The sequence below is a fragment of the Passer montanus genome, unplaced genomic scaffold (genome assembly GCF_014805655.1).
Source record: "Passer montanus isolate IOZ18808 unplaced genomic scaffold, ASM1480565v1 scaffold53, whole genome shotgun sequence".
In the NCBI taxonomy this organism is placed as follows: domain Eukaryota; kingdom Metazoa; phylum Chordata; class Aves; order Passeriformes; family Passeridae; genus Passer; species Passer montanus.
This window is the reverse complement of record NW_024370263.1, coordinates 3,158,091-3,440,801: the sequence shown is the minus strand read 5'-3', so window position 1 is coordinate 3,440,801 and position 282,711 is coordinate 3,158,091. Positions and strand designations below refer to the sequence as shown.

The 282,711-nt window shown below is 43.3% G+C and overlaps 7 protein-coding genes, 1 long non-coding RNA gene and 1 other non-coding gene across 35 annotated transcripts in view; 7 read left to right on the top strand and 2 right to left on the bottom strand.

Annotated features, from left to right (window-relative positions):
• Nucleotides 1-55,772, top strand: part of ZNRF3 (zinc and ring finger 3) — a 66,935-nt gene extending 11,163 nt beyond the window's left edge. Inside the window, exons 1-9 of one of the 4 annotated variants that reach the window (XM_039724401.1) lie at nt 15,247-15,315; nt 24,643-24,768; nt 41,960-42,034; nt 45,294-45,425; nt 46,330-46,440; nt 47,269-47,436; nt 49,325-49,427; nt 50,138-51,883; nt 52,920-55,772. In XM_039724401.1, coding sequence (XP_039580335.1) covers nt 15,304-15,315; nt 24,643-24,768; nt 41,960-42,034; nt 45,294-45,425; nt 46,330-46,440; nt 47,269-47,436; nt 49,325-49,427; nt 50,138-51,883; nt 52,920-52,963 — 2,517 coding nt within the window. In that variant the 5' untranslated portion in view covers nt 15,247-15,303 and the 3' untranslated portion in view covers nt 52,964-55,772. Of the gene's footprint in view, nt 1-15,246; nt 15,316-16,072; nt 16,393-24,642; nt 24,769-41,959; nt 42,035-45,293; nt 45,426-46,329; nt 46,441-47,268; nt 47,437-49,324; nt 49,428-50,137; nt 51,884-52,919 lie in introns of those variants that run through there. The other 3 variants (XM_039724402.1, XM_039724399.1, XM_039724400.1) reach the window with 3 other exon arrangements.
• On the bottom strand, nt 47,460-86,087 carry KREMEN1 (kringle containing transmembrane protein 1). Its single transcript, XM_039724403.1, has 10 exons — nt 85,704-86,087; nt 76,069-76,231; nt 73,159-73,250; nt 68,479-68,603; nt 67,892-68,045; nt 66,748-67,080; nt 65,970-66,128; nt 64,673-64,757; nt 63,737-63,937; nt 47,460-47,991 (listed from the first exon to the last, which is right to left on the bottom strand). The coding sequence occupies exons 1-9, from the start codon at nt 85,780-85,782 to the stop codon at nt 63,775-63,777; spliced, it is 1,353 nt and encodes a 450-aa protein (XP_039580337.1). The 5' UTR covers nt 85,783-86,087; the 3' UTR covers nt 47,460-47,991; nt 63,737-63,774.
• Nucleotides 86,088-87,466: 1,379 nt separating this feature from the next.
• Nucleotides 87,467-104,783, bottom strand: SUSD2 (sushi domain containing 2). The gene is made up of 15 exons (XM_039724851.1): nt 103,874-104,783; nt 102,362-102,566; nt 100,885-101,036; nt 100,220-100,387; nt 99,820-99,994; nt 98,220-98,421; nt 97,089-97,174; nt 96,602-96,870; nt 95,485-95,625; nt 94,930-95,085; nt 93,631-93,879; nt 93,051-93,323; nt 92,357-92,542; nt 88,060-88,150; nt 87,467-87,752 (listed from the first exon to the last, which is right to left on the bottom strand). The coding sequence occupies exons 1-15, from the start codon at nt 103,938-103,940 to the stop codon at nt 87,740-87,742; spliced, it is 2,433 nt and encodes an 810-aa protein (XP_039580785.1). The 5' UTR covers nt 103,941-104,783; the 3' UTR covers nt 87,467-87,739.
• Nucleotides 104,784-107,510: 2,727 nt separating this feature from the next.
• LOC120509761 lies at nt 107,511-117,646 on the top strand. Its single transcript, XR_005629331.1, has 3 exons — nt 107,511-107,893; nt 116,769-116,879; nt 117,515-117,646. It is a non-coding gene; the product is annotated as an uncharacterized LOC120509761 (long non-coding RNA).
• Nucleotides 117,647-120,318: 2,672 nt separating this feature from the next.
• On the top strand, nt 120,319-197,123 carry ULK1 (unc-51 like autophagy activating kinase 1). Of its 5 annotated transcripts, none has more exons than XM_039724686.1 (29): nt 120,319-120,475; nt 121,707-121,857; nt 122,660-122,752; nt 122,845-122,886; nt 136,672-136,704; nt 137,469-137,505; nt 144,065-144,238; nt 146,070-146,143; nt 148,308-148,409; nt 155,691-155,749; nt 159,463-159,545; nt 162,410-162,460; nt 168,770-168,858; nt 170,901-171,063; nt 172,286-172,346; nt 172,638-172,727; nt 176,605-176,730; nt 180,140-180,291; nt 181,116-181,199; nt 181,781-182,043; nt 182,617-182,801; nt 183,595-183,710; nt 184,240-184,383; nt 186,891-187,078; nt 189,661-189,839; nt 189,970-190,088; nt 191,667-191,824; nt 192,034-192,169; nt 194,002-197,123. In XM_039724686.1, the coding sequence occupies exons 1-29, from the start codon at nt 120,366-120,368 to the stop codon at nt 194,055-194,057; spliced, it is 3,318 nt and encodes a 1,105-aa protein (XP_039580620.1). In that variant the 5' UTR covers nt 120,319-120,365; the 3' UTR covers nt 194,058-197,123. The 5 variants fall into 5 exon arrangements, with proteins under 5 accessions (XP_039580620.1, XP_039580619.1, XP_039580621.1 ...); XM_039724685.1 differs by having other exon boundaries at nt 120,320-120,475; nt 170,898-171,063; XM_039724687.1 differs by lacking the exon at nt 120,319-120,475 and adding an exon at nt 121,121-121,519 and having other exon boundaries at nt 121,660-121,857; nt 170,898-171,063.
• A 3,995-nt stretch (nt 197,124-201,118) lies between these two features.
• Nucleotides 201,119-208,519, top strand: PUS1 (pseudouridine synthase 1). 4 transcript variants are annotated; one of them, XM_039724792.1, is made up of 6 exons: nt 201,119-201,180; nt 202,162-202,386; nt 203,175-203,312; nt 203,554-203,656; nt 203,904-204,601; nt 206,677-208,519. In XM_039724792.1, exons 2-6 carry the CDS (start codon nt 202,171-202,173, stop codon nt 206,725-206,727), a joined length of 1,206 nt encoding a protein of 401 aa, XP_039580726.1. In that variant the 5' UTR covers nt 201,119-201,180; nt 202,162-202,170; the 3' UTR covers nt 206,728-208,519. The 4 variants fall into 4 exon arrangements, with proteins under 4 accessions (XP_039580726.1, XP_039580725.1, XP_039580723.1 ...); XM_039724791.1 differs by lacking the exon at nt 201,119-201,180 and adding an exon at nt 201,695-201,764; XM_039724789.1 differs by lacking the exon at nt 201,119-201,180 and adding an exon at nt 201,771-201,926.
• Nucleotides 208,520-209,204: 685 nt separating this feature from the next.
• On the top strand, nt 209,205-265,013 carry EP400 (E1A binding protein p400). 17 transcript variants are annotated; one of them, XM_039724358.1, is made up of 59 exons: nt 209,205-209,343; nt 210,179-210,380; nt 212,043-212,206; nt 213,593-213,880; nt 214,419-215,995; nt 216,448-216,557; nt 220,077-221,429; nt 227,223-227,313; nt 227,723-227,830; nt 228,543-228,922; nt 229,444-229,749; nt 229,894-230,079; nt 231,428-231,568; nt 231,676-231,754; nt 232,034-232,080; nt 233,054-233,111; nt 233,768-233,857; nt 235,045-235,152; nt 235,656-235,849; nt 236,040-236,217; nt 236,646-236,782; nt 236,938-237,107; nt 237,538-237,712; nt 238,104-238,240; nt 238,869-239,055; nt 239,984-240,150; nt 240,977-241,131; nt 241,635-241,883; nt 242,935-243,099; nt 243,896-244,063; nt 245,259-245,350; nt 246,028-246,326; nt 246,813-247,015; nt 247,114-247,283; nt 247,502-247,698; nt 248,187-248,298; nt 248,794-248,937; nt 249,234-249,392; nt 249,623-249,706; nt 250,270-250,401; nt 250,523-250,567; nt 250,675-250,828; nt 251,304-251,545; nt 252,061-252,234; nt 252,479-252,526; nt 253,528-253,664; nt 254,161-254,217; nt 254,345-254,423; nt 255,042-255,242; nt 256,243-256,288; nt 256,379-256,488; nt 257,046-257,250; nt 257,743-257,906; nt 258,270-258,476; nt 258,769-258,964; nt 259,276-259,406; nt 259,837-260,004; nt 260,707-260,784; nt 262,527-262,799. In XM_039724358.1, exons 7-59 carry the CDS (start codon nt 220,107-220,109, stop codon nt 262,797-262,799), a joined length of 9,306 nt encoding a protein of 3,101 aa, XP_039580292.1. In that variant the 5' UTR covers nt 209,205-209,343; nt 210,179-210,380; nt 212,043-212,206; nt 213,593-213,880; nt 214,419-215,995; nt 216,448-216,557; nt 220,077-220,106. The 17 variants fall into 17 exon arrangements, with proteins under 17 accessions (XP_039580292.1, XP_039580298.1, XP_039580297.1 ...); XM_039724364.1 differs by lacking the exons at nt 209,205-209,343; nt 210,179-210,380; nt 212,043-212,206; ... (1 more) ...; nt 214,419-215,995; nt 216,448-216,557 and having other exon boundaries at nt 245,271-245,350; nt 246,031-246,326; nt 262,527-265,013; XM_039724363.1 differs by lacking the exons at nt 209,205-209,343; nt 210,179-210,380; nt 212,043-212,206; ... (1 more) ...; nt 214,419-215,995; nt 216,448-216,557 and having other exon boundaries at nt 245,271-245,350; nt 262,527-265,013.
• Nucleotides 215,206-215,344, top strand: LOC120509801. The gene has a single exon (XR_005629347.1). It is a non-coding gene; the product is annotated as a small nucleolar RNA SNORA49 (small nucleolar RNA).
• A 138-nt stretch (nt 265,014-265,151) lies between the features above and the next one.
• On the top strand, nt 265,152-273,012 carry NOC4L (nucleolar complex associated 4 homolog). The gene is made up of 15 exons (XM_039724863.1): nt 265,152-265,284; nt 265,384-265,507; nt 265,606-265,712; nt 265,995-266,102; nt 266,240-266,389; nt 266,942-267,041; nt 267,342-267,376; nt 267,471-267,521; nt 268,059-268,170; nt 268,786-268,846; nt 269,377-269,487; nt 270,695-270,858; nt 271,241-271,323; nt 272,055-272,168; nt 272,461-273,012. Exons 1-15 carry the CDS (start codon nt 265,189-265,191, stop codon nt 272,575-272,577), a joined length of 1,533 nt encoding a protein of 510 aa, XP_039580797.1. The 5' UTR covers nt 265,152-265,188; the 3' UTR covers nt 272,578-273,012.
• The last annotated feature ends 9,699 nt before the right edge of the window (nt 273,013-282,711 follow it).

The window sequence follows — 282,711 nt, the reverse complement described above, 5'->3', positions numbered from 1 at the left end:
CAGAATTTTGATCTAGGTTAGGACTAGTCCAGGTAGGAATGACTGAGAAAAGTTATAGGAATCCTGAGTATCTGTCAATGGAAAGTTGTGGGGCAGGGAACTTGACTTTTTTATAGCATTCTTGCTAGGAAAAAAAAAACCCAAAAAACAAACAAACAAAAAAGCTTGGAGCAGCAAACAAGAGATGCTCAGAAGGACAAGAGAGAAGTTGAAGAAGCCTTAGAAGAAAGCCATCCTAAGCAGTTGCTGGGTGTAGCACACTGCAAACACTGCCCAGCTGGAGAATGTCCTCTAGCACTCCTCTGCCTCTAGAGGCGTGGTGGTTGTGGCTGCTCTGCTTTAAGGAATGGTTCATGAACTGTATGATGGAGGAATTTAGTCTTTGTATCAGTATGATAATGTGGCATATCCATGCCCAACTGCAGGGCTCCGTTTCTCAGCAGAGAATAGCATTTCTTAGTCTGGAAGAGAATCTCTACGTGAATTCACAGACTTTTGCTGTTTGTGTTATATGGAATTAACATTACAGACTGTGCCTCTGGAAGGAGGAGTTGGGTTTATTTACCTTTTCAAGCAGAGACAGCTGCTAGAAGAATATAATTTAAAAAAACCCAAAAACAATATATATTTAGAGATAAGGCAATTTACATTAAAAATAATTTTTTAAGAGTAATTTCAGGCATTTTCAGTGCTCCTTCAGCTTAATTCTTAAGGATACAGAGTACATTTATAATTGTGTAGTAATCTTTAAAGCAATTAAGAATGTGCTGTCTGACTGGGACTTTGTGGGTACCTGTGTTTTTTGGTTTGGTTTTTTTACTGTCCATTTAGAAACCTGTCAGTGAAATGTCCTTGCAGATGCTGAGGGATGACTGCTAAAAGTGAATGAAGCAAATTATTGGAAGCATGAACAAAATGGGTTAGAACAAAACATATGCTCTGCTTTGCAACAGGTGAGCAAGCATATGCTGCCTAACTGAAATGCTAGAAAAGATGACTTTAAAATCATACATGTTTTAGGAAAGTACAATTCTGATATTGGCCTGTTCGTGTCCCTCATTACCTGGTGGAGAATTGATCTCTGATGTTAAGACTCCAGGATCGGATTTCTAGTACTGGGACAGGTCCTGGATTATTCAGTGGGTGAATAAACTGCATTCAGGGTGTTTAAAATTTGGCAGCTAATCCTGGCAGAGCAGCAGCTCTCCCCTGCTGTCCTGCAGGTTGCTTTTCCAAGCCCACATTGTTGCTGTCTGGGGTGGATGGAGAGGAGCTGGGGAGCAGCTTCTGGAAGGGCTCAGGTGCTGTTTACAGCCTGAGATTGTTTCTGAGTCACAGAAACCCTGATGGACAACAGTGACTGATGTTAAATCTGAGTGCAAAAAAATAGGAAAAAAATGAGGTTTGCCCTCTGATTTCTTTCCTGATGCCTTTTTCATGCCTTTGAATTCTCACTTTCTGATTGCTTTTAGTTCCTGTGTGAATTCTCAGGGCACTACCAGGGAAACACAGAAATGTTTCTGAACTTCAAGGTGAAAGTGATTTGCAAGAGAATGAATACAAGTTCATGATCCTAATGTTTCAACCCCACTCTTCTATAATAATTAAGACAGGAAAAAAATGATAACCTCTAACTAATGCAGAATTAGTCTTTGTGTAGCTGAATTTCTCATCTGTCTTTGAGGGTAGAGAAGGAAGTGTTGGTTTGTTTTGAAATGTGATTGGTTTAGTCCTGCAGTTGGAGGTATTTGTTAAAAGCTCTTTATCTTTGTTATATCTAGCCACAAAAGTGCAGTAAAAGAGAATTAAATTAGGAAAAGAGAGAATTTCTTACATGTGATGCTCCTTAAGTGTTATTTTTAATATGTCTTATCTCTGGTCCCTTGACATGGACCAGGTCTCAGAGACACTGAAGGGAAATGCCAAGGTAATGTAGAATCTTGGAATTCCCAACCCAGCCCTTCAGGGTCTGTTAAAATAATCACTGGTGCTGAGTCATGGTTATCCTTCAGGACAATTTTATAGGTGGCACTATTTCTGTCATGTTCTGATATTTCATGATGAAATTACTTACAGATGGGTCACAGGCAGAGAAACTAGGGTTGGTATTTTTTATCTCAAGAGACCTTCCCTTTCTTGAAGAAAGCTAATTTGTAATGCTCTGGAAATCACTTCAGTGTCCTCCTTAGGGTCAAAATTAGGCATCTGACAGAGAGAATTAAAGTGCAAATAAACAGATCCAAAAGAAAGTTGGCTATTCAGAAACATCTTGAAGTTCCAGCAGGATTTACTGGTTTTTTTTTTTTCCTCTAATATTGCCCAAAAGATGGGTCATGAATGAATAGTTGCATCAGTGTGCTAGTCTGGTAGTTAATATACTGCTTTTGTAGTCCATATAGCAGAATCCTGAAAATTTGTCATCAACTTCATTTTCTAGTACATTTCTGATAAGAAGTGTTTGCCAGCCACCTTTCCCCAGCCTCCCTGCCCAAAGCCAAATCAAGTTTCTGAAATTGCTCTGTGAGATTTTAAGTTGCTGCATTGATTGAAGATGTCTCTGGACTGAAAGTGAGGAAGGCAGAGAATTGTTTTCCCCTCAAATAAATATTAGAACATTCATTTAACTTTTAGATGATTTAATGGCTCTTGCAGGCCTGGCACATCTCCTTGCATCAATCACTTGTGCAAAAATATTAAGTTAATACTTCTTCGAGATAATAGTGATCTGTTATCAAATATCTTGGATTCTGTTCAGTCTTCCAGTTCAGCACTGGGAAGGACTGGGCATGACAACTGACCTTGAGCACTGTGTTGGGCATTCAGGCCAGGCACTGCTGCATGGCATCGCAATTCCCTGTGACACACTTTCCCTGGGAGCTGTCAACTGCAGCACCAAAGTTTTGCAAACAGCCACAGCTGTGTTTTCACGGTACAGCTCAACTGAGTTCACTCTGCTTTCTCTGTCTGGGAAGGCTGCTGTTGTGATTTGCCCAAGCTGTTTCCACAGTCTTTGGAGAAAAAGAATTGAAATTTTGAGTCTCCTCTATATGTAGAGTTTGTGTTGACTCTTCAGGCTCTGCTCCTGAGTGAGTGATGCAGCTGTTGCAAATATTAGCCTGTAGTAGTGAAGTGATGCAGCACCTAGAACATTGAATATTTTGAGTGGGAATTCAGAAACCTGAATAATGTAGAACTGGCTGTTGTTTCTGTATATTCTGGTGAGAGTTTCTTACCCATGTTTTGTGGAGATGTTCAATGAAGGAGCTGTTCAGGCAGCCATCTGAATCATATATATTGGGGATGCTTTGTAGCCAGTTTCAGGTTTGCACAGAATCATTTGACAGGTAACTTTTCAACTTGCATTCAAATAAGTTTTTATAAGTTGTAACCTCTCTCATTTTTTAACCCTTGCTCTGGTTTTCCAGCTTGTGTACTGAGACAGGTCTTGTAGAAAACTGTGATCATGAAATTAAAACTTTATCACATTAAATGCTCACAGTAAGTCATAATTTTGCAGCTTCTCTTCAGTTCTGACTGTTCTTAACTTTGAAACCATAGTTTTGAAACCACAGAGAGGTTGGAAGAGGTAGCTCATCGGCTGGGTGTTATAGATTCCTAAAAGTTTTAGGAGAAGAACTCAAGACACTTCCTCCATTCAGCAAAATCAGGTCTGAGGCAAAAGCTCTTGGCTGTATCTCATTGCCTTGCACACCCAAAGTATGTGTATTTAACACACACACCAGTTTTTATTGCTTGTGTTTTCCACACGTGCACCCCTGACTTTCCTCATGGCAATCCTGTCCTGCTCTCAGAGCTTTGGGACTACCTCGAAATAACTGCTGAAAAGAAGGGAGAAGAGAAACTTCAATGGCAGCAGACAGAAGGCAATGTGGGAACACAGTTATTTACTGTGGCAAATCCCAAATCCTTATTGCCAAAACTGTCATAATGGGGGTGCTGCTGCTGTGGCAGTGCTGCAGCAAACACTGTTTGTTTTATCCTTCAGAGGAAGGGACTTACCTTTATATACCTGCAGCACTCTCCAAAGGAAGCCCTTCTCCACTCTGCAGATACAGGATAACATTTGACAAAGCAGTGAGGAGTTGAATCTATCCGAGGTTTCGTTCTCTGTATTGGTAACTGAGGTGCAGTTATTTGAAATATCAGCTAGGTGTGTGTGAGGAAAAAAAAAATATTTTGGAACAAAAATGTCCAAACTAAAAATGCAGCAATATCTTACCCTGTGTTGTAATCTTGATTAAGGTTTTGGCAGTATATCTACCATGTTTTGAGTGTTTTAAATACAGGTGTACTTTAGTAAAGAAGATGCAGCTGAAGTTTGAGTGTAGCCTTGTACAAATGTATGTCAGACAAGCTGCAATATAAAAAATAAAGTATAGAATAAAAACATTAGAAAAATGGCATGGACAGCCTCACTGTAAGCAAGACTCTTGTTTTTAATTAGTAGTTAATCTCTGTTTTTTAATAACCAAGCAAAAAGAATCTTTGATACAGTAAATCCCAATGTTTTTTGCAGATTCTGTAATTTAAATATATGAGTACATATGCTTGAGTGTATATGCTGATGTCAGACAAAATGAAGTGGCTTGTTTGAGATCAAAGTTCACCCATCTTCTGTTAATGTAAAGATGAGTGCCTTTCCCTGGATCTCTTTGTTGGTGGAAGGTGGGTTATAAGTGTTTGTATACAATTGTGAGCCATCTGGGCCTGAAACAAAATTGGGACTCTGGGGAACAGCGGGGAGAGGTGGGCAGTGGCACACTCATTGTGTGCTCCGAGTGGTAGGGAAATAACTGCAGAGTGTGGAAACTCAGACTTCATGAGGAACTTTGGAACCAAAGTAATTAAATTGGTCCCATTTTTATTTTAATAACAGAACGTTGAGTGTCTACCTTTGCAGTTGTCTCTCAGCATAAAGCCAGCCAGGCTATTTTCATATTTTCTGCAAAGACTTATTTGAGGTTTCATTTGTTAGGAAGCCTGTGCTCCAGCTTGTCACTACTGTGAGAATGGGTGGGAGGCCAAGGGAAGCATTTAGTTTACTGGAGTTTGCTGGATTTGTGGGATCCTTTGGCCTGACTTCAGAAGGTATTTAGATAGTTATAGCTGACTTGACATTACTGAAGAGAAATGATGTCTTCTGGCTGTTTAAACAAATTCATAATGTGTTATGGAAAGTATCTTGGTGATATTAGGAAAAAATTCTGTACTTTGAGGATGGTGAGGCACTGGCACAGGTTGCCCAGAGAAGCTGTGGATTCCCCATCCAGGCTGGATGGGGCTTGGAACAACTTGGTCTGGTGGAAAGTGTCCCAACCATGGCAGGGGATTGGAATCAGATGAGCTTTAAATTCCCTTCCAAGCCAAACCATTCTGTGATTCTATGGCACTCACAAATTGATTTTATGAGTCCTAATTTTTCTGACCTCTTTCTCGCCTCCAAAACAAGAGGAAGGGGAATGGGAAGGTGACCATTGACATGTCACTTGTTAGTTAAGTCATGAACACATCAGACTTAACGTTTAGGCTTCTGGTAAATTTTTTATTTTCTTTATGCAGAAAACCCTTGCTGAGGGCAGGGATATTGGGTACTTAAGAGTTAAATAATCTTGCTTTGGAAGCAGCTGAACAGTTTACACTCCTTGCTGGGCTGTACAAAAATACTTTTCCTTTGAAGTGCTAGGAGGAGCGGCTGAGGGTAAAACCTGGAATGGGGTTGTAGCTGGCAGTTTGCAGTGGGCTCAGCTTGGAGCAGGCAGCTGCCTGCAACTGCACTGTGAGATGGCAGAGAAGGTCAGCCTTTCTTTCAGTCTTGCCATCACTGTCTCATTGCAAGAAATACAGATTATTGTATTTCTTGCAGATTATTTCACATCACATTGCAAGAAATACAGATTAAAAAATATCCTTTCCTATAAAGGCATAAGAAATACAGGGGTCCTGTTGGAAGTTCCTTGACTGCTTCTGACATGATCTGGTAGTGAGTGCACCCTGCTGCTGTCTGGGATGGGAAGGATTCACTTTTGCTGAGTGGTGTAAAACAGGTCAAACTCTTGTCTGAAAGAGCTTTCCAAAGTTCACCAGAACCTGTGAAATCTCAGGCCTGATGTTCCACTCAGCCAAGCTGAGCTCTCAGTGTAGCAAGAGCTGGCAGGAGAATGACAGTAGTGGCACTTGCCCCAGATGGAGGAAACTAAGCCATGATGTTTGCAAGAAAAGCCATGGGTTAATGGCACTGTACAGTGGGAAGCTGTGTATCCTGTGCTGTCAGAAGTGTGCATGGCACCGCTGGGTGCTCTTCTGGAGAGCAAACCTTGCCATGGGCAAAACCTGATGCTCACTGGGTCTGATGCATGTGGTGTCTCCTGCCAGGATCAGCAGTGGAACTAGACAGACTGAAGTTGCTCCTTGGTTTTCTAGGGCAACACTCTGTCTCTTGGATTAATAATCTCTTGTCACACATTTTTTTGGGAGATGCCATTACATAAAACTGAAGAAAACAAATTTCCTTCCAGCAATGCCATTAAAGAGACAATCAAAAGCAATTTCCCCAACAGCTAATGAGGGGTAACATTAAGATACCTGGCTACATCTGTTGAAGAGACTATGATGGTAGTGCTGCAGGTCAGATATCCAAATTTCCAGTTAGAGTTATTTATAATAATAATAATGGTAGTGTCCTTTCATCTTTACTCATTTCAGAATCAGACACTTGGCTGTTGGTAGGATCTCTGTGTTTCTTTCCCCGCTGCTTTGCCACTCAGTCTTTAGCTTTCTACCTCTGCTTTTTTTTTTTTTTTTCTTTTTGAACAAAACAGTGTCAAGAATTCAGTTGCTAAAACAGGCAGCATTTTCCTCTAGGGTTTCTGCAGTTGCTTTGCCTGCCTGAAAGACTAACCATAAGCTGTCAGGGTCATGTATTCTTTAAGAGGAGCGAGCTGCAGGCGCTGGCAGGAGGGCACAGGCAGGCTGCCCACATGTTGCTGCAGTGGCTGTGTGTGCTGTGTGTCTGCTGCTCCGGGATCACAGGGCACACATGCCTGCTCAGTGTGTTCACAAAGCTGCTCTTGGACAGGAATGGGTGCTGCTGCCTTTTCCAAAACTGTGCAGGCAAAGCAGATATTATCAGGGCTGGCCCTGGGGCATAAAATAGAAAGATCAAAGGAAGTGGCAGCAGCACACAGAGGCTCTTCAAAGCCTGAGTAAGGGAGGATTGATAGAGAAAAGGAGAATGCTCTTGCTGATGTAATCACAGCCTGTGAGACAGGTTGGTTTTTTGTTTTTTTTTTCTTAATTTAAACAAAGGCACAAAGACAGTCCTTGTTTGTTTAGAGAGGTGAAGCATGTGCCACAGAGATAGAGCAGGGATACCTCAGTATATAGAAGGTTTTCATGAATACTGTGCAGCTCAAACATTTTGAAGGGTCTGCAAAGTTGCAGTTTTTCTTATTTTACTTTGCACAACTTCTGCATGTGGTATTCTCTCACTTGTGGTGTCCATGTGGAATGAAGTAGGAAAATGGCAAAGAAAGGAATGCTTTTTTTCAGGCTGGCGTCCTTATTAAAATGGAAGCTTATTTTTTTTTCTCTTGAGAATGCCAGTTAAAATTTTCTGGGATTTGTATAAAAAGAAGTTAAGCACAGGCAAGGTGGAGTTGGAGGGGAAGTGATAAACCAGATCCATTGTCAAGAAGCACAGGCTTGTTCAGGCACAAGCTGTGAAATGGAAAGAAACAGTTGTTTTCCCCCTTTATCTGTGGAAAGGGGGAAGAAGAGGTGGGACTCTCCTGGAACAGATGTGCAGGGAGAGGGAGTTTTCAACCTTCTCTGTTACAGACCTCACTTTATATGCTACAGCTGCAGAAGTGTTTCTGGACCCTCATTTTGCTCATAAAGGTCCCACCTTCATAATTCAAAGGAAACCTTGTGAAATTGTGACCTAGAGCATGGTAGTCCAGCTTTTCCACCCAAAGCTGTGCCTGTGTGGTGTGTGGCAAATGACCTGAGCTAGCACAGTCTGATACCCAAAAGTTACATGAAAGCATGACTCAAAGCCTGAGTAACTACACCAGAAAGGAAATGCATATCAATTAACACAGTTGCATTGATTTTACATGTTTGGAGCAAGACCAAGCTCTTCTGCTTAGATGGTGAGCAAAGCCTGCATGCATCTCTTGGTATAGACTGGAGGTCCATGGGTGGCAGAGCCTGTCCCTCTGTAAGTCTTTGGGAAGCTGTTAACTCCAAAACTTAAAATCAGCTTCACCATTTTGCATTGTTTCACTTATTGATTGTTTTAGAAGAAAGACTTAATAGGATTAACTCAGTCCCAAAATGTTTTCCAGGATGCCAGAGATCAAAGTGGTTGTTTCTGCTGGCAAAATCTGCAGCTTTCCTTCCCCTGTAGGTCTGAGACCATTTGCAGTGCAGTTCAGATTAGTACACAACATTGTGGTTCTCTGAAGTCGAAAATCTATCATGAAGGAAAAGTGGCTGCCTATATTGTTAACTTTAAAGCTTTCTTCTTGGGTCAAAGCTGCATTTATAGTCTGCTGAATCAGTTTATTACCTTAACAAGGCAAGCAGTAAGGTCCCTGCTGAAAAAGGGATTCATCCTCTTTGTTGTGGAGTATGTGGGATGATGCTGGCATTCTTGTGTTGCCTCATGTGGAAATTTCTAAAATTTGCTGGTCAGCATCAAAACTTTTTCTCTTCACCCTCTTGCAGTCTCTTCTGCAATGCTGCTTCTACAGATGTGTGTGATTTGATACTTGACACTAATAGAAAGCGCTTCAATACACTTAAAATACTCTGATTTTGGTTTCTACTTAGCAAACCTTCAGGCACCAGGAAATTTGCACATCTTACAGAGCTTTGAGATGGGCTCTGACATGTACTTGTGTTAGTGCTGCAGGCACTTTCCCCTCACCATACACAGAGGCTAGAGAAAAATTCTGGGATGGGAATCCTAGCAGTTACCATGGCTTTCTGCTTTAAAATACATTCTTTTTGGAAATCCCACCCAGATATGTGAAGGACAGATTGTTCCAGTCTGTTGTAGAGAACAGTTAATAAAGCAGAGGTTTCTCTGCCCATAGAATAGGGTAAATTGATGGGTTCTGCCGTAGTATGGCATCCCCATTCTTTGCTTCTAGTGAGCAACAGAATGAAAAAAAGAGGTTTTAGCTGATTTCCTGTATGCTCTGCTGAGTTTGTGCAGCCACTTCTGCCAGTGGTTATCTGTGGCCTTTCGATTCATGCAGCCAAGTGAATTAACACAACTGCCATGCTGAGTTAACCAAAAAAGTTCCTCTGCTCCAGCGACTCTGGCAGAAACCAGTAGCAGCTATTTGTGAAGGAATGTCAGATTAGAGCAAGCATATGGTGAGAATTCTGCAGGACATGCTTCCAGGCTCTGCTAGCTTGTGGCTTAGGTCTTCCCATAAGGATCGAGTTCTACAGGAGAGCCCTTGATGGGTTTTTCTTTCATATTTTTTTTCCAGTCCGTTACTTCATGTGTTGTCTAAATTTGAGATCATGCAGGGAAGATCTGTTTTGGTTTTGGGGTTCATGCACACTGTGACACTCTGTTTTTGAAGAGCAGTGGGGTCCATGTTGCAGGAGGTGTAGAACAGCAGTTTTACTGGCGTGTCTGACAGGTACCAACTTAAATTGCCCACTAACAGGATTGGAGGGAACACAACTAAATCTCCAGAATTTTTCTCATTTTCTTACTGTTCAGTGTGAATTTCTTTTTGAGCTGCAGGGGAAAAAAAACGTTGCCAGGAAGTAATTGTTCTTTCTGTCTCTTCCTAATTCTGTGCAGCAGCTGCCTTGTCTTTAGCTGCTATTAATGGTCAGAGCTTTGTGAACAAAGGAGCGTCAGGCTGATGTAACTTCTTCCTCTGTTAGACATTCCCTCTGAAGCCATCTTTTGTCTTGATGGCCCTATTGTAACCATTCATATACTGATGAATGAACAGGAAGCTGATGATGATAGTGAGCAGATGAGTTTGATCATGAACAGGTTTTACTCAGACTCCAGCCTGAGGGAGTATATATAGGAACAGGGCTGTAGCACTGTCAGCTACAATGTCTGATTTGTTCATTCAGATTTTCTTTTGTGTAAGAAACTAGAAAAGGTTGTTAATCTAAGAGGAAATGTGCTAACTTTTTATAGAGAACAGCAGTATTACAGGTAAAAATACAGTAATTCTGTCTGTGGCCTCGTCATACAAAGAGAAGTTTACTTGAATGGCTGTATTTTTGGGGGGATTGTGATTTTTTGAGCTAGAATGACTGTTTCAAGACTGATGGTAGATACTTTGCTGTACTGTTAGCTACTTGAAAGGGGCTGCATGTTGTGTGACAGTCAGTGAAGCATCCTAACCATGGCTTTTCAAGCACAGATGTTCTTCTCACGTGGCCTTTGGTGATTGTGATATATATTAACTTTCTATAGATAGATAAACTATTCTCAAAATGCCTGATGGAATGGACTCTTACATTTATTTTTAAAAATGAACACCAATTCAGTGTTCTTTAAATACTACAGACAAAATTAGAGGCTCCCCAGCAGTGGAGGGCAAAGATGTGCCTGTGAGTGTGCTTGTCCTTTCCTGTTTGTTTTCGTGATTCAGCAGAGATTCCATTGACTTTGTTTTTATTTTTGTGTCTGTCACATTTTCTGCGTTCCCATTGTTTGTATCTGGTTGAATGTGCCTTTTATGGACCTTGGTTACAGGGATTCTCCCAAGTCACAGCTGTATGTACAGCAGGTTATCAGTGCTGATCTTGGTTAATTGTAATAGGAGCTGGAGGCATGCACCGGGAAGAACAAAGAAGCATCATAAAAATCTTCTCAAAATTGTGGCTAAGATATCTTTTCCTTCTTAAGAATGAAGTGTATTCTCAAAACCTTATCCTTGCACTAAAAAATTCATGGGATGTTGCAATTAGTAGGAAAGGCAAGAGAGCAGATTATGAGAGAGCAAAGCAGAAGACTTGGTGAGCACCACTGGGCTCCAAGAGCTTGAATGCTGCATATAAAAGTGCAGTGCATCATAAAAGTGGAAGGAGAGAGTAGATAATGGAGCAGATAGATCACAAGCTATGGATCATCTGAGTCCTGTAACAGTGTGACATTCATCGAAAAAGACCTGAATTTTACATTTGGAAAGGAGGCTGTTGACAAGAGACTTTGAGTAGAGTCTGATGCCAAGACAATGATTAAGGAACAGTTATTGGTTGTTCCTTGCAATACGATTATCAGAGCATTCTCGGTGAAATTCACAAAACAGCTTTACACTAAAGCAAAAGAAAGTACACTTTAAAAACAGTAGGTTGTGTTTCTTGCTGGAGGATGGTGTAAAAGCCATAAGTATGTGTGTCATTCCAAAGGAATTAGGTAAAAACATGGAACATAGATGCATTGCTTACTTAAACACAGTATTCTGGGTGAAATCTCAGCTCTGGAGGTCTTAATCACCCATAACCATAATGAAGAGGCTGTATCTAAAGCATAATCATTCCTTATTTTTTCTGCTTTTCATATTCTCTGAATTTCTGCAGTTAGCAGCTGTTGGGGATAGGTTACTGTGCTGGTTGGATTTTTGGTCACACCCTGCATGGCTGCTTTTGACTTGCCCAACACTGCATAGGAATCCTGTGGCAGAGGAAGCAATCCCGTCTGTTGGGAAGCATTCAGCTGCTTTAACCACAACACTGTATTTTCTTTTCTCATAGTGTCTTACCTCATTCCCTGCACTGTCCAAACTTCCTGACATGTGAGGGGAATGTCCTGCAGACAGCACTCATCCACCCCTCACTGCTGTGTTTTTGGAGGGCAGTTTGCAGCATTAATTTCCCAATCAGTGAGGCACAGCTCGGTGTTGAGGTGTGCCAGCAGGAGACACACAGCACTACACCAAATAGGCTTGACTGGATTTATTAGCATGGCTTGTGTGCCAGGGCTGGAGGAGCTGGATGAGGAAAAAGGGGGCTAGCATGGGCTGGGAGTGAATTAGTGAAGGGCTGGTCAGGAAGAGAGGAGAATTGAGGCAATAGATTAGTGACTATATGAAGGAGGAATCATCTGGAAAGAGATGGGAAAAGGGGGAACAACTTCTGATGTATCCTGAAATACAGCACAAGCATCTGAAATTTAAGGCTGAATTGGGGTAATGATTTTAATTATTTTAATTATGGTAAAAATCTAATTTTAAAAACTCCTGGTACCTGGTTTTTCCACCCATACATAGGGTACTATAATATGATAAGTATGTAGATTAATATTTCTCAGTATGTAGATTAATTTCTCAGTATGTAGATTAATATTTCTCCTCAAAACAGGAAACCTGTTTTGGTTTCCTGTTCTGTAAACCAGTTCACTTTCTGTAGTTTTTTATCCGAAGTGTAATTTTGCTCTTAGGTCAGTAATAAACCCCTTGTAATGAAAAGGGAGTCCATCGGGTCTCCAGAATTCCAGAAACTTCCATTATTGTTCATTTGACTTTAAATAATATTAATTGAATCCTCCAGGCACCAAGTGCTAAGTTCCTGCAAGTGCCTTTGATAAATGAAAAAGAGCAAAAAAATGATAATTAGTTGAGTGCAGAATAGTTTCGATTCTAGTTCAAGATGTCAAAGCATGGGCTGTTAGCAGGGAGTGAAACTGGCCATCAAGTCAGCTTTTGATCTGACCAAGTGCTATGAATTGTGCACTGGGCTCAGTTGTGGAGCCTGTGTTACATTTAGGTTGGTTATTTCCTGTGCAGAATAAACCAAATTAGGCCTGAAAGAGGGAGGATGAATTTCACAGTGTGTGTGAAATGTTTGCAGAGACTAGTCCAGCAATGTGCTACGTTAGAATTAAGCATAGCTTTTTATTTTCAAGTCATTCTCTCTAGTTCAGAGCATTCTTCAGTGGTGACTCAGGGTAGAGCTAATCTCACTCAAAATGGTTGCCAGTTGCCACTTGGAACAATAGGAGCGAAGCCACAGGCTGCCATCAGGTGGTAGTTTTTAAGAAAGGCGATTTTTCCCCAGTGGATTTGAGTGCTTTCTGTCTGGTAACATCAAAGATTGCAATTTCACTGAATTCTTGCAATGGAAAGTGTTGAAGCATTGCATTACTCATTGCTTTGCCTGAAATAGAAAACCCAGTGCAGCAGGTATTTTTCTTTTACGGAAAAACCCAAATATTTTCTGGTAACATCAAAGATTGCAATTTCACTGAATTCTTGCAATGGAAAGTGTTGAAGCATTGCATTACTCATTGCTTTGCCTGAAATAGAAAACCCAGTTTCTATTCTAGCAGGTATTTTTCTTTTATGGAAAAACCCAAATATTCTGTTTTCAGGAACAACTCTTGGCACCTGATTTACACACTGGGCTGTACTTCTTTTAAAGTGCTCAGTTCCTCTCTGGGCAGGGGCATCTCACCTTCCAGGAAAGGAGATTGTGTTCTGTTGTTACATCCTGTTCTTGAGCCTCGTCTTGTGTAGCCACAGAAGAGACTTTGGCTTCACCTTATTTCCACAGGATATCGGTCAGAGAGATTGTGCTGACTGGAGCTGACAAAGAAGTGCACATAAAACTAGGTGGGATGTTTGGATTTTGCCCGAAAATGTGCAGAGCACGAAGGATGCTGTGGAAGTAATTTCTTGAGAACTTGATGCTGGAGAAAGGAGAGGCAGTTTGGAAGCAAACAGTCCCTGTTTGGAGACCTCTGCTTTTCCCTTTTGGGTCCTTTCCCTCTAAAAGTTACCTAGCACCTTAAAATGTTTTCACATGGGCAGAAGCCATAAATTGATACAATCCATTGAAGTAATCTAGGTTATCAGATGAAAGGAAGGTCAAATTATGACTTTTGGAGGGGAAAGCTTGGAGCTTTCCAAATTGGGGAAACAGGGATATGAGAATGCATGTGACAGCTGGAGTTGGAAACAGAAGTTCTGTAAAGTTTACTGGTTTGTGTATTGGTCCAGAATGGCTTATAAAAGGTAAAGAATCTGACCGAAAGGAAAACTTTGAGGAACAATTTAAGATGAACACTGGCTTCAGATCGTAAACTGTCACAAAGATTTTCTTGGAACATTTTTTGGTTGTTGCAGTGTAAGCTAAAGTTAAATGTAGAGACCAGGAGAGTGCTTTGTAATTTATGACAGAATTCAACACAAGAATATGATAGCTATCCTCAAATTTAGATATCTTAAAGGTTAAGCTTCACAGAAATATGTTCAAAGGTAAGAAGTAAGGGGAGGTGTCCAAAATAGTCTAACTAATAGCAGCACAACAAAGAAGTAAAGAAGACCCATAATAGCATAGGTGATTCCAATATTTTTCTTCCTCTAATGTCTTGAGAGAGATTTATGAAGGGATTTGTAGTGGACTGGGTGAGAACTGGGTGATTTATGGCAGAGGAATGAGGAAAGACTAAACAGAGCATGCAGCACAGGTACTTCCATATCAAGACAGAGGAATAAATACAATTCCTTAGAAATAATGCAGTGTGGGAGGGAGAGTGTGGAGAAGAGTGGGTGCTGGAAAGTCTGGTCTGGGCAGTGGGAGCAGGCACTGCTGGAATCCCACCTCTGCTGGGCCTGTGCCCCGGGGCGTGCTGGAGCTCTGGGAACTGGGAGATCCTTATTCCACCACTGGGAGATCCTTATTCCACCATCTCTGAGATTGTGGTTTGTGTGTCTCCATCACATCGCTTTGAAAGACAGAAAATCAGTGTTCTGTTTTAGGCTGTTCCATTTTCATCAGATTAAAAATCTTTAAATAGCATCTTGTGCAGCCCAGGCTGAAGGGACTTTCCTATTGGCCAGGGATTGTATGGTTCATAGAATCTTGAAAGAGTGTGTATGTAAATATTCAAAAATCAGTTCCCATACTAAACTGAGGAACAGTTGATCTTTAGGCTGTGAACCATTACATTTCAGCCTTGAGAAAACTTCTTTTTCATGCTGACTAAAGCTGACTGTATCTGTTTTTTCCTTCCCTAATGGCACTTCCAGACTGACTTGCAGTCAAGGGTAGCGATCAAGAATTTTCTAAATATTAAAACCTTTTTTCCTGACAGCTTTTTTGTATTGCAACCAAGGGGATTTGTTCAAACCATGTAGCTTTGGTGCCATTTGAATTAGCACTCAGGCTCCACTGTGCTGACAGCAACTGAAACTTCATGCTCCAAAACACACGCTCAAGAAGTGTGTCTGTTCATCCTTAGCAGATGCCAGCTGCTTCCCTCCTTTGTTTGTTTTGGGGAAGATACTGGCCATGACGTGGGAGGTAAATATAATGAAATTATTTCTATCCTACCATTACTTGATAATTCAACAACTGTATTTTTAAGCTCTGTCAGCTAATTAAGAGAAAATTACAACAAAGTACCGGTTCTATCAGGGAAAAATGAGTTTTATAAAATAGAGTAGTTCTTAGCTTTTGAGAACTACAATGTTAAAATTTTAACTATTTCTTGGATTTTTAATTTTTTTGTTTATAATGGAGCAATTTTGATACTTCTCTGTGTTCAGATTTTAATTCATCTGTTAGATTTCACTGCTTGCATTTGCAGCTGTTTTTCCTGTATTTGAGGGCTAGGGGCTTAATTTTTACACTTGGTCATCATGTGTGTATTTAATAAAAATGCCTCAAAAAGTTATGAGGATTCTGAAAAGTGGAGTCTGGGATTGCTCTTATGTTGCCTTCTAATTTTTATGCAAATATTGCAGGTAGCTAGGAGTCTGTTATTTGTTATTCCACAGTTTCTCCTAGAAAAATAACACATATTTTGTTGAGTAGTGTTTGCAGGCAGTGTTTATTGTGTGACTGCCTCCCAGGCTCCTGCCGTGAAGATGTATTTATGTTTTCTGTGAGCAGTAATGAAACTACAGCTGGCTGTGCATTACCTGCTGTACCTTTTCCATCCCTTTCTAAGCATAGTCACTGAGACAAAATTTTAATTTTGAACTGAGTAGAAAGCTGATCCTTGCTGCTGCCTTCTGCCTACTGCAGCACATTTTACACCATGTATCTCGATGAGTTTAAACAGCAGTTCAAGTATCTCGAGTGCAAAAATGGGTGGAGAGAAGGATTAAAATATCCCAACCCTTCCCTTTTGTGCTTCCCCTGAAGCAAAGTGCAAAGCTGCCCACTTTATATTGCCAGCTCCAGCTTTATCCTCCATCTCTGAATTTCGCTGCAGCCCCGGGGGAAGCTGCACCTCTGTGGCTCTCCCACAGCTGCTGGACTTTGATGAGGACATGCCTTCGCTCTTTCCACTGGCCTCCCTTGGCAACCAGCCCTTTGAAGATGACCTCTTGCTGTTTGCCTGTTGTCTCTCTTGTGTTGGATTATAGATGAGAGGTTGGCGTGAGGGGAAGGGGGATGGAATGGAGTGTTGTGCATTTTAAGCCTCATTTCTTTCTGCATTCTCACCTTTTTTTTTTTTTTTTTTTTCCCTCTGTGGCTTTTACCTCTCTATATAGATAAAATGTTGTCATGCATATGGAAAATGGTTTCTGGCACAAATAGAGAGTTCCTGCTTGGCATGTGTATATAGGACAAAGGAAGTTTGATTGGTATTGTGGTAAGGACTCTGCGTTCTTCTGTAACAATCTGCTCACATTAGTTCCCTTCCCCCACCCCTCTTTTTAAGTACAATATTGCTCTTAGTTATAGCGCAGCCTTTCTCTGTGTGCATGTTCTCTGTTCCTCTTCCCTCCCTCTTGCCCCAGTGGATGCTTCCTCTTGGAGGCAGGACAGTATAATCACCTTGTTAATGAAGGCTCTGGTGGGAGATGGAAAGGGATGCACTAGAGCTCTGGGTCACATTTTGCATGGACACTGACTACTTTTGGAAATCCAAACAGTGAGACTTTGCTAAAAACTGAGAATATCCTTCATGAGAGTCTTATAGGGACAGTAGCTGTAGAGTAAGAGGTATGGTGTTGTAGGGGATCAAACACATCCAATTTTCACTATGGTGAAAGGTGAACAGGTGAGGTTATTTAGGACAGAGCATTGTAAGTAACAGTGTTTACACACTTTTACAAATTTCACCATCTTCTTTTTCAAATTTTATCAGTGGTGAAATTATATTCATCAAAGTGTGGCAAGGAGAGCAGAATGGTAGTTGACACTGATGTGGAATATAGATGAATAAAGGCAGGAGTAATATATGTTTGAGGGTATTTTACAGCAAACATGAAGAAAATAATCTGGATGTACCTGTGTATGCAGCTGGAATGCCTCAGTGCAGCATTCCACCCAAAATTAGAAGAATAGGGTGTGGGGGGTATCTGTGATCTCCACATGTAATTAGTATATCCTTATACTGCTGTTTAATTGGATCTTCACTTTCTAACCCAAATGCCACAGAAATAATTTGTGTTATTTTTAACTCCTCTTTCTCTCCTTCCCTACCCTTCTGTCTAGCAAAGTTCCCCACAAACCTGAATGCAAGAAAACCAGCTCTGCTTGTTAGTAGCTTATTGCAAAATACACAAAATAATATCTTCTCTTGCCACAGGTCACCTCTTACTACATCAAGGACTGCCTGGAAAGCCAGGATCTAGACCAGTTCAGGTGTCAGAAAAATGAACTGTAGTGAGTTTGGACATCTCAAATCCGTGTGCACATACAAAGAGCAGTCACTGCTGGTCTGGAGTCTCACAGTACTGTGAATTTTGGGGTTAGCATCAGATCTGTCAATCTGTTAAACTTCCTTGCTAGAATTCAATTGGCAAATAAATAGTTCTGAGACTTTTCAGAGCTGTGTGCGTGTTGTCTTCTGATTCCCTCCTAAAAGTTTTGGAATTTTCATCACAGCCAAATTTTCTAAATGTGCAGCTTGTGTGCTTTTGGTGAGAGAATTCAAAGGGAAAATTTCTTTTAGAGTTCCTCATATGAACAGCTTCCGTCAGCTGGGGTAGCTTGTTTGTTTGGGGCTTAATGTTTTGTTTGGTTTGTTGTTGTTTGGGTTTTGTTGTTGAATAGTTGTGTTCATTCTCTCTGGACCCCAAACACCCCCTAAGGTTGAACAAATCCCATTATGTTGTACAGTCTTTGTCAGGGTGTCTTCATACTTCCTACTCCATTTTCTGCTAGAAAACTTAGTTACAAAGTATTGATAACTCCATATCAAGCCTTCAGCTTAAGCCAAGGAGATTATATAGCAGTGGCCTAATATTTTCAGTTATACGTCCCTGCTTGAGTGCTATGGGACAAATGCAGTTTTTCATGAGATGTAACATAATCCTGCTTTTCCCAGCCAGTTATAATTATGTTTAAAGTTTTGGTAATTAGTGTGTTTTGGGGGTCTGGCTTGTTTGTTATAGAGCCAGAAATTCTTTTGATTTATCATGTAGCTACTGGCCTTCTTCTGCTGGAAATAATTTATGAAGGTATCATTGTATTCCAGATTTTCTCTCTAGTTTCTACTGTGCTTAGTGACATTATGCCTTCACTTTCCACCAGTTTAAAGAGGAGGGGGAAAAGCACAATTGTAAACATGACTTTGTTCTCCTTTGGAGTCTGTCAGTACTGTGGTAGGTAGAAGAACTCGGTGTAATCAAAGCACTTAAATTCCTGAGAGAAGAAATCTTCCTTCAAATTGTCTACAGTATGTACATCTTTTCATCGGAGTTTTGCTCTTTGAGATGCTTTAAGGAAGGAGACACCAGTTTTCTGTTTGAATGGACCAGGAGCTTTCTTTGCAAAGTGTTTGGAATAATTATTAGTGTCCAGCTGCCTTGTTGCAATAGATTGCTCAGCTGCATGGCTTGCACAGTACAATCCCTGCTTGTGCAGCAAATCTGGTACAAATGTGCTGAGTTTAGGTTTGTAAACATGTTACTGTGCACATGCTGTGGTAACTGTAGTGTCTCTGAGCTGGGACAATCCCAGCAGGAGGATGCCTGGGAATGTCTTTCAGGCAGTTCTCCTCTCCTGAGGGATTTGAAGCTGGACCATTGCACAGGTGAATTGAGTTTGCTGATGAACTAGATCAGTGCTAAGATCTGGTTCCCTAGTTAACAAAACCTCCTTTGGCTGCTCTTCAAAACTTACTGCTCCTTTTCACAGGATCTGGTGGACTTTGTGTAGCACTGGCCAGTCTGCATTGTAGAATTTGCCTGGCCTCTCCTGCATGGTGGATGTGTTCAACTGAGTGTCTCTGGTTTTACATTCAATTACAGCATAGGCTGGATTTCTCATCATCCCTTTTGGCACACTTCCTGGAGTAAGTGGACTGTGAGAGGATTTCAGGAATGCCTGATGCTCTTGCTGTAGAGAAAGTTGAGTGGAAGCCACTTGTGGGTTCAGTGCTGACCACTGGGTTGGACAGCATGGTCACAACTGATAGCCAAGAAAAGCGCCCTGCTGAAATGCTCAGGTCCTATCATGTTACATTTTGTGGCAGTTTGGTTTTTTGCAGGATGTTCTTCTTTAAAACACAAAAAAATATGCCTGAAAGGGAAAAGAAACCTATTCTAATGGAGTTTTCTACTTATGCTGGGGAATAAACATTCTCTCTGCATGGCAAAGCTGCAGAGTGATGGGGAAATGCTTCTGGCTTTCACCTTTTGTAAATAGGCTGCTGTGTTCCAGCTGCAGCCAGCATAAAAAACCTCATGTTTTATCATGAGGCTGCAGAAACAACAGCAATGCCTAACTTTCCTTAAAAAAACCCTACTCTTTAGTTCTTAAAAAATTCCTCCCCCTGTTTGTACAGTTTTGGATTGCTTATGTGTAATGGCACATTCTACTGAAGCCTTTTTCAAACAGCATGACACAGTGGAGTTAAGGCCTGAGCCTTTTCTTTCTGGTGAAGTCTTAGTAATGCTGGGTTGGAATGTTGCAGTCAAGAACCTTTAATCAGCTTTTGGTAACAGCTTGCTGTGCCAGTACAGAAGAGTAAGTGGAGATAGGTTTCCCAGATCTGTCTTCTTGGATTTTGCAGAGGAGTGTGGCATTCTTCTCCTGGCATCAGTGGTCATCCCCCAATCTCTAGGACCCGTGAAAAATAATAGAAATTGATGTTGCAATTACAGCAGCCAGCTCTAATTAGATATCTGGAGACATCCTCTGATTCCTTGGACACCTTATGCCAGGTTTGCATTGATGGTTCCTAGCTCCATCCTCCTCACAGCTGTTGGTTGCTTGCTTTGTTACTGCTTTGTGCCAACCCCATTCAACAGCAGGCATTTCTTGTTTGCAATTCTTCTTGTTGTTAATATACATGTCAGTCTTGACGTCTCTTCCCAGTTTGAGCTCCTAATGGTTTCCTAATTCTCTGCATCTCCAAGGAACATTTCTGTATTTGTGAGTGTGCCTCTTTCCCCCTATGTCTATTCCATCCAACTTCTAGCACCAAAATACTGGATTGTCTCTGAATCAGACACTGCATCCTTAAGTACTTTATGGTGAATGAAGTTATTTGTTCAAAATCTGTTTGGTGACTTGCTGTATTTTGGATAAAGCATGTACACTATTAAACTCCATCCTCCTCACAGCTGTTGGTTGCTTGCTTTGTTACTGCTTTGTGCCAACCCCATTCAACAGCAGGCATTTCTTGTTTGCAATTCTTCTTGTTGTTAATATACATGTCAGTCTTGACGTCTCTTCCCAGTTTGAGCTCCTAATGGTTTCCTAATTCTCTGCATCTCCAAGGAACATTTCTGTATTTGTGAGTGTGCCTCTTTCCCCCTATGTCTATTACATCCAACTTATAGCACAAACATACTGGATTGTCTCTGAATCAGACACTGCATCCTTAAGTACTTTATGGTGAATGAAGTTATTTGTTCAAAATCTGTTTGGTGACTTGCTGCATTTTGGATAAAGCATGTACACTCAGTTCACTTTTTGTGTTTAATTAGGCTGGTTTGACAAGGGAGATGCTTACTACAGAACTCCCAGCAGAGGTGTACTAATGGTTTTTCTGCTCCCTGTAAAACACGTTGTTTGGTTGGTTTATTTCACTTGAGCCTTGATACACTTCAGACTTTGGATCCTTCCTTTAGAAGGAGCTTCCCTGGGAAAAGGGATTGGAGGAAGGAAACAAGACCTGGAGCTTGGAAGTGGTGTCAGGACACTGAGGGGCTGGGTAACCAAAGTGTCTGAAGTCTGAACTGAGTTCTCAGGATATGCTTCCATGCACCTGGGGTAAGCCAGGAAAGGAACTCTTCCTTTCACTTACCAGAGGCTACACCTGGTTTGGGAGAAAGCTTTCCCTGATGATAGAGTTCCTATTCAGGTTGACTCGTTTTTTATGTTTTCTTTTGAGCACTGCAAAACCTCATAAATTTTATTTCAAAAGCCTGTCTAGTGAAGGAATGTGAATTCATGTGGACAGAGATGAATCCATGCCAAGTGCATTCCAGGTGGGAAAGCTATATGGAGTGTCTGTTGTTTCAGGCTGTACAGCAATAGAGTTCCAGTCTTCACAAAAAGAATAAATAGTTCTTCTACTTTTTAGAGGCTTGTGCACTGTAGTGGTTTGAATTTCCTTTTTACTGTGACAGTTTGAAACTACTGATAATTTTCCACCTCACAGCAAATAATTAGTTTTATTGTTGCCATTGTAGGTTGTCCATCATCTCTTTTGTTTAGTGTGTTTAAAGTAAAATATGTCTGGTGTTGAGAAACACCCTGGATCCTCCCTGGGCCTGATTAATATTTTCATTTAGGCTTACTTTATTGTGTTCTGTGATTCAGTGATTAATTCACTTGCGTTGTGACGGGAAACCATGAGAACATGGCATACACTTGCACTGGATGAGTCGTGTCATAAGCACCATCAGCCCCAGTGAATGGTGTTTCATTCCATGCGGGCACCTAATCAGAAGTAACACCAGTGTTTCAGGCTTGAATTCTTAAATTCACATGGTCTTGTTGCACTTTTAGTTGATATCTCTGGTTTGGAAAATTACAGTATATTTTATCTGTCATGATCTACAGAGATCACTACAATGTAAGCTTGTGGTATCCAAGCAGAATCTACCAACTGCTTGTGGCTTGGAGTGGTGGAGTGCTTTTCTGGACAGAAAGGTTTCTGTCATTGAAGCCCATGTCTTATTGGCCTTGGTGCTGATTCTGGGCTTTTTCTGTGTCTTTAATACGTGTTTGTAAAAGGAAGAGAAGAAGCTCTTTCAGCTTCAGGGTTATACTGATTTCCAGGGACAGAACTGCAGGGTGTGCTTGGTGAGTCTGATCCGGAGGGTCATTCACACTTGGAAGCTGGTACAGAATAACAGGAATCCTGAGGAAAGTGGCAGTGGAAAGAATTTTCTGTTCTTTTGGCCTTCTACCTTCTTTAGTCCTTTTTCCCTGGACTAAAGTGGGTAGAGCTGTTATTTACTCTGTGGTTGGGAAAAAAAGAGCAAAGCTTTTCTATACACGGGCAGTGTGTAGAAAGATCCTGAACTGTTCATACAGCATTTTGTAATACTATAATGCCTTATCCTGGCAGACATAAAAAAAGGGCAAAAGGGTGAAAGTTCTCTTTTAATCATCAGGACTTTTTAGGTGATAGAGTTACAGAGCAAAGTATTCTTCATCTCTTGGTTTAATGTTTGTCTGCCCTGTAACACTAACCCACATAAAATTGCTGCGGCTCTTTATAAAAAGTTATTTTAGACCCTCAGCAATGTATACAGATTTTGTAACCTTGGATAAAAGCACCTGAGTCGTGGTTTCAGTTTTACCCTTTCAGGCATGTGCAGAGTGCCCCAGCATATTTCAAGGATTTTGAACTAGAAACTTCTTAGATATGGGTTATGGTTTCAAAGCTCGATTGATACACCCTATGTCAAGGGAATTACATCAAGGAAATGGTTCTCTGTTTCTTTAGATGCTTAATATTGATTAAAGCTTTGTGTTTGTTTAAAGGATCCCATGGACTATTTGTGGGGTTGATTATGTTGGTATATCTGCCCTGGCAGTTTAGGAGAGAGCACTCTGCCTGACTCCATCCTTGTTTTTATGTCTGTGCTGAAGAGTTTATCCATCAGATACTGAGATTATGGAGTGGTTCATCTTCCAGTGATAGTACTTCCCCCAAGCTTTTAGTACTAAGTTAAATTGCTCATCCATGTGAGATGGTAGACAGCTCAGCAGTGTGTGATAGTAACTCATTTAGGGGGAAAAAATAAAGGAGAAAGGCTAAATTAAGAGCCTACCTAGTACAGTGTGGTTTGTTTTTTTTCTTGGAGTGGATTGGTGATGAATCTTGAAAAATAACAAGTGGTCGGAAAATCCCTGTATTGTGTCAGTTCACTGTCATGTTTCCCATATTTTACAGTAATCAGCCAAGTTACTCAGAAAGTTAGGGCCCCACAAGATAATATAAATAGCACTCCATGTATTGTATCACATGCAAAATGGAAGTCAGGGTACAAGACATGGGAGAAAAGGAGAAAAGGACAAAACGACAAGCTGGTGATGCAGAAGTGATGGTAGGATTAGGGGCCATTACATGGTGCTACTTTGCATGGATTAGTGAGGGGTATATATATGTAAATTATTGAGCAGTATAATCTCCTCCTATTATAATCAGCTACCAGAAAGCAGAGTTGTCACAGTGTTGGTATCAGTTTGTGGATTTCTTCAGGTAGTTTTGATAAAGTTAAGATTTAAGGAAAGACACAAAACTGGATGAAGTACAGACTTCTTTTGCAAAGACCTCTGAATATATGTTAAAGTCTGGGAAACAGGCAGGGGTCTGTGAAAAATCCAAGGAAAAAGAGAATAAGGAGAAGATAGTATACAGTACAAGAAGTGAGATGTATGACACTCCAGTTTATACACAAAGATATTATCCTAAGGACAGCAGATTTGGGAAAGACAAATGATGTGTAGGAAGCTCCTTGCCATAATAAAATAAGAGTAACTGCTCTAATTTGAGTAACTACATGAAGTGTTGGAAGGAGGAGGAACAGATTAAATATTTGAAATTAAAACAAAGACATATTGTTGCCTAGAGTAAGAAACATGAATGTCTGAAACGAGACTGAAGTTTCTCACTTCATGATAGCCTTACCCCCCACATCATTTGGGTTCAGAAAACAATAGAGAGTGCTTCACAATGGTTAGGAAGTTTCTTGTATCTTACTTTGGCTTACATGACAGGCTTGTCTCAAATGATGACAGCATGTTAATACTGTGCAATTATTTAAAAAAAAGGTGATAATGGCTCTGAAACATGGGGTCTGGATCTTAATGATGTGTAAAGCTTTTATAAGGGACTCTGCCAAACAGTTTGTGTTATTTCTGTCAGTTTGCAAGGAAGGGTGGTTTGCAATACCAAGGGGGCCTTTGTAGTTAAGAATTTTGTAGCTGAGCAAAGGACATAAAATCACATTTAATTGTTAGCCTTAAATAATTTCTCATAAGCAAGACGACAGCTTACATAAAATTGCAAAGATTTTGTACTCATGGTATGCTTCAGAAACATACTGACTTCTTCATATATACAGCCTTACATTTCAGGTTTTTTTGGTGTATGTTAACTTAAAACTAACTTTAATATATTATTTATTATTCTATTTACTTTTATGTCTGTATGGTTTTCAATTCTAATGATTGGCTAAAAGTTTCTTTCTGATTCTGTTTCAGATGCATCCACTTGGACTGTGTAATAGCAATGATGAGGAAGACCTGTATGAATATGGCTGGGTAGGAGTGGTGAAATTGGAACAGCCAGAGCTGGAGCCTAAGCCATGCCTCACTGTCTTAGGAAAGGTAAGGGGATAGTTTGGGGCTGCATGTGAATGTTTCTTGGAAGGATTAGTTCCTTTCAAAGAAAAATCAGCGAGAAATAAACCCAGGGAAAATTCCCCTTACTCCACAAAATATTCCTATTTTGCCTATTTTCACTCTGGGTACTTCAGGGAAAGATGCTGTCCTAACTCAGTTGAAAGAGATGGTGATGGGGAGCTGAGCATTCCCTCTTTGAGCTCTGTAGGAACCTAACAAAGATGAAAGCAAAAATGGCTTTTTAGCAGAAGCAGTACTGGAGTAGAAAGGGTGACCTGCAACTGGGATTCTTACTTGGTCAAAGCAGTCAAAATGAAAGCATCTTCCTGGTTTACCTTAGGCACATTTTTCTGACAATACATACAATAATTTCCTCTTTTTGGGGAGAGAGAAGCTTTCTAACCTAGAAAGATTTATTAGTTTTAATATCAGGATAGATACCTCTAATAACAAGTGAATTTTATTGTACTGGTCAAAAAATAAAAATTTTCATCATCCTGGAATCTCACCATGGAATGGGGCCTTTGGAACCTTAAATTAAGTGCAAAACTTTTCTCTTTGTTTTACGGGGTGAAGTAATTTATATGCCATTACTGCTCCCAGATATGTTAAAAAAAAAAGAAAGCAGAAAGGTGACCTTCTTTTGTTTATGCCTTAGAATTTTTGAGTGTTGAGGTTATTATATGTTGGCATTTGAAGTCTAGAGGGTTTGAAAGTGTGTGAAAGAGCACGGGCCACAAGTTCTACCAGTAACTGAGTAGTTGAAAACCACTTTGTAACAGGGATTCATCCTAAAATCCAGCTGCCTGAATTTGGTAGGATTGTGTTGGTGACTTCAGGTTAGCAGTGTATCAGGCAGAAAATAAAATTGCAGGTTGACATTTTTTAATGTAAAACTTGGCTCTGTAAATTTATAAACAAAACTTCTAAAAATTTCACTTTTCCAAGGAAATGGGAAGCCATCTGCTTGTCTAGAAGTTGCTGCAGGTTTAACTTGTGCATGGTGAAAAACATCTCTTTATGAAGTGGCTTCTCTTTCTATTGAATTTCAGCATAATGCAGCTTTTTTTTTTCTAACTTGGAAAACTGTTTTTGTTTCACAGAAATTCTAGGTGTTGCTTCTTTGTTCTTAGAAAGATAAAATCTGAGGATGAGGTCTTGTAAGGATGGGAATTAGAGAAGATTCTGTACTGAGAGATGCATGCTGATCCATAAGCAAACCTCGGGAGTGAGTTTAATCTTGAGACAAGCCATTTCAGGGAGTCTGGTCAGTCCCATCTGTCAGGCACTTGAAAATTATGTGAGGAAATAGATGGGCAAAATGGATTAAGGAAGTTGAATCATAGGAACCCTGCACCAAAAAAAAAAAAAAAGTTAAAATTCTATACCTGGCCCACTGCTGTGTGCCCATATCCCACCATGTCCTCTACACTCCCCATGTCCCCACAGCCACACCCATCTCCAGAATCAGTTCAGCTCAGCATTTGCTGATGTTAGCTTCCTAAAGCTTGGCCTGCTGAGCAGCAGACTCTGCCTTTGCTTCAGGAGCTCTGTAGCATCTGCTTTGATGCATAATGATGGTGATGTGGCTTAGGGTGTGTCCAGAGAATTAGGGCATAGAGTTCCAAGTGTGTCAGTTTATATGTAGCAATTGCAGCAGGTGAAAGAAGTCTGGCCAAGGTTCTAGTCAATACTGCACTGCATTTCATTGTTCTGTGTTTTCTCTACTTTTTCTTCTCTTCCTGAAATAGTTCTTCCCTATTTCATGCTCTCTGCTGTAGTTTCTCCTCTCCCATCTTTTGCTGGCAACCCTTCTGCTCAGTTCTCACTCTGCTCAAGTTATGTCCTGATTTAGGAGGACAATCTTAGAATTCTTGGATTATTGTGGAGTGCAGATAGCAGCAGGAGCATCAGCCCTGAGCTTCTTTCAGGTTTATCAGTTCAGTCAGCCTGGTTATCACATCAGTGAGAATAAGTTGTGTTGTGATTGTCTGGGTCTCTGAAAAGTTCAGTTTGTGCAGTTTGGTACATAAATTGCTATGTGAGGATTCAGTGTGGACTGTAAACTATTTTGCCTGGGTGAATATCAAACCTGCTGCATGTGTATATGTGTCTTCCTCTGGTTATTTTTAGGATTTGGCAGCTGACTTAAAAGAAAATGCAAAAGGGAAAGGAATGGGAGAGGGAGAGGAGATGAAAGGAGGGAGGGAGAGAGAGGAAGAAAAATAGAAGCAAAAGGAAAAAGGAAAGGAGTAGGGGAAAGAAAAGAAAGGAAAATGGGGGAGGGCTGGTCTTGAACAGGAAAAGGAATTGGAATTTTTTCCATATAGAAAAGAAGGAAGAAATCAAGGAGTGCAAACCTACAGTTTGTTCCTCATTAAGTTTGATTTAACCTGCCCCCAAGGTGGGGCATCATAGATATTGTTGAAAGTTTGGAATATGATGAAGCAGAATGCAGGTTAGTTAAAAGCTGTAGAGGTAAATTGCATGGCACATGAATCTGGTAAAAAGTTTTGTATGGCTTTATTCCTATTGTTGCTTTTGGTTGTCAAGATATTTTTTGATTTAGGGGTGGTGGTTTTGTATGTTTGGATTGTTTTTAAAGTAAAACTTTGGCCCATGTTTTTAGAAGTTCTGCTCTAGTTGTTCATCCACAGGTAGCTATACAGAATTTAATGTGTCCATTTTCATATTGATTTTGTAATTTTCATAGTGATTTGTAATTCGTATTGATTTTGATATTGCTCATCCTTCTTAGTCATTGCTTGTCCTTCTTTATATGAGGTAATGGATATGAAAGTGTTTAAAAAAGGTCTCTGCTGTTAGGAGTGCCTGTGGAAACTGGGCCTTGGTTGAGGCAAGGAGTGTGTGTGGCAGCTGTGTTTTACCATTACCTTTGATCACAGTGCAGTCCTGTTTGAGGCCATGCTGCATGCAGGCAAAGCAAAGGCCTGGGTTTTACTGATCTTATGAGCTCCTGAATAGGGCTAGGAGGGGAATGACAGAGGAAGAAGAAAGCTTTTGGAAATGAAAAGGAAACCCCGTGAACCCGAGCAGCATTATTGGCTGGATTTGCCTACCAGGGAGCCGCTCAGTTTCTGCCAGGCTAATTTTGCTTCAGCTTCTCTCCCCCACACCCCCAACCCCACCTCCCCCTCTCTCCTTCTTTCAGACTTTTTTTGTTTTTGAGGCATGGCTGTAGTAACTTGGTTCTCAGGCTGGGAACCCACTGAGCTGTTGCCATGGTCACTGGGAAGCTCTCCGTGCCATGTGCTTCAAAGGGAACCTTTCCCCTCCTGGAATTCCTGCCTTCCCTCTGCAGGCAGCACAATGAGGCTCCTTCACTGCTCCAGCAGTGGCACTGTGCTGGAGGAAGGGACAAGCAGGGTTGCCTGCAATACTGATTGCCTGCCTGCACCCTGGCAGGGCTGGGGATTGAAACTGGCTGTTCTTTAGGGTCCCTTCCAGCCCAGACCACTCTGGGGTTCTGTGATCCACTGCACCTGCACGTTCCAATCCTGTACATTCCAATGTGCAGACTCCTGTTCTTCCCCCACTCCAGTAATTTTCAAAGCAAATTACATCTGTTGAGACTGTGAAATACAATTCAGCAATATCGTTGTTTTTTACTTCAGTACAGGACAGTGAGAAAATGCTGAAGATTTGTTTAAAAGTAGCACTTCTTCCCTTTCTGCAGGATTGAAAGTCCACAAGAAAGGATTTAGTTCTTCTTTCTCTTCCAGGGACTGTTCTTCTTCTGTATTAATAGGATATATGTATTTGAGGATGTGCATCTGAGTATAACCTAACAAAGACAGGATGTCCCTGCTACTACAGCTTCCTGTTTTCTTCAGATGAAAGAAATCTGTAATATGAGGAAATTCCTAGCAGTGCTTCCAATATCCATTCATTTCTTTTCTAAGAGCTTATTTACAAAAACTTACACAAGTACTAACTAGAAGAATCTCTTGTTTTGCCGTGTCATCATTATTATTATACTGGTTAGTCTGGGGCAAAAATCATCATAACTTGAAAATGCACTTAACAGTTGAACTGTGATTCCTAACCTTTTGTCTAACAATTTAGTTTAAGTATAAAAATTCCTATAAGGTAATCAAATGAGTATTTATGGGGCTGTGTTGGTAGTTTAGTTCCTGAATAAAGAGAGATTTGTTCTAAGACTCGAGAAACAAGAAGGCCAGTGAGGAGTCCATTTCAATCTTTTTGTTTCAGAGTTACTAAAACTAATAAAAAAGGCAAATTAAACAAAAGCAACTTACACCTTTATATTAATAGCCTAAATTAAACAAACAGTTATATGTTGAAATTGGTTGCTGACAATATACTTTTTGTTTCTTTGTAATTAATAGTTTTATATACAGTTTAGATAATTTCCTGTAGAAATGGATTCAGTTCAGTTGTAGAAAGGCATACTGAATTTAGGCAAACACTTCCATGCTAAACTTGTTCAGAAATTAGGACTGAACTATGCCATAGATTAAGATCTAAAATTAATGAGAGACATGCCTAAAACCATTGGTCAGTGTTTCCAAAACTTTGCTTGTTCAGAGACTTTCAGCTGGTAGTGACAGCTGCAGTAAGGCAGGCACCCTGTGCCGAGTCCTGTGCTGTATGCAGTGGGAAATATTGTCACTTCAAGAAAACTTCTTCTATGCATTGAAGTAGTTGACATCTTTTTTATGGTATCTATTCCACAATTTGGAGACCTTTTCTACCTTCTGTTAGCCTGTGTTTCTTCTTTGCAAACAGCATCGAAAAAGCATTTGTAATTCTTTTTGAGGCAGTGGTCTCAAAACTTAATGGCAAAATCTCATTGATCTGGATGAAAAGTAATAGTATTAGTGATTTTTTAGCTGCTTGGTTTGTTTGTTTCACCTGGAGGTTTGTGCTGACAGTGTAGAGTCCAGTGAGGTAGGAACAAGTAAGAGGAGGTAGGGTCTACTTTTTGTGATGGCAGTGTGGGCATAAATGTATGGCAGACTACAAACTGAGAAAGGTTTTTTGGCAGTATAAACTTAATATTGGTTGTTTTGAACTCCCAGACATTCTGTGTTAAGAAGGAAGTTGTTATGAAGGAGAAGAAAGCTTTTTGAATGAGACTAGACTCCTTTGGCTGTGGACCAGCTGTCAGATCTATATTGCAATGTCAAGCATGCCAGAACCCTGATCAAACAAAAACTATTGTTTTTATCAACCCCATTGTCCTGTAATGAAAAATGAATATGAGTTTTAATGGGGAAAAATAGCATCCTGGCTAGTGTTAAGGATTCAGACCTTCTGAATCAATCATGTTCTTTAAGAGTCTTCATTAACTTTGCATTAAAATTTTTTATTTCCAAGGTTTGTTGTCTTAGCACCACCTAAAATTAGGGTTTACTGTGAAAAAAAATGTAGTATATATAATTGTAATCCCTGCCATGTTTGTGTTTGTCTTTACTGTGTTTGTTCTAAAGAATATATAGAGAAAATCATAATTTTCCCAAAGCACCAAAGAACTTCATAAGTACTGTAATATAATGATTGTTTCTTGTTATTCCCCACTTCAGCACCATTTATAATGTCCGAGACACCTGAAATGTTTACATCCATTTTAAACAACCATAATGCATCTTTTAAAATGATATCTGAAGTGATACTGTTATTTGTGCAAGTACTTTTGATGACATTTATGTTTTGACATTAATTTTTCCTACTTCCGCATTGTTAGCAGTGTGATCAGACCTCTGCACCATATAGACACAATGTTTTCTAGAGTTCTAACAAAACTCCAGCATAAATGAGATCAGAAGAGGGGATAATACATTTTTTTTCAGAAAGAAGATGGCTTTTCTTAATGGCCCACAGAAAAAGACAAGAAGAAGAAAAAAATCATATAGAATGAAATGCTTTTGCCAAAAGCTCAGTGCATTTCTGATTCCCATCTCCTTGCCTCTTCACCCCCCACAGACCATACTCCAGCACCAAGGCTATTTTAACAGATGAAGAAGGGGGTTTGAATGGGAAGCACAAAAGTAAGAAAAGGCTGCAGTCTAAGAGTGTTAGAGCATGTGGCCACTGCATGAAACAGCAGTGTCATCATTATAACTGAATTCTTGAGTTTATAAGTACCTCTCTCACGTATTCCCTCTTTAAATCCTCTCATTCCATCTCCACTTTCCACTGTAATTTCTGGAGTCCCTTTGAGGAGAGAAGGGAGAGGTTGAGCACAGGAGAGAGAATTGACAGGCAAGCCAGTTGAAATGTGGAGAGAGGAAAGGTTTGTGTATGGATTGTACAGTGAAAGATGCAGAAGGAAAGAAAAGAACTGGATCAAAGCCAAAGAGGAGAGAGCTCAAAGGAAGGGCCAAACAAGGACTGAATCAGGTCGTGCAGCTCTGCAGAAGTAGCTCTGTCAGGTTTTCATTCATGGGTGGTGGTGAGCTCTTTCCATTGGTAACTAGTGCCAGCAATCTGCTACTGTATTATTTTACTAACTTTCTTTCCATGTTGCCTGCACAGTTAGGAAAAGCAGCAGCTATTCATGAACAAAGCCCTCTCTCGTGTTTCTCCCTCTGGGCACTCCTTAGATTTGCCATTGTTGGATTGATTACTTTAAATAAAAGTCCACTTTTAGAGTTGAGTCCTTAGCAGTCCGCAGCACCATCTTCACTCCTTTGAAACCAACTGTGGAACACAGCTGCTTCTCCCTTAAGCTAAAGAAGCAGCTGTTGTTGCACTCCATGTGTTACTGGAGTTCAGCTCAGTCAGATCCCCCAGTGAAATTAATGTAAGGGCTGATTAAAGACTGAGGAATGATTATTTAAAGTATGCTGCACTTACAAATAATAATAATATGGAAATGCTTCATGTTTCTTAAGTTTCTGGACCCTCATTATTCTATGTGCCTTGTAAGCCTTTCAAACATTGAGAGTTGTTTTTGTTTTATATGGACACTCTACCTATTTCTCTAACAGGAGAAATGCATAGTGGCAAGAGTTTGAAACAGAGAAGTGAGAGAGCAAGTAAGTGCTGCTGTGTTGGAGGATAGAAATGAGCACAAAAGAAGCCTGGCAAGCAAAATCAGATAAATGGACCAGAAAGTGAAGAAAATAAGGAGCAGATATGGAGGCAGGGAATGGAATTATTTAGGACTTCACAGATGAGTGACATGCCTAATTTTGGTGCACTAGGAGACAGAAGGCTTTGAAAGAAATTGGAGAACTTCGGAATGTAACCAGAGCTGCATCAGAGGGACTCCAATATTCAGAATAAAAATTGGGCAGATACAATTGACAGTGGTAAAAAGCTGGATCCTGAAAAATTGCAGACATAAAGTGGAAATGTTTTGCAATGATTTTCACAAGACTGAAAGGAAGGAAAGAGAAAAAAATTACACAAATTGTGCTTCATATCCTACTGCTTTGAGATAATTTGCCAGAACATGTTTTTCTGCTCTAAACATTTTATCTTTTTGATGACCAGGTGATATCTAGAGGTGTGGTTTTGGATAACATGATGATTTAACATTTGTACTGAGTTCAAGGAAATGAGTCCAAATGAAACAAGTGATCATACTGTGAACTCCAAATGAGTAGGAAGTGCTTTTTAGTCAGTGTAGGGAGTCCTGACTGAGCTACTTACAATTCTAGCAGGTTAGTTGTTGAACATTTGAGTTGGACATATTTGTGACATGAATTAGGTTATACATATTAATTATACATTAGTAGTATTTGCATTTCTTTGGCCTTAGAACTGTTCAGTAGGGATATGAAACTCTCACAGAGACTATTAAAATATCACAAGAATGTATGTATTCTAGTGCATTAATGTCTCAGTTCTTGGCCCATTGGTGGTTTGTTCAGTTGGTAAGCCAAGAGAGCACATCACAGACATGTCATTTTTCAAATTGCTCAAATATCCTTTGGGATAGGAAGAAAGATGGGCCTTAGCCTTGAGGATCCAAATATTGAGCTTTGAAATGGGTGTGGGGGGGAAGGAGGCATTTGCAAAGAGCACAGAATCCATAGACTTCAGGTCCATGGATGGTGTTGAAACTCCCAGAGGGTCGCTTCAGCTGAGTGTAAGGGTCTAATGAGCCAGTCTGACTGTTTATGGGCTGTGGTTAACCTCTTGCAAGTTAGGATTTCCTGTCGCCAGCAATGAGCTGTGACCGCCAGCACCACAGTGTTAATGATGAGGTAGGGGCTGATGAATGGCTGGACTTCAGACAGCAGCCTTCACTGGCAAGGAATCAAGTGGCTAGAGGGAGAAAAACATTGAAGTCTACAAGGGAAATAATGCAATCTCCAGAACCTATAATTCCCATGTTTAAAAAAAGAAAGGGATAAAGAAACTGGCGACAAATTCAAAACAAGTGAAGCTTTTATCTCTGCATTCTGAATAGAAGATTGTTCTTCAGCAAAACTGGCTGTAAAAGCCAGGCCAGTTAAAACAATATGCAGGCTGCTTGCCTCCAAGTAACCAGAAACTGTTGGCTCAGAGTAGCCTGTTCTGAGGAGCCAACCTGCTGGGAGACGTTATCCAAGCAACAGCTTGAATGTAATTCCTCCCGCTGTGGAATGGCTCTTTGGCAAATGAAGACCCTAATTAGAGATGGAAGGGTTTCTATTTTGTTTTTCTTTAATCCTTGCCCCGAGGCCTCTGCAATACAGCCATGTCTCTGCTTGCGTGGAGAGAAGTTTCCAGTTTCCCTTTGTAACAAAAATCCTCCACCTTTTTCATTTTTGTTTTCCCCTTCTTTTTATCTTTTTTTTTTCATTTTTAAATTTTTTTTTTTTTTACAGAGTCAACAAACTTAACAACAAGGGCCCACCACCGTCTGGGACCTTGAAGCTATACTAATTCAAAACCAAGGATAACTGTTTGGAAGAAGGGCCATATCATCCTGTATTAGCCAGCCATGAACATGAAAAGCTGCTAGCTAAACTGGAATACTGGCCCACCCTGCAGATTTTACCTATGCAGCTTATTACCCAAGCTGATTCTAGTAGTAGAGAGGGAGGATCTCACAGAATCAGCAGTGTCCTACTGGATTCCAAGGGCATCCCACATGATTTTTTGTTCATTCAGAAAGACTGGAGTCCCTCACTAGGGCTTACATGCCTTTCTGTACTCTTGGATGCAGATGCTCATCCCTGCCAATGAGGGCAGAACCTCCAGGGCGATGGACTGCAGCACTCTGATATGTGTAGAAGTGAAAATACCTTTGCTTCTTCTCTGCTCACCTTGGTGTATATCATGTCCATCTGAATATACTGTTAGGCACTGCATGCAGGCACTTAATCCTGCAAAGAGCACTGCATTTTCTGTCACTATTGAGATATGGATTTATTGTTTCATCATCTCAGATAATTGTGTTATCTCTAAAATGTCCTTGTTCACAGTAGATACCAACCTATTGATGAAGGTCAGCTTCCTGAGGGTGAGGCTGAGCAAGGCAGCTGATACAAAGCATTCCCCATTAATCAGACTGAGGTTAGGTGGAATTCTTATTAACAATTTTTCAAAGTTTTGCCTCTTCTCATTCTAAATACAAGACAATTCTTATAATTCCTTGTTTTCCCTTTTGATGTACATAAATAGCAGTTTATAATTCTAAAGTTAGAGCACATGCCTATAGGAGGAGCTTCAGTACATTCTTTTTAAACAGCTTGGGTACTTTAGGGATGCCTTTTTATAGTGGTCTGCATTAATAGTTTCTATAATTTACAACTCCTCCAGTGCTTTGTTATAGCTCTGGTTTTTATTCTCTCAGCACCACAACATGCTTGCATGTATGTTTACACAATTATCTTAGGTCTAGTTTGTTGTTTCTATCCATCTGCTTTCAGTAAAAAGGTTAGAATTATCTGGATTGGCTGTAGTGGTGCTTTATAGCATATGATATAGTACATAATACCTAAACTATTCTCATCCTGTGACCATTATATTTCAAAGGTAACTGTATATAGAAGCTCTGGGAAAAGCTTGAAGGGTTAACCATCAATTGTGAATGCAGCCACTCAGTTCTTGCTGAGTGTGCTAGGTTCTCTGTGAATATGTAATCTAGTTCAAGACCCCAGTCCCCTCCTTTGATCTCTTCCAGTGCTCGCCCTTCTCTCTGTGACTGTGCCTTGTCATAGCAACAAGGCTGCTGGCCTGCAGAGTGGTGATAGCAGAGGTCAGCCTTGGGGAGTGCAGTCCCATGACTCTGAAATGGATCTTAAGAGATGCGCAGCCAGCAGGCTTTGCTGTGTTCAGGATTAAAGAAATGTCCTTTTCTTACTGTTTTTACTCAGTCTAGACTCAGAACTGGTAACAGTTTCTCCCTAACCCCAGAAAAGAGAGACACTTTGGTTTTCTTGTTTTTTATTTTAACCATCTGAGAGCCTCTCAGTACTGAGTGGTGTGAATCACACTGGTGTGTATATATAGTGTTGATGTGATTATGTATTGCATGAGGTGATAGTTTTTTTAAAACTGCAAGGACATAGCTTTTTAAGGTTCTTTTTTAAAATTTACTGAAATATACATTGGTTTTGTGATTATACTTTTAAATTTTAAAATGCTGCTTCACACTTCCTATACTTCTTAATTTGGTAAGCAGCTGTTGTAATGCTGTGTAATATAGGGCATGTGTATAAAACATATCTCAAGGTGCCAGAGAATTTGAGTACTCCAGTCAGGAAGGGGTTTTATGCTGGTGTGATATATGGGGATTTGACTGTCTTGTTTTAAGACAGAAATATTCAGACAGAAGAAAGTTCCTTTTTCATTATCTCAGAAAAGGTTTGAAATGGCATCCTGTTTATGCTTGGCTTAACTGAGTTTCTGGAATTACCAGGGAATTGTACATTAACAGGTCTGAAGCATCAGTTGGTTAATTTGTAACTTCTGCTGTTTGCAAAGTAGATGGCTGTCCTTTTCTCCTTCCTCCTCTGCCCTGCAGAATTGGCCTGTGGCCTGGCTTGCTAGCTCCAGTGTTGGTTCAAGGGACAAGGTATTTTTTTGTGATTGATTGAGCCTGATAGTAGCCGGGGGGGGGAGAAAAGAGAGAGGCCTGGATTGTTCAGATGTTGTTGTCTGTATTCTGTGTAGCTCTGAGAGAAATAGGTTTTTGCATTTTCACAGTTGCAAAGAAAATGCTGTGGGTTTTGTGTAGGGTACTTAATGATGAGGTTTGGATGTTACTGCCTAGCTTCATGTGATGCCATTTCTGCCATACTGAAAATCTAATGCTGCCATCCATAGAATGGGGGTGCAGTTCATACCCACTGCTTGTTTTAACAGGGTTGTTTAAGGTATTCCTCTCCCCTGAAGAAGTTTAGGGCTTCGAGAGCATCAGGGTCAGAGTACCATTCAGCTGACTGGAGTGGCAGACTGGCAGTGGCAACATCTCCTTGTCACAACCTGCAGATTCATCATGTATTTATGTAAGAACCAGTGGTCTCCTCATCAACACAACTTCCTGGGTTTGTCCAGACTTAACAGAGGTTTTCTCAAAACTGCAGAAAGTTAAACCCTGATAAAGCAGGCTCCTAATGCTCATTTCAGCACCAAAGGTGTCCTCTGCTAATATTAAAAAAAAAAAAATAAATCAAATGAAGACAAGTCTGCAGAAGTGTCATAGTTTAACCACATAACTGCAGCAAACCTCTACTAGAAAAGCCAATATTATAGAACCTAGTACTGCATATTCTGCATCACATCTCAGTAATATGGTCTATATCTTTGTGTTCTCACTTGACCTTGATATGGAGAAAACAGGTACAAATCAATTGATATTGGAACAGACTTTGTTACTTTTGAGTCTGCTCAAGAGAAGACCAAGACCACTGAGTTGCTATATCCATCATTTATTTTGCTGAAATATTGCAGATGGAAACCTCATTCCTTCAGCTGTATTCCCTAGCAGTCAAGGTCGGTGAAATCCTTGAACTGCTTTTCCAGAGCAGTAAAACAAGACACTGCAGCTTTTCATTGAAAATCTTGTTCCTTGGAGTCACAGAGTTTGCAAGTTGCATGTCACAGAGTGTTGCTCGTGTGTTACCAGTACACTGTGTGAGAGGCTGACTTCTCTTATTTCAAAGCACCAGAAGACAGCTGATGATAGAATCAGCTATGAAAAATGTTCCACTTAACACTGCTTGCATAATCCCACTCTTTTGTCAGATTAATGACCACTGACTCCACCATGTAGAGACATCTGACATAGACTTTTGATTTGATGGGCTAGGAATATCCAGAAAATATGATTCAAGTTCAATAATTATTAGTTCATAGAGAAACTGAGGGGGAAAAAACCCTCAAAAACTGACAGAGAAAATTCAGGCTGGGTCAGTTGTCAGTTAAATGAGGACATACAAATCAATTTTATTAAGGGCATACAAATCAATTTTATTGACTACTCTGTTCAACAGTCTCTACACTGATTTAGAGTAATACCGTATTATCTGCCCCAAAAAACAAGATGTACTGAAAAAAGGAATGGCAGTAGGAAAAAGCCATTGTTATACGTGTTGGAGCTGTGCTGTTACCCTTAGTTCTATCAGCATTTTGCTTTTGGGATCCATAGGACTGTTTCCTATGTACTGTGCCCTCATTTTGGAGGACCAGCTAATAATGCTGACACCCCATGGAATAGTTTGCTAAGAGGAGTTTACTGGCATTTGTACTGGTTATTCCTTAAACCGTTGCCCAACCTCCTCTTCCCCAGCTTCATTATTTTCTTAACCCAGGGAATAAATCAACCTCCTCATGTAGCACATGCCATAATTGTAATAAATATTTGTTAACTAGAGCATACTAGGTTCCAAGAAGATAATACCTAGAGTTGGGTGAACAATTGTACAAATCCAGGAAGAGAGATAGGTAGTTTTTAATGTAAAAACATTTGTGAGAGCATAAGTTTATATCACCAGGATATATCTGTGGTTTATACAGGCAGCCAATACTTTTGAAGCATCCTTTTCTCCCTTCAGTCCATCAGTATTATCCAGGATGTTAACTTAAAATAGTTTATAAGTAGTAATCTGGCTCTGCCAATAGCCATTTTCAACAAAAGGTACTCTCTTAATGCAAGATGTGTAATGCATTACAATGTTGATGTAAATGGCAGAGCTTGCAGTGCTTGATGAACTTTGATCTCCCCACCTATAGTTTAAGCCTTGGTCTTTCTCTCCTCTGTAATTTATTCACTCTCTGAAATCCATTAGATTAAGGTGCCATGTCCTCTGGTGCAAATACTGCTGGATATTCTCAGGGAATTCTAACTCTGGCAAAGAAGTAAATGTAATGAATAGAGGCTGATGTTGTTGGTATGATTTTTCTCTTAAAGGGGAACCTTGTTACGCAGCTTTTCTTATGATGGTTTCTCCACTGTTGTGTTCTGACTGAAACAATAATTGGAATGAAACCGTACTGGAAAGCAGAGGGGAGGAGATGCTTGCCATGCATATGTGCAAGCCTGCACAGTCCTTCAGGAAGGAGCTGAACTTTGTTTTGGTTGTTGCTGTCCTACCTGACTTGAATGAACAAGAGGAACATGCACCTGTTTAATAATTATTTGGTCCCTTGGGATGAAAGTTTGCCTCATCAAGGAAGTTGTTACTTCCTTATTGTATTTGCCTGGCCCACAGGGAGGTAGTGCAGAGCTCTTAAAATCTCTCTGGTGTTCTTTGAGGTAATAACTTAAAATTCCTCAGGCCTGGGGATGTGGAGAGGTATTTTTCTTGTGCTTCTGTCACGTGCATTTCCTCTTATCTTACTTAGATTACAGGGTCTAGTAAATTCTGCCAGATTTTAATCTGAGGCAGTATTTAATGTGCTTTTTATTGGTAACGTCCATTGTTCTGTAGTAGCATAAACTCTAGACTCTGAGCACAGAGATGGAATGGGAGGTTGTTGTCGCTGTGAACAAAGTGATCACTTGAATTATGAGAAGTGCAATTACCTTTTTTTTTGTTTTCTATTACTCTTTACAAAAGGGGAAGAATACTGATACATAGTGGTAGTCATTTGTTTTAAGCCATAGAAGACAATCACAGAAAGAAATAGGCCTGGCAAATGAATGGGAATGGAATTGTGGAAATCTCTGATTGTTTGCCACAGGTACTGTAAATGTAAAAGTAAAGCATGTACTGTATTAGCTTATTTTTCCCCCCTCATCGACCTTGTGTTTATTTTTGATGCAGGTTTGGTCACTTTACTTAGAAAAATTATTTCAGGGAGTCTAAGTGCTGGCTAGCCCAAAAAAAAATAAAATCACGTGCCTATTACAAACTGGCATTATTTTAAGTGGGACTCAGCATTGCTGTGTTATTTTGAGCTGCCCTGATTACTGACGAGTGGACAGGCTATTTTCAAAGACGTTCTGACTTGAGCTGTCCCGCGGGTATTTTCGGGGATGCAGCAGGGCCGGCAGGTGTTGGAGGCTGCCCCGGCCACAGGTGCGCTCCTGCGGGGAGCGGGAGGGCAATGCCCGGGAGCAGCGGCGCTCCCGCTGCCCTCAGCGCCGCCCGGCTTCACGGCCGAGCTGCAGGCGGGGCAGGCAGCCGCTCTCTGATCTCCGGCCAGCGGAACCTGGCCCGTCGGGCGGCCCCCGAGCCGCGGAGCCGGAGCCTCGAGCCCGCCGGAGAGAGCTGGCTCCCGGCGCCCGGTGCGGGCCGTGCCCCGGGGCGGCGGGAGCGCTTCTTTAGCACCTTGTGCACCAGTGGTCAGCGCCTCCGGCGGGGGAAGTTTGGCTGGAGCGAACTTCCAGGCGGGAGCGCCTTTCCCTGGGTGTCAGGATTTAAACCGCAGCAAGGAATAAATCCCCGAAATCCCCGCGTTTCCCCGCGGCCCCGGCCCTTCCTCTCCCCTCCATGGCCGGGGACCGGCGGCGCTTCCGGCGCGGGGGCGCCGCGGCCGCAGGGCGGCGCTGTGCGCGGCCGCGGCTCCCTCAGGGCCGGCGGGGGAAGGCGGCCGGAGCCTCGCAGGGCGCGGGGAAACCAGCCCCGCCGGGCTCGGGCTGCCAGCCTCGCTGGGCTCCAGTGAAACGAGCCTCGCTTGGTCCCAGTGAAGCGAGCTTCCCAGGGCACAGTGAAGGGAGCCTCGCGTGGCCCCCGTGAAACGAACCTTGCATTGCCCCAGTGAAACGAGCCTCGCTTGGCCCCAGTGAAACGAGCTTCCCAGGGCACAGTGAAGGGAGCCTCGCGTGGCCCCCGTGAAACGAACCTTGCATTGCCCCAGTGAAACGAGCCTCACTTGGCCCCAGTGAAACGATCCTCACAGAGCACAGTGAAGGGAGCCTCGCTTGGCCCCAGTGAAACGAGCTTCCCAGGGCACAGTGAAGGGAGCCTCGCTTGGCCCCAGTGAAGCGAGCCTCACAGAGCACAGTGAAGGGAGCCTCGTCTGGCCCCCTTGAAACAAACCTTGCATGGCCCCAGTGAAACGAGCCTCACTTGGCCACAGTGAAATGAGCCTCACAGGGGAGTTTCTACCTCCGGGTGTTAGGAGAGGAAAAGCACCGAGTAAAAACATCGTGGTGTGGAGGTTAATGGCAAATGGGGGTGACTCGTGTGGCCACGAGTGAAATGGGCCTCACTTGGCCCCAGTGAAGTGAGCCTCACAGGGCACAGTGAAACGAACCTCGCTAGGCCACAGTTAAATGAGCCTCACTTGGCCACAGTGAAACGAACGCCACACTTGGCAGGATGGCCACACGAGTCTCCCCCATTTGCCATTAACCTCCGCACTATGATGTTTTTACTCGGTGCTTTTCCTCTCCTAACACCCGGTGGTGGAAACTTGCTGCTCGTTCAGTGTGTTCGCGCAATTAAGGAGTTTTTGTCAGCGCTGATCTGCGAAATCTCTTTAAAAATCTCTTCAGAGATCAAGGGGCCTTGCTTGTTGACTGATCATCCCGAAAAAACAATCGGAATAGCCTGAACAGTTCTATGAGCAGTGCGTGTCTGTAAGGGGTGCCTTCTAGGGAAACCTGGATGAGCCCTCACCTCAGGGCTGCTGCAAGGGAGAATGGGTGGTGGATTCCTTTTAACTCTTCCTCCCAACAGTTCTTAGTCATTAACCAGGTGTGCCGACTTCAAAGGGGACAAATACCTGGTGGGCTGAGAAAAAGCTATAATTTGGGAGTTGGTTTCCCTCATGTGCTGTCTGATGGGCCTTTTTGATTTAGAATAAAATAGGAGAATAGAGCAAAGCAAGTGAACTTTATGTATTCAGACTAACTTCTCTGTATTGGCCAACATTTTTCCAGGAAACTGCTGAGTAATGTTTCATAATTTATTACTTTTATTGGTTTCTCTTATATCTCAATATAAGTTCAAGTTCTGGTAGTCTGTGTGGAGGGCCAGTGCCTTCCTGTTTAGTACTGTGGTGGTGATAGCTGTCATTGCTTGGAGAAATAATTTCTTATATTCTGTGTCCATAAAGTTAATAGGATTTTGAAAACTTACTGGGAATGTCTGCTTTGTGGAGCCATTGAGCAACATTTGAACAGTGCATGTAGAGACACAGTGGCAGAAGCAGGATAAAACCCCTGTGTTAGCCTTGTTTTCTCTACCCCAGAGGATTTTAATATCTTCTAATGTGCAATTGGTAACTCCAGGTTTGGACTGTATTTGATGAAAAGCTGTGCACTTATAGCTGTGATCAGCATGAGAAACGTATGCAACAGTTCTGACCTCTGATGGTCAGAAAAAGCAGTATCCTCTGAGGCACATTTTGAGATTGTGATATCCTAGTTTGTGAGAATGACACTGAAAAAGTGTAAAGAACCCAGTCCACTGCAATTTGCTACACTAGGGACCTTATCTCCACTCCAAGTCATAGGGAAGATGGTTTCTAATGGCACTTCCAGGAAAAATAATATAATTTTTAAAAATTCTTCTACTTAAAGTCTTAAGAGGGTCTAAATCTCATTTGAATTCCTTTAAAAGGTTGTTGAAAGAGGAGTTTCAGAAGAAAGGAGCAGACACACTTTAGAAGCTGTAGTGAAGTTTAACTACATTCCATGCTGGTTCAGGAACTCCTGTTTGTAATTGTCCTGTCATTTGTTTTAACTACAGAGAAACACAAAATGTTACGTTTTCTATCTGGAGATGAGGAGAGGGAGTAATTTTTGAGTTAAGAAGTTATTTTTGGGGTGGGACTGAGGATGCTGTCTTTCTTATTGCAGGCCAAACGAGCAGTGCAGCGAGGAGCCACAGCGGTCATCTTTGATGTTTCTGAAAACCCAGATGCCATTGATCAGGTATGCAGCAATGTCAGGCAGGCAGCAGTGTAGGTGTTGGGAGCCTGGTATAAAGGGAAAACTTGGGGGAGTTAGATTTTTTTCTTCTAGCTTTTGCTAGAATCTAGGTCTGGGATTATGATTTTGAAAGAGGATGGAGGCAAATTTTTTGTGGCCCATTATCTAATCAAGGAGGTTTTCTTTGCACAGCTCTGTGTACAAAACACAGGATGTTTGGCCTAACCAGCCTGTGATCAATAGTGTTGTTGAACAGCTGCTATTTTTGAGATTGTGAAACAACTTTCAAACCTGATCCTAAACGAGTTTATTTTTAAAACTTATAACCATTTCTTTCTCATTTACAGCTGATGATTTCTGCCTATGTATTTTGTGGACAAGCAGGGTTTTTCTTCTTTTTCCAAGTCTTGTTATAACTTTCGTCTTTTTATTTGAAGTGGGTGAGGTAATAGCCCTATGAAAGGCTTTAGCATACTTCAGCTAATTTTAGGTTATTTCAGTGAAGAAACATAAGCACAAAAATAGTTCTGCATTTTGTTTAATTCTGTTTAGTCTTGAAACAAAACTGCTGTTTCTGTTACAGCAGAAACAAGTGGAGCTGAAGGTTTTTAAGTGCAGCCTGTGTTTCTTGGGGGGAAAAGGGAGATCATCAATGTTTACATGAAAGAAGCTGGCTTTAATTCTGAAATGAGCATCTGTTGGACAAAGGAATGCAGAAGATCCTGTGCAATGGGTGCTTTGAGTTCTGTGGTCTGCATGTGCATCAAAGTTGCATCAAGCTCTGATCTTGAAAACATTCACAGGGATATTTTTTCCCCTTTTCTACACAGGAAAAATCTCTTTACAAAGATGTGATCTGTCATTTTCTATTTTTTAACTCTGTGTTGCAGCTTCTGGTTACTTTCAGCCACCCTGCTCTGAACTTGGGAAAGCTGAGTTACTGTCTCTTGCTCTTTTCCCTCTAACAACAGCTTTCTTTGCTTGATTATAAATAATAGACTGGGTGCATCTGTCCCCAGGAGCTGGGAAATTAGTCTAGTGGATGTTTGAATATTTTGGGTGTACCAATAAAAAGGAAGAAGGTTAGTGGCTTAGAGCAGTAGCTGACACAGTGAGTAGGCTCTGCTAGATGAAAGAGCCTGTGGAAACACTGGCAAACAGGAGAGGAATGACTGGATGCAGCTTTCATACTCTAAAAGTTACAGTTACTGGATTGGCTCTGTTCTCATGCTGCTCTGGATGCTTGTTTTTAATGGATTTTGATTCTCATCTAAAGTCTTCAGAACCTTTGACATTGGGGTGCTGAGTAATTTGTCTTTAAAATAAATACCATTTTGGCACTCATAATGGAATTGTGAAAAACAATGACAGACAGTGGAGGGAAAACTGACATGAGGTAATCTGGAGTATCTTTGGTTCAAATGGAAATATCCTAAGACACTTGAGGGGAGCTGTTTAGGAAATTTTCTCATGTGTGCTTGTTACCAAGCATTAGAACAAATAAGGGAGATTCCTTTGAAAAGGAGGAGTGGGGTATTATGAAAGGCAGTCCCTCTGCCAGTCCATGAACAGAAATTGGAAGCAGGCCTGACCAGAAGAATTGTCCTCAGATAATTTGGTAGATGCCAAATAAAAGGACTTTGCCTAAATGGGTTTTACTCCTATTGATCTGAGTATCTTTTGCTGTAAATTAAGAATGAAACTTTTATTTTTAGAAATGCTCTCTGGAGTCTGACTTGTTTCTTAGTTTTAATTTGCATATTTGAAGAGGAGTAACAGCACCCAGAGCATCATGATTAGCAAGAGTCTGACAATGTGCAAAAATGACTGAGGAACTGGGAGAATTCTCTCTTGAACAAGAAATCATGAGAGAGAGTATGTGTCTGGGAATGGAAGGACAGTGATTGGATTTGGCCCTAGGCCAGCAAGGCTTGTAGACATGTAGGGTCCCTGGATGCTGCAGCTATTTTTCAGCTCATCACAAGACACCTGACTTAAAAGAAGTTTGATCAGTGTTCTCAGAAAATCCTCCAAATACTAGGAAGAATCACTTTTAAAAAGTGTCAATGAAATCTGTTATCATCATCTGGTCAGTTTAAGTAGAGTCTTTTAATCAGGAAATTACCAGTCAGCTGGTAATTTCTACATGGTTTGGCCAGAACTAACAGGTAGCTGTCAACAATGCAGATATGTTAATCTCAGCCATAAGATGCTCCTGTTCACTCACATTCCTGACCTGTCATCTCATTCCTTTCCCCTGTACCATTTCCATCTGCTTGTCAGTGCATTGCTTGTTTTCTATCAACCAGCCTCTGCACTCTTATTTTGGTCATCAGTCAGAATAAGCTGTATGAATTTATCATGTTGGTGCTGTTTTTTAACAGAACAATTCTCTTGTGTAGTTATAACTCTCTCTGGTATATAATTTAGCAGATTGTTGTTCTGCAATTATTGGCCAGAGAAGTTGCACATTCTCCACACTTGAAGGTTTTCAGATTACACTGGATAAAGCTGTGAGCAGCCTGATTTTATGTCACAGTTGACCCTGCCTTGACCATGAGGTTGGGCTCATGACATGCCTTCCCACACACATTATTTTCTGATTCTATGATTTGACCTTTTGGACAAAACATAGCTGGACCTGGAAGGAAGTTTCAGGGTGAATTATGTGGTCTATTCAAATACTTTAGTCTTTGAGGCCCCCCATCCTGCAATCAGGTCTCATAGTTGCTAGAACTCAAGTAATTTTGAATGAGTTGGTAGAGTTAAACATCAGAAATTACTAACTTAACTTGGCTAGGTACAAAGAGCCTGAAAGACAGGTTTCTGATATGAGATTGTTCAGAGAGCTGAAGAAATTTCTGTGTGAAAAAGTTGAAGTTGAAAGATTGATAAAATGTAGCAGGGACAATTTTGTTTTAATGTGCAGATTTTTATTCTTCTTCATTGTGAGTTTTAACATTACAGTATTAATATCTGCACTGACCCATGATGCAGCTAAGTTCAAGTGGCTGTTCAGAAGTAGCATTTGCTTATGCTTAATCTTATTTTTGGTCCATAAAAAAAAAGGCAGCATAAGTAAAAAGTTTAATTCAGATTTAATTCTGTGGAATACTTAACTAAAAGTCTGTGCTAGAAGAGAACAATGGGTGCTTGAAATCAATTCCATGTTCATACTCCTTAACCATTCTCTGCATTGTTCAGAAGGAAGGTGGTTTTCCTGAAACGTGCCTTCTGAGCAGACTCCTTTTTTTTGTTCTAGCTGAACCAGGGCTCAGAGGACCCTCTGAAGAGACCAGTGGTGTATGTGAAAGGTGCTGATGCTGTCAAGCTCATGAACATAGTTAACAAGCAGAAAGTGGCACGGGCCAGGATTCAGCATCGCCCCCCACGGGTGAGACTCTCAGATCCTTTCTCTGGGTATCTCAGTGCTGTTACTGCAGGCAGGGCTTGCTCACTGCACTGGGGGTGAAGATGTTCTGGTGCTCCTTGTGTGCATTAATACATGTGAAATTCTGTTGACCTAAATAAACTGAGAACTGTGGACAAGCAGCTGGACCTGGTGTAAGTATGAAATCCACAATGTGGCATCTGCTGTCTTTCAGAAGGATACTTTTGAGTATAGAAATTCACACAGAAGTTTTCCTTTTTCTTAGTTATTGCACACTCCTGATCATTCAGTTTTGTAAGGCAGTTTGCCCTGTGTCAACTAATAATTCTGTGTAATATTTTAAACGTAGATTAATTATGAGATTATCTGATATTTGTAATTGTAATATAAAATAGATTTTTTAGACCTTTTTTCCCCCTAACACTCTACATATAGTTTACAGAAGAACAAAACTAGAGGTCATCCATGTCCTTACCACTTTAGTTTTTTGGTTTTCGTTTTAATGGAATCCTTCTGTTAAGAAATGTATTTGAGAAGTGGGCCATTTTTTGAAATTTCAAATGTTGATTTTTCAGTCAGTTACATGCATAAGCAACCCAATAAGCTATAAAATTTGTTTTGGTGCGATTCACTCAGTTAAAAACCTGGATTTTGCAGTTCAGAGACTGTAAACCTGGTATCCCATGCTTGGCATTCTGTGTATTCCTTTCACTTGCAGTGGCGCACAAAACACAGGTTTTGTCTCTTAGAATCCCAGGTAATGAACAGAACAATGTGTACCCTGACTTCTGCCATTCTGACTGTGTACACTCAGCAATGACCCCTGAGAAATTAAAAGAGAAAGAAACAACAGCTTTGAGTATGATCTAAAGGAAGGAATAATAATACCTTTGTTTTATTTTTTAAGCAACCCACCGAGTACTTTGATATGGGAATTTTCCTGGCCTTCTTTGTGGTTGTGTCTCTTGTTTGCCTCATTCTTCTTGTCAAGATCAAACTGAAACAGCGACGCAGTCAGGTAAGAGCAGTAGTGGGAATTCACTGAATGCTGAAGGTTAGCTTCTCTTACTTTGTCCTAAAATGTGCTTGCAGCTTTGGGAAATGCAGGCCACTGACTTACAGTAGCCATCTTGGTGGCTGTGTGGTTTTGTCCATGCGGGTAGGCCTTTAGCAGAACTTGGAAATATCTTTAAAGGAGATTTACATCGACCCATGATGTTCGTTCAGTTAAATCCTGGAATGAAAACAGTGCAGAAGCAGTCCACTTAGGCACTGGGAAGAAAGAACATTGCTGGTTGCTCACAGGTTATCAGTAGCACTGGTATACTTCTATAAATTCCAGGTGACATACTTAGAGTTTGTCCTGGAGGAAATAATACAGCTAATTTATAACATTTCATTTTAATCCCTTTCTCAAGTATTGCTCCAGGCAATAGGGTGATAACAGCATATTGGGACATTACAATCAATATTGACATATTGACATAGAAAAAAAATTCCTGGCCAAGTTTTATATGTTGGTTTGAATAGTTGCAGCCCATCAGTTGAGAAGTTGCAGTGTATCCCATTTGTCAGCACCTTCATCCAGTTCTAGTTCAGAGTAGTTTATCATTCTCACTTCTGCATGTGGCATACATTCTTTTCCATGAGGCTTCTGATCTGAATTCTAATTAGCCTTCTCTCTGTTTAATTTAAGAAATTATACATCACTTGGGGCTGACATGATCTGTAAGATATGTTATGGTGGTGTTTCTCTGCTATTACACTCTAGTCCCTTACACAGCAGCATTGGCTTTTTTTTTTCTTTTTTTCTTTTCTTTTTTTTCTTTTGTTTCTTCTCATGTAGAATTCCATGAACAGGCTTGCAGTGCAAGCACTGGAGAAAATGGAGACCAGGAAGTTTAAGTCCAAAAGTAAGGGACACCGAGAAAGTAACTGTGGAGCACTGGATACACTCAGTAGCAGCTCCACCTCTGACTGTGCCATCTGCTTGGAGAAGTACATTGATGGGGAGGTAAAGGATGAAAGGTTTCTTCACCACGGGCTGGGAATGTAGGTGGTTTTAGCACTGTGGTACGTGGCTGGCTGTTGGGGACATTCTGTGCTGAGGTGGTGCCGCTTCTCAGTTTGATCACACTGAGCAGCCAACTTGGCCTCAGCTGCATCCTGCAGCTCTGAATTACCCATGCTGCAGAGTGAGAGGTGAAGGATCCCATTTGCAAGTTGCTGCCTTCACTGTTCTTGCATTTCTGAAGAACAAAGATGGCAGGGTTGCCTCAGCAGTTGGTTCTCTGGGTATTTTTGACAAGTCATGCACGAAGGTGATGATGTGTGCAAGCTCCCTTGGAGGTAAGGGATATCCTTAGGGTTTTGCTTTTCAAGATTTGATGGAACCCTGTCTTAAAAATGTCAATTTTCACAGCACTGCTGGGAAACCAGAGGAGGAGAAGGAAGAGAGGTCAAAATGTTCAGGAACAGTTTTCTGACTCCTCAGTTACAATCACTGTATTGATGTCAGGGCTTGGTGTCCATGACAGTTCAACCCAGAGGTGAAATAGAAAATGGGCTCCTTAAAATAAATAAAATAGAGGCAGTCAGTATTCACAGCTATCAACTTCCATTAGAAAGATTATGTGAGGACATTTTATTTTGAAATGATTCATAAAAGAGTCATTTTTAATGCAATAGAAAATGCCAGCTGCATATTTGAGTGCTGCAAGGTGCAAATAGAAAGTTTAATGAAATTAGTTGATGGGAAATTATTCAGAGTAGCAAGGATGAAGGTAGACAAGGACTTCAGAAGGGCTGTACAAACTGACTGCAGAGGAAATTCAGGCATGAACTTCAGCTTGAAGTGATAGACATGGGGAAGAGCTTCACATGCATCAGGGATGGGTTGGGAGCTGAGCATTGCTCTTCGGGAACAAGATCTTGATGCTTTAGATAGCTTTGTGAGAGCAAATTGGTGGCAATTTAACTGCTTTGTGGCAGTTAGGAAGGCAAATCAGATTCTAGGAATGAGATGGGAAAGTCTAGAGAGCTGAACTGAAAACTTAATTACACCACAGTGTAAGTTTAGTCATGTTCTCACTTTGAGTACTGTGTACTTCTGACCTCACCTCACAAAAGCTACAGAACGGAAAGGAAGGTGCTTCAGGAAAGAGTAGTCACAAAATGATCAAATATTTTGAATGGTTTCTGTAAAAAACTCTGAAGGATTGAGTGGGCAAGGACTTTTTAGACCTAGATTACTTGGGGACAGGGGAATACAAAGTTTCTCCACCAGGAGGTAGCAACCCTATGGAACTCCTTGCCAAAGCATGTTACAAATTGAAAATCTAAGCTCATGGGGAGACGTGAGCACTTAGAGGAAAGATTTGTTGAAAGAGATATGCATCAGGCTCAGGAAATCCTGTAAACAGATCATAGCTGAAGGATAAGAGTCCTGGGCAAGGGAAAAGTATCACATACACTGTGTTGGTTTTGCTTTTACCCGAGTGTTTTCCATTGCAAATAATTGTAGGAAGGGTACATCATTACTCTTGATTTCTGTTTTTTAAGTTCATTGAGTATATTAAGGAAAATTTTTATGGTGTCCTTCTTAAAGGTGTTGGGTCATAGAGACATACTACAAAAAATGTCCTAAAGAAATGCATGGAGTTCTAAGGTCCCTGCAGACTATTCTTTCAGAGACAGCTGAGCACTACCTCTTGTGCTCTTGACTGTCTTGATGCCATTTTTTTCCTTCTTAGCACTTCAAGACTAGGAATTGCTCCATTTAATAGCCAGGTTGAAAAAAAATCAGGAGCAAGCTGTGAAAAATTCACTTGTTAGGAAGAAGTACATTTTCATGCACATGAATTTTCATTCATATTTTCATGGTGCTTCATCTGCTCCTGTAGGAACTGCGTGTCATTCCTTGCACTCACCGCTTCCACAAGAAATGTGTGGATCCTTGGCTGCTGCAGCATCACACCTGCCCTCACTGCCGCCATAACATCATCGGTAAGTGCTGCAGTGTCTTGTTTATTTCAGACAGCTCAAAAGATGAAATAAAAAGTGTGCCTGTGTGTGAATCTCCGTGGAGCTCTCAGTCCTTATTGTAACATAGCCCTGGAAATAGAGTGAGCCCCAAACTCTCAGAGAGCAGCTGAGTGCCCCTGGCATAGCCTTGGGGTGGGGATGATGCCCAGCTGAGGGCAGTGTTGTGCAGCCCTGAGTGCAAGGATACATGGAGAAAAGGGATATGTTTTCCCTTGGGAATTATAAAGAAAACAATGTATGTTCTTTTATTTTTCCATGGTGTTGTAACTTGGAACGTGGTTTCCCTTGCTTGCCCTCTTCCTGCTTTCATTTCCTCTGTCTTAAGAAAGTTTTCTGGCGCTGCACATTTATGTAAAAATGCATAAAGTGAAAATTTGAGCAATGACTTCCAGCCTTTCTCAGCCTCTGCAAGATGTAAGCAAAATGTTTTGTGCATATGAGAACAGTATCTGAAATAAATTCACTTCTTTTGCTTTTTAAGCAAATACATTTGGGTGTTTCAAAGTTTTCCAGACGTGCTTTTGACTTTTGTTTTGCTTTTATTTTCTTCCGTGTAAAAAATTGGTGCATAATGTAATGACATGGAAAACAAAATAGCCTTTCCCGTATAAAGTACATTCCCTTTTATTCCCTGCTAGTTCTACTTCTCCATTGTTATTTCTCTCATTCAGAGCAGAAGAAGGGGAATGCAGCTCCAATCTGTCTGGAATCCATCAACCCGGCCCGCAGCCGGCAGCAGAGGGTGATCCTGCCTGTCCATTACCCGGGCCGGGTGCACAGAGCAAGCCAGATCACAGCGTATCCCACGCGGACCAGCATGGACCCCCACGGGAACCCCATCACCTTACTGACCGTGGAGCGGCACGGTGAACAGAGCCTCTACCCAGCCCCTTCCCCCGCCTACATTCGCAGTTATCAGCCCATTCATTTGGACCATGCTTTAAACACACATCACTGCAGCCTGGAGCACAGGGCTTACTCTCCAGCTCACAACTTCCGAAGACCCAAGTTTGGTGGACGCAACTTTTCCAAAGCAGCGTGCTTCTCCCGATACGAGACCATGTATCAGCACTACTACTTCCAAGGCCTTAGTTACCCTGAGCAAGATGGACAGCTTCCAGCTGGCATTTCCTCAAAGGGTCCTTCCCGTGCCTTTCAGCCTGGTAGCAGCATGCTTTTCCCTCCTGTGGTACACGTAATGCCCTCGTCCCGCTTGGAGAGCGGCAGTACCTCCAGCTTTAGCTGCTACCACGGTCATCGCTCGGTGTGCAGTGGGTATTTGGCTGACTGCCCTGGGAGCGACAGCAGCAGCAGCAGTTCTGGTCAGTGCCACTGCTCCTCCAGTGATTCCATGGTTGACTGCACTGAGGTCAGTAACCAGGGGGTTTACGGGAGCTGCTCCACCTTCCGCAGCTCTCTGAGCAGTGACTATGACCCCTACGTTTACCGCAGCAGGAGCCCTTGCCGAGCGGGCGAGGTCGGTGGTGCAAACAGGGGTGCAATTGTGCTCTTGGAGGGCCCCCACCAGGACGAGCTTCCAGCTCACAGTCATGCCGTGGTGGGTGCTGACTGCCGGCCCGTGCCTGCTTCTTCCTCAGGGGACCAACTGTCTAACTGCAGCATGGATATGAACTATAGCAGTAATTCCTCACTAGAGCACAGGGATCCAAATGGCACTACCTCAGAGGGAGGACCTGAGGCCACTCCTGGTGCTGCCTTGGATGTTAAAAGGAACTGGAAGAATCCAGAGATAGCAGGGTCGATTTCGGAGCAGGCATGCGCGTGCTGCTTTGAATTCCAGCACTCTGCCCTGGAGCCCAGCAGTGGCACAGCTGACTGTAGTGCACTCTTCCTTAGCTCTCCACTGTGGGGGACATGTGGCCAAGGAATTGAACCACAGTCAGGGAACACCCCAGGCTTGTACAGTATTAACTCAGACCACTTACATAGGACAGATGGGGTAAAATATGAGGGGTTGCCCTGCTGCTTCTATGAAGAGAAGCAGGTAGCCTGTAGTAGCAACAGTGGCAGTGGAGGTGGTGGCTGCTATACAGAAGACTATGCAGTGAATGTGCAGTACACACTTCCTGATGACACCTTGCCAAACTGCTGTAAGGGTGTATGTGATCTGGGTCAACGCATTCCCATCATTCCTGAGGACAGAGACTGTGAGCTGATTCTACCACCAGAGCACCAAGGGACCCACATAGGAGGCTGTAGCTCCTGGGATGGAACACCTGAGCTAGACACTTACCTGCACTGTCAAGGTATTGGAGAGGTACAGGTCGAGAGGGAGATGTGCTATGAGGCAACATCATTCCTGCGGCAGAACTACTCTCAGGAGGAGGAAACTGGAATGCCCTTTCCCAGTCCCACTCTGAACTCCCAGAAGCTTATGATGACCACAAAGGCCACAGGTAACATATGTGCTTTTTTTGATTACTTGCTACCTTTCTGTGTTAGTGTATGAAATGCTGCCAGCTACCTAGGTACCTGCAGCCATAAAGGTCACTCCATCCTTCACATAACAGCAGGTTATTGACTAACCATTTGCCCCAAAGTATTGTTCCCTGGTTACCTGTGCTCATTTGGTCATAGCCAGAGGAGAAGATGATAACTTGCTAATTAACCCTATAAAAGCTTTCATGCTCATCCTTTGTGGGAAGGGGCCACCATTAGAGTTCCCACAGCAAGGGACACTGTGCTAGTCATGGCAGCTGTGGTGAGTTGCCTAAGCAGGCAGTGCCACTGTGAGAGACGACAGACAAGCTGAAGGTTTTTTTTAAAAAAGGTAAAAATCTTGGAATTGCTGTAGAAGAATATGTGAGAAAGTCTCTGCTGTGGACATAGACAAGGGGGAAAAAATAGCCACTCACAGAAAGAGGGGGATATTTCTTACCTGCCTTGCCAGGGTTATTTTAAAGGGTGTTCATAGTATCACAAGGTACCCTAGTTTGGAAGGGACCTCAGGCCATAATCTAGTCCAACCCCCTGCTCAAAGCAGAGCCTGCTCTGAGTCCAGACCAAGTTTGTCAAACCAAGTGTATCCAGTCAGGCTGGCTAAACCTTCAGGGATACAGAGTGCAGTCCCTTTCTGGACTGCTGTGGCTGTGCTTGACTGCCTTATGGTCAAAAGACTTTCCTTATGTCCAGTCTGAACATCTCACAGTTCAACTTAACTTCCTCACCTCAGAATTGTTCAGAATGCATGTCTGTGAAGCCTGTGGTTTCATCACTGGGGCAGCCTCCATGCAGGCATTGCAGAGCTGCTGGGGATGCCTTTACTGCAGGCTGAACAGCCCAGGTCCCTCAGCCTCTCCACACCAAGTGCTCCAGCCCTCTGAGCATCTTGGCTCTCTGTGGAACTCCAGTCAGTGAGTGTCTTGTTGTGGGGGCCCAAAACTGTATGCAATATTCTACATGCAATGTTCCTTAGTTTTCTTTATCCTTCAGGTGCTGGATCTCATCCCTTGGAGAGAAGCCAAATCAGTGACTAGACCTGTCCAGATGATCCCAGATGGAGAAGCGGAGCTTATCGGAGACTCCAAATTCTCATGGACTTAATTTTTTTTAAGCTTTGACAAACACACAAAAGTGGTAATGTGGAGAAGTCCCTCCCCTACTTCCTCTGTGTTCACATCAGTTTGATTGTCTCCTTTGTCCCTCCTGCCTGAAGCCTTCAGGCCTTGATTTGTGTGCAAAGCCCATGTGGGACATGGTGTGGAGCATTTCTGAGCTCTAGTGCCATTTCTATATTAATGACAAAGTGTTATTTATATTTTCTTTTTAGAAGTGACCTCTTGCTGAGAGGTAACACAGTGTGTTAAATAAGCCAGGCTATGTGTAGATGCTGTTATCTCCTACTTGAAGGAGTCCAGCCTTTGATAAGCTCAGGGCTACACCTGCCTTAGAAACCAGATAGCACCTTGAAATGTAGTAATGCAGAGGGATACAGCTGCTGAATGGATGCTCAGATACTGACTAATCCCAGTAGCAAATCCTAGCAGCCAGCAAGTTATGTGAGTGATTTTGAGGGAGGTGAAGCATTGGACTGTCTCCTTTCTCCTCTTCCCTTCTCCCCCCTTTCATGCTGCTCTGATGGTTTGGCTAGGAAGGTGTCCTGCCATTAGGATTAGTTTCAACAGAGTGGGGGTAAGGAAACTGATAGCTCAGAATGTTCTCATCCTCACTTCCTGTATTTAAACCGTGGACCTCATTGTATCTTCTGACCAGTGAAGAGTGCTGGGGACCTCTCCCTCAAGCAGATGCTCGAACAAAGTGCTTAGAAAGGGTATTATTACCTTTGTAGGTAATGAGCTTTTCCTTCCATAGGAAGTTTTTCAGGCACCTGTAGCCCCTGCTACGGCTGTGAGGAATGCTGGCATGTGCAGGAAGGCAGAGCTTGCAGTGTGCTCACAGCTTTGCTGGCTCATTTTGGAAACAGGGTTTCTTGTTTCCTTACAGGCTGCAAGCATGCCTAAGGGAAGCAGTGCTTGTCACCTTTTGTGTGTGTGGGAAAGTGAGGGACTTGGTTTGGTCATTGTTTTCTTCTTTGCTGTGGTTGATGTAGCTTCCATAGATTGATCTGTTTTAAAGGTTTCTTGGGCCCAGCCAGTTGTGCTTCATTTTTGTCTTGTGTACAGAGTGCTCTCTGTACCCCATCAGCCTGGGCACATACTTTTGTTCTTGTTCTTGTCCTAGTGGGGATGTTTGTTATCATGAGATAATTTATGTCGTCACTTCTGATAGCAATTGTTTCCTGTGGAAACAGCAGCTTCTGAGTAAGAGGCTACCATAGCATGGGTTAAATTGCCTGTCATGCTGCATGTGCCTGAGGACACAGTGTCATCCTGTGGTGTATTCACAGCAGGAATTCTTCTAAAGGGAAACTAAGTATTTAATGCCCACAGTGCCAGTCTTCTGAAAAGATTCGTCCTAAGTTCACTTTGGAGATACTTCAAAGACAAAAAAATAGAGATGTACACTTCATATTCTGCCAAAGCAATGTCCTTGACAGCACTGGGCTGGTTGTAAGACCCAGCAAAACTTGTATTCTCTGTAGTCCCAAATGAACTATTTTAAAAGAAGGAAACAGATATCTAAGAAATAACAAATACATTTGTCTATTTTCTTTTGCTTGCATACCCAGTAAGTTAGGAAAAAAGTTCCACCTAAAGGAATTCACATTACATCTTTTCAATCAACAAGCACCAAAATTCAGCTGTTCAGAGAATTAATACAAGGCAATATCTGGGTATAAGATTAAAAGAAAAATGTCAGTGAACACATTTTCTGTGTATAAAGCTTATTAAAAACTTATTCATTCTCTGAATGACTGAAGTAAGTGGTATGTATTGGGAGAACAAACTCTAAAGGTTTGTGATTTTTGAATTTTTTTTTTTTTTTTAATTTTTAAGTCTTACCCTTTCCTTCCTCCACTAAAAAAGAAATGCATTGTAGAAGCTATGGCAAACTAGCTTGGTTATTCTGCTTGGTGTTTTGTGAGGCACTGTAAAGGCCACCTAAGATACATTGTACTCTGTAACTAAAACAGCATATGCTGGTAAAAGTGGTTCTTAAAAAGATTTGAATATTCTGGCTCCTGGTGATCCCAGATGTACTGGTCCCACACATTGTGGAAATCTCTGCTGGTGCAAGTCTCTGCAGGCCACACCACAGACACCCTACACCTGCCTTCTGTGCTGGCTCTGACATTTAACACAAAACTCTCTCCAGTGCAGACTTACAGGCTAGCTGGCCATGATAGATGGTTTTTATAACAAAATGCCTTTCTACTACTTACATGAACAGTTGTCGTTGTGTTTGGCTCATGAGGCACTATTTAAAATGTTTTTAATTAAAATTGTCTTATAGCACTTAAAATTGTTTTGTATAAAATTTGCTGTAAAGATTTGTAATATGGTCAAAGGGCTCTTTCTCCTTCATTACCATTTTTAAAAATGTTTTAAAAGCTAGAAAGCATCTTGTATATATTCTGTATATGTATAGCAGCACATTTCATGTATGGAAATATGTTCTCAGAATATTTATTTACTAATATATTTATCTTAAGCCATGTCTTATGTTGAGAGTGTGTGACATTATTGTAATAATCACTGAAAATCACTAACACGAGGCCCTGTAAATACATGATAATTGCACACAAAGATTTTACAGTACTTGCCGACCAAAAATGATTTAAGAGAAGTGTAGTTACTTGCAGTTTTGTAAGAAAGTGTACAAATGTCTGTATTAAAAGAAAAAAAAAGGCAAAACCACACAAAAAATACAGTTTTATTGCATATACATGTGGGAGTTGTCCTTCTTGTTTTGGGGGAAAGGACATAGATAATTGTTCTCCTCAAAATATAGTCCTAGATATACTGAGATGAACTCTAATAAACAACATTTTTTTCTTTCTTTTTTTTTTAACAACAGATAGGTGGATATGGATATGCCTTTACACAGCACTGCAGTTCCTGGGGGGCAGTGAGGGGTAGGTGTCACACAAGCCCCTGAGCCCCCCAGGCACATGGAAGTACCACATCTGCTAAAAGAAATCCTCATTTATGTTTGGAACCTGCCTGTTCCTCATGGCAGGGGAGCTGAACTCGGTTGTAATTTCAGGTAAAAGTAATTTATTGCCCTGAAATAAAATTGTTTTGAGAGAGCATGATACAGGTGGACACAGCTGGGTAAATCATAGTCAAGATCCAGGTCCTTGCCCTGGATCATGGAATCACTGGTCCTGCCCAGGTGAAAATCAATACTGTGGTGCTCCTTTGGTCAGCAGAGAGCACAATTTCATCAGAGGTGTTTATGCAGACTGCAGAAAAGGGGAGCCTGGGGCTGTGTGGCTCTGTGTGTGTATGTACATGTGTATTATGTATGTTACTGAGTAAACAGTTCACCTTCATGTGTTATTCATTTCCCATCCAGTGATACACTCACAGAGCCTGTTCCAGGATTCTCCAGCTTCCTCCTGTTCACAAAGATTTTCACCTAGTAATCCCCTGGGCTTTCCCCATTTCTCATCCATGTTCAAGTGCTCTGTAATTCAATCACCTCAGGATTCAGCAAGAAATGAGCCTTACTTCTCTCCAGCCCTCCGTGTTTCATGTGTGATAACTCCATTTGGGATGCCAGACTGCTCAGGAGTATTATTTTGTAGGGCATGAGGACAGTTCCCATCCTGATCTCAGGTGAGATGGAACAGCCTGGTCTGTGTGGCAGAGAGGCACAACCATGGAGGAGCCACAGGAGCAGGTGCTTCCCAATTAAAGTATGTGCCCCTTTTTTTACTCAGTGAGCAATTGCCAGTGATTTCAAATATGCCTTTTATATACAAATTAGTTCTCAAAACACTTGTTTTTACAAATAGCATAAAACCCTGTGTGTGGGTGGCTGGTAACTCAAATGTGGACAGGTCACATCTGAATCTCCCTTCTCCTCCTTCCCTCCACTCCCCCGATTGCTGCTGCTGCTGGTGTTGTTTTCTTGTTCCCTGTTCTGAAGAAAACTGCCAGGTGATTGTGCTTTTAAGAACAGGACATGCCACCACCCTCAGTGTCCTGTAGCACACAGTTTGTGGTGGTTGGGAGTGGGGATGTGTCCCAGCCCCATCCCCAGTGGCACAGCTGTGAGCAGCACTGACAGCAACGAGCCAGGGAGTGCCCAGGGGCACTGAGCAACCACCAAAGGGAGCAGAGGGCACACAGGGCAAAGCATGAATGTGAGGGGTATAAAAGGTTGGGCTAAAGAACAAGAAGGGCAGAAATTTGCAGCCTTCTGAAGTGACCTGGTGTTACTGTATATGGGCAGGTGCCTGAAGCATTCTGATCAGGTATGGTGTTTCTCTGTATGGGCAAATGCTTAAAGCCTTCTGAAGTTGTATGGTGGCACTCTGCCTTGTGGCTGTCCCAGCTGTGACAAGTGCTGTGACAGTGTCCCACTGAATAATCTGTGAGCCTGTGTTCTGTCTGCATGAGACACAGCACTGGGCTGCTGGCTGAGCTTGTGTGTGCTGCTTGGCTCTGTGTGATATTCTGTCTAGTCTTTGTTGTGGCTTTTTAAAAATAACTAAATGTAAATATTTTCTGTGCAAAATGAACATTTGGATACTTGGCAAGGCGGGGAGGTTCTTTTTGCTTTTCAGGTTTGATACTTAAGGAACAAATTTGTGATAAAATGAGAGTCCTGTGGGGCACCACAAACCCTCACAGAACTTTGATACAGTAGAAAAAGACAAGCAGGAGCAGATTATTCATAGTGGATTGTACATTATTGGAACACTTGGTGTTTCTGTAACACTATCTGCAATATCGTGTGCATCTGTCAAATCCTATGACAGCTGTTAGGTGACGTTTGTAGTTACTTGGGTAGTGTGAAGAGAAAAATGCCCTTAAAAGGATGGCCATGTTCATACCCTGTGGAGCCAGCCTGGCCTAATTCTCTGGCCAGGGAGACAATGGCATACCTGAAACCAGATATTTGATCTTGCAGTGAAAGCACTGTGCTCCTGTGACTTAAATGCTTCATAGAAAAGTGTCTCTTTCAGAATAAAGAACACATTTCCCTTGTGGGGAATGAAACTGCTGCTTAGGAAACAAGCATGAAAAAAGAAGGGAACAGTTCCCAGAAAGAACCAAAGTGCCAGAGTCCCATAACCAGAATGGCAGGAAAGAAGAGCAGAGTAACCTTCCCTGCCACAACTGTGTTTCTAAAAGAAAAATGAGTCTTCGTGAAAAGCTGGAGACAGTTTTGGTATTTGTCATTGGTTTTCTGGTGTTTACATAAAAGGTTGCTGAAGGTTTCTTAAAATGTAGCATTATTTTTGCCAGGAGGAATTAATTAGAGAAAAGATGAATCTTGCAAGAAAGTGGAAACAGCATTACACAGTGCTGCAATTGCAAAGCAAACCCTGAACAAATTTATACAGTTTTTAGAAGTTTGAAAACACGTAAACTGAAAACTTCCAACTTGCTGTTACCTCAGAAGTTGTCTCAGAGCAGTATCATACTTTATATGTAAAGTAATCATTCTCAGCTCTAATTACTCTCTTCTAAAATGTACAGCAGGCCGTGCTCTTGTAATCTGCTGCTGAACTGCAGCAATTTCTGCCTCCTTTATTTCATGCTTATATACATTTTAGTCATCCTAACTGGACTCCTGCTGCACAAATACACTGTATTTATTTTTTCATAATTATTATTTACAACCATTTGCTGAATGCAGGGTGAACAGTTATAAACACAGTGCATACTTCAGCAGCGAGTCATCTCAAATTTGATTTATTCTGGTTTCTTGACAGCCTTATGTGCTTCCTGTGATAGCTTTTGGATTTGTAGCAAAACGTCTTTAGATTGAAGTTCACAATGCCAAATCTCATCCCAAAGCACAGGTGCTCAGTAAATCTGGGAAAGTCTGAGTGGTATGAAATTTGTGTCTGGTGGGGATGTGTTGTTAAAAAAAATTGATATGGTCTGAAGGCAATTGTATTTTTCGCTCTCAAGTTAGCAGAATTGTTCATAAATGTCCAGAACAATATTTAGGTGAAACTATCAGTGAACTGTATTTCATTGGAAGATTGTGAAATACTGCTGCAAGGCAGTAAGAACCAGTTGGACAAGTTTTAGTCAGGAGTTGTTTTTGTAGTTCACCCTTCCTTTAGGCAAAGTGGTGCACCAGAAAACTCTGTTCCTTCCCACTGCCTGAGAAGGGTTATTAAGCAGAAGATGAAAGTGGAATAGCTGCTTATGCTCATTCAGTGGCAGCCGTGTGTCTGCTGATGTGTTTGAGCTGTAGCCATCCAGGCTGCAGATTAGTGCAGCTTCCAGGACTGTCCATACAAATCTCATATTTATATTATTGCTGGGAGGGTTGGAATACACAGACTTTAATTCTGCAATCCCACTGGATTTGTCTGTGTGAGCAATGTGATAAACTTCCTCAGCATTGTCCCGGCTGTAGAAAATCTGGCAGAAACAAGTCCTGAAGAAGATTATGTTAATGCTTGATTGAAAAAGCAGATTACATGTTTGATGGCAAAAATCATCCAGAGAGTATATGCACATGAATTTGCAGAATCTTATGAACAGCCTAATACAATTGCAGGCTAGAAATGAGATTCAAAGGAGGAAAGTGTTTCTTACAGCAATTGTTTTATCAGCATCTATTCTGTCACAAAACTGAGGCTGAGTTCCCCTATTCTCAATGTCTTTCTATCATACATACCAAAGAAGTATCTTTGATTTTTTTTCCCTATGGTTACAGTGTATAGAAAATTTATTTTTCCCAGAGTGTAAACTAACATCTTCCTATAAAATGTTAGCAAGATAGAAGCATAATATGCTGTATTAAATAATGCATTTCCTATACATATACAAATATATATATTACTATGATAACACATCACACATTTTTACATAACAAAGTCTCTATTTTCCCACAACATAACAATATTAAGATAAAAATACATATAAAATCACGTAGTCAACAAACTAAACCAGTTTTAAATGTAGATTCTGAATGAGGGAAGGCACTTGTCCAGCTGGCCCCTTTCCACCTGAGGTGCACACACAGTGTGGGCTGCAGGAGCTGGGTGCAGAGTGAAGGCAGCAGGCTCACACATGGCTGTGGCAGCTCCAGCACAAGTGCTCATTGCCCAGCTCCTGGGGCAGACTTCTGGCCTTGTCCATGGCTTTTTGCCTGCTTAGTGTGCGCTCAGGGAGCTCTCAGCTCCTCTCCCTGTGCAGCCACCCAGAGAGCAAGGCCAGAGAGCTCAGCTCTGTAAAAAGTAACTTGGAAGAAAAAGCCATGGCAGTTTTTGACCTGATCAGTTTATTGCACCACTGCACGGCTGGTCACACCAACACAAGAGTGAGCAGCGGGCCAGGGCAGGAGCTGAAATCCACGTGAAGGAGGAGCAGCTCCTCATCAGGATTTGGTTGCCAAAAGAGTTGCTTTTGACATTGTAGCCAGTGTCACTTTTGCAGCCTGTCCAGCCTCTTGAGGGGACTGCTAGGCAGGAGCTCAGAAGGCTGTTCAGATACAATTCCAAACAAATTCTTCTTCTGCAGTTATTTTCAATTTGTTGGAGAAAATGGTGCAGACACCACCATCCTGAGGTGTCCCTGCTCTCCAGCTCTCAGCTGCCTGTGGAGTAGGGGCATTTCCTTTGTGGGATTACAACACTTGTGCATGGTCATGCTTTTGCTTCTTTCTCCCCCAAACCCTTACAGCAAAGATCAAAACATGCTCTGTTCATGGGTACCACATCTCTCGGCCATAAATCACCACACACTGAAGTGTCTGCACCAGCAGTGTGAGTGACCCTACCACATTCTGAAAAAATCCACACTGCAGATCTACCTCTCTTCATGGTCTCAGCCCTGCAAAGTAATAAGTGCTATTTAAGGGACCCTGTCCATGAATTTCCATCCATTGCTCTGTTTGCTAGCACTAACAGGATCTAGAATCAGCCGATATCAAAAATTCTGTGGGGGGGGAACATAATTTCTTCTATGCTTTTATCACTGAATTACCCATGCACTGTCTAATACTAGTACTGTTTATTGTTGCCATGACCAGTTAATCTGCTGTAAGTGCTGGTTTTATGGGACTTTTGTACATAAATTTGATTAATGCTTTCCATGAAAGTCCCATGAAATATAATTTTATTAAAAACATATTTGAGGAGCTAAGGGAGCAATGCAAAAATCTCACTTCTTGCATTCTCTAGATTTTGCATTAGTAGCATCAGTCTTTGTTGCTGTTTGTTATGATATTTTCTCTAATATTATAGTGAAATTAAATTCTTCACTAATGAAGTGTACTGTAACATTCTGTATTTTTCCTTTCTGTGGCAGATGTAAATTAGTCACCAGGTGTTCCTGATGTTTTTTCAGTTTATCACCATTAGGTAACTGCTTCATGAATGTCTCTCTGACAAAATGTTTAACTTGCATTTGATAAGGCAAGCAAAGCTTCATCACTTTGTGATAAGCACTGTGTGCTCGTAACAGCTCCTGAGGATGTGGCAGCACTCTGTGATTCTCTCTGCCTGGTGTCCTGTTAGTGCACCAAATTCAGGATTCTTAGGAACCACCTACCTTGTTTTGCTCTGAATCTCTGAGGTGAACTCTTTCTCCACACAGCACAATGCAAAACCTTACTTTTAAAAAAGGCAATTTCAGAGCTTGGGTCTGAAACAGACAATGGTTTTTGGTCCAACATGGTGACACATAAGAGAGAACCAGCATATTTTTTACAACTTCTCCTGTCTTCATTTTAGCTAATACTGTAATTATATTTTCCTGTATTCTTTCCAGCAGCTCATGCAAGAAAGTACTAGATGTTCCCATGCTATTCCATTTTTTATATAAACAATTCCATAATTGCTGGCTTAGTAAAGTCTGGTTTCTTTTAAGCATGCACTGTGATATTGTTCAGCTGTTTCTAGCACTCATCTGTGGTACATAAATCAAGCTGGATTGAATTCAGTTCAGGTAAAAGACCAGATCTACAGTAAGGCACAAGATTTCACTGCTTAATTCTTTGATACCCTGTTTTCTCAGTGAAATCTGTAATTCTCACAATAAGGAGGGAGTTATATGTTAAAAAATGTAAGGGCAGTTAGTAGAATGAATTTAAACTCAGTTTTCTTAATTACCTTTTGTAGATGCACTTAATAGATGTTCTCTGACTGCACATCTGGTATTTTTCTCAGTGAAATCTGTAATTCTCACAATAAGGAGGGAGTTATATGTGAAAAAACGTAAGGGCAGATACTAGAATGAATTTCAACTCGGTGACAATTTTCTTACTTTTCTTAATTACCTTTTGTAGTTCTCTGACTGCACATCTGGTACATGCAGACCACTGGTATATGTTCAAACTTAACCAGAATTATTGTAGTTTAATGGTTCTCAGTGAACCTTCTCTGAGTTTAAGGAGCTGCCCATTGTAAACCTTTCCTGTCAATTTAGCTGACATTTGCATTGACAAATTTAGTTTTTCCTAAATATCTTGCTGGTGTGAACTCGCAGAGGCTGAAAGACTCACTGCTGATCCCTTGGAATCACTTGTTTCCCACTTGTGGTGGTGGGATGAGAAATTTGGGTATTGTGCATGGACAGTCAGTCTACCAAAGAGGAGAAATAGTTAATGCTGTCTTAGTTCACAGATCAGAACCCCACTGATGTTTTAGTTCTTTGACAAGTAAGGCAATTGCCCTAAAAATTCAGTTCACTTTTAGTGCTGCAGGCAAGGAGACACATCTCACTGGTGAGTGTCAAGGCAGCTGTTTGTGCATGTTCAGCTGCACAGCCTGGCCCAGCTGAGCTGGTGATAGCAGCTTACAACTTTGTAAATAGTTTGGGCTGCTGAGATTGATACCTGTGACTTCAGAGCAAAAATTGGTTAGTCAGCCTCACTGATAAAAAATCAGTGGATTACAGTATCTTTGGACAAACCTTTAAGAAGCCCTAAGCTTATACCCAGGATGAGTGCTGGCTCTCAGACTGGAGTACAATAGTTTTTTAAAGGATCACTATGAATATGAACAAAATTATCATAAAGATCAGTGAATGATGGGTCAGACAGAGTCATTTAAAAGGCTTCAGTGCTCCTGCAGGCCTTGACCTGGTGAGCTCTAGTCAATCAAAATACATATTTGTAGTTGAATCTTGTTATAGAGGCATCCTGAATTTGATTTTTTGTTTGCATCTCTGCTTGTAGAAACAGAACATACAGAAAGAGCACAGCACTGAGCAACCAGGAATGATGATCAGTCATTTTCCAGTCTTTGATTCCCATTCTACTGTGTAGTACCAGTGAGATGTGTTTACATCAAGGCAAATAAACTCTGTGTGCTGAACAGGTTATCAGTACCCACCTCTGTCTTCAGCCTTGAGAATAAAAGGATTGAAGTATCCTGATCTAACACAGTGCTACAGGCAAGGGGGACACAAGAAATCCTCAACCTGTAGATACCCCTTCAGTTACCTTGGGCAGGGGTACAGGACGTTTTCAATTTTACAAGTTTTTACATCTATTTTAAGTGCAATGGTTTAAAGGCAGTAATCAACAGCACTACAGACTTGAGGAGCACCAGGTATTTCAAAATTATTGCTGCAATTAAATCCGTCGTCCCTGCTATATCCAAGAGAACAGCAGATAGGCAAAGTCACTCAAAGGCCTTTGGAAATGGACTTTTTGGAAAACAGGTATGAGATTGGGAGGAAAAAAAAGGAAGATTAATCTCAAGTCACCTGGATTTTAAGGAGATCAATCCTTGCAAAATAAAAGCTCAGTTTCCCACCAGTGGGTTGCAATCATCTTGTTGATTTCGAAGCTTTTTCTTGAAGATGGATATTGATGTGGATGGTTGGTAAAATATACTCCAGATCTCTCCAGCAGTAGTGACATCACTGCAATCCTCTGCTTCAGCTGCAGCTGGAATCTGGTGGGACCTAGGAAACAAGAGTGAATTCACTCTTGTGTTAATGTGCTTGGCTATTAATGTGTCTGCACTGGGAGTGCTCACAGCTTCCACTCCATCTGTGGCACTTCTTTCTGCCTGCTGTGCAAAATGCAGGTTTTTGGAGTGTTTCTTGGTTTGCTTGATCAAATGAAAGGTTAGGTACCCTTTTGCCACCCTAATGACAGCAGTGACATTAAGCTAAGAGGGCTCTACAGACTGTAGTTGTTATGATAGTTGCTATTAATACAAATTAATTTCCTTGTATATTTTTAAGCATATTTGTACTATGTAAGTACAATATTCAACACTTTGATTTGCTGATAACTCACCCATCATTTCACTCAGTGAGTGTCCATCTAGAGGACACAAAATTTACTTGATAGGAGTGTAGAGGTTTTAATTTTATCCCTGCAAAGAATTATCACAATTTGACCTCTTCTCACTAAACCTGGATGTCTGATTGATAACATTTTCCTCCTTCCCCCTAAAGTGCAAATCTTGTCAAATCAACAGCAGAAGAGATAGTCTATTGGCAAATGCTATCCTAACAGATTGGAAAGTTAAAAATGTGCTTATTTAGGGTCTTCTATGAAAATACAAATATGTAATAACTAACTTGGGTTGGAATATGGCCAGTCTGACAATAGGAAGGCAGAGAGGAGCCCCAGGTTTGGTTCAGAGTTGAGATCTTGGTTCTCTGTGCTTGGTTTTGCTCCACACTCACCTCATGGTAACATGCAGAAGTATCTTTGCTATTATGGCTGTAACACTTAGGATGAGCAGTGCTGTGAGGCTGTATATTGTCCATTCTGCAAAAGAGAAGAGGGGGAGCTCTCAGTACATTCATTTGTTTACAGTTTTTACAGTAAGAATATTGCATGAAAGGAACAAACAGCCTCGTGATCCTTTATTCAAATCTGGAATTTGACAATGCCTTAAACCTGCAAGTATTTTCTGCAGACTGGCACAAACCATACAACTTTCAGTCAGAACTGCTTTTTTCTCTTGCAAAACTCCTCCCAATAAAATTGAAAGCTGGCAAAATTCAAAGCATATGCTAGTAAAATTATCTAGGGAAGGAAGCAGGAGTTCCCTTCCACCCACTGCCCCTTCCTCAAAGCATTGCCTCTACATGATAATTTGAATAGTATTTTTGGAACTGCATGAAATCCAAGGGTGCAGTTTCTGTTGGTGTTCCTGGGCAGTTTAACACTAGGCAGCTTAGGTGTAACTGTGGTAAGCCAGCATTAGGCTGGGGCTAGTCCCAGACTGTTCCTGGGCATGTTCTGCACCTTGGCTGGTTTGGGTGTGCAGCTCATGTCTCAGGTTTGGGATGCAGACAGCATCCCAAACCAAATCCCAAATCCCAGCACTGCGGGAGTGTCCCCAGTGGGATTGAGGCCCAGCTCCAATAATGCAGAAAAGCAGATGCCCAGGGTGGTTTAACAACAGGAGAGAATAATGGTGATTTTCACCAAGAGTGCATTTCCAGCCTTCAATTATTTACAATTCAGTAATTTCTGAAATCATTGATGTCCTGAACTGAGTTCTAAACGCATGATAGTTCTCAGTGACACCTCCCCTACACCCATTACCTTGTCTAGTCCTCTTTGTGTTATTGATGAGGCTTTTGTTAATTGGGATAACAGGGATGCAACCAGCACTCAAGCTATTCTAGACTCTACAAGTAAAGTTTGCTCTTTTTTCAGCAACTTGTGCCCTTCTGTGGCATGCAGGTCACTCAAGCTGATTTCAGTAAGGAGGCTGCTCTGACTCACATACTTTGATATGCTCTCATTCTCAAGAACTCATCTTCACACTATTTCTGACAGGCTGAGAAGCGTTTTGAAATGTAATGAGAGAAGCCCAGTTAGTGCTAATTAGACTGAATGAAAATTCATCTCTCAGTAAGATGCACAGTGAATCTGCTAACTTTGAGGAGGCAGCAAAGGAAATAGTGACTCCAGGTTTTGCTTTGGCAAAATGTTTTTTCCCATTTCCACATTTTACTGTGTCATTACCAGGCATGGAGCTAGTTGGATGGCTTGGGCTGGTTGTGATGACATAGAGTATCTTTGACGACCGGGCTGCATTGATGCTGAGATTTGCTTGTTCATTTATCCTCTCTGGAAGGGTGTGATTCACTGGGATCTTGTTTTGGTGCACATTGTCCTTCACAGCTGAAAACACAGCAGTATGATTACAGTAACAATCTCTTAACAGGGGTAATTAGACTTTATTTTGTGCTTCTACACAGACATGCTGCTCTCTGGTTTACGTAGGAGAACTCAAATAATCAAATGATATCTGATTTGTTAAAAAGCCTGTACTTCACCACGTTGGGGTTCTCAGAGTTTTTCTGGAAGTTGATTGTTCATCATAACAGCAGGTACAACTCAAGGACCAGAACATTTTATCCTGATGACTTTCAGGAGGAGACTGTTGGGAGGAGCCAAGATGAACCAACATGCAGATGGATTATTGTTTGTTTTGTTTTCCTTTCTCATTTTCCAATCTGTTTTAACACAAAAGTATAGACTTGAATTTTGAAATGATGAAATAAATAGCAAAGTACAAGTTTTGAAAACCTGTGTTTTGCTATTTATGATGTAGCTGACTGGAATGTTCTAAACAGAGAAATTTTGGTGAAACTTTCTCCCAGTGAGTAGTGGCAACAAGAGAGATTAAACACCTGTTTGGTAAGAGCTGAAAATTTGTTCTTTAATTGCCAATTCAGAAGTCTCCTGTGTGAATTAAATGCTTCACTGAAAGGTAGAAACAGCAAAGGTAGCCTCTTACCTCTATACCTGATAGCAAATCCCTGGGCTTGATTGATGTCATCCGAGAAAAAGTACAAAATGACAAAATCCAAAGAGATGTTAAAGCTGTGGGGAGGCTTGTTCTTGCCATTAAAACGAGCCAGAACGTGGTAGGTGTAACCATCCAGCAATTCCACCATATCTGTAGCATCTTTGATTTCGAAAAGGACAAAGCTGAAGTGGATTTGAGATGCTCCTGGAACTTGTATGGTCCAATAGCAGACTTTGCCTGTGCCATATGTGTCAGGGAAATCTGGGGAATAGATCACAGCTGTAGCAGAGGTGTAATTCCCTCCACAGGCACCAATAAGGGCTGTGAAAACAAGAGGAAAGGGAGAAAAATGGGAAGAAAGAAAGAAAGAAGAGGTAATACATTAATTTTTGCAAAGTTTTAGCACCCTGTAGATTCTAATACTTAAATGTGACTTGAAGGAACAGGCTGGCTAGGCCAGCAGGATGCAGTCTCTGCGGCTGCTCCTTCCCTCCCTCAGCACTGGGAGCACAGCTTTTGCTGTCTTTTCTTGCCTCATTACTCTGGCCTACACATCAGTCTTGAACACTGCAACTTTCCTTTGTCCTGTGTGTAACCATTACCCTCTCCTGCACCCCTGCAGAAATGGGATGAGATAAATCACTGATTCAGGGGCTTCCACTCCATCCCCATCAGGCAGGGAGGAAAGTGGATTAGTGACTATTAGCTCTCACTGCTTAATGACTGATATTCCTTCACAGCTGTATGAAACTGAAAATTTAAACTCCAGTGAATCCAGAGAGAACTCAAATGCCACCAACTGACACTGCATATCCATACATGCACATACCATTTTTTACCCTCTAGTAAGATCAATTCTCAGGGAGTTTCTGACAGCTGACTTAGTACCACTTGTGAAGAAAGTGAGAGAACCTCTGGAGCATGAGCAAGCATCATTTCTTGGAAGAGCTAATTCACATTATTAATGGATAAGTATTTTAGGCGGAAATGGAAAGCAGCTTTAATTTATACCGAATTGAGGTGTTTTGCTGTTTGGTGTGCAACAGTTCTCTTTGTTTTGAGCCTTTTCCCTAATTTGCTGAACATGTGAGGCCTCCCCTTTGGGAAAAGCTGAGCCTGCTTCAATACTTACTGTCAAAAAGAATGACTCTGCCGTCCCCACCGCAGGGCTGAGTGTGGTCTCCAAAGCAAACACTGTTGCATTCCGTGCTGGCTGCCTCCCCATATCTCCAGTAGTCAGGATTATTTCCACAGAAGCAAGCATAACCTGATTCCATGCCTGCAAACTTTGACAACAAAGATGCATAAGGAAGGGAGGAATAGTATTTGAAGGAGTGACAGCGGGAGGCTGTTTGAGCAAGAAAGCTGGCAGCAGAAAATGTGTGTTTTGGAGAAGTATGATTAGTCAGAGGAACCACCACAGGCTATTTTTGTCTGGGCTGTCAGGATGCTAAAGATTAGGGGGAAAGATGGAAAGGAGGGCACCCTGACACTCACAATTGCAGTAAGCAACTATGTTTTCTCCTGGTGTTATTCATTAGTCATTTGTCCAGATTCCTCTGGATGCAGAGAGGGGGCTTGATCTCCATGGTGAAAGTGCAACTTTAGACCTCCCAAAGGTTAAAAATAATGGGGAAGAGGAGAAATAGACAAAGACCTCTAGGCATGTTGCCGTTTTGTCTTTGAAAACGTGTTGTAAATGGATGTCAAAGCAATCACCTTGAACTGCTGACTGCGGCAGGAGCTGATGCACGTTTGGATGGTGAGCTTGTTGGAGGTCTCGCTGGTGCCAGTCAGAGGTGGTGGCTCCCCATGGTCCTTGTAACAGCCCAGATTTCCTGGCACTGGCAAGAGTGACACACAGCAGTCATTCCAAAGTGCCTGTAAGCATCCCAGAGTGCTTCATGCACTACCTGGTCACTGAGCAGCTCTCGCTGTGCTCTGGGCTCTATGGGAACTCTTTGTTAATCTTTGTTACTCATGCTCTGTATGATTCTTGTCATATTTTCCAAACACGCCCAGGGATGAGTGATGGGACAAAAGAGTATCATATCATCTCAGCAATATACCTGTAAGACTGTCTAGCTGGTTTCAGTAAGCTGCAGCAAAATATAGAGAATAAATACCTTGTTCATTTCTCCTGAAAGAGGCAATTTAAAAAAACCCAAGGTATTAAGTGGGGGGTTCACAGGGGTTGTGTTTCTTGGGGTTTTTTTTACTACGGGCATGCATACTCTGAAAATAGAAATTAAACTGTTTGATTTCTGTCTGACCTCCAAACATGACATTCTGGAAGTTTTCAAAACAGGATATTTGAGGAAGGGAACCTAAACTGATTTAGAATGGAGTTTGGCAAGTTTTATGGGAGGGACTAATGTAGGGGAAATTCCTAATATTTAAAACTTGAATTCTGATATGAATCTGAAGCAGCATACAAGGAGATTAAAAATGAGCAATATTACTTTAAGGAAACAACCCATCTATTTACATTAATATGATGTTTCAAGGGTCCTTGGTCACTATGGGAGATCAGAATTTTCTCCCTTCAAAAAACCATTGCTCTGTTGTTTTTTTTTTTGGTTTTGCACTTTTCATCAAAGCACTGGAATTTAGCCATGACCACCCCTGGAGAGGATGTGGAGTACAATACAGTGCTGGGATAATGGCATAAAATTATCCCTTGCCCACTTGTCATATCTATTCACATGCTTGAAATTAAATCTGTTACTAGCTCCATGTTAAGTTTTATTCCTGTGCCAGATTGATACGGATTCTTTTTGTCCACCTAACTGCCACAGCTCTGACATGATGTGCTCAGAGACCTGTACGAGTGTTTTATTTATGTAGTCATTGGTTATTAGAGTACCCAGTAAACTTATTATAAATAATGACATAACGTTGCTTGAAATACTGTTCATAAATTAATTTTGTTCTCTAAGAATACAATTTCAATTATAAATACTTGCATGGAGTTATGGCTTTGATATGCCCTGCAGCAACATTCATATAAGTACTGAGACTTCAAGTTACAGCCTGATTTTACATACCTTTGGAAATCCCCACTTGCAGCCCCACCCCAGCTGAGTACAGCTGGGCAGATAACTCATGAGAGAGTTCATTCTTTTTTGTATTGTGCGTGATTTCACAGGCCTGAAAAAGCTTCCTAGTTATCCAACCTAGCTCATTTTCCTAAGAGACCTGGGATTTTAAATTTTTTTTCTTTTTTAAAGTAGCTTTATTAGTGAGACCTTTCAACCTTGGCTCCAGAGGATTAGTACTTTAGTATGCTAAGAAACCTGAGTAATTTGAAAACTTCTTAAATTTTTTAACTAAATCAAGCGTACATCCTAAGACTAATAAGTCTCTGGTGTCCCAGCAGTATTTTAACCTTCTTTCCTCTTAATATTTAGCCTACTAAAGAAACTTGGCAAAAAAATGAGGTAGTCAGTGTTCTGCAATTACTGTTCATGCTCACCAGTGATGTTTCACTATTACAGTCTTCAGCCATTTGTATCTATTTGTCCTCTTCTGCTTAAAAGCTCACCTCTTTTGCACAAGCATATTATTTTTCTTTTAAGCAGCATTTGACGTAATGAGGTCCTGGCAAACACCACAGCTTCTTCATTTTACATGTTGAGGCACATATTCAATGTATTAAAATATGGAATTAATCCTTTTGAGCTCAAAACCATGTTCCAGCTATGCTCATCTAGCTGTCTTTGAAGAGCCTCCCAGCTTTTTCCATTGGTAGCATGCACAAATGGTTTGAGCTGTCCTTGTTCCTGTGTTCCATACAGATCTGGATAATTTAGCTGGCCCTGCCATTTAACACCTCCTCCATATTTCAATCAAATTTATTATGTTACCTACATGCACACTGGAAATATGATTCCAGTAATGAAATCTGTTTATGGGGAGAGAGTCATGTGAGTCATAAACATGAAGCCTTTCTTTCTTTCTCTCACATTTTGGAAGTATAAGTTGTTATTTCCTTTCAACTTAACCTCATTAACAAGGAGACCAAAAAAGTCAGGAATAGCTGCAGCACTGCAAACAAACCATCTGAAGCATTCAGTTCTGAATCCTCCATGTGAGATGCACATGTTCTCTCAGCACTCAGAGCTGCAGCCTTGCCTTTTATTTTGTTTCTGTCCATTCCACTCTGCTTAGCAGACATGAAAGAGGAGAGAGGAAGAAAAGGGAAGACAAAGCTCCTCCTGGAGTAACTACACTGTCTTCTGTGATGGTGCTCATCCATCTTCATCTAACACTGCTGAATTCTGTATGTTACTATGCAGAATGTCAGAACATATTTCTGACTGAAGCATGCAGTGTTATGTGTAAATATTAGGGAATGAGACACATGAGATAATCATGTGAATTCATCACCATAATGAAAAACTCTTAACTGTAGATTCTTAATTATTGTTCAGATGAATCATTGCATGCAAATCTCTCTAGGCAATCAAGATGCTTCATGTTGCTGGCACTGCCATGGTATTATGTGGGCACAGTTAATAGGTAACTTATGTTCCAGATAATTTTCTAGTAGTAAATATCATTAAGGAAAAGAAGCTTATATAAGAAATTTTTCTCTAAAAATTTTCAAATAGGTTTTGTTTTAAACAGTTGCTTTCTTGCTCCATCACAAAAGTCAAGTTTTGCATTCAAAAACTGACTTTGCATTTCATTTGTACAGTTCACAAGATAGTTTTGATGGTCCTATGACTTAGCATCATGCTTACTGAAAACAGAAAGTCTGGTGAAGAATAAAAGATTTTTTTACACAGCTTCATAAACCATGAGGTTTGTATTAAGATTTGGATGGGCTTGCAATGTACAGTTTGCTCTAAATTGCTGCAATTCCTTTTTCTAGTATCGAGTTTCAGTGCAATGCTTGAAGCAGCTGCTACTGGTCAAAAGGACATTTTGTAAATGTAAGTCTGGATTATCTGTGCAAGTAAGTGTCCAAGTTTAAATCCTCTGCTCCCCACCACAGAGAAAATGAGCAAGGCTGGTTTTAAAAGGATCCTTTGTGTAGAACAAATGGAGTGGAGAGAATTTGTCTTTCAGCTTTTTTCCTGGTGCCATATCCAGATAATTTGTTAACATCTGTGGTCTTTAAAGAAAATGCAAATTCTTTCATTTTAGACCAAGTTAAATTTCTTAATTAGGAGGGTCAAGTTTCTCAAATCATATCTTGTATATTAGAAAAATAAGAGTATGATGTCCTCTGAACAATGAGTATCAGAGTGTTGAATGATTTTGTGTTATTTAAATTAGACTCCTTAATCTGTATTTAAGTCTAGGTAAAAGCCATCTGTCTTAAGGTCACACTTATGTATTTGTTTGCCTAGCATGAAGACGTGAGTCATTCACATTCATAAAAACCCCAAAACAACAAAGCTATGAACAAAGTAAAAAAAAAATCACTTTAGCTCCATTTTTCTTGTCTGGTTTTGTTTTCTTAACTTTCTTCCAATCAAATGTGTGTCTACATATGGACACCTGCTCTGGTGCTCAGCAGTGAAAACCTAAGTTATGCCTTAGAAACAGAAGATACTTGCACAAAAGAAGTTAGAAAAGCAAGTGAAGACATTAATGATTAGACCTACTAAAATGTATAGCTATGGTTGCTTGTTAACATGCAAGACTAGAATATCTTCTTAATATTTGGGCTTATTTTAAAGAATGTGATTTAGGAAAGAACTTTGGAAGATGCTGACACAAATCATGACACTGTGGACATGGTAAAAAATAGAATACATTAAAAATATTAAATTCTGGAAAGGAGCTTCATGTGAGTAGCTTGTAAATGATCTGATTTTAAAAAAATCAAAGTCCAAGTTGTGGTTTCACAGCAATGTTAAGTATCTGCACCTGCCAGAGACAGAATTCTACTCCAGAGTTCCCATATAGCACACAGACACCTTTTCACTGTGTCCTCTCATATTGTTTTTATGTTTCCTCCAAGCAATTCTGTGTATGATGCTCTATACACATTAAACTAATGTAATTAATTTTATGAGCAAATTGCAATGGATGGACACTTCTACACCTAGTAAAAACTTTCCTTTTTTTTGCCCTCTAGATTTTAATAAATTAATGATCTATGGATTCAAAGAACTAGCAGTACTTAACAAGTTTTGTGTGATTCCCTGTCATACAGTATTATTTGTAAATAATATAATCCAGTAATTCTGAGATGAAAAGGAGGAACAATTCAGTAATCTTATCATTAACTCTCAAGACACCTGTTTAAAATACAACTTATTCTGCAACTGAAAAAAGCTGTTTTGCCTTATCCTAGTTTGTGTTTGGAAATCACTGCCCACTGTTGTGGATCTGCCAGTCTGCTCAGCTGAGATGCAGGCCTAAAAAACTGCACAGTGCTCTTACTTCGGCAGGACGGAATCTCACAGTATTTCCAGTATATTCCATCTTCATGTTCTGCAATATAGCACCATGGGCTGACATCCCCATCAGGGTTTCTGAAAGAGAAAAACACTCAGTGAAATTCATCATTTTTTTTCAAAAAAGACACCAAAAAAATCAATCTTATTAAGCTTCAATGCCTTTACCATTTTTGCTCTAGTACCTACCAAAAAACTGCAAAGTTTTGCATTATCAGAAAGTTCAGATAGCTTTGGTTATTAGTATTCATCAAGCATAAGATGCTAGTAATGTCTAAAATATAGCTTTGTTTTACTCTAAGGTTAAAAGGTGCAGAGCTATTTCTGGTCAGTACTGACAGAGAGGAAGATTTTCTGTCCCACATCCTGTGTGCAGGTTCCATAGACTCATAAACTTGATTTTCTGCCTTGGTACAAAATAGTCCAGACTCCAACCTTCTGTGTGTATGGTGATAAAAAGACACAGCTGATAAAGTCTTCTGGGAAAGAATGAATTATTTTCCTCTCTTTCAATAAAACTGACTAATCCATTCCAGTGATCTCTTTATATTGATGGTAAATTCCTTATATGTCCATGATGATGATGATCACTATTTTTACAATTATTTGCTGTTGTGTAGCACCACTTACAAATGCATACCTAATTAGTCATTAGGTTATTTAAAGTTTTTTTCTATATACACTGTGAAAGACTATTCACATTGCAAAGATCTATTGAAGAGAATAAATTCTTATTTTGGACAGTCAGGTTTAACTATGACTTTTTCTTTTAACTAGGATCAGTTGCAATCTTTTTATCATGTGCTTTGGCATGAATTCTATAAATGACACAGCCCTACTGAAGTGTCAGTTCAGCTGCAAGTTGTCATTTACGCCTATTAACAACTCTTTTGTGGGAGATCCAATTTTAGAAATTCTGTGGATGTTTTTTTTGTCAAATAGCAGACTGCTGAAAACAACTGGTGGGCTCAGTGCAGTTTAGATGACTAAAATGTTGCTAGTTAGGCTTTCAAACAGATTAGTAGTGCACCAGGAAAGTCTAAGACTAGCTATGCTAGGAATTTAGGTGTAATGCAAGAGCCTCCAGTAGCTAAAAAAAGTAGAAGACTAAAACCAAGTGAAGCTTGTACTTGAACTAACCCATTTTCCCTTGTATCCAGAGTTACAGGAAAAATTACATCTTCATGACAGAAACCGTATGTCAGGAATTTAATAATGAGAATGGCATTCTACATAGAAATGCCTTAAAAATGCAAGGAAATTGGAGAGAAACATGATGAATGTCTTTAGAAATCTTTGTCTTCAACCTCAGAAGTGCATGGCAGTTAGAAAACAACTCTCTGTCTTTCAAAATCTCCAAAAATTTCAGTCCTCATAATTTTGTTATGGTTGAAGTGAGTGGAATGCTGAGGCATTTCCATCTGAACAGGGTGTCTTGCAGTAAACAAAGTATTCCAAGTAAGGACCACCCATGGAGAGGTAACATGCTTCTGATTAATACTTCAAGTGTAAAATTTGATTGTTCAAATGTTGTCCCCAAAATCAAATCTCAAGGCGATGTATTATGCCTTAAAGAAGCCTTGTGAGGTATGTGCTGCCTGAGAAAAGGGGAAAATCAACTTGTCCATTGTCATCAAGCAGATGAATGTCAGAGAAAGAACTAAACCAGCTGTATCACAGCCCTCAACAATATTTGCATGCTATAGATATACCCTGGCACTCTTAGTGACTTTCCAAGCTTTCTTTCAAGAGAATGTAAAGTAAAAAGCCATCCATTAGTTAGGACTGTCATTCCATACACCTGTGGCAAAGTGATGCAGTGTGAGGAAGAAAATGAGGATAATCTAATACCTAGCAGACTCAGGTAAAAAAGCTCTTTTTAGTAATTAAGTAATTTCTCAGGTTTGCATATCAGATTATAGGCTTCTTGCTTCTTGTAACATTTACCAAGTTCTCATTTGCTAGGTACAGCAAGTTTCAAGTGTTTTTTGACTATCTGGATAAACATTCAGTTTCTCATGCATGTTTTTGCACAGCTTGTACATGTTTTGCTTTGTACTAACCAAAATATTAGCCAGAGATGACTGCCAAAAGTAAGATCCTGTAGATACAGCCAGTCTAGAATATTGCCACACAGAAACAATCAAAATTGCATTCTTGATTCTGCTATTAATATCAAAGAATTCAGTGGCCACTGTGTTTTTCACAGCTCTGTATTAGTATGCCTACCGAGACACAGAGCTGAAAAAAAGCCTGCAGAGCCTAAACATCTCTGAACTTAAGTTCTGATTTGGCCCCTAAATTCTGAAGTTCTTATTTAAGTTTTGTTCTAAGTTCTATCCATAGTTATGGAGGACTTTGTCTAGAAGGCAAGGAAACAGAAGTGCATGTTTTAATGCACTTAATCCATGGTTTAATCTGGTATTGTAACCCCTGACAGATGAGCTTCTGAATTCAAACAACTCTATCACTGATGTTCAATTAGAATTTTTTGTCACTACAAAACTTTCATTAGCACAAAATTTGGGAAGTGTAACAGAACCAGGCTTGTGCGTGAAGATAAAGTCCATCCAGAGACTCTTCCAGACACTCACTGCACTGTGTCCCTCTAATTTTGATTTTTTTATCTCCACCTTTTCATTTAAGTAATTTGTAGTCTTTCTCTGTTATGCCACCTTATAAACTGGACACATGATAGAGACTGTGCTGAAAGTGTGGGAGCTGGGTTGGAAAAGTTATAGATTCAGGGTACTGATTACAGGGTAAACCAAAAACTGTTAGATACCCATGGTTTTGACATTCTTCACTGCCTGACAGGATGTTTCCCAATTTTCTGTCAACTGCTTAAAGTAACACTGGTATTCAGGCAATGCTAAAGCAATGGGATATTTCTTACCTGCAGTAGTTATGCTCCCCAAGGCCTCCCTCCCCATTGGGATATTTCACAGTGTTGTAAGGATGCTCAAAGGTCTCATTCCAAAAAAGACAAGGTTTCCCTGCATGTTGGGAGGTCTGGTTCTGAGTGCCACGATAGTCAGCGCCGTTTGCTGTATAGCACTCTGGGAAGAAAGAGAAATGGGAAAGAAAGAATGTATGTAGGTTTAGTGTTTGTTCCTCCCTCACCCTCCACCCCGTATCCAGCAGACCATGCTTCCTGCATTGTTTAGGCAGTTAAAGATGCTGGCTAGGATTTAAGCTTTCAGTCAAACCTCTATTCAAGAGATTATGATGTCATTACTTTAATAAACAATGTATAAGACAGGTCTGATGAGAGGTTTACACAATTAACATGCATCTTCTGAATAAGCATAATACTTTTTTACTTTTACTTTTCCTTGTGTTTTACTCATTAGGATGACTCTTGTTAATTTTCCAAAAATGAAATCATATGACATTATCAGTCTGCTACTTATCAGCATATTAACCAAAATCTCATGCCACTTCAGCTAAAATTGTGACTATCTGTACTTTACAAAGTGAAAGACTTGGATCTTACCAACATTTACATTCTGATTTAGAAAAATTCTTAGAGATTGAGTTGCCTTAGAAAGGGACCTCCTTCAACAGAGTATAATCACAATACTGTGATTTGCTATTAAAGCATTTATGCTTTCACATTAAAAAGTATGGGTCAGTATTCTTCTGCCCCACTCATATTTTCTCCCACTTAAGATTTGTTTTCCTGGCCTCCTAATACTCAGCACGTTAGAAACCGAAGTAGAGAATGATTTCATTAAACATTAGCCCCTTCTCAGCTGAACCATGAATTTCATGCTGCCTGGCTTTGCTGGGCCTTGTTAATCACAGAACTGTAGAATGGTTCAGGTTGAGAGGGATCTTAAAGATCATCCAGTTCCACCCCCCCTGCCATGGACATGTTCACTGGACATCTTCTGATGAATAAATATCCAAATGCATGAACAATTTTACTTTTGCTAAAATTGCCAAGCATTTTTGATTAAATTATGCAATGTGAGTGTGGCAGAGCATGGGAACAAGTTGCCCAGGGAGGCTGTAGAATCTGCATCCTTGGAGATATTCCAAAGGCACCGGGACATGGTCCTGGGCAACCTGCTTTAGGTGACTGTGCTTGAGCACAGCAGTTGGACAACATGACCTCCAGAGGTCACTTTCATCTCAACCATGCCGTGATTATCTCCCAGGAAGACTCATTATAATTAGTTTACTCATTATAAATAAGTCCATCCTGCTTATAATTAACAGTTGCTAACATTTATCATCCTTGCATTTATTTAACAGGATTAAAACATAACAGTCTGGGACAGAATTAAAACGGTTGTGTTACACTGCTGTAAACATTTCTTTGTACTGGACAGCATTACTGGGGAAATTCATTGAAAATTGGCTTTCTGCTAACTACAGGCTGTGAAAGCTCCTGTTTCATCTGATAGATGTTCTCTGTAGAAACCATACTGCAGCTGCAGAGATGTTCTACTGCCCTGAGGGAGTGGGAGAGTGCTCTGAAGTATGTGCTGATCTCAGGTGTCCCTCATGAAATCTAACTTACAAAACAAGTCTAGAAAGATCTGTGTAGCTGCAGTTGGAAGAGGGGAAAAAAAAAACCCACCTACATTTTAATCCTGATATTAACCGTACACTGTTTTTGTATTTAGAACTACTGTAGAAAAAGGAAAAATATATTATTAAAACCATGCCTCTGAAATTAGTTTAGTCTGGGCTCACAAATATCAGAATGGTACAATTATAATAATTATTTCAGAGTTCTATTACACAGCAGATGAAAGACAATGGTTTTGTGCTTTCACCGTGCATTTTCATGCCTAGGCAAGTTTGGATTTCTATTAAATGAAATTTTGTTGCTGAAGGCACTTAGAAGAGGTGTCTGCACAGCCATTAATATATTCTGTTATCATCTGTGGACAGAAAGGTGTATAATTTAACAAAAACAAGCTTCAGGTCAATACTCCTCCTTACTGTAATTTACCTGCCTTAGCAAAACAGGTGGGCTGCCGACATTTGCTTAAAAATGCAAATCTGAGTTTCCAGTATTGAGGCCACCACAGCTATTTGTGTAAACATTAAAAAAAAACCACTTTAAGGTCCTGACTGTGTAGCAACTTTCTTCAATACCTCTTTTACTTTGCAGTTAATATAAAAGTTTTTGTCATTTATAGCTGAAAAATATAAGCTGATGAATTTTAGCAGAAAAGAGAGAAAAATGTAATCAAAATAGATAAACAAAATAATAAGCAGCAAAAAGAATTTGTGAAAAGTGATAAGCACATCCAGAAAAGGTATCTACATTAGCTTTGTGCTTTTATTTTTTTTTTTTTGCCTCTCACTCCTAAATGAAAAGCAATATATACTTCTATCTACTCAGAAATTTAAGGAATGCTACAATATCTGAATTTAGTCTGGCAAACTAAACTGAAGTTAACTTAGTCCATTTTAGGATCTGCTAAGACTGGCCCGTGCTTTAACTTGCAGTAGTGACTGACTGACATTTTCGCGTCAGCATTTTTTTAACTGATTTTCTTCAAACTTCACTGCACTTTAAGATAAAAAAGGAAGAGTCAGAGCCTACCTATCTAGCCTACCTATCTCTCTTCATTCCTCTTAACTGCAGTTTTTGTTCCCCAGACAAAAGGTAGCTGTATCAGTGCCTCCTGTGTTCCTTTGTGCTATCAAGAGGTTTGGTGCAAATGTTTCAGCTGAGTTGAAACAAAGCTCCCCTGGCTTAGATGTGGATGTGGAAAGGGGAGGGGAGGCAGTGAGATACCACGGAAAATCATTGATTACCCCTGAAACTTAAAGTGAAAACTTTAAGTCATGGAATTTAGCAGCTGTTATGAAATGAAATACAAAACCTTCTGTGTTACAGGGAATTTGGACTTTCTTAAGGATTAATAACGACTTTGCCATAGTATGGGAGTTCAATATTTTCAAATAAATATTGGCATTTTAAAAAAATCAGGTCAGTTGTCCTTGCTATGCTCCCTCCTGGCTTCTTGTGCACCTGCTCACTGGCTAAGCATGGGAAACTGAGAAGTCCTTGATTTAGAGTAAGCACTACTTGGCAACAACAAAAAATTCTTCTGTTTATCACACGCAGTGATTTCATCATATTTTGCTGCATGACAGCCAAGACACTACTTAGTGATTTCACCATGAAATTAATACTCTCAATGTGCTGAAGGTGCATGTTTTGTCTGCAGAAAGACCATTGTCCTCTCTATTTCAAATCCAAGCCCTAAGAGATTCTGGAGAACAGGAGGTTAGAACCTCCACCCTACTTTTTGTCTTGTACCACTGATGCAATAATTCTGTAGAAAGATGAGCTTAAAAAAAGATGACCTAGATTTGTCTGCACAAAAACTAATTTAGATGAAGTCATCTAAATTAAACAGCCGGAAAAGACTGGACTGAACACTGTTGGTAAAACTCTTTGGCTTACTCACATCAGCTGATTTCTCTTTGGTAGATGATGCAAAAGGGAGGGGGAAAGGAGTAAATCAACCAGCAACAACCACCTCTCTTTGTTTGTGGCAGCCTTAGTTTAAGTGATACTTCCATGACACTTTAGGGTATGAAGCCCATCACTTGGAATGTAACATCAGAACTGTGACTCAAGAAAATTAATACTGGTTCTGTGAATTTCAGCAAGCCTTATTCCTTAAAGTTTTGTAAGATTATGGTAAACTGTGGCAGAACTTGCATTGTATCCAAGTCCTCTCCCAGTGGCAAGGACAGCAAGGGAAGAACAGAAACCTTGTGGACACTACAGCTGAGATCCCCCAAGAAGGCATCAGGTTGCCACTGTGCTTGATAGATTTGCCACATGGATTTTGTTCATGCACACAAGGCTCAGACTGTCCTGTCAGCTGTAAACCTCTACTAAAACACTAGGGTTTCAGACAGGACATGGAGAAAGCTGTGACCACTCAAATCTAGAAGTGTGTGATCTCATACTTCTAAGATCTTAGTCAGCTGGGTTTCAGACATAGTCTAAAGTAGAGGCTTATGTCAAATCTGTGATTAGAATCAGTGTCCACGATGATTTCACTCAATTAACTGCCTAATGACCCTGCTGCTTCTGCTGTGTCATGGGGATGTCTGTAAACAGAATTAATCAGAGATAATTAATCAGAGAACCTCTGCAGAGGTTCTAGTCACAAAAGGTTCCAACAGATGCTGTTCAGGCTCATGTTCATGAGCCTTGATGAGAAAACAGGGACAGCACTTTGTTGTCAGGGCTGTTTTGTTTTCAACACATCAGGTGCCATGGTTGACAGCAAGTAACTTTTAAAATGAATGCTGAGGCTAGGTAAGCATGTACTGAGTGACAACTGCTAGAACAAAAAAAGCAGAAAACAAGACCAGGGATGTTGTCCACTGTAAGTGAATACTCAGTGTGTGATACAGGTTCACAATTAGTTTTATTAGAGCCAGATCAACATTTGGAAGATCAAACAGCAGCTGTTGTAGAAATTCTTTCCATCTGTGTCGGTTTCTTCTTCAATGTAGGGACCTTACAATGATCATTTTCCTTTGTTACTTTGGGACTGCATGGCTGCCTGCACTCCACATGGACGCCACTTTAGGATCATTTGAAAAATTAAGGTAGTGCAGATATAACAGCCTGATGTTCTATTGATGATAAATCACTGACATTTCAGAGTCTGCATTGGCTTCCAATGATTTTCTCAAAGACATCTATCTAGAGACACTACAAATTGCAGACTGAAGGGATGGAGGTTTCAGGGTGGTTTAAATGACTTCTTAGAGTACTTTCCAAGTTTGAGGCCTGTACATAGCTTTTGAGACTGAAAATTCAGAATGACAAACTTCTTCCTATTCCACTGGAGAGAAGAAAAAAAAACAAACCAAACCACTTTGCTTCATGTTTTCGAAGCTACTTGGAGCACTGAGCAGTGTCCAGAGAGACTAACAACAATTATCAACCTGAAACTAGCCTACCCAAGCCAGAAATTATCTTACCACCTACTACCCAACAAAAGGCAAGGTTTTCTTTTAAGGATCTGCAGATTAATGAAAGATAAATGAAAGTGGCTACTATTTAAATCTTGGGTTTCATTACAGCAGTGTAATTAAATGTAAGGTTGGACCAAAAATTAAAGGTTCCTTGAATTTACGTGGTATAACTGCCTGCTCAGTTTTCACTTGTTTTTCCTAAAGCCTTTTAGAGAAGTCAGAAAAATGCTTAAGCAGAATTTAAGGGTATGAAACCAAGGGTGCCAGGTCCGATAATGACTCAGTGTGGGTTGCCTGATGCATGCGCTTGCAGAGTATTCCACGAATAATTTTAAGTCATTTCCATTCTATCTAAACTGTTCTAGCTCTTGCTGGAGATTGCAATTTGAGCACTCCTCCTTAAATGAAAGCACTGTATCTAGGTGCAGATGGCAACAGTTACAGGCACTAACCAGATGCTGCAGTCTCTAATTTGATTGAAAGGGTATAATTAGACAGCAGAAACACTTCAATGAGAAAGTAACGCACAGAGGAAAGGACAGAAACCACTTAACTGATGCCAAGATACCCCGGCAGTGACAGAGGCAGGGGCCCACGGGTGGAAGGGGCAGAACACCACATCACCTTCTTCAAATGAGAACATTTTTGTTTCCCCAGAGATGTGAATAGGGATTCTATTATCATAGGTTGCCACAGTTCTTCATGTGGGAACACTGATTAAAACCAGAAGAAGCTTCAGGAGATGAAAGACACAAATATGGCTTCTGTGGTCATTATTAAAAATATTTTTAGCATTGCAATGGTTTTCTTTGAAGATGCAGTTTTATCGACTGAACCAAAAGTTAATTTGCATACTATCATATGAGTGGTCAGGAAAAAAATCTCATTCCATATTATGATGCAAAGTAAATACTTTTGGGAAGTATAAGGCTGATTTAGATCTACCCGAGTGAAAAAATAATGCACTATTTTTGCATTTCAATACTTTTCTATTTCAATTCATACTAATATAATACAACCACTCATCAGAACTGTCAGGCTTCTGTGCCTGTGCTGTAACAGCAAGAACCCCCCACAATAGAACAGTTGATACAAGCTAAAGAAAAACCATCAAAAAAGAATTATCTTTGTTTAAAATAGCAATTATCAAAACTCCTGGAAAACAACTCCCCATTTCTTAAATCAGACAGTTCAATTTTGATGTGATGCTATGAGGGCACTTGATTAGCTGATCATTTTTTCCTTTACAATGTGGGGGCACTCGACATGTAATTTAAGAATTGTATCCTGCTCATTCTACATATCCATGCAAACACACACACAGACATACACATACAATTTTTGAAAGTCCTCAAATGCAATCATTTTTGCTAGTCAGAATTAGAGACCTAATTAGCATTGGTCCAAGCCAGAGAGTAGCCACAGTGAATATCTGATTATACTTGAATTATGCCACCTGAGATTTGATCAAGCCTTGACTGAAGCATCTGTCTTGTAAAAATGTACATTCCTGGAAATGTACAGACATGCAGAGTTGATACTTGTGCTCCCTGGCAGTGTGTGAGCTGTCATACACGTGAACTTGCTATCTTTGTGAAATTTTGACTTTAATCATCAAGCTAATCACTTTTCATCACTTTTTTTTGTTAAAAAATTCTGTCTGGCCAGACCTTTTCTGGACTATGTTGGAAGCAGACGAGTTAGGTTATGAGCACAAGAGACAGTTCCCATTATTTCTAAATGCATTCTGTCCCTTTTGTCTTTTTATTTGTACTACACAAACATGCTATATTAGCCAGAGCTTTGCAGCTGCTGGCTGGTCCTCAGCCACAAGATGCAAACACATTTGCTTGCCTTGTGATTCTTTATCTCTGGAAGTAAGAATGTGTGATGTGACCCCGTAAGAATTTCTGTTCCTTAATACACCCATTTGTTTTCTTACTTTGTGAAGTTTTAAAACTGTTGTTCCCTTGTCAAGTGTGGCAGGCTGAATCCCTTTGGCAATTTTATCAGGATGGGCCATAGCCACTGTGTGGATGAAGGGAGTGGTCAGCTGCACAACCATTATGGTGTGATATGACAAAAATGAAAATTTTGCAGCTGGCAGCATGTAATCCCTGCCTCCCTCCTACTTCTTTGGCTCCATCCTGCTTAAATCTATTCTCATAACTCTGGATTTTGAGTTATGCTCTATGCATGTACAAGCATGATATGCTGAAATGTCTGACTATTTCATCCCCTATCTGCCTAGTTAGAAAAAAAATTGCTTTTTTAAGTCTTTTCATGAGGTGAGGCTTGCTTATGGCATATCACGTAGAACTGCTTCTCTGAATCACCAAGGCACAGGCAGAATAAGATGACAAGAGATACCAGGTTTGTAAGAGAAGGCTGGAATAACAGCTCAAAGGAAAGGCTCAGCTGGGAAAAAAACCAAGGACATGGTGACTCAGTATTGCTAAATGGAAAGAAAACAGAGAAAGGAAAAAGAGATTGATAATCACATACATTTCTGATGGGGAAATTAAATGAATGGTATAAATGCAGAAACTACAAATTATAACTTATTGCACTGAGTATATAAAATAACATTTGTTCACCAAAACTAACATTTCCTGAAGGCATTTCCATTTCTTTGGCCTTGAAACACAAAACTCACCAAATTCAAACAGTCCTTTAATGGTAGGTAATCTATTCACACACTTCTTATTTCTGATCCACTTGAGAAATTATGTATGGCTGATGTTTGAATGCACAAATGCCAAGGTTTGAACGCAGAGATGTCAGTGTTTGAGTTAATAGAAACTGTTGAACATCGCATGGTGAAGCAGAAACATTAGGTGGAAAGTACCACAGTACTATGTGCAAAAACGGTTGTTAATTCACTTTCATTTCTGACAACTGCAGTAATTTTCCGTATAGTAATTCCAGAAGTTTTTCTCCTATCTTAGCAAATGATGGTGACACAGTCTTTATTTTGACTGCACTTACATTAAGCTTATAACAACATGCATTAAAAACCAAAACAAGGAGTAGGCATTAAAAACATACCATACAACAAACTGCCTTCCAAAAGCAACAGTAATGTTTGTCATTTCACAATTCTGCTAGTTTCAAGTGCAACCTGACACAGCTGATCCCATCCACTTCTGTGGGATTTGGGGTCAAGACGAGGACCCTGATGTGTACCTCGTGCAGATTAGGAACTCTGCAGATCCTGTACATGCCATATAAATTACAAGTTGCTGTACCTGCACTGTTTCCAGGTTCTTGAGCAGAAGACACATGGGTGGCAGTGCTTTCTAGATCCATTCTCCCTTGCTACACCTTCATTTGGAGGCATTATTAACGCTTCCCTCCTCCCCCTGTCCCAGCTGCTTGTGCTCAGGCATTTCTGTCCTCTTTAACAGCCAAACATTCACACTGGGCCATACCTTCCACTTGCTGTCACACTGCCCTCTGTGAGAGACATGGTTACACACGGAGTGTTCTGTTCAGAAACCTTGCAAGCAAACATTCTCCAACCTGAGCAAAGGAAGGAATATTCACTCTGTGCACTAAGCACGTCCTAATGGTACTGGGAAAAGACTCTTAGACATGGTCCCTGTCTAGGCAGCTCTCTAAATGCTTATCTAAAATACTCTCATGTTTTACTTCTGAGAAGAAATAAAATTTACCAGAATTTTTCTCGTAAAAGGTTTTTTATTCACTGAAAATGGCTAGGCAAGTATTTTCCGTTTCTAATTAGCTGCATCTACGAAAACTTGATGAGCAAGTATGTGTTCAAAAAGGAGAGCAAATTCTACTTTATAAGAAGAAACACCAATCAAGAATACACAAAATGTGTCCAGAAGGACCACACATCTGATGGCTGTGATGCTGCGACCATCTGGAACTGCCACTTCTGATCTTGCAAAGCATGGCCAATGTTTACCAGAGGAGAACCATAGCACTTGAAATCATTAGTAACAACTAAAACGAGAACAAAAGGGTGCCGAGAAATTTTAAGTGAAAAATCACCTTAGGAAGTGGAGCTTCAGGCTTCTAAACGGTGAGAGGAGCCCAGGCTCGGCCGGGAGCTGGGGCAGCACACCGCGGACAGGCGGGATGCTCACCCTTCAAGCTCTGGCTCTGCTGCCCCAAGTTCACATAACAATCGCACGCCCCTCTCCCTTTAAATGCCTCCATTCTGCAGACCTAGCTATCGACCCACTTTTATAGAGAAACGTGCTGCTCTTCTTTCCCTTACATCATGCTTTCACTGGAGATTCCGAGCTCCCAGCTCGGCAAGCGCGGGGAGAGCCTCAAGCACCCAGGGACTCCCGGCACAAACACCGCTGCTGCTCGCACGAGCAGCTTCGAGCCCGGCACGGCTCTGCCGAGCAGGAAGGGACGTCGTCGCGACCTCCAAGAGGCGCTGCCGGCCGGCAGAGCCCTTCCGCGGGGGGCTGCGGAGCTCGGGGAGAGGCTGCCCCGCTGCCTCGCCGCTCAGCCCGGCGAGGAGCTCGGGGAGCAGCCCCGATCGCGCCCCCCTCCCGGCTCCCCCGGAGCGGCACTCACCGGACAGAACGGGCTCGCGGCAGCAGCTCAGCGCCAGCCCGGAGAAGGCCAGGACGGCGGCGAGGGCGGGAGGCTCCATAGGCAGCGGCCGCCGGGCCGCGCCGCGCTCGCAGGCGGCAGCCCCGGCTCTCCGGGGGTGGCAGGCGGCCGGGAAGAGCGCAAAGTGCGGGAAGCGGAGGCCCTACAGCATGTGTCCTGTAAGTGCGCCCCGGCGAGGTGCCGAGTGGCAGATGAGGGATCCTATTACCAGCCATGTGACAGGAAAGGATAGAGACCGACATCCCAACCTGCTGCAGCGCGGGACCGCAGGGCTGCCGCTTCCACTTCTGACACCGACAGGTTCGGGCTGGTGGGTTCGCCCCGGGGCAGCGCTTTGGCCCCGCCGAGCCCTCCTCCTAGCCGGGACACCTCACTACAAACACACACACAAACACACAGACTCCTCCATCCCAGCAGCGACCCAAGCCCCGCTCTAGTCACTCCCCTCGTACCCAGTGTCCCGCGGAAGAGGTCGGGCAAGAGCCCGTCAGCCCCGTGGCCTGGCGCTGCCCTCCGCCCGCCGGGCCCCCGGGCGTGTCGGAGCCCATGGGCGAGCGCAGGTGCAGCCCGGCTCTCCTCTCCTGAAGCCGCGAAGGCACGGAAAGACACGGCACAGGGAGAGAGAGCTGCAAACTTTCTGAGGGACGCGGGCATGAGCGGCTCCGCGGGCGGCGAGGTGCCAGCGCCGCACGCTGCCTTTTGGGGCGTCGTTCTAAAAGTGAAAAGGCACCAGCCGCCCCACAGACGTGAGCGGGCTGCGGAGCCGTGCCGAGGGAGCGCTGGCAGAAAGCAGCGCGGCTGCTGAAGCCGCCGTGTCCCCCGTAGGCCGCGTCCCGGCGCGGGCGGAGCTGAGGCCGGGCGGGGGCCGCTGTCCCGGCCGCGGCTGGCAGGATGAGGCACAGGGACAGCCGCAGAGACAGGAACACAGACAGCCACACAAACAGGGACACAGCCGCACAGACAGGAACACACAGCCACACAGACAGCCACAGGAGCCCTCCAAGCCCAGGGACCTGGGACGCTGGCGGGAGGGCACGGACACGGGGACGTGAGGGGACACCCACGACTACAGCACAACACACACCCAGAGCGACAAACACAAACACAGCAGCTCCCCTGCCGAAAGGAGCATCGCTGCTTTCTGAAAATGCACGTGCAGAAAGATAGGGTTTGGGTTTGTGGTTTGTTTGGTTTGGGTTTTTTGTTTGTTTGTTTGTTCTCATCTACCTGAAGATACCAAAGGACAGAGTGTCGAGGTGGTAATGCCAAGCAGTCGTCTAACTTCTGCAAAGTCCTTACTTGGCCTGTGAGACATTTTAGTAATGATAGAACAGCTTTGCTAAGAATCAGCCAACATGAAAAAAAACCTCCCACACTAACAGTTAAAACAGCATGAAAAAAGTTGCTTTGTCAGGAACAGAAATAGGGCAAACATCCTTTGTACAAGGTACATCCTTGTACCCCCTTTACAACACTGCTGTGTAATCAAATAGCAACCCATACAGGCAGAGAACAATTTGCTATTCTGAAGAGGAACAATCAAAATACAGTTTGTAGGCCTTAACTATTGTATCAATACACAGTGTGGATGCATCTTACTTTTAGCACACAGAAATCTCCTTCCATATGAAGCTGTAAGGTTGATTTTGAGGAGGGAAATGTGCTTACATTTCTTTTGGCCTTTGTAACACATATAGAAAGCAAAAAATGGTCATATAGTAGCATGGCTTTACACATAAATTTTAATATCACAGCATAGTATGCCACATTCTTATTTCTTTGAGCTGAATTCGTAGTGAATGTAGCATTTTTAAGTGATGAAATACTGAAAAACAACAGCAGTGGTCTGTTAGCTTGGCAGTGGGTTGTTGTCTTTTTTTTGTGATAGGTTCAGAAGTATTTAGTTCTTCCTCACACATACAGTCTTCTTTCCAAGGGCCATAATCCCATTTTGTTTCCGTTCACTCAATTTCAATTCCATTTTATCTGGCATTCTATTACTTGTGGACACTGGAACAGAGAAGGCTTAAAAATTTGTAACAGTTGCTAACAAAGTTCAGAAAATCAACCATATCTCCATTTCAATCCACCAGTATTCCTAGGCAAAACCATTTTCATTCACTATGCTGCCCCCTTTCCCCACCAGTCAGTTTCACTTACAGTTGCTCAGTGTTTATACATCAGTTGTGCTTTTTTTACCTGTAGCACACTGGCAGCTTGTTGCCAGTGGTCATTAGTAAATTATTATTGTAAAAGTCATAACAGTTGCTATTTCTTTAGGAGGTTGATTTGTGTTTTCAGTTCAGTTAAGGCTTACCTCTCCTTTCTGCATAAATAACACAGACGTCCCAGGACTGCAAGGCCGACTATTCCAAATACACTGCCAATAACAATTACTTGTTTGATACCTGAAAAACAGAGACCAACCACAAAAAAACCCATGAAGACTTTGATATAGATTTCTTCATATCTGTTTGAATGCAGTCGCGTAACAATTTTTGAAATTGTACATATAATGTTAATTTTTCTGTTCTCTTTATTTGAGGAATTGCCTCCCTTGGCAGTAAATGATGTCCAGAGCCCCCTTCCAACCTTTCATCCTTTCAGATTCTCTGAAACTGGTAAAGATTAGGAGCTCACAGAATTCCTACATTTGAATGTTAGGACAGGTGGCTGCAAAAGCTTTCTAACACAAAGGGTGGCTAGTGGTTAATATGTAGTCAACATCCTGCATGTGCAATACTGACATGAAACTGTCAATCCCAACTGAAATGGTTTTCAATCCTTATTCCTTATAGTTTGATTACTTTAAATATTACCCCTATTTTGGCATTAAATTTTGAAACTACCTTTGCTGCTTAATAATCTACATAAAAGAGAATTGACTGCTCTGATGTGGGTACATTGAACTGCATCAGAGAGTTTGAACACACTAAAACACGAAAAGTGTCAACTTGATTCTGTGACTGCCTAACAAGGACACCTGAAAGAGAAAGAAACCGGATATGAAACAAATTTTGAATAAAAATTATCATTTTGTTTTCTTATTCTTCTAAGCAGTGGCAGATTACCATGACACATAAGAATATTTTTAAAAGTTAGGAGATGCAGCATGTGGAGTGAACTGTCTGGGAGAAACAAAAATTCCTGCATTTTGTATCTGAGCCTTAATACATCAGGGCTGTATTTTTGTCACCCCTTCCTTCCATCACTTTGTCACACCTGCCCAACCCACGGCCTAGCACACAGTGATGGCAGAGTGACAAAACACACACTTCTGTGATCCTAGAACAGATTATTCAGCTGGTAATTTAGTTCATAATGAAGTTTAAGGAATAAAATGGGATACATAATGTTTCACAAGCATTGATCCATCATCCAGGAACTTCTGAACAAGGCTTAATGTTTGTTTTACACATCCTTCACTGGGAGGCACCCAGTCTCTGCCAAGTGATGAGAACCCATCACTGGCTAAAATACTTAGTCCAGTAGTGATTTGACTCTGTTGTGAAATCTTTGTGTTATAAAAAAGCACAGAAGACTAATGAGATTTCTGACAGCTTTTCAAAATGAACAGCATTTACACAGAGCCTGAGACTGGAAAAGGAAATCTAAAAGTGAATAGAGGAGAGGGGGAGAAAGGAGAAAGTAGCCCAAAAGACAAACAAAACTAGATTGCCCTTAATATCACCATATTGTCTGTCTCAGAAAGACTGCATGTACTTATGTTGCCGCTATCTTATGATTTTTAGCTGGATATTACATCTCATTTTAGTAGAATCTCCTTTTTGCTTTTGGTGGATGGCTTCTTTGTTCTTCCTCTTTGTGATATTCTGTGAAGAGAGCTTGCAGTGGTACTGGCAAGACTTGCAGTGGGATTGTAATTAGAAGCATAGCAAAATAATTATTAGCAGAGGATTTCCATGGAAACTTTAGTCCAAGGAAGCAAAACTCAAAAACAACAATATGCAGGCCCAACAACATAATTTGTATTTGAAGTTTCGAAATACCGAAATGGATTTTGTAAAATAACTGGCATTTCATTTTCTTGCTTCCACCTCTTTCCCATCCAATTTTCCTGGATCCCATGCCTTTATTTTAAATATTCTCTTTTGAAAAGGCATATAGCAACTAAAAAACCCTTGATGATTTGCAAGACAGAGCTCGAATTTGATGTGCCACAAAACTGCAGCGTCATGAGCACAGCACTGTAAAGAAATACACCTGTAAGCTTGGAATAACAGAGGGCTGGGCCCTGTGTTCCTGACCAGCATGAAAGAAATAATTTGACAAGGTGTGTGTTTAATAGTTCACTTTCAAAGTAAAAAAGTGACTGCTGATAACAGTGGTTAGGTCAGTGGTCATCCATTCAGGCACCTAGAAATTGGGAAGGGCTGTCCATTAATTTTGTCAGCATTTTCCTGGTGTCAAGAAGGTCTTTGTCACGGGACTTGATAAAATGGATGTTGGTGAAACAGCAGCATGCTGCTGTGTAAAGAGAAAAACAATAAAGAAAACTGACCTCAGGAACAACAGATTTTGACAACACAAGGACCTCTTCTGTTCTGGAGAAGGCTTGGGGGATGGAGAATAGAGAAAATAGCCAAATAGAGAAGTATGACAAGGAAAACTGGCCCTGGATTTCAACTGTGTCTTGGACCAGAGGCAGAAATGTATTTAGTGGAAAGCAAGTACTAGCTGTCCATGATATAAAAATATGAGAAGTTTAGATATTAGTGAAAGAAACTTTGAACTGTATTGCCTCTCTTCTCTGTAGAGACCTGGGCCTGTCAATAAAATAGCATTCTCAGACAAACGCTGACATCTAGCAGAACACCTGATGGAAGAAGGAGAAGCAAGGCTGGCTGTACATGCCACTAGTAGGGCACAGCAGTAAGAAAAAAAGAATGGAGAAATTTGTGTTTTATATTGTGTTGCCCAGTTGTTGATGTTGCCAGTATCCTGCTGCTGTGGACAGCATTTCCATACTCCAACTTCCTGCAGCTAATAGAAACCATCAATTTTGGTTCACATTGCAAATGAACTAGAACACAAAATATCAAATAGTAAGGAAGATCTTTGTTGCAATCAGATCAATAAAATTCTTTCACACCTTGTTTTTCTTTGTCACCTTCCAGGAAAGCATTGGAAAACATTGTGGGTTTTGTTTGCTTATTCACAAAGCTGTGTCACGACTCCATCATTCTGAATTAAATCACTGCATATCTTCCAGCTCCTTTCCTCTGATCTCACAGGGCTGCCTTTCTGTCCCCCTTTTGCTAGTGTAAATGTCAGCATCTGTTTTGCTTATTGAGACTGACTGGCTCTTATCCAGTATGTATGTGGTTGATGGCAGCAGTGGAAAAATATTCTTAGCTTTCAGCCTGGCAGAAAGTTTTGCCATTGCCTTTTTAAGATCTGGCCTTTGTGAATTTTTCTGCTGCCCAAACTCACTGCAGTTCATCTTACAAATATTACTAAGTTCAAATATTACTAACTCACTGCATTGGAAATGTACAAGCAATTGGTACAGGCAGCAGAGGCTGATGAAATGTGCCAGCACGACAGGAATTCATTGCTGATGTGAAGTGCACTTTCCACATTTCTTTGGAAGGGTCTTAGAATGGAGAATCTGTTAGTGTGAATTATTTGATGAGTGCTTTTGGGAGCTATTAACTCAGCATTGAAAGTGCTTCAACATGCCATCTGGCCTTGCACCACCCTGGTGCTTTGAAATATTGCCATCTTGAGGACATTTGGAGTCTATGTGGTGAATGAATAAAAAGAAAATTTTGGGCCATTTTCTGTAAATCACAGAGACAGCCTATGCTACTAAAATGCTACTAAATCCAACAATCCCAGGCTAACTGGTAATCTATTAGTAGTAACACAAAAGGGGGAATAAATCTATGTTATTTATACTAAATACTATTGCATCATTCACAATACTTTAACTGCTATAGAATAATAGAATTATGTTTTGAGATAACATAATCTTTTAGGAAAAAAAAGAGTGGAAGGGTTCAACAAGTGTGGGCTGTGTCTGCTCTTGAATCACAGAATCACAGAAGAGTTGAGGTGGGATGGCACCTCTGGGGGTCATTTTGTCCAACTCCCCTGTTCAAGCAGGACCACCCAGAGTGAGTTGCCCAGGACCACGAAGTGACAACTTTTGAATATCTCCAGGGAGGGAGACTCTGAACTTCTCTGGGCAAGCTGTGCCAGTGCTCAATCATAATCACAGTAAAAAAGGGGTTTCTGTTGTTCAGAGGGAAGCTTCTGTGTTTCAGAGCATGCCTTGGCCTCTTGTCTTGTCCCTGAGCACCACTGAAAAAATCCTGGCTCCGTCCCCTTTTCACCCAGCCTTCAGGTACCTGTACCCATTGATAAAACAAAAACTTTAATACCTCCACCAGAATGCACAAACCCACCATAAGTCACCTGTTATTTGGATCTGAATAATAGTTTTTCTACAAATTCAGACATCTCATGTCCAATGTTTTACCAAGTAAGAGAAATTGCTTTTGTCAAGGGCCATCATGGTGTACTGAGATTGCCTTGTCCTTGATAATGATTTTTCAGTGACAACATGTGATATCTAAAAGGCAACAGACCTGTTACTGGGCTGCACTGGGGTGTGTCTCCTGACCAGGCTCCTGACTCTTGGCAAGTTCTTTCCTGTGACCCTCCTGTGAGTTCATAGCCCTCATTGCAGGTGAAATTGATGGTCGAGCCCAGCAGGTAGTTAGTATTATTCTTTCTTCCATTGGTTGGATGACCCAGCCAGCCACAAGAGATCACTAATAAAAGAGACATATTTGGTTAGAGTATTTAGGACTTAGACCAGCAAACCTCCATTACAATGATTCAAACAGCATTTTAGTGGCAACTCATAGAAAAACAAAGATTTTTAGGCTATCTGAAAGACAATACTTCCTGCTACTTTTAAAATTTATTTTGAAGTCCAAGGAAGACAGCTTAATGTATATAAAATGAAGAAAAATTTTCTATGCTGTGGTGTTACAGTGGAAGAAATGGAAAAAAAATTATTTTGAGTTTGCCTATCAGTACAGAGATTTCCTGGTACAAAGATGATTCCCCACAATCAGATTATTTATAGGTGCATGAACCTACAGTTAAGCAAAGCCTCCTCAAACTGTGTTAACTCTCTAGATGCGCTGTAGAAATATCTATAGTGATGCTCACTATAGGCTCTTCACTTAAGGTATGGACTTGATCCCAGTGGGTCCCTTCCCACTCAGAATATCCTGTTATTCTGTAATGATGTTTCGTGGAATGTTGTATCACCTGGCTCTAGATGTTCTACCAGCAGCTTGTGATTCTGATGGGAAAGTCTTGTGGAATTTCCCACTTGAAGGCTTCTTGTGGTCAGGACATCAAATCTGCAGAATGGGTCAGAGCCACAGTGTGAGACCATCTCTTCTAGCAGGGGATCAGCAGGGTCCTCATGAGGGGAGAACACGGGCAGAAAGGAGGCATTGTGCTTGTCCCCATAAAAGAAACTGTTCAGTAAGAACTCCGTGTCGTAAGTAAAGAGAGAAGTTCCATTTTCAATTGCCCCTTGGGAGACAGAGACAGAAAGATTAATATGTAACATTGCCAACACAGGCCACCTTCTGCTATTAATCCAGGTGTTTATCTACAGAAATGTGACTGGAGGTGGAAGAGATGTAGGAACAAAGTGCTGAACACTCCATCATGGTTCTGTTTTCACTCCCCACGTGGGTAGAGGAGGGCGTATTCCTCTTACTGCCTTCTCTTCCCCCAGTACTGCTTGCTTGGCACAGACTTCATTTCCTAGTCCTTAAACCATAAGCTGTCTTAAGTACATAAGAAAATGTAATAATGGACCATAGCAATTACTTACAGCTAGCTCCAAACTCAAACACCTGCTGGGGACTTGCATGAACTGACATGGTGGTTTTATTCCTGAAGGTGTAGTCATCCTCTGGATTGCCATTCATTACCCCAAAGAGACCCCATGTGTGATTCTTAAACTTCTCTGGGAGTAGAATTGTCAGAGTCAGAAATCCTCCACTTCCCCTTATTTCCACTCCAGACCCAGAAGAGAACATCACTGTGATGTTCTGATCAGGTGTAGAATAGAGAAACAGACCTATAACAATGAGAGGAAGAGGACAAAATAGCTAATTATCCATAGTGAAAAAATTGTTGTGTTTTAGCATCAGTTAAAATCATCAGTTTTAACCATTTTTCGTACAGCTTTCCCTCCCCTCCACGCTGAGCTGCACTCTGAGAAGCATTTAAAGGGAAGCCACAGCTTCACACTACAATTGTGATTAGATGGCTACTAGAGAGTGGCAGCAAAGAGAGGTCCACTGTTGATATAAGATGCCTCCTGCCACTGTCCCAGCCCAGAAGCTTAAAGATATAAGATGTCAACATCGGAGAGTGGTTGTGAGCTGCAAGCACCAGTCTCAGTGGTCACAGTTTTCCTCTCCTTCTCCCTTGTCTTGTCAACACCTCCCTAACATGGCTTCATCTCCAGGACCCCTCAATGTCCTTTCCATTTTTTTCCTCCCTGCATCTCTGCTTTCGCAGCTCCTTGGCAGTGTAGCCTTCCACTGCTCTTCAGCCATGTGAGGAATACTAATTTCTAGCCACAGAAATGCTCCTCTGCTGAATAGGGGGATTACTGTTAAAATTGAAGTGATGTATGATGAGTATTTGTCAAATTATCATTAAAAGCAATCAAATGATCACAGCCCTGTTGGACAAAAAGTCAACTTTTTTGTCTTTTTGTCTTTTCAGTCTTTTTGGCAGAAGAATAGAGGAATAATATCTGACCTATTGAGAGAGCTCCCAATAGGTAAATATTAAATTGAGTTATATTTTAGTATATATTTTAGTTATATTTCACTATATTTCATTTTATTTGGTAGGCTTTGTTGCATTAGATGCAGTAAGCTCAAAGCAGAATGTAGAGGACAGAGTTTTTAATTCCATTCGCTGTCCAATGGATGAGGAGGAAAACCATTGCTCTACAAACAAGTGAAAGAGGACATAGAAACCATGGACACTGGAGCCACCAGTTAGAACACTTGACAAAAGTATGCTGAAAAAAGAGTTGAAATGCATGCACCTAGAGACACTTCTAACTGTCCACAGGCTCCATCAGAGTGAGAGGCTGATATGTATAACTGACCTTTCAGGTCCATCCAAGTTTGTTCAGAGAAGCTGAGAACCCTCTGGTTCAGGAGGACCTCCAGGTGCAAATCCTCAGAGTAGCGCACTTCAATCACATCAGAGCTGTTCTCCTGCATGGCCACTGCAGACAAGCCTGTCCCCTGAGCCCCAGTTCCTTCCAAATGAAAAAAAACAAAACAGTGCTATCAAAATTCTGGCAGCTGTGCCTATTGACTGATTTCTAGAACTGGCCTTATGTTTCCTTATTGATGAGAATGGGCCTGGAGAGAAATAAGAATTTTTTTGGAGCTCTTAAACACAGTGGAAAGCTTTACACTGCCATTACTCACACGCAACAAAACTAGCAATTAAACTTTGACTGAGAAGTTTTTCCTGAAGATGTCTGCTTTCCGATTATCTTGAGAATGATTGTTCACAAATGGCCAAACAAGAAAACTAGAGATGACAGAGATGACAGGAGGATTGCTGCTAAGTGCAAATTGAGCAAATATCAAACCTCAGCTCTGCAAATCTCAGAAGTTCAGAAGCTCTGCTTCCTCTCTTACCAACTTACCATTGGAAAAAGCCTGCTGTGTCCTCCCTTGCACTCTCAGGGATGTGAGATCAGACTCTACCAATGTGTATTCTCCTAGGCCATTGAAGGTGAAGTTCAGACCATCAAATGTAAAGAAATGAGGATCCCCAAAAGCAGATGCTGTTTTTAAAAGCAAAAAGAGAATTAAGAAGCAAAAATCACAACCTGTTACTCCTCAAGTTCATGAGAAAGGAAAGAGGCTAGAAGTGTGTGCCACATGCAATATATGGGGAGATTTGGATATGAATACAGGCCTATTGCCTTATCTTTGCATCCATATCCTTTGCACCTTTATCCCCTTTTGCATTTCCAACTTCCATGTAAATTGCTCCATGTTGCTGCTAATTTATCTTCTTTTGTATGCTTTAATTTGTATAGTAACTAATACAATGCACCTTGCCATCAAGTTGTAAAGTTGTATTTTCTCAGATTCAAACTCTGCTTCTGCCAATAGTTTTGATGGGGTTTCTTTAAGCAGCCAGACCACCCATCATGACCCCTAACTACCTAATACAAGGCCCTCTACAGTTTTCTCCTTTTTCTCTGATGCAAACTGCTGCCTCTTTGCAATTGTTTATGGGAGGCCAAGTCCTGCTGGACACCTCAGCATCTCAGCAGCATAGAAGGCAAAATGTGGCAGCAACAGAGGTATGGCAAGACTTGAAGACTGAGTTGAAAGCAAGTGAGAGAAAACCAGACACATTGTAAGTTGTAAAACTTTCTTATTGGATATGAATATTTCTCATCATGATAGCTTTTCTAGCTACTTTCTACTTGTCATTAACCATTTCTAGCCACCTTTTTTTCTGAAGAAGTCCACACTGATGATGTAAAGCCGTGGACATTGACTACTATGCTTTGACTATTTAGGTTCCAGGGGTGAGTGAGATGCTCAACAGCAGAAAATTTTGCAGCACAATTAAAAAAACACATACAGATTTTCTAAATGATAGATCAATAGAAACCTTCAATAAAATTTTTCCACAGGACATTGTACCCTCACCATTGTCAACTCATATATGCACATATAGAAATATTCTAAAAGCCAACAGTGTATGAAAAATCTACACTCCACAAGGAAAGTCTGGAGCCTTACCAGCCTGGGGAGGGCGGTACGTCCTGCAGTCACTAGAGGGCCGCCTTTTCATATAGAAGTCACAATTCTCAGACCACAGGCAGCAGTAGTAGAAGCTGATAACATCATAGAGCCAATGGGAAAAGCCAGGTATGCGGGGAGGCTTCAGGAAAGGTGGTGAACCCCAATCATGTCCTCGATCAGGTGTGCTGCCTCCGGTGGAGTCGTACGTGAGGATTTGTGTTCCCGTGGAGTCATAGCAGCACTGCTGTCCAGCCCCATACTGGGGACTGGTTGAGAAAAGCAGCAAGAAAATCATCATTTAGCTCTGTGGGGTCCGTTTCTGTTTAGGGGTTGCTTACTGACATTTTATAGATACAGCTGAATATTTCGTTTGCCAAGCTTTATCTCATGTCCAGTTAGACTTCACCCCTGATTCTGTGATGCTGCTGTCTCTGAGGTAACAGGATTAATCAAAAAAAAATGCAGTTTAAAAAATGTTCTTTACCTGGCTTGAATGGCTCTTACACAATGCACAGCACCAGGATGATAAGTACACACACTCCCCTTTTCAATGTCGCAGCCATAATCTGTCTGAAAAAGATCAATGTTCACACTTAAGGAACACAATCTTTCCTCATTGTACTTTCTATTCTTACATTCTGTTCCCACTCTTTGTATCTGACATGTGTGTAAAGTTGACATGAACTGGTTAAGGTTGTGTTGAATAAGGTGGAATGATAGGAAAAATGGTGAATTTAATACTCAAGTGTCTGGAGCAACATGTCTGACCTGAACATTTTGCAGTCTGTTACAACAGACCTTGAAGAACAAATGCAGCCAGATGGGATTCAACTGCAAGTGTACAACAAACACAGACACAACAGAGTAAATGTTTATTCTGTGTTCTTAGATAGAGGCAGTAGATCTCTTCTTTATCTTCACAAGCTTTTACACATCATGTTTGGAGCTTCATAACCAGAATAGTAACAATGTTTACCTAAACTTTTTATTTTAATGCATAAACACATGCCACCATTTGGTATCATAAACAGAAGAGGAAGTCACTGTCATCTGGTCCTCAGATCATCAGTGTAAGTGAAAGTGTAGACTGAATGGCAATTGATGTCTTAGCTTTTGTCAGTTCCTTGATAACAGTGAAGCTGAGAAGGAGGAAGGAAGCAGGATAAAGGAAATAATGGATTACAGCTCTGGGCTTGAGCTCTGAAGTACAAGGCAGAAGGGTTTGCAGCAAAGAATGAAAAACTAGGCAGAAATAGTTTGTCACAGCATGGAATATCATCTTCAAACACAGACTGTGATCTTGTAGGATCTCAAAGAAGCCATCCCTGCTCCCAGCTCCACAGAGTGTTTTCAGTCTGCTATTGGAACTACTGTTTTAATTCCCTGTTTAAATGCAATTTCCATCCCCTATTCTATAGGCACTTTTATTCATACTACCTAGATAAGCTGTATTTACCTCTGCCATTTGATATGCTACTTAAAGGGCAAATTTAAATGTAACTTAGTTTCCTTGTAATGATGCTTAGAGAGGGAACAGGGGTGTGTGTGGAGTTTGGCACTCCTTAAACTTCCACCTGGAATTGTAATAAGCCAGAGGGATCAATTAGTAACTTACATGGAACCTGCCAGTGTCAGCTCTTGCCTGTGCCAAGGTGCAAGGGCAGTCTATAATTTCTTCCATGAAGTTTGGAAGCAACTCTTCCTTTCTGTCCCATTCCATACATTTTGCAGTTGCCCATGCATTTGGGTCATCTCTGAAAGCTTCCTCAAGGTGCCAAGCCAATGCATGATCAGAGCTCCAGATTGATGGAATGTTGCTGGGAGAAAAAAAAAAAAAAAGAAACGAAAAAATAGATCTGATAGCTGAACAAGCACTATTTTGACAGTAAGCACTGTGGCTCAATTGCTAATTATAATTTAAAAGCATCTTTTGACTTTCAAGTTATTTCATAGCAAAGCCCACTGCTTTCTTTTTCCTTCAAAAAGTTATGGAATATCAAAATTTTCCAAATTCAGGAGGTGACAGGACAGCATGCAGCAAGTATGCAGTAATCAGAATACATTTTAGTAATCATGATTCTGGCTTACATGGATCCTTTTAGAGGAAGGTTTTGCCTTCATGCCTTTTGACATTGTAATTTCATTTAGGCCAGAATGAAGAATATCTGGATTCTTTAACAAAACATAACAACTGCACCCCAGTAATATCAGGACTAATGGCTACACAAACCATTCAGAATCCTTGAAATGTTCCAAAGCCACTCTGCTTTTCCCCCATGAAATAAATACCTTAACAAAGTGTAATAAAAAAACCCTCTAGAAGGAGAAAAGGTTATCCCTCTCTGGGTAGCAACTCCTAAATATTCAAAAAGGTTCTGACATATTAGCAATATGTTGTAACACTGAAGAATTGGCATTAATATACTCACAGAGTCTACACTATCTACATCAAACCTGCAGATATGGAAGAATTATGAAGGCATATCCATGGAGCACTTACACAGGTAGTCCACCAAAAATCATGAGGAAATATGCAAGGAAATAAAAGAAAATGGGCATAAAATTTGAAGGAATGCAAAAACCTGCATACAAAATAGAAGAGGAAGGCCTGTGGCTGCAGTGACTGAAGTTCTATAATTGGGGACTCCTCCACAGTTGTGACAAAACAAAAAAATCAGCAGATCCTAGTCTGCTGACAGCATGGGCTTGGCTGGAGTAATTTTCTTCACAGCAGCCACGTTTGGGATTTGTGACCATGACAGTGCTGATAAGACACCAGTGTTTTATCTCCTGCTGGCACGGTGTCAAGGTCTTCCCTGTGTCTCATGCTGGCCCCAGGGAGAAGGCCAGGAGGGAGCACAGCTGTGACAGCCAACCCAAACTGACCAAAGGGATATTCCATGCCCTAGACCAGCATGTCCATCAATAAAATGCAGGAGTGTTTTTCTAAAACAGCCCTTACTGGGTGACTGACTGTGCATCAGTCTGCTCATGGGACACTTCATGATTCTTCCTCCATGCTCCTCTTAGTAAACTGTCTTTATCTCAACTCATGAGATTTTCTCACTTTTGACCTTCCAGTTTTCTCCCCACTTTTTCCCATGAAATGGAGCCTGAGTCTCAGTTTTGAATGCCAAAGGAGACACCAGCTTATAAGGTAGCTATTATTATTATTTTTGTTGTTGTTGTTGTTGTTATTGTTGTGATGCACTTGCCTCTGCCCATCAAAATAGTTGCTGGGTATAATTCTCAAAATTCCATAGTCCCAGGTACTGTAATTTCCTTCGGCAGGCACAGGAATGAAAGAATATATCCCTGTATTGGGGGTTTCTCTTGCCAAAGTATAAAGGTATTTCCATTCAGCCATCCAGTTTGCTGAATAACTGTCACCTGTCAGACAGAGGAAGAAAAGGGTTTTGGATGCTGGAAAAGAGCAATAGCTACAAGATTGAAATTAGATGTCTCCACCCATACGTAAATGAAGAGGAAAAGCTGACATTATTGTCATCAATTATTTATACTTGCAGGTCTCAGTGAAAGTGACCACAAGCTGTGCAGAGCTCTGCACATGAGTTATGTGTGTGATAAATGCCTGTAGGAAAAGGGTCACTTTACCTGTTTCCTGGTATCCCCAGACTTCTATGTTGACGTGGGTTGCTGCAAGTGTCTGGCGTGTCCAGGTAAGAGTTAAGTTTCCACCGGTGTTGGAGGTGCCATAGTATTGCCATTTTGTCTCATTTACCAATGTGCATTTTTCTTTATCTGAAACTTTGCTGTGATGTACTGCATTGCAGAGAAGACAAAGAGGGCTAATGACATTTTGGCTTTGCAGAGTCCTGAAAAAGTGCTACTCTATTATTTAAGATTTAGCAGGATTTCCCCTGGGTATGTTTTACACAGCACAGGATGCATGACATGAAAAGAATAAACTGAAGCTGAGAGAATGCAACCCTTACTAATATCTGCAGTCCTTAGATTGCAACACCACAATGCAATTATTTGAAGAGGGGACAAAAAGGAATAGAAGTAGGGATGAAGTGGGAACTGTTTTGGTCAACCTAATTTTTAAGCAGGAGTATTTATCAGTTAATGCTGCTGGTGCTACTCAATTGCTGTGCAAGTTCATCTCTCAAAATATGAATTAACATGAGGCTAGTGAGACTTCCTTTTCTGAGGCCTGTTAAGGAAGAATAAAACTGATCAAAAGGAAAAGACTTATCAATCTTGCATGCATGGAGGAAGAATATAGGAAGAAGAGGGATGCTGTAGATATAAGTAACCTGATAACCAAGTTCCAGAGTAGGGAAATGTTGACCCAGCATCTCTAGAAACTTCAAAAGGGATGAAACCAGTCTCATAAAGCAATGGGGAGATGCAGTGGGCTTTTCCATCCTTGTCAATATAGCCACTGGTTATGATTTGCTGCTTGAACCTGTAGATGTTGAAAACACTTTTCAGTGTCAGCATAGATAGAAGGAAAATTCTGAATGTGCTTCAACAAGCAACCTTGTGTCATGTATGGATCATTTCAAGTCTGGGGCTGTTTTGCTTGTAGCAGGGAATATAAACTGGAAATATCTGCTCATTACATTAATGTGAATTCTGCTGTGAACTGCACAAATATACAGCAATCCATAAACCTTCAACTTACTATTTAATTACTGGGAGAGTGAGACATGATAAATTAGCAACAAAGGGGCAAGAGGAAGAGGAAAATAACATTATAGCATTAGTAGGATTACAGGGTGGCTAACAATGACCTTGATGCAGTTATTGCAAATTTCTGATTTGTTTTTTTTTTTCCTCTGGTAAGTCCTGTGAGGGCAATGAAAGTAATTTCATGCTGTTCTAGACTTTCTGTTGCAAAGGTTAACTCAGAAGGCACTGCTTGTTATTTAACAATTTGATTTCAGTTAGGGCTCTTGCCCAGAGTCCCAGGGATGGCCCCACCTGTGATTCTTCAAGACTGATATAAGGGGACTGAATATCTACTCCAAGTGTCAGAGGGAGCTGGGACCTGCCAGGAAATAGTACCTTTGCTTTTCTGCACTGGAATTTGCCTTGGCTATAATTATGTAACTCTGCAGGTACTTTGAAGTACATAGTTGTGTTCTACAGAATGAATGCCTTGGTCAAAGGTTTTCCAAATAAAGAATTGAAAACCTGTTCAGGGCTGCTACCCAGATGGGAAGAACTCCAAATTCTCACTCAGAACCTTCTGTGGAAATAATAGCACAACATCTGGGTCATCAAAATTCAGTGTACTGTATGTATTGCATGTGCCACGTGCACTTAAGTGTGATACAGGCTGACACATTTGGGATCCACAGCTTTCTCTTACAGGAAAAACATCAGCTGTCCTACCTACATTTCTGTCTTGCTGCTTTCTCATTCAGATTAAGAAATAAATACTTCTTTCCCACAAAGGGAAATGCTAAAGAAATATTGACAATCAAGTGCCCTGAAAGGAAACTCTTTTCAAAAGTCACTGTTTTAATATGTTAAGGGAAGAATGAGCAGAGTCATGATTGTACCACACAATAACTCCACATAAAAAACCCAATCCTGTGTAGAAATACAGTCAAGAGGTATCCTTGAGGGTGAGAGTGAGCAGAACTTTTGTACATTTCTAACAACTTTACAAAGTTTTCACTCCTGTATAGACTGGTCTTGTTTTGTGGTAATTGCCTATTGTTGGAGAGTGAGATTATAATGTTTTGCCTTCCTTTGGCAGAGGAATATAAAATCATGGCCCACCTGCATTTTAGCACAGAAGAGGGATCAAAAGCTGTGTTGTTAATCAAAAAGTCTTTGCCTCCCATAAGAGATCCTGAGTATGGAGAAATTTGAAGACAGAATTCTTTATAATCAGGACAGCATGTCCCCAAGGACTGGCATGTCACCTGGCAAGAACAGGTACCAAGCAGCTCCCCACAGCGCTGCGCACAAGAGTCTTGAGCTCCTTGTTAAAGGAAGAAAAAAAAAAAGAGTCAGGAATGTTATTCAACTCTTCTAGATGTTCTCTGAAGCACAAGTACATCACCCAAAGGACTGCTGTAAGTAAATAAAATGGCCTGGTTATGTTAGTTTAGGAATGTGTTTAGGTGAAGGTTGTAATCACCTGCATATTACGGTTGTTTCATTTTGAATAGCAAAGTACATTTATTTACCTCCCAGACAGTATATAATTTCATTAATTCCATGGGTATTTTTACATGGCATAGACAGATAAATCTCCAGAGCAGCCCCTCAGTGAGGGTCACTAATTACATTTATTTTTGAGAATAAGTCTTAAACATACCAGAACAGGGGAAAGTTAAGATCAGCAATGAAATGGGCTCCAACACAAGTTTATTAAGAGCTACTGAAATGTCTGTGTTTTGTGCATTTTATTTGAGTCTGGCCTTAACAAGGCAGATACACAGGTGAGTAGGCTCTTGGCTTACAGACTATCAGTAATTACTGGACATCACATGGGAAACTACTCAACAAATAAAACAGTGAGAAGAAGACAAGACATTACAGTAACACTGTCAAAAATAGCAGATATTTAAGGGGGAGTTAATTGAGATGAACAAGCTGCAGAGACAGCTGGGAGCACTGAGGACCTTTTGGGATGTGGAATCTTGCAAGGACAACACTGCTGGGGAACTATATCAAGAATACCATGCAATGCTGAGATGATCTAGGTAAGTATCAGAAATTCTAAACTTGGACATGGATCTTGCAGAACTGGAACCAATTATGAAAAGGTAACTAAGGGAGGATTGATTATTTGGCAGGACACAAGCAAAAAGAAAGGCAGGGATCAAGGTGGGTGGTGAAGAACAAGCACAGAAAAATGCAAAGAAAGGAAGTAAAAACACTTGTTCAATATGGGAAGCTAGGAAGTTTTTCTCTGTCTTTAAATATATTTGCTCCATTCCCCAGATTGTCTGTTTACTTACAGAAGAGATCTACTGGCCTGCTGGAAATTACAGAAGAAGTGATTGAAAATGAAACCATGCAGGTAAAAGCTGGCCTGTGTGCCTTTGCTTTACTTGTAAAGATGGTATCAACAATTTCTTACCAAGCTGTGTATTCTGACCTGCTGGAAATTACAGAGGAAGGGATTGAAAATGAAACCATGCAGGTAAAAGCTGGCCTGTGTGCCTTTGCTTTAGCTTGCAAAGATGGTATCAACAATTTCTTACCAAGGTGTGTATTCTGCAGTAGATAAGTCAAAAAAGTTTGCAGTTAAAAGCAGCAAAATGTTTGAAAATCACTTACCTGCATTCCAAAGAGCAGTGAGGGTGGAAAGAACAAAGAAAGAAACATCCAAGCCAATGAATTTCATATTTTGTCCAGATGATTCAGGATGGCTGATTGTGGTAGTCTCTGTGCTAGTCTGGAAAAAGCCTTCAATGGGAACGGGTGTCCAGAAATAAACAAGATTCTCGCTGTTCAAAGGTTTGTTGCAAATTACTGAAGCAAAACAAATTGAATGAAATGCTCCATTTCAGAGGTCATCTCCAATCCAGGAAAAGATTGAAGGGGAGATAGTCACTGCAACTCCTTCACATTAACAGTCAAGTTTTTCTGAAAGGGGGGTAGATGTTTATTGTTTTATGAGCATTTCTGCTTCAAAGATCAAGGCCATGGGGTCATTGGCAAAAGTTCTATGCCTTAATTTTGCTGGAGGAACTAAAACCTGTTATCACTTAGGTGAATGATAAAGAATACATGCTGACAGTACAGTTTAGTTCAGAAGATAATGAGATATTGAGGAAGCATGCTTACTGCACTGGATGTGACAGCATGAGGGATGATTTAAATGAAGGTAGACGCCTCCTTTTCCATCATTTTAAGAGGTTAAATTGAAGAAAACTCACCCCTTTTCATCATTTTAAGGGCTTAAATCAGAGGATTCCCCTCCATTTCAGAGCACTTCTGCCTGTTCCTCAGCACCACGTCTCTCGTGTGGGAGCAGTCCTTGGATATATGCAATTTTGGAGGTGGAATTGAAATTCCAGCAATGACAGCTCCTTCCCATAGGAAGGAAAGCAGGTAGCCCCAGTGGCTCCGGTGCAGGTGACAGGCTGTCCTGGGGAGGTGAAGCCCCCAAGTCCTCTCTGTCCTGGCAGCTTTTGTCTGGGAGCAATCCTCGGATATATTGAATTTTGTGGGTGGAATCCGAGCGGCGGGCACATGAGCAGTGCCTGGAATGACTCGCTAGTGGCACCTTGTGACTCACAGCGCTACTGCAAAGCAGAAATCAGCCCCTGTGCAGCGCTTGCAAGGGATATTCGTGCTCAGAAACTGCAAACCATCAACATGCACAGGAGCAAGAAATTTCAGGCTGGAGCTGGGCTCTGAAAGCAAGGGAGCTGCAAGTGTTTCTTTGGATAAACCCATATGGAGAAATTCCCTTTTTGTGTCATCAGTCTGGGTCTGTAGGACTGAATCTTTGCAATTAAGAGACAATAGAGTTGTTAGTAGCACTTAAACCTCCCAAATGTTTTTACATCTCAGGGAACTGGGCCGGCACTGAGCTACTCCCATGTGCCTGGAGAGCTCTGGAGAGGAGCAAGGTGATGTCCCACTTCTGTCTGGAAAAAATGGCAAGAAAATTAAAAAAAAGTAGTTTCCCTTCTCTCTTTCTGATCCATAACTGAAGCAGTTCTGAGGACAACATGGACATCACTGCTCTCCCCCAGTTTGGGTGAAATGTTAATATAATTTATAAATATTCCCTCTCCCTGCTGCTCAGTCCTTCATTGCACAGAGAGCAGATTTACTCCATCTTTTGTTCCCAACAACACCTTTCCAGCCCAAATCCCAGTTCTCCCAGGCACAAACTAAACAGACCCAAGGCATTGGTCCTATTATTGCCTGGAATTCCCAGCTCTATGTTCCCTGGATTCTTCAAGCAAACCCTGACAGCAGTCTCACCTCAGCCCAGAGACTGAGCTCAGACCAAGCCCAGCACCAGTGCTGGTGGTTCAGATCACAAAGATGTAGGAGCAGCAGTGCTGGGCCCTGCTGGGATGGCCGTGGCATGGCTCTCCCAGTGCCACTGCTCCTGGAGCTGTAGGCTCTTAGGCTCTCTCAAGCCTAAGCCTAGCCCCAGCCTTCACAAAAAGGAAAGCCTTGTGTAGGCTGTTGAGTCCTCTACTGGAAGAGAGGGAGCAGCTCATCAGGAATGCACTTCCTTCATCTCTCTTGGCTCTGGAGCACCTTCATTATCATGCACAACCAGGACAAACAAGTGAGATTGGAAACCCTCTAAGCAAAATCTGTGCTCGGGCGAGTAGAGCTTTGCAGGACCCATACTAATCCTGCTCTACAAAGCACATTCCAAACATTTGGCACCTCCTGCATTTATGGAAATAAAGGAAGTCATGTCCCTACTGGCCTTCACCTCCTTCAGGGGTATAGATGGGCCCTGCCTCTCAAAGCTCTTGGCCCAGTGAGCCTGCCAGGGAAGCAAGCTCATGGCTGCCCTTGGAACCCGTCTCTAAATAGTTTCATTCTGGCAGGATGATGTAGTGGAGCCTGGCTGTTACTGCTACCCCCTGGGTCACACAAGGTAGCAGCGACGTGATGGAACAACTTGGGCTCTGTCACAGCAACTCATCTGTCACTGCCCCGCTGAGATGTGCAGCAGGCCTGGTGTCAGGGTTTGCTGCAGAGGGGGATGGTCCCAGTGCTGCTCCAGCGCCCACAGCAGGAGCTGTTTCTCGTTAGGAAACTGAAAAGCTTTTTACCATGCTGCCAAAGGCCATCTGTCTGTTTATTTGCTGCTGTCCTCCCTGCTGGGAGCTGGTGCAGATCTTTGCGCTTTGCCCTCTCCTGCCGGAGCCTTTGGCATGGGCAGAAGGAGGTGGCTGCAGTTGGGTGAGCTGGCACCTCTGCAGATCTGGGCAAAGCCATTTGGGTAATGCCTCTCCTTCCATGGGTGTCTGAAGACTAGTACAGGCTGACTTGGGAAGTGCTGCCAAGAGATTGCTGATCCTTCAGCAATTCCTGTTTCCTTTGGTCCCTACAGGAGGCTGCCAAGAGAAACGAGCTTGACCAACACCTGCAGGGGCTGCTTTACCATCTCTGAAGCAGCTTCCCTGCTCTCTGCTCCCAAAGCATGGGAAGGGCTCTCATGCTGTCCTGAGCCTTGCAAAACAAGGCTGAGTTTTACTTCCACTCTGCTCCCCACTTTCCTGTCTGTGTCTCTGAGGGTGAACAAGCAAAGAGCTGCCAGCAGGCTGCACTGACAGGCAGAGCTGAGTGTGCTCCTGCCCACACCATCTCAGGGCTGTTTGGGCTGGGCCAGGCAGGTGTGCCCAGGGGAGCTCCAGGGCTGTACCCGAGTGGAAGATTGCAGAGAGAAAGTGCTGCATTGTTCTCTACCTGCAGCCACCTTGCCTGAACACAGCTCTGAAGCATGCTGGCACAGAGGGATGTGAAGAGCTATGGTAAATGTTAAGGAATTATTCTAACATGCATCAGGAATACCCAACATAGCACTGAACTTCTGAAGACAGATATTTTGGGTGTTCCCAGCACTGCAGCAGAACAGTTTGTGTCACTGCTGTGCCTGGTCGAGCCCATTGCTATGCACAGAGCAGCAAAGAGAGTGTTGCTATTGGACTTTTTCCTTCACTTCTTACTTCTTGAAGCCATGATTGCAGAGCAGATTCAATTTTTTTAATGTCAGAAGAAAGGCCTGAATGTAGTAGTTAGTATTGTGTAGTATTTGGCAAACCATGCTGGATTAGGGCAGGGTGAACAGTAGGAGAAATATCAGAAGTCCATTCTAATCTTGCCTTTTATATGGATTACAAGTTATGTCACTAGGGACTCATATTCCAAACTGGAGACAAGCAGCCCCTTGTGACTGCTGGTGAAATCCAGCACCAGGAGGGAAAATGGAGCAGCAGCCAGCTGGGGAGACAGTGCCTTCCCAGGAGCAGCGCAGCTCAGTCCTGGTGCAAGAACAGGTCCCTGGTCACAAACTCCTGTGGTGAATGTTTGACTCACGGCCTGTCTTCTGAATCCTTTCCTCACTGCTCCCAAGCTTCCCTCCTTGGGCCATGAGCCAAGGAATCAGGCATATCAACCAACAGACCGTTTGTTTTTCCAGGGGCTGTGTAAACTGTGCTGTTGTTATCAGTGAAACCAGGTCTGCTCGTGGCCTCCTGCTCTGCGGGCGGTGCAGGGCTCTGATCTCCTGCTCCTGGGGCTCGATCTCCTGCTCCTGTGCTTTCTGAGGGTGGGGCAACAGCTTGCACGAGTTTCCAGAGCACCAAACACGAGGTGAGCACTCTGTAACTGCTTCCAAAGAAAAGCTGGCCCTACCACAGCTGTGTATTTGGACTTGCAGCAGATGTGAGAGTGGCAAGGACATCATACCTGTGTGGTTGTGCAGCCAGAATTGCTGAGCTTTCCAGTGGTTTTGCCCTTGCTCTGACATAAGGACATGAAAATGCTGTTCTTTTGAATGTGCTGTTTATCTGGTTAAAGGTTTGCTCTGGTCGAGTGGGATGTAACAAGGCTGGAGCAGTTTTGAAGAAGGTCCAGGTCTGGATTTTTGCTCAGATCTGGAGCAAAAGATCTATATCTTTTGGTGTTTGATTCAGTTCGCTCACAGCCCCACAGACAGGATTTACCCGTGGGAGATTCTGCCCTGTGCTGTTCTTCATAATCAACAACCATCCTTGATGTACACCCTGATAAGGCTCCAGGAATCCACTCATCCTGCTGTGATAAAACTCCCTGTGCTGGTGCTCCAGCCCTGCACACCTGGGCACAGCCCTGGAGCAGCCTCTGCCTCTCTTGTGTGCTGATTTGGCTCATACCCAGCTCTGTCTCTCTTTTGCTTCTCCCATCCTCACAAAACCAAGCTCAATCTGCTCGTGTGTGTGTGTGCTTCAAGAGCCCTGCCAGGAACAAAGAGAAGTCCAAATATTTGTGTTGGGCTGTTACTCTTTCCATTCAGGCGATAAATGACAGACTGCAGCAGAGTCTTTGTGTGCTGTGTGGGATTTCCACTGAAGCTGGCTCCAGCTTCACAACCTCACCAAGATGAAACACCTACAATTAACAGTTGGGTTTTAACTGGAGGGAAAATGACTGAGCATGATTGAAATATGGCCTAAAAAAAAACCCCCAAACATCAAAACCCAAAACAAAAACCCACAAACAAACCAACCACAAAAAAAAAAAAAAAAAAACAAACCAAAACCAAAACAAAACAAAACAAACCCAAACAAACAAACAAAAAAACAGAGAAAATCATCAGATCTTCCCTGTGTCAGATGAGAAGTGCCTGGTCTCTGTGTGCATGCAGAACAGAATTTTCACTCTGAGCTCTGGGAGCTCTGCTGGTGATTTCTGTCCCAGAGCCTGAGACACAAGCTGTCAGTCTGCACACAAATATTTCAGAGCTGCTTTCCTCTGCAAATTTTCAAGCTTAAATCCATGTGGAGCCTGAGTTTCCTTGGGACTGAACCTCTTTTTGTCCATGCTGACCAAGGGAATGGAGATGTTTGCTAACAAATTAATTCCTGAACTTCAGATCTCTGCTTCTGGGAAGATGCTGGGCTTCAGTGCTTGGTAAACCCAGGAACAGAATAGTGGGACAGCTCCAGGTGTGAGCTGGCTCAGGACACAAGCTGGTCTGGTGACACTGGGCCTGTTCACCATTTGGGATAAAGGAAGGAAATCATAATCCAGCCTTGTGGGAGTTCACATACCAACGTGCCAGACAAATTCTACTTGCTCCCTCAAGTAAACTTGGTGTTCCCTGCTAGTGCCACCATGAGTTTTCTCACTCAGAAGTTTCTTATAAGGAACTAATTAGGCTTGAAACCTTAAGGATTGACTCTTCAGACATAAATACTCCCTATAATTACCTTCTCTTTGGATGATATCTTTAGTGTTTCATTTTACACAGCAGACAGTACTAATATTATAACATCAAGTTAAATCACATCTACTTTGGGCAACTGAAAAGCTATCAAAAGTGACAGGAGCTTCAGAAAAAAACCTAATTTCAGAAAAGAATCATGTCAGAAATCTTTATGGCTTCCTTTTTTATCCTATTCATTTCACTCAGCAGAGAAAAGAAGCACCGAGTCTGCTTCAGCCGCTGTTTGCAACAAGGATCCATTTTGGCAGACTCTTTAAGCTCCTTCCTTCTTAGGTCACTTCTGAGATCACATAAATGCTGAGGAACCTCCCAGCAGCCTGTTTCACTAAGTGCTCTGCCCTGTTTTGCTTCTGGGCTCAGGCTGGCACTTGAGAGTTACGCCTACCTGGGCTGTAATAAAGTACGTAAATGTTCCAGGCAGAGAGTAGAAGGTGGATAGAATCTGTATGGTCTACTTTAGAACTGCCAAAATTCAATTTATTACCACAGCCTGACCCTAACCTTCACTGACTGACACCTTTGAGGAGTGGGTAGCAGAGAAATAAATCCTTTACTGCCCTTGAGTCTTCATTACTGGCACTTGGGAGAGGTCAAGGGTACAAGGACAGAATTTTGCTAAACATATTTATTTTTCAAGATAAATGAAATATAGGTCTCAAACCCTTTGCCAAGGCTATGTGTGCATCACTATTTAAAATCAGTTAATTGATAACAGTTCTTGCAATCAGTCCAAGGAATTCTGTTGGAAACTTTCTGGAAAATACAAACCTGTTACAGCCAATGATAAGGGGTATTTCTCTTTAATAAAATTAGAAGGTAAACAGCAAAGAGGCCTTGAATTTGTTTTCTTTTTGGATAATGAAAAAAAAAAAAGCAGATGGTATGTAAGCCAGCAATGTATAAGCTGGTCACTTTATGTAGCTACAGAATAGGTTTAACAGTGCCTGAAATCATTGCTCCTGTGAATCTGAAGCACATTTTCATGACTTATGTTCTCCTGAAATTTTTCATCTCCCCTCTCCTCTGATAAGCCATCAGGCAGGGATTCAGGCAGGCCTGCCCACCAGCCCAGTGGTTCTTCATTCCCACTTGCAACCTGTGGCACTCCAGTGAGGAGCTTTGTACAGAAACAGCCCAACACTGGCAGGTCAGTCCTGAGCACCTGAAGGAGCTTGGCTGCAGAGAAAATGAAATCTGGGGTGTGGTGTGCTGCTCAGGAGCTGCAGCTGGGATGCTCAGGAGCTCGTGCTGCAGGGATGCCCTCACATGGCCCGTGCCAAGCAGCTGGCCAGGGCCAGGCAGGACATTTCCTGGGTGATGCAGACAGCTGTGCCTCCTGGTCACAGGGAACTGGCCAAATGATGACACAGGCACACTTGATGTGCTGTGTAACAGCAGACCCTCTGTGATTCAGGTAAGAGCACACTTATGTTGTTAAAATGGTATCATTTGCTCCAGGACCTATTTGTGCATAGTCCTTCTAAAGGAATCCAACCACAAGAATTTCTCTGATCAAATTAGGCAGGTTGGCTCGACGTGGGTGGGTCTGTGGGTGGCAGTTCTCATCCTTGGTGACAGAGCTGACTTGCAGTGCCTGGCAGTGTTTGTGTTTCCATTGTTTCTGATATATTTTCTCTTTTTATATGTATTTCTTTAAGTGCTCTTGGGGCATCCTATTTACATGTGAGAAACCTTGCTCTGAAGCTCACTGTCAGAAAAAACGAAACCTCCCATCTCCCAGGGCCTGTTCCTGCCAGCTCTCCCTCACCTGGGATGACCAGAATGAACATGCAGGTGTGACAGGGAATGAGTGTGCACCTTGCTATGGCTGTTCCTACCCTTGTCCAGTGGCTTTTTCTGTGTCACAGTCACAGGGGACAGCTCTTCTGTGCTTTACACAACAGGCTGTGCTCACACGGGTATCAGCAGATTACTTCTTTATCACAGCCTCAATTTCATGTCGTGTGACACATTAAATTGATGTTACACATGTCTTTCAAGTTGATTCTCCTCCCAAGCATGTTGGCTGGCATTAGCCAGCTCCTATGCTGGCTCAAGTCAGTGTAATTAGAATTTTTTCATCTGGCTGAGAGAGGCCCCAAGCTCCCGTATGGGTGCTACAGTAAATTGAGAACGGTTGAGTAAGTTCTGAAAACATACAGCCTGAGGATGATGAAGCACTTGGAGTTTTTAATGAAAAATATATTAGTTAAAAAAATAAGACTGTTGACAGAAAAATCTGATTCTCAGTGTAAAATCTGAAATCTAAAGCAAGTTGTGCCAAGCTCAAAGCCTAGTCTTGTGAGCCACAGGATAATGTCACCAAAAATCAACAAGTTTTCTTAAATCAAATATTTCCAGTGTTCCTCTCCTACCCTTAGCAACCATTTAAACTCTATTCTTTTGCTTTTTGGTTTTTCCTCTTTATCCATAATATTTGGCTTCTGAAGGAGAAAATCTTAAACATATAATCAGTATTGCTGAAATTATACAATATCTATCTAAACTGAGCTGATTAGCTGATTATTAATGGAAAATGTACTACATTTCTTCCCAGGCTTAGGTCTGTAATATTATGTCTACACAAGAAAACTCAAACAGACCTTTAGGGTCCTGAATATGGGAAGGATCACGCTAAGACTGCCACATTAAAATTGTGGGGCATTTTCTATCTCCTGTAAGTCCCACAGTCCCATAAGCTTTCCTGTACCAATTCCTTTGTGTTCCTCAGAAATTTATACCTTTGACTAGCATGATCCCAGGCTTTCCTATGACCTCTGTTACTGCAGTTGAGCACTGGCCCCACAATATTCGTTGTATTTCTCTACTCTGCATTCCACTCACCTTATTTTACAGAGGGATAGAGGTATAGAGGGGTTAGAGAAGTCTGTGCATATCTTAATTCTCATTATGTTGTTGCTAATGAAGAGGTGCCCAGAGCTTCCCAGGAAATTCATTGCAAAGCAGGGAGCACAAATTCACCCAGGACTTTGGAAATGTGTGCTCAAACCCTCTCTTCCATGCCCTGTCCGTGGGGTCAGACCATTCTTTTTATAGTGTTAAGCAAGTTCATAACCTTTTTGCAGAAGGAGGGACAGATAACCTTGTTTACCATATTTTATCTTGTGGTTCATTTTTGGCTCCATTCTGGTTTCCAAGTATTTGTCTGATTTTGTTTATTTGACTAGAATGGAAGGGAACTGCAATTAAATAGAAGTGGTATTAATAGCTTGTTGCATGTGGCTCTGCTTTCTGTGACCAGATTACACTAATGTTGCTATTCAAGCCTTGAAGCTGCAAAAAATGTCCCATCCTAATTACATAACCCCAGCTGAGGTCCCTTGGTAATAGGTGAGTGCATAAAACTCTTCCTGACAAGTTTCTCACGAGTCAGAGGATGTTGGTATCCTGCTTATTATGCCGTGTTAATTTTAAAAGGCTCTTGTCAACCAATAACCCAATAACTTTTATTCCCTCTGGGTTTTGTTAGGTTAATCCATGAGTCATGGAATATTTGACTATGAATTCATGACTCATGGGAAAGCACCACGGCCATCACAGTCCTGGATGATCTTGCTGCCGGGTGCTGCCTGGGCATGTGCCTTCCCTGTGCTTGGATGAGCACCACAAATGCATCCTGCAACACTGCAGAGCATCAATAAACCCAAAACTCTCCCCTAGGAAATATTAGTGTTAACCTGGCTTATGAGCAGAACAATTCTCAGGACTTATATCCAGGGGAGAGCATTGGTGATGGACAGAGAATTCAAAAAAACAGGGTCAGCCTTTTTCCTCTTGCTTTTATTCAGATATTTGCTTTTATTAGTGATGGTGTCTTGTTGCATTTGACAAGGGACAAATGACAAATGCTGACCTGTGTATATTTCTGATCTTTAATTGGGCATAACCATTACTGCATTAGTTGCTACAAAAATCAAAGTAGTACAGAAATAATGATGAGAAATTAGGTTTTTTAAGGCCTTGTCATTTACAAAGATAAGGGAAAGGGAGAGATAGAAGTCTAGGGGACTGAAATATCTAAATACTTCTCAGAAATGCATCTCTGATTTGTCAGGCTAGAGACCTTCAGTCCCAGGCAAGTGCTTCAGCTAAACTGCATTTCTGGGAAATTGCTCTGTGCATTTGTGGACCAGAGAGCTCAGGTCCAGAAAAACACACATATTAAAAAAAAATAAAAATCAGATATCAGATTACAAATAATTTATCACCTTGCCCTTAGGTCTTCCTTTGCTGTGGGGTTGTAAGTGCTGAAGTATAGATATGGGTGAGTATGATGTCTTAGCAGAGCAGTTGGGTTGTTTTTAACAGAAATTATTTTAAATTTTTTAAAATGTGTTTGAAAGCACTAAACACAAAAGAAATCTTTCCCATGATCCACTGAGAGCTTTTCTTGCGTGCCACTAATGGCTGCAGGCTTTCATGTGGGAGAACGGTCTCTCTGGTTTCCTAGAAATACACAAAGACAAGGAATCATTGCTTTGGAGTGCTGCAACACAGTGACAGATCTCAGCTCTGCACCCAGCAGTGTCCAGCCTTGCTGCAGGGAGCTTCTGTGCCGCCTTTCACATTCCTGGGAGCAGCCTGTCCTTGTCAGTTGAGAAAACTGATAACAGGTCCAGAGGAAGAACCCGAGTTTGTCTTTTCTCAAGTGATCTTTCTGTGTATCCACAGGAGTGGTAGTAGCATGATAGCCTTCAAGGCCTGTTTCTGGAGTAACTCCTCATCCTGGGCTTTTAGGGAAACTTTCAGCCTCTGCCCAAAACCAAAACACTGAAAACAAACCACAGAACAGGGGAGAGAGCTGGGCATGACACAATTTGCTTATCCAAGGACACAGTTTGTCCTTGAGTGTGTCACTGCTGCCAGGGGTTTGCCCAACCTGTCCCAGGGAGGCTCTAGCAGTGACCTGGGCAGCCTGCTCCCCTCCTGAACCCATCAGCAGGGGCAGAGCTCCTTCATCACTGCTGGAGCTTCTCATGTCTCATCCTATCTCCTGTGGCCATTCCTTGCTGTTATTCACATATCTGTAAATAAAAGAAGCTATCATTTCTGCCCAGCTTTACACTGCATGAGTAAGGGCCTGGCTGGAACAATGCCTATTTAAAATTGTGTGTGCTACTGGTCTGCTTGAAAACAGAGACAACTCTGAGCCAGTTAGTCATAAAGAGGAAAGTTTATTAACAATCCCTTCCCAAGGCAAAGCTGGAAGCTTGCTGGAAGCAGTTAGGAATCCCAAATGAGCTGGTCCCATGAGGAACAGTGCTCCTGGCTGTGCCTCCCTTCTCTAGGGCAGCAGTGCTGATGCACCAAACCCCAGAAAGAACCCAGCTGCAAAGAAAATGCCTGACAATTCTATTTTTAAACTGGTGCATGTTCTTGACCTCCCAGGTTCATGACAGAGAGGAAGAAATGACTGTTCTATAAGCCTGCATTCTTCTGTGGTTCTTTGCTGTAATCCAGCTGTGAAAGGGGGTTAAACCTGCTCTGAAATGGGCACCTCTTAGAGAAGGAGAAGCAACCAGGCCTCTGATTCATAACAGGACAGATACAGGTTTCTCTGGAAGTTATTGCAGTCTTGTAATATTGTAGATTTCATTGGTGAATTTTGTGTCAAAGCTGCTTTTGAGAAGGATGGAGATGCCAAAGGTAACAAATGTGAATTCACTGTCCACCTGGATTGCTTTGGAAAGACTTTTTTGGGCTGAAGAGTTCTTTCTGACTATGAATTTCAGCTCTCTGCTAGAGAAAAGAGAGGGTCCTTAAACCTGGAGGCTTCCCCTGCATTAGTCATGCAGAGGCCACGGAAGCAGGGCTGGTGCTGGAGCGTGCTGGAGCTGCTGCAGAGGATCCTGCTGACTTGAATGGACATTGGAGGGGATCCCAGAGCACAGGCTAAAGTGAGGCCCATATCCCACCTGAACAAACCTTGGCTTCACCAGGACTGGCACAAGGGAGCCCATGGATGGCACACACCAAAGTGTGTGTGGCTGTGGAGGGAAGCTGAGGGTGGTGAGAGTGGGTCTGTTCCCAACCAGGACAGAGACAACATCGTGTAAAGAACTGCATGATGAAACCTGCTGATTTATGGACAAGCAGTACTTGTTCTGGCAAAAAATAGCTTCCAATTAGCCTGAAAACAGACTGCTCTGGGTGGATTTGCAGACTCTTATTTATTGGCAAACTTAATTTTAATATAATCAGCTGCTTGGCAGGCAGGTTAGGTAATGATCCTTGATGTGAGCACTAACAGATTTGAACACTGAGCACAGCCTTTAGTGCCCAGAGCCCTCTGCCAGTAGCTGAAATGCATTTGATACTAAAATGCCATGGGAACTCAGGAAGGCCCTTGCCAGAGCACCTTGCTGAGTACATGAAAATGCCACCTTCAATAATTCACAATGTCTGTTCAGTAAGCTGGTGTGTATGTGCAGGGAGGGGGGTAATAAAACATCTCAGACCTGGCCTGCCAGGATAATTCAGTGGCTAGTTAAATGTCTCAGCACTATTAATCAATAGAGTGGCTCACAGAATAAATAAATCCAGAATGTAATATGACAGGGCTATAGAAGCACATGGAAAGCAACTCTCCCTCCCCTGTGTGCCATGCTAAGTGCCACACTGCCCCAGCAGTTATTTGAATAACCTCAATGCTCTAATACTTCAAATACTCAGACCTCCTACCAGTGCAATCCCATGTTTGAATGTCACCTAAATGTTTTAAACTTTGCTCTGTGTGTGATGCAGGGAGCTGGCTGTGAAAGTGCAGATTGCAGACTCCATCACTTAAGTCAGTGTCTCATTTCACTGATCAAGAGCTGATGTTGTGAGTGGAGGATCACTCCTTTCCTAAGACAAAAGCATTTTACCAGAGCTGGAATTATGTTTCTGCAGGTCCCTGGTGAGGTATGAACAACACTCTTGATACAATTTCTACTGCTGCTGTAAATCTGCAGATGTTTTCAGAGCTCCAGATTAATCTACTCCTTCAGCCTCTGTAGGAATGCAACACAACAAGGCAGTGTTCAAAACTCCCTTATCCTGGTGAATTTGGTGCAGTTGTACTGTAATATCTGTCTTATCCTTGCTGTAAATGAGCCAGAATCCAGCCTACTAGCAGACATCAGAAACCAGTATTATTAAACAACATAATTTTAACTTTCCATTAAATTCAGCCTGTATCTTCCCTTCTTCCCTTCTATTCATTAATGCCAGGCTAATATTTACCTTTACAATTTACAGATATTTGTAGACTTCCACATATTTCTTCCACCAAACTGATCTTCAGCCAAGCACTGCATATTCAGTACCTTCACTCCTTCTGATGAACCTGGCAAAAATTCCAGCTTTCAGGTTAGTGTTGGCTCTGCCCAGATACTGGTGGTGATTATGCTCAGCCATTGGGGTGTTTGTGGAAAGCGGATGTGTAACTGCCTTAACATGCCTGAATTTGCATCAGACTTTGAATCCACATGAATACAGAGTCTGCTTTTCATCCACATGTACTCTGAAACTCAAACTCTGATCTTTCCTCCTGTGCTACTCTGTCCATCTTCTTTGGCTGTGAATATCCAGTTTCAAGCACACATTTCTGTGAAGAAAATAATTACCCAGCAGCAGCACCCCTACAACTGAGCTACAGCACATATTAAAGCTCATCTTCAGGCTTCAGTGCTCATTTCACACAAAGAGGAGACATGGGACCAATTATAAGGCTCAGCCCATGTGCAGTAACATGTTCAATCACATCTTGCTCATGTGCCCAAGCCTCATAATCCAGCACTTCCTCCAGAAATATTGATTTGCTGTCCTGTCCCTTAGTCCTTGTTTCCCTGGGGCAGTTGCTGTAATGAAAAGATTACACAGGAAGGCCTTGGAGATTCCCTCTGTATCAAGCAGAAGTCTGAGTTCAAAACAGAGATACACAGCAAGGGAAAGAACTTGTTCTTTGTGATTGTGTCTGGAAAGGATTGTCCCATGCCTTTCAGACACAGCTTCATGGGTGGCTGCTGGGAAGCTTCTGATCTCTCACTGGGCACTGAGGGGAACGCCAGGCAGGAGCTGCTGAACTAGAAAAGCAAAGACAAGATCTTGGGAAAGATGGCTGTCTGGCCCACAGCAGTGCTTGTATTAAGAAGCTGGAACTGTCTAGAAAAGCATCATGAAAATATGGAAATTTCCTAATGGAAATCTTTATTTTGTCTTTATTATGAATCAATACTCTGAGTTTCTTACACAATTCCCTCACACTTCTGTAGCTTTAACCAATTCCCCAGCTCAGAGATAATTACATTGTGCCAAGAGGTAAGGATGGCACTCTTGGATTACAGGAGGTAGAAACAGCCATATTTATGACTCCTGACTAAAACATGGTATTGGAAAAGAGCATTACTTGAGTCATCAGGATATCACTTGACCATTGCTTTCCTTTACATTTAAATTAGAAAAAAAAAAGAATAAAATTGCATTAAATTAAAAAGAGACTTTCAAGACAATATTCCAAGGCTTCCCACAGTGGGTGTATTGTATGCTTATATTATTCTCCACCCATTGTAAATCTCAGCAGTAGATCTTCCCCCGCTGATGTTTTGCATTAGTAAATTGAACTCTCTACTCTGTCCCCTCAAAGATTAATGCCTCCATCTGAGGAAGTAGTTGAATACGTGCTGGCAGTAGTGCTTTCATGATTAGCAAATGGGAGACTGTGGGAGGAGAACAGAATTTGCATGTGTTGGATGTTGGCCTAAACATACTCTCACTGAATTCTGGACATCAGGGAAGAATTGATACAACACAAGCTTTTAATCAGAAAACCACAGGAAAAAAAAAATTGAAGAATCCTACATTTAATTAAAAAGCTTTTCAGCCCTCTTTGTTCCAAAATGAGCAAATGTGTCTGCAGAGTGCACTCCAAACATCTCAAACCCATATTTGCTGTCAAGGGGCATTACATTTTATTAGTGGTCCTGGGGGAAGTTTCTAAATTTTTGTAGAAGTTCAAAATACTTTCACCGAGCTATTTTTTTGAAGACACACAATTGAAAGATGTTTGATTGCTACAAATGTTAAACTGATCATTCAGAGTGGATGTGATACCTCATGTGCCCCTGGTATCCAGTACTACTTGGTCCTGATCCTAGTACAGACTTTTATTCTGCTGTCTTGAAGTCTCTTTTACTCATTAGAAAGCTACACAGTGAGCCTGCTTAAAAACAAAAGAAATTTGCCTAAAACAAAACCAAAATGTCAGCAGAGAGGAGGCTGACTTTGCCACCTGGCTCTGTAAACAGCCGCATGCAAAGAGCTACCTTAGGACCCACGTTTAGTCAAATCTAACTTATGTTTAACTTTTTTTTTCACAACCAACAGCACGTGAAGGAACAAATAAGCACACTCAGTACAGAACAAAGGACATTCATCAGTGGGATATTTTGGCTTCTAATTGAACAGCAGTCATATCAACTTCCTCCTTCACCCAGGACTGTGTGTCTTTGCTGTGCTGGGGAAGGAAAGGCAGGAACACCTGTGGGCACTGCAGATTTTACCACAGCTCTTACAAGAGTGCACTTGTTAACCAGAGTGCTCTGGCTGCTTTCCAGCCAAGGCAGATACACGGTTTTGCCTGCTTAGAAATCATCTAAGTAGTTTCAAAACTTTTTGTTCACTTCCTGCCTTAAACTTTTTCAACTATTACCTTCTGCATTAGAGACAGTGGCTTTTAACAAGGGGTCAAAATAATTCCCATCTGTCATTTGCCAAGTACCATTTTTTCTTTGAAAGTCTGCTGATGTTTGACATTTTTACTGGTTTCTGTGTTAGTTTTTAAATTAACCCCTTATGATCATTAACAAAGGCCTGAAATTGTAGATGCGGATGATATAGAAGTGTGAAAGAAAACAAGTAGCAAAATATATTGTATGTTTTTTAAAAGGAGTTCTAAAATTAATTTCTGTTGAAATTACAAAGGTGCTCTAGTCTTGTTTTGGTTTAAGGGCTACTTCAACATAGTCAGTTTTCAGATTCCCACTGAAGAATATCCTTGTCACTTTCACAGTTCCCAACAAGCACTAAACTGCTGGAAATTGAGATGCCAATCCCTACCAGTCAGGCACTGCCTCTTTTATACTGCCATTTAGTACACACTATCATTTCCCCACTAAAATTTTAAGTGGAGGAATGTACCTGAACACCAGTTATGTAGGAACCAAGGACAACAGACCAGGAGCCAGATAGCATATCAGACAGCCACTGCCTTAGTGCAGATAACACGTCCTGACGCTGTGAAGTGCTTTGTGTGCCCAGCTTGTGCCGAGAAGGGTGATAACTGCAGCCACCCCGCGTCACAACACCGAGCACCCTGCGTGCTGGGTGTCTGCAGAGCTGCTGGCATCACCGCACCGCGTGTTTGGAACTGCAGCGCTGGCACAGGTCGATACCCGGGTCGATACCTCGCAGTTGGGTAAAAAACAAACTTCAGGCAGAGCATGCGAGCAGCGGTGCTGCCCACGAGGAGCGGTGTTTTCTCTGCAGTTGGAATTTGACGTTGTGATAAGCGTACAAACAGGAGCGAGTGCGCAAGTGGTGTGAGTGCTGCCAGGGCTGCTGGATTTGGGCAGCCTGGAGCAGAGGATGGGGAAACGTGTGAGAGGTTCCCACCACGGGGGGAATGACCGTGAGCCCACACCCACAGGGCAGAGCTTGTGGGTCACTGCACAGCAAGAGATGGGATGGCCAAACCGCACACCAGGCTCAGGCTGGGAAAGGTTTCTTATCGCAGCAGTGATTCCATGCCGAGCTCTGGAGCAGGATATCGAGAAGGATCTGTCAGAGGAGAGCTGCATGGAGGCACCCTCGGGCACTTCTGGAGGCCTGGCTGGCTCCCCATGGAGGAGCCGTGGTGCCCTGGCACAGGAGCAGGTGGAGAAGGGCCAGAGCCTATGGAGGAGGAGGTGGGCTGTGCTGGGAGAGAGGAAGGGGTGCTGGGGATGCTGGGGCTGGGACACTTTATGGGTCCTGGGCTGAACTTCACCCCAACCAGACCCATTTGTTTAATTGCTTGAAACATCAGCTAGTCTGTTCAGCCTGGAGGAGATGGACAGGAGACCTCATTGTGGTGTACAATGTGGGGTTGGGAAGGGAAGTGAAAGGGCAGGCACTGATCTGCGGTGACAGTGACAGAACCCCAGGGAATGGCCTGAAGCTGTGTCGGGGCAGGTTCAGCATGGATGTTGGGAAAAGGCTCTTTGCTGGAAGGTGGCTGTGCACTGGAACAGGCTGCCTAGAGAAGTGGTGACCACCGAGCCTGACAGAGCTCAGGAAGCATTTGGACAATGCTCTCAGGCACGTGCTGGGATTCCTGGGGCTCTGCTGTGCCGGGCCAGGAGCCGCACTTCAATATCGCTGTGTGTCCCTTCCAACTCAGAACATCCCATGATTGTGTGACCTCCCAGCGGCCCGGGCGGGTGGCTGCCAGGAGCCCTCCCTGCCCGGCCCGGCCCGGCCGGGGCCGCGGCAGCGCGGCGCTGACTCAGGCGGGCGGCAGGCGGCGCCTTTAAATGTGCCGGGCCCGGCCGCTCCGCCTCAGGTGCCCGCTCCGCTCCGCACAGCTTTGTCCGGGCCCGGCCGAGCGAGCGGCGGCTCCCGCGGAGCGACCCCGGCCCCGCGACCCCGGCCCCGCCAGCGCTCACAGCCGGGGGCGCGGGCGGCCCTTAAGGTGGATCGCGCTTAAGGTGGAGCGCTGCCGTGAGGCGGACCGGGCGTTAAGGTGGATCGCGCTTAAGGTGGACTCTCGGCGAAGCCGCGCCTGCCGGCGGGGGGGCCGGGGCTCGGCATGGGGAGCCCCGCCTGAAGCGGGGCCCGAGGAGCCGCGCCGGCCCGGCCCGAGGAGGAGATGGGGGAGGCCCGCTGCTGAGGAGCCAGCTTCGCCCCGGCCGCTGACAATGCCCGGCTCCCGGCCGCTCGGCAGGAAGAGGCAGCCCATGGACGAGGGCGAGGTGGGCAGCGCAGCCCGGCGCGGAGCTGCCGGGGCCGGCGGGAGCGGGGCTGCTCCGGCTCCCGACCCGCTCCGAGGGGGGCGGTGGCGGGGGGCACCCCCGTCGCGTTTGGATTGGGAGAGGTTTAATTTTCTTTAAAGGCAGCTCCTTCATCACCGCCATCCTCCTCCTCCTCGTCCCTTTGCAGCTCTGAAGCCGTCCCGGCCGCAGCCTGCCCGCCGGCCCCCGGGACCCCCCGGCGCAGCGCCATGGAGACGGTGGGAAAGTTTGAGTTCAGCAGGAAGGACCTGATCGGGCACGGAGCCTTCGCCGTCGTCTTCAAAGGCAGGCACAAAGAGGTGAGAATCCCTGCTTTTTATTTCCACCCTCCCCGCTTCTGCTTTTCATTTATTTATTTATTTCCTGCCCTGGGCCGAGCTGGGGGCAGCGCGCCCCGGTCGCCGCATCCCCGCCGCAAGCGGCAGCTGTTGCCAGCCTGGGCATCACCCCGGGCTTCTTGGGGTGCTTATTTTTATTTCTTATTGTTCTCCTTGGAGTTTCTTCCAAGCAAGCGTGTGTCCCGGCAGGTGCTTCACCTTGGGGCTGGGAGGCCGACAGCTGCCTGTGGGGTGCCCACAGAGACACCCAAAACCTGTCCCCACCTCCAAAACAAGGGAGAAAAAAATCCCTACACACTATCTATGAAAGGAACTCTTTAGTTTGTTTGGGATTTTTTTGTGTGTGTGTGTCTGTGAAGTCTTCTCCTTCTCCACTTAATTTTTCCAGGAGGAGGAGAAATCTCTTACTGGTAAATAAAAGGAAACCAATCCGGCAGTGGATTTTCCATCATTAGTGCTTGGGATAAGCCACGGCTCCCACAGTGCATTTATTTCTAGTGATTAAATAAGAGGATAATCATTGTATGAAGTAGTAACAAAAACCTAAACCTTGGGCTTTTCTCCTTGGGCTGACAAGGATAATTCAGGAAAGGGCAAGTCTGAACAAGTACGGAGAAGGCATTAGGATGTGAAGTGAGAGGCCTTTACCGTGCTGCATGACACTTCTTTCGGTAGTATTTGTAATCTGTTAAGAGGCTGCTTATCCTAATGTGAATGAATGGTGAAATTTACATTTGTTTGTGTTATTTACGTACTGTTTCAGAAACCTGAGCTGGAAGTAGCTGTGAAATGTATTAACAAGAAGAACCTTGCAAAATCACAAACACTGCTGGGCAAGGAAATAAAAATTCTTAAGGTAAAGGCAGACTGACTTCTTTTCTTCAGTCTTTATTCTATATGCCCTTTGTTGCTCCTAGCTTATGGTATTTTTTTTTTTACTTTTTCTAGGAATTGAAACATGAAAACATTGTTGCCTTGTATGACTTCCAGGTAAATACATTCAATTATGTCAAAGCATTCTAAATTTGTGAAAAGTTGAATGGAGTTTGTGAAATTTCACTTTTTAACAAGTGCTTGTAGTCTGTTGTGTACTTGGCACAGGAAGGGGGTGGGGGGAAGAGAAAGCCTTCTGATAAGTTAGGGAAAGATAAACACAGCAGATCATGTGTTAGTTGTTGGCTGGACCACACAACTCATGAGCAGTTGGGAATTGAGGTGGGACCTTCTGCTCCAGGATGTTACACAGTGAAATGCAGTGTGGTGAATATGCCTATGCTTTTAAGTTCTCAAAATGTTAGAAATAAAATTAACAGTTGTTATTTTTGGCATGCCCACTTCTTTGTTTTCTTTCTCTGGTCTGGATACCTTCCCTGGGAAAATTTCTTTTTCCTAGGCCATGTAAAAATAGTGCAAGCATGACTTTGTAGCATATGATTGTCTTAGCTCCAGAGGATTTTAATTTGCATTTTTCTGTTGTCCTTGTGGTCGTCACTAAGTGTTAAAACTTGCAGCAGACATTTTTCCTCCAAAGCCAGCCCTGAACATCCAACCTAGAGGGGCTCAAACCGATCTTGCTGCGAAACGCAAACCACCCAACGATTTTTAATTTACTTTTTTCCCCTTGATTATTCCCTTAAATCCTGCTTGGTAACGGGGCAAGTTTCCCTTGCGAATGCTTTTTTTAAAAAATAACCCCGCGGTGCTCGGGGGCGAGTGCCCGGCCCTGGCGCGGCTTATCGGCGGCAGCCCCGCCGCTGCTATCACGCGTCCCGCAGGCCGCCGTGTTTGTTGACATTCCTCCTCCTCCTGCCCTGGATTGGCTCCGGTGCCTCCGCGTCAGCCCCGGCGGTGAGTGCCAGCCCGGCCGCCGGTGCCTGCTGGGTGCTGTAGTCCGCCCGTGTCACCCCGGTGTCACCGCGGTGTCGCGCAGCCCCCGGCTGGCTCTGCAGGGCTGCCCCGGAGCGTGGTTAATGCCTGGAGATGTTTTGGAGAGGGGATGTGAGGATTGCTGCTGGAGCTCTGCTGGGATAGCTGTGCCCTGCTGCTGAGCCAGCCCTCGGAGCTGATCTGGCGAAGCAGCCTTTGGGCTGGTGGGTGCTGCAGAGTAGCTGGGAGAGCTGGCACAGCCCACTTGGAGCACTAGATCTCACAGTTTGGGTGTTTTTGTGTTTTTTCGTTCTCTGTACCTTCCCAATTTGCTTAACAACTTTTCACTTGAGAGAACGAGTGGCTGCTCCTGCGCTTCCTAGTTTGCACTTGTATGAAGCGTTTATGCTTAACTGAGGTCTTTCAGAACTTTTTGGTAGATTCCCCTCCCTGCTTCAAGTTACTGCTGAGTAGGAAGCAGCTCAAACGTTTTCTGCAAAAGGAGCAGTTTCATCACTGTAATAATTATAGAAATGTGTTTTTCTCCTTTTGTGATGAGCTTTGTCAAATTCTGTGTTTAGCAGTGTAGTCTGGTGAGATTTTTAGCAAGCAGTTATGTAAGATACCACAAAACAGGAACTTAGGAATGGTCCAGGGCTCAAGGCATGCCCAGGTTTGTGCTTAGTTACCAGCTTTTTCATAGAGTCCTTGTATGACCTGGGTAATTTGATGTCTCAGAGAAAATGAGATTATTTAGGGGGCGTTGGGTGTGGATTCTCCTCTGGTGTGAGGTGATCTATTACCAATCTGCTGCAGTTAACCCACATATGTTGTGTGTTCAGTGTGTCTGAATGTTTGGCCTTGCTCTTGTGTCTGCTTAGGGGTTGTGTGAGAGTAAATTATCTGCAAGGGTAAAAGTGCAGGTCTGGCTTCTGCCCATCTTTCCTTACTTTGTGGAAAAGACTACTACTTACATTGCTCCCCTGATACCAGACCAGGAGCTTCATTCATAGCTGCATATGTATTTATCCTCAAAAATACCATATTTGCAGTTAATTGAATCCTTACTTGTAGGCTTTCTAAAACAGAAGATGTTTATTCTTGCATTACAACATAGAGCAAAAGGGAAAAAAATACTTCCTGTGAAACTTATTGTTGCCCTGTAGCTTTGTCTGTCATTGCATTTTGTGTCCTCCCTTCCTCTGCACTGCCTGTCAACAGTGACTCTGACTTTTACTCCTGTGTTCTTGCACACAAGGAAATGGTTACCAAAACCACAGTGGCTGTAAGCAAGTGATTACACCCAATGATGCTTTCATTTGCATTTTCCTGGTTAAAAACTCATGTTAGCCAGACCTCTCACAACATGAGATTTTTGATGTAAGGCTAGATTTGCTGCAGACAAACACTTGCAATACTGACATTTAGTACTGACAAGCAGCTCTCATCCTGGCACCCTTAATTTATCCTTCAAATCCAGGAAAATTGCTGTGTTCCTTCTCATTTCACAGATCTTTGTGATACTGGTTCATAAATAATGACAAAATAAGAAACTTCGTAGGAATAAATGATTCTGATGAATGTTTAATCTGTAAAAGTGCAGTGACTGGACCTTTATGGATCCCCTTGCTGGAGTCCTTAGAGCAGCATCAGTACATGAGAATGGCTCACAAAATGAAATATGCATATTCCCATTATTATGTGCTCTCATATTAATGAGAGGTAATGTTAATAGTTTAGGAGCCTAATGCAAGAACCCCTGCTCAAAAAGAGGAAAAATCTTATTGTACCACATTTCTAAAAGTGCTGTCTATTTAGTGTCTGTATGGAGTTGTGGTGTGGGTTTTTCCAGGCACAGGAGATGTTTGGCAGACAGTAAAAGCTGTATTTCACCGTGTGTGGGGTGTATTAGTTGCTGCTGAGCACTACCTGACCCCTCAGCTGGCTTGCTGGGGTCCCCAGTCTGCAGCAAAGGGGAGCAGAGTGCTCCAGAGGGACATCTGGGTACCAGAAGTCCTTTTACTCTGACAACAGCCAAATGAGCCCTTGTTCCTTAAGGTGAAAATTAGTAACAGCAAATGATGGTTCCTGCCAAAGGAGGACTTGGTATGGAAATCAAGTTTCTTGGAAAACTGATTTCCATGACTCTGACTGTGGATCGGCTCAACTCTTTGTGCTCATTGACAGGGAAAGCTTAGCACATGTGGTCTGGTGTGTGGGGTTTGCTTTGGTTTCCTTTGTCTCAGGACATCAAATCTGTGAGCAGAGACCACTTGATTAGCTGAGGAGGTTGAATGGTAGGATGGGAACCCTTGAACTTGTCAGATCCTGGGAGCACTGTGTGCCAGAAAATTTCTTCCAGCACTAGGCAGAAGTTCCTACATACACAGCTAAGATCTTTGGGCAGTGGGAGATTCTGGGTGTCTTTCCTTCCCTGTTCTGTGCCAGCTGCCCCAGGTTTAATAGGTGTGAGGTGAAGATTTCATATGTGGCTGTGTTGGTGCTAGGGCAGAAAACCTGCTGAATCTGGACATGTCATGCTTTGGATATTAGAAAGCATTTTCCTGTGTGAAATAAGAAGGATTATTTTACTGACAGATTTTCCCTAGTTGTGAGCTGAACTTGTTTCTTAAAGCAGCCTAGCTGTGCCTGTGCTTGAGTGGATATCAGGTGGTTTTTGTGTTAGGTTTTCCCCCCCAGTTTCTGCACGGGTGGGATGGACAGCTGTTAAAGTCACACGAGACACTGTGCTGTGATGTTTCTGGCTCAGCCTATGTTACCTGAGGGTCTGCTTTCTACAGTTTGGTGACAGGTTGGTTTATTATACTCACCAGTTTGGGATGAGCTGAGACAAATGCCTTACTCAGTCACCTGGTACAGACTCACCAAAAATGTTTCTGCAGCGATGACTGTATCACCTGGAGACAAAGAACACAGAGTCCTTGCAGTGCAGATTTTTCTTGTGCACATGGATTAAGGCATGGGTGGCAGAACAAATGCTTCTCAGATTAGTGATCAGTCACCCTGGGCTGGTCTTGAGAGGCAGGTAATGACAGCCTTGTGTTGCTGCTGTGTAGAAAGTCCTTGTGATCAATAGAGCCGTGGCTGCTGGGCTGTGATGTTGTGCTGTATTGGCTGCACCATCATCCTTTTTCTGTCACACAGCATTTAGATGCTGCTCTGCATCTTGTGTACGTGCCTCCTGCTGTCCCCCAGGACCCCTGTGGACAGCAGTGTCCTTCTGTGTGCCCTCCAGCCCGGCTCACCTCTGCTGCAGCACTGCCCTGATGAGCGTGGTGCTGGGTGAATCAGTGCTGCTGCAGTGTCACCTCATGCCTGGCCACCTCTCGTGCCACCTCATGCAGGATCTTCTGTTCCTCAGGCACTGCTGTTTACATGCTCTGTCTCGGGAGACAGGGCTCCACTGAGGCACTTGGAATGACTAAAGAGGCACTCTGTGTCTGGGAGATTGCTCTCCTGAGGTCAGGCTGCCTGCTTAAACCCTGTTTTAATTCCATCCCCTAGCGAAGCTGGCAGGTTGCCTGGTGAGTGGGTGTAAAGTGCAGCTCTCTGAACTGCCAAGCAATCCTCTTTCTGTTCGTGCTGCAGACAAGAATGGGGTGTCTGCTGTCCTGCTCCGTCAGCATCCTCGCATCTGTTGAAGGGAATCACTCTTGCTGAAGATTGAATCTGGCTTAATTTAGAGCTAGATGAGGAAAGGATGAAAACACAGCCACCCTCTGCCAGTTGTTTTGTAGGGAAATGCTTGGGAATTTAGTGGACCAGAATGGCCATGTTTCTAGAGAGTTCTGTAGTGTTGAACTTTGATTTGATGCTGGCTTCCCCAGCCAAGTATCCCACTGTGCAGGTCATCAGAAACATCCAGCAAATGTTGACCACTAAATATAGACCTCAGTCATGGGCTTTTTTTAGAGGGAGTTGTCTTGCCACATTTCTGAAATGATGGTCACTGTTTTACTCATGTTGTGTGTAAAGCACATACCTGTGTTCCTCTCACATGATTAAGGTGTCATGGAAGAGCCGGCGACGTGGTGGTTAATGGTCTCCAAAGCTCCTGTGGAAGGTAGCATTACTCAGACTGTAATGACAGATTAAGGAATGTTTCCCAGCAGTAATAGGAAACTGGAAGGCTCTTGTGTTCGCAGTTTGATAGCAAAGCTCTGGTGGCTGCTGTTTGTGCTGCTGCTCTTGAAGCTCCACCAGTGTTTCCATCATGAAAATTTCCACTGTGTAAATCCTTGTGATGACTGAACACGTTTGCAGTGAGCAAAGCAAGGAGGTGAAGATTCGGATGATGGATTGGAAGAGGTGTCTCCTAATCAGTGGCTGGGTGGCATTAAATTCAGGTGGAAAAACACTGTTTGAATTTATTTCAAATATTTATAGGCTCAATCCAAAGCCTAATTGAAAGGTTTAGTTTTGGGACTAGACTGAACTTGCCACTAAACTGTGGAACTGCAATAAACCTGTGTGTCTCAAAAGCTCATTTTAGTGCTCAATCTTCTATAGAGAACTGAGGGCACAATTCCCTTTGTTGTGTCCTCCCTTCTCTTGCCTTTTCACACCACCTGTTGATACCAGCTGAAAAGCTTTGCACAGACCAGCAGACAGAGGGTTGGTGCTGGTGGTAGGAATCCAGGCTGGATGGCTCTGGTTTGCTTTGGAAAAACACCCAGAGACACACATGTGGGTCTTCCATGAGGCAAACTGCCTCCATCCCAGAAGTGAGATCCAGTGGGAATGAGAAGCTAAGCACAGGGGAGGTCAGCAGAGGGGGTGGTCTTTGCAAAGGCAAGGAGAGGTTTTTGGTTTGGTTTTGTTTTCAGAATAAGTATACATGGTTTTGCTTGATGTTTTTTGTTGTCTTGCTGGTGTTTTTTTTTTCCCCTGCTGTTACTGATGTTCACGTAGCAGTAGCAAATGGCACATTTGGTGAAAAATGAGCATGAATAATGGGATCTTCCAAGGCAGTGTTTCTCAGGTACAGACCTAAACATGCTTTGATTAAGAGAAAGCATCTTAATTGTCTTCAGATGTTAGGTTTCCTGTCTGAGAAATGTAATAACAAATGCTCACAGCAGAATGCAGAGACAAGCCCTGCCCATAGATACCTTTGGAACCTCTGCTGTGTTTATTGTACAGCAATGAGGCCCTTTAATTGTGCATTGTCTCCTGCTTTTTAATGTGCAGACCTTTAATACTACCATAAACATAGAGATGCTGTCAAAATGCAAAGTGAGGATCTCAGAGCTGCATCTGTTTACTAAGCAAGGTTGTTTCAAGGGGGGCCGATAGAAATGAATCAAATTGTGCATCACTGGTTGCTTAGGGCAGTAATGTTCAGTCTGGCTGCAGGAGCACCTGGCTTGTCTCCTAGCATCAGAATAACAGGAGGAATTAGGTCAGCTGAGCTGGCATAGTAGGGATCAACCAGACTGTGGCTCCAGTGGGGGGGAATGAAAGATGCATAATTTTAAGTCATTAGAGATCCCATTTAGCAAAGCATCTTAAAAACCTCCAGGAAGGGGGAGACTCCCAGCCAGCTCTGAGTGCATTGGTGGCTGGGGTGTGAGAGCTGCTGGTGTGTTGGGGACCCCAGGGACCACAGGCAGGGCTGGGAGGCAGCCCAGGGGCTGTGGGTGGGCTCTGCGTGTCCCCTTGGCTGCTGTGTCACCTCACCCTGCACACACCCTCTTCATTTGCGTTCAATGCTCTTTTCATTTGGTTGGCAATTATAGCCAGCATACTAAATATGTTAAAAAGTGCTCATTTCTCTGTTGTTTAAATAGTGCAGATTTGATCTCCTGTTTCTCTGGCTTCCAGTAACTGGAGTTTTTCCCTTCTTAAATTAAGGCTGTTTTTATGAAAGAAAACTCATGCTCTTTTTTTATTTATACCCCTTTGTTTCCACACCTTTGTGGTAACAAGTGTGCTTGTTTTCTTAAATCTGGTGAATGAAGTATGAAATAAATTGATGGAAAAGAGACTTGCAAAGTGCAGTCACTCATGCAGCTGCCTTAGAAAACCCTGGGATGTCAGACCTCTAATTTTCAGAGTTGCTTAAAAAAAACCCCAACAAACACACCAGGAAAACCCAAACCAAAACAACTCTTGCAGAGTATCAGATTGTGTTTGGTATATACCACTAAAAACAAGCAATTGCCAACTTTTATCAGTGCGACTACATTAATCAAACTAAAATCAAACCTTGGGACTGAGTTACTTTGCTTGTATTTGCACATATCTCAATAAATTAATGTGTCTCAATGGGTGTGATTAAAACTGAAATATCCATCTCAATCCTTAGCTCTCCCCCCACTACCCCTGCTCATTGGGCAGGCTCATAAAATGCAGCTTTAAGGTATGCAAGGATTTAATTCCAGTACATGTGACTGAGCTTAAAGTAATGGGGAATTCAACCTTAAATGTTCAGTTTATGGTATGGCTGTGATACAGGAAGGAGATGAGGAATAAATACAGAAAAGCAAATCTGATCTTGGCTATTTTTGTCATTGTTTTTAGAATTCTGACGTTTCCTCTCTTGATAGCATTAACATAATGCATTGCCATTTGCACAGGAGCTTGCTTTTGTTTGGAAAAGCTTCTAGATATTATTCTACCTGTTGGCAAAGGGGTAACTACTTCCACCCCATGTCAGAAAGCCCAATATTTTCAGGATTCTGCTGCTCTGTTTTTGCCTACATTCTCTTATCCCTGCTGCAGCCTGCATTGGGCAGTGCATGGCTGGGGGGCCCAGATGCTGTAGGAGCTGCAGTGTTACCCCCAGAGCAACGTGATTGCTGTAAGAAGGGATTGCTCCTCAGTGCTCCAGCAGCACAAGACTTAACTTGCTCTGATGTGCATGTTCTTGGTCTTGCCTGGAAGCTCTGTGACCTGTGAAACCCAGCACTCTGTTTCTGTACCCTGTTAGGACGTGAATCCCATGCTTTGGTTTCTGTGGCTGGGCTCAGTGGTGGCTCCAGCTGTGACTTGCTGTGGTGTGCTGCCCTGCAGAAACCCCACAGAAGGAGTCAGGTTTTTCTGTCTGAGCTCTCTGCAGGTGTGTTGGATCTCAGTGCTTTGTTTGAGGCCAGCAGTGAATCTGTGAAGCTCAGCAGTGGGGCTGTCACTGCCTGGGGGACAGTGGGGCCGGGCTGAAGGAACCTGTTGGAAGCTCCTGTCCAGTGGAAGGGATGGTGAAGTTTCTTCAGGTCACTTGAAGGCTGAGCTGCCCAACCAGCAGTGATCCCATCGGGCTGTCGTGGTATGAGCTGCCTGGGAAAGAGCAGCTCCACGGACATGACGTCCTATTTGTTTTCTAATGTCATGCAAGCAGACTTTAGAACTGTTGCCAGGGGGATGGGAAATAGTCTCCCTCCCTTCCTGAAGCCTGTGTAGTACCAGAGAATGGTTTTCCTGCTGTTTTTAATTTGCCCTGAAGTACAACCTGTCCTGAAACAGTTCATCTGTTTTACAATGGAGAGTACACTAGTGCCTGGAATGGGGCAATGGGCAGTGCTGAGCCTTGGCATCGCTGTTCTTCCAGTTCTACAAAAATCTGCCTGCTGCAAGGCCACCCATCAACCATTTTTGTGCTGCAGGGCCTCCCTTCTGCTTGCTCCACGTCCTCAAGCAAGCTGGCAGGTCAGAAGGAAGCAGAACGCAGTCAGTGGCCAATTGTGGATAGAAGTTTGTAGGCCTTGCCAGGTTTTGTTTCTGATGATTACTCCATGGGATCTACATTAAGAAATTAGAAGCCCTCATTATTTTAGAAAGTCACAGATCTGCTGACTCTGAAAATAACACTTTCCAGTCAGTAGCAGTAGGGTTTATCTTTCTTCATCTGAGTTAGTTGTCTCCTGAATTGGAAGCCTGCTCAAAATGTTCTTGAGTTCCTTATTGATGATGTTCAGGAGCAGTGAGGAGGATAACCAGGGCTAGAGGATAGAAACACAAGAGGCTGTGAGACCTGTTTTTCTTTTCACTTGGGGTCCAAAGGCATGTCTTCGGAATATCTTCTGGCTATTTGCTTTAGATCAGTTTTCCAAAGGATGAGCAATGATAGGTTCTCTCACACTTCTGATTGATGTTGCTGTTGTCCCTTATCTTGCTTCTGTTCCAATAGATGCATCAGAAGATAATCCTTGCACATCATGACAGTTTTCCTTTCCCTTTTCAGAGGCTAGCCTGCCCAAGCCAAGCTGTGAGCCACAGTGAAACAGTACTAAGAGATTTTACTTTTTGGAAAGTTTTTTCCTCTTTTTAGAACAGCAGGTTTGTTTTTTCCCAAAGAAGCCCCTGCCTGAGCCAGGGATTTTCCAGGTGCCATTGGCCTAAGAATTGCCTTCTGTAAAGCAGAGCTGTGTTTGTTTGGACTGTGTTTGTGACTCCAGTGCCACTGTCAGAAAGCAATGACTGGAGACCACAGCTCAGAAAGGTTCTGGCTCCATGAGATCCTGCTGGAAAAGCAGGAGGATGTGATACACAGTGGTTCTGCTGCAGTGAGAAGGGAAAGTAACAAAACAGAAATGGAAAAGCTTAGCTTTCAATTGGTGTTGCGTTATCTTCCACTGTCAGACCCTCAGCTTTATGTTGTGCTTCTCTTGTGTTGGTGCAGTTGGTGAAGTCCTGGGCCTGGTTGGAGAGATCCATGTGCAACAAAATTATCTTTGCTTGGCAGCATCTCTGGGTGCTGTTGGAGGGGTGGTGTTGAGCAGCTCATGGGAGATATCTCCTGGGAGGCACAAACCCTCTTCCATCACAGGGATGCCAGCAAACACTCAGGAGAGTGGTAAAACTAGTCTTGAGACTTGAGTGCTATGGCTCCTCTACTGTAGGCAACAGGAGCTTTTCAGCCCCACATTGCTCAGCACACGGGTGTCACCCTGGAGCTACCTTAATCTTCAGTGTTCTTCCTGCATCCCAGTTTCCCTAGAAAAGAGGTCTTGTGTGAGATGGAAGTCATTCTTTGCTGGTTTTTCCCCCAGAGTCTACTACAGCACTGGTCTCACACAGATTGATGAGAACACTGCACTGCTGAGAGAATCTTGGAGTGTTGTGTAATCAGATTTCCACTTTTTGCCATTCCTGAGCACTTTTCTAAACTTGGTGGCAGGCTGAGTTCAGGGGTAGAGTGCAGAGGAGGATTTTTCTAAGGAAAATTCCTCTCTGAGACTTTTTAAGCTGTGGTAGGAGGATGACTAACTGTGGGTACACCCAGACATTTCCCTTTGGACACACCTAAACACACTCTTTCCAAGAAGAGGATCATGCCACCTTCCAGTATGGGTGGAGAGAAAATTTAAAGGGAGACAGGACTGTTGGGTCTTAATGTCCATAACACCATGTCTCCTGGTGTCACAGTGAGGAACTGTAGCAGAGCACAGTCTTGGGGTGATTTATGGTGTATTGCTAAATGAGGTTTCTTCATTTCTTTGTCCTCCATCAGCAGATGTGTGTTATTTGTAGACAGCAGAGGCTGTTGCCTATTTTTACACTCAATTAAATTGTAACTTCATCACTGGGGCCTCTCTTGCAAGAACAAGCCAGGCAATGATCCAGACTGATTAATTATCAGCTTAATGCCTTTGGCAGAGGCGTTTTGCTGCTATTGTGGGGCATGGTCAGGGTACTGCTGCCCTTTGTGATGACAGGAAAAGTTAGGGGTTGTGTCTGCTGTTCTCTTCATTGAGTTTGTTTAGTGACAGGCTTAGGCTTGGCTGTACAGACTGGCACATGTGAATAAGAGGTCCATAGGAAATGATCTGTAACACTTCTTGAAAATAAGCCTCTGCAAAAATACAGCAAGCTGTAATGCTTTTCTTGATGTGGAAATGAGTGGGTTGGGCATTTTGCTTTGGTTTTCAGCGAAACTGGTAGCTTGCAAAATTTGGCTTGCAGTATTTTTTTCCTTGTTTTGTTAATGAAAAAAATCGTAAATATAGTGGAAGGATAAAAATGGACAAGAAGTAGTTTCTGCTGCTGAATCAGCTTGAGAGAAATCCATCAGCCTGTTTGAGAAACCAGAAGTCTCTTTAGACAGCTGAGTCTATTTTAACCACAGTAAGCTCTACTGGCTTTTTCCAAACACTAGTTTGTTTCTGGGACCCTTCTTGAAATAAGTGTTTAGTTTTGTTGGCAAAATTTTACAGATCTTTCTTGTAAGTGGGTCTTGAAATGCTGAAGGTGCACGTGTGTAAATTTGTTGTCCTTGCTACAGGCACCTGTGATCTGAAAATACCCTTGCTAGATGTTCTGGCCAGTTCTTCCTGGTGAGGTTGGATTTTCAGAGGCTGCTGTTGCCAGTGATGGTTGGGGGAGCCACTGACTTCTCTCCTCAAAGCCTTTCAGGCATTGCCCTCTTATCACACCAACACAGAGCGAAGAGATAAAACCACCAACCACCAAGGTCATGTTGTTGTTGGGAAAGTCAAGCAGAGCATCTTCCTTGCCTGTGCAGGTCCTTGTTTAACCCTGGTCACTGCACACTCTGGCTGCCAAAAATCAATTACTTCCTTGGTGATGTTTGTTTGCAGAGTCTTTAAATAATGGAGAGTGGAAAAACAACCAAACTGCAGAGTGTACATTAGCTGTTGGCTAATAAGTTATTACAAATATCTTCTGGACTTGATTTGTGTAAGCTCTGGTTCCTCTTCATTTCCTATATAGGTAATAATACAGTGAGCTTCCCCAAACCCTGCTGGCACTATGCTTATTAAAGTGTAGAGTTACTGAGCTGCAGTGATCACAGCACATTTAGCCTGGAAGTGTCTGTGAAACCTGTTTTTGTGGCAGTGATGAACTTGGTCTGGGCTGCAAAAACCACTTCAGGCACTTCCTGTGTGCCCAGCAGCTGCCCTGCAGTGAGTTCCCCGAGCAGCTGCATTGCACTTCTGGTGATTTTCTAATCTTCTGGTACATCTGGGGCTGGAGATCCTGCAGAAGTGAAAGTCCTGGGTGTCTTTATTAACCTTGGCTTTCTGCTCTCCTTGCTTAGGACAGCAGGAGCTGGTGGGCTTTGAATGCTCCTGGGAATTCTCCCTCAGTGCTTTATCATGTGCAGGGCTTGTGATGATGCTTGGGGTTTTCTTCTTGCACTGCTTCCCTGGGCTGGTGCTTTTAGCCACAGTCTGGTTTTCCACTTTATCCAATGTGTGTATGAAATTGGATGACTTAATGTGAGCTGCTTTCAAGTGCAGAGGTTGAAAAACAAAGCCTGTTGAAAGAAGTGTTTGTCATGCAGGGAAGTGCAACAAACACTTTCTTGAAGTATCACAGAAAATTGCTTTTTCAACAAACAAAGGGACTTCTAGAACCTCAGCAGAGCTTGGCAGTGAGAACAGCTGTAAGAATGGAGGGTGGCCCTGGGCTCTTGGATGCTTGAGCCCCTCCAGGGAAGGTGGCCAGTTCCTCTGGAGCTGTGGCTGAGTCTCTCAAATCACAGATAATTCGTCTTCCTCCTCTCTCCCTCTCTTCCTCCAACCAGTCTTCAGCAAACATCTGAAAACCCAGATTTCACATGGTGAGGTTAAAAGCATAGAAGAGAAAGCAAGAGGTGCTGAGGACTCTAGGCATTGACAAAGGCAGGGAATTTGGTACAGCTTGATGGGAGGTAGAATTCTGTGGGCAAACCAGGGTGAAAGGGATGAGAGCAGACAGTGGAGACTGCTTGGAAATTAAACAGCTTCTAGGGTGGGTGCTGGGGTTTTGAAATGGTTTGGGTCAGAAGAGGAATCAGGTGCACAGGTATCTAAACAGCCTGTGAGTAAAGTCATGCTGCCCTGGAAGTGGAATCTCATGCTCTGCCTCAGCTTTGAGGACTTGTCCACTCAACCAGACAGTTGCTGTCTGTGAGTGTCCCCAGCTGGGGCTTGAGTTTAGGAGTGACTTCTAGCTTACAGATTTTATGTAGTAGGTGTACTTCTGTCTGACTCCTGTTTTAACAACAGGATTTAGTCATTTGACCTCCTTGGTCTACCCAGGGTTGAAATATTTGGCTGTTTTCATGTCTGTTCTTTGGTAGTGGTTTGGTGGCTCTGCACCTGCCAGGTGGCCACTGGTGTCACTATGTGCTGCACAGCCACCAAAGTTCCTGCTGTGGCTCTGTGGTGCTGTACTTTTGTGGGACACATCTCTGCACTCCCCTGTGCTTGTACCATGGATTAATGCATGCTTCCCCGGGGCTGGGGAGAGGTCAGCCAAGGCAGGAGGTGAACTCCCAGGATGGTAAGAGCATCACAGTGCAGCACCTGTAGTGAACTTAGGAAGATGAGGATTTGTTCTGGACTTTGCTGGTGTTGACCCCTGTTAAAATCCAGAAAGCTTTAGCCATCTGATAATGGCACTGTTAAGGCATGTAGAAAATACAGTTAGCAAGTGTTACATTTTTTGTCTGAAATCTTTCCTTTTTGCCCTCTAATGGAAGGTGTCACTTGGGCACTTTTCAGCCATGGGATTGAATTGCAGGTCCCAAAGTTGTGCTGCTCTTATCTTTCTGTTCAGCCTAGCCCTGCTCATGTGGGCACAGCTGCTATAAAGGGCCAAGTTAAATGTGGAAATGATTAAGGCTCTAAGATAGCAGTGTGCCAGCATCTGTGTTGCATGCCACTGTTAATCCCTGGAGCCCAAAAGGACATGGAGACCCAAGGCACAATACAGGAGATCAGCTTGGTTAAACAGATGCACTCTCACAAACCAATAATATGCTTAAATATCTGGCATTTTCAAAGCAAGCAGTCTTCCAGGAATTAACCTGTAATGTTTTTATCCCTTCTTCAGTCTGACTCATAGCAGAGAACAGATTATCTGTTTAAAAAGTAATACAGCCATTAAATGTCTGAAATATTTCAGTGCATAAATCTCTTAATTTTCCATTTTCTATTTCCCCAGGAACTGGCAAACTCTGTCTACTTGGTTATGGAGGTGAGTGTGTCTTTTTTTTTAGCCTCCTTTCTCTCCCTCTTTCTCTTTTTGAATTTTTTAAACCCATTTTAAGCAGCTGATCATGTTTCACAAGTGGTGCTTCCTGCTGGCAGTCTCACCTGTGAGGCTTTGTTGAACTCATCTGCAGCTCAGGCCTTGGAGAGTGTGGGTGCAGAGAGCAGCCAGGGGATTTTTCATCTTGCTGCTCTCAGAAGGTTGGGCAGGCCCTGAGCCTCAGGGGTCAGGTGGGTGCCACAGGGGAGTGTGTGCTCAGGCATCCACCAGAGAGAATGTTCTGGACACAGATTACCTGCACAGCCTCTGAATGTTTCCCTTGCTCTGCAGTTCTCACTTGGAGGTCTTGTTGACTTTTCCTAATGATGTGGAACATTGATGTGAGGAGTTTCAGTTTTCAGCTGTGTCCACTCCCAGGCTTTTCTGAACAGCTTTCTGCTGGTGTCTCCAGTGGTGACCCCTCTGCTTTGTTCTGCTTTCACCTTTCTCTCTGATGTGCTTGAACATGGATGTGCCAAGAGCTGGTTGGTGCTGGTCTATCATGCAACATAACATTTAGGGGAAATAGGACAGGAGAGGAACCCAGAGGAATGGGCTTTTCCCTGCCAACTTCTGAATATGTATTTTGACATGTGTGATTATTTATGTTTAAATACTGTGATAAGCCTCCCATCCTCTTGAAATTTACTGTTTTTCTTGTGAATCTTTGATTTGCCCTGTATTAACTGAGCTTTCTGTTCTGTTTGCAGTACTGTAATGGTGGTGACCTGGCAGACTACCTTCACAGTAAGTACAGCAGTATGGAGAACATCCTCTGGGAGGGTCACCCTTCATAATCATTGGAAAACTGAGAAACCATGACAATAAAAGCTGGTCTTAGAGTCCTTTCTATGTAGGTCAGTAGTGACTGTTGTCAGGAGTTACATATTTTAATTACAATGGCCTTATAGGTTCAACATATTCCAACACTGCTAGGGACACTGTTTGTCTTTTCTTGGTGACTGGAAAACAGCTGTTTATACTGCAGCCTTGCAGTTTTGTAGTGTTGGATTAAAATAAGATCCCAAGAGTATATTCTCTAAGTTACCCTTAAGGTGTCCCCACATCTGGGGCAGAACATCTTTCCTGTTTTCAGCATATTGAGGATGGATGTGTGTAGCCAGTAGTGCTGTGAGGGTGACAAAACCCACTAATTTTGGGGTCTCCTGGAGAGTACAGCACAAGTATCTGGGACCGTGGTGCCTTGAACCTTTTGGTGAGACTCAGGGGTGTCTTTGCCATCAAGCCAAATGCTTTGCAGGTGAGCCAGCTGTATTGCTGGGACTCAGGCAACCCCTCAAGGTATTTTTCTGTGCAGCACATGTAAAGGACCCTGGTCTTTCTGAAAATCACTTTGCACCTCAGTACCTAGAACAGGTAGGAGAATAAAATGTTTAACAATATACTTGGCTGCACTCAGACACAGCCTTTTTTTTTCTCTGTGTTTTTTCCCATAAAGTAGCTTTCTAGTTGTTTTGCATGTCAACTAGAAGATTACTAAATGTGAAGAGACAACTTTAATCTCATTTCGTGTGTGGCTCTGGGTCATGGTTAAACAAAGTTTGTTCACGTTGTTCAAATTAAAAGCTAGTCAGCTGGATAATACTTCAGGCTCCTTATTGAGGTATGTGATGCCTGGAAATGGCAAAAATTGAAGGATTAAAAGATAAATTTACATTTGCCTTATAGCTAGTGTTGGTGTCCCTAGAATAATAATATGAGGCTTGATGCTAGCTTGCCACACTCTTCCTAGAGGGTAATGAATTATATTTGTGGATTTGAATTTTCAGAAATGGTGTAGTACTTGAAAGAAAAAGAATGTTCTGACTTTCATGTGTTTTGTTTGTTTAAAGTGTGGGTGAGATAGAAGTAACAGGCATTTGTTTTTTAAAATCCAGGTTTAGTGTGCCTTTCCTTAGATGTGTTTTGCCTCTGTTGGGTATTGCTGTGCTCTAAAAGGAGCATCTTTAGTGGTGGCAGAATGTTCTTATGGACACCAGTGGAGGATGGTTTTGTATTTGGTACCTTCTTGTTCTTTTTGATTACAAATGCAAATTTCATAAATCAAATGCTTTTAAAAAATAGTGAAACCTCAGTTTTACCAGTGCATGGGCTTTGAAAGCTAAATTTTTTAGCTTTCATGCACATGAAGTGAACCTTGATCTTAAAGCATAGGGCTGTGCACTCTCATTGGCAGACCTGTAAACAAGAAATTATAGAAACAAATGACAGAAAGAAGGATTTATAGAAAATATTCTGATCTGTACTACTACTTCTGTGTGTACATTGTTGTCACCCCTCATTCCCCCCAAAAAAAACCTCAAGAAAAAAGTGAAGCTTGCAGTTAGGCTGTTAATACAGCTCACTTCCTGGTCTATTGATTGAAATTACTCAAGAAGTTGGAGGCTAGTTTGAGAAAGTGACAATGAATTGTATTTTCCAAATAAAATTCAGTTTTACCCCATTTTGGTGTGTTTGAGTGCAAGACTTGATCCTTCTTTGCCCGAGTTCATGTGAGAAAGTTAACCTTTAGCTCTCTTTTGACCAATAAAATACTTTGTTTTGGCAACTGTAAAGATTGTTGTGACTGGGAAGTTGGTGCTTAGTTTTAACTCTCTAACACAGTGAAGAGAAGCAAGCAGGCACCAATTTCCAGAGGGAAGAGCCAGTAAGGGACTGCAGCAAGAAGGTTTAGTTATTCCCATCACTGCCAGATCCCAGAGCCTAGATAAATGTCAACTTTCCTCATCCCACCACATGCTCCTGTGGGGAATCTCCTCTTCCAGCTTCTGCAGGCACTCGGGGTGCTTTTGGCAGGAGTGATTTTTCACTGAAAACTCATCTTGGAAAGTTTAGATTTCTTCAGTATTTCACTGGTACTCAGGAAGCTCATCTCTATTGAGTGGTTATTGTGCTGCTTCAGTTATTTTGATAATTATTTGATGGTGTTTAATTGCAACATCGACTTTCCCACCGGCTCCTCAGACACTTGTGCTGGTAGTTCCTGTAACACTTCAGCAGCACATGCAAATCCCCTGGTTCTCATTGAATGAGTTGCTTGTAAGCTTCCAGATCCATTCTGCCCTCTAATTACAGGCATTAGGCAATCTGGTAATTCCATGTTGAATCCAAAGGCACTCTAATTCTCCTTGTCTCCATGGCTGGAGGACGTGCATGGGTGCACGGTGCCGTGCAGTGTGTGTCTGGCTGGGTTATGGTGTTGGGCAGCCCCATCCATCTCTGGTACAGCCCAAGGCTCTGTGTGCTGGTGCTGTCCTTGAGTGGTACAGTGCAGTTTCCCTTCAGGGAGATCTCTAGATGTTGCTTTCACTGGAGGCCATCGTGTGTTGAGCTGAGAGTGGCAGGTCTGCTGTGCGTGGTGTCACAGCAGTGACCGGCTTCTGTACAGGAATAACTGGAATTGTGTCCTGAGGTACTCGGCAGCAGGCTGGGCTGAAATTCCTTCTTAATTTCTGTGAGTTGGCATTGGCACAGGCTGTTATGGACACTTCATAAGAGCATATTTGTGACCTTTCCTAAAGCTGTTGATTTCAAATCATAACAGGGAATTTATTTCTTGGTTAGACCACGACACATGCAGGGAGCTTTGATCTTTCTAGTCTGTCCCAGCTGGTGCAGGGACCCTGTTGCAAACCAGGGGTGTAAAACATTGCTCTGTAGCTTTCCTCCCTCTACAGCCAGGTAATTAAGAAGTCCTAGTCCTGTCACAGATATATCTGGAATAAGCCTTCATGTACAGAAGATTCACAGGAGTGTCACTGGCCATGGGTAGATGGGATAGGTTCAGGCCAGGCCCCAAACAAGTCAGCTTGGTCTCAGACTTCAGTGTGACTTGGATTGGGCCCATGTTGGAGATACTTGTGACACTTGTGGGTAAGAGGAGATGTTCTTTTTCCTAAATAACTTTTCCAAAATGATGTTGTAATGCAACGTCAGTGGGTGTACTGCAGTACATCTACTCTTGGATCAGCTGCCAAGGGCTGTTTACTGCAGTTCACCTGGCAGCCTCTTCCAGGTTGAACTTCTCAGAACAGGCTGACCAGGGCACTTCTTAGGTGGCTTCATCCTTTTTCTCTGCCTTTAGAGCTCGAGGCATGTGGGCCTCAGAGTGACCCAGAGTAAATATTTTCCCTGATCTACTGACCTGAGCAGCCCAAGGCAGTAAGAGTGCCTCATCACTGAAGTGGAGCCCATGAAAATAAACACAGGGATATTATTGCTTCTCAGTAATGGCAGAGTAGGGCTTGTGAAACAGCATCCTCTGCAAGAATGTACTGCTTACCATAGATATCCACAGGGATGCCCAGACTTTAATACAGGATTAGTATTTTGCCAGCAGTTTTCTGGTGAAGATGAGAATATCCCCTTTTTACAGGGACAGACTTAAAAGTTCCCTGTTTGAGATGTAGCAGGGGAAGAGAGTTGTTTTGTTCTCCACTTGTTTGGGTTTTTCTGTTGTATTTTTTTTAATGGAGCCTAAATTGAATGAGTTTTCTGTATCTTCTCCTTCCCTCTGCTGTTGGTAGCTGGTCTGGGAGGACTTTTCCAGACCAGTATCCTGAAGTCATTGGAAATGTCAGTTATATTTATGATTCTGTCCTTCAGTTGCAGATTGCTGCTGTCACACAGTAGACTGATGGGCTGAGCATGAGAGATAAGGAGTTTTGTTTTCCAGTGTTACAGCCTGTTTGTTAATGGAGGGAGGTAAGAGGGTATTGCCCCTGCCCTCCCCAAGGAACTGACTGTCCCTTTTCTGTTCCTGAGGGCAGAGCCTCAATTCCCCAGTCCTGCCTTCCTGACTGGATTTGTGAGATTTAATGCTGCCAGAGGATCCAGCAGACTTCTCTGACTGATATTGCAGCCCTGCAACATGGTAGCTCCGCTCTGCTACTGCAGTTGCACTGGGAATATGTCTGCACAGGCCCAAGACACCAATTTAGATTCTGTGTGCCAGGAAAACAGTTCTTTTGCAGGGCTGAGAACTTTGTATGGACTTCGGTGATGTGGAAGTGCTTAAATTCTGCAGGAACAGGTAGTTTAGGATGCCTATTTTCTGTGGATGAATAGATTTTTGTGATCTTGGTAGCAGTGTTGTTGTTTTCAGTGTTATAAAGGGTTAGAACTCACATCAGGGAGGGTTTGCTGAGGGCTGTGGCTGGTGCTGTGTTAGCTTTATAGCCACCAAATTATCTAAGGAGAGGGAACGCCTTAAAGCCGTGGCACGCTCTTGGGACTGCAGGTCAGGACAAGGCTCTGCACAGTTCCTCTGCTAGAGGCAGACTGTGTTTAGCCAGGAGCTGGTAATTGCCTGCTCCCTTAATAATAAGAATTATCAGGTTTCAAGTCTTGCTTCATGTCTAGCTGATCAGCCTGTCCTTTCCTGGGCCTGAGCTGAATGGGGAAAAAAACTTTTGAATTCCTGCTGTTTTGTTGAAAGATGGTGTTTTAACCATTACTGTATAGATTTCCTTGAGTATAAATTGCAGAAATAGAGAGTCCTTTTGTTGGAGGGAATATTTAGCACAGCTAAGAGATGCTGGACTTTCAATAGACAGAAAATGGTATAGCACTGAGTACACTGATATTTCAGCAGGAGGTTGGGGAGAGCTTTGTTAAAGATGAGGCAGTGCTTTCTTCAGAAGATGTAAGTCTGTTTTGAAGACTTGCATCTGAGCTGCTGCTTAGTATCCTTAAAATCCCTTCACAGAATCTTCCCTTTTGGGAGAGGAGTCTCGTGAACTCCAGTGAGTGCCAGTCCATGAGGAAAAAGGCTCAGTGAGGGGAGAGAAACTCTATATACATGTGCACTGCTCTCACGTGTTGGGAGTCCAGGACCACCTGATAGCCATAGTGACACTTCAGCTGTGCTTGTGCCTCCTAGACCAGTGAGGCTTGGGAGTGGTGGGAGTTTATTTTCTATTCTAAGCGCTGCTTAACTTATCTGGGTCCCTTGCTGCTTCCCATCCATGTATTTTACAAGTTAGATTTTTAATTTCCTGTGTTGTGTTAAAGCTGTGTGCAGCCTCAGCTGTGTTTTCCTAAGGATTCCTCCCTTCTAGCTGACTGGCTAGAGTGATGTTTTGAAGCTCCTGCCAGCCTGTTTTAATGTCTTACTAGAGAACAGCTGGAAGAGCTCTAATGAAGTCCCCAGTAATTTACAGGGACCTTTTACAAAAGAAATTATTTTATTCAACTGGAATGGTGCTTGCTTGAAGCCTGACTTGCTCGGTGACTGACAAGGAGGCAGGCTGGTAGCACTGTTGATCCTGGGGTTTGTTCAGCAGGCTGTTCCCAGCTTTGGCCAGAGTTTCATACGTGTAGTTCTTAAAATAACGAGAGCTGATGTTGCACTGCTCTGATTAGAAGAGCCAGTTGAAAATTATTTTAATCTCTTCAATGTTTATTTTCACACCATGGTCCCTGGGAAGCCTGTATCTCAGGAGAGGCCATTCCAGAGCTTCTATATTTGCAGATTTTGATCACTAATACATTCTTTTAAAAAACTTGGCTTGTGAAAACATTTTGAGGTATTCTTGCTGTATCTAGGGTGGAGGTGGCAGGTGACGATTTGCAGAGGTCACTTGGTAAGGTCTGTTGTTAAGTACTGGACCGTGGTTCACCCAGACACTGGGTTTGGGATTAGAATTCTGGTTTGGTTGGGTGATGATGCACAAGGGTTAGGCCTAGACTTGGATTCATACCCTAAAGGTACAGATCCCTGCTGGCCATATGCCCTAGCCTACTGGGAGTTTAACCTATCAACCCTTCCTAGGTCCAGCATGAGCCTTAATGACCCTTGCAGGCTTAAATCCTGATCCTAATTGCCTTTCCTTTTAGCTCCACCTTTAGACCTAGTCTTTGTGATAAAGCTCTGACCTTGGGTGTCCAGCTGCTGCTGACCATAGCTCACAGGCAGCCACAGTTCTGCCTGGTGCTTGCCTGGATCTGCCTGGCAGCCCTTGCTGAGGGAAGCCCTAAACCTCACCAGATGCCACTTTTGGACACAGTTAATAACCCAGATTCAGCACCCAGTGCTGGCCTGAGTTCACCATGAGAGACTTGGGGCTGAAAACAGCCCTGACCACAGAATAAGCTGGGAATGCAAATGCTCTCCCTTGTTGCCTGTAGGAATCATTCAGAAATGGTGTGTGGGGAAAGGACAACATACGTTGGAATAAAATGACAAATTAGAGTTAATTGCTGTGAGACTCTGCCCTCTGGGCTCCTCAGAGAACTGGCACTGTAAGTTTTTCATCTGTGGTTATTTTTCTTTCCTCCTTGCCAGCAATGCGGACACTTAGTGAAGACACCATCAGGCTCTTTCTCCAGCAGATAGCAGGTGCCATGAAAATGCTGCACAGCAAGGGCATCATCCATCGGGACTTGAAGCCACAGAATATCCTCCTTTCCTATGCTGGAGGCAGGAAATCAAATCCCAACAACATTCGCATAAAGATCGGTAAGACACCGCTACAACGTCACCCTAAGCACCCAGGAGTTTGGTGATGGACACATGGAAACCTCCATCTTACTTTGGGGAGCTGTCTAGGAGGAGAAAAGCTTTTCTCCACTTTAAAAACACCCTAATGTTTTTCCTTCTTAGCTCCTCTGGTAAATGTAGCCTTCAGCTGCCTGCAGGCAGTGGGAGCAAAAGCTTTCTGCTCTGCCAGGACACAGATTTAACACAAAGGAATTGGGCATGCCTTGCCCTGCTCTCAGTTGAGTGGTGCCACCCTCAGTAAAAACAAACACCAGCCTGCCCTAATTGGCTTGTAATCTCCAGGCTTACCAAGAAATGAGCAGAAGTTGTGACTTTTGTCTTCAGCTTTTAATAGTATTGAGGTTAAATGGTGTTGTCTGAAGACCTGACACTAGCTGCTCTCCTGGCTGGCCGCAGAGAGTGCAGTGGGTTGTCGCAGACCCAAAAGTGGGAGTTTTCTCAGTCTGAACCACACACAGGCTTCTCAGTTGCATCTTGAAGAAATTCCCATTCTGCACATCAGGCAAGTGGCACAGATTCACCAGTAGTGGGATGAATGCTCCAGAAATCCAGTTACAGAGCACACGTATTCCCTGCAGTCCCTCAAAAATAAAATGACATCACCCTCACATGTGGGCTTTTGGTTACGTTACAGCTCAGAGCTGAAGCTGACACCAATTAGGTAAAACTGTTCCTCACCTTAACCTTGTGCTGTGGAGTGTTAGTGCTTTCCTTCAGCTGGGAAATTATTTCCAGTGGAAAAGTTTGAAATGTTGCTGCTTGTACAACTGAAGCATTTTCATGGTTTTTTTTTTGTTTGGTTTTTTTTTTGTTTTTTTTTTTTTTGTCAAGTGCAGAGTTAATATCTGTAAGGAGGGGAGTGGGAGCTGCAAACAGGCAGGAGGGCTGCGGGCACAACTGCTCTGGGTGTGATGTAACCTGCAACTCTCCTTGTGCTCCCTGAGGAGTACATGGTCCAGGGAAAACCTGGCTGTACCAGTTCAGTAGTGACAGATGACAGTGTAAACAGCTGTGTCAATGTCATAGCTTGAAATATCTGGTAACCTTGAGAGAACATCTCAGTGTCATATGATCAGATGCTCAGTAACCTGCAGAGGTAATTCCCCTTGGTATTCCTTGTTCCTGGCTCTTCCACTTGCTAAGTGAACTGTGGCTCAGTTGTCTGTCCTGGTGCTGGGGTTAGCACAGTTGGTACTCTTCTAAAGGAACAGAACAAGACTCATTTTGGTAGGGCTGGTCTAGAAATGTGGGTAGTGGTGAGTAGTGGTTCCTCCTGGATGTGTTTCACATTACAGCCCTTTCAATGGAGGGCAACTTTCAGTTCCCCAAATGAGAGGCTGAGACAGCAGCAGATGAACTGGCTGGTTATGAACTGGCACGTTATCACTGAAGTCAGGAGAGCCTTCCCAACTGACATTTCAGAATGCAGGCAAATGGGTTCTGATCCCTGAAAGAGGGATGGGAGTTTGTTCATCTGAGTACTGTTGGGGCTTGCTCTGTCCTTTTGTAGTGTCTGTACTATGCATTAATAACTAGCACAAGGATGTGCTGCTGCACAAAGTCTTACTAAGATGGGATAGAGGCTGCAAAAATGGTGTCTGTACTATGCATTAATAACTAGCACAAGGATGCTGCTGCTTAAGAAGAGCTGTCAAAGTCTTACTAAGAAGGGATAGAGGCTGCAAAAATTGATGGGAAGTGAAGGTAAAGTAGGAAGAATGAACTGGAGAAGGTGCAGGCTCTCTAAAGCTGCTGTCTGCTCCTGACCTACCTCTGTTTCTCTTTGCAGCTGACTTTGGGTTTGCCCGGTACCTGCAGAACAATATGATGGCAGCAACGCTGTGTGGTTCACCCATGTACATGGTAAGTGTGATTTTTCTAGAGGATCTTCTGTGTTGTTCTTGCTTTACTTCCCAAAAGCAAGGCTTTGTTTTTATCTAGTCTTTTCCTCAGAGGTGAAATTTTGTTTACTTGCCTGAAACCAGCACAGTCCTGAAGTTCTGGCTGCTGGTAATGTCAGACAGCAGGTGCCTGTGCTGTGATGTAACTTCCAGCTGAGATGTGGATAAACCATGCTTTCAGCACGACTGCTTAAACTGTGAAACTGATGTGTGTAAGAAACCACTGATCCCTTTTACCCTCTTTGTACTTTCCACTCTGGGATCAGGTTGTGATGAGGTGATCTCTTATTTGTGCTCATGGCAGCAGCCAGGGTCTCGGTGTCACATCAAGTCAGTGAAAGGAAAAATGAGAAAACTAGACAGAAATAAAAATGTCAAAACCAGACCTGTAATAGTTCCTGGGCACGTGGGTGTCTGAGCTCAAAGTAAAAAGATGATGTGAGTCAGTTTAGGTTGAAGTTGTTACAGGTGCCCTGGGGTAAAAGGCACCTAATTTCAAACACAGTCTAATCCACTCTTAAGTTTTTTGTCTGTAGTCTTTGGGCAGAGTTAGGCTGGACTGTGCTGCACTGCACAGGCCTAGTGCATCTGCTAGTCTGTTCCACAGAACTACCTCAAGCAAAACACACTTCCTCTCTCTCCCTTTTTTTGAAGCCTGATGTTTATTTGAGCTATGCTATATGTGAAGATGATGTAACTCTCCTCTCCTGTGAGAGTTTCCTGAATTGTCTATTTTTAGTGATACTTTTCCTTTCAGAGTCTCTTGTGAAAGTAATTGAAAACACCCAGCTTATTTTCTGAAAGGGCTGGAGGAAACTAGTGATGATTTTTTTCTATTTGTTTTTTATTTTTATCTTAAACAACACTAGATGTTACAAGAAATTTCAGTGTTTTATATTGTTCTCTGTTTATTGATGGGTTTGAAGGAAGATGGGAAGGGAGGGTTGATTTGGGATTTAGGGAGGGTTTTGAAGTCTTTCCCTGCTGCTATTGTAGGTCTTGTGCAGGAGCCCTGGGAGCATCTGCTGGCAAGGCAGGACTTTATTCCCTGCTGTAGCTCACAACCTATTGCTGCTTTATGTAATTTTGCTCTTTAAAAAAAAAAAAAAAACAGAAAGGTGTTTTTACCTCTACCAAAAGGAGCTTTCTGTCTGAACCCCAGTATGATCCATGCCATGGCAAGACTTGAAGCCTCCTTGTGCAGTTTGTCCTGCTGCTTTGGCTTTTTTTGGTGTCATGCCTCCTTCCCTTAGGGACAGACCAAGCTCCTGTCCACAATTTACTTGTTGCCATTTTTTTTCCATTACGTGTGCCCTTTACTGCTAACAGAGCTAAAAGATTGATCCTGTTCCATGCTGGCAGCAGTGCAATGAAATGTGTAGTTACAAACACAGGGGATCAGTCAGGCTGCCCTCCTGTTCCTCCTCTGCTGCTGCTCTGAGGCTCTGCCTGCTGAGCCAGGGGCTCTGGGGGCTTGCACTGTCTCCAGCTTCTGGAACCAGCCTGGGAGGGAGCAGCTGAGGGCACAATGTGGGATTAGAAACCAGGGTCTGAGGCACAGCAGGGCTCAAGCTGTTGGACTGGAACACTGCCTTTGAACCCAAACTGTGACCTTGGCACTAGTCCCTGGAGCTGAATTAATGTGCTGCCATCTTGGGCTAAATGGGGGAAGTGCCCAAGAGGTGCAGCTCAGGATGGAGGCTGGAGTTCACCTGTGCAGTGGGAGCCTTTGCTGCTCTTGGTCTTGCTCCTTGCTTTGGTTGAGGAGATCTGTTTGTGGTTTCAGTGGGGTTTCTTCTGGTGGATTCAGCAGAAAATGCTACACTGGGAGAAGAGGAAGTACTGAGTTTGCCCAAAATACACAATATTAGGATGTATTTTTGTCTTCTGAATGAAAGTCTATGCTTCCCCCACCTTAATTAGGGAAGTGGCCCTTTCAGTGTAGTGTTACAGTCGTATTGGGAGAAAATCTTCGTGGTTACTGGGGAATCTAGCTCAAGAAGTTTTATAGCATAAAAGTGACTTATCTCTTGGAGTTGCTAAAAAAAACCCAAAAAACCAAAAAAAAACACAACACCAAAACAACTTCTTTTTATAAAAGAAATTTCCCTTCTCTCCCCCAAAAGGCACCAGAAGTCATTATGTCACAACACTATGATGCCAAAGCTGACCTCTGGAGTATAGGAACCATCATTTATCAGTGTCTAACAGGAAAGGCTCCCTTTCAGGTGAGTTGCTTAGATTTTATGTTTATGACTCTCTCCTACTTTTTTAATCTCTTATTTTTTCCTGCTAATCTGGTTACTCTAGGGCTTCTGTCATCTCTGATATCAACTTCCATAGATCCAGCCCCGTGAAGGTCTGGATAACACCTTGACAGTGTTGAGTGGTGTGCTTTGTATGTTGTAATTCTGGTTGTGTTACTAGAATATGACTGTTCTCTGGGCTGTCTCTCATTAAAATGCACTTCCCAGTTATAGGAGCTTAAGAAGGGTCACTTATTGAGAAAATTACCATGAATCAATTAAAGCAGTGGGGCTTTTTAGACCTACACTTAGAAAATCAGTTTCTGTTTACAACTGTAGTCAGTGTATAATTTATAATTATAATTATATTGGATATGGAAAGACTATAAGAAAGATTGTAATTGCAAGTTAATGTTCAGGATGATTTGGTGGTAAGTAGTGTATTGCAGCTAAATCAACTTGGTTTTCAGAGCAGTTAAGTAGGATAATATCAAAAGGTTCTTATCTGTCATCTCACAGCAGTCTCTTCCAGCCTGAAATGTTTATGTTCATTAGATCCAAACCCTTCCAAATATAACACAGCCCTGTAAAGCTCCACCCTGTACTTAATGCCATAACTTTTGGATGAGCTACAGCATATCCTTTGTGAACAGCATTCTCTGATTTATTTTTTTTTATGGTGGAGAATTCACCACAGCCTTGCTCCTGTTGCTTCAGAATTACTTCACATATTTTTCATCATCCATAGCTGGAATTCACCTAGACTCAGTGTATTTTTTTCGTTAGCCACACCGTGTGCTACTTTACTTCTTGCATCTCTGAATGAGATCAGCAGATTCTCCCTTGAAATTACTCTTTCAAAGTATTGTATTTGTCAGATTTTTTCCCCCACCCTTGCTTTCTGGTCCTCTCTTCTTATCGCCTGACATCCCTTTATCCTGATTCCCTAACAAAACGAAATGGAAAAATCCCCAACAAACCCCCAAAAATGAATAAAAAGGAGACAAAAACAAATAGCACAAAAGAAAGTCAGTCAGAGGGAAATTTATGCTCAAGTAATAAGGCAAATTTGATGAAGTGAAGGACTTTATGAGCTTTAGTTCCACAGCTCTTTAGGATTTCACACAAGACCTGGAATTTTTATGCAGTTACATCATCAGGGAGGATAAAGTGAGTTCTGAATCTGTTGCAGGAAAGAGTGGGCAAATACAGGGGCAAACTAATGGTATGTTTTGGTTTTGTCTAGAGCCAAGAACACTTTTTTCCTTCAGGGTAATTTTTTCCCTGCTGCTATAAGAATCTCCCACTCCAATGCTTTATATTCTGTCCACCAGCTTCCTCTGTATTTAGAGCAAGACTTCATTTCCTTTGTATGTTACTTTTTTTATAAACCCCTACAAAATGCACTGAAACTTCTGAATGGCTTCTGTTTACTGGCTGCATCCACTTGTCATCAGTGTTGGTATCTTTGAGAGGAGAAAAGGACTGTTAGGATGAAAGAAAATAAATATTTGTGTGTTAAGAAGAAAATGGAGAGGAGGAGAAAGCAAGCTTTGACTGCATGCATAGGAGAGCCTGGCACAGATTCTCCCTTGTATCTTGATGCCTTTTAGTCTCTAAAAGCACCTTGATACCTACTCATTCAAATTATTTAATTACTGTTTAATGTGACTTTATCATAGGGGTTCTTTGTCTCTGATTGAGGCATGGCACTGCCCTGCCTTGGAGTGGGCAGTGAAGGGACATTTCAGTCCCTGCCCTGCAGTTCCTGACCTTGTTTTGTGCTTGCCTCATTAGATAACTCTCTCCCATAAACATCTGTTGGGCTGGGAATGGGGGTTCTTGGTTTCTCTATTTCAGTTTTCCCCACACCCTTTCCTCTTTTGGAGGTTGTATTTTGAAACAAAATGCCAGGCCCTGTTTGTGACTGCCGTAGCAGCTGTGGGTGTGTTTGATCAGGGAGAGAGAGGAGCTCAGCCCAGATGGTTCTTTGTGCCCCATCTATTTGTTTTGGCCATGCATGTCACAAATTGCCTTCCAGCTTGAGATGCAGGTGAAAGAAGCCTGTCTAGGGGAAGCTGGTTAAAGGTTAACTGGCTATCTTTGTTGGCACGACTGCGTAGTAAGAATTTTGTGATGGTCACTGAGCAGGCAAGAAGCTGGTGTTTAAAGAGCTTTTGGGAGAAGAGAGGGGCAGTGGATAGAGGTGATTGGGACACCATGAGCAGGAATGAGTGCTTTTGGGAGGGATGGCTACCAATGGGTGGGAAGAAAACAGGCAGATTCCACATAGTGCCACCAGCAGACCCAGTTGCACAGGGAAGCCAGGAACTGGATTTCTGAGTGAACCTCTTTAGGCTAAATCCTCACTGTGCTTTTCCTCCCAGGCTGGCAAAGTCAGCCCCTCTTCTCTGTCTAGCTGAGATTCCCATGGGAATCTGGAGCTCATGAAACATGCTGAGTTTGGGTGCTGTAGCTGCCACTGCCTGAGCCAAGGAGGCACCTTCAGGAGGATGCAAACAAAAAGGTCTCCAGTGTTATCTGCAGTGAGGAGGAATGAGCTGCCTAAAAATAAAACAGAGCTTCGGGGAAACGGGTTAGATGGAAAAAAGATCAAATGTGTGGAAAGGCTGAGGCAGCTGTCAATCCTGAAAGTGCTTGTAAATCAAGGCAGAGATGTGCATGTGCGTGAATGTGATTTCTGGCTGTCTCAGAGTTAAAATTAACTACAGCTGGGTCACCCAAGGCAATTTCCCAGAGCCATTCCTGTCCCTTCCGTGCCTCACTGCACACAGAGAAGAAAGAAGCTGCTGATGCTCGGATGTGAACAGTTGGTAGGATGGCTGGTGAAGCTTTCTTAAGGAGCTTTTTGTATTAAACATGGTCATAAACAAAACAGTGAGACTGCCATAGGGATGAGATTAATGGGATTCATAATCCCTATAAACAGATTTGCTGAGCTCTGTATTAATGTGGAATTGTTAATTTGCCTTGCCTAATAAGTGGTCTGCACTCACATCTCTGCATTTGTGTCAGTGAGTACTTGAACAGTGCATTTCCTGCTCCTGACCAGACCTGGGAAGGGCCTTGGGAGTGTAGTGGTTTATTCTTGTCCGTACCTGAGTTGAGAAGTTTGGGACTCTATGCCCACCCTGAGGTGGTGCTGGCTGTGTAAACAAGTGACAACCAGAAGCAAAGTTGGAGGCAAGAGAAGAAATATTTACGCAAGGTCTAAAACAATCCAAAACCAATCAAGTCCTTGTCAGATGGTGTTTTAAATATGATTAGTTAAATGACCTCAATCTCCTCTTTCTTTTTTTTTTTTCCCTGTGTGGGAGGAATCACACTGATCTTTCTGGTGGCTTCTGTTGTGTGACCCCTTTTAAATCTGGGCAGCTCTTGGTAAGCAGACACCCCACTGGGCACGTGCAGGTTGTGTCAGAGCTGGCTCAGGCAGTGGCAATGGGACATCAGACCCTGCCAAACCCCTGAATCCTGGTTGTCTGCTGTCTGAGCCTTTGCAGGAATCTCGAGCTTTCTATGGACATGGTACCCTGTGTCTGGGGGAGAGTGAGCCAAAGAGCAGGGAACTGACAAGAGAATTAATGCAAGTTTTTCTGCCTGGCCTGGCAGCTCTGAAAGAGTTAACCTGCCTGTTTATGTTCTCATCCCAGCTAGCTGTTAGGTGAAAAATTAATTTCTAAGTCTGGTGTACCAAGTTCACTGCTTTAATTCTGAGTTAATTCTGTCTGCATAAGTACTGGGATTATGTATCACTTACAGCAACTGCTATGTTGTGAAATGGCCTTGAGGAACACCAGGAAAGGCTGGATTTTATGCCAAGAATTTGAACCCCTGGTATATTTGTTAGGCAGCTTGCTCTTCTGTTCCCAGCTCTGTTCCTTTGGAGTGCTCTGTGTCCATGGGGACAGGAATTCCTGGAACTGGTGGGTAATTCTGATGACAGAGGGTGCAGTGACTGACTTGTTGCTGTAGTCAATGGACCACTGCCTTTTGGACCAGTGTTTGTGGGTCTTGCCCTGCTCTGTTGGCAGTAGAGAGAAATCCATGTAGTGCTAAAGAAAAAAGTTCAGGGGATGGGTTTTTGTTTGCTTGGTTCTGGTCCTTGGGCTTTCACGTCCTCTGAATGCCAGCCACTTAGTTGTGGGAGTCTTAAAATATCAGAAAGTATTTCCAGTAGGTTTTCAAGCTTTTCCCTAGAGCTGCTGAGCTAGAAATAATATTACTTATTTGTTTTTCTTTCTAACATAACCAAATCCCCTTTCTTCACCTCTGAATCCCCAAGAAAAGGATTCAAAGAGCAGGGCAACACCATACACCTGCTATGGAGTGTTGAATAGACAGGGCTCTTCAGGGAAGGTGTGAAAGTCTCTGGCCCTCCTCTGTCTCAACGTTGGGCTTTTGCATCCAGCGTGGCCCAAGCATGACAAATCCAGTGCTGAGTGCTTTTGGAAGCACCACCCTGCCTGCTTTTCACATGAATTCACTGCCAGGCAGCCAGCACTGAAGGGGATTTGGCAGGGTTCTGTTGAATGCCTTTGTTGGCTCAACATATTTCCACTGCTGCTCGGGACAAAGTAACAGAGTGGCAGGATTGAATTTGCCCAATTGCCTCTATATATAGAAAGGGTAGACAAAACCAAAATGCAGCTGCTCCTAGTGCCATGAGAGGGGGGCTGAGGGTGTGAACTGACCTGCTGGGGTGCCCTCCTGGCCTCAGGGAAAGCTGAGCTGTTCTGCATCCCTGCTTCTGATAGATGGGTGCTGTCCCACAGGTAGAAGTTGGCTCTGTGTACCTTGAATGGTGTGGTTGTTTCGTGCCTCTGGTGTTTTTCTTGGGCAGAGTGTATCTGCCTGGAAGGCAGGTTTCAATTTTAAGTTCTTAGCTTCCTAGATGAGGGAATTCAAGTGATGTTTTTACTGTATTACAAACTTCAGTTGGTTATTTTTCCATGATTCTTAGAGAAGCAGTGTTTATTGAAAGGAGAGGTGAGCAAAGTGGCTGAGGGTCCTGGTGCTTATGATAGCAAGAGAGCAGTGGGCAGGTTACTGAGAGCAGAATTATGTGACTCAGTCAATTAATAATGAAGTTAATGAAGCTGCAGTTGGTTTTACCAAATTAATGGTGATCCATGGCTGTCTGTGCTGGGCACTCACTAGAATGACTCTCTTCCCCTGGTATCTGCACTTGGACCAGCCGTGAATCACAGGCTCAGGGACAGCCCAAGGGAGGGAGTGTGGTCTGGGTGGGGAGGAACCTGGCAGGGTCCCTGCAGAGCAAGTGGGGCTGGTACTGAGGCAGCAGAATGTGGAGGAACAGCATCTCTGCAGGGACATCTCTTGAATTTGTACAAAGAGGAGCAAAACTTCATTGAGAACTTTGTCCAAGCCAGTGCTTAGAAACCTTCTCTAATGAACTGGTCTTCATATATATGCTGCTTTAAATATACTCTCTTTTTACTGCCAGGAAAATTTCTGACAAAACAGTGTTTGAAGTAGATCAGAGCTTCATTGTATTTGTGAAACAATTGAGCTGTTGCAACAGGAAATGACCAGAGCAAACAGCCAAGGCTTGTATCTCTCTGAAGTGAATGAGCCCTTCCCTCCCTGGGCTGGAGTTCTGCCCCTCCTTTTACTTTGTCTGTCAGGAATATTTGTCATCACTCTGGGCAATGTGGCCAGGATATTTGGTGCAGTGTGTATGCTTGCCTCCCTAAAGTTTGCCAAATATTAATCTAATTACATTCCAGGGTCTGCCAGGGGAAGGTGTAAAATGGAGCTTTCCTGAATGAAATTCAGTGGCAGCAGTTGGAAATTATGATGCAGTTTGGCATCTGTGTAACAAGGCACTCTGCTTCAATTCTGATGTTCTTTTGGTGTAGCTTCTGTTGGTTAGGCTGTACAAAAAACACTGCCCTGATGAGTACTACACAAGTGTGTTGATACTATCAGCTTTTGAGTCTACCTTTGGTTTCTTTTGAGGTTTTTTTACTTAGCTCTCAGTTATCCTTAATTTTCATCTTCAGCCAGAGGGAGTAGGTGATGTTGAAACAGCATCTTATGTGGGTGCTTTTCCAGCCATACAGTGTTAGTGGTATTTTGATGGCCATCTGCAGATTGGCCTGTCTGATTTGCCATTTTAAGCATTTTAATTGACCTTAAATGCTTCTAATTTAGAAATAGAAGTAGGTGGAAGGCTCAAGGGGTTTTTGAGCTTGCCCTGAACATCAGGAGAAGCTGCCTGTTGCCTCCTCATTCACACTTTCCTACACACTCTGCTGCACTAATAATTGATTGCAGATGAATCCCTCTGATCTTCCTGCCCTGTTTATGTGCCTTCATGTCTGTGTCGTGCCAGCCAGCCTGCTCTGCCTTTAATAAAGCAACTTTGCCTAAGCAGAAAAGCTTGAGACACTAGGGTTAATTTACTGGCCTGTATTATTCATTGCATGAAAACAAGTGGAGAATTTATATTAGGGGATTTTTATGTGTCTGTGCTTGTCTACTGGTGATTTTATTTTTAACCTCAGCTGTAAACCTCTTGTGCCTAGCCCCCACCTTTTTTTTAATCCCATCTTTCAGAATTTGGAATCTTGTCATCAACATCCCCCACAGTTGTGTTTATTACTGCACAAATAAAATAGTGCTGTGGCTTGAGCCCTTCTGGCTTCCTGGAACTAAAGTAGAAAATCCTAATTCAGTTGCTGTTTCTCCAGCTTTCAAAATAGTGCTGTGGCTTGAGCCCTTCTGGCTTCCTGGAACTAAAGTAGAAAATCCTAATTCAGTTGCTGTTTCTCCATGTTCCTAGCTTTTTCACAGATCCCTTGCCCATCAGCAGGCTCCCTGCCCTTTTTCTAAATGCCCTGCAGCATTAATCCATGTTCTCAGCAGGAGCTGCCATTCATCATTTGGGACTCCTCACGTCTACAGTTATTCAGTCTCCTGGGTGAGGCTATTAGGCCAGCTCAAACCTGAGCATCAGAGCCCACTGCAGTGGAGCTCAGCCTGTGGAAGGGCAGAGCAGGACAGAACCAGGTCAGGGACAAAAGGGCAGCAGGTTGAAATACTGTATTTTCACTGCAGCACAGGGCTGCCTTTTCAGTCTAAAGCAAGCTGCACTGTCTGTGCTGGTCCAGCAATTAAAAAGTGCCTCTGCTCTTCAGAGCTACAGTGAAATAAAGATGCTAATCCCTCTCCTTCACTGTCAACTGCTTCATGTGCTGGTTTCTTTCTCCTCCACAGGCCAGCAGCCCACAGGATCTCCGCCTCTTCTATGAGAAAAACAAGATGCTGATGCCCAAGTAAGAATTTTTCCAGTGTCAATGTTTGTAGGCACTTGTTTACTGTGTTTACACCTGTCCTTGCATGCTTCTGGCTTGTCACTTGGGGAGGTGACTGAAATATTTGGCCTCCTGCCTTTCCCCATTCCTGAAACCAGCAGTGATGTGGCACAGGGAATTAGACAGCAGCAGGGTTGGGGTGTCCTGTCTCTCTGCAGACACTCTTCTCCTACATTGCAAAAATTCGGGGCTGCTGGTGATTCCAAGAGCCAGCTAGAGGTCCTGTTCCACACGTGGCTCCCCTGAGGCTGGGAGCCTTGGGAGGAACTCAAGGCACCTCTGGGATCGTGGGAGCAGGCAGGCTGCAGCCTCTGCTGGAACCTGCCATACCTGCCTGAGGATCACATTCCCATTTCTCACGTGTCAGGGCAGCAACTGCTTGTGTCCATCCTGCTCTTGGGGGAAACACTATAACCTCCCTGGAAATGGACACTGCTGCAGTTTCCAGGGGGAAGAGAACTGCTCTCATCCCAGTGGGGTGTTTGTTACCTCTCTGCTCCATGCTGTGATTTGTCAGGGTATTTTGGTTTTGTTGCTGTGGCCTCTCCTTTTCATGTCTGAGCTCTGAAAGCAGAAGCTCGTGCTGGCTCTGAAAACCTCAGCCTGATACAGAGACAGGACTGAAATTCCAGATTGTATATCTAAAATCTGGATGGCCTTTTTTAACCAGAAAGTTATCTCCCAGCTGACAGAGCTGCTAATGCAGCCATATATGCAGGAAGTTCATTGGGTTGCTGTGTATGGATTTTTCTTTTCCCTTATCAGTTCAGACAGCTCCAAGAGATAACTGGAAGGAACTGTCAGGAAGCTGGAGCTCTTATCAATGAGTTGTGATACTGCAGTTAATTTCCCTTTAATGACTTCCTTTTTTGATTTGGGGAGAAGGCACAAATTTCTACCAGGATTACCCCTGGGGTACCTGGACTGAACCAGAGGGTGTGATGGAGTAAAACACCTGAAAAGAAACAATTTAAAGCAAAAATGTGACTGCACAGTTGGAGCCAGCCTATGTGAGCAGAAAGCAGCTTCTGTTTTACCTACACAGCCCAAACCATGGGTGTTCATTGAGGTAGCCCCTCTTACAAAATGAGAAATTAATCCATAAAACTAGAGAAATTTTCTTGTGTTGATCCCACTGCCCTGCTGTTGTTTGGCTCATGGCGCAGGCCAGGGGAGAAATTGAGCTCAGCTGTAAGAGGAGAGCATGCCTGTTCTTGTAGGGATTAGTCCTTTGAGTCCTTCACAGTCTGCATTTGCCATTTTCACTTATCTGCACTTTTGAACTACCAAGTTCTTCCACAACTCAGATCCAAGCTGATAGTTTTTCTCACTGTGGAAGTCAGATCTGAACTGGCCTTTGTGTAAGTGGCAATTCCCTCTTTCCAAAGTTGGTTTATCTCTTTAGCATGGACTGCAATCTGTGCTATTCCCGAGTAAACATGAATAAACTCCTTGAGTGCCCTGCCAGCACAGGATGAAACACAAAACTACTCCAGAGACCTCCTTCTCAGACTGCAGCAGTGCCAGGATTTGGTTTCATTTTCCTTGGGGCTATGCAGGCTGGCACACACTTCCTTGCCGTGGCCAGGGAAAGTGTTTAGGCTTGGGAATGGAGTGGGGAAGCACTGCTGCTCCTGATAGGTGAGGAGATGCTGTTCTGAGCATTCTGGGGAGCCAGTGGCAGCAGAAGCCTGAAGGCTTCACTATTTTAATAGTGCTGATCTAAACAATTAACATTTGTTGTGCTGGTTTGCATGGCAAGGTACATCCAGGTCGTGGGGGCAAGGAGGCAGATTTGCTGCTCATGTTTAAAAATAGAAACTGAATAGAAACCTAGAAAATAATACTGAAGGGTAGCAAAGCTTGATGCTTTGGGCATGGGAGGTGAGAGGAGACAAACAGGCTGTTTATCTGGACCCTCTTCATCTGTGTTGTGCCATCTGGAGTCCATGAGTTGATGTACCTGTTTCTTGGCTTTAAAACCAAGGTTAAAGTCATAGGTGGGAAATGGACTCATTTTGGATGAGAGCTTTATGTGTCACAGATAAATAAATGATGATGAAAACACTGCAGGGCTGCAGGACTCCAGCACTAATGCATTTTTCAGGAGGCTGCTTGCTGTGGTATCTTTGGGTTATTCCATTACACAGTGTGCTTCCAAGGGGCTCCTCTTTTCATGGGAGGCCCAACCTGAGCCTCAGTCTAACTGCACCCCTTCCAGAGTCCTGGTGGCCTCCTCCTGTGTCAGCCTGAGAAGGTGCACAGAACCATTCCATCAGGGATGGAAAAGCAACTCCTCCAGTACAAGCAAGGATGAGGCATGCTTGCCATCATTCTCTGATCTCGGAATCACTGGGTTCAAATTCCTGCCCCAGCAAGGCCTAGGGCTTCACAGAGCAATAACTGGGTGGTTCTGAAATGTGTAAACACACACCTTGCCTGCCATCTCCTGTTTCTCTGAGCAGGAGTCTGGTAGTGCTAGCTAGCACCCTTTTCTTCCCCTCACTATTTTTGGGCTAGCTTCTGTTTTACCCCTGTCTGTGGTAGAGTGTGTTGGTAAAGATGAATAAAGGAAGGGTTTTTTCCTTTCAGCATTGGTCAGGCTTGGCCTCAGGGCAGTGACTGATGCCAGAGCCATATTCAGAGCCACTGAGAGCTAAAATTACTGTGCTGGGCACACATGTCATTACCTCAGCTGACCCAGCATGGGGAGAGGGGAGAGCCTGGCAGAGCGTGGGGGCCATGCTGGGAGCAGCCATGATAAACAGAGTTAATACCGAGAGGAGCTGCTACCACCCACGCTTCTCTAGGAGAGCTCTGCCCCAGCCCAAAGCCCCAGCAGCACTTTGGGGATGGAGGGAAGTCAGCAGAGCTGAATCCACTTATGCAAGAGCTGAACTCTGCTTTCCTTGCCTTAATCCATTCATTTATTCCCTGCATTTTTCAATCTACGGGGGTTATAAAGAGCTGCCCTGGCCTCTTCCCCATCTGCTTGTGGGATGAGGGAGAGCAGAGTGCTTTACCAGCTCTTTTGTGTTTCAAAGGCTGTTGAAAATAATATTTTCTTCCTAACTATGCTGAAAAGTGTAATAACTGCACAAATTTTAGCTTGCTGAGGTGGCAGTTGCTCACATCTTAGTGGCCTTCCATTAATCTATGCTGTATATGAATGAATCAAATAGACAAAGGTTACTTGCCTAGTCTTACATAAGCTGCACTGAAAAATAAATGCCTTAATAAAATGGTAGTAATTGGTGATACATTTCACCACCAGTGTCTTAATTGGAAGCTTTCCCTTGGAAACTGCATTGTTCTAGTGATCTTATTCCCATTAGAGCAAGTAGGAGTGATTTTATTTATTATGTGTGAAATACTGCAAGTGGAATGGGCTTAGCTGAGCACCAGAGGGATGACACTGGGAAGGATCTGCAGGTGCTCATGGGAGAGGCCACTGAAGCAAAATTAGCTGTAGCCTGACCAATGGCAGTAGGGAGTGAAAGCCAGAGACTCAAAATAAAGTAAAATTTCTGATCAGCCTCCCTCCAGTGAGCTCCTGGTGTTCCTCGCCCAGCAGGCATGGAGTGAGTTTGCATCTGCCAGTTGTCTTCCTGAATATGTAGAAGCAGTTTAAGCAGACTGCCAGTCTCTTATTTTGCTTTTGTTTTCAATCCTAGTATCCCCAGGGAGACATCAAGCCACCTGAGGCAGCTCCTGCTGGGCCTTCTGCAGCGCAACCATAAGGACCGCATGGACTTTGGTAAGGGCTCCTTCCACCTTGAGTTCTGCTGCTGTCTCTGTGTCTTCTGGCTCTGCACAAGCCTCTGTGCTTTTGGCTGGTGCTAGGAGAAGCATCCAGACGCCTGGATTTCACCTGTGCCTGGAGGGTTGCATAATCTTGGGGGTTTTAGTTTGTGTGCTGGAAAGGTCAGTGCTGATTCCAGTACAATTTTGTAAACCAAGGAGACTTGGCACACTTTCAGCATATGTTTGTTACTTGCATTCCCTTTGGCTTCTGCTTTTATCATCTCTCTGAGCTGTGGTTAAATGTGCTACTAGGTAAAATGTCTCTTGTGTATCTGTGCTTTTCTGTCACAGCTTCTTCCCAGAGCTGCAAGCTGCACTCATTTACTGAACAATCCAGTCACTACCCTCTGCTTCTCAGGGTTTGCTGTGATAATCTGAGCCAGGAGATGCAGCTGCTTGTAGACTCTTCCCTCCTCCAGTTTCTGTGGAAGGAAGCCTTGGTCCTTCTCAGGGCTCAAGCTCTCCAAGCCTTTATCTCAGTCTCCTGACTTGGCTGACATGAGGATTTCCTCTTTTGTCTTAATTCCTTCCAAACTGAGATCATTCATTGTGAGCCCAGTGGTTCTGACTTGGCAGCATCTTACAGATGTGTTTTAGCTGAGCTCAGAGGTCTGAAGAACCTCCTAGGAAAGACATGCCCTAAAGGAGCAGACAGAGGTGGAGCCTTTCCTTGAATACTGAAAGGACCAGGTCATCTAAAGGCAAACACATCCTGTGTGTGTTCAGGATGCTGCTTTTTAGTCAGACTTGGGTAAAATAGCTTGATATTTCTGGGGTTGGTTGAGGGTTGGTTTTCTGTTGGGTTTTTGTTTGCTTATCTGCTCAGGAAGGTTGTTTCCTCCTGGGCAGCACATGCTAGGTGATGAAGAGGAATTGTTTTGCACCCTCTGTTATTCTTTTGGATTAGAGATACCAGGAAAGCCTTTCTGGGGATGGTCAGCTGGATAAGCAAGTGTGGATTACCTGAGGCTGATCATAGTTATCCAGTGATGAATGCCAAGGGCTGGTTACTGGAGTGTAGAAGTGAGAAAATGAGCTTTTGAAAAGTGAGTTGTTGAAGCTCCTGACAGACTGGCTTGGATAGAATCACCTGGCAGGGTTATTCCCTGCAGATCTTTTATCTGGGCTGTGGATCTCTACCTCTTCTCTCATGCTGCTGTGTATTTCAGAAGAAGGTGTCTTTGAGGTTCTTGATTCCCTGCTGTTAGAAATTGTCTGGCAAACCCTTTTAGTCCATATAAGCTGGTTTTGTACCTCTTGGGAGTAGAGTGCATGAGTCCATGTCTAACACTTGGAAATTTGAGATAGTAGCTTTTGATATCACTCTGGACAACAGTTACAGCACATCTTGCAGTATTGAGATTTTCCTGTCCTTCATCACATTTTTATCAATAAATTGGCATCTCCCCAGGGGAGAGAGTTTCCTGCTGTTCCTTGTTCCCTGTGACCCTCTGCCTGGGGATGTCACACTGACCTCCAGAGAGCTCAGTTGAGTCACACAACAGCAACTCATCCGCTTGAAACTTCATTTACTTGTTGTGTGTCCCAGCTGCTGTTCTGCCAGGAGCTAATTCTCTCTGCAATCTCAAGATTATCTAAAGGAAAACCAGGAGGGTTTCAAGTTGCAAGTTTCCTGCTGATGATTACAAGCTGGGTTGTTTGAATTTTGCTTTGCAAGCACAGCTAATAAGCACTTTGAAGCGGGGAGGGGGAAAAGTGAAAGAAATCATCATTTCCACCCCCTCAGTTGAGTCAGCTTGGCTGAGGGATGGTACCCTCCTCTAGTGCAGCAGGCTGAAAAAGAAGCAGGAAACCCCAGCAGCTGAGCAGCTCCCACAGGATGGGAATGTTCTCCATCCACAGCAGATCTAATCTGTGAGATGCCAACTTTCCCTGCCAAAGATTTCCATTCCTTGTCTTGGGATAAGCTCCAGACCACTCCACTCTGGCTGCAGGACTCTGGCATGGCAGTGGGGAGGAGAGGCTGGGGGGACAGGGATTGTTTAAGGTTAAAAAGCAGACAAACAAAAAACCCAGTGACTATGTTCGGGAAAGCTCAGTCCCCAAAGAGGAGCTGTTTACAGAAGAAGTTTGTAAACCTTGGGTGTTGCAACAGGAAATCCATTCTGGGAAAGGAGCTGGAGCTCAGTAATCAGTGTTGATCCATGGCTGACACTCCCAAAAGACTGAGTTGCTGATTGTGATAGGAGAGGGCTCTGGCACGGAGCTGCAGTGAATCAGAGATGAAGGAGCTGGGAGAAGTGGCTACTTGTGAGGACAGGCAAACATGCAGAGAGCGTTCAGCAAGCCAGGACAGAAGCTTTTCTTGGCCTGGATCTGTAGGATGAATTCCCACAATGAGGGGAGGCAGCAGCAGTTGTGTTTGATGTGAAAGGGAGGGAGTTCTGGGCTGTGGTTCTGGGGTGGCCCATTAAAAATGCATTTCTGCCCTCAGTGCATGGTGAGTTTGAGTCTGTCATGGAGATCACTCAGTGGAAGTCTTTTTGTCCATCATCCCTATTCCATGGAGTGAGTGGCAGTGCAGTGTGATAAATACAGGATCCCTGCATTTAGGGTGATTCACCATCCTGATTAGCAAGGGATCCAGTTAATTTCCCATCCTTTATTCATGAGCAAGTCCTGCATTCAGTCTCCAGCCTGTGTTCTTGACTACTTCTATATGCAACCATACTCAGTCAGCTTCCATTGTTGCATGGAAAAATCACTGTATAACACTAACTTCCTGTGTTTTATCTGCTTTGTAAACTTCTTACAGGCATTTTCTTTCACTGAGTCATTGTTCTTGATTTTTTTCAGATGAATTTTTCCATCACCCATTCTTGGATGCAAGTGCCTCTATGAAAAAATGTAAGTATTGCATTTTTGATTACAACTGTTTTTGAACCATGGCCTGACTTCCTTTGCTGTTAGTTCAAAAGGAAAGAAAAATACTGTTTTATGTTTCCTTAGTTATTTAGGCAGGGATTCAGGGTTTATTACTGTGTCACATCCAGATTTTGCCATCAAAATGTATTTAATTTTACTGGGTTATCTTCAAAGGGATGATTGGGGGATATTTACGAACCGAAAGTAGAAGCAAATGTAGTTTTGAAATGTATTCAGCTGCTTTGTGTGAAGTGCTTGGCCAGTGGGGTGCTTGTAGGTACACAGGATTGTGTCTCATGGCCTTGCTGTTCATCCTCACCTGTAGCACCATTCAGGCCAGTGAATGGTGGAGACTGGCACTCCTGCTTGCCAGGCTGGCTGTGCAAAAGCCAAACTTTGTGGCTACCAAATCTTGTTTCATCATTTACATCGAAGTTCTTGATACATCTTGTTTTAGAAAGGTTACATTTATTACTCTATGGGAGCTGGCCAGAACAAAGATTTCCATTGCAAGTTCTCTCTTCCTCCTTTTGATTCAAAACTTTGGAAAAGTTGCAGCCACGCATATTATGGTTCAGAGGTTTGTTTTTGGTAGAAAACAATTGAGAATTGCTTCTAGTGCATGGGGCATCATAGTCCTGTGGCCAGGAGACTTGGGTTAGTGGAATTGTGTATGGTTGTCTTCTCTGGAGGGATTCTCCTGGGCTTTTAATCTCCTGAGTAAATATAGCACCAAGAATCTTCATCACTGACTAATTTGGGGTGTCCAGTGCCAAGTCTTGGAGGAAACATGTCCAGTTTCCCTCTTGGATGTGTGCCACACACCTTGTCTGATATCCACATCGCTCCTGACCCTCTCTTGCTTTCCTGCTGCCAGAGCAGGATTTCTGAGTTGTCCCTGATGAGGTTTTACCTGTGCATTCAGGTGATCGTCCTGCGGGCAAGAAAAGACGCTTCTGGTTTAGGGGAGCTTTCAAAGCAGCCAGGGCCCTAAGCCCACCTGTGCCAGCAGGATGTGGGGCCAGCCCTGGAACAGGGGGCAGGAAAGGACTCTGGCCCTACAGGGCTGCTCCTGAGCCAGCCCAGCTCCTGGCACCTGCTGTCCTGCGGCTGCGTGGGAAAAGCCCTTCGAAGTCTGATCCCCCTGTGGGCAGAAGATCTCCCCCTCAGGATGTTCTTGCATGCCCACCAGCTCATCTCCTACCTCCAGCTGTCCCCCTGCTTCACTGGCCAGGAGAGCAGAAAACCCCAGAAAAACAGGAGAGGGTTCTCCTGACTTGGCCCCGGTTTCCAACTTGTGCACATCTGCCGTGCAGGAACCAGAGGTGCCATTATGAGCAGGAGGATGTAGCTCAGCCTTTGCCCCCAGCTGCACCAAGGTTAATGGTGTGGGGTCAAGGACCAAGAAAAAAAGCACCTTTACAGGCAGGTAAGGCCTATGCAAACTCCAGACCTCTCTGTCACCCTGCTGATCCTCGCCTCCGGACATACGTCCACAGCCTGGAGTCCTCTCCAGGCAGGAGAGACTGCTACTGGTTTTGAAGACATGGGAGAAATACCAACCCATTGCTGGAGATGTTGAAACTGTGGTGCACAGAAATCTGCTGGTGGAGGAGAGAGTTCTGGTAGTCTGCTCTGAGGTCTCTGCTACTGACAGGTGCCATGATGGATCAGAGCCCCTTGGATGTGTGCTGAAGAGCCTGGAGAAGAAAAGGCTGCCTCTGGTCTTCTTGATGTCTGACAGGAGGGAGAGCAGCCAGTGTATCAGCAAAGGCTGGGTTGTGGTGGTCTCCATAAGAAGAACTCACCTGAGATTTATGGAATGCTGTCCAGCATGGCAGTGGGCTTGACCCTTGCTCAGCTGTAGCTGAAGTGTGTCTTGGCAAGGCTGCAGTTCTCAGGGGGTGGCTCCCCTCAGTCTGTGTGCAGAGCTAGGGTGAGTCCAAAACCTTGCTGGGCTTCTTCATCTCAACATATGGCTCAGCATATCATGAGTGTGGGAAATACCAAAGAGAAGAAGAGCTGCATCTGAACCATGATGGTCGTGCTCAGACTGAATTAGAGCCCTGATATCTGCAGTGCAGAGCTGAGCGAGGAACAGTGTGCCTTGCATTCTTGCTCTCCTTGAGAGCTGATAATTAGCTACCACGAAGTCATTCACATCTGAGGTTTTTTTAATATAATGGAACTTCGGAATTCTGGAAAAATGATGAGTCCTCAAATGTAGATCATTCTGCAGGTGGACAATTTTGAAGCTGCTAAGGCAGGGGGATCCCCCTTGTTGAAACACATTTTCATGTTTTTTGAGATGCTTCAGCAAAATCAACATTTCTTTCAAAAATCTTTCAATAAGATATTTCTGACAGGCACCTCTTCTTCCCTGCTGTTTTGAGGGATGGTTGTTTTCATGTCCCTCCTCTTATCTCCCTCCCTGGAATCTGGGTTCAGGGCTCTTGGGTTTTGTTAACTAAGATGCTGTACTTCATTTTTGTTTGTTTATTTATAATTTATTTTATATTGTGGGTTTTTTACCTGTGACTAAGCATGTACTTTAGCTGTGTAAAAATTATTAATAAAGTTTTAAAATGCTGTGTCTAGTCAGACTGTCGTCTGTCTGTAGCCAGGTCTGATCAGCATATGGTATGGGGCCGTGTGTTACAGTAATAACACATGAGAAGGCATAATTAGATGCTTGTGCAAGTCTTCTCTCAGTAAACACATTGTAATTGGTACCCATGCAGGATATTTTGGAGGTTTTTCTGCTCCTGCCTTTAATGAATGAGAAGCTGCTGCCTTCTTGACTCTGAGTTAAGAGAGCATGAAAGGTGAGCAGTTATGGTTCAGAAGTGCATGGGTGCTTCACTCTCTGAAATACCTGTCAGGCTGAGCTTGACTTTTGCCATATTTTTAATCTTATTGTACATAAAATACTCAGGTGAAAACCAGCAAAAAATCCCCATGACTTTTGCATATAAAAGATTTTAATGCTGCAGACTTTTAAACTCTAGAAAGCACATTATTTGGACAAGTCCTTTCAGAGTTTGCACTCAAACTTTATTGCCTTGTCAGAGATTGCAATTAAAGAACTTTTTGATGAGTGGTTTTAATTGAATCAGGATAATCAGGAAAATGCATCTCTCCAGTGTATGTAGAACTCAGATGCCAAATAAAGTTTTCTATAAAACTTGAGAGTTGGGTATTTTTAGAACAGCTGAGCCCCTGGTAGGATGATGTGTCAGAAGTTCTTTTTACAAGTATAGGATCCAGTATCAGGATCCACACAGCTGGAGCACAGGTTTGCCTTTATGGCTCCCAGCTCTCCCATTTTGAAAGCAGTTGGCATTGGTTACACAATGTGCAGGATGACTGTTCTGTTGCTGGAGCAAGTTGGAGAGGACAATTATGGAAACAGACTTATTTACATTACAATTACAATCCAGCAATTTCTGGATTTGGGTGGGAGCCTACAATTCATGTTAACATTCCCCACATTCAGACTCAACTGCAAACATGATGAGCCAAGTGTTTGCACCCTTTTTAATTTTGGGCTGGGAGTGCCTGGGTGTGTGGAGGAGATGGAAGCAGGCGTCTTTCTTTCAAGCTGGCCTACATGGCTGACACCAAAAAATGCCCCAGCAGGGATGTGGAGGTCAGAGAGGGTTTGTCAGAGCCAAACCTCATGGTTCTGCATGCATCAAAGTCTGTTTGGACTGTCAGGACCTTCTGAGTTGGAGCTCACAGCATTACAGTGTGGATTTGGGGAGTTCAAAGAGATTTAAATAAGAGCAGTGATTAATAGAGGCTGTATCTAAAGGAGTGCTTCATGCAGCTGAGTTTGAGTTTCAGATAATGGCAAAGTCTGCCAGCTTGTCTTCCCTCCTGATTAATGAAAAGCTATCTGAAGCAAATAGTCAAAAATAGAAGTGTCTCAGTTCTAGCCAGGTTTAAATCAATAATCACAGAACCAAAATAGGCTGGAGGGGACCTTGTGAGAGAACTGGAATGACTCTAACAAAAATGCTCATTCCAGGAAAAATGAATGGTGGTGCAAGTCTTGCATCAGGCATGTGTGGATACAGTGGAGAATGGGCTTACCTTTTTAAAAAAGCACCCTTCCATAACAGGAAGGGCTGTGTGTACACGGGTGATTTGTTCTGTAGCAGCTGGCAGGATAAATAGGGGAGGAGACCTTTTTTTCCCTCCTTTCTAGTATTAAATCTGTAGGGAAGGTCCTAGGGATTGCTCTGCAGGCTCTGTGGGAGGACTGTGGAGATCAAAAGCAGTGTGATAGAGGCAGGACAGAGCTCTTCATTTTACAGGCAAGTTCTCAGGCCTCTGTGTGTGTTCTCTGAGAGTGGGGAGGGAAGGCAGCTGTGCTGGCTGTGGACAGAGTGGCTCTGCATGCCAAGCCCCTGACCGACCTCCCAGAACACCCATCCTTGGGATACCTCCATCCCTGCTGCTGTACAGGAGCCAGGGCAGTGTGTTACAGCAGCACAGCCCACCAAGGGCACTCAGTCTGGTGCAGAATAGCTGCAGAAGCTAAAAAGTGTGTCCAGCCCCCTGCTGCCATCCTGCTGTGGGTTCCTACTTGTTAATGTTGGCAAAGGCTGGAGGAGATCACTGTGACCCTGCTTAAACTGTTAAAGTGGTCAGTTACTTACATTAAAATATATATTTTAAGTCTACACTACTTTGGCTTCTCTTTGCTGCTGTTGGATCTTGTTACATCTCTCTCAGACTGAGGAATTCAGTGTCTCAGTGATTGCTCTTTTTGTGATAAAAGGCTCTGGTCAAGTCATCCTTTAACCTACTTTGATAGGCTGCATGGAAAGGTTTCCTAAAGCCTTTTATTAAAAGGCATATTTTCCCTTTTTTTTATCATTAGAACACTGTTTCAACAGTTAATTGCAGAGCAATGGACTTTTATTTTTCTAGCCTGTTGGATAGAGTAAGTACTTTGTAGTATCTAATGGGATTAATGACAGAGGTAGTTTTACTTCAGACAGAAGCATTCCTCTTCTAGGTGTTATTAATCTCCCTTGTATTAGGTATGGAGTCATTAGCACAGGTACTGTAAAGGTAGAAATTTGATAGAAGGTGCTAATTCTCTGCCAGCTTAATGGAAGAGCAGCAAAGTGTTCCTCTCCTCAATTAAGCATTGTCTCTGATCTCTATCTTAAGTCATTCAAATACCAAAATGCTTCCAGTGTAAAATCTGACTTCAGGCTGCCTTGAAGTGGGGATTTTGGGCTCTTCTGTGCTGTTCAGTCTTGTGCAGGTGGACTGGGGAATTTGAACCACTAACTGCTTCAAAGTCCTTTGAAGAGCCATTGTTACCTTTGACTCCCTGCTTGGCTGAGCTGAGCTCTTCTGTTATTTACTGAACCTTTCTTGCATAATTCATTGGAGTTAAATATTCTTTTCTCCTCTGATGCCTTAATCATCTTTTCTGCCTCAAGGTCAGTGCTAACCAGGCCTTTCAATGTAAGCTTTAGGCCTTGTGAGGGTTACAAAGGCCAGTGCAACAAAGAAGTGAATAAAATTGGCAGTTCCTATACTGAGCAATAAAGCATAAAAGGGAGGGACACAGGGATGGCCTGTGCCATGGAAACAATTTCTGTACAAAGATACTGAATAACCAAAACATGTTTAACTTGCAGAAGTGACCAAGTTGAGCTATAGGAAGCAATGCACTATTTCCAGGAGGAAACCCCCTTGAAGGTTTTTTTTGGGTTTTGGGTTTTTGCTAGGAGCACGTGGCCTGGGATGCCCGAGTGGCTGTTTGGACAGCAAACACATAGACTTTGAGTAGGCATGTGTTTAACTTGGCACACACATCCCAATATTTGATGTATGTGTGCCAAGCCCTGAGGTCTCATGAGGAAGAATCTGTCAGGAAATGGTCTAGCTCCTGGCTTCTGCCCCAGACATGAGCAACTGTGTTCACTTTTCTGTTTCTTTTTCCCTGCATTTGCAAAGATGCTTTGGAGGCTCTTTAGGGCAAAAACCATCTTGCTGCTTGAGTAGGTCAGTGGTTGAGTGGGCATCTGACCTTGGTCAGGAGTTCTCAGACCTGTGAGAGTGGCACGGAGGAGTGGATGCATGTGAATCAGATAATTGAACAGAATGCTGATTTTCTTTTGTTCTCCTTTAATTGACCACATATGATACATGAGACACATGATGGTGCACGAGATAAATCTGATGGGAAAAGATGAAGAAGACTTTTTATTGTTGCTTGATCTTGGTTTAACCACTTATTTTGGTTTTGTCTTTTGCTGGTTTTAGCTGCTTCCGTGCCAATGCCTTCTTATCCCAGTTCTGGCTCTGGTAGTTCCTCTAGCAGCTCATCCACTTCCCACCTGGCATCACCTCCTGTAAGTACAGCTCAGAGGCTGCACTGTTTGTGTTCATGGTTTTCCTGCTTGTGTGTTTGAAATGAGGTCTCTGCTTTAGTGCTCTCTTTGTGCAAGTCACTGAACACTGTAGTTGTGGCTGGGCTTGGTGCAGTGTTCTCTCCAGTTTAGAGTTTGGATCCTGAAGGTTGGCTTGCTCTCCCCAAGACATGTTTCAGTGTGCCTGTTGGATGAGAAGCCATTATGAAAGAAGTTGGTATGAGCAGCACTAGCTTGTCTTGGCAGAGATGGAAAGCTCCTTGGAACCCAAACCAGTTGCTAATTCAGGGTGTAGCCCTGCTTCCTTGGCTGCACAGTCTGTGTGTTCAAACAAAGTCTCTGCAGCCTGACAGTATATCCCCCTCCTGAGCAGCATGTCCAGGCACCACAGAGGGACATTCAGCAAAGCTGTTTGCTCAGACCAGACCTGCCACAGTCCAGTGGGCTCATGAAAGATGATCTCAACTGATGGGTTTTCTCTCTGGTTACCCAAAATGGTGAAAACTTTTCTGGAGGGCAGAATATTTAAGTGACCAGTGAAGTGACATTCCTCCAGCTCGCTGAACTGAAAGGTTGTTTTTGAAGGCTCTTGGTGAAAGCTGCCTTTGACTTTGAGCTCAGGAATGCTGGTGGTGTGATTGGTAAGGGAAGGGAGAAGGATGGGACTTTTTCTTCCCTGGCATGACTGGTTTTTTGCTTTGTTCTCTGAGTTTCCCTGGGCCAAAGTATCTTAATTTGGTTTGGGAAAGACTGAGGGGCACCAGCAGAAGTTGATGTAGGTGCTCATGATGTGAGCTGGACAGAGAAGACAGGTCTGCTCCCCTCTGAATGTTTCATGACTGTGTCCCTGAGAGCTTCCTCCCTGCAGGAAGGTTGGCTGAGGCTCTCCTGGCCATAAGACTCCAGGGATGAGCAGATGGTGTGAAAAGCAGACTCACTCTCCTGAGCTTTCCTGGTCTGGGAGCTTAAGGATGGAACAGAATCACTGCCAGACTGGGAGGGGGTTCCATGTTAGAGGTTTCCTGCTCCTTTCCTCCTTTGCCCTTGGAGGTTTTGCTGATGGAGGTGTGCTGGCTCAGTTTGGGAAAAATGCCATGTCTTCAGGGCAGAGTTCGCAGATTGGGTGGAAAAGAGACAACTTTGACAGCTGGAAACTTCCTTCTGCCTGTATGTCCTGTGTGCAGAGAGAGGGAGTCCCCACTGCTGCAGCAGGGGTCTCTGCAGGGTGAGCAAGGTCTTAATGAGGCCCAAGTGAAAGCTGCTTCAAGTCTTTCTCAGCCTGGAAATGCATGAGGATAAAGATTGTGATCTGCTCTGTGGGCAGTTCAGCTGCCTTAAAGCTTTCTTAAACCATCCAGCCTCCTCCATCTGTCTGCAGTGGGAGGGATTGTGGGGCTGTTCATCATTCAGCTGAAGGAAGCAGGAAAATGGGACTTTTTAGGGACTGTCCTGCCTCTGACAGCTGTGAGCTGTTTATCTGCTAAAAGTTTAATCTTTTGGGCCTTTCTTTAGCTCCTTAGCAGCAGTACAGCAAAACAGGGTGGTCTTGGAAGTTCAGGACACTTACCTCCATGTTACCAAGTGCTGCAAAAGCACAAATAGAGACCAGATGGTTCTGTGTTTAAGAACAAACCAGAAAAAACATAACCCTAAAGAACAACCAAAAGTATCTCTGAAAGCTCCTCTCATGTTCCCAGCCATACTAAAGTGAGTTGGTAGAAAATGTGTGATTGATCCAGAAAACCTCAGCAGGAGGATGCAATACCTTGAGTGAATTTTTCTTGTCTGTGGAGCATCAGACACACTGGAAATATGTTTTGTGTAACAAAAGATGCACTGTTCTGACAGGGACATAAAAGGCTGTTCCTTTTCAGCAATCTGACCAGCTGCTTCTGGCAAACCATCAGCCCTGGTTTATCAGCAAAATGTTGTTTGTAGCCTTGTACAGCTCAGTTTAAAGGATGGAGCAGAATGATGAAGTAGCTGTGCTGAGGGCAGTGTTTGTTTTCTCCTTGAATTAGCAGTCCCTTGGAGAGATGCAGCAGCAGCTGCAGGAGAAGGCACTGGCATCTCCCACCCAGGATTCTCCCGGGTTTCTGCACGGATCCAAGGACTCTGCAGGGAGCAGCAGCAAGAATTCCTCCTGTGACACAGATGACTTTGTCATGGTCCCAGCACAGTTCTCAAGTAAGATGGTTTCTGAAAATGCAGATGTTCTGAGCAGAGGGGGGTGTGGATGTTAAGGATAGATACTGAAAAGTTGAAAGAGTGATTAAACTTGTCTGTTTGGACTGAATAGTGGGAGTGGTTTTGTTTTCAAGCTGGCAGAGACATCTGGCTCACTGGCTAGGTTCATAGGATGTTTTGTAATTACCTTCAAAGACAGGATTTGAGAGTAAAGATTACTTGAGGACCTCAATAAGAGATTGAATCTGGAAATCCAACTGGAAAAGAAGATAAACAGGCTGACAGGGAAAAGTCTCTCTCCCAGAAGCTTTTACCTTGTTATCCTGTCTTCAGTTTCACTCAGCATCACAGTCCAAGACAGGATTTCAGCCAGCAAGCTGGATTTTACAAAAATCCCTGAGAAAAACTAAAATATGTTGTTTTTTCTTCAAGTGCTCTAAGTTTCATTTTATGACCTTTCTGTGTTTATACTTTGATAGGACTTGCTTGAAAACACAGATGTACAAAGAACAGATGTACATAGAACCAGGGCCTCAGTTCATGCACAGATCCTTACTTAGCCAGCAGAAGGACATTGTTCAACCTTGTGTGTGATGCTTTGCTGAGTTGGAACTTGGTGATAAATGCTGAGATTCCTCCTTTCACAGTTGCACCACTTGTATTAAAACAGGAATTTGGAGGGGTAGAGTAATCTCTGAAAGATCTCTGCAATCCTTATGATAAGGAGGAGCTTTGTTTTTCCTGGAATCAGTGGTGGGACCAGTACACACTTGCCTGGTGCTGGTCATGTTCCCAGTGTTCAGATGTTTGTTGTATCCAGCTGCCAGCTCATTTGGCTGCCCTGGATTTTTGCCACGGAGGACAGGAATGTTCCAAAGCACTCTGAGGATCTTGTACCACTTTTACACAGCAGCCAGTGACTTGCGCCAAGTGGACGTGGACTTGTTGCCTCAAATGATTGTCAGGATTGTCAAGCCCCCTTCCAGGAGGACTTGCTTTGAGCCTGAATTTTCCAAAACTTCAGGGTGTAAGGATTAGCAGCATCCACCATGAACTTCAGCTTCAGCCCACGTGTGGTTTGCAAAACACTGACTTCAGGAACAACTCAGCAGGGCTTTGATGAGCAGGAAATTCTATACAAAATCTCAATTGCTATGAATGTATAAAGGTTTTTAAGAAAATTGTCTTGAATTAATTTATTTCTGCACTTCTTGTTCCTCAGGTGATTTAGCTGCTGAGGCTGCAGGAGGGAAACCAATCCAGGACAGCCTGATGTACAGTGGGTAAGACCACCAAGACACCTGAAATTGCCCAGCCACTGGAGCCTGCTGGGTGTTTGGGACTGTGTGGTTCTGGTGGATAGGAGGGAAGATGTTCCTGAGTTATCAGCCTTTTTTTCAGGGATGTCTGTCAGCTGCCTGGTTCTGACCAGTTTCATGTGGTGGGAGCAGAATGACAGTGCCCAGAGCTCCCATGAGGTGCTGGGCAGACACAGCTCTGTTGTTGGACTTTGCAGGAGGGAAACAGGGTTGGTTCCCAGGCTCTGACAGCTGACTTCTTTCTGTTTTCCTCAGGAGTTCCTTGGTGACTTCAGCAGGCTTGGAAAGCCAGGGGAGGACACCATCTCCATCACCCCCATACAGCAGTTCTCCAAGCCCATCTGGGTAAGAAAAGCTGTTTGGTGGTGTCTGTGCAACACTGAATCATCCAACTCCCATTGACTTCCAGGGGGGATTTTACTGCTGTTGGTGTGCTGGGCAAGATCCACATCTCTCCTCTTAATTAATGGGTAACAAGAAACTCCCAGGAGAAACTCCCCAGCCTTGGGCACTGATCAGTCCCAGCTACTGAGCCTGTCTCTCCCTCTTCTGGCTCTCAGGAGGGGCTAGGAGAGAACACAGGGGAGCTGGAATTAACCCTGTTCCCTGAGGGGGCAGGGATTGTTCTCAAGCAGAAGGTAAATGTGCTCCACTGCCACATTCCCCCAGTGCCCTGCCCTCAGAGCTGGGGAGAACTCCAGCTGAAAACCCTTGTTTCTAATTCTGATTTACTGGACAAGTGTAGGGGAGTGTTGCTCATCTCCCCTTGCTGTGCAAGGACAGATGAGGGCCTGCTTAGTTGTTTGTGGTTTGTTGAAAAGTTACTTGTGCTGAGTGTTTAGAAAGTAATGCTGATACTGGACCTTGTTTACTAATGGGGGATGTAGGAGTAGGAGGAGCATGTGCAAACAGGCATGGTCATGGGTTTCATTCTAACTAAACCAGTTGCTCTAAACTCAGTTTTGGCCTTTAGAAGTGTTGTAGGTGACAGCTGCCCACACTAACAGTACCAGCTGCCCAGTGGGGCCGGACACTTTTGTGTTCTGAAGGTGTTAATGGTCTTTGGAAGGTGATCCCCTTGACTCTGGGCCCTGAAGCTTTAGGGTATGTGCTTAGCTTGCAGGGAACTGCTTGTGTTGTTTCCCGTCTTGTTCTTGCCTGCTGGGGAAGCAGGACAGCTTTCATCTTCTGTTCTGTCAATATGGCACCTGTCGGGGGAGGATGGTTTAAGGGGATTTCACACTGGGAGATGGATGACCCTAAAATCTTTTTTAAGAAGATAATATAGTCCCAGGCTGTGTGTTGAACACATTTGTCATGAACAGAGCCCAGAAAATGACAAAACATAGCCTCAAAGCTTACAAATTTAACAGAGAATAATATAGCTCAGAGCCTCGCTGACGTGATCAGATTAATTGGCAAGCGTGTACCACAGTGTGGAGTTTAATTGCATGAGGCTTCTTATGCCATGGCCTGCTAAGCTTTTTAACAGCTTATTCCTTAACTGATTCCTTTGCATTCTGGAGATCAGTCTCTGTTAAAGGATTTGGACTTGCTTCTGGGCAGCAGTGAGGAGAAATTCAGGGAAGCTGACCACAAATGCTGCCCACTTCTCACTGTTCACCAAACTGGCCTCATCATTTTCTGGTGGATCCCAGGGTGCCAGTCAATGCCAGAGGCTTTGATCTAACCATGTTTCCACTCTCACTGTCTTTCCTACTCCATCCCAGCAGCTTCTGTGGAGCAGTAGCCTCTAGTGCTATTTCCCATTTTTCTGTCTGCCTTGAAGTAGCACTGAAAAGCTCATTTCTGTGCTGTTTGGGATGGGGAGTAAGACATCAGTAATGAAAGATTGGAGCAGTCCCTCTGAGTCCAGAGGATAAAGCATGCTCTTTGGTCTGTCCCCTGAAAGTGCCACCCAGTGTGCCCTCACTGGGTTTCAGTGCCCTTCCCTGCAGGTGGCACGAGACCTGTTGGTTCAGCACTTGGCTCCACTGGTGCAGAGGACTCCTGGTTCTCCCTCTGCCTGCTCACTTGGAAGCAGCATTGTCCCTTCCATGAGTGGCTCCAGGCTAGCAGGCAGTGCTGGCTGCAGTCCATCTGGGACAGAAACAAGGGCTGTTTCAGCGTGGCCAGCAGTGGGTTTTCCACAGGATGTCATGGTACACTGACAACTCTCCTTGCTCTTAATTAAGAGATTAAGAATTGGGCAGAATTACAAGATGCCAATAATTGATCCTTTATTTTTTTAAATTCTGTTTTTTAAGCACTTCCTTGAAGATGCTTAGTAAGTCTAATGAAAGGTCATTCCTTGGATGCACCCCACAGCACTGGATTTAATACTGTTTTCAAAGAGCTTTTAATTACTGCTAAGTAGTTAAACTCCCTGTCCCAGCTTTATCTCTTGGAGTTTGCAGGTTTATGGTCAATTGCATTCTTTAGGGCTTGAGGCCATTTAGCAGGTTTAGTGTATGTCACCTCATTTGGATAATTTCCTTTGCAACTTGCACCATGTGAAGGAAGTAAGGACTTGACATAACTCTTGGGGAGAGGGAGAATCCTTTTCCCCAAGAACTTATTTTCTGGTGAAGAATTTTGACTGGATAGAAAAGATAGCATGTTCAAAGTAAGGACAAGGTTTCATGTGAACCTTCAGATTTCTCGTTAAAGCTTTGTTTTGTTTATGTCTGTCACAACACTATGTTTTATGCTCATGAAAGGCAGATACATCAAAGCCTCACCTTTTTGCTGAGCTACTGGAAACCTTGAATGCCTTTTTTTGGGTGTGCCAGTGAAGAATCAAGGCATCCATGCTGCCTTTTGGAGAGAAATAGGAAATTAAGAGTCTGTTTTCTTGGTGGAAGAAATAAATGTACACAAGGAACAATATATGGAACTTTAAAGTTGAGAGAGGAATGAAGAGATCAGAATCATTTGATCATTCAGCCTTGATGAAAGGTCTCTTCCAGCTGTTTGGCTCTCCTGTGATGGAGGAGTGTCTTCACATGCACTGTCTGGAGATCTGTGGACACTTTACTGCAGATCATCTTTGTTAGTGCTGTCACCATAAACCACAGAATGCTATGACCTTCCTCAAAACAGAAATTCTGGTAATGGGATGCTTTAAACTACCAAATAAGTCACAAACTCTTCTTTCTTCCCCTGAATACACCTGTGTTCTTGCTGAATTAAGTATATCCTTTCATGTCATGTAAAATATTTCCATTCCAAGTGCTAGACTCCAAGGAGTGATGCTTCCATCTTGTCAGGGGCAGACCAGGTGTGTGTCCCTGCTTGACAACCAGGGAGACTGCAGAAGCCTTCATCACCAATAAGATCTTCCTGTAATTCTTCAACATCCCTGCAATTGGTGTTGGCAGTTGTAAATAGCTTTGCCATGGCAATTAATCCTAGAATTCTGGGGCCTTTGGGAAAAGACTTTAGGCAGCTACTTAGTTAGATGTGGTATTTGCATGGGTTTTGTACAGCATAGTTTGAGTGTAGCCTGGTGGACAAGCCAGGAGTAACCTGGGGGAACAGGTATCAGACATGAGCCAATTAACCTGCTTGGATGGAAGGAGCCTGAAATTTGCAGAAATGACTTGTGTGTGTGTGGTATTCTGTCTTGTCCTTGATGGGTATATAGATACCAGCTCCTGTCCCTCAGATTTATTTTCTCCTGAGTTGCCTTCTCCCCCCTGCAGTTGACTTGCCAATACTCTGATCTACACCACTGCATTCCCTTCGTGGTGTGAGACTTCCACGGGGATGCCGTGGCTGCAGCAGTGCTGTGCATGAGTCAGTCACAAGCAGCTTTGTCAGCAGAGTCTCTGCTGCTGTCCTTTGTGAGCCAGGGGTGTTTAGCCCCTGCTCAGCTCTGTCTGCTTGGCTGTGGATCTGAGCTGTTGGAAACTGGGCCAGCCATGGCCTGAAATAGCAGGGCTCTGGTTTTCCTGGAGGGAGTGGTGTGCTTGGGTGTGCGTTTGAACATCAGGCTGTGGGTGGGAGTGGTGCTGAAGGAAAGGTGCCTGTTTTCAGGAGAAGTGTGGTGCCACTTCCCTTTGATATCACTTTGAACCACTCCTGCTGCAAACCCACAGCCCCAGAGCAGCCCAGGGGACGCTCCCTGCGTGCAGTTGCTTCGTGGAGATAAAATCTCCAATTAGCTGGTGGAAGGCCCAGCCCTTACAGGAGGTTGTCTCTGTGTGTCTCCTTTCCACAGCCGGCCAGGGCAGTTTTCCAGCAGCAAGTACGGCCACTCTGTGCCCATCCCAGTCCCCACACAGATCCACAACTACCGCCGGATCGAGCAGAACCTGCAGTCTCCCAATCCATACTCCTCTCCCCGGTAAGTGCTGGGGCTGGGACCAGGGAGTCTGTAAACAAACTGCTTTACACTGTACTTTCTGTACCTCTGTAAATATCTCTGTGTGTTGGGCTCTCTCCCTCGCTGTAGGGGTGTGTTTTGGGGTGGTTTTGGGGTGTTTTTTTGTGGCGGTGTTGAGATTTATTTGTTAGCACTGGCAATTTTGCCTGTGTGCTTTCCTGTGAGAAAGCTCCTGTCAGCTCAGAGTGAAGGCTGAGCCACTTTGAGTCTGACAGCTTTTCCCATGCCAGCTATGGATTGGGCATCCAGGTGTCCAGGCAGAGAGAACCATCCATCTGGCAGATGCCTTTATAAAAGGAAAATTTGAGATAAACAACTAAAATGGATGGGGCTACAGAACCTACCTGACTTTACCTTAGTTGGTTCCTGTAGCCAGTCATGCCATAGATGATGTGTTGTGCACGAGTTGCATTTCAATGTGGTTATGCAGCCAGGGCTGAGTAAATCATGAGCAATTTACGCCCGTGAGGCAGAACATGTTTTCTGAAGGCTGTCAGGAAGACCCTGATGCCAAGTCTGCAGCAGACAGCTGACCTGAGTGCAGAGGCAATGCCTGGTACATCCAAGACATGTAGGGCTTCTATCCTTTCTCACATATGATTGCTGGCTGGCAGCAGCAGCCCAGCTCGTGGACTGATGGGAAGGAGACCAGCACAGGATCTTAAGGAGCTTGTGCAACAGAGGCACTCAAATAGAAGTGTCTAGGAGGTGTCTAGGATGAGTTGTGTTGGTGTCTGGATTAGTTAAAGTTTAGATTTCGAAAGTAGGGTAATACCTACATCAGCCTAAGTTTGGGCTTCAGCCAACCTAATTCAGGATGAGGCTTATTTGAAGTGGACACAGAAGCAGAGACACAATATTCTGATACTGATCAAGGATAGGGATTAGCAGAAGGCTTGATCCATGTCACTGTAACTTTAATACTGCTTTATGTTAACTTTTTTGAGTGTGTGGCAGGTTTTGTGGTAAACTCTGTCCTGTTTCCTATGTGCCTTATGTTTTTGACAGCAAAACTTGTGGACACTGTTGGTTTTGGACCTCACAAGAGTCCTGGTTATCCCTGTGAGGTATCAAGAGAGAGCTCTGGAGAAGGTGCTGTGCCAACCCCAGAGCTGGTGATGGGCTGCTGAGCTGAGGCTCACAGCCCAAAGCTGCAGTCAGGGAGCAAAATGCCATGTTTTGCTGCTTTTAGTCACCTCTGTGTAATGCTGAGTGGCATGTCCCTGCACAGGAACTCGAGGAATGGGCCCAATCAGGGTGACTCACAGGCTGCTTTTAGCATCTTCTCAGCATCTCTGGCGTCATGTTTGTCCTGCCCAGGAAGCCATACTTATCTCTGGCCATCACTTCCTCTAATCAGCAGGTTCAGTAGACACCCTTCAGGAATGGCAGGAGAAAACTCCACCAGGCATTTAGTGTGTGATTCCACTTTTCCACCAGGTGTATCAAAGCAGCCATTGGTGCCGAGAGCTGAGTTGTGTTTGCTGAGTCATTTGATTGCAAACCTTGACGTGCACTCTGGTGGCTGAGAAATGTCCCCCTGTCACCTGAGTGGCTGCTGTGTGCCCGTGTCACTGCTGTGGTTGTGGACAGATGTGTGGCTTGCTGAGGTGCTAGTTAGATGTGTGTGCCTCTGGCCACATCACCTGTCCTGCTCCTCTGCTGGCATACCCCAGGTCTCACAGGGTGGCATTTGACATTCCACATCTTCCAGCAGCAGCAGCAGTCACCTGGTGGTTTTCTTCTGCAAGCTCCTGATAGATAAAATTCAGCCTTCTGCATGGCTCATGGTCTGGAGAATTAAAAACATGGCAGGGCAATATTTTCTGCCACTGAATATCTAGGTATCTTCTCACCTTTCTCTTTGGAAATTCATTTTGCTTCAGGGCCGGGCACTTGATGAGCATTAGCCTCTGAATCTGGAGCAACCTGAAGAGAAGTGATTTTTAGGTTAAAATTTTCAAGTATTTCCTTTTTTTCCAAGCATGTGATTATAGCATGGATTTACTTGGGTGCAGAATGTGGTAACACATTGAATAGGGGCAGGGAGCTTGGCAGATCAACTATCTCAACTCCTGAAATAGATTTATTTTTTAAAATGTATTTATTTTCTGAAATGTGACATGAAGTGAAATATACACCTAGAAGTGTTGTTGAGTAGATTTACTGGCTGTTCATCAGGATGATTCTGCCAGTCCTGGCACTGCTGAAACCCACATCCTTTGTTCCTTCTGTTCAGATTCATGAGGACAGTTAAATGCAGCATCCCTGGCAGAGGAGGCAGGATACCTTAGTGACAGCATCTTTCAGTGGCTCATGCAAGGAGGGGTTTTTGTCAGCAGTTATTGATTCCTGTCCAGAAAACCACCTATTGGTTGAGACTAATGTTCTTGTAACAAGAGAAAAAATGTTTTAAAATTGAGAATAGAATGAAGGACTTGATGAAAAGACTGTGTTCTCATATAGAGGAGTGTAATGGGAATCTTGGTGAAGGAGATTCCCTTCCCAGAGGCAGAATGGCATTGCAATTTAGGTTGTGTGTTCTTAATGATGTTGAAAAGATTAACATATTGAGAAATAATTAATTGATATGCAGTAATCCTGGCTTTCTCCAGACTGATAGTGTGGATGTACTCACTTTCCCACTAGTTTCCTCTTCTGTTTCATTTTAGCACTGGCTAATACTTAAGGTTCCTGCATGTGTGGGCTTTACAAATTAATTTTAACTCCCTAAGTTGAGCCTTCACAAGGAGTTTAAGGTGTTTAGACAGGCAATTCTGACTGTCCAGCCCAAAACCCCAAATTCCTCTGGGTAGGTGTGAAGTGTTTCAGATCTGACAGCCACACACTGTTGTGTTTTGCTCTGTAGCTCCTGATTTGAGTCCAAGCTCTGCTGCAGAGCAGTGCCTTGGCACACTTTACCTCAGCATTGAGCACAGAGCTTTCTGCCTAAAGGCTGCTCTGGCTGAAGGGCCAGTGGCTCAGCACAGGAGGCACACTGGAATAAAGCCCTCTCAGGGCATTCTGGAGACACTGCCTACAGTAAACATCTTGGACAAGATAGGAAACTGTCTTGTTCAGGATTGGTGTGGACACTTCAAGCATTTGCAGTGTCTCTGAAAAATGACTGTTTACAGCTAAGCCATCCTCGATTGTTCTTTTCATTTTTTGAATTGAAACTCTTTTGAACAAGGATTGTCATGTTAACCTGTTTTGGTGTATTCCTAGAACATTTTGATCCAGGATAAATACTCATGAAGCTCTGCTTTTGTGGGAGTAACTGTGTGTGTGTTGTGTGATGCTCTTGTTCTCCTCCCTCCTCTGGCCTGGCCTCTGGAGTGACCTGTGTGCTGCTCTTGTTTCCTGTAAGGTCTGGTACGGTCCGGAGGTCCAGCAGTACAAGTCCTCTTGGTTTTCCCAAAACTGGTGCTTCCCCTCCTTATCCTGGAGAGCATGGATCCATGCCCAGCACTAAAAAGCTCTCCTTTGGTGGTGCCAAGCCGTTCATGCCATCACCACAAGGTAAGATGGCAGCTGGCACTTTGCTGTCCTAATAAAATCATTTGCCTCTTTCCTCTAAAGAAGGGATTTGACCACCTGTAGCTGCCAGGTAGTAGAGAGTTCAGATTGTTGTGCTCCCCTGTGGTTCTTCTCCACAGATGATTTGACAAGTGTTTTAGACCTCAGTAAAACAGAGGGGAAAATACCTGTTAGCCTCAGGAGATGCAGGCTTTGCTTCAGTGCCTGCATCAAACATTTTGCTGCCCTCAGAAGAGGGCATCTGTAAGTGCAAAGTGTCTTTATACTGGCCTGGGCTGGGATGAGAACAAATGGAAGCCAATTATTGTCAAAGCAAACTTATGACCAGCTTTGAAAGGGCTTGAACTTCCAGACTGAAGAGCTTTGGCTGAATATCTGTTACCCTGATCTAGATGCTAACAAGCAATTCAGGTGGAAAGGGACAAGGGAAAACCCCAATGTGCAATGGATGCAATTTGCTGTTTTCTGTAAAAGAACAGGTTGACATAATGAGCTGTTCTATATCCCTGGTTTCTCTGATCCTGTATTTATTAGTCTCTGCTTATGGGGAAATACAGAATATTAATATTCTATTCCTCTGAACTAGTAGCACTGCAAAGTCAGACTAAAACTTGCTAAACTAATACCAGGCAGAGTTTTTTTTACCTCCTTTTACAGGAGTTGATGATCTTTTCACCACACAGCTAGGGCTGAGAAGATGGAAGAGATAACTGGCATCTTTCTATAAACAGGTGGTGCACAGTGCTGTTCTTGCCTATGAAAACTTAATACTGAATTAACCTCTTTTTTATTTCATTCCCTCGCAGTTGGAACAATCCCAGAGCAGCCCAGCCAGACTGTTATCCCATCTTCTCTTGGAGCAGAAGTGAGAAGCAGAGTTCCTGCTGCCGGTGCGTCAGGCCTTGCCTTCCCTCATTATTCTCTTGGATAAAGTCAGAACTGTAGTCTCAGGGCATTTAGGTTGGGCTGGTTGCTTCAGCAGCTTCTCTGGATGTTTGGCCAGCCAGAATCTCTGTGTGCTGGTGGGAGTTGGGGTTGTTCCATTCGCATCCTGTCAGCCAGCATCTTCCAGTGCTGACAGACCCAGTGTTGCAAAAACTCAAATTTGGGACTTGGAAGCCAATGGATTGAGTGAAGGAAAAGCATCTCAAAACCTCTAACACCTCCTCTGCCAAGAGGCCTGCTTGATGTGTAGTTTCCTTGCTGCTGAGCTGTGACAGTCAGGGTTTTTGTCTCTGAATGGGCGGCAATGAGAGAAAGAAGCTACACTTTTATTTCCCTGTTGTTCATATCTCATCCTCGCACAGACTCAAAACATGACCAGGTCTGGCAGTGCTGTGGCTCTGCTTAGTACCATGCTTAGCCACAGAAGGTTCTAATGTGCAGCTGTTTGAGCTGCAGATCCTGGATCAGGCTGTGTCTCTGTGTTAGGAGCAGGCAGTGATGTGGTTTGTCACTCTGTGCCCTCCAGGTTCCTTGGCACCCGAGCAGTCTCCTCGAGGGATGGGCTCCCGGCTCCACAGTGCTCCCAACCTGTCGGATTTGCATTCCTGCAGGCAGAAGATAACCAAGCAGTACTCTGATCCTCTTGTTGCTCACTTTGGTCATACCCCAGTCAGCCAGCCTCTGCAGATCCACGGCCTGCAGCACTGCCGGCAGCTCCGATCCTCGCCAAAGCTCTCCGAGTTCATGCAGAGGAGCCCTTTGCCAACAATAATGGGCTCCCCTACAAAGGTGTGCCCAGGAGTCTGCTTGTGGGCTTCTCACAGCTTGATCTTCTGGGTGATCTGGGGATGAGCTGCTGCAGGATCAGGATAACTCTGACCTGGATTTATCAGCACTTGCTCCTCTCCTGTGAGGGCTGTGCAGTGATCTGTGTGAATGGGGTGGTGTCCTACGTCCCTTGGGCAGCTCTGCCCTGGCAGCAGCACTCAGCAGAGCCTGGGCTTGGGAGCAGGCAGGGGAAGGAGCTGCCCCAGTGGCCAGAGTGACTGGCTGGTGGGGACATGGTGCCCCAGCTGTGCCACAGGTGTGTGTCCAGCAGGAATCCCCAGCAGTGACAGCCCTGTGCCTCATGGGGAGCAGGCACTGTGACAGCATTTCCTCTGCTTTTAAAATTCTGAGCAGTTTGTTGTCCTTTTGTTTCAGCCTTTCTGGGATTAGGGTTAAGTAATTGCTCAGGGTAGGATTTCTACCCTTATTTCAAGCAGGTTGCTAAACAGTTTGATTTTAGCAAACAAATGGGGACCAAGAGGAACCCTCCTCCTTCATTTTAAATACAGACTCTGTTCTTTCTATTCTTCTTAGGCTGTGTCCCCATTTGAGTTTCCCAAAACCCCAAGTTCCCAGAATCTCCTCACCCTGTTGGCCCATCAGGGGGTCATGATGACTCCAACACGGAACAAGACCTTGCCAGATCTGAAGGAGATGGGTCATTTCCACTGCCAGCAGACTGGGTTGGGATTGAGGCCTGTGGAAGAGATCAAGGGCAGGTGAGCTGCAGTCTGCTTCATACACTGGTGCTTCACTCCTCCATACAGTACAGATGGGGCAAATTTCAAACCCCAGCTGATGCTGAAGTTGTAGTGAGGCATCTGTAAACATTGTGTAGTTATCTGCTAGCCCCTTTGGATTGCAAACAGGTATGGTGCAGACTTTAAAAGTCTTCCTCTAAAGCGACAGGCCATGGCCTGTATTTTTTAAAATGAAAGATTGTTTGCAGCTTCACACCATGTTTAGTGTGCAGAGTTTCATCAAGTGGGGGTGCAAGACTTTGTTACCAGACAAGCAGTTGCTTTCTGTGGGGCCTGCTGTGGAGGAGAAGCTGTACTGGGTGTTCCTCCTCCAGCAAACAGTGGCACAGATCTTCAGAAGAGAGATCTGTTGGAAAGCCACTTGCTGGCTGTCATGAGCACTGCAGGATAGAAAGTCTGTCAGGTGCTGCTGTGGAGTTTTTCTTACGTGCCTCTCTGCACACTGCAGCTTTCCCCAGTGTTCTGGAGGAGTCCTCTGATACTAATTTTCATTCTTTTCAAGAAAAACAAATTGTGTTGCATTAACATAGTAAGGACTTGCATTACTGCAGTTAGTCATGATAGTTTGGTGCTTTCTACAAGTCGCAGCAGGTGCTTGAGATGCTCTGTTGAAAGAGTGTTTTTTTCAGCTCCAGACTGTTTACTGTGCAGTGTTAAGTGGCTGTGGACCAGGAATAGCACAAAGAAGTGAAGTTAGCTGACACCTGGCACCTGTTGACTTTCAGCATCATGTTGTGTGTACTGTTTTTAGATCCCTGAGCACAGGCAGGCTCACTGACCTGCTCCTCAAGGCAGCCTTTGGGGCACAGATCTCGGAAGCTGGCAGCAGCGACAGCCTGAACAATGAGAAGCCAATGGAGATTGCAGGTAGGTGGGGAGGCCAGGCAGATCTGGCAGGATGTCCTGGGCTGGGGTTTGCCTGCACCCCTCCTGCAGATGGGAGGCTGCTTTGCCGGTGGCTCTTGGCACAGGAAGCGCCATGTGTGAGGAGTGCAGTGGTGTTTGCTCTCCCCTGCTCTGTGGGCTGTGTGTGCTGTGTAACTGCTGGGTAGTGGTGTGATTTTTGTAGGCAGGGCTTCCTCTTTTGGCCCCTTCTGAGTGTGATAAGCTGTGGAAGTGGTGGCTTGGTGCCAGGCGGCTCCAGTGTGAATGGCTCTGCAGGGGTGGGTGTTCTGGGCGTGCAGGGCAGGCAGCAAGGAGGGACAGCAGCTGCAGCAGTGGCTGGTGCTGCCCAGGCTCTGTCCTGGGGCCCGTGGTGCTGGGGGTGCCTCACTGGCCTGTGCTGGTGCCCACTGTGTGCCAGGAGAGTCTGCAGGAACACACCCGCTGGGCGGGGCACCCGTGCTTGAGTGACCTTCCTGTAATGCCGGTCTGCACCTTTCAACTGTCTCCCCAGCTCCCTCAGGTGCTTACGGAGGGACCCTGCACTCTGGTGCCCGGGCTGGGGGCTCTGCCAGCCCATCCCCAGTGATTTTTACTGTCGGATCCCCTCCCAGTGGAACAACCCCCCCACAGACCACGAGGACCAGGATGTTTTCAGGTAAAGGGCCGATACCTACCTGCCTGTTCCAGTGGGAATGCCTGGGGGCAGAGAGATGTGTTGCATTCCTTGCTGCAGGGCACTGGTGATGGCAGAAGGCTGCTCAGAGCAATCTGTAAGAGCTCAGCTGGTCTCAGCACCTTTGATGTTCTGGAGCTGGCTCCTGCCAACCCCAGTTGTTGCTGCTGTTTGCACTGGCATTAGTGCCTGAGAGTGGCTTTCCAGTACTGTAAGAGACAGGCAAACTTTTACTTTATTGCTCTCTGCCTCAGGAATAGTGCTGCAGCTGTTCACAGAACCACTGTTGCCGAGAGGTCAACAAATGTAAAGATTGTGTTGTGTTCTGATTGTTCTCCCTGTGGGTTTTGGATGAGCTATAAAAGATGAGTGTGACTATCTGTGCCCAGCAATTTCAGTGCACAAGGACTGTTGGGAAAGGGCCAGGAAGGCTCTGTGTGCAAAACTATGAGAGGTGTTGCTTATGCTCTGAGCTGCTTAGGTAGGAGATGGGGAGATGCACTCCTGCTTGGTAGATGCTCTTGTAAGACACCAGTGCTCTGGCCCCATCAGCCAGCAGCTGAGGCTGTGGTGATTGGCCCTTTTGGGATACAGTGTCTGGGAGTTGGAGTCTGTGTTCAGATTAACAAAATGTTTGGACACATTTTGATTTGCATATTTGGCTTGTTTGGTTTTTTGTCTTGGCTGTTCCTCATCTGAATGTACTTGACTCTGTTGTCCTCAATTACTGCAGGGAGAGTTTGGATGTGACCATGAATAAGCTGCTTGACTGGGATGGGGTACATGTGGGTTTAGTTCCTGTCTATAACTTGCATTTCCATTCTAACTAAAACCACTCATGTCTTTGATTGCCTGGCAGATTGGAACCACAACTCTTTCTTTGTCTCATTTATTTGGAGAGCGAGTTTTAAGACTCTTAAAAACTGTGTGAGGTGCCTGTAGCACAGTGGGGTTACTGTCCTGGCTACAGCATCCAGCTGCTATTGCAATGTGATGGATAGAGGATTCAGACTTCCAGTGTTGCTTTTCAGGGATAACAGCAATCTGGAAGTGGATCCAAGCACCAGATTTTAGCAGGTGGATACTCAGGTGCTCAAGGGTCTGCCCAGCAGTCAGGATGTCAGATGGGAGGCCTGGCATAGGAGGCTGTTGAAAGTGAACCTGCAGCACACACACACAGTGTTAGGTCAGGGTGACCAAAGCAATGCTGCAGGACAAGCTTTGTTTATTAGGCTTGTGCAGGAGCTCCTCATGCTATAGTTAATGCACAAAGTTAATGGTGGAAAGGGGAAATTTGCAAGCTGAAGCTTTTCACCCCAAGTGCTTGGACAAGCCATGAGTAAGGAGAGTACTAAAGGCAGAGACTTTCTGTGAATCATCCTAACAATTTCTGCAAACAGCCTCTTGAAATTACATGGCACCCAGAATGTGATGTGTTGTAGGTCCTCTCCTCTCCTGTCTCTGAGGGAACTGGAAATACTCTGACTGTCTTTGATGATCCTCTTGGCTTTGAAGCATTGCTGCCAACATGGAGAGAGCTTCTGGGAATAAAAGAGGCTGTGCCTCTCTGCAGATCAGTTGTGCATTATTGTATTGCTGAACCTTTTAAAGGCAGGGTAGGGCAATCAAACTTATGGTGAGAAGAGAAACATCTTCCTCCAAAGGACCAGTGGGAGTGGAGAACACCACCTGGGTAGAATTAGCAGGGTGCTGGAGCTGGCATTGGCATCCACCACGAGACAGAATGTTTCCCTCTGTGGCAGTGTGCCAGGGTAGGAAAGCCTCTGGAAGTGGTGAATGTATTGTGAAACAAAATCTTCTTTGTGCTCCTGGGGTGGATTCAGTGGTCAAGAAGAAGAAAAGCTGATGGTGAGGGAATTGTCTGGTGGACACCATACCTACAGGGTCTCCAGAACCCTGGGGTTTAGGTCTTGACCCAGCTGGTCATTCATTCTCTGCCCAGCCTCTTATTTACAAAGAGGGGAAAGCAAAGGTGCAGGGAATTTAATGGAAAACTCTGCTGGCTTGCATAAAGGATGTTCTAGAACCATCACTTTCCAGAGTGCTCATTCAGTGACAGTAATAGCAAACAGGCAGGGAGCCAGGGTTCAAACTGTGCTGCTCCATGGTGGGGAAGTTGGCTATGACAGTGTATGATAAAGATCAGCCCAAGGTATTGTGGCAGGATGCAGAAAGGGTTTAGCCAAAAAAAAAAAGGGAAATAATTTCTTCTGAGTTGTCTCTGTAAATGATCATCGTTCTTAAATCTGCCTGAGCTTGTCAGCTGCTCTGAGTCACTGAGGAGCTTATGGTGGGGAGTGGTTGTTCTGCATCCAGAGTCCTTGCATCTTCCTCCCAAGTACCTCTTGCTGGCTGCTGTCAGATCCAGGATCCCGAATCCTACAGAATTCTCTCTCTTGCACGAGGAATGTCTACCTGAACTGCTATTAATACCTCCAGTTAATTCCTGTGTCTGTTTTTCTTCACAGTGGGGTCTTCCAGCTCTCTCAGTTCTGGAGGCTCCTTCAGTGGGAGGCACCTGGCAGTGGGAGCTGCAGGGGAGGCTCTGGAGGGCCCCTCGAGTCTCCGGTACACCTTTGCTGATCCCATCACTGCCAACCTGGAGGGTGCTGTCACGTTTGAGGCACCAGAGCTGCCCGAAGAGACGCTCATGGAGGTGGGTATGGGATATCCCAGGGCAAAGGACAGGGGGATAAAAGTAAAGCAGATCCATGCTTTGCTTCCAAAGGTGGAGCAAACAATACAGCAAGTTCCAAGAGAGCAAGGCCAGTGAAGTGTTCAGAAAGCCCAGGGTATATTTAGCACCAAGCCCTTTATTCCATGTATCAGCCCATGAACTGGGTTAAAATTTCCCATTCCCAAAGTTGAAATTGCAGCTTGGAAGATCAGTTATCCAATGAATTCTGTATTAAGGGCCTCTGAAGCCAACCTGCCTGCTTTGGGGCTCTCCTTTTTTAGAAGGCTCAGCATTAGTACTGGCTGACCTGAGAACACGAGTAGCTCAGTGTGTCAGGTGCCTGCCTGGTGCACCTGGGGAGTCAGCAGTGATATGATCTCTGCTGAAAGGATCTGAAAACAAAGTAAACCTGACACTTCTGTTCCTGCTGGGGGCTGGGGGGACACTGTGTTCTGCACCAGAAGAGCTGAACCAGATTGTGGAGCTGAAAGGCTGCCAGGCTTCCCTTCTCTGCAGGCTGAAGCAGAGCAAATGCTGTTATAGCTGAGATATATTTGAAATGTAGGTCAGGCTGCCCATTTGCAGTGGAGGTGGGAGGCAGATTCAGTCACGCTTTTGGCTCTGCTTGTGATACCTCCTTGGGCTGTCTGGGACTGGAGAAGGCTCTTTGTGTCTGACACTTGCTGGTGTTGCTGAAAACCCCAAGATACCAAGAGAGATATGCACACATTGTTCTAAGGATGTGGCTTTGCTCTTCTACTTCTACAGATTTTGTTGAGCTCATTTTTTGTGTCAGTTCTGCATTGGATTAAATTTGTTGGCTCCATACCTGTAAAGCCACAGGGCAAAGGCTTCCAGCAATGATGTGATCACAATAGTAGTCAATTTAACTGAGCATCCACCTGGGTGGGGTGACAGAAGTTTGGGGCCCTGCCAGCTGCCACCACTTCAGATGCTGGTCTGAAGAGAAGTGTCCTAAGGAAGTACCAGTTGGTCTTGGAATAGCACTCAGTTTCTCTGGCTGTAATGAGTCATTTGGCTTCAGTTGTCTTTTCTGCTGAGCACAATAATCTGTTTGCATGTCACAAAACCTTTACAGCAGATTTCAAGACCCTTTTGTGCTCTGTGGAGTTGGCCAGAATGCAAACCTGGCAGGTTTTCTGGTTTCTGCTCATCTTTCAGAGCACTGAAGTCTGTTTAGGTGCCCTTGTTTATCTTGAGCAGGACTGTTGCATTCAGATGGGTGATTCTTCTGTCTTTTGTGAAAGTTTCTTTAGGTGCAGACAAGGCAAACTGGAGGCTGGGGTTTAGTTTCTTTTGCAGTGCTCTAGAAACACAATACAGAGGTGGCTACAGAAGACTTGTGATGGCAAATGAGGCCATAAATGCTAGCACAGTTAACAGGAGCTGACTGTAGACAGAGGAAGGACTGCCTGTGGGTTAGAGATAAGAGGCTGAGACCTGAAAGATCTCAGCAGTTTCCTGCTTTGCCACAAACTTCTTGTATGACTTGGTAATTACTTAATCTCCAAGTTCCTCCTCTGCTTTTAAAGAAAATTGAGGAAGATGGAGATAACACTTCCTCACCATACTGGACTGTCCAGGTAGCAAGGTGGTGGGAGGGAGAGATTCGTGTTCCAGATAGTCAAAGCTGCCTGAGCAGCCCAGGGCCTGAGCCAGTGAGGGAAAGAAAGCAGCTCTCAATCTTGAGCATGGGGGTTTCCTGGTAAATCAATGTAGGAAACATCCTTCCCCCCTTTGAAAGAACTGAGCCAGTGAATCTTTGAAGACCAGGTTACCCACTTCTCAACAATGGGAGAGTACAAACAATGAAGTTGGCATCTGACCCAGGCAGCAATTCACTCTGCAGACCCACAGGCATTCAGTTTTTCCACAAATACTAATTTCCCAGAACTGGTTGCAGTGACTTAAGCAATGCAGCTTCCCAGAAATGGGATAATCCCTTTTGATCTGTAATAGCAGAGGAAAAACTACTCTGAAATGACCACAGCATTTGGTGTGAGCATTCCCCTCACCAGTTGGGCAGGAGTTGCAGATAAAAGGTTGTCCTTGCTGTCTCCTCAAAGGTCCTCACCCAAGGCTCACTGCACTGAACTGAGAGGAGATGACGGCTGGGATGTAGGGTGGGAGACACTTCATTGGCAGTTTGTTGTGGTGTAGGAGGTTTTCACTCTCATGAAATCCACATTGGCATTGCTGTAGTGGGAACAAGAGCTGGGCTTATGGTGCAGATGGTCTCTCCCCCTTCCTGGCTGACTTCAGAGAGAATCCCACAGAGCTGGGATGCTCCTTGGGAAGGGAGCTTGTAATTTTAGAGTAAGCCTCACCAGCTTCTCCAGGGAGCTGTCTAGAAATTTCTAGCCTGGGACTGTTGTTTGCTGCTGTTACTGTGCAAGGGGAACCGGTGCAGGCTCCAGGCTGAGCTTGGCCCAGAGCAGAGTGTAAGGGGGTGAGGTGGTGTTTCTGTAGCTGGAGTGGGTTGCTGGCACAGCTCATGTGAGCAGCTTTCCCTGTAACTCCCCTTGGCATCCCTTCTGCAGCAAGAGCACACGGACATCCTGCGCAGCCTGCGCTTCACGCTGGCCTTCGTGCACTACGTGATGGAGATCGCTGCTCTGAAGGGCAGCTCCAGTGACATGGGCAGCTCGGTGGCATCTGAGTACCAGCTCCAGGAGAGCGTGGTGGCCGACCAGATCAGCCTCCTGAGCCGGGAGTGGAGGTAAGGACTGGCAGAGCTGCACCTCTCCCAGGGCTTTTGTCGCTGGCTCCCACCCCACACATCCTTCTGTACCCGCAGTCCTTGGGGACACGGAGCTGCTGTCACACTGCTCTGTCTGCTTTCTTTGCAGCTATGCAGAGCAGCTCGTGCTGTACCTGAAAGTGGCAGAACTTCTGTCCTCAGGGCTGCAGATGGCCATAGAGCAGATCAAAGCTGGCAAGCTGTGCCTCTCCTCCACTGTCAAGCAAGGTAAGGGGCTGCTGCACTCATGGGGGGTAAGAGCTCACCTGGAATGGAACCATTAAAAGTGTCCCAGAGGGTGTGGAGGGGGTGGAGTGAGTGTGAACCCCACCAGGGTGCTGGGGGCTCATTTGTGATTGTCCCCTTGTGCAGCTGGATCTTTATTCACACTGAGCAGATTCCTCTGTTCACACTGACCTTAAGGCTCAGAGCTGTTGTCATGCTCCTGTGAGACTCTTCAGCACTAATTGTAAGGGGGGATGTATCTTATCTGATTCCTTGTGTATCCTTGTCTTAAGTGCTAATGTGTACTTGATGTAAGCTCAGCTTAATTACACTGTGAATGTCCTAGGAAGTGCTTACTCAGCAAATAGAGACTTGTTCTGGCAGTGATGATTTTTCAAGTGAAACAAAAACACAGGACGTGAAGTACTGGTAATGCCAGAGTCATTTCAGTGCTGGTGTTACAGCTTTACATTTGCATCTGACTGGCTGTGGTGAGAGCTGGCTGTGAGTCAGTGATTAGAAAAAAATAATTTTAAACTCCCATTGTAATATTACTGAGGGAACTTTTGGAAGCACTTGAAATACTTGACCCACCAGCCACCTACCCCAAGAGCTTTGTCTTTGCAAAGTGCTGCCTTGAGATGGGGTGTAAAAAAATGGAAGTTAAATATGAATTGCACACATATGTTGTAGCAGGCTGTGTGGAGCAAAATACATCAGATTTAGCGACACATCTTCCACAAGTTCAGGCTAACAGGAAAGTTGTCATAACCCAAATAAATCACTTCTTTTCAGAGCAGATTGCAGCTTCTAGATTTGTAGTGTTGCTTTTCCTTCAGTGTGTGGGAATTGGGCAAAGCTGCCTTGTCTTTGTTTCATGCAGCATGGGGATTTTCAAATGTGTGTGTAGGAGTTAGTACTCATCAGATGTTGGTGGGAGTTTGTGTTCAGTACTCTGTGTAGATCATGCCATGTAGCTAGGGAGACTCAGCCTGTGGCATCCCTTGCAGTTGTGGATCGTTATTTAATCACTCAGAGTCATATCTGATTCCTGATTCCCTATTCTGTAACCTTCCTGCACGAGCTGCCGTGCTGCAGGAGAGGAGGTGGCCTTTCACAGGCATCTGTGTCCTTTCTTGGTGGGACAGCAGAGTCCCAGGAGAGATTCCCTTGCTTAGTCAGTGCTGCTGCTCCACACTCCAAGAGCTGCCACGTGTGAGCCATGCACCCCTTCACAGCACGTCGTCACCCAGCTCTGTATCTGCTGCTGGTGTGTGAGACATCCTGTAGAGAGCAAACTGCTCCTGCCTTGTGACTGCTGGGGGAAGCAAAAATAGACCCAGCCTCAGGTGAACCAGACTTGTGTAGGAGTTGCCATGTGCAGGCTTATTACTGAAGGTGACAGAGGAAAGGGAAAAAGCCCTTCTGGTGCAGGGCTTTCCTGCCAGGCTCTTGGCTTTAACAGAACCCTGTTGTCTCCAGGTTAATCCTTTGGGGTCCTGCACATGGGAATTGGGAGGCACAGGGAGAATTGTGAGTAAAAACCATTTCTTTCTAAAGTATTTCTTTCTTTTACTATAGTTGTGAAGAAGCTAAATGAGCTTTACAAATCCAGTGTATCCTCCTGCCACTGCCTCAACATGAGACTGCAGAGGTTCTTCTTGGACAAACAGAAGCTCATGGATCGGATCAACAGCATCACTGCAGAGAAGCTCATCTTCAGCTACGCTGTGCAAATGGTAAAACCCCACAGTGCCTGGGACTGGGGAGAGCACAGAGCAGTGCTGGGCATTCATGGTTCCTGCTGGTGGCCTTAGCAGCTGGTTCCCCTCATGATGCTCCCCTCTGGAGGCTGGGCAAGGGGGGTGTCCACACAGCTGAGGGGCTGTGCTGGGAAAGCTGGGTCTGCTCTGGGAATAAACTCTTGGCACTGGGATGTTGCCCTCAGGTGCAGTCTGCAGCCCTGGATGAGATGTTCCACCACAGAGAGGACTGTGCACAGAGGTACCATAAGGCTCTGCTGCTGATGGAGGGGCTCCTGAACATCATCACTGAACAGGGAGACATAGAAAACATCAGTAAATGTGAGTATTAGGTGACTTTTTGTTATTTCCCCAACTAGAACATGTGGGCTTTTTAGGTGCATGGATCAGAAATTTCCACTCCCAGCACCATTTTTTTTCCTTTGGCTACATCTTGGTGGACATAGCAGAGATCTCTTGGCTTGTTACAGCTCTTCACAGCCTGGCCTCTAACAGAAAAAACTGCTTTTCCTGCTTTTCCAACAGAAAAGCTGTTAGAAATGCAAAATGTTCTGAGCCACATTTTGAGAGCTTCCCATGCAGGGCAGTAGCCAGTACTTGGTCTGACATGTGAAAGAACTCGCTGAGGAAGTGGTTTGGTAGCAGCAGGGGCCTGGGGGTGGTTTCCAGCCAGAACTATCCCTCTGCACAGAGCACTTGGGAACGTGAGCCTGCAGTGGCTGCAGGGCAGGGATGGCTGCTCAGCACATCTCTGAACCAGGAGTGCTCACCTGCCTGGTTCCCCAGCCCCGAGCCTGGCTGGGAAGGCAGCAGACACAAACTCTTCTCATCAGCAAGGGCTTGCTGTAGCAGTAGAAGCTGAGCTCTGACCTGTGTGCTGTCCTTGGACCTCCTCTCCCAGGGAATCTGCTGCTCCGAGCTGTCCCCTCTCCAGTGCTCTACCTGTCCCCTGAGGGGTGTTACTCCATCTGGAGAGGAAAGGACTGCTCTGAGCACACTTTCCCTGCCCTTAAGGCTGGGGTTTAATCACCTCTGTCACCTCTCACTGTGAATGGTGGGAAGAGGGGATGGGGAATAACCATCATCTGTAGGAGCTTGGCTTGGCCAGGGCTCTGCTCCACCCCAGCCATCCCAGCCCACCTGCAGCAGTCCCAGCAGTGTCCCTGTGCCCACAGCTGGCAGACCATGTGCCTGTCCCCTCTGCTGGCCACCCACTGCCTGCCTCAGGCCAGCATCCAGGGCAGTGGACGGCTCTAGTGCTCCATGGAGGCAGAGCCCTTGGATAGGTAACAAGAGGAGAGATCTCTGGTTCCCAGGCAGTCAGTCAGTTAATTAGCATCAACTTCCACAGCTGACAGGAGGCTCACTGGAGGAGAACAAAGGGAAATGGGCAGGTGGTGTGTGGTGCTGGAGGGCTAAGTCAATAGGGAGTACTAAACAGTTTCTGTTGTACTGTTTCTTACCAAACCTAGATCCCATCTTTTGATCCAGAGTTACAGTTAATGCATGTAATAGATTTCTCTTCCCAGTTGTTATCCTGGTACTGCAAGTTCCAGCTTCCTGATTGAGCTGTTCTCTGATAGGCAGAAGTGGGTGCATGCTTCATTTTAGATCTTAGGTCTATGATTACATATTTCTGAAAAGTAAAATGATGAACCTAGAAATACAGCAAGTATTCCTGTGAGAGGCCTGAATTCCACCAAACATTTAGCTTCTGAAAGATTCTTGGGCTCAGGTGGTGAGAACCTGATGTTGGATGGGCTCTCCCAGTGTGAGCCATGGCAAATGGCACTGGAGGCCCAGAGCCATTCTGCCTGTTGGAAAAACCTGCACCAGTAACTGGGAGTGAATAAATTCTTCCTAGAGAACGGTCATCCTTTGTAAAATCTTGATACCTCTGTCAGAACTGCTGCCTCCCAGCTTTCACTGTCAGATCTCTGGCTGTTGAACCCTCTGACCTGTCCCTTCCCAGCAGGGTGTTTCTGGTCAGGTCTTCACTGCCCTCCTCAGTACCTGGTGATGATTCTTAAAGTTCTGCTTAGATTTATTGAAATTCTCCTGTTTGTTTTCCCTTTTTTGTTCAGTCTCCAGTGGTGGTTTTTGCATTGGCAGGAAAGTGAGAAGCTGATTGCTTGTGCTGTTTCTTTCCCCAGGTAAGCTGTGCATCGAGCGCAGGCTGTCGGCTCTGCTGTCGGGGTTCTGTGCCTGATTCCAGTGGTGTTGTCCTTCACACACCTCACCCCAGCTGATTGCTTTATCCCCAACAGCCTGTGCTGTGGTGGGAAACCACTCTGGCAGTAGGACACCTGGAGGATGGACTGCTCACTGTTCTGTTTTTGGACGTTTTGGGAAGTTGTTCCACAGACTCAGATTCCTTTGTGGGGACGTGTGACTGCAGCAAGCACAAATATTTCCCTGCCCAAAGGCCTGGGTGAAGACATGGCTGATGTGGAACGGTCTCCCTCGTTGTCAGAGGGGGTGAAGGATAGAAGTCTGCTTCTTCCCAGCACTTTGAAGGATAAGACTGCTGCCTATCCCTCTTGCTTAAGAACAGGGTATTCCAGTGCTGTGTCCATTGCAGGCAATGGATGTGCTGAAACTGCTGGCTTCAGTTGATGTCCGAGTGTGTCATTCAGACATAAAGGCCAGTCTGTGTACTTTCCCTTCCCAGCTGAGAGCCAGGCATCTTCAAGCTCTCTGGCAACTGGAGGCTCCCCTCCACTCTCTCCTTTGTCCTTTCTCCTTGTGTTTATGCCTTGGAGTGCTTGGAGAGGAGGGAGTTGGCGTTGTGAAGTAGCTCCCACCTCAACAGACTCGCTGAGTGAGGCAGAGGATGTGTGGCTGCTGGGAAGCTTGGAAATCTCATGGCTGCTGCATGGGCTCCCTGTCTGCCTGCCTGGATGGGCAAACAACGCAGGGAAAGGGGCTGTGCAGGAAACAGGAGGGCAGCAGAAAGTGTCACACTCCTGTGTTCGTAAGAAGCCAAGATGAATCCGTTCCTCCCTTGGTCCCCCGGCTCAGTGGGATCAATGTGAAAGACTTGTGGCTGTTGAGCTCTCCTGTCAGCACGTTCCTACCTGGAGGAAGCACTAGCACTGTCCTGCTTTCAGCTGTTGGCTCAATAACCCCTTCCCTGGAGCCCCCCAAACTGAAAACACTAGCTTTGTGAATCAAAGGAGCACTTTACACACTATGGGAACTTTGAGAAGTTGACTTTGCATCACACAACAACCCAGGAACATCACGACTGTTAGGAATGCTGTTCTTTTTATTCCTTTCCTTGCTTCCTGGTTGTTCTATTGCACTATGTGTGTGCATATATTAATATGTATTCCTAAGAGTGAATATATATTGATATTGATATGGTTTGTGTGTAACTGTACGTATTTAACTGTACTGTATCTCGTGAGCGTGAGGCAAAGAGCACTGCAGAGTCTGTGCTGTTCCTCCTCCACACCAGGCAAAGCTGACTTGCAGTCTGGCAGTACCAAGATTTTTTTTTTATTTAAATGTTCTTTTAAGGACAGTCATTGCAAAGCTCCAAGCTTTTTAAGAGCTGAAGAACAGGCGTTAAGGATCCCACACACTTGGAAACGCATTTTTAAAGAAGTGTTATTTGCTGCTTTGTTTTTGTTTGTTGGGGTTTGTGTTGTTTTTTTTTTTATAAAGAAATCCCATAGCATTCAGTTTTATGTTCAGCATTTCTTTCAAGGAGACTCTGTAGCCAAATGCGACTGCGGGTGCGAGTGGCTGGAGTTCTGGATGAGGCTTCGGGTGCTGTGAGCATGTGTGTGAGAGGGAGCTGCCTGCCTTCCATCTGTCTGTGAGAGCATGAGTGTGACGTTCCAGAGTCGTGGCACTATTGTGATAGCGCTGGGCAGAAAAGCATCTTCGAAAGCAACTCGAAACCTCAGGCTTAGTTTTTGGGGATCTAAAAATATTTTGCACATGGTGGTTAAGTCCTCATTGCTTTTTTTTCTCTCAAGATTGGCACGTTCGGTGTGATACTTCACAAGAGTTTCAGGAGCAACTTCATTGGCTTTGGAGCTGGCACCGCATTTGGCAGCATGGGTGTTTCTGTTCACAGAGCAGAAGTGCCAATAAAAAAATTTAAAAATATTTCCAATTGCCCCGACCAGGGAAGCTTAAGTGTAGCTTTCACAAATACTTCAGTATTTGGCTCACAGTTTGCTGCTTCTGTGGCCATTTGTGCTTGTGCCTGGGAAAAATAGAAGAAAAAAAAAAAAGAAGACAAAAATAACCAACTTCCCCAGCCTGTTGTGGACAGCAATGCCGAGGAGACCCAGACTGCTTCTGAAAGGCTTTGGCCAGCTGTGCAAAGGGCTACGCTGCAGCACGGAAGCACCAAGCCAGGACTGACTCTGCCATAGCAAGCCCTGCACCCCAGAGCTGGGGCACAGCCCCAGGAGGGGCCAGCCCAGCCCCACGCCTGCTGCCCCCGTGAGCCGTGTGTGTGGCAAGCTCAGCACTAACCTTCCAGCTGTACTTCATTACTTGAATGTATCAAAATCGTCCACATTCAATGTATACAAGTATATATTGCTCCAAAAACAGTTAAAACTTGTGGTTTACAGACCTACAACTGATATATATGTATGTGTTTGTGTATATACATGCAAGGCTGTGTGTGTGTGTGTGTGTATGTGTGTGCATGGGTAGAGATACACACACAAACACAAACGTGTATATATATGAGTTTTTTTCTCTCAATACTTGAAACTTAGCCACTGTGCTTGAATTAAAAAAAAAAGAAAGAAAAAACCAACAAAAAATCCACACAAAATAACCCCAAAAATAGGGGAGGAAAAAAAAAAAAGGTGATTTATTTTGCCATCACTTTGGTGACTTTCTTTTTTATCTAACTGCATGTAGCGTGAAACCAATTTTTTTGGTGAGAAGTATTTATTGCTTTGTAGACAATAAGGTATGCAAAAAAAAAGGAAAAAAAAAAGAAAGAAAACACCCCAAAAACCAACCCCCAGCCATTGCTGAAGTTGCTAGTGTAGTCCACCTACTATTGTCATGGCTTTGTTGCTGTTGCAGCGTTTGTGTCTGGCGTCTTTAATAGATTTCAAGAAACCTCAGTCTAATTACACGTACCTTCAGGTTTGTGAGAGCGTATGCTGATGTTCTTTATAAGGTAATGCTTGATACTTTGTCAACATTTTTTATTTGTGTTTTGTGTGACTTTTTTTTTTTGGCTTTAAATTGTACAACACCGATTTAAGACAATAAAATTGATTTGAAATTGTTAGTGGCCTGTTTTCAGTCCTTTATGATCCCAGTTCAGGTGGCATCTTAGCGAGGCCTTTATAATGTGTGTGGTTCTACCTGCCTCAACTTTTGGGTAAGAAAGGGCTGTTTTCTGTGCCCTTATCACAGCAGGTAAAGCTTGGGGCAGAAAAGCCACCTTTCTTGAATTCACATGGAGCCCGTGAATTTGGGGAAGGTGAAGCCAGTTGCTGGGTGGGAGCTGCAGTTCCTGGTTTCTCTGTCCATATTACTTGTCCTCTCCTCCTGCAGTGGTAAATATTTTCCTGCTGTGTTTGTATGCATTGCAGTTTTGGTTTTTGAACAGAGCAGGCACATGTCTTAGAATTCTCTTGCCCACGTAACTTTGCCAAAAGTCACTGAACATAGCAAAAGGGACAGTGAGGATGCTGAGAGTGTTGGTCCTGACTTCAGTGCAGGACGGGTCCCTGTTCTGTCTGGATTGGAATACTCTAGGAGGAAAAGCTAAGCCTTGCATCTGGGATGTGGGAGAGGTGCTGAATTAATTAGTCCAGTCCTTCCATTCTTGCAGAAATTTCAGCCACACTGCTGTAAACTTTCAGAAGCCAAATACCATAATTCCACCAAACATTTCCCAAAACTCCACTTGCTGAACTTTGAGTGTTTTTGTTGCCCATGAGCATCACTGGGGAAAGTCCTGCCCACCAGGCCCTGTGTGATGCAGCATCAGCCCACAGTTACTGCACAGTGTCATGGTTTTGTAAGAAATAATCTTATTTCAAAATCATCATTTACCGTGAGCTGGAATTGGTTTTTTTCTTGCTCTGCCCTGTTTATAAACTCTGTTTCCAGGCCCTGCCTTTCCCACCCCAGGGAATTGCTCTGTGAGAACGGTCCTGCCTAGAAACGCTGGGCTCTTGTCGATGCTGGCTCACATGCAGGGAAAGTCAATCCTTTCTCCTGCAGAGCTGCAGCACCATCAGTGCTGGGGTCAGCTCTGAGAAACTGCACTTCTGTGTGCTGAAAACGTGGTGGCACAACCTGGGCAAGACCCCACGGCAGCCCTTTGGAAAGCTGGGCAGAGCTGAGTAATTAAAAATGCTGCTGCTTCTTTTTTCTGCTCAGCACACTTGGGTCTTTGTTTTTTGAGGGTTTGCAGGATAAGGTTTTTTTTGTTTTTTTAACATTTTTTCCCTTTTGTAGGAAACCCTTGTGTATGTTTGTTCCCTGCAGCATGAGATAGTAGTACATAATACGTGTAAAAGTTTCTGATGCTGAGGGTAAGGGAGGGGGTTTCTTTTGAAGCTGCCCATTAAGAATTTCAAAGGGTGAAAATATTGTAGCCAAATGAAAGACGGACCACCATGTGTCACATGCCTGTGTAGATAGAGAACTCTGCTGAATCCATTGGACTCTTTCAGAGGCAGCAGAGCAGAGGGGGAAAGTGCTAGCTGGAAAAACTTCAACAACAGAAATACACACTCTCTTCTAAAAGCACTGGACCATGGGACCTGGACAGTTCAAAAGCACCAGTGGAAATTGCACAACTTTCTGGATGTTGACTGTGATGTCATGTTGCTGTTGATTCTAGGAGAAAACAAACCCGAGCAATTCTTCCAGGGCATTTGGCTTTGTTCCCACATTTTATATTTAGTTGTTGGTAAGTACGTCAGCAAAAACACACTCATTCAACTCTGAAAGATCAGAGGTGACAGTGACATCAAGGAAGCAGAAACGGGTGGGTGGGTGTTGAACCAAGGCCATACAAAGATCAATTATTCAGCTTCCAGCTCTTTTAAAGCTTTATTTCACTAGGAGTTAACTCCTTCTCAGCACGTTTGAGCTCTCTGGTGTTTAACTTGATGTAGGCTTCTCTGCAGTGGCCCCCTGTGCCTGGTCACCTCACACTCCAGGAGGGGAAGGGTTCTGTGCAGGGAGACAATACCCTGGCGTAGCTCTGCAGGGCAGGACCTCGTGCTCTCCAGAGAAATGCTAGCAGTTGGATTTATTTGGATTTATTTCCATAAATGTAGCACTAAGCATGGGTACCATTCCCTGGGTGAGGAATGGCACGTAGTGCAGAGATGCAAACTTCCCTGGGACATTTCTTTCTAAAAACAGCCTTTTTAGGGACAATAGAGTCAGAACCACCCCCTCTCCTGGGAGATGAAACCTGGCAAGGGATTTGAATGCCTTTAAAAAACATGTTAAACAGTGTATTTCTAAGAAGAGAGGCTGAAGCATATGTCAAACACAGGTTTCCTCTCACCATGGACAGAGGGTAACTGAGTTCCCAAATGTGCACAGTTTTTCTTCACATTTCCAGCTAATGCCCAATACAACTGCTGGGGAGGAGCAGAATAAGTTGTTCTTTGTTTGAGTTCAGTATGTCACCAGTTCCCAACATAGATGTAAATGGCTTTTAACTACAAGACTTGGTATCTCCTGAACTTCTAGTGCTGTGCAGCAAAGCCCTTAAACTCAACATCAGTTTAGCAGTTTTTTCCTTCCCTTTAACAGAAAGCAATTGGAAGGAAGCATCTTTCATAACACAAGGTTTCCTTGGAGCCCTTTTTATCGATTTAAAAGAAATTTAATTTCTCTGTGAATTGAAAGCAAATCCTCTTGAAACAAATACCTCCTTTTTCCAAAGCAGGCTGTGGGGAGGAAGATGAGAAAGTTGCTTGGTTGACATTGGCACAGGAACAGGAGCAGGCTGCTCCGAGAGGGGACAGCCAGCTGCGGGCTCTCTCTGCCGGCCGGAGGGGACAGCCTGCAGTGTCCCCGGGCCGGGAGGAGTGCCAGAGGTGCCTGCTGGCCGGGGACACAGTGGCCAGGGCTGTTCCCGGGACAGCGGGGAGGTGGCGGTGCGCGTTGCCAGAGCCCCATCTGCAGGCGGCCCGGGCACCCCGCGCCGTGCGGGCTGAGGAGAATTGAATGAGCTGCCCCAAAAAGCACTCCAGAGCCCCGTCTGCAGCCATTCTGCTGCCCCTCGACAGAGGGCAGGGGTCTGCGAGCCCCAGGGGTTGGCACCTGGAGAGCTCTGGCGATGCTGGTTTCAGTGCCAAGAGAACTCGGGACCTACTGAGGGTCTGATTCCACCAAGTCTGGCAAGTCACTTTGATTTCCCCTTGCTTTTGGTAGCAAGGTAAAATAGATTATACATAGGTGTTTCAAGATAAAATACATAAGTTAAAAAAGGAAGGCAGTGCATGCTGTGAGAAGTTAAGAGCACAGCTTGTGCTGCCTGTTTTGAAGCTTCTTGGCTGCTCTCAGAAGGGGTAAGGAGCTGCGATACCAAAGCTTTTTCCCTCCTGGGATACCCATGCAAGTCTTTCTCCTGTCCCATCACTGTTTTCCATATTGACTGGCGCCTTCTTCCCTCTCTCACATTTACTGAAAGGAACCAAACTCAGAAATCAGGGCAGGGAAGCAGGAGGAAGGGACGTGGTGGACAGACAATTGCATAAGATCCACTTCCTAAGGAAATGAGGCAAAAAAAGATTCAGACACCCTGATTGCAGTCATAGAGACATTTGTATTCCTGTTTCCCTTGGCAGCAGCACTGCACTGTGACGGGCCATCTTTTATCACTTCTCTTAGCAAAGTGCAGCTGGGACCCTGTGATAAATCTCCCCTTTGCTCCATCCCACTCCTGAAATAACTCACAAGTGTCAGTTTGGAAAAGGACGTGCTGCATTTCTTCCCCTTATTAGCTGAAATAATAGGTCTGTGATAATCTGGCCTGCTTGGAAGTGTCAATCTTTCTATGTTCCATCTGAATGGATAAATAGAAATAAAACAATCTCACAACATGCCAGGGAACCCATGGGTAGCTCTGTCCTATAGAGCACTGTAGCAAAAAACTATTCCAGGTGCACTTGGCTTTTTGGGAGGGACATGCTGTGGCCTGGTAAGGGCTCCTGTTGAGCTCAGCCCCCCCATGAAGTGCATCACTGCAGATAAAACTTGCTGCATGAAACACGAGCGCAAGGATTGCCTGAGCAAGCTGCCTGGAGGAAATCCTGAGGGGAAGTGGAGCCAGAGGTGCCCATGCTTGACTCCGACACCCAGAGAAGGTGTGTGGGAAGGGGGACCAATGTGACATGGCTCTGGGAAGGGAGCCGTGAGTGTCACCGCTCACGGTGTGCCTGCTGAGCTATTCCTTGTCCTCGCCTCACCGGGACCGCAGCGCTGCCAGCGCCCGTGTCCCCATGGATAAGGGAAAATGGGCTGCTTTACTTACACACCCACCACCTACCGCCGGAATGTCAGTTTGCCTTCCCCCTGCTTCTTGTTTATTTAACAATATGACAATTTTGGGGCGCGCTAGAACCCGTGCGCAGGAGGTGGGGCTGAGCAGGGCAGTACCCCCACCGTGGTCACCGCCAACACCGGAGCAGGGCGGGCTCTCAGGCTGGGAGCAGAGCTGGCTTCACACGCCATCCCTTTTCCCACTGAGAGAGAGAGACCTGGGAAAGGCTCGGTTTGCTGTACGGGCGGCGCTTCCCTCACGGCACTGCCCTCAGGGCGCTTCCCTCAGCCCGCCCCGCTGCCCTCACGGCACTGCCCTCACGGCGCTTCCCTCCGCCCTCCCCGCCGTGTCCCCGCGCGGCCGCCGTAGCGTGCGCCCCGCGCGGCGCTGTGGCTGCGCAGCGCCCGCGTGAGTGCTGGAGGCGGGCGCGGGGCTGAGGGCGGCGGGCGCGGCCTCTCCCGCCCGGCGGCTCCGGGGCCGATGCTGCCGTGGGGGCTCCGGGTCGTGAGCTGCGCCTTCTCCTCCCCGGGGAGCGCGGCGTGCGGCGGGCCGTGGCGGCGGCAGCGCAGCGTGGGTACTGCCGGGCCCTGCCCTGCCCCGCTCTGGGTGTCCGGGCAGCGCAGGCCCTGCCTGCCTCCGCCAGGGAATGTGGCCCGGCCTGGGGGGGAACAGGGATGCTCGCCCTCCCTGCCTCAGACTTTTTCATGTGCTGTCGCCTTCTGCGGCCCCGGGGGCGGAGCTGTCGCCTTCTGCCCGAGTTTCCTGCCGTTCATGCTCGTCCCATCTGCGGTTGTTTCCCCTGCAGGTTCTTACAATGGCTGAGGATGTGATAGCCGCGGTTGCCAGCCAGACAAAGAGACTCAACAGCAGCAGCGAGGTGGTTCAAAGGCTGGAAGAAAACGGGCATCAGAACAAAAAGTTGAAGAGCGATGCGGATGAGGAAGATGCAGAGGATCAGAATAAGAAGTTACCCAAAAGGAAGATTGTGCTGTTGATGGCATATTCAGGGAAAGGCTACCATGGCATGCAAGTATGTGGTTTGGCAAAGCAGCATCTCCAGCTTATTTTTTGTTTTGGAGTCTCTGATGGGAAAACAGTTGAGCAGTGTGAAAAAACAGCGCAGGAACAGTGTGTGAATGGCTTCAGTTGGCTTGGTAATAACTTAATTTTAAAAGGTCAGTGATGCATCTCTGATGATTGTAGGGACAGTGCTTTGTCACAGCACCAGACGTGCCTGTGCAGGGTGGTCTGAGGCACAGAGCTGGCAGCGAGAGGGTGATCCTGCTCCATCTGCTGCTCCCCTCCACGTACTGCAAGCTCCATACACTTCATGCTTCAGAGGCTCCAGGCAGTCTTGCACACAGACAGGGAAGGGAGCCTTTCATGCTTATACAACAAAGGATGTTTTTTCACCAGCAGTAAACCTCATGCTTACAGGCACATCAGGTGAACTGAGCAAAAGAACCCAGTCTAATTTCTAGAAGAAAAATATGCAGAGGCTGGATTTGGAGCAGCAGCTGTTGACTTGGTGGCACTGGGACAGTATTGGTGCTGTTTCATGCGGTTGAAGAAATCATCAGGAATCAGAAACTTCCAGAAGTGTTGCACAGTGAAATTAGAAAAGAGTCCTTATTTGTAACAGCTAAATCAGAATGATGTTTTATTAACACTGGTAAAATGTAGTTAGGTTTGTAAAAGAATGGCTCCTAATGCTGCAAAGTGAAAACTTTTAAGGAATTTCACAACAATGTTTAATTAATGAAATTTCCATTTGCATTTATCCAGTTATTGTTCCATTTCTTATTTTTTACCTGTTAGAGAAACGTGGGATCTTCACAGTTCAAGACAATTGAAGATGACCTGGTCTCTGCCCTTGTCCAGTCAGGGTGCATCCCAGAGAACCACGGGCAGGACATGAAGAAGATGTCTTTCCAGCGCTGTGCTCGAACAGATAAGGTATGGCAGGGCTGTGCTCTCCTGAGCTCTGGGGTTTGCACCCCTCTGCTGCTGGGATGGACTGCTGAAGCATTGCCTGAGGGAGCTCCAGCAGCACGTGAATGTTCCTTGAAACGTCTCCTTTTGTCCTCTATTAAATTAAAGTACAAGCAATAAACTTGTTATTCGGTTATTTCAATTCTGCAAGTGTTATCCTAGAGCTTCCAAAGTACATAATTATGTGGGTTTTTGGTTTTTACAGGGTGTGTCTGCAGCTGGACAGATTGTGTCACTGAAGGTCAGGCTAATAGATGACATCTTAGAAAAGATCAATAATCATCTTCCTTCTCACATCAGAATTCTGGGTAAGAACACTGAAATGGGCAGAGAAAATGTTTTCAAGAAAAGCTTTCTCCTGCAGAAGGTCTCTATAATTTTACTTATAAAGGGTTTAGTTTTAATGTACTTTGGTTAGCTTGAAATTGGGGTTCTTTTGAACAAATCTGCTTTTTGTTTATATTTTGCTTGAAAAATACTCGTGTTGATAGGAGTGAGATCACAATCAATCTGTACCCTCCTGTTTCAAAAACCTAATGTCACTTTTGAATCCAGGCCTGAAGAGAGTCACTGGGGGATTCAACTCCAAGAACAAATGTGATGCCAGAACCTACTCTTACATGCTGCCCACGTTTGCCTTTGCCCACAAGGACCATGAAGTGCAGGAGGAGCTTTATCGGCTGGACAGAGACACCCTTGAAAGGGTCAATCAGCTGCTGGCCTGCTACAAAGGGACACACAACTTCCACAACTTCACATCCCAGAAGGGCCCCAGGGACCCCAGTGCCAAGAGGTACATCATGGAGATGTACTGTGGAGAGCCCTTCGTCAGGGAAAGCATGGAATTTGCAGTGATCCAAGTGAAGGGTCAGAGTTTCATGATGCACCAGATCAGGAAGATGATTGGGCTGGTGATAGCAATTGTGAAAGGTTATGCTGCTGAGTCCATCATGGAGCGCAGCTGGGGAGAGGAGAAGGTTGATGTCCCCAAAGCCCCAGGACTCGGGCTAGTTTTGGAGAAAGTGCACTTTGAAAAATACAACAGGCGTTTTGGGAATGATGGGCTGCATGAGCCACTGGAGTGGACAGAGGAGGAGGAGAAAATTGCTGTTTTCAAGGAGCAGTACATCTATCCTACCATTATCAACACAGAAAGGGAGGAGAAATCCATGGCAAACTGGCTAAAAACCCTCCCCATTCATGACTTCAACTCCTCTACTGTTGAGATGCAAACTAACAACAAAAATTCAAAGGTAATGACTGAAGCCATTATTTTACAAATGGAAGCTGTCAAGTTGAAACATCTCTTCCCTTTGTACCATTTTTGTTTTCCATGCAATGCCATGGAAATTACAGTCATCTGGAGTATGAAATGTGTATAATCTTTTCTGTCTTTGTGCACTTGATGATAGTGGAATGAACTGTACAAAGCATTGTTTTTGCAGGGTTTTACAGGGAGTAGTTGAGGAGGGAGGAAGGAAAGCTTTAAGCACAAGCAATTTGCATAATCATAAACTGGCAACAGAAATTATGGACACATTGCCAGCCTTTGCTGTTGTGAAAGTGTTTGGGAGTCTAGGTTTCAGCTTGACAATTTTGATTTAAATACCTGCTGGCTTTTTGTAATCTCTGATTTTGGGCTAATTCTCATTTTGTTACCAGATAAGGTTTGGGATCAGGGAAATTTAGGGCCAGCTCTTTTAACTTAATCTGCCATGAGCTGAAAATAGGCCATCAGAACAACTTCTGAGTAACTGGGATATTGTGGAATTGGATTTGTGCCAACAGGAACTCCTGTGAGCAGTGAAGTGCAATACAACAAAGGAGTAGAATACATTTTTTCCAAAAAGGAAATTTCAGTTAAAGGCTGGCAAGTCCTTGAAGGATGAATGATGGGCAGGGCTAAAACTCCTGTGTAGTGCAACTCAGAAGAAAATAGTGGCCTTTTTTCATTTGACAGAATCCTTAAAATTAGCCTTATTTTGTGTAGCAAATGGAGAATGTTGGAGATGGAGAAAAATTATATTTCTGCTGTTTTATGCTTGAGTTCAAGAAAGAGTTTCATTGCATGATATAAAATTTACAGCCTTGTTGAATAGCACAAGCAAGACACCATAAGTTTCTCAGGGTTATTTTTGTACTTGTGGTAGTTTTTTTCTGAATTCTGGATATGTGAGAGGGGTGTTTGTGACAGGAGGGCACAGCAAAAGCCACTGTGGTTTGTTTAAATGGGATCCAAAGAAACCATGTGGCTCAGAATCCTTTAGCTGGTGGTGTTGGCAGGACCTGGTGCTGCCAGCTTCCCAATCCCTGATGTATTCCTGGAAGCAGGCACGTTCTGCTCCCTGCAGATAGACACAACCAAGTTTGGGTTTGGCATCACAGTTAGCACAAGCTGTCTGGGGAGGATAAATAAGGCGTGATATGACAGACTCTGCTGAGATTTTGCAGGCTGTTTGCACTTCAGTGAGCTGTGCTTGCTGGTATGAAGTCAACTGTGTGAGTGCCTTGGAATTTGTTTTGTAGTAGGATGTTAAATGGCCGGTGTTAAATTTGTGGGATTCAGTGTTTTCAGCAAGTGGTGGTGAGGGGAAAAAAAGGATAACTACAGACAGATATATACTATAGATATATAGAACTGTAGATATATACTATGCTAGCTTCTCTTTATAAAAATACTTTGATATCAGTCATATCAATTAAAATACTTCAAAAAAAATACATAAACCCCCAAATTAATCACACCGTATTGCCTTACTCCTGAAGGAGTGGCTCCCAGAGAGGAGCTCTGACTTCAGTTTCCTTGTAAGTTTCTAACATTTGTAGTTTTTTTCTTAGTACTACTCTGTGCAACTGACTTCATTTTTAAACAAGTATCAGTAAGCCCTGGCTTATCTGCAATACAGGTTGGACATAAATTCTCTGCAGCAGACAAAATTCTGGAATCTGGCTTTAGTCAATGTACCAAGCTTATCTTTGAGGGGCTTGCATAAAAAAGCACTTAACTTGTCTCACCTGCATTCATTTTAAATGTCAGCATTTCATATTACCATCCCACTTGCAAGTTTCCCACATACTGCAGGTTGTAATTAAGGAGTTTTAAATGTTGTAAAAAGAGGAAATTTCCTCTCTGGTAATTGTAATTACAAGTATGAAGCATCTTTACCATCAGAGATGTTTATTACAGTGGATGGGTCTAACCCATGAAGTTGGGACCCAGGAGTATTTTCTTACACTTGTGGAGAAGTTTGGAGTCAGTGTCTGTGATTCAGGTCAGTGTGTGGGTGTGGATGCAGCCCTGACAAATATTTTGTGCTTTGCTTTGCAGAAGAGCAGCGACCTCGAGGGCAGCGACGGCTGTGGCGATGATTCTGACTGAGCCAGCACGTGGCTGGACCTGGGACCCTTGCTGCTTGCAGTTCCCTTTGCCTACAAAAAAGTGGCCTTTCCAAATGCAAGAATCCAGTGAAACAGGAGTTGGTGTGCCTGCAGAACAATAACTGGATGCCCAGGAGAAATTGGGTGGGGAAGACAGTGCAGCAGAAAAACCAGAGGCTTTTATACCACTGACTGATTCACCTGACTGATATACTTGAAAACAGTGTAGTAGGAAAGCAGCTTTCTAAAAAAAAATCTTGAAATGCAGGGTATCTTAACTGCTATTTGAATAATGTTTTTATTATGTTTACCTGGGAAATAGTATTTTAAATATGTATAATCTCTACATAAAGATGGGGCAAATCATTTTAATATACTTTTTTTACTATGAAGTTTTGACTTCATGAGCTTATGATTTTTTAAAAATAATTTACCTTTACTCAAACTGAATCTCTAAGCTCTTATTTTTCATGTCATCCATGGTTTTCCTATGGAATAACATGTATGACCTTGAGATTAACTCAGTTACAGTGTGGTGCTAAAAATGCCAGGGTTGTGGATTCAATCCCTTTATGGCCATTCACTTAAGAGCTGGACTTGGTGATCCTTGTGGGTCCCTTCCAACTCAGAATATTCATTTATAAACTATGGGTTAGAAACTCATCATGCTGACTGCTGTGAAGTCTTTTGGTTTTGAAACAAATTTCTGTGTTTTCTAGAGCTTTGCAGGTCTAAAAGAAATTATTCCTTTCTCAGTGAGAGGGCTTCAGTTTGGAACGTGAACTGAGCCATAATTCCAGGATGAGACCTTTTCTGTGGGAGGTGCCATCCTCCCAGCATTGCCCTCGTGCTTGGGCAAGTTCAGGGGTATACAAGCACAGCTCCAGGTGCAGTTGGGCCTTTGCTGGCTGAGATGTAACCCCAAAATCCTCTTGAGCCATCTGCAGGATCCACAGCTGAATTGACTCGGCAGTGGGAAAGAAATGGTGCTGAATTCTCTGGGCTTTCATCAGGTTTGTGAACTCTTCAATCCCATCAAGCTCCTCAGAGCAGGGGATGTCTGCAGTGATATGGGAGGCACATGTCAGCATTGCCATCCTCTGGGAATCAATTTCAATTTTCTGTGTTTTCAGAATTGCATACTCTGGAGTTCATGCTCCTTTTCCCCATCAGTGATTTAACTCCTGGTCTTGTTTCCAGCTCTCTGTGGAGGTGGCAGAAGAAATGACACTCTCCTGCCTTACCAGCCTGCAGAACACTATTGAAGGGTTAGAACAAGACTCCAAGAATTTGGATATTAGTACAAGTGCTTGATACACTTCCCTTGCTGAGTCTCTGTGGAGACTTGCTTTTCAATATGGGACTACTGAAAATGAGGAGTCAACTCTTTATTCCCACATTTAGTGGTGTTTTGCCAAAGCCTTTAATTTAATGGTTCCTTCTGAAACGATTCTTTTGGTTTCGCAGGGTGATGTTTTTGGGTTAGGGGAGATTTTGGGGGATTTTTTGGGGCACAGCTTCCTTTAACAAAGGATTCCCATGTTCATTTTATCTGGGTTTTCTTTACAGCTTTTTATTTTATTGTGAAGGCCTTGCTCGATTTTATGAAAGCAAGTGTGCAGAAGTGCCCTGGAGAGGGTTTTTGCCTGGATTTTCATTTACATCCCTTGCTGGTCCATACTGTCGACCTACTGTGCATTATCTTCCATAAAGATGCTCCATTTCTCCACGCCTTTCAATCTGAAAAAAAATTACCTTTATCCACTTACAATAAAAGCCCCAAAGCTGTGATATATACCACAGTTGAAATCAAAGAGAAACTCTATTTGGAGAGAGAAAAAAACTGTGAATAACAAGAAAAATAATAAACACTTAAGCGTCGCGGCTCCCCCTCTGTGCGGGTGGGAGCGCCTGGATCCCCCCGCGGTGGGAGGCGGGTGGTATCGCCGCGCGGGGCGGGGCGGGGCGAGGCGCGGCCGTGAGGGGGCGCTGCGGGAGAGCGCGGCGGGCCCGGGGCGTGAGGGGAGCGCGGGGCGGGCACGGGGGCTGTGGGCGGCTCAGGATGTCACAGGGGTATACGAGGGTAATACATGGCGTGCGGGGCGGGTCAGGCTGTGCGGGAGCGGTGCGGGGTGTGCGGGATGTCACAGGGGTAATGGGGGTAGTACGTGGCGTGCGGGATGTCACAGGCTGTGCGGGGGTGGCGCAGGGCACCCCGGGGACAGGGGACACCCGTGGTGGCGGTGCGGGGAGCGGGGCACGCAGCGATGTGAGGGGCCAGGGCGCTGCCGAGCCCCGTGCTAGCGGCTGCTCTGTCCCGCGGCAGCGCCGCCGGGAGTGCCCTCTGCAGCACGGGCCATCCCGGCCGCTGCTCGGTGGCACTGGCGGCAGTGACAGCGGGCAGCTCCCTCCTGTCACAGTGCCCGTCATCTCCCGTGTGACAGCACCGGCCTCTCCGTGACTGCGGCCCGTGGGTCCCTGGGCTGGGGAAAGCCGAAGGCTTGGCCATCCTGCATCTTCTTCGAAGTACAAACATACCCAGACTCAGAATGAGCTGCAGCAACTGGATAAATCTACTGGGACCATAAAGAATTCAAGTGGTTAATTTGGGTTAAAGGTCAGTGACCATTGGGATCAACTCCCTTTACAGTTGTGCAGGAAGCAACTCTGCAACCGTAAACACCATTCTGTAGCAAAATGAAGTGAATATAAAATTTAAATCAATATATAAGAGTGGGTAGAGCTTTGGAACTGGTAGTCCAATGCACCATTTTATTGATAATGAGATACTTTATTACGTTGAACTTTATTTCAGTTCCAAAATAGTACTTGACAGAGAGACTCATAATTAGTTGTGACAGCAATTAAAAAAAGTCATGAACTTTAAAATAATGCTGTTACATCTAGTGCTTATATTAATGATTTAAGATTAAGTGTAAGTTTTAAGCTTTGTAATTAAAGATAACTGCTTTAATGAGATTTTGTGTAATTGTAACATTATATCTAATACCAATTGTTAGACATTTTAAAAACCCTCTGGAGAAAAATCTTAGAGATCTTAGTAAGTGCTGCACATCTCATTTTCCATACATTGGGTATCAATTTGTACCCTCTGAGCCCAATTTGTTGCTTTCCTTAATTAATGTTGTTGCATGAAATGTTTCCCTTTTGGTCATTTGATACCCTGATAGAGATTGGTTGTGGAGTTGTCAGCTCTCTGCAGGGTGTTGTTAGCAAAGATCTTGTCAGGCTCAAGAGTGGATAAGTGCATCCTGGACTGACTTGCTGATTGAGTCACACCTCAGAGCTCCCAGGCAGGCAGGTCTGTTGGGGAGTGGTGGAAGCTGATTTCACCAGCTTTGTAACAGGCTGCATTGCCACTTTCTTCGGTTCTCTTTGTCATTTCCCTCTTTTCTTTACTGAAATTGCAGTTTTTAACACTCTCTCTGCAGTGGAATGCCTCATGTCCCTCAAGTGGCTCAGCAGATCAGCCAGGAGGAAAACCAGCAAAATGGACCAAATTTGTCAAGTTTGCTTCATTCCTTACCTGCTGCACACAGCAGGAACCCAGCTCTGCCCCAGCAGGTACAACCAGCAGGGTGGGATAAGAACCATGTGCTTGTGGTCCCAGCTCCAGTGCCCTCACAGCAACAGGTATATTTGTATATTATACATTTATATCATACAACATTTGTATATTATCTTGTATGGGGAGTGTTGGCCTTTGTGTTTTGTGTGGAGACTTTGTGGTTGGCAGAATTTATCACTCCAGCCTGGGGAGAAAGGAGCCAATAGTTCCAGTATCTTTTGTAGGTGACTTTGATAATGTGTTTCAGGCATCTGTGGTATAGCTCAGCTGGGTATGGATCTGTACAAAAAGATTTTGTATTCATTTAAATTTAGAATGCTCTGTGGATACCTGGGCCTCTCATTTGGTTTTAATTAGTGCTGCAGATATACATGATTTTTCTTGAAGAAAGGAAAGGGGTGAGAAGGAATCAGACACGTTCTCTAGGGAAGTAGCATTTGTTCTTGTAATGAAGCCCTAGAAGGAGATTTTAATTAAAAACAATCCATTATTTTAATTTTCTATGCACCATTTTAAAATAAGGGGTGAGGGAGGATGACAATGAAAATTTGTGCTGCTTGTGCTGACTTGCCAGCAGTTGCAGGATGCTTACATGTGTTAATAAAAATGCCAGAAGCTAAATGTGTTTTGATATGAACTTTTTAGGGAATTTTGTCCATCTGCCATCTGGCAGAGTATTTAAATTCTGTGAAATTTCTCACTAAATCAGCCAGCACTTCTGATGAGATCTAGGAGTACTGTGTTTTAGGAGGAAAACCAAAAGTTCTCAAGTCTGAGTAGCTCTACATCCCAGATTCTCTACTGGTTTCTCATATAACTTCTGCCTCACAAAGTCCTTCAGAAACTTTACAAAAAGCTGCACAAAATGCATTATTCATTATCTTTTCATAAAGTGCAGCTTCAAACACCATGGAATGTTTCCAAGGACTGAATAATTGTTTCTGTTGATTATCCATGTAATATTTTAACTTTTCCTCACTGAGGAAAGAAAGTTTATGATCTCTGAAACCTCTGCCCAAACTCCATCAGGCCCCTCAGCATAATCAATTAACTTTTGGAAGAAATGCAGTGGATGGCAACAGATTTTTTTCAAGAAAGAGGATGAAAGATGATAACTGCCAAGAGAGTAATGTGAATTTGATATTTTAAACCAGAAAAGAATAGGCAGGATTAACATGGTTAGGATGTGACCACTGAGGATCTGGGAGTTTGGGGCTGCCTCTTCACTATTTGTAAATTTTAAACAGTACTCCTAAAGGGGTTGTAATTATTTTCTTTATTTAGAAATATGCTTTTTATCTAGAAATGAGTAAAAACTAAAAATAATTTTTTGGTTTTATTTTAGGGTTAATGTGTCAAGGTGGGAATAGATGGGTCTGGAATGCCAGTTCTACAAAGGCAAATGTTTTAATTACGAGCAGTGAATTAACTGCAGAGCTTTCATTTGAGGGTGCTGCCCTGTTTGTGACTCCTGGTAACATGAGCACAATGCTCTATTTCCATGGTGTGGGTTCTTGGAACCTTTTAAAGTAACAGCAGCTGCTCTCTGCAGTGTCACATGACACGTGGCCCTTCCAGTTCCACTTCAATTCTGCCATCAGCTGGGGGCTTTTTCATCATCCTCAGATACTGTGCTATTATTACTATTATTTTTTTAAACTGCAGCTGAATAGTAGTAAAATATTTCTTTACTTTGTGGGTTTTTTTTCCTTTTACTATAACTTAAGCACACAGACTGCTCTCTATTTGAGATGATTGGGATGGAAAACCAAATTACTTGTTATGAAGCACAAATGCTGCCAAAACTGAAGGTATCTGGAAAACTCATTGAAGAGATCTCCTGCTCCCCTTCATCACCCAGACTTGAGCCAGTGAAGCTCCAACCAAACAGGTATGTAATGTTCAAATGATTAATTAATTTTTTATTGGTATTTTTTTAAAGCAACAGATGAAAAAGAGTAATATTTGTGAGGGCTGAGAGGGTTCATTCAGAATTATTTATTTTTTTATCATTTGTTTCCAAACTGATCATTGCTAAAGACTTTATGCCTTTAAAGTCTTCTCCCTCAGTCTTCTGAGGGAAAGCAGAGTGCTTCTTACTGTTTAATAGCTCATTTCATTTATGAAAGCTCAGTTTTGATCATTCTGGCCACACTCAAGAGTTGAAGTCATTTGTGGTTTTGATCAAACTCTGAAAATTTCTTCTGAAGTAGAGTTTCTTAAGCAGAATAATTACATCTTCTCCTTCTAGTTATTTTTCAGAGGTACTTACAAAAGACTTAAAGATTTTTTTTGGGGGGGAGGGAGGAGAGGGGGAGGGAAGGACAAAGGGAGAAAAAAATGCTCAGTTAAATTTTGAGCTTATTTGATTTTTGCTCCTGATTCTTCCCTCAGAAGATAAGTTAGGAGGGTTCAGTTTTGAGTCTTGGAGCAAATGTAATTCTGCTGTAGAGCAATGTGGAGTTAAATATTACAGCAAATTAGCCTGATCTGAGAAGAGTATGGTCAGTGAAGCCCAGGACAGCTTGTGTGACGTGTGGCTGTGACAGGTGACAAGGAGGATGCACCTCGTGTTCTTAGGCTGTTCTGCCAGAAGAGAGCATTGGCAGTTAATGAAGTTAAGGACTTGGAAGTGATAGCTGAACTATATATGTAAAACAGAAGAAGAACTCATTCTTTTTCTGTTTAGACATCTCTGGTTTCCTGAAAATAGCACACATAAAACAGTTACTGTGAAATCAGCTCTTACAATTGCAGTGTTTTTGAAACCATACCTGTGGTTAAAGCTTTCTCCATTAAGAAGTTTGACCCTAATTAGCATCTTCTGGGGAGTTCTCTTGCTGTCTCCAGACTCCAAAGATGACTGAGGGATATGGGAGTTCTGTTATTCCCCTTCCATGTAATCCTTCAGAGAGGACTGGAGCATCAGACGTTTGGTGTACTTGAATTTTACAGTGTAGTGTGTTTCTTCTGTGTGTTGAGAGAAGCAGAATCCCTCCTGCCATATGCTCTTCATCTGGGTACCTCTTTCAGCTCAGATTACTGACTAAAAATAATATTTTTGCCAGTAGGCATAAAGTAGAAGAGCAGATTTATTTTTCATTGCAATACTAAAGCTAACATTTGTCCTTGTGTCACAAGTGTCAGCTTTTCTCCTGCTCTCTTCTCCATTCATAGAACTCTTGCATGAGCTAAACTATCCTTTTTTTCAAGTTTGTTTTTTTGCATAAGCTTTATCTTGTTACAGTAGATTCAGAGAAGAATTTTGAATTTAAAGGGTATTCCAGAAGAAAGAGACAACTGAAGGAACACCTGGACAAAATATTCTTCTGGAATGAGTGTCATATTTCCAGAACCTCCCTATATGGCAGAGACCTGTTGGAAACTTGCTTTGGGATCAGTGAAAGAAAAATCTCTCACATTGTTGTGCCAGGATTAACAAGTGGTGCTGGCTTTGCAAATTGCTTTCCATACTCCAGCACTTCAGAGGCTCTAAGGATCCATTGCAGGAGCTCATTCTGACACTGAAACAGCAGCAGATTGTCCTGAAGGATGTTATTTCCAGGTAATTGAGACAAATCATGTGCAGTTCTTTGCACAGATTTGATGAGTGTGTGCTACCCTCCAAAACAGAGTATTTATGTGAACAACTGTAAAATGCTCAATGATAAATAGGCTGCCTTGTTTTATCCTTCTTGCAGACTACATTCCTCTATGTTGAGCCTATTTGCATCTCAGATGTATAATTTTGGATCATTCTAGGACCTGAAACTCTCAATAGTTCCATGGCAACTGTTATTAGTTATATAACAATGCTACTTTATTTTGACATATCTTGTATTTGTTGTGTTAATGGTGACAAAAAAGAAAAAAAATGTAGGAGCTGTAATAGGCTTCTCTTGGTAACTTTATGGATAGTGGTGATTTCCTCTTCATTTTTTTTTTCACTTACTGGATGTTAACTTAAAACTACATGTCCTGATTTACTTTCTATTACCTTTAGCCAGGTGCTTTGTGCTTCTTTGCAAATATTACTGGGTTTGATTATTTAATAGTCCAAGTGGATAAAAATGAGTATAACAAAGTTTTGATTTGTGTTATAGAGACCTGGAACCTGTGTGTTCCCAGCTGTAGTTGTTGCTCCTCCATGTTTGTATGGAGCAAATCCTTCTTACACATGGACCCATGGAATGAAAGTCGTGCAGTTCAGTCTTAAGGAGCAGAGATGGTGCAGCATGAGTCAGGTATTAAACAGCAGCATGGGTCACAGCTCTGTGCAGGGGCTGTCTCTTAACTGTGAGTGTCACCTGCAGAACCCTCACGTCTCATTCAGAACCAGGCAAGCTGGGGGCTCTGGCTGTCCTGCTTTGGCAGCTGAAAGCAGAAGGGACAGCAGGTGCTGATTTTGACACAGATGATTGCAGTGCTCAGCATCCTGGAGCTTTTCCTGAATTTCCATTTCCTCACGTTGAGTGAGGGTTAGTGAGAGTGGTGCTCACAGCTGGCATTATCTGGTAAGAGGATCTCTTCCTCAAGCTCATAGTGAGTAGATGCTCATGGTAGGAGGGGAAATGCTAAAGGGAAGTCTGAGACATTTGCAAGATTCATTTACATAATGTCCTTACTTATTAAAGCAAATTATGTACGTAGCTGTAGCTCAAATATGTAATTATATATGAAATATGTCAGTCATATTACTATTTGATGAGGCATTTAGGGTGTTTCCAAGGAGTATACCACTACTTATCCTATGTTTATGAGCAATTTGTGCTTCAAATGCAGATGGTTTTTTTTCACAATAGCCATTTGATTAATTTGCTTTTGCTTTCATTATCTGTAGCTATTTACATTGTTAATACTTTAAGTGTAGTTGGTGTTTTTATGTTGGCAGTTCCTCAGCCTTACTCCAGGGGCTTTTATTTTTCGTGGAGTGCCCTGGCATTGCCTGAGGATAAATTGAAAGTATGCTCCTTTCCCTCCCCAGTAAGATTCTCTGTATCCTCTGGGGCCTACAATTTGAGCAAACACTAACAATATATTGAAATTTTTCTTATTTTTTTATTCCAAATTGCATCATTATGCTTTCTGTTAGATGCAGTATAATACATAAAAGAATACTTTGCCTTGAAGCAACACAAGGCAGCACAACAGAAGGGATTTGATTTAGTCAATAGACAAGAAAAATGATGGAGCATGTACAGGAACAACAACTCAGTCAGGTGTGCTTAGTCATAGGACATAATGTGATTACTTGTAATAGATCTCCAGATTTTATATTGCTGACTGCACCATAAATTAATAGCTTTAATGGTAGACAAATTAATTATGAACTGTGTAGATCTATAATGTGGGCAGTCAGATAACTTGAAATGTTTGCACACTTAATGTAGGTTGGGAAAATAATAAGAAAGCAATTTTTCCAATCTTCTCACTCTGTTAAAAAAAGTTTGTTTAGAGATTTATCCTATATTAATGTCAATTTATAATTTAGTTGCTTGTTTCCCTGTTTTAGGAATTCATAAAAAGCTTCAGCCAAGACAAGTGATCCTTCTGTGCTATCCTGTCTTCCCACACTCCCTCCACAGGTGTCAGTCACACAGATGTGATTCCTGTTGTCTTCTATGACAAAGATGGAATGGTGTGACAAAAGTGCAAGAGGCAGAGATACCCACACATACAGGTGAATTTCATGCTAAGAAACCAGTGTTTTAAAACCAAAAGTAGAGAGAAGATGATCTGGGGAGAAACTAGGATTTTTGGTTGAGTAGTTTAAGTAATTTGATCTTTTAAGATGCCTTCAAAGATTATATCATACCCCTTCCCTTCAGACTAGGGGGAAAATGAAAATCATGTCCTTCCCACACTGCTGCTTCTGTTCCTGTCTTTCCCTCCCACTTTCATCTAACAAACCATCTGCACTTCTCTGTTGGGACAGCCAAAATAAATGTGGGTGTTTTCAGCCCTTGCTAAACAAATGCCATTCGTGATTATCACTGAGGTTCAGATCCAGTGACGAGATGCTGGTTTTGTAGTTCTGAGATGTATTTGAAAACTTCTCTCAAGTGACTGTTTCTTGTCTTGGAAGGATGTGCTGAGAGCACAAGGGATGTAATGGGATTCTTTGTTTTACAGGCTTGTAAGTGGTAATGCTATTGAAGAGAGGCTGTTGAAAAAGAGTATTAAACATGATTCAAGAACTGGCTGCTCAGGGAAGGGATTGTTCAACAGACTTTTTATCTCAGGTACTGTAACATTAAAAATGTGAGCAGTTATTTAATGATACATAAAAAATAAGTGTTTTACTAGATCTGAGACAGAATTTTGAAAAGGTAGTGGTTTATTTATTTCTAGGTTTGTTTGGGAACCAGTGATATGTGTTCACAGTTAAATTGAACAGAAATCCTGAACTGTCAGCTCATATAGAAAATCAGAAAGTAACAATATCTAATAAATATTGATAATATTGATATTGATAAATTGTAATAAAGATTTGCCTGTTCCAATGATAATGTTACCCTTTTATTTGCATTGTTTTAATCAATCAAAAGCAACATCTGCAGCAAAAGGTGTCAAATACATCTGTAATCTGACTTTGCTAAACTTGATTTTAGGATGACTTAAAAATTTTTGCATTTTTTCTTAAAGGTCTTGGATCCTATCAGTGATGTGGTTAACTCTTGTAACAATGTTTATCACTCCCCAAAGCAATGCCAAAATTGTTACATAAAAACCATTACAGGTCCAGAGGGGAAGGAGAGTTTAAGTTGAAACTTGCTTTGCATTGTGAGGACTTGGGGGCTTCTGGGGTCTTTTTTGTTGGTTTTTTTTTCTTTTTTCTTTTAATTCCTCATGGCTGTTAAGAGTACTACAAGAGTGTTTACTGAGCAGAAACATAACTAGATTTTAGAATTTTATATAGCTTGGTATACAGGTAAATGTTAGTAAATACCTTCTTCTAACAGTTTGACTAATATAGGTTATTTTTATTACATTTACATACACTTAGGAATATAAATTCCCCCAATGTTATGACAATATGACCTTGGATGTATAATTTTCCACTACCAATATGTTAAAAATAAGGGAGGTGAGCTATTTATTTTAACTTTTAAGTGGTAGGATATGAATTGTCTTCAGTCAAGACTATTGATAACTATGAATTTTGAGATGGGGCACTTTTGATTATGTACTTTTGGTACCTGAGCTTTCACTTTGTATTTATTGCAGAATGTAGGTGGTCATCTCCTTGTGTTAGACAAGCCTGTGCTAACGACCAGAATTCTGATTGTATTCAAATCTGTATAAATCCCTTTGAGTTGATGACAATGACTACTAGAAAAAGAAGTTCCTCATATAGATTTCTCTAAGTTTACTTCCACTGTCAATGTTTTTCTCAGATTTAACAGTAAATCACTGGTGGTCTGGTGGTGAATGTTTTCTCTTGAGCACAAATGTATTTCACGGGGACCTTTTTCTTATCAAAGGCTCTGTGATGATCTTTAGCCTTAAGTAGTTTTCCTGTCCAAGAACCAAATCTGTGCTCGTGCTGATGTAAAGACAAGCCTGAAGTGCTTCAGCAGCGCTCCATCTGGTGCAGCACAAGTCCGGTGACCCTCCTGAGCATCATGAGTGCCCGTTGTCTCTTGTCCTGTAAGCAGGCACCCCCGAGCAGAGCCGGCGGTGCTCCGCGCTCCCTGCAGCCGGGGCTGGGGTCCCCTCTCAGCTCCGGGCTGACAGCGCCGGCTCGCTCAGCCTTTTCCCGTCGGAGATGCTCCAGCGCTCCATCACCGCCGTTCCCGCGACTGGCCCCGCTCCCGGGGATGCAACCCCCGCCAGCTGCCAGTGTGGATTTTCACTCCGTGTCTTGAAGAGTAGCGACAGAATCTACCCATTCTCGGTGCTCACGCTACCCTGCCTCTGCTACAATAAATATCATTTTCCTGCGCTGTCGCCGAGCCCGTTCCTATCGCGACAGGCCCCGCGGGCCGCCTCCGCGGAGCGCGCAGGCGCGGCGCTGGCGCAGGCGCGGCGCGGGCGGGGGGAGTCCCCGCGGAGCGGCGGCGGGGCCGGGCTTCGCCCCCGGCCGGGCGGCCCCGGCGCGCTGCTCGCACACAAAAGGCGATCCCTGCTTCGGGACCTCCCTATCGGCCTGTAATTAATTAAGTGTTTTCACTGGGGCCGTAAGTGGTAGTGAGGTGCGGGTAATTAAAATAATAAGACCTTATTGTTGGTGGTATCGTTTGAATCTTAATTATTTGGTGTCGGCGCTGTGAAATAACCACAATACATCGAAGAATTGCAGTATTGTTAAATCTTTTGGAAAAGGGGCCTGTAAGGAGTGCAGTTCTTTCCCCTTCCCGCTCTACGGAGCTCGTTCGCTCAGGTTTGAGCTCCGGAGAGTGGGAGAGCCGAGACCCGCCGGGATGAGCCCCGGTGCCGGACCATCGACACCGGCCGGGATGAGCCCCGGTGCAGGACAGTCAGAACCGGCCGGGATGAGCCCCAGTGCGGAGAGCCGAGCCCCGGTGCGGGAGAGGCGGAACCGGCCGGCGGAGCCGCTGTGCCGCTCCGCGGTACCCCCGGCACGGGAGGTCCCGGGTTCTCGGGCCCCTGTCGCTGCTGGCGCGTGTGTGACAGCGCTGCTCTGCTCCACCTTCCCGGACAGCCGCCTTTTTCCCGGGGCAAGGAAGGGAATCTCCATCCCCAGGGCTCGGGCAGATGGCTGCAGGCAGCGCAGGACAGGAGCGCTGTGATGTGCTCCCTGCCTGGGCAGCGGGAGAGCCCGCAGCGCCCGCTGCATCCCGCCGCTTCCAGCGCTGCTCCGTGCCGGTGTGCTGCTGCCTGTTGCCGCCTGCGACCGACTTGGAGTTAGGAACACAAAGGAGTGGCAGCATCTTTCTGTATGTTTGGCCTGAAATGCTAAAAGTGAAAGTGTTGCTTTCAAAAGAGGGGAGAGATTTTGAAACAAAACAAAAAAAAAATCATCAGGTTTCATTTTCTCTTGCTGCTATTTCTGTGTGACTCCCAGCCCTGAATCTACCTGTCAGTGCATGTCATTGGAATTTTTGTTTGTCTGTAATTGAAATACAAAACCAGAACGTTTTGGGATTTCTGGGTAGCTAGACTCAATAAACAGCGTTTTAAATGAAATGCAGTTTTGGTTAATTTTTGTCTCTTTTTGTGTTCTGAAGGAAAGAGGAGGCAAAGTTAAGGATCAAATACAGTAGTTTTGCATACATTAAGATGACTTGGCCTTCAGTAGCTAGAACAATAAAGTTCAATAGTCTGTCCATTTTCTTATTTTTAGTTGCTGTTGAAACAATGGACTGTACATTTTAGCAATTACATTTACCATAACTTTGCATTAAGAGTTAAAAGCACTGAAACATTGGTAATAATGAACATGACAAAGAATAGATGCCTTTGATGCTGGAAACCGTTGTTTCTTGAAGTTCCACAACAAGGGAAAAAGTCCTGTTAATTCTTTTTTTTTTTATTATTTGAAGTCGTTCTACCTAGCTAACGGTAACATAACATTTATAAGACTATTCAATAGCGGTATTAGCTAGAGAAATTTATGAGGGATTTAAGTGAGATTTGGTTGTGCTGAGGGTTTTGAATTATTTGAAACACGTTAAGTATCTGCAAAGCCAGGATAACAGTTCTTACTGTAAGGTAATCTTTCTGGTTGTAGCTAAATAGTTTCAGTTGCAGAAGAGTTTTTACATTCCCTGAATGTCTGTTTTTGTGTATTTCTTTAGACTATACTGTAAAACCTTAGATCAGTGAGAATGCACCATGGCAATGGTCCTCAGAATGCCCAGCGCCAGCTCCAGAGATCCAGGTCCTTCACGGGCAGTGAGGGAGAAGAACAGCAGGCAAACTTACCCCAGTCCCCCGCGGCCTCCTTCGCGCCCTCTGCGAGCCCCTCAGCGCCGCAGTCGCCCAGCTACCAGATCCAGCAGTTCATCATGAGCCGGAGCCCCGTGGCCGGGCAGAACGTCAACATCACCCTGCAGAACGTGGGCCCCGTGGCCTCGGGCAACCAGCAGATCACGCTCACCCCGCTGCCGCTTCCAAACCCCACGTCCCCGAGCTTTCAGTTCAGCCCCCAGCAGAGGCGCTTTGAGCATGGATCCCCCTCGTACATCCAGGTCACCTCTCCGCTGCCGCAGCAGGTGCAGTCCCAGAGCCCCACGCAGCCCAACCCGGTGCCGGTGCAGGCGCTGCCCAGCGTCCGGGCGGGCACTCCCGGGCCTGGCCTGGGCATGTGCAGCCAGAGCCCCACCAGAGGGTTTGTGGATGCCAGCGTGCTGGTGAGACAGATCAGCCTGAGTCCTTCCAACGGCGGGCACTTCGTGTACCAGGAAGGGCCGGGGATTGCGCAGATTGCTCAAGGAGCTGCTGCACAAGTGCAGCTTCCATCGTCGGGGCCGCCTGCCACGGTGAGGGAGCGGCGGCTTTCGCAGCCCCACTCGCAGTCTGGGGGCACCATCCACCACCTCGGCCCTCAGAGCCCCGTGGCCAGCGGGGCAAATATGCAATCTTTGACTAGCCCGGGCCACATCACAACAACCAGCTTGCCGCCCCAAATCAGCAATATTATCCAGGGGCAGCTAATGCAACAGCAGCAGCAGGTGCTTCAAGGGCAGCAGCTGAGTAGACCCATTGGATTTGACAGGACTTCTGGTGGATTGATAGCAGGGGTTGGAGGACCGAGTGCATTTGGAATGACATCTCCTCCTCCTCCCACGAGTCCTTCACGGGCCACTGTGCCACAGGGCCTGTCGAGTCTTCCTCTCACTCCTACAGCTAACACAGCAGTGAAAAAACAGCCCAAGAAGTTGGAGGAGATTCCTCCTGCCAACCAAGAAACTGCTCAAATGAGAAAACTATGTTTGGATCATCACCACAAGCAGATGGAAATTCTTAAGGAAACTTTTAAGGAATGTTTGATTGAACTGTTTTTCCTGCAACATCTTCAAGGGAATATGATGGACTTTTTAGCTTTTAAGAAGAAACATTGTGTTCCCCTGCAAGCATACCTGAGGCAAAATGACTTGGACCTGGAGGAGGAAGAAGAGGAAGAACAATCTGAGGTCATCAATGATGAGGTAAGAAACTTTGCTGGAATAAAATCATAGATGAAGTTTTAGCACTGGGATTGTGAAGTATTAAAGAATGGGACAGGACATGAAAAATCATTTTTGCTTGGTGAAGTATGGCAGTTTTTCGTAAAATAGTTGGCCTGAAAGAGTGCAGTTCTGCTGGGTAGTGTGATTCAATGGGTTGGTTTGAGCGTGCTGTCAGATTTTTGGATTTAAAATGAAAGCATAGAGAGGGAGCTTTAACTGTCCTAGCTGCACACAAGTAAAGATGGTAGAAGTGTGGAAATGGTTTTAAGCTCTCAGAATGGTTATGACTAGGAATCATGGTTTGAATTTCACTTAACTAGACCTGGACAAACCAAAAAAGAACGAGCAAAAGTATTAAGAGGTTGACCTGACTCATGTGACTTCTGATCATAGATGTTACTGAAGTTCAGTGTTGCTGCAACCCAACAAAAAATGTGAATTAATCTAATTAGTGAGGGAGAACGTGTGTAAGGGTCCACAGTCATGTATTACATTATTCAGCCCTGGAGCTCTGTGTGTGAGCTGCTGTTTAAAGAATTAACAGCCAGCACTTACAGGCTGGACATTGACAAGTTCACTTTGTTATTTATGCAAAGGTTTAAATTCCTAGCTTGAATTCATTATTGATGGCAAAGAACTTGAAAGAAGCTTGCCACAAACAGGTGCTGTGCAGCTTTTCCTGCATATTTGTACCTATCTGTGGATGCTGGAGCACTGGTCTGGTGCAGAGCCTGCCCACAAGCCAACTTGGCAAGTGGTTGCAGCAGGGTAGATGGAACTGATGCCCCTGCACCTCTTGGCACTCATAAATATCTTCTAAAATTTGTGAACTATGTAGCTGGCAGTTTGTAGAAGAACCAATATTATGTAAAGAACCTCATGTTGCTTTGAATACCCCTTGGAAATGAGTGCCTTCACTGAAATTTGATGACTCTTAGGCATGAATCATTAGCAATCATACCTTCAGTTGGAATTTGTGGGAAATTTTAACAGAATAATGGCTGAAGTTTAATTTGTTCAGTACTTAGTTGTATAAGCTTCTTAATTAGGAAAAATCTATTTCTGCTTGTGACATTTGTTACAATTTTGAAGGAATCATTATATAGTAACATAAAAGCTAGCCTGTTACTGTAATTTATTGACAATGGATATTCAGTATTTTATTTTTCACCTGGTTTGTGTTTTGTCAAATTGTTTAGGTGTTCTTGTTGGGTTGCGTGTTTGTCAGCTGAAATAACCAGGTATTTTTAACTACCATCTGCACACTTTGAGGGATCTTTAGTGGGTGTAAATGGTACAGGTTCCTTGAAGTCAGTGGTGCTGCTACACTTTAAATGAGTTGAGGCTCTACCCTGTGGTGTTTCGGGTTGAGAATTTGCTGTACTTCACTGCCTTCTCGTGGTGGATCCTCTTTTGTTTGTGGAAGCTTCTTGTCCCTGTAACTGCTGGAGAATTTTGCAAAGTGCACCAGCAAATGTCTCTATGTGTTTTCAAGTGATGAATCCTTCTGAAAGATTAAGACATCTTTTGAGTATGTTCTTTCTTTGTATTTTGTTGTTGTCTTCTGTTTTATTTCCCCCTCCCCTCTTTATCACTTTCTGCTAAAGCAACGCGCTTCATCCCTTGCCTGGAAGGTTGATTTCTTTGGGAATTTGAGGGGAGAGTGAGTGGTGGCTGTGCTCATTGCTTAAATAAATGTTGAAGCTCTCTTACGTTCAAACTGTCTGTCATGCTAATTTGTTGTCCGTTAGCAGCAACAATCATTCAATTTAAAACACACTTTTATGTTAACTGGATTTAAGAAAACGTTTCCAGTGACGAGAAGTCACAATAAACAGTCAAGGCTGTGCTCTGTTCTGCTATTAAAAGTAAGACAGAACTCTAAAAATGGGCTGTGCTCAAAACAAGCTGTACTGGTGGTGGTTTAGTTATTATCCCCTCTTCAGTGAGGTGCCATCAGTACCAAAGGAGTGTGTTGAACAGTTAAAAAAAGGAAAAACTTCTAAAAAGAAAATGATTCTCCCTTCTTTTTTTTTTTCCCAAAATATTTCTCTCAGGTAAAGGTTGTGACAGGAAAGGATGGGCAGACTGGTACTCCTGTCGCTATAGCAACCCAGCTTCCTCCAAATGTTTCTGCTGCTTTTTCATCCCAGCAGCAACCATTTCAGGTACTTTTCAATGGTTCTAAAATGTAGTTTCATCCCAGATTTTTTTTCTTCATTCAGATTTGATATTTCTTAGATGAATTAGAATTTTCCCAAGAGCCCATCCCTTATCATCTAAACAAAATCAAAAAACCTCTTCAGTCTTCAAATGCATCAGTAGAAGCCTTGAGGAAGTGAAAGCTTTGTCTCCAGGTTGCTGGCTTATTGCATTAACTTTCAGCTTGAATGTTTTCACTTTGGTTTGTTTGTCTTTTGTATCCCTAATGCATTTGGTTCATTTGTGCATTCTGCGTAGTGATGATATGGATTCTTTGTCTGTGGCATTGTAATTGTGGATTTCTTCTAAAATTCTTTTCTTTTTTTTTCTTCCCCTTGTGTATTAAAGGTTTTGAGTGTGGCTACAGAAGGTTTTGGATTTGCCTTTCCTGAGATGTGTTAAACAATATACTAATTCTCTGACACAATTTGTTTTAAATAATTAACTGCTTTCCATTAGCTCTACCATAAATGTTGGGAAGAAGAAACAGAAGTGCTTTTTTTTTTTATTATAATAAGTAATTTTTAACAATTTTTTTCTTTTTTTCACGAGGAATGCTGGAGAAAGCCAAGAAATAAATGTGATAATCAGTTAAAATATTTGTGATCAGTGATGATACAGCTTTTCAGTTTGGTGTGGTTTTATGCAGCTGCCTTCAACTCTGTTACCCAGACATCACTGCATACATACCCTGAGAAGTAATATACCCTAATTCCATCTGCAACTGAAATATTTACCTTTTAGCTCAGTGACATGCTTAGCAGGTGTTGCAGGGTGAATTACTCTGCTGTACCACAGCAGCTGTACAGGCTGCGCTGCCTTTATCTGGGCTTTGGAAATGGAAAGTGAAATGAAATACAGGATGGGTTGTGTTCCTGTGTGTAACAAATGGGATGTTCCCTGTGATATTGTGCAAAGGAGCTGTGCAGCAAAGGGGATTGCACTGAGAGCTCTTCCTTAGGGCCAGTACTGATATATCTTGGAAGTCTCCTTAGGTAGTCAGGCTTCATTTAAGCTGTTTAAAATAACTAATATTATATCAGTTTATTTATTGTAGTGATTGGGGTCACCACCAAGCTGTAGCTGCAGCAGTGGTGATACTTTTGAAGGTATTGTACCATGCAGTTTCAGGGAAACTGGTTCATGCTAAAAATGCACAAAACTCTCTGTGTGGTACTGACCTTTTAGCCCAAACTGCTAACAGAAAGTGGCATTTCTTTCCATCAGTCTTGCCCTTTGCAACTGTTTATGGAGAAATTATGTGTCCCAATCAGCATCACCATTCAAATCCCAGTGCAGAAGTGCAGTGCTCAGAGTGATTATTGTGTGCATGCTGCATAATCATGACCTTGGGACAGCTACATTATTTTAATTAAAGTTGGGACAGTTTTAGTCTAATATTATTGGTATGTGACTGCAATTTATGAAGACATGTCTGCTCTCTGAAGAGTCTGGCCTAAATTACATGGTGATAATGCAGACAGCTGGGAGGCATATTCTTAAGAAAATGTCAGTCAAAAATCCTAAAGTAGAGATAACAGCCTGAAACTGTGAGTATGCAGTCATCCAGAGGGAAAGAGCATGTGAAATAAATGGCATTTAATGTGGAGTTCGAAGAATATAATTTCTTAAGTGATGTCCCAGCAGCCTCTGATACAAATGGGACATAAAATGAATTTGTTAGTCAATTTAGTAGCATTTACATAATCAATTCTTGTTGCTTATTTTGCAAATTCTGTAAATGCCCAGGTCTGTGATGCTCTGCCAGACACTGGCTGTTGGATCTGAAATATGCTGCGTGTCTACCTTGTGACAAGACAAATATTTGAAAACTTGATCTCTATTGAGTGTGAAATAGCACTGAACTGTGAATATGAGTCAGACACTTAAAACCAGAATTTACATCTTAAGGCTGTATCTGTATTGCTGGAGTGGCTGCAAATGCCCTCAGAGCAGCAAAAAGATTGAGTGTTATTAATTCATAGCTATTGATTGAGTCTGAGGGGCATGAGATATATTCGGCTTCAAAAGGAGCATTTGAAACCCAGTCATTGTAGGTGATGTTGGCTGTGATTATTGGTAGCATGCAGTGAAGCACTGAAGATGCAGAATGTCACTGCTGTGATTTATTTCAATACAGACTGGTGTTTACCTCTGTGGGTTTAATTTACATTGGTAAAATTTTGTTTAAAATCGGAGAAGAAAATAAAGTATGTGAATAAAATAAAAAAAATAATTATGGGAAATTGCTATCTTTCTATGTTGTCATAAAAAAAATTCACATTTGCAAACCCTTACTATACTCAACGTGTTTAAGGCTCTCACCATTAGAAAAGTACACTTTGAGAACTAGAGGGATAAATTAGTTCATTTCCCAGGATGCAGAAACTGCCGTACATAAAGCCTGTGTTTGTATTTTCTGATGGAATCTCTTAAGACCTTTTTTGGGGATAGCCCTTATTTTTCTTATATTAAGTTTCATAGTAGAATATTTGGTACAGCATGGCCAAATATTGAGGAGAAGTTAAAAATGGCTTGGAAACTCACTGAAAGGAATTGGACTTGCACAGACACTGATGGACATTAATGAGTACTTGCCAGTATGCTGAGGGCCCAAAGAACATGAAAATTGTCATATACCCAAATTTGTTTGCTTCAGTAGTCCTGTATGTGAACCTGTCACCTGTGCTTGATGCTGAAAGGATTCTCTGGGATAGGTTCTTGCCATCATTGCTGATATTAAAAGTAGTGATTTAAAAATAAAGTTTGAATGCACTGCGTGATCTTACTGAAGCTAAATTCCAGCTTGCTGAATCAGAGCCCAGTGGTTCCTTTTGCATCTCAATATCAATAGTCCTCTTCCAAGCTTGTTAATTCATAGCTTGTGTGCTGTTTATCCACAGACAAAATGGATAGTAATTTTTGGTGAGCTCTGATGTCACCTTAGCCTTATGGCAATATTGTTTCTCCTCACTGAGTTTATTCATGAGACTCATTTTGCCAGCTGTGCAAACAGGTACAAGTCCAGCATCTGGAAAACTGGAATGAGAACTTGTGTACCTTGGCTGACATTCTTTATTCCATTTTCCTAGCTTTTTCCTGAAATATTTCAACAGTAACTCTCACAAAGCTCTGTCCTGAGAGAACTGGAGACTCAAATAAGCTTAAGCTGTTTTCAGCATGAGGATGAATTTGTGTTACTGATGTTTTGCACAGATATACACTAATGAAAATTTCCATTAATTAAAAAAAAAACCAAACCAAAAAATACTGGCCAAGTTTGTTTTTTACATATCCCATTTTCCTGAGTTTGGTATCACTTAACAATATGTAGGTGTGCATTATATATAAACAAATCCATCGCTGTAAAATTAAACTTAACGAAGAGTATTTGTGCATTGTGGACAACTAAAACTTCATAGATACTGAATGAGTCTTGTTTCCTTTGTTGTACAGCTGTTCTGAAGGACTTTTTCTGTGCTGGCCTCCTTAGATCTGCTTGTAAATTCTCTCCTGGTGTCAGACCATCTGCAGATTGAACTTCTGTGATTTGTTTTCTTTTCCCTGTAGCAAACGCATACAGGGACTCCAGTGACGGGGACTGTGAGCACCATAGAGATTGAAGCTTTTAAGAGACAGCAGCAGGCCCTTGCACCAGCAGGTATGTTCCACAGGCACAATTCCACTTCCATCCTCTTTTTTTTTCCAAACAGTGATTGGAGCCCGCTGTTCAGAAATACATTTTTGCCTCACCTTGGGAATCACCAGATCCTTAGGACTATCTACTGTGACTGGTGCTGTGGGAAGAGTGCACTCCACTCCCAGTAGATAGGCCTGGATTTGGCAGGCATGGAGACATGGTTAGGTTGATTGTTCTGGCTGAGAAGATTGGAGATGGCCAACATGAAGTCAGAGGGACTCTGCCCCTGGAGCATGTTCTTCATAAATGCTACACATGTACAGTAGTTGTAGCTTTCGGAGCTGACGGTGGAATCATGTGTAGTAGTTTGCTTTGTGAAATTGAACCCATTCCATTATACCATGCCATAAATGGAATTTGAATATCACAGATTCGTCTAAGAGACCACGAATTGAAGTGGGCCGTCATGGGATGGTTTTTCAGCACCCGGGTGTGGCTTCAGGAGTTCCTCTTCAACAGCTAATGCCAACGGCACAAGGTACTGTGTCACCACATGCCAGTTGCACATTAATTTCACAAGGAGATGTTGGTGATGGAACTAGAAACTTGGGCTTCCGGCCTGCCAAGATCCTAGTCCCACCACACACTTCTCCATGTAAATTAATACTTGGTATGCAATGCCTGGTTTGTTTAAGGAGCTGAGTGACGGGCTCCAAAAGTGCATGTGGGCATGGAAAAACGTCACAGGTGCTGATGCAAAATGGCCAATCTGAGAATTCTGGAACTGAACCGATGATTTATGAAAAGGAAACCATCTAATTGGAACATCATGACAAATTTTTATTCATTAGTCATTCCAAGCTTTAGAGTATGTGTTAGAGTGAATGTGTTCTTAGAAAGAGCTAAGTAGTATTTAGACTTCATGCTGGTATTTTAGGTTAAATTCCATTAGTTCACCAGTCCTTTTTTTTTTGAGTATACAAAACTTAGAAGACCTATAATGACATGCTCTTTTTTAGTTGCTGTGCTCCAAATTTTAGTTACAGTCCCGTGCATGAAGTACTTCGTTGTTTATTGTAATAGTGATTTATTTTGTGATTGTGATGTGGTATTTTCAAGTGATGGTGTCTTGTGGCAAAGTAAGTAACAAAACCACTCTATTCGCAGTCGATTTCCTCCTTAAATCAACAGAGAGCATCGGATGTTTAATGTTTCAATCTCACCTGCACGTGTCTCCTCTTGCCCTGCAGGTGGGATGCCTCCCACTCCGCAGACGGTGCAGCTGACGGGGCAGAAGCAGAGCCAGCAGCAGTACGACCCCTCCAAGGGCCCTCCGGTGCAGAACGCGGCCAGCCTGCACACGCCGCCGCCGCAGCTGCCGGCGCGCCTGCAGCCCGCCAACGTCCCCATGGCGTCGCTGCCCGCCACCCTGCAGCTCCCCCAGCAGCAGCCCCAGCTGGTGGAACCTCCAGCCCAGCCGCAGATCCAGGTGAAGATCCAGCCCCAAAGCGTGCCCCTGACGGCCGCCCCGCTCCCAGCGCCGCTGCAGCAGCAGGTGCCACCAGCGATCCACGTGCAAGGACAGGCGCCCAGCCAGGCGTCGCAGCCGCAAGCTGCCATACAGCAGCAGGTACGGGAGCCTTGTGGGGTGGACATGTGTTTGTTTCCATGGCCAGTAAAACCTAAAAGTGCTGGCTTCATCTCTGAATTCCACTGGACAATTAAATCCTTTCCTTGTAAAAATGCAGGCGTGTCGCCCTGTTCTTCTAAAGTTCTTCTAAGCCTTCTGGTGTTTACATTTTTGTAATAGAGTTTCTCACGCGCTTTTCATGTAGATAATGGTTGTTTTGTATTCCTTTCTGGAAGACGAGAAAATTGATAAACTGTTAGTTTGACCAGTGTGGTTGGAGAAGTAGCAATTTCATCCTCCAATCCATGGTCACTTTTAGAATTCTATAAATATCGAAGTCCAGAAATAAGTGCACTTTTTTTGCCTTAGACATCTCAGCATGTGAATGTCATTCATTTTGTGTCATATTGCGACACAAATGTACATTTGTTATTAAGTTAAAGTCTCCATTATGTTCTGCTCTAGTGTAGACTAAATATTGAATCCTCAGCTCATCAGTAACCAGTGTGTTTCTTGGGCAGACTGTGACTCTGACACGGCCATCTGCAGATCCTGCTCAGAGTTCTCAGCGTCTTGCAGCAAATCCACTGCCACCTACCTCATCCATCGCTCCAGCAGCGATCCCAGGCACAACACCGCCTTCTCCATACCCAGTGCAAACAAACAGGACCTCTCCAGCAACCAACAAATCCCTGTCTCCTATTGCATCCAAGCCTCCTGGCTTAGCAGTAGCAGCAGCAGCACCTAAAACACAAAGTCCAGCTCAGAATGCAGCGGTGTTGCCACAAGAAAACTCTCAAGACAAGCTGGCTGAGCAAGTCAAGCTGGTAAGATATTCTGTGTGATGCTTTTACACTTTTATTTTCCTGTCAATTAATTTAATAAAGTGGGAGCAATTACTATTTTTCTCTGATTCTACAACTTCAGGTGCATTCTGCAGCTTCATTGTAAGTCTCTGTACTTCTTTTTAGGAAAATCAAATCCACCAGCGGATAGCGGAACTGAGAAAGGAAGGTTTATGGTCCCCCAGGCGACTGCCTAAACTTCAGGAGGCTCCAAGGCCAAAATCCCACTGGGATTATTTGCTGGAAGAAATGCAGTGGATGGCCACTGATTTTGCCCAGGAGAGAAAGTGGAAGATGGCAACTGCTAAGAAGGTACTTGAAAACCATTTTATAACTCAGAGCAATAAATGTTGATATCACGCAGTTTGGTAGCAAAGCTGTGAGGTATCTTTTGTCACAGATAGAAGTAAAGGAAAGATGAGGCACTAACTTCTACCTCAAATGAGAAATTTTGTTGTCAGTTTTGCATATGGCACCTGAGACAGGCTGGATAATTGTACAGATTGTGGATGCAAATAACAGTTTGTGCATTTTATTCCTCTGGAGATCAAATAGCTTTTTTAGGAGCCCACTCAATATGTTGACTGGGTTATATTTAAATAAAAACTGGAGTTGTCATGCCTGTCTCACAAATGAGTTATTTCCAGATAATAAAGAGTAAATACAGAATTTTGTAAATAAGTTCCATTGGGTGTGGTTGTCCTCTAGTCATTTTTTCTTAATCTCACAGAAAAATAGGAGTAAAGACAGTAGTAGAAACATGGTAAAGAATTGTTTCCATAGGAGGAGAAAGCAGCACTGCAGGAATACAGTAGTGCAATGAAAATTTTTATGGGGTGAGATGAAATATATAAAATCTGTTAATTTACAGTAAGCAAAGGTTTTCTATGGTTACCAGCAATGTTGCATGTTTTGTTTGGTACATTTATGACCAGTTTAGGGTCATGAACAGAGCAACTGAAGGTCATTAGTTTAAATTACCATATTGTTTTCTACTGTATGTTCTGAAATGATGGAAACTCAGAAGCAAAGTATTGAAATAAGTGTATTGTTTTGTACAATAAATATCTGCATTTTGAATATAATTTAAATCTGGATTTCCATTTGTGGCCAATGGTAGGTTTTTAAGAATAGGAGAAACGGGAAGGGCAAATGTGAAATGATCCTTCCCCTGGCACTTTGCTTCAAACTTCTGGAAGTCAATGTTTTAGGGGCCTCCTGAGCTAAAGGTTGCAATCAAGTCAGTCTTAACAGCCATTGACTGATCTTTCACTCATGTATGTACACTCTTTTTGAACTCATTTTAGCTTTGGTCTCTGACATTTTGTGGTGTGATTTCTGTGACTTCATATGTGCTGTCTGAAAAAAAGTTTTCTTTTGTGTGTTTGCTGCTAATTTCAGTGGAATTTTTTCTAATTTTTGTATTCAGAGAGTGAATTAAGAGTTTCCTACTTGATTGCTTAGTTATAGTTGTATTTTTTTTTCTTTGAGTTTCATGTCTGTTGCTTTACTGGCATGGTAAGAATTAGAAATATTGGAGGTAAGTGCTATGTGTGTAAAGCTATGGTCAACATCTGGCTGCTGATAACCACTATAATCTTAAGAAATGCAATGATATGTATTTTGAGGTAACCTAATTCAGTATTTCATGGTGTTTTAGATGGTAAGAACTGTGGCTCGTTACCATGAGGAAAAGAAACTTAATGAAGAGCGAGCTAAAAGGGAAGAGCAGAACAAACTGAGGAGGATTGCAGCATCCATTGCTAGAGAAATAGAGTATTTCTGGTCTAACATTGAGCAGGTAAAGTACCCACTCACTAATTCTCATGCAATTTGTGGTGGGTTTTTCATCTTCAGGAGTTTATTTGTGAAATAAAAGTGATTTATTAGACTTGCTTTACATTTCAGGTTGTTGAAATTAAACTGCAAATTGAATTTCAAGAGAAAAGGAAAAAAGCTTTGAATCTAAAGAGATTTTCAAGGAAAGGTAATTGTATTCCATTTAATAAGAAATATAGTCTGAATTCTGATGATATTGTTTTGTATAATATCACTCAGTGCAGGTTCATCTTGTTGGTGGTAAAATTGTGAGTTGCTAATAATAGGTTGTGAATAGATCTGAATAATGAGTTATGGGTTTTTATGTTTTTGTGTTAGATTTTGTTAATACTTCTTGTGTTTTCCTTTGAATGCATTTAAAAGTTCATGTAAGAAATGTAAAATTGCTAAGTGATGAATACATACATCAAGTGTAATAATTTTCCAGGTAAGGATGCAAAAGAAGACCTTTATTTGGAAAAAGAAAGTGAAATGGTGAGTCTTTGTTTTTTGAAAAAGCCATCAAATTAGTTTAAATGTGACTACATATGTTAAAAAGTTTTGATACAGGTGATTTAAAAAAAATGGTATGGTGATGATAAGATTTCACTGACAAATGAACATTCAGTCACAAGCACAAGTATAATTTTTCTGGTTAGGAAGGGAAATAGATTGTGATTGGTACATGTCTTTTGTGGCTGTGAATCTGAGATTGAAGACCAAAAAACTGTACAAAGTAATTGCCAGACTTGGGCAGGAGTTTCATCTACAATAGGCAGGGATAGACTTTGTGAGGCATGAAATGTGTTTTCAGGTGTTCAGCAGAGATTTATCTGCTGAGAGATGAAGGTGTATGTTACAAAATGGATCAAACTGAATGAAACTTGCATATCTTTTTCTCTGGATGAAATGTGTGCTGAGGACTCCTTGGCTGTGTCTGTGCAATTGGAAAAAAATGGACAAGGGATCTGAGGCCCTGAGCCATCTGTTGTGGCACAGCTGATGCCCATGTGCTGAAATCTGCCTGCATCTGAATTTCCTGCTAGGAACAAGCCTTAGCATGTGTTATCAGCCAAACTGTGGCCCAGCACTGGCTGTGAGAGTTAATTGGCACAGGCTAAACAATTCTACAGAGTGCACTGGACAGCTGAGACAGTTATAGGCCTGTGCCACATCCCTTTTTTATTGACTAGTGAAAAAATTTAGTCCTTGAGCCAGCCTGGATAAAAGTTTTGTACCACAGCTAGACCTGAATAACTTGACCCAGGAAGGGCAGACTGCACACTCCCATCAGTTCAGAATTAGAGTTTCTGTTTTTGTGTGACCAGGGAAGTGCTAATAGATACTAAGTGTCTATCAGCAGATGTTTTTGGGACTGCAAGGCATGTTTTGTTGTTTTTAAAAAGCAAAGCCCCCTGCTTATCTTTTGTTTTCTCTGATTTTAAATATTGCAATTATTTAATGCTAGGGGGGTTCATCATCTGGAAGGAAAAGAAAGGCAAGCACATCTTTGACTGATGAGGAAGGTAAGTCACTTCCCAAAATTTTGCATCCATAACATAGTACAGAATATTAAACCCACAGGTTTTCAGTCTGTTACTGTGTGGGTGCAGTGCTCTTCATGAACCAAATACCAGCTTTCATCTATTTCTTAGAGACATTAGATAGTCAATGAAATAGTAAATTATCCCTAAAAGTGCTCTAGTGAAAATTTGAAAATAACATTTTCCTTGAAATGATACTGCTATCATTATTGGTGGATTTTAATTCTTTCTGTCCTCATTACTTCATTTGTCAGGCCTTACTAATTGTTTTGAAGTTCTTTTGAGGATTTTAGACTGAAATACCCACCTGCTTTGGTTCCTTTCTTCTTGGTGACCCCTCTGTCATGTTCCTGACAAAGGAACTCCCCTGTTCAAGGCTTCAGAACAACCTGTGGTGAACATTGTCAATCAACACTTAACTGCCTTCTGTCCTGAGGCAAAAGTGCTTCTCTCCTGTTCATTTATCTTTTAAATACTGCATATAGTTGCTTTCAGATTATCTTGTTTTCCATATATATTTAATTATTTTTAAATCCTACAGACTTAGACTATTCTGTGTTTGTTCAGGGGGATAGAATTACAAGCCTCCTGAATTATTGTATAATTTTAACCCAAGATTTGCATTTGTTTTCTTGTAGTTGAAGATGAAGAAGAAACAATTGAAGAACAAGAAGCTAAAGAGGGAAACATAAACCATCAAACTGAATTGTCTAATCTAGCCAAAGAAGGTAGGCACGTGGCTTGGTCCTTCTCTGGGCTGTGCTCTGAAACAACAGCTGGAAACACACAGCACTTGCTATATTTGTAAAGAGGATTAGAGGTGGGAGACTGCAGTCAGATGTTCAGTCCTGTGTAGTCTGTGTTTAGTTTTTTCTGTTTGGAAAGCTGCAGCAGTTTATGGGGTGATGATGGACATCTGCACTTTATAAAGCAGTCCTAGTTATCACACAAGGTGGCTTGAGAAAAAGTAGTTCTCTAGTGAAGCACTGCATTAAAACCTTACACCAAGATTCTCAGCCCAAGTTCTAGGAGTGCATGGTGGACACTTAACATCAGGGACTGAACATGGACATTTAATATATATATATGTACTGTCTTGAGTATCCCAGAAGGGTTTTGTCACTGACTTGGTAGGTCCAAAAGGGCACTTAAGTGCTGGTCTTGAAGGGGTGGGTATACACATTTCAAGATAAGGTGCTTTTAGGGACAGTGCTCTGGCTAGCAGCTCTCTCTCATTAGCAATGTAATTGCTCTGCTGAGTTTGATGTGTGCAAAGCAGCCCACAGAGATGTGTCACTTAGCCTGGTACCAGCAGATTTTTAGAGGCAGGCTGCCCATCAGGCTGAGCGTGCCTGGCAGTGAACACACCGTTTCCAGATCTGTTTGTTTGGTCTGTTTGGCAGCTTGGTGGTTGCACTGAACTGGCCAGTTGGAGGGATTATAACCCTTGGCCAGTCAGCCAGGTTCCTAATGAGATTGTTTGCTGATTGATTGGCCACTGCCAGCATGTACATTCCTGCTTTAACAGCTCAGACAAGGGATCCTGGAGTTACAGCTCAGTTTTGAAACTTTTGAAGTCTTGCATTGTCTTCCAACCATTCATCTAGATTTGCTGCCCCTACCTTCCCAACTAGGGGTTTACTGAGGGTTGTTGGGTGTGGTTGTAATGCAGTAAAAAGCGGGGTATGAGAGCAAACTGCTTGGTGTAGTGCCAAATGTTCTCTGTAATCAAGGTTATTAAATAAATAATGCCATCATTCACTTAATAATTACCTCTGAAGTTAACTTCTGATTAGAGAACTGGCTTTATGCAATTGTGAAGAATGTAATGAGATTATAATTAATAGTATCTATTGTTCAAAGTTTGGTATTTTTATTTGGTATTTTTAAACTTCCATCCTTTAATGACCTTCAGCTGAATTGCCTCTGGAAGAATTGGTGAAGATGTACGAAGGTGCCTTTGCAGAAAATTTTCATTGGCCCCAGCCAAAGCCTGACAGTGAAGAGGAGAGCAGTGAGGAAGGTAAATTACTCTATGTTTAGAAGTAGTTGTGCTGATTTACAAGGTGAAATAAGTTGCTTGGCTCTTCAGGACTCTGGGAAAAGACATTTTGTTCTAGGGGAAAGCACATCTTGAGGGAATCACATTTAAAATTTCTCAGTTTGTGCAAAGAGGGCAATGTTTGCCTGTCCTGAAGGGAAGATGTGTGAGATTTTCAAGAACAGTACTGAGCCATAGAAAAGCTGAATTAAACAGCACACTTCATAAGTAGCTATAATTATACCATGTTAGCCTAGCTAGAGTGAATGTCCACAACATGTACATGAACCTGAGCTTAGGCTATTTGCATTTTACCTGAACTAGCTTGAAAATCACAGAAATACTTTTAAAAGTATACTTTTAAAATACTTTTAAAAAGCTGCCTCCCTTAGACTCATGTTGGAATCCTTGTGATCTCAATTCCTTTGTGTAACTGCTACTGAAGTTTATTTTAGATACCACTGTAATTTTTCTCTCTCTCCTAGAAATGGACGACCACATGTCTGATAGGGAAAGTCCCCAGAAAGAAGTTGTCCTCATAGACTCCCTTCTCAGCATTGACCAGTATAAGGGCATGGACAGATCAAGTCCTCCCAAGAAGCACATGCGAGACATAGCAGAAGTTGCTGCTGCAGCAGAGATGTTGTTACCTAAAGGCAGCTCCAGGATAACAACAGCAGTAAGAATCCCTATTTTCTGCTACTCTGTGTGCTGATGTTTACATAAAAACTGATTTTTTTTTCTTCATTATTTTGTAGCTTTCAGCAAGTAATTGCATTTTTTTTTGAGTTGCCTCTAGAATGTTTGTGCTTTATGCCATGCTCTGTGAATTTAACTCAGGAAAGAATATCAAATTATTCACATTACAGGTAAAATACAACACTCCATCACTGTTGTATGGGTCTCTCAGAGAATATCAGAAGATTGGGCTGGATTGGCTGGCAAAGCTGTACAGGAAGAATCTCAATGGCATCCTGGCAGATGAGGCAGGGCTTGGAAAAACTGTGCAAATTATTGCCTTTTTTGCCCATTTGGCTTGTAATGAAGGTAAGTTCATTTGGCTAACAGTTTTAGACAGGTACTGTGCCAGCATTATTTTTGTGAATTGTAGCTGGGGGTCACTTTTTTTCCCTACTGAACTGTATCAGACTTTAGTTAATGATAGGAGTACTGTGTCAGAGTAACTTCCTGCTATTTTGTGACATGATCTAGTCAAGTATAGTATCTGATCAACCTATTACTCTGTAGAAATTCTTCCGAATACTTCTAAGTTCTTACTAGTACAGAAAAACCTTACAATTGTTTAATGACCAGGAGTAGATTAGTAATTAAAATGCCTCCGTTTGTTGTTATTGGATCTCACTTTTAATGATTAATTTAATGCAATGCACTTAAAAAATCAAGGGAGAATATAAGCCATATGCATTGTAAGGAGTCTCTTTCCAGTGTTTACTGCTGTGTTTCCCCTTCTGTAGGGAATTGGGGCCCTCACCTTGTTGTAGTCCGGAGCTGTAACATATTGAAGTGGGAGCTGGAATTGAAACGCTGGTGCCCGGGGTTGAAAATACTTCTCTACTTTGGGAGCCAAAGAGAACTTAGGGCAAAAAGACAGGTGCTGTATTTTGCAACTCTTACACTGTTGCCTATACATTTAGCCTGTATATATATGTCTTATTTATTTTTTCTAATGAAGAAGTAGCTGGTTGTAAGATATTTGAGTGTTCTGCCTTAACTTTTCTGTCTCATCCTTTCTTTCCTTTTCCGTAGGAATGGACAGAACCCAACAGCTTCAATGTGTGCATCACTTCCTACAAGCAGCTGTTCAAGGGCCACACAGCATTCATGAAAATGCGATGGAAATACTTAATAGTAGATGAGATGCAGCAAATAAAGAATATGACTGAGAAACACTGGGAGGCACTTTTCAATCTCCGCAGGTACAGAGCAGAGAATTGATTTCCTGCTGGCAGTGAGTTTTTCTCTTTTCATGTCACACAGTTCTCTTCTTAACAGAAAACTTGATTAAAAAAACTCTCTTGACTTGGTCTGCCCAAATTCCTGAGCAATGTGCACCTATAGAAAAGTGCTTTTATTTGAAACAATCAGGATTCAGAGAAATGCTTGAGATCTTTTTGTTTCCACTATCATATCACTGTAATTCTTCTTTGCTGGTATTCTGTGCTCCCAAACAGATTCCCTTGTATGTTCTGATACTCTGCAATGAAGAAGCTATTTGGTGATATATTCAAGATTGAAAATATACTTTATCCCTGGTTTAATTTTATTATATCTACATAATTCTTCTGTGTGTCTGACAAACATAAAGGCATAGTAATCAGTCAATTAAAAACCTTCTTTTGTTCGCAGCCAGCATCGTTTGCTTCTGATAGACACTCCTTTGCATAACACATTGATGGAGCTGTGGACCATGGTACATTTTTTGATTCCGGGAATTTCCAAACCTTACCTGGATTTTCCAGTAAAAGCACCTAATGAGGAGAACCAGGATTATTGCCATAAACTGGTCATCAGGTTGCACAGAGTATGTTGGAATTTTTTCTCATGCATCCTACTACAAGAGTGATGGTGTTAAGGAGAGGGGGAATAAAAATATATGGTTCATATCAGAATTTGTGTCTTTTCTTAACACTTTGTTCAGTTTAGACAGAAAAATCTTGCTGAAAGTAGAGGGTTCTGCTACCAGAAGAATGTGGAGATTTCTTTAAAAAATAATACAAGGCTCAGATTTTGAAGCATGATATGCAGAAATTAAAGAGCAAATTAATGTCTACACAACTGTGTGCATAACAGAATGATTATATATAGCATATGCACTTTAACACATCAAATCTGTTAGGTGTGAATAAGTTTAGCTTCCTGTTCTAAAGTCTTTGAAGTGAGAATGTTTTCCTCTCAATTCTGCAATGTTTCAGATGATTCAGCCGTTTATTTTGCGGAGATCAAAGAGGGATGTTGAGAAGCAGCTCACAAAGAAGTATGAGCACGTGCTCAAGTGCCGTCTGTCGAGTCGACAAAAAGCCATGTATGAGGATGTCATACTGCAGCCAGGGTAAGGGCTTGGAATAGTAAATATGAAATGCTGACACTTTTAGTGCTTAAGCAAGGAAAGAAATGATTGTCATGGGGAGAAGTGTTTTAGTGCTTCTCTGAAATTTTGGATTACGACCCATGAATAAAATGTGATTACATTTTAGACTAGAGTTACAGCAGGTGATGTAATTTTATGATATTTCATGCCGATGTGATAAATGTGCATTTACCTCTGGAACCTAAGAATCCAGTTATGATGGTGAGGTCTTCTGCTGTGTTGTTTTAACATTTGTCTCTAATGAGCGGTTCTTCATTCTTTTAAAGCCCAGAGTTTTTCTACAACACCCTCCTGCCAGTGGTAATTGAGAGATGCAGGGATGAAACAGAAACAAAGCAGGGAGAGAATGGGGAGCTGGATAGGTTGTATTTGATTGTAAGGCAGCACTGGGTCTTTAAGTTTCTCTTTTCCAAATTTACTTTTGGTACAGTACTGCTTAGAATACTGCAGAAGACTTTGGTGAAACCTAAACTTGTTCTAAGACTTTTGCATAACATACTGCATTGCTCATTCTCACCTTGCTGATTTAGGGACACCTCCATAAAAGCTGCACATAAATCAATGTCTTTCTGTATAATTTATTTGGTAGAACCCAGGAAGCCCTCAAAAGTGGACACTTCATCAGTGTCCTGCATGTCCTGATGCAGCTGCAGCGGATCTGTAACCACCCTGATCTGATAAACCCCCGGCTTTCAAGCTCCTCTTATGTATCAGAAACACTGGAATACAGAACAGCCTCTCTGGTGCTGCGAGCCCTGGAAAGGGATATTTGGAAGGTCAGTAGAAAAGTTAAGGTTTTTTACCTCTCTTAGTGCCCTGGCAGCATTTCAGTACTTACTGTTGTTTTGTTATATGTGATAGGTCTACCTGAAGTTTATAAATAGAAGGAATTCACTCTTCCATAACTGTGGCTACCAAGTGTGTTCTTGCTGCATCTCCTTTTTTTTGTCATAGTGGTTTGAATTTTTCAAGTGGTTTGCAAACAGTAATTTTTCATGAACAAAGAAAAATTACCTTTGCTTTTATCATGCTCATGTTTGCAGGAATTTTCCAACACTGAAATCACTCTGGGTAGCACTGTGCTTATTTATGGCATTCTGCAATTTTCTTTTTGCTTTTACTAGCTGAAGGAAAGCAAGACTTTTTCTTTTCACGTAACAGTAAACATTCTGTTACAATGACTAAATTAGTACCCTTCTGTCAATCCATTTGAAGTACCACTATTTCTATTATTGTTAAACAAGTGATCCCACTCCTTGACATGATAAAAAATATAAAAGAAGTATGAGTAATGGAGCAGCTGACTTTTTTTTGTTTAATTTTATTTCCATCCTTCATATTTTTCTTCTCCTAAATTATAGTTTGGCATTTAAGCTTGATAGTTAACCTTCAAAGAGTTCTATTTAATTCTTTGGAAACTATGGTGTATGAAGAATTGTTAAATGTGTTTTGCTTTAATTTCCATAACTGGCTAATGATTTCAGTTCTTTTTCTTCTAATGCTTAAAATGGGACTGTCATTTAAGATTTATTTTCAAGGTTTCTAGACAGTTTTGTCTAATAATTAATATTTTATTTCTTAAAATTACACCATTTATTTTAAGTTAAAAAGTAAATATATGGAAATTTAATTCAGCTTTGAACGTAAAGAGGACTTAACCATTTGGGACATCACGTAAGACAAACAATTTTCTGAAATCCCTAGGAATCAGACCTGTCTCTTTTTGATCTCATTGGAATGGAAGACAAAATGACTCATTATGAAGCACAAATGTTGCCAAAACAAAAGGTTACCAGAAAGTTGATTGAAGAAATCTACAGCTCCCCTCCACCACCGGCAAGGCCCAACCCAGTGAAGCTCAAACCAAGCAGGTGTGTCTCCTTCTAAGCCAGAATTACAGCAGCAAAAGGTGGTTCTGCTGCAATCCTGAGTTCTCTCTGCATCTCTGCTAATGGGATTCACACAAAACCTCAGGCTTACCTTTGCATTTAATTTTTATCTTGCTTTTGTGTTTGCTTCTGAAAATAAAAATTCTGTTCTTTGAGGCATGCAATTCCATTTGAAGTTTGTTGATGGATTTCCCATAGTCCTTACTTCAGCAGCAGATGAACTTTGTTCTTGGACCTTGTTTATGGCAAATTGAGTGTTGTTTTGCAGAATTAGCATGAGGATAATTCAAGGCTAGTTGGGCCTGCAGTGTCAGCTGTGCTCTCAATGTTATGGCAGAGACATATGAAGTTTTATAGCAGTACATTTTTTAAATGTGTTTTTCTTATAGTGGTGTTCTCAGGGTAATGTAGAACTGTTTTTCTGATGCAAGAGAGCTGCCTGATGACCTGCAGCATGTTGATGTCTCTCTGGAGATTATATGGGAGCCCTTTTTTTCAGATATCTTCAGATATCTGAAAAATATCTCCTATACCTAGCCTCTTTAAGATGTTTGCTGTAATTCTGAAGCATCCTGCATTAAATTGAGTGTATGGAAATGAAAGCTTTTTTCCTTGGATTCAGCAAAATCACTTTCTATAATGTTCATTTAGGAAGCTTATGAAATAACGAGTCTTGCCAGCTTCAGCCGTCTGCAGGAAGATCAGCATCTGACATGATCTGTTTCTATGTTCCTGGGGTGACAGAGTTGACTTCTAAAGGCCAAACTGTGATCTTCCTCTAGACTTTGACTGTTTCTGCTCTTGCCAGGTTGTTCCAGCCCGTTCAGTATGGTCAGAAGCCCGAGGGCAGGACTGTGGTTTTCCCAAGCACTCAAGTCCAGCGCACGGTGACCACGGCAACGGTGACTCAGCAGGGACAAGTTCGAGGCAGATCCCCCATAGCCACGGTGTCCTCAAATCAAGGTAAGGGAGTCAGTGCCACCCTGGTCACCTGCACCTCAGCGTAGACAGATACAAGTTAGTCTGTTTAATAGAACTCCTTTTCCCTCTAGCTTATTGGTCTAGAATACTAATGGCTTAAAAATACCAACAGACTAATTGCCAGTAAAATTCCCCGCTAGTTTCTCCAGTATGATCTGCCAGTGTAATGCAAAACTAAGCTTTGTGTAACCTGTTAGCATATGGAGTAAATATGCCACAGTTGATATTTAAACTTCTGTCAAAGATGGGAATGTACAGTGCTTCTCTGTATTTATTTAGCCTTTAAACAATGCTTTCCAAATAGATAATGTTGTAAAAGTAGGATGGAGTAAGAGGTGTGGCTAGAAATCCCAGTGTGTAAGGACAAATCCGTTCTTGTAGCCGTTTGATTATCCTGTTGGAAGGTTTCTTTTTAATGCAGGTTGTTTAAAAGAGCGGAGTTAAAACCTCTAACAGCTTGCACAAACAACCCTTATTGATTGCAGCTGCAGCAGCACAGTTTCAGACAACTCAGGCTTCCACCAGTGCTCCAAGACACCAGCCCGCAGCGACCTTCACCACAGCAACTAGCGCAGCCAACCCTGTGAAACCGCGGGGCCAGACCTCTGCGCCGGCCCCGCAGCCGGGCCAGCCCCAGCCACAGCCACAGCCACAGCCCCCCCCGCACACCATCCAACAGAGTGTGCTGCCTCAGAGGCTCGTACTGACCTCTCAGGCCCAGGCACGGTTGCCTAGTAAGTGGCCTCCCCTTTCAAGGTTTCTCCCACCTTTGTACTACAATGAGGTTAAGTTACTAGGCACCCTAAGATGTGTACAGAATCGTTGTTTTTTTTTCACTCTTCTGATTAGCCTTGCTCAGTACGTTGCTTATGACCAAGGAAAATCGAAAATTGGATAAGAAACAATAGAATTGCTGTGGACATACATTAGCGGTGTCAACTTAATCTCCTATTTCTGCATGTTTCTTCTGCTGGCAAGACTTCCTTCAGACCAAATGTTTTAGCTCTCTCCTAATTATTCCTTTCATGTTAAACACTAATCCATCTGCTAAAGGCCTCTCTGGCGGAGAGGAGCGTCGCCACTGTTAGGCAGAGAAAAGTGATGAGGCTTTGCTTTAAGGTTGTATGTGCACTGCCTATTAGCATGTGTAGAGAGTACTGAGCACTGATGTATTAATTTTATCTCTGGGGTAATGCACTGCCTTTACAAAAGCTGAATTTTCACACCAATATTTTCTCAATATCCTAAAACTTAATGCTGAAATGCCTGTAACCTTTCTGCATTTAAATCACAAAAAGCTTGGTCCTTGCCACTTCAAAGCTTTTTGGTTTGTCTAAATGCAGATTGCTTAAAATAAATCATGTTTTATCAGCAAATTTTGAATGTGTATTTAATGTGCCACACATAGGAATATTTTAATTTCTTCCTTAAACCTTCCTTCATGCTCTTGAAAAGGCAGTGAAAATCACTTTATTGTCTATACTTGTTCTGTTACAAAGTGTCACATGAGTTTTCAGGTAGCTCTTAACTTTTTTGCTAATGAAAGTGATAATTTCTAAAATGTTGATGTTCTTACCCTTTAAACAATCAGCTTCTTTCCAGTTTGTCCAACAAATATAGAAAGCAATACCTGCTTAACTTTTATATGACACTTTTGATGCACTAAGTATAATTATGCATGGAAGGCGCTTCAGCACCAGTTTACTAACCAAAATCTAGAATTGTGAATATCGAAAATCTTGCCTCCCACTTTGATTTTTTAATGCCTTTTTCCCTCCTTAACAGGTGGTGAGGTAGTAAAAATAGCCCAGCTGGCTTCTATAGCAGGAGCACAAGGCAGGATTGCTCAGCCAGAGACCCCAGTGACTCTGCAGTTCCAAGGGAACAAGTTCACCTTGTCACACAGTCAGCTCCGGCAGCTCACTGCAGGGCAGCCCCTGCAGCTACAAGGTACTTATTTCAAAAAAGGCAATTTTCCATTATTCAGAATGCTCATGTTTTGATATGGGTACCTCGTTCCTTGTTGCTGGAGATTTTTCCATCCCCAGTGCTTGTATTGTCCTGCTCTTCCTATTTTCTGTGAGCCAAGGTAGCTCTGGTTTGAAAAATAAATGCCTATCACATGAAAGACATGGTTAGTTTATTTTTCTGTATTGTATTTGAAAAATATTATTATTTCCTTTTTTTCCACACCCATGCAGTGCAGCTAAAGTAAGGTGAGGCATTATTTGATATAAACTCTCTGCTGAGCAGAAACAGAAAAAATGAGAATATGCTTGGTTTATTCTAAGATTGTGTAAATAATACTTCAAGTTTGGGATGCTTCTGAATTTTGGCCCAATTATTGCCCTTGTCTGAATGCTCTACCTACACTATATTTTGTTCTGAAATCTCCCTTGCTGGTGGTGTGTATTGCCAGATTTAGGAGAACTGTCATATCTTGATTATCTATGGCCAACAAAATAAATAGAGCGAATGTCGAGTGAAGATTTTTTTGTTTGATTGGATTTTATCCAAATTCTGTATAAATGCCTAGATTAGAATGATGCCCCTATGACATGAAACTCCTCTTCAGCTATGAATACTTGGGTGTTTCCCTCCTTTTTGTCAGATTGGTGTAATGAACGTGTCTGGTAAAATTAAACATAATTTGAAGCAGTAATGATCAGCTTGTAACACTAAAAGGTTTTGCTAGAGAACATGAATTATTTTCCACCCTAATGTGTGTTAAAATCCTCCACTGCAGGAAGTGTCCTTCAGATTGTGTCAGCCCCTGGGCAGCAGTACCTGAGGCCTCAGGGCCCCGTGGTCATGCAGACAGTTTCCCAAGCAGGAACTGTGCAGAACGCCCTGAACGCTTTAGGGAACCAGCACCAGGCAGGCGGCCCAGCTTCCACTGCAGTCACTCAGCAAGGTGGGTTTGCCAGCCTGAAGAAATGTCTCTGTCTAAATATTCAATTGCTAAAATCACATTTGTATGTAACTCCAAATTGTTGCAGATCGTAATTTTGTAAGTTGAGCTCAGAAGTGGGTAAACTATGAGGCAAATCTCTGCAGTTTGTATTTGGTGTGTGCTGGAGTTTTAAGAAAATTTTTAGTACAAACTTAGGAAAGCATGTAACTTAATTACAGATTTTTTAAACCCATTTTGCCTTTGGTCAATTTTTTTTTTGGGAAGTAAATTTGAAATACTTTGTTAATTTTTGCAAGGAAAAATCAAGGGTGATAATTTTTTATACTGGCAGAGAATGTCCAGTGATTGTCTCAATTTTTCCACATTGATTTTACTTTTGTCTAATTTCTTTTACTTCTCTAGCTGTTCAAGCTACAGTTTTCCATTTCCCTCTGCAAATGTTGCTTAGGTATTTGGTGCCTTGCTGTAAATATCATCAGTTCCTTGCTTAAAAACACAAACAAGATGTTGATCAAAATAGTGGAGAAATTAATGCATTTACAACAAAACAGCAGATTCTTAAATGGAGATAAATATAACACTAGGAGTTCATTCCCTGAAAATGGCCATCTGCTGTATTTTTATTGGGATATAAAAAGCCATTCCTTCAAAATGGTGTGATGCTCTTGCAGTGTAGTTAACTCTCTGGGTAAACATTTGCTAATAGTTGAAATCACAAAAATGCTACTGAGATTCCATCATATGATTTCACCAATTTGTAGATACACTCAGTTGATGTGTTTTCTGAAAAATCTTAGATTATTTGCTCAAGATAAGTTAAAACAATCTTTTTTCTGAATTAGAATATTTTCTGTTTTCTATTGTGTTCATATTAACATTTTCTGAATGTCAATGTGTATTGCACTATACTTGACATTTTGAATAAAGTACAAATGGAGCACAGCACATTGCTTTGTACAAAGCAAAGTAAAATTCCATTGATCTGTCTTGGATTTTTGTGAGAACAGTTAATGTGGATATCTGTCAGTGATTTGATGTATAACAAATTACAAATTTGCAATACTCAGTGGACATTTAGACTAAAAATTTGTCTGCAGCATTGGTGTGTTACAGCTATGAAATGTCTACTTATTGCAAATTATAAAGAGACCAATTTTCAGATGAAAAAATATATAAACACAAGGTTTATCCTCAGTTTGTATTCCAGGTAGAGCTACAGTTGCTAACTTGCCATCTGGTGACATGGGAGCAGTGTTAAAACCAGCACCTTTGCATGGACAGTCACAGGTACTCAATTTTTATTTTCTTGTGGAAACAGTACTTTTCAGAATCAGTAGTAAGTCTGTGTAATAGTTTAAAGCTATAATTTGCAAAGCTGGAATTAATTAGGGACTTTGATCATTATAGAGTAGGTAAATATCCCAACTTCTGTTCATGTTTCAGATTGACAGATCTGATGCATTTGTAATCCATAGATAAAATAATCTGGTGTATAAAGGCAGCTGACAGCTTTCTTGTGCTGTGATAGTCAGGTTCTTGTAACTGTAATATATTTTCATTATATAGTAATGCATAAATAAAGAAATCATTTGGATTTTTTTTGTTTTGAACACAATGGCAATTGGGCAGATTTTTATAGATTCCTAATCTTAACAAGTTTTTGGATAAGATAAACAACTTAAAGAGTGTAGGGAAACATCAAGAATATATCAAAAAGCTATGAAAAGTATCTTTAAAAAGCAAGAAGATACTAAACTAAAGTAGAATTGACTCTTTAATATGAACTGAATTCAGCTGTAGCCTTCAGATTTTATTTGAAGAAATATATACCTTTAATAATTGGTCTAAGTAATTGGTCTATACTGTGATCCTGATAGTTTCATTCTAAAGAGCCTCAAATCCCTCCTTTATTATTACCGTGATGAGCAGCAAATGTGGTTTTCATTCACCTTCTCTTGGCAAAGGAGACGTTTGAGGAGAAGAACCGGCTCTTGAAGGAGCGCCTGGACCGGATCTTCTGCGGCAACGAGCGCCGCTGCTCGCGGGCGCCGGTGTACGGCCGCGACGTGCTGAGCCTTTGCTCCCTGGCTGGGGACACAAGGGCCTCCCAGCTGCCTTCCAGCGAGGGCAACAGCTGGAGGTGGGCTGGCTTTGTCAACTGCTGCCTTTCCACAAGTGCCTGCGGAGGCCCGAGTAACCCCTTGAGGGAAATGATCCTGGGCTTGGTTCAGCAGCAGGAATCTCTAAAGGATCTTGTTGACAGGTAATGTGTGACTCTGCCTAGCAAGCCTTTATGCGTCTAGTTGTTTCTAAAACACTTCTCAACAAGGCTTAAAACCTTGTTTCTGTTGATGAGCTTATTTGGTTTAGACTGGTTTATTTAGCAGTAAATGGTGTACAGCATGGAAGTAAAAATAAGTTACTTCCTTTTTCCTTTGGATCTTTATAAATAAGTGTTTTCAGTGCCTCTTTCCTAATTTCAAGCCCAAGTTCAGCTGACCATACTTAGCCTTACAGTCTTATGCTTTTGGATTTACTTAAATAGGTACCACTCGGACTAACTAACCTAGTTAATCACCCAGAAGTGTCACTAACTAGCAAGACTTAAGACCCAGAGTTAAAGTTAAGAGATGCAGGCAGAAGCTGGTTTAACTAAGACTGACTTTCCTTGCTGTGTCTATGATTATTGATGGTCATTTTGTGTGTAGCTTTTTAAATCGGTGTTGCCTTGTTTTGATGCTTTTCACAGGGCTCTCTTCGTGTTGCCAGCTGCAGTTGCTGCTCCCCCATGTTTCTATGTAGCAAATCCTCCCCCTTCATACAGTCACAGACTGAAACTCCTTAAGCACAGCCTGAGGCAGAAGGCAGCTCCACACTTGCATCAGTTGCAACAGCTGACAACTCCTCACTTGCTGCAGTTCCCTGACCTCCGGCTGGTGCAGTATGACTCAGGTAAAGGACATTTGCTGACAAGATTTCAGCGATTTCCTCTATGACATGTATGGAATTTCTATATAAAACCATTATTGGTTTTTCTGTTTGAATTATAGGAAAATTAGAAGCTCTTGCAGTCTTGCTTCAGAAGTTGAAATCTGAAGGGCGCCGTGTGCTGATTTTGTCACAGATGATTCTGATGCTGGACATACTGGAGTTGTTCCTGAATTTCCATTTCCTCACCTTTGTGAGGATTGATGAATATGCCAACCAGGAACAGCGGCAGGTAAGTGTGCCCTACCAGCTACCCACTGGTACACAATATGTGCTGCCCAGGCTTTTATACACTAAAGTGGAGAAAGGAAATTTGCCTCGTTTTGCATTCAGTTTGAAACACCTGACATGTTTTTATCCATTTTTTTATTAGGCTTATAGTGAATTTGGTTTGGTATTTTATTTTGGTGTGCATTTTATTTAGTACTTGCTTTTATTCTGTTTATGTAGGAGCTGATGAAAATTTTCAACAGAGACAAGCGCATTTTCTGTGCCATCCTCTCCTCTCACAGCCGTTCCACAGGAGTCAATCTTGTCGAGGCAGACACTGTTGTGTTCTATGACAATGATCTGAACCCAGTGATGGATGCAAAAGCTCAGGAATGGTGTGACAGAATTGGGAGATGTAAAGATATCCATATATACAGGTGATGGTGACAGTCAACATTTGCTCTTTAACATGTTTTGATGGGAGGTTAGTTCAGACAATGCTGCCCTGGATGATCTGGAATAAAGTGGAAACAGTGCTGAAAACCACTTACCTTCAATAAAAAAGATGCCAGGGCATCCTATGAAAAAGTGCGGGGTTTAACACTAAATGTAGTAAAGGAATCATACCTGCATGGGTATTGTCTGTTAGTCTGCGTGGATTTTTTTTGGGGGTTCCTTTTCATTGTTGATTTCAGTTTTTTTTTTTTTTTTTTTTTTTAATGACATAGATTATTAGAAGACAGCCCTAAAGTAAAGGTGGTAGTGTGTTTTTTTCTGGGCCTGCACCATAGCTAAAAAAACTCCCACATATTACCACAATTTAAACATTGGTATTCTCTAAGGACAGTTTGTTTTTTTGTTTCCAAAAGCTGGTTTGGAAATGACTTACCAAATTTCTATGTTTTTTTCCTTTGTTTTTTTTTAGGCTTGTCAGTGGTAATTCTGTAGAAGAGAAACTTTTGAAAAATGGCACAAAGGACTTGATCAGAGAAGTAGCTGCTCAGGGAAATGACTATTCAATGGCCTTTTTAACACAGGTAAGTTAATATTCAGAATGCATTGAAACACCCATGTTGCAGTGTTTAATAAATTCAAGCATCTGTGGTGGAGTGTTTAATAGCAGTTTAGTAGAAATCTGTCTGGGCTAGAATTAATAAGGAAGCATATTGGATTTCATGATTGCTTGAACTCTCAGTGTTGGGGCCACATTCTTTCAAATATTGTCCATCTGTTTTGTTCTGTTATTTGCATAGTGATGCACAGACATCACCCGTGACTTAATATGTTGTTGTTTCTTCACCCTGCTGCAAAATTTTGCAGAGCTTGTAAGAGTGAAGGTCTCAACAGCTTTAAAAATGTGAAATAAGTTTGGATATTTAGATAGGCTCTGAATTGCTGCTCTGAAGATACATGAGACAGTGCCTGCACTGGTGAAGCCAGGCTATCCTGGCTGGCACTCCTAATATAGAAAAGAAAAATAGTATGCTCCCAAAAACTGAATGTTTTTCTCTTCTTTCTTTCTATTTACCAAGCAAACAATTCAAGAATTGTTTGAGGTTCATTCTCCTATGGAGGATTCTGGATTTAGAGTGAAAGCAGAAGAATTTGTAGTACTTTCTCAAGAGCCATCTCCAGCAGAAAATATTTCGCCTAAAGTTGCAAGACCATTCATAGAGGTAATGATTAACACACACATTAAAAATGCTGCTGTGCAACATTAGTATTAAACAGCTGACTAATCTCATTTTATTTGGGTAAATTCTGTCAGTCTCTTTTTCTTGTAGTTTTATGCTCTTTTGGCATTTGTTTTGTGACAAAACTTCCAAAAGCCCAAAGCTAAGTTTTATAATTTCTGGGACTGTTTCTCTTGCTGCAGCAGAGAAAATTGTGTTGCATTTCAGTGAACTCCTTATGGAGTTCCTTTCTATATTTTTGAAGTCTTAATTATTTTTAAAATATATCTCTCTGAAAGGCCCTCAACAGCATTGAACGTGAGGATGAGGAATCAAATGATCACATACAAGACATAGGATCTGAGTCAAGCATTGAACCTTTAATCTCAGAGCTCTGTGATTCAAAATACAATGAAGAGCCCTCACAGCTGCAGGAGTTAGTTGCTGTTGTGGATCAGGTACCGTGACTTCCCTTGAATAGCTGGCTGAAAAGTAATGTTTAGTTCAAATATTTCAATTTCTTTGCAGTCTGACCTTAAAGCAACTTTGTTGTTTCTCCCATTAAATGGAAGGGAGATCTCCCGCTGATTTGAAATGTTAAGAAGAGTTTGAAGGAGGGCTTTGATACTTCATGTAATGTTTCTTTTATCCTCAAAGTAACATTTTTTCTCTTTGACACTTCCCTCAGCTGACTCCAATTGAGAAGTATGCTTTGAATTATCTGGAGCTCTTCCACGGTTCAGTTGATGACAATGAGCCACGGTTGAGTGAGGTAAAACAAATCTTTCTTTACCATGTTATTCTGTCACAGAACAACATTTATTATATTTTCAATATGAAATGGAAGTTTCTCCAATGATGTGGAATATATTGTTGGCACTTCTGTGATCTTTTCTTGCTATACATTATGAACAGTATAATTTCTTACAGAGAGCTCATTATTTTGGGATTCTGTGGTTTCAGCAGGTGTCAATTCTTAATTTCTTTTTTATAAAATGGGAATTGCTTTCAGCCCGGCTCAGCAAATATTTGTTGTACTCCACTGATAGCAGGGGAAAAAATTTCATTAATTTTAGTGAGCCTGTGTTCTGGTTGTCTTCATTGTTTAACTGAAGTTCTTTGATTGCTTTATACTGATGGTTTTAAAACCTTCCACAAAGACTAATAAATATCTTCTAAATTGTTGTGAAAGTATCTGTTAAGAAATTGCTATGAGATTCCTGTGTCTGAAAATGTCAAAGTTCACGGCATTTATCCATAAAATTACTAATTGATGACTTCTAATCCAGTGTCTGTTACTGTGTAAGGTTTCTAACCAGTCTGACTTTAATCTAGATGGAACTGAAAACTGCAAAGAAAGCCTGGGAAGTCCAGCATATGAAGGAGTTAAAGGAAAGAGAGCAAAAAATGCTTTGGGAGGATGAAGAGGAACTTCTAACCTACACTCGGGAGGATGCGTACAACAAAGTAATTGCTGATCAGTCTTGTTTTTTCTATATAGTTATTTCTTAACAGTTAGTCTGAGAATACCTTTACCCTTCAGGTTTTAGTTGGATCATTTGAATTATGTTCTCTTTTTGCTGTGTAGGAATATGTCTATGAAGGTCCAGATGGACAAACTGAAATTATGCCAGTAAGTAAAAGTAACATCAGGCAGCCTAAACAGGCTTTTTATTTTATGAAACATAAAGATCAGTGGAGAGATAACATTGCAGTAATTACAGACTTTATTCTGTGCAGCTCTGGACTCCTCCTACTCCACCTCAGGATGACAATGATATCTACATAGACTCTGTTATGTGCCTGATGTATGATACCACCCCTATTCCAGAGTCAAAATTACCTCCAGTGTACGTCAGGAAGGAGCGTAAACGACACAAAACAGATCCCTCTGGTGAGTGTGTGCTCAAAACTGTTCTGGGATTTATTTTTAAAAAATCAGCAGGATTTTCATACCTCCTATATATTCAGAATGCATTGAAACACCCATGTTGCAGTGTTTAATAAATTCAAGCATCTGTGTTGGAGTCTGGTCCAGTAAAGATGAAATTTGCATGTTTGAAGGGATGAAAATTCTTGTCCCACCATGACCTTGAAGCAGTGGAATCACTGGAAGGCCCAGTTCCTATGGTGTGTCTTCTCTTTAGCCATAGAGGTGTTCCTGAAAGGACAGTTTTAGAGAGCAGACATTTTACTTTGTCAACTAGAACAGGGCTGCTCATACTTTTATCACAGGCTCTGTTTAGTTCCTGCTGTGCTTTTCAGAGGCAGTGGGGAATACTCTGTACAAGTATAAGCATTTTGCAGCTGTAGGCAGACAAATCAAAGAATGACAGTATCTACCAACAGCGCTTTATGTTTTGTCTTAGCAGCAGGTAGAAAGAAGAAGCAACGTCATGGGGAGACAGTTATCCCACCTCGTTCACTCTTCGATCGAGCAACTCCAGGAATGTTGAAAATGCGCCGGGAGGGCAAAGAGCAAAAGAAGAACATCTTGTTGAAACAACAGACACAGTTTGCAAAGCCTTTGCCAACTCTTGTCAAACCAGCTACTGAGGCTGGACAGGATAATCCAGAGTGGTTGATCAGCGAAGACTGGGCACTTCTGCAGGTCAGATGATACTGCAGCTTCTGCTGTCATTACGTTTTTATTCTTGCACTTTATCTCTTCAAGGTTATTTCTAATTCTTAGTGGCAATTTGCTGTCAGAGCTTGGAACAGCTTTCCTGTCATTTGTGCTCCTCTAAGGAGAAATTAAAGGCTAAGGTACAAAATGTATGATTAAGCCCTATTGTTGTTTTAGAAACGACTTACTATTATTCAGATTAGTTGTGCTGGCTGGACGCTGGATAGTGCAGCTAAGGTTCTTCCCACCTTTGTGGGGAGAGCAGCATTTGAATAGCAGCTCTCTGTCCCTCTCATACCAATCTCCAATTTTTCCCTGTGCATCAGTCAGCATTAAGGCACCCCATGCCTGTTTATTCTCTGTGACTGTAGCTGAGCACAGAGCCTTAGCCCTGAGCTGTCCCTGAGCTGTGGTAATGTGTGTGGGCACATGCAGGTGAGGGAGGGTTTGGAAGATGGCAACGATGTCTCCTGATGCCTTTGTACCTTTCTGTGTTGCAGGCAGTGAAGCAGCTGCTGGAGCTTCCTCTAAACCTTGCTGTTGTGTCGCCAGCACACACTCCCAACTGGGACCTGGTCAGTGATGTTGTTAACTCCTGCAGCAGAGTCTATCGCTCGCCCAAGCAGTGCCGCAACCGATACGAGAATGTCATAATCCCAAGGGAGGAAGGAAAGGTGAGCTCACCTGGAATGATGCGTCTTGTTTTTACCTTCAGTTGTAGAGTTTTTTTTCCTTAACTCCATAAACACTTGTTTTTTGTTAAACGTTTCAACAGTGTAAATAAATAACTTTTAAAAGATCTTTTTAAATTATTCTCATCAGGATTTCCACTTATTTTATGTGATTTCTTTGAAAAGAAAAAGCACCTGAACAAAATCTTCCACAAAAGATCATCTAACTTTCCTTCTTATTTTACAGCTAATGTACGAAGCTAATCCTAAAAAGAAGACAAAAAGTATTTATAAGGTGTGCATTGGTATTCTTTCAAAATCAAATCTAGACACTGTGGTATTTAGCAGCAATGGAGGTGGGCAGATAATTCATATGAGATCCATGTTGAGTGTTACTTGAGTTCTGAAACATCAATTAAAATTCCAAATTTATTTTTTCTTTCTTTGTTGATACAGTGGATTGACACCAGACTTCAGCTTTTGGATTTGATAGATAAATTTTAGACCATGCAAGAAGTTTGTGATTTCACTTAAACTGTAGTTGGTATTTTTCCACCATGTATCTTATCCTGATGGTATTTAACATCTGTAAGAATGAACTTCATGCTAGAGTCTAAGTGGATTACAAATACATAGTGAATTTGGTGCCTGAAACACGTTTTAGTAAATGAGGATGATAGGACGCAACAGAAACAAAAACAAATTCCATGACTGTGAACACCTTCTTCCAAACCACACAGCAATTTAGTGACAGAGTTGGGTGGAGAATCCAGAACTTCTGGCTGTAGTTCCAGTCTCTGACTGCTAAGGAGGTTTGTCCCTGACTGGCAGTTTCTGCTTAGGAGAAGCCAAATGTTAGACTGGCATGGTGTGTGGATGTTAACCTAGCTTGTTGGGAGAGCAGTGCAGTGATGGTTTTGTTTTATTATCTTACATGTGCGCTCTGCATAACTATAAACTAATGGGCTCTTGGTTTGGGTAATGAATTAAACTTGCAAAATCTAAACTAAAGCAAAGATTCTTTCTCAAATTAGAGTTTGCCATTTTGTATGTCCCCAAGTGCTGATGCCAGTGTGACCGTGAGAACTGCTCCTTATTTTGCTCTTTCTTTATATATTTCCCATAGAGTTTTGTGTGACAGTAAGTTATCAGTGACACGAGGCAGGAACCAGTCTGTGATAGATATGTTGGAGAGTGTTTTTAAATAATCTACGAGCGCGCCTTGTGTTTAAACATAGACAAAATGCCCTGTTGGATGAGTTTGCAATTGAAAGTTGGTTTGTTTTCTTTTTTTAGACTAAAAACAGTCGCCCACTTCGTACCAATCAGATCTATGCTCAAGATGAGGGTGCAACCCACACACAGCTTTATACTAATCATTTTGAGATGATGAAAATGATTGCAGGGAAAAGAAGTCCACCTATCAAACCTCTGTAAGTCTACCTGGGATCATTTGATTTCCTGTAACCACAGATCTCCTGGTAACTGTGTTTTGAATGGCTCTCAAAACCCAGAGTTATTCTGTACTCTGTTTCTCTGTTCTTGATCTGTGTGTTCTCTGTTATTGGAAACACCTCCATATTTCATGTGTTTGGGTCTCACTTCAGGAATTTGCTCTTCGTCATTAAGAGCAGAGCTGCATTCAGCAGGGTTTTTTACACCTACTTTATATCTATCCATTTGCCTGAATTGTAGACAATTTGCTGTCTATGCTGTGTAGTAGTACATTCTTTCCTATGTATCTTCCTGCAGATTTTCTTTATTTATTTAGTATTTACTCTGAGTCTTTCTTAAATGTCTGTCTGTATGCAGGCTCCAGTACTGGCTGGAATATCTTGGAAACTTCACCAAATGCTAAAATATGTGAAGTGAAATATTGTTTTTAAGGTTTTTCTGTCTCCAGTAATACAGTTTTTTTTTCAATTTCAGACTTGGCATGAATCCTTTCCAGAAGAATCCAAAGCATGCATCAGTGCTTGCAGAAAGGTGAGCACTCCGTGTCTTGAAGAAGTTATAAATTGTATGAAAGTGCTCTTTTTTATTTTCTTTTTTTTTTTTTTTAGGTCTCAGTTATTTCTAAATATTGTGTGTTTTGTCTCATTATTGTTTATAGTGGAATCAACTATGATAAGCCCCTCCCTCCGATTCAAGTCGCGTCCCTCCGAGCAGAACGCATTGCCAAAGAGAAAAAGGTATGGTCCCATCTCTGCTGCACAAATGACTGCAGTAATTAAAAAATCAGGCAACAGATGAGGTACGAGCAAAGCTGCCTCCTGGGAGAAGTTTGGAAGTACAGTGGATGTTATGAGCAGCTGCACATTGTTCATGTATAGGGGTTTAGATAACCAAGGCCCAAAGGGGGCCTCTTGTCACTCTCAGACCCCTTAAGCAATGAGGAGCATATTTTTGCAAAAGATGCTAAAACGTTTAAAAATGTTGTTTAATTCTTGACCATTCTTTCTACCCTCTAGCATTTCCACCCTCCTTTCTTATATTATTCAGAAAGAACTACTTGTCCTTGCTTGTGGATGATAAGTTGCTTGTTGTGCTATGCTCTAAGCCATAAAACCATGAGTACGTATTGTAGTTTAAAAATTTAACTACAAGTACATCTTGTATTTAGAAGAGTCAGGTTGTATAACTTGGACTTGAAAAGTGAGGGCAGCTTTGTGAGCTGTCTCTGATTAGAACTAAAGAGGTTTTGTGGATAGAAATAAAGAGGTTTTATCTTGTTGTTTTGTTTTGTTTTAAAAAAACAACACATCTTGCTTGTTCATGTTTGAAGACTGAAGGTGCCCCTTGCCTTGCAGGCGCTGGCGGAGCAGCAGAGGGCCCAGCAGCAGGGGGGCCCCCAGCCCCAGCAGCCCCAGGCGGGCCAGCAGCCCCCCCAGCAGCCCCCCGTGCAGCAGGCCCAGGCCCAGCCACAGGCACAGGCACAAGCACAGGTAGTTCAGCAGCCACAGGCAGTGGTGCAGACTGCAGTCACTACTGTGGCCAACACAGCAGTATTGGTAAGAAAGGGAGAGCTCGGTGCCTCTGATGTAGTAACTTCAGTTCTTCTGTGTGTCCTGTATTTGTGTCGTGTTTTCTCTGGAAAGAGAATTTTAGGTCAGTATAGTGAGATCAAAGGTATTTTTTCTTGTTTGCTTTCCCTGGTTATGCTGGGTATCTTCTGGTACCCTGATTTATTAAGATTATTTGTACCATTGTAGCAACAGATCTTGGCATTCTGAGGTGGAAAAACACCATACAAAGATGGTTTTTCCTTTTTCACTTTAGACTTTCATTTAATGAAGTCTGAGTGAATAAAAGTACATGGTCAACAAGAAGTATTTGTAGAGAACTTGCAGAATACAGAGAATAAAAGAGAACGTAGCTGTAAAAATGACTCAGTTAAAGAGCTTGAAAGCCAAAGATTCATTTACCTTTGCAAGGCAAGTGAAATGATGCATCCTACAGGAAACACCATGGTGCTTGTACTGCAAATTTGTGCAAAGTTTTAGTGTGTTCCCTAAATCTAAAGTCTGAATGAGTCTGATGACTGGTCTGTGGCTTTTGTATTTAGAGCCAATCCAGTTTGCATAGTAATGTGTGCAGCTAGTGGTGGATTTATTTTGCTTGCTACACAACAGGAGTACCACAGCTTTTGCTGAAAGACACAGAGGATGTGTTCTGACCCACAAGCATTGCTGTGTGTGAAGTGCTCAGTTACGTTGCTGTGTGAATGGTTGTCCAAGGTACTGCTCCCTTCCTCTGCTAACTGGGATGTCCAGTGACCAGGGTTTACCACACACTTGGCTGGTCTGCAGTTGCTCATTAGTGAGGCAGAATCCTGATTTATGTGTGCATTAATTGCTGTGATCTGTAGAGCTCAATGAACAACTGCAGAAATCTGTGTTCCATTGAATTTTTGTTATTTTGTCACTTCTGGAATACAACACTGTGTTAAGCAATGCTCAGTTTTCTTTTATTGTTTTTCTGAACTGTTACCTTAATTGTCTTCTAAATTAGGCAGGCACCATCAAGACAGCAGTGACGGGGACGAGCATCCAGACTGGTAAGGAGACTCTGTAATTGGGCATAGGAGGTGTTGGGACATTGGGATTTTCACTTTCAGAATCTCACATTAATCCTGGCTTGCTTTCAGCTACAGTGAGTGGAAATGTGATTGTGAACACTGTTGCTGGGGTCCCTGCTGCCACCTTCCAGCCCATCAATAAACGTCTGGCCTCCCCTGTTATACCTGGGACTCTGACTGTGAGTAGATCCTGTCATTAGTTCTGTCCCTGGACACTGGGTTGCATGTTTATTAGCATAGCTTTAGCTTTTCATGTTGTCAGAAATTCTGTTTCTTGCAAATGTCATGTGCATCTTGGGGTTCTTTATCAAGCCTCTCTCTCTTACCAAAACATCAGAACACACTGGAATGGTTTATCCGAAAAAAATGCTTAATACTGTTAAAAATAGTTTATGGGGAAGTGCTGCTATGTCATTAACATTTTCAGCCTGTAACTGTTTTGTGCTTTATTAATTATAATATTCATTATTATGTTAATGGTTTAAGACTATGGAAGATAAAGCAAAATATTGAAAGGTACTAAAATCAAATGTCTGTAATGGAGTGAAGGATTTGATGATCAGCTTGATGGAAAAAGATTTAATCACATGCTGATTAGTGTTAGACAGACTTGGGGCTTTTGTCCTTTTGCATTTTTCATGCTTGTTTTTAAAATTGCCTAGAAGGGAATTTATAAAGTTCCAGCAGGGACATGCGAGGCGTGGGAAGGGAGCAGTCACGCTGTGTTCCCTTGCAGACCTCGGGAGGCACGGCCACTGCCCAGGTGGTTCACAGCCAGCCGCGAGCGGCCGCGGCGCCGGCGGCGTCCACCGAGCTGGTGACCATCGCCTCCACGCAGGGCGTGCGCGCCGTGACCTCGGTGACGGCTTCCGCCGTGGTCACCACCAACCTCACGCCTGTGCAGACCCAGACAAGGTCCTTGGTGACCCAGGTCACACCAGGTAATGATCCTGCGTTCAGGGACTTTTTCCAGTAGTGCACAAAGGGCCCCAGAATTCCTGTTGATGCACCACCACAGCCCCACGATATTGGAAGTCTAGGATGCAATTAAACAGGGCTGTGATTTTTAACTTGCTTTATTGTTGGTGCTCAGATGACATTTATCTCCAGTATTTCTGGATAAAGTGTGGCAATAGAGAATTTGGCCCCTAGGCATTGCAATTTAAAAATGTTATTAACAATCTAGCAGTAAAATATTAGAATTGACTGTCTTCACTAAAAAACATTGTGAAGAAAGGCCCTTGTATTTTATGATCTACTCTCCTTTTACATCATGCTCATGATAATGTGTTCTTACATGTAGTAAATCCACAAAGTGTGCTGGAGCAGAAAAATAAGCATTTAACAGCTCGACTTCTCAGGTGAAATTCATGAGTTAAACTGAATGTTGAAAAGTATTTGTCATAACATTTTGTTTTTTTCTTTATTCACAGCTACACCAACAGTCCAGCTGTCGGGCAAAACCATCACCCCTGCTCACTTCCAGCTTCTGAGGCAACAGCAGCAGCAGGCTGCTCAGGTGCAGGTCCCACAGATCCAGGCTCAGGCACAAGCTCAGTCTCCAGCTCAAATAAAAACTGTAGGGAAATTGTCACAGGTGAGGAACCACTCGTGAAGTAACGTAGCACATTGCTCTCATTACTGTAAGCTTCCCTAGCAGTGTGTGTTCTGTCCTGTTTTCTTGGGCTACAGTGAGATGTAGTTCCCTCTTCAATTTCATCCTACTAAAATTTCATGCAGGCAGTGAGACTGACAGCACTTTCAATAGTAGAGTAGGGCAGGATGGAAAGCACTTACTGCTGCTCACTGGAAGCCATTGTGTAAAAGAGTTACATTTTAGATACTTGATCTTAGCTCTAGTCTGGCACAGAATGTTTCTCCTTTTAAGCTTTGGATGCATCTCCATTTTTCTCCTGTAATGTAAACCATTGGAGGTGATGGAGATGTTTGATTTTTGCAGGAGCAGCTGATCAAGTTGCAGAAGCAGAAGCTGCAGCTCCCCCAGCAGCAGGCAGCACAGCAGACACAGCAAGGGGCACAGCAGCAAACAGCACAAGTGCAAGTGCAGCAGCAGCAGCAAACCCAGCAGCTCACTGCTGTGACAGCCCCTCGTCCTGGCGCAGTCCTCACGGGCACTACGGTCACCAACCTGCAAGTGGCACGCCTGGTGAGTTGGCTTTGACTTGGCAAAAACTGTCTCAAACATCTCACTGTTGGCTGGTTTAAATGAACTGCTCATTCACACTCACAAGTGCCCTTTGCATTGCTCTGGCAGTTCAGAAGGAACAGCTGTAACATAGTTCTGTATTGTACTTACCCATTGATACCATCTCTGAATTGTGTCTCTGTACAGGAGCCATTACATTTAGAAACATTTACAGCTATCACTTTATAATCACCTGTTATATGCAGCAAATCTTTCTGTGCTGGTACAATAATCTTCATTCCTTACTGCTTAGACTCGTGTTCCTGCTTCCCAGCTCCAAGCACAAGGACAGATCCAGGCCCAGACTCCACAAGCAGCTCAGGTTGCTCTGGCAAAGCCTCCAGTGGTGTCTGTTCCAGCTGCTGTTGTGTCATCTGCAGGAGTCACCACACTCCCTGTGACTGTGGCAGGCATTAGTGTTGCCATTGGGCAGCCACAGAAAGCAGCAGGTATGTGAATGCAAGTTGGAAATAGGAAGAATTGTATTTCATAGCAGTCTCCTATAGCATAGACAATTTTTTTCTTGTAGGAAGATTGTTGTTGGAACAAAAAATTAGCTTACTTATGCCCTTAGATAAGAAATTTTCTCTACTGTCAAAATCATGTCTTATTCCCATTAAAATCAGTGGGTTGTTAGTGCTCAAAGCTGTGCACATGTGTAAGTCTGTAAAAGTAGAATCTGTGTGTGCAAGCTGTGTTTACTGGGACAAAGCAATAAACTGAAGACTCTTACAGTTCTAATTACTTCTGTAATTTTCAGGAGGCCAGACAGTAGTTGCACAGCCACTGCATGTCCAGCAGCTGCTGAAACTCAAGCACCACCAAGCAGCACAGCAGCAGAAAGCCATCCAGCCCCAGGTTGCACAGGGACAGGCTACTGTGCAGCAAAAGGTACCATTGTCTGCTCTCCCATTAACTTGTGCCATGGCTCTGTGGTTGTAAAGCTTTGGTTCTGGATGACCAGGGCACCCCTACAGAGTCAGTCAGGATTTCTAGGGGTGAATCTTAGGTCTATCTAGAGAGAACAGGTTCTCAGGTGCTTCATTTTTTCTGTGAAGTTGTTGATAGTTTGGTAGTTTTTAGTAAGTCTGTTGTTATGTGAGTGTTGTGTGTAAGACAGAAACTTTTCATTAAATACTTTAATTTTGAATATTTGTGTAAATGCATGAAGACTTTTATCTAGTGCTCATTTTTTTATTGCTAATCCTGGGAGAATTTTTTTCAATAATTAAATGTAATTAATCTTTTTTTCCCCAACATACCTATTTTTTAAAATACACTTACCTTTTGTGTCATTGTTGCCTTTTTTTCTCTTGTGCAGATAAATGCTCAACAGGTTACGGTCCAGGCCCAACAGCAGACTTCACAGCAGCAAAAAGTAACTTATGCTACACAGCCTGCCATTAAAACACAGTTCTTAACAACTCCAATTTCCCAAACCCAGAAACCAGGTGGAACCCAGCAAGTGCAGGCCCAGATTCAGGTACAGGTAACACAGGTTTACACCCTTAAACTGTACTGGGACTGGAGAATTATAAAGACAACAGGTGAGGTAGAATTCAGCACCCACTCATTTTAATTCTAGTCACACATTCATTTAAATTTACTTTTTGATAAAATTCACTGGTGCTGCATATGTGGCCTTACAGCAAGTCAGAGCAACTGTGAGCTGCAAGTTTGCCTTTCCTCTTTGAAATAAAATAATTGAGTCACTCCTTTTTATTAGGCAGGGGATTCCATACTGTGTTTACTAAGGAAAATTCAGCCAGAGTTTTTCCTGATTCTGGTGCTGCCTCACAGCCTAATCTCTGGCAGCCTAGAGTAGGTGACAACTCACGTACTTTCTTTTCTGCATAACTGGATCAGCCTAACCAAGGAAAAAGAAGGGTGTTAGGAATTGGAAGCCTTGCTCTTTCAAAAGTATATCCCAGATAATGTAATCTGTTGGAACTCATGTGCTTCCTTCAGTTTTCTAGCTAGTTAGGAGAAAATTACTTTGTTGTAGTTAAAATTGAAAATATTTCTCTTCCTCCCTTAGCTAAGTTGTTTTCATGGACCTAAAATGTTTCATAAACATTCAACCTCACTGAAAATGCCAAGCTGCAACTTACCATTAACAGGCCTTGTTGTTTTGCAGCTATCAGCAGCTTTTTATTTTGATCCAATCTTTCTTTATTTCATATCACTACAGGTTGCAAAACTCCCACAAGTGGTCCAGCAACAGGCTACTGTTGCCAACATTCAGCAGATGGTTTCAGTTTCCCAACAGGTAGGTTTTGCTCTTGTCAAATGTAGCACTGCAAACATGATCTTCAGAAAAGCTCATTTTTTTGCAATGTGTTTATTTTTCATGTTATGTGTGGCATAGGTAGTATTTTTGAAGGATATAGCAAGTCCCTTTCTATAAAAATAGGTCTTGAATACTGAATCAGCTGAGGTATATTCTCTGGTCTAAAACTTTCATAGATGTAGCAATGTTTGTTCATCACTGTAGATAAGCTGAAAAACAGATTTTTCAAGGTGTTTTCTAGAGCTGAAAGGATGTATAAAATTTGGTTTCTGGTGATGTATAGTCAATATAGCAAATAATTGAACTAATGAGCACCATCTGAGCTTTTCCCACAAAAATTAGGACAAATTGAAGGTTACAAGTTGTTTTGTTTCAGTTCATTGAGCTGTGCCAAGTGCTCTGTGAAAGGCTGAACAGTGTGGTACCTGTTCCAAATGTTAGCATACAGGGCTCGGGCAGGAGAAGCTCAGGTGGTTTAGTTTCCCTCCCCTAATGACCAGGCAGTTTAATTAGCACTGTTCAGAACAATGTCATCCAGATCATTAGCAACAGGCCTAACGTAGGCAGTTGATTGGCAGGAGTGATTTAGCTTTGGAGGATGGATGAAGTTCTTGCCCTTGTGCACAGAAATCTGGGCCAGTCGGCTCTTAATCTGTCACAGTTCACAGTGCAGAGTTTTACTGCAGAATAAAATCTGTGACTGTTTATCTCAAAATAGTGATAAAGTGGTGTAAGCTGTCTGATAACCACCTTAGATGTGAATGCTTCAAGGGCAAAGTAGACAGCAGGAAGTAGAAACCTCATCAGTCAACACATCAGTTGCCCTCTGTAGGCAGGAAGAGCTGCTAGATCATTTTCAAAATCATCAATGGTGGCATAAAGACAAATAGTTTCCCTCCCATGTATACCAGTGACTTCAGTGGCAGTAGGTTTAGGCCATAAGTATTTTTTAAACTGTGGTCTTTATGTGTATGTGGCATTCTTTTTATCTGCATTTTTAGTGCTTCCTTTTGGAACATTCAAGTGTTAATTTTTCCTCTGGAGAAGTCCTTGTAGCTTTGTTTGGTTTCTGCATCTGACAAAGGCAGCTGAAGCTGCTCAGTTTTCATTACCTTGTCCTCTGAACAAGGAGATGTTGATTTTTTTTTTCCCCCCTTGCTCTGGGTAGAGCTATGAAAATTAAATGTCTGGATGGAGTTCAAACTATTCTGCCATAAATTTGCAATAGAGACTGGCAGCTGTAGTCTGAAAGGGAAATGGCAGAGACTGGTGGGAAGTCTCAGTGGCTGTATTTATTGTCACAATATGGGTGCAGAGGCAGCATTTTAACCTCTTTGGTCTTCTGGCTGTCCCTCTGTTCTTTTCCCTGCTCCTTCACTTCTGCAGTGCAGGAATTTTCCTATATATCTGGTAGGGTTTCTATACCTTTCATCTGCCTTCTGAATGTATCTGAGGGCATGTCCTTGGATTTGCATAGCAGAGACCTGAGTTACAGGCACTTTGGCTCTTACTTCTGATTTATAAGGCTCTAGAAAATGTGACAGAATGGTGTTTCTCAGTGAAACCACAGAGCCTCTGTTCCCAGAATCTTTGTCCAAGTTGTTTGTCAGTTAAGAGAGCTAATACCTAAGGAAGCAGAATTCCTTCTGTAGAGCAGAAATGTAAGGATTGCTGTTTAATGCCAAACCATTTAGTAAATGCCTTTTCTTCCTGATGTGCAGGTACAAGCTCAGCCCCAGACTGTGACCCTTTCTCAGACGACAGCAGGTCAACAGCAGGTTCAGGTGATCCCTGCAACCACTGCTACTGCTCAGGTCGTGCAGCAGAAACTGATCCAGCAGCAGGTGGTGACCACAGCATCTCCCCAGGTTCAGGCTCCAGGTGTACAGAACCCAGCCCAGACACCAGCAACACCTGAGGCCCAGAGTCAGCAAGCAAAAGTACAGATGAGGACACCGACTGTCAGATTAAAGGCACCTACTAAACCAAGTTGAACTATTGCAATAACAGAGAAACACAATCTTTTGTGTTTGCTGAGACAAGTGAGAAGCTACTCCAAACATCCAAATGAAGACAAAACACCTCTCTTTTTTTTTTTTTTTTTTGTAGCAGAAGGTTTCTTGCTGGTGAACATTTAAACATGAAAACTCACGTGTAACTTCAGTGTATTAGCAACTGTTTAGCACTCAAACTCTGTACAAGATGCATTCTGCCTGTGTTCTCTGTGCTCATTTAAACCACATAAAGCAAGCATTACTTAGGTTGAAATTCTGCCCAGCTTCTCAAAAGTGAAATGGTGATCTGCCATAAATGTCAGTAAAATCCATCTGTGTTAGAATACCACACCTGCCTGTGGGCATGTGCAGCTCCTTGCTGCAGTTCAGTGTGTGCTCAGTACCCACAGTGAAGCCACACAAAGAACCAGGTGTAGTTGATACAGCACAGTATTTTCCATCTGTACAAAAGCTCTGTGTTGTTCCTCCCTGTGGTAAACACCCCTGGAAGATCTAGCACAGACTTGAAGTGCTCCCTGCAAAGTTTAGCCAATAAATGTGAAAACCTGTAAGTATATGTAATTAAAAAGGAAAAAAAAAAAGGTTTCATTCTCCATTTTTGTAAGTCTTTTAAAATGTTTGTTAGTAGTTTTTGTGTACAGTTTACTGAATCACCCAACCTGTGTGTTCATTCTCGTATTTCACTTTAAAATAATGGATATTTTAGGCATGAGCTGAGTAAATACTGTGTTGATAGTAAATGTGTAATAAAGTGTAGCCCATTTTTTTTTTGTAAAAGAATTGTTTAGTAGATACAGCTAAACAGATGATCCATAGCTGTTTCTCATGGGACTTCTGTCACAAAAAAATCTCCAGCTGATAAAATCTAATCTCTCAGTTTCATTCTGCTCTTGCAACATGTTTAAATGTTCAGTACTTTTTACACGGCTTTCAGCTTGGGGGGTGGGGGGCTGGGGGAGGGGGAGAATAGTGAAATTAAATCTAAGACTTAATTCTTCAACTGTGTAAAGAGTAAGATCTAACTTTTGTACTATTCTTTTACTAAAGCTAACAATGAATGTATCTTCAGGTGGGTATTTTGGATGTGAATAGAGCGTGGCCTCTTCCTCCAAATCAGTTTGCCTTATTGTTATAGAGAAAAAAAAAAGCAAAAAGCTGCATAGAACTGTGGGGGGTTTCTTTACTTTTCTTGCATACAGAATAACAGACTTTGAAAATAGCACTGAGTGAGGAATCAAAAAACCCATGGTGGCTTGAAGGGATTTATTTCACTTTGGCCATAAAACTGCACAATGTGTAAAATCCAGACAAAATTACAACATTCCTTTTCTGAGATGGTTTTAAAATTATTTTTTCATTTTTTACTCTTTTAGGAAAGGAGCCTATTTAAGGGCAAGGAGAGCATATATTTTGTTTTTACCTCTGTATGTCCACACTTGTTGGTACCTGGCAATCCACATGGCTTAAACAAGAAAGAATTCTCAGCCAGCTCCTCTGTGTTAGTTGGGATAGGTACAGCCAATTCTGTTCAGATCACAAATGCAAACATTGGCTCAGGCAGCGTTCCTGATTTTTTTATTTTATACCCCTTTTGTCCTGCATACTTTTTTTTCAGACCCTCAGGTGTACAAACACAAGGACATTTTTTTAAGCTGTTTTTGCATGCAGTAGTATCCCCCTGACCCTCCTAACCCCTGGCATGTGCCATCCCCTAATCTTCACTGCCAGCCAGGGAGCTGGCACTGCTGACAGCAGAGTAGTTTAAAATGCAAAGCAGATGCAGTGGTAATGGATAGTGACACTGTGTACAGTATAGCCTTTCTCATCCAAAAACATTGCTTAGGTAGCCCCAGTTTTACTTTTAAGTGTTTAGCTTTGATGATGTGCATGAAGGTCGGGGTGGGGGGGAACACTTCCAGCAGTGGGAGAGCTGCTGGCTACGTCGTTGTGCTGGTCTGATTCGGTGTCTAAAGAGGCGATTGTTTCTTGTTTAGGTCAGTTGATGAAGATAAAAAGTCACCGCATTTTTTTCCCTTCTAATTTTTTTTTTCTTCCTTTTGATGTGTCTTTCTCCCAGGAGTGTGTTAGGAAGTCAACCTGTACATAAGTGATGAACATTTGTACTCGACCCAGTAGGATGATAAGGAATAGTGCTGTATCCTACCTGAAGGTGTAATAAAGTGTACATTTTTATACCGCTGCCTCGGCCTGCCTTCTGTACCGGGGGGTTACCGAGGGGTTACCGGGAGGGGCGGTGTGGGCGGCGGGACGGATCCCGGTCCCGGTCCCGATCGCGATCCCCGCCCCGCTGCCGGCCCCGCCTGCGGGCGGAGCGGCCGCGGCTCCTCCTCCATCCTCCCATGCGGGCATGGCGCGGGAGGCCGCGCTCGCCGCCTGCCTGGAGGCCGTGCTGGGCAGCCGCTCCAGCGCCAACCGCGTCTTCGAGCTGCTGGAGCCGCTGGCGGTGCGGGCCGGGCCGGGCCGGGCCGGGGAGCGGGCTGAGGGCTGAGGGCTGAGGGAGGGCAGCGCGGCCGGGCCGCCGCTCTGACACGCTGTTCCCCAGGGCCAGGAGGAGCCGGAGGACATCGTGAGCGCCGCCAGGACCTGCAGCCGGCTGTTCGGGGCGCTGCTGGAGCGGCGGGAGCTGTTCGTGGGGCCGCTGCCCGACCAGGACGCCTCTCTGGGCGGTGAGCGCCGAGCGGGGCCCGCGGCCTGCCCGGGACGGGCGCGGCCCTGCCCGAGCCCAGCCTGAGTGTGTGTGCGTCTGTGTGTCTGTCCCTCACAGAGAGCTACAGCGCCGAGGACAAGTACAGGATATGGATGAGGCACCGCTACAGGGACTGCGTGGGCTGCCTGGGCGAGCTCCTGGGGCACGACGCCTTCCAGGTCAAGGTGGGTCCTGAGCCCGCTGCTGTCCCACGGGGGTTCACGGGGCTCCCTTGAGGCTCTCCCCAGCATTTCAGTGTGGGAGGGCAAGCAGTGCTGTGAGACAGCAGTGATGTTCTGCTCACCAGCAACGAGCATGCAGCTTTCTCAGGAAATAATATATCACTCTTCCTCCTCTTGAAAGTTTCCTCCCCTGGTGTTCTTGTTTAGATGGATGTTTTTTGGTTGGGTTTTTTTTTTTTTTTTTTTTTTTTTTTCTTGTGATGTTACTTTCTTCTTTTTTTAAAGGAGCTGGCACTCTGCACGCTCATGAAGTTTGTGGAATTGGAGGCACAGTATCCATTGATCAAAATAGAGTGGAAGGGAACTTTAACTTTTCCATGTGACCTTCTTAAGGTACGCTGCAGAACTGAGAAGTCCCTCTTGCCAGTGACCTGATGGCACACAAACTCATGTGTCCTCAGCCATCTCACTCTGTTCTCCGGTGCTGCGAGAGACTGAGGCGTTGCTTTCCTTTCCAAACCCTTTGTTAGGTGGTTGTTGATGGTTTGCTTCCCACCACGGAGGATGCCTCGCTGCTGATCTCCCGCTTTCAGGAGTACATGGAGTACGACGACGTGCGGTACTTTGTCATGAAGGCTGTCACTGCCAACATCGGGCAGGTCATGCAAAAGACAAAGGAGGTAACAAATTGTTGCTGCTCAGGGGGCTCTGGATGAGCTGCTCTGGGTTGTGTATCTTGTGTGTGAAGCAGGGAGGAGTTAGTAGTGTATGGAAGTATCTGGAACCCAGAGAAATGAGTGTGCCCACTGGAGGCATTGATTTTTTTCTTATATATGTCAGTATGCCAAGACTGGCTTTACTCAAGACACACACTGTTCTTTCTGGTCTGAGCTCTAGCTTCTGTTTTATCCAAATCTTCACAGCTTGGGTGACACACAGAGAACTTTTAATTCTGTTTACACTGGTGCAGATGAAGAACCTGTTTCCTTCATTGGATCCACAGTTTTGTTAAACCAGAATAAGTACAGAAACAGGTTTCATGTTGGATAAACATGTAGTACTCCAGGCTGAGGCTGCAACAGAGAAGATACCAGTGTGTAGTTTAGTCAGCATTTCCCCTTTCTTTTTCCTAAATATATTCAGTACTTGGAAACAGGGCAATATTGAAGCCCAGCATCTTGTTATCTGATGTGGAACTTGCTTCATGTTTGTTTATATGCTTTTTTCCTCAGAGGCCTCTGCCTTTTTACCAGCAGAATGTATTTTCCCTCATCTCACCTATTAACATGCCAAACAAAGAGTCTGAGATGGTCAAATTTATGGTCACGCAAGGTTAGTAAACTCTGCATGATAAACAGTGTGTGAAAAGGAAAATTAGGTTTATGATTTTTAGTATGTAGAGACTTTATTATTGTTTGCTGATGAAGAATGTGTGCTTCTTTGATCACTGTGATTCTAAACAGTCTTCAAAATCCACATTCCTCAGTCTGCAAGGGGTCTGTTGTGGCCTTATATCAAATTAGGTACTTCAGCCCAAGTTTTTAGAGCATCAAAGGGCTAAGTTAAAAAGGGTCATCTTAATTTTTTGAATATGCATTTCAAGTTCAACATCTGGTTTCCCTTTCTTCTTAGATAACCGTGAGGAGTTGAAATTTTCAAAGCTGCAGGTAACTGTTCATTTGGTGCATTAGAACTGAAATTTTGTCTGCTTAAAAATCTGTAGTAGTGTGTTTAACTCACTGTTTGCAATTCTGTTTTAAGGCACACAAACAGGTGTTTGAGAAAATGTGGCTGACTTTTTTGAAGCACAAGGTGAGTATTACTTCTGCCACTGATCTGCATTGCTCTTTAATTTAAGGATTACTGATCCTTAGTAGTTGTGTCCAGCCTTGCAGGAAGCTGCTGGTAGGACCCCAGAATGTTTTGAGTGTTGGGTGGGAACAGCCCAGTGACCATTTCTGTTGGATCACTCTGCCAAGAAACATGACCTCATGTATGACCTCCTTTTTCTCCTTAACCTCAGCCTTTTTCCCTACCTTAAACATCTCTGCCCATAAGGGTGATCTGCAGCATAACAATCTCTGCTCACAAGCTGAAGCTTCCCCAGCCTTTTTCCTGGTGATTTTCCCCATCTGAGTGATGACACTGTTAGCTGTCAGCTCCTGCTTCTTGAATGAACTTCCTTGGGGTCATTTGTAAACTCTCCCATTTGGGAACTGCTGCTGCAAGCTGTTCTGTATTTTCCTGGCATGTTCCCTTCTGCTTGTGCATTGCCTTTTTGAGCCACAGGTTGCTGCTGCTGACTGAGTTCTCCCTGCAGTGCTTGTTTCTCTGTTTTGTCCTTCACAGCTGCCCCCTGGCCTTTACAAAAAGGTTCTTGTCATTCTGCACGACTCTGTCCTGCCTTACATGAACGAGCCCACTCTCATGATGGACTTCTTGACAGTGGCCTATGGCATAGGTGAGTGAGAACAGCCTTCTGTCCCTTGTGGCACCTCCAGCATGGGACAGATGGACTTGGAAGCTCTGCTGGATGCAGCACCACACCCTGGGTGATGGAATAGGTGTACTTTTGGCTGGTATGGAGCTAAGGAACTAGGGTCAACTCCATTGTCCTTGAAAGTGAGATGATTTTGCCTGTGTTTGTCAATGTCATTGCTCCTTGTGTGTATATTTAAGGCTTTGGGGAAGAGTGGAATACTGGAGTGATGTGTTTTAAATACAGAGTTCAGCCAGTGCTGCTGATCCAAACACAGGATCCAGATTCCTGCAGAAATGTCCTTTTTGAGTAGACTTTTTCTTCCCCACTGTGACTTTGTTTAGGAATTAGAGCAGCACATTTTGTGTCTTAGTTGTTGAATGTTTGTTCTACTAACTACAGCATAATCCTTGTGGGAAGCTTGGGAGTCTCTGGAAAGGTGTAGATGAAATTGTGTCACCTTTCAGCCATCACACTGGCTCTGATTTCAGCTATTGAGTTTTGCTTTCCTTCTGGGAAGATTGTATTATAGAAAAAAACTTGATTATGTTTTTCTACTTATTTTTATTGTGTTGATATCTGCCTGTTTTCTTACAGGTGGAGCAATCAGTCTTCTAGCCTTAAATGGGTTGTTTATTTTGATTCATCAGCATAATCTGTAAGTAAAAAGACTTTAAAGGAACAGGTTTTTTTGCATTTATGTCTTTATGTAAGAGGAACTGAAATGGATTCACCACACCTTCAGGCTTTGAAATTCCCCCATGAGAAAGCCAAACTGCACAAGAGGCTCAGGCTGTTTGGATGCTGAGCTTTTTTGGCTGTCTGATTTCTTTTACAACTGAACCTGAATAGTCTGTTCTCTAGGCTGTGGTTGCTCAGTACTTAAAAATCAATTTCCATTGATCTGATTACAGAGTGAAGCCATGGTCTTTGGTGTCCCTTTCACTGCATCCTGTACCATTTGCAGTCACTGGACATGGCTTCACACCCTGAAGATAGCTGGGCACTGCAAGAGCCAAAAATTCACCTTGCAGCTTGTTTTCAGGTGGTGACTGTAGAGGGAAGCCTAAGAGAGCTAAACAGAGCACGGCAGTGGCTGGGGTACTCTTAATGAAAGCACAAAAACATTTAGACACAGCCCCTCTGTACACCACTAATGGATGTTGTATTTTTCCTTTTGTTGAACAGGGAGTATCCTGACTTTTACAAGAAGCTGTACAGTCTGTTAGACCCTTCCATCTATCACGTGAAGTACCGAGCTCGCTTTTTCCACCTGACTGATCTGTTTTTGTCTTCATCGTAAGTAGCGTCTTTATTATGTGTGCTCACATATTTTCCTCCTGCTTCTTTTCTTGAGCAGTCTCCCGCATGTCTGGATTTAATGTATTCAGTGTGCCTGCTGGATTAGATACATTTTTATGGAGAAAACTGAATCTGAGACTATTATTGTAGTCTTGTGTAATTTTTCATGTGCTATTTTTGAAGATTTGCCTCACAGCCATGGATTTTCAGAAAGGAAGAATTGCAGTTAGTTATCAGAGTTTGAGCTGCAAGTGCTTATGGATGTGTTTTTGATCTCTGTTCCAGTTTGGGTGAAAGTGATGAGTTTTCTGTCTTGTCTTTGTAAAAATGGAAAAGTAAAATTTGCAGGCTTTTTATAGATTAAAAAGCTGTTGATAAATGGATGGCTTTTTGCAGACATAAAGCACTGAAATGTGAAGTGTTTGACAGCCTGTCTTGATGTTGTCAGTTCATTGTACACAGGGAAGAAATGGGATAGGCAGCTGGTCATATAGTTGCTGTCATATGTTATAAAATAACCCAACAGTAACAGCACCAGGCACTTCATATCCAACCCCCTTGTATTCCTGGTGTACTTTGGAGAGAGTGACAAGACCTGTGGGTAACTTTGTTGAGCCTGGCAGGTGTAGTGAGGCCTGAGTGACTGAAAATTGTCATTTTCATCTTCTGACGTGAAGAAGGGGCCTAAATGAGGTGGTTGCTGTTAGAAATGTGCATTTTTACCGTTAAAAAAAAAGAATTATGCTGCACATTTACACTACATGGGAGCTTTATGTTCCCATTAACAGCTGCAGTGCTTGGAAGTGTTATGTAAATTTAACACCATGGCCTGGGTATTGATTAAACCCACAAAATGACATAAGAAGAATATAATTAAGGTTGCCTGACCAAGCAGTCAGTTCATGAAAGGACTGAATAAAGTTTGCCATGAGAATGGCCACATACAGGGGCTGTGCTTGAAAATGGTGCCACGTGTCAGGATTGAATCTCACAGTGAGCTGAGATTATTCCTGCACTGAATGTAAATTCCCCCAAAAATCTGTTCCAGCGAGCACACAACAAAAAAGCGAGATTCCTAAAGCTTCTCTTTACTCCACAGCCAAACCAGCCTGACGAGCCCCCTGACATGCTGTTGGGGTGGCTGAGGCTGCTGGCTGTCCTGCCAGCACTGTAACAGCTGCTCCCTGCTGTCCCCTGTCCCCAGGCACTTGCCAGCCTACCTGGTGGCAGCGTTCATCAAGCGGCTGGCGCGGCTGGCGCTCACGGCCCCTCCCGAGGCTCTCCTCATGATCATCCCCTTCATCTGCAACCTCTTCCGCAGGCACCCCGCCTGCAAGGTGCTGCTGCACAGACCAGGAGGGCCAGCAGGTAACAGGGGACTTGTGGTGTGCCTCTGAGGCAGCATCAGGAGGAGCATTCCTGTGGAGGAAAAGGGGAGATGGCAGTTCTGAGGGTTGGAAGGATCCCTTTGTCCTGCCCCTTGAGTGAAAGGTCAGCAGGCTCCTGCTGTTAAGTTCAAAGCTATTCCATGTGCCCTACTTCCTCTGCTCTTTAAAAGTAACATGGTTCTGTAGTGCTGCCAGCAGTGACTCTTGGGTCATGCTGGGATTTGTCAGTTTGTCCCTGGAACCATAAATGACTTGGGAAGGAGCAGCTCTGGCTGTAGCACTGCTCTGGGGCTGGCTGTGTTCCCTTTGGGTTTATGTGCATCACACAAGAGGTGTTAGCTGTGTATCTCCTATTTCCTTAGATATGTCAGAAGATCCATATGTTATGGAGGAGAAGGAGCCATCTGAAAGCAGGGCTTTGCAGAGCTCTCTCTGGGAGATTCAGGTATGTCATTCCAAAATGAGCATCTGGGTCTGGTATGGGTCTTTTCCACCCTTGCTGCTTCCTTTACGTGTGTTGGCAGTGGACAGCCCCTTTCACAAGAACCTGCTTGACATATGTCTTGCAAATGAGATGAGTTCTCTTACTCTGCATCATTTTCTGTCCTAGCAAAGGATTCCATACACTGGAGAAATGTATATGCTAGATAGTGGGGGGCTTGTGAGCACACATTTGAACTTGCAGTTCACAGCTGAAACAGACTAAAGCTGCAAATGGACCAGGCTCCTCATTTGCTCTGGAGGGGAGAGAGGAACTTGGTGAGCACTGATGGAAATGAATTGGGTAGAACCAGGATATCCTCTAGAAATGGATGAGGGGTTTGAGTAGGGGGCTGAAGCAGCAGCAAGAATTCTGAAGAGCTGGAGCTTGGGTGTGGCATGAGGGCACTGTGGGGTGGCAGAATTGGGTTATGCAGTGTAGGCATGGCCTATGAGTGAATTTGTCTTGAGCTGGATGTGACCATGTGAGAGGAGCCTTTGACATTGTTTGAAAGATGCCTGAAATTAGGATTTTGTGAAACTCTCTAGTAGCATGGTGCAGCAAACTTGGATCTGATGGAATTTGGTGGTCACTGGAGATCTGACCAACAAATGGGCAGACTCCTGTGTGGAGTGCAGATGGATGTGTGTTACCCTGTACTTTTAGATTATCTCCTGTTTGTTTTGCTTTTCCAGTCTCTCCAGAACCATTATCACCCAGATGTGGCCAAGGCAGCTGCTGTCCTGAACCAGTCCCTGTCTGAAATGGAGGATGACATATCAGGGCTCCTGGAGCTCTCAGCTTCTGAGGTAATGCTGCTGTGCCTTTGTGAATGACTGGAACCAGAGGAAAGGAAATTCTGGATGCAGCAGCCTTGCTTATCTGCCTTGCTGCTGGGGAGGGAGCTGCACTGACTTGGTTACCCAGAACCAGGGCAAACCAGGAGAATGGTCTGTTAAATAACAGCATGAGCACCAGTGGTGGCTCTTTTCTTTGAAGTGTTTATTTGCTGGATGTTTTAAGACTTTAGAGTGTACAGTGTTACTGGGGTGAAGAGCCTGTACTGAGTTTTGACAATATTTTCTGGTTTTTATTTTGTAGCTTTTTGATAGAGAAGTAAAGAAAAAGGCTGTTGATGTGCCCCTGGAGTTTGAGCAAGTCCGAGGTTTGTTTGGGAAGAAAAATGATATTTTTGCAGAGCACTTCAGTTTAGACTGATGCCATCTCTTACCAAAACACATCTGTCAGCAGTTGGATCTTAGGGACATACAGAAGCTCCCATGTGCTCTGCAGCCCTTTCCTGTGAGGAGAGCTGCACTGCTTTGGCTGCAGCCTTTTTCAGTGCCCCTTGCCACTGCCCCTGGATGGACTTTGCTGTGGTTCTCACACTTGCATACTGCCACTTGCTATTTGGGAGGAATTCTTCCTCGAAGCAAGGATTTCTGGACTTGTTCATGGCTGGGATCCCAGTCCTCCCCCCAGAACTGCTGGTGCTGGCTGTGACCAGGGGCTGCATCAGCAGACATCTCACTGCTGTTCCTTGAGACCGAGGGGAATTGCATTCTCTGACTGCTCTTATTTTTCAGATGTTTTACTTTTATATGAGAGCTGACAGCCTGTTTGTAATAAATGTCTTCAATACATAAGTGTAAACACCTGATGTGTTATAATTATATTTTATATGCATTTTTAAGCTCATCTTGAGAGAGATGTTTATCTTCCTTGTACTCAGCACTCCCACGTTCAAGGCATTGAAACTGGTTTGTCTGACAACTCAGAAGATGCTCAGTAAATCCATGTAGGAAATGCTGCTGGTGTTCCTTCCTGTACATCCATCTCATGCACTGAGGTTGCTGGATTCCAAATGCTCAGGAGCTTTGGAAGTGAACATAATCCTGGTGCCTGCTGTAGCATGGAGGCCAGCTGATGTGCAGTGGGAGGCTAATCCTTGAGTTTTGCTTCAGAATGATAAGCAGCTTGGTGTAGTTTTGCTTGCAGCCTGCATGTGTTTTAGGAGCTCTGGCCAGAGTGTATCCAGGGGCTAATAACTTTTTAACTCCACTGCTACTGGATGCTTTTGTTAATTTTTCATATACTTCCAGAAGTCATGCACAAATTCCATTTGATGGGGTTCCCCCCAAGCTTTTAAGTTTGAGATAAACTCATTACTAACAGCACAGATGAACTCGGGAGTTTTTTAAAACTCATTTTAAAAAAACAACTTAATGTTACCTCCTTAGATTTAAACTCTACTTGCATAATTTGAAATCATATTTTGTGGAAGAGCAAATTACAATGAAGAAAGTGGAGGGCAAAAAATCCAATTACTGGCAGCCAAGTCTGGTTAAGTCAAGGAAAACTGCAGCTGTCTTGGAGACACTGAAGTGTTACATTTTCTTCATCCAGTTTTTTCATGCTTTCCAAACAGTGGACGTGTCCTCACAGTGTAGAGCTCTACATTTTTTTTTTTCCCTTTCTGATGCTTTTGAATTCAGATGGGGTGTTTCTGAGGATTGCTATTTCTCCTCTGTTTCTTTGGAAGTCTCTTTCTTTGTTCTCTGGTGAAAGGGCAATGCTGCCTCTTCCCTGGCCAACCTGCTTTTCTTCTTTCTTTGACTTCTGGTATGTGAGGTGGGAAGGCAGAATGGTTGAGATGTAACTTTCAACTTGAGAGGCTTCAGTTCAGGTTCACCCAAGCTCTGTATTTCATCTCTAAGATGTATCTCCCTTTGTCGTGGGGGTTTTGTCTCTATGTGTTTGGTAAACATCTTGAGGTGCTCTGCTGTAGCAGTGAGAACCATGTGGCTCACTTTGAAAGAGGTCAGTGTACCATCTCAGATGAAATGAATGACTGTATTTGAAAGAATGAATGTCTGTGTTGAATGGCTTTCTCTGATTTATTTTATTCAGGGTGGCCCCAATTATATCTGTGTGTAATTGCTGGTGGGCAGTGTCACTCAGTTCTGTGATTATATTGACACTCAGGAGTGCTGGGCTTTTTTTGAAAGCACAAATATTGAACCACTTGGGCATGGGGAAAATTTTCAGCATCTCAAAGTGCTGAAAATATCCAGGCACCAGGAAAAGGGGTGCCATGGGAAGGAAAGGGAAATGGAAAAAAAGGAAATGGAAATCCCTGTACTTTTCAGGAGGACTGCAAAGGCACCAGCATCTCCAGTGTTCCACCAGCCGTGGATCAGTACCACACTGCAGTGAGCAGTGCCTGCACTGGAGCAGGATGCAATTCATGTTTTCCAGAGCATTCCCAGTGTGCTGGGAGTGTGTGGTGCCTGTGTGGTGCCTGTGGCAGCTCCTGCTGACACTGAGGCAGGGGCTCAGGCTGACACAGGGTGTTTCCAGATTCCTCAGCACATTTCAGTGCCGAGCTGGAAATGCTGTTAGTGCTTTTTACTTGAAGTATCTGCAGCTGACCTGGAGTGACTTAATTATTTTGTGATGATGCCTGGCAGCCCCAGCACAGTCCCGCTGTGCTTGGTGCACTCAAACCACAGACAGCTCAGAGGAGCTTACAGCTGAAAGCCTGGGTGCACTTCAGACAAGCCTTGAAGGTCTTCCATAGACTCCCCCAGCTCTGATGCTGCTCTTACCTTAGCAGCATTTTTAAACTAGCTCTTAGGTGCAGATAGTTTTAAGCCCCTGCCTGTCCTTGGAAAAACATTCCACCTGGTCTTTCATCAAGGTTTTATCTTTCAACTTTCACCCTTTTTCCCCTCAAATAGGAGGCATCAAGAAAAAAAATCAGCAGTTATAAATATTGAAAGTTTCATCTGCACAGAGTGAGCAACCCTTATCAGGCTGCACACCTGCTGCTGCTCCTGCTCTCCAGGTCTCCACAGACTGTAGATTATAGATGCTTTAATCAGGGGGTGTATTAACTGGAAGGCCAGATTGAAGTACCAGGCAGCGAGTGCATAAGTCACTCCTGTTATTATTTGGTTTTTATCAGATGTGGGGAGGGGGGAGAGGGCTGTTCTGGGGGTTTTTGTTGTTGTTGGGCTATTTCAGTGAGCATAAAACATAGTTTTATGAAAACATTGATATAACCCTGCAGCCTCCCCACCCATCACTGCCTTGGTTCCCCACCAGAGGGTGACTATAAGGTCTCTGACTCAATGGATTGCCCTTGGTTTATTTTCCTGAGCTTCCATTCAAAGTCATCCCAGCCTGGCTGCAAAATAGAGCTGCTCAGCAAGAGCATGATGTGATTTATCTGGGGAGTCAAAGGTTGAGGTGACCACAATGTTTGTGTTAATCAGCTTAGATTCTTACTTTTAAGATATTCATTGGGAGATGGAGGGAAGTGCAAATTTACATCTGTAAATGAGTGCTGCTATTAGCATTAAGGTGGTTTCATATCCCTGAGATAGTGAGAGCTACAGTGCAGCCATAACCCCTGTGTTTTCCTCTATCTAATTTGGAAAAACAAGCTCTCAGTTAATTTACAGCCCTGCTCAGGCAAAAAGGGCTACAGGATCTCAGTTCAACTGACACTAGCTTTTTCCAGCACTATCATAATCAATATTCATTAACTGAAGCCTATTGGACTTGGAGATTTACTGCTATTAATAAGCCAAGAGTCTATCTTTGTGTAGTTTATGAAGAAAGTTTGAGACCTGTTACTAAAAAGAATTGCTTTTCTGCAGTTTCTTTGCCTGTCCCTGGGCCATACTTGCACCTCTATAAAAGGAGAGTTCTGGAGGATGTGAATAGAGCCAAAAGAGATAAAATCAGAGAAACTGCCTTCCTCTTCCAGAGGAATAAACCCCAGCAGACAGGATGCTCTGGTTGATGGTGCATACAGAGATGTGAACGTCATCTCTGTCCTAACAGAGTTAAAAGCTGCAAACTCTGTGTCCTGCTGGTTATCCCCATTTTGTTGATAAATGCACAGAGTGAACCTTATCAAAACGAGCAGGCTGCAGGCCTGCTAATGGAGCTGTGCTTGTGCTGAAGATAATTGATGCCTCAATAACGCCACGCGTTATCCAGAGCGCGGCTGGAGCGCTGTGTGAGGAGAAGCATCAATCACGGGTGCTCCTGTTAACTTCTATCAAAGATTGAGGTGGGTGGCAAGGTGCATTCTTGGGCTGCTCTTGGGGAAAGACTGTTGGGCTCGGAGATACAGAGCAAATGAATCATCACATCCCTTTTCCTACATCAGTTTCCTGCACACTGGGAATGTGAGGATTTATGTTTTAGTCATCTCGCTGGAGATGGGAGATCCCACGTGCTGTGGCGCTGGAAGCGGAGGTTTGATGGCCAAGAGCTGCAGTTCCCAAGCGGGAGGCAGCTGCGGTGTCCCTGCAAGGATGGCAGTGCCACCTCACCTGGACGGGAGGGGCGGAGAGGGGAATGTGCTGCAGAGCGGAAGGGAAGGGAAGGGAAGGGAAGGGAAGGGAAGGGAAGGGAAGGGAAGGGAAGGGAAGGGGCTGCCCTGTGGCCAGCGGAGCGGGGCCGGTGGCCGCTAGAGGACGGTGCAGACCGGGCGGCCGTGCCCGCTGCGCTGCCGCGGCTCCGCGGGGCTCCGTGCCGGGGCTGCTCCCGCACCGAACCCAAACCCGATCCCTTCCCGCAGCTCCCTGGCATGCAGGGGCCCCTCGGGGTGTGTGCCCACAGAGGAGAGCAAACCCCCGGCAAAGCGGGGCACGGTGCGGGTTAGGGGCGCCTGTGCTAGATATTTATGCGCTGTAAGTTTCTTGGTAGATGAAATGTAAATTTGTGCTTTAGAGCACTTGACTGTCTTTAACACTCCCCTGATTTCCTTAGTGAGGAATGAGGCTGCAAAGCACCCACCAGAGAATGTCTGAGCAGCACCCTAACAGGGCAAAGGCTGCAGCCCCAAGCACCAGGCTTGTTCTCAGAGCTCCCTTCAACCTACACAGCAATTCCACCTCTAAAAACCTCATGGCAAGACAACGGACTTGGTGCAATCATGCAGGAAACCTGCTGGAGAGGCTCTGTCCCCAGAGCTGCAGGTTGTATAGGAACCCCTTTATCCCTCTGTAATGCATCATAAAGGCTCTCTTGATACATTTTTTAACTGCATATAGCAAAACAGATTTGGATTCTGCTTCTGTTTTAGCTGGTTCTAACACCATTCATCACTGCTGTATCTTAACAGGATCTTACTTTGATAATAGGACTCCAAGCAGTGATGAAATAAAATGAGATTAAAATAACTACATAATAAACTTCTAGATTAATCTGAAACTATGGTAAATCTTCCAGGGCTGTAGAAAGGCAATAGCTAAGCTGCATGGACTCAGTGTTCAGTGAATGACTGTGATAAAATGTGTTGATCCACATTACAGCTTTATGTCTGTTTAGGTATTAGTTCAGCTGCAGTTTGGCACCTAAAAAAATCCTTGGAGTTTATAACTTGTTGCATGTCTTTTGTTTGGCTTTTAAAATATCCAAATATTTGAAAAAAGAAGTTATAGGTGATGGGCATTGACTCAGCACAGGGGCTGCTAAGCAAATGGGAAGGACAAAATCCTCTCCCCTGCTAGGAGCTCTTTGATTGTCTTGATTCAGAGTGGGACTTCTGCAATCCTGATTTCAGTGTACCTGTAAAGCAGAGGGAGGTGGGGGGTCACAGGGCTCTGCTGGTGCTGAATCTGAGGCTGCTGAGTCCCCTCTGCCCCATCTCCCACACACAGAGCTGCCATCCCAGGTTTTACAGCTGGCACTTGGCCCATCATGGCAATCCAATGGCCCAAGCTCGTCCTGGCCACTGATCCCATCAGGTGACCCTTGGCTTTGGGTTGAGGGCTTGTCATGGCTCCATCTGGAGTGGATCCAGGCCAGGGAAGGTGACCACAGCCAGCACTGGGAGCCAGGGGCAGCACTGGGAGCTCAGGCTGCCTGAGCTCAGCCTCAAGAGCTGCAGCAGTGATTCCCTGCAGCAGGAATCCTGCAGCTCCTCCTCAGGCACAGCCCCTGGGGCAGGAGGAGAGATGCCTCCTTTCCTCATCCTGCTGGGCTCACAGCACAGGCTTGCATTGGTTCTGTAGAACAACATGATCTGTAATCTGTTCAGCAGGCAATTCGGTTCCCAGTTTGCAATTTTTGTATTCTTTGGATTTACGGTTTATTCTTCCAGTTTGGATCAGTGATCTGGCACCTGGCTCTAGTTAGTGTATTGATTAGTCCAGAATCCCATCTGCCACTTCACTGCAAGATATTGTAAAGCTATCATGAACTCCTGAGACATTTCTGAAGGAATATCAGAGCCTCAGGCTCTCTGTGCCTGTGAGCATCTCGTGGATGAGCTCTGACGGTAGAAAGGGAGGAAGGTTTCTGGAGCAGGCTTTTAAAAGGAAGAGTAGAAATTATTTAGCAAGCTGATCCAGGCAGGAATCTCCCTCAGCCTGGGTCACATCAGCTGGAGTTTTGCTCAATGAGATTAAGCCCCTGCCATGGCAGAGTGGCACAGGGCATGTGGAATCCCCCATTTGCAGCATATCTATTGTGCTAAACCCATCTCACTCCATGTCTAATGCAGAGCTTTGAACAGCTTGAGTGACATTAATGGAGAGAACTTCTGTTCCCCCTGCTCTGCACTGCTGCAGAGCACTCTCATCCCCTGGGATGGACCTGATGGGCATTGGGGCTGCTCCTAAGAGCACAAACATCAGTGATGGACAGACTGATGGACAGAGCTGTCTGTCATCCAGTCTCCCAGTCAGGTATGTGGGGGTCTGTAACCACAGCTCTCTCACAGAGAGCAGGCAAGCACAACTTCCCAAAGAATTTCCTGGGAATCTAGCAAGGAACCTCAGAGAAAGAGAAAACAATCCTTATCTCTATTCTCTGCGCCTGTTGTTTTGCACATGTGGAATGTGTTAGGAAGATTGTTTACCTGAAGGAATTTGGTAATTGGATTCTGGTGATGGTTGTTTATATTAATTAACCAATCACTCAAAGCTGTGTCCTGACTGTCATGAGTTTTCTTTAGTAAGTAATTTAGTATAGTATAGTATAATGTAAAATAATATAGTTTAATAAAGCAGTTGTTCAGCCTTCTGAATCAATGGAGTCAGATGCCAGTCATTCCCTGCTGGGGGGTCACCCAGTTCTAGAGCAGGGGTCGGGTGCAGTGGTCAAATCCTCCTCCCCAGTGGAACATCCCTCCCCAAGGACCCTCTTTCTCTGCAGCCTCAGAGATGCATTTCAGTCCTTCTGAACCAGCTGATGTTAGAGGAGACTTTGAATTTTGAACATGCAAGAAATTGCCCCTGTGGGCTTGAATTACTTATGGAGTATAAATGATGCTGGAATGTTAATGCACATTCCAGAGGGGATGATAACTTCACTAAGTGCAGCCACGCTGCACCACTGATGGATTCAGCCTGGGGTGCTTGCTGGCAAACACAGAACCACCCATCCCTGCTTATTCACCCCAAACTCTCCAGTTTGTGTCGACCTGTGAGCCAGGAGCACTCCAGAAGAGAGGCAGGGAGTGGGAAATAACAAAGATACACCTGTATATTGGAAAGATAAATTGCTCCCTTGGAAAAAGGGAGGTTGGCAAGTCACTGGTAAGCAGAGCAGCAGGCTGGAGCTGGAGAGAGTCCCTGGTAGATGAGGGGATCAAGGCTGGAAGGCTGCTGGAAGGCTGCTATCAGACAGAGCAGCAGGACCAGGCTCTCCAGTGATCCAGGACTAATCCTGACCCTGCCTGTGACAGGCCAGAGCAGCAGTGGTACAGCATGGCTGGGAAGGGAAGCTTGATTTGCCTGGCAGAATGTGCATTTTAATTGCTCATTTTCTTGCCTTTTATATGTGATTTGGTTGTGAATTATGTTTTCTGCATTTGTAATTAGAGGGTAGAGCAGATGGCTGGGTTTTGTCTGAAGTGATGTAGCTGTTGGAGTAACTCACACTCCTGGCTGACAATTTCCTAGCCAGGGAATGTTGTGACATGAAGATACTCTGGGTGTGGCATGAAAGGAGTCCCACTTTCTAAATAGTGTGGGACAGAGCTTTAAATTACAGAAACCTGCACTGCCCCACTGGAATCAGCATCCAGGCTGGTTTACACCACCTGTGAAGCTTTTCACTGGGGAGGAACTGTTTTTCACTTGCACCTAGAAGTGCCTGCTCTCAGATGTGCCTGCAGTGAGCTCTGCTGTGTTTATTGATGTGTGACACGTGCCACAGCCTGCCCACAAAGTGTCAGTGCACTTTGCTTGTGAGTCTGAAAGGGACTGGATGTTAAAAGCTGCTCAGGGCTTGGTACAGCCCATAGGCAGTGGATTTTCCAGGAGGCAGAGGAGCAGGATGGTGAGCTGGATCTGGGGGCTTTCCAGCCTTTCCAGCTTCACCCTCTGAGGCTTTGGCTGCCCACACCCTGACACAGACACTCACCCAGCCACAGCCTGCTGGGACATGGGATGGAAACAGAGCATGCTGCACAGCCAGCTCATCCACGAGGGACAGATCTTCCCAGCCCTGGGAGATGCCCAGCTCTGCCTTGTCCTCCTATCCTGCACTGGGAGGCAGTATTTTGTCATCCAAAACTTCCAAAAGTTGCAAAGCTGAGATTTGGGAAAGATAACTTGGAAACTGTGGGAGTTCCCCCAAGGGTGACATCACTTTGTGCCTCTCTGCGTCAACCAGACACTTCTTCATCAGCTTCCCACTTGGTTGGTGATTTGCAGTGAAAATGTTGGAGTAGAGTCTTAGAGCAGTTCCTGACTATACTTTTGAAAGAGAGATAAAATCCTTCCTAGAAAGTTGCCTAAATGTGTTTTAGCCTTTCATCCATGTCTTCTTTTATCACACACAAGCTTTCAGTGACAGGCCAGTAGGCAGAGCTGAGAGCTAAGCTAACAAACACTCCCAGAATAAGTTGTTCTGCCACCTTCCAGCCTCCCACCTTGGGCAGATGAGGTGTTTCCCATCCCACTGCCTGTCTCCATGCACCCACACCTTCTGCTTCCCTCTAGAAATCCTCAGCACAGTGTGAGTCTGGTTAACAAGGCCCAGAAATGCTGACACTCAGTTCCTTCCTGGAGGACATTTGTTTGTGACATTAATTTATGACAAATGGAGGACATATGGAGTGTCCCCCACGCTGGCTCTGGGGAGCAGTGTGAAATGCTGGTGGGTGAGCATCTCACAGCCCTGCCTGTCCCACTTTGCAGGAACTCCTTGTGCAGTGCCACCCCTGTGTGGGATGGCACAGGGCAGTGCAATTTAAGGTGAACTTCAGGCTCCATAAATCCCCGAGGGTCTGGGCTGCTCCACAGAAGCACCAGAACCATCTTGGTGTATCCTGACCTCCCTGCACGTCCTCATCTCTAGCCTGGCACCTGCCCCTCACTCCAGAGGCAGTGCTGATGCACAAAGGAGCACTGAGAAGGTCCCATAATAAATCAAACCTACTTAGAGGGGTGTGTGCCTGCCCTGGCAGGGCTCTGGGAGGAGGGGTGGGAGGTTTCCAGAGGGAGTTTGCTGGCTCTGGTGGCTGCAGTCAGATGGTCTGATGGCATCCTTCATCTTCTGGAGGGATGCAGTTACTCACCTGTTCTCTCTGGCTGGCACTTGTAAACACTCACAGATTTTTATTTTTATCCTTAATACAGCAGCACTGTGAGCTTTTCCATTTGTAAAATCTACCCGAAGAGAAAAAAAGGAAATATATTTAAAAATGCACTCTCAGGCACACACATATCATTTAAGACAACAAATAACTAGGAAAGAAGAGGCAGTAGTAATTCACTCTCATTTTTCCTCTGATGTTTTTAAATGCCTCAAGTTTTTCTCTTATGGTTTACGATGCTATCATGCTCCTGTCTAAACTACCACCTTAAAATACATTCTACATGGTTATTTTCTCCATAAAATCCTGACAATAATAATTTCCCCTGTACTCCTACTTGCACTGTAATTTTGGATCTGCCAAGGCATCCACACCTATTTGATGGCCAGCAAATTGCAGCCTTGCAGGAATCTGCTCTCCCCGACCACCACTCGTAGGTCACTTTGCACCACTCTGGTGACAAATTCCCTGAGCTGGCAGAGGTGGCCTTGGGTCACCTCAGGTCACCAGCAAGGACTGGAGGATGACAAGAGGCTCATTTAATGAATTGTGCCCTTTCAAAATCAGTGGTGCTGCCCTGGGCCAGCTCATGCTGGTGACCTTGGGCAGGGCCTGGCTAACGCCGGTGTGATGGCACAAGCCAGCTGTGCCACCTGATTCCAGGTGTCCCTCGGGCTGTTTTCCAGCCCACACGGCTGCCAAATGTGTCATGCTGGGGCTGCAGCAGCAGTTTGTGCCTGGCCAGGCTGGTTCTTGCCCTGCTCCCTCTTCCAGCTGTCAGTGCA

Bases quoted from the DNA above. Each gene is read 5' to 3' on its own strand.
- KREMEN1 (XM_039724403.1), bottom strand. From the start codon at position 85,782: ATGGAGCCTCCCGCCCTCGCCGCCGTCCTGGCCTTCTCCGGGCTGGCG. The intron at 73,251-76,068 runs GTAAGAAATATC...TTTCTCTTTCAG, and splicing joins GGGGAGCATAACTACTGCAG to AAACCCTGATGGGGATGTCA. The intron at 66,129-66,747 runs GTAAGAGGCTAC...CTGTGTTTTCAG, and splicing joins ATTTGCTATCAGGTATAGAG to CTGTGAAGGACAATGTGCAC.
- SUSD2 (XM_039724851.1), bottom strand. From the start codon at position 103,940: ATGAAATTCATTGGCTTGGATGTTTCTTTCTTTGTTCTTTCCACCCTC. The intron at 93,324-93,630 runs GTAAGTAATTGC...CTGTCTCCCAAG, and splicing joins GTTTGAGTTTGGAGCTAGCT to GGGCAATTGAAAATGGAACT. The intron at 92,543-93,050 runs GTGATACAACAT...CTCTTTTATTAG, and splicing joins GGTAGAACATCTAGAGCCAG to TGATCTCTTGTGGCTGGCTG.
- ULK1 (XM_039724685.1), top strand. From the start codon at position 120,366: ATGGAGGCACCCTCGGGCACTTCTGGAGGCCTGGCTGGCTCCCCATGG. The intron at 120,476-121,706 runs GTGGGCTGTGCT...GTCCCTTTGCAG, and splicing joins CAGAGCCTATGGAGGAGGAG to CTCTGAAGCCGTCCCGGCCG. The intron at 148,410-155,690 runs GTGAGTTGCTTA...TCTCCTCCACAG, and splicing joins CAGGAAAGGCTCCCTTTCAG to GCCAGCAGCCCACAGGATCT.
- PUS1 (XM_039724789.1), top strand. From the start codon at position 201,837: ATGCTGCCGTGGGGGCTCCGGGTCGTGAGCTGCGCCTTCTCCTCCCCG. The intron at 201,927-202,161 runs GTGGGTACTGCC...TTTCCCCTGCAG, and splicing joins CGTGGCGGCGGCAGCGCAGC to GTTCTTACAATGGCTGAGGA. The intron at 203,657-203,903 runs GTAAGAACACTG...TTTTGAATCCAG, and splicing joins TTCTCACATCAGAATTCTGG to GCCTGAAGAGAGTCACTGGG.
- EP400 (XM_039724357.1), top strand. From the start codon at position 220,107: ATGCACCATGGCAATGGTCCTCAGAATGCCCAGCGCCAGCTCCAGAGA. The intron at 237,108-237,537 runs GTACAGAGCAGA...TTTTGTTCGCAG, and splicing joins GCACTTTTCAATCTCCGCAG to CCAGCATCGTTTGCTTCTGA. The intron at 249,393-249,622 runs GTACCGTGACTT...CACTTCCCTCAG, and splicing joins TAGTTGCTGTTGTGGATCAG to CTGACTCCAATTGAGAAGTA.
- NOC4L (XM_039724863.1), top strand. From the start codon at position 265,189: ATGGCGCGGGAGGCCGCGCTCGCCGCCTGCCTGGAGGCCGTGCTGGGC. The intron at 265,285-265,383 runs GTGCGGGCCGGG...GCTGTTCCCCAG, and splicing joins AGCTGCTGGAGCCGCTGGCG to GGCCAGGAGGAGCCGGAGGA. The intron at 271,324-272,054 runs GTATGTCATTCC...TTGCTTTTCCAG, and splicing joins GCTCTCTCTGGGAGATTCAG to TCTCTCCAGAACCATTATCA.